Source organism: Balaenoptera musculus, chromosome 19, assembly GCF_009873245.2.
Source record: "Balaenoptera musculus isolate JJ_BM4_2016_0621 chromosome 19, mBalMus1.pri.v3, whole genome shotgun sequence".
NCBI lineage: Eukaryota > Metazoa > Chordata > Mammalia > Artiodactyla > Balaenopteridae > Balaenoptera > Balaenoptera musculus.
The window spans coordinates 25,751,826-26,040,183 of NC_045803.1; the positions used below are offsets into that span (position 1 = coordinate 25,751,826).

At 45.2% G+C, this 288,358-nt stretch overlaps 2 protein-coding genes across 5 annotated transcripts; one reads left to right on the forward strand and one right to left on the reverse strand.

The window, feature by feature from the left end:
• Positions 1-107,928: 107,928 nt before the first annotated feature.
• On the reverse strand, positions 107,929-111,465 carry CBLN1 (cerebellin 1 precursor). The gene is made up of 3 exons (XM_036832176.1): positions 111,202-111,465; positions 110,933-111,052; positions 107,929-109,617 (listed from the first exon to the last, which is right to left on the reverse strand). The coding sequence occupies exons 1-3, from the start codon at positions 111,463-111,465 to the stop codon at positions 109,420-109,422; spliced, it is 582 nt and encodes a 193-aa protein (XP_036688071.1). The 3' UTR covers positions 107,929-109,419.
• Positions 111,466-112,002: 537 nt separating this feature from the next.
• Positions 112,003-208,215, forward strand: C19H16orf78 (chromosome 19 C16orf78 homolog). 4 transcript variants are annotated; one of them, XM_036832150.1, is made up of 6 exons: positions 112,003-112,216; positions 190,403-190,661; positions 194,417-194,530; positions 195,047-195,194; positions 204,962-205,214; positions 208,068-208,215. In XM_036832150.1, the coding sequence occupies exons 2-6, from the start codon at positions 190,509-190,511 to the stop codon at positions 208,213-208,215; spliced, it is 816 nt and encodes a 271-aa protein (XP_036688045.1). In that variant the 5' UTR covers positions 112,003-112,216; positions 190,403-190,508. The 4 variants fall into 4 exon arrangements, with proteins under 4 accessions (XP_036688045.1, XP_036688044.1, XP_036688046.1 ...); XM_036832149.1 differs by lacking the exon at positions 112,003-112,216 and adding an exon at positions 187,608-187,780; XM_036832151.1 differs by lacking the exon at positions 112,003-112,216 and adding an exon at positions 189,829-189,861.
• Positions 208,216-288,358: the final 80,143 nt, after the last annotated feature.

Below are 288,358 nucleotides of genomic sequence, written 5' to 3' on the forward strand. Positions count from 1 at the left end.
GTTTGGAAAGGGGGGTCATGGTCCAGAGGAAAGGCTCATGAACTTGGAGACAGATGGTTTACACGTGAATCCTGAGTATCCTCACTTCCCTGACTCAGCCCCTCACTATGAAAATGCAACTGGTGTGAGAATCAAATGAGATAATAAGTGAAAAAGCACTTTAGTGTTTCAAGTAAAATTCTAGTGGGAGACATTATTGTTGGTGGCTTCTTATAAGTTGGTCTTGCATTAGCAGCTTTATTAAACACTCCTGAAGGAAACAGAATGATTTCTCATCCTTTTTGGTATCCCAAAAGGCCTACCACAAGGCTGGAAAAATAGTAGGATCTTCCTAATTTCTTATGGAGTAGCTCAGTGAGTAGGTGAAGGAAGGAATGAATGACTTTGGGCTTAGATTCCAATACAAATTCCTCAGAATGACTCATTTTATCATGATCAAATTTTTTAACATCAGTAGGTAAAGATAAAAGCCTGATTCTCTGATCTCTGAAAATATTGTGTGCAGTTCTCGACATACCTTTAAAAGACATGAAGAAGCTAGAGGAAGTGAGGAGGACGACATCGAAAATGATCAAGGAGGTGGGAGCAGGAATGCCATCCAAGGATAGATCAAAATGGGTTGCTTTGTTCTGGAAATATAAAGGCTGAGAAAGAAATGATCAAAGTCTTTGAAATCCTGGGGGGGTGGGGGGGTGGATGGGGTGGAGATTTACCCTGCCCACAATGTCCTTAATGCCCACATCACAGACAGAATTGTGGGGTCAACCCAATGCGGTATTTCTCATGATTTTAAGATAGTCTGTAGATTAAGAATCACTTTGAATGATGAATTTTCAAATTCACATCAGGAATGAAGTCATTTAAGCTATTTGGGCATCTGGAATTTGTGGAAGATGAGGCTGAAGAGGCACTTGTTCTAAAAGCAATTCATCTAGAAAGGTGGAACTTCTGCAGAAGAGCTGATGGAGAGGGCCAATCAGGGAAGAAAAACTGATAGTATCCTAAAACTTTAGGTAGTCAGTGAACAAATATGTCTGAACTTTTACAAATGGAATTAGTGAGCTGCCCTTACAGACTTCTCTGGCTGCATTGTAGGCCCCATTTCTTTAGAGAGCCTTCTGTTGCCATCAAGTTTGCTTACTCTGTGCTGAAGATTAAGCACAGGGCTCTGACATCAGACCAGAGTTTAAGTACCAGTTTCATGATTACATTAAGTAGGTGTCATTTTGTTGCAAGTGATATGTAATCAAATTCAAATTGGCTTCAGCACAAAAATAATTTTAGGTTCAAGTTCATTCAATTGTAAAGACTAAGCAGGAATCAAACAGTATCATTAAATTAAAATACAACTCTCTCTTTCTCTCTCTCTGCCTTATTCTCTCCCTCCCTCTCTGTAACTCCCACCTGAGCTAAGTTCTGTGTGATGGTTACTCTTACGAGTCAACTTGACTGGGCTAAGGGATGCTCAAATAGCTAATAAAACATTATTTCTGGGTGTGTTTATGAGGGTATTTCCAGAAGATATTAGCATTTCAATTGGTGAACTGAGTAAAGCAGATGATCCTTCCCAATATGAGTGGGCATCATCCAAACCACTGAGGGACCAAATAGAACAAAAAGGTGAAAGGGGAGTTCAGTCTCTCTGCTTGAGCTAAGACATTCATCTACTCCTTCCCTCGGAAATCAGCGCTCCTGTTTCCCAGGCTTTCAGACTCAGGTCAGAACTTATACCATTAGCCCCCTGATTTGCAGGCCTTTGGACCACTGACTTTTCTGGTTTTCCAACTTGCAGATGGCAGATCGTGGGTCTTCTTGGCTGTGGGCCACCCCTCGGGAGAGCAAGGCGATACACCCCCAAGGGCAACTTCCAGTGAGGGTTGAAGCTGTGAGCCAATTCAGGTGACATTTAGAACCTCCGTAACCATGTGAGCCAACACCTATAATAAATTTCCACTGATATATCTATGTCTGTATCTATATATCTGTATCTATATTTGTATCTCCTATTGGTTCTGTTTCTCTGAGTCATACACTCTCCCTTCCTCTTGGTTTAGTCCACAGAATCTCATGGATTACTCCTATATAGTCTAACAACTGCAACAAAATTAAAGCATCTCTCTCCCAGCAACTCTAATAAAAGTCCTGGGGTTGAATACCATGAGACCAATTAAGGCACATGTCCATCACCATGGTCAAGAGGGAGAAAAAAGCTGGCTGGCCAGACCTGAGTCACAAGCTCATTCTTGAAACTGAGAGAGTGTGGCCACTTGATTTGAATCATGTGGACTGAGAGAGGAGACCCCAAAGGAAAGTCAAAGCTGTTCGCGGATGAAGAGGAAATGAAAGTAGGTCGGGCAAAACAGCAGAGGTACATTTCAGTGGGTGAGCGTGCCCAGCATCTCCTCTGAAAAGCATTTTGTCAAGTACCTGTACACATCCTACACATCTCTGTGAGCCTTGTTCAAGAGGCACCTCCCCCAAGAAACTGCTCCATCACCACCCTTCAGGACTCCCTCCTTTCTCTGAATCCTAAGGCACCCCTTTTGGCAGCATGTCTTTTCTCTCTTTCTCAGGGACTGGGATTGTACATCACTCCTCTTCTATGTCCAAAGCAATGTCAGCTAGAACAAATCAGGTCACACAGTGTGTACCTGGAAAATCAGACTCTTTCTAAACAGGGAGGTAGATTTCAACTCAGACAAAGGACAGGCTTTCTAACAAGTAGAGCTTCTCAGCAAGTTCAAGACTGGCTTGCTGCAAGGAGAGGATGAAGCAGCAGGGATGGACCTCTCTGGTTAGAGGCAGTGGAGGGGACTTAGGCATCAGGTGAGTAATTGAGCCAGATGAATTTAAGGTTTTGTTTTAAACTTGGTCCCATGGGAACAAAGGGCCACTGTGGGCAGAGGTTGATTGGAGAGTGCCCTTGGAAGGATCACATGTAGGAAAGTATGAAAAGTGTATTGAACAGAGGGAAGTGAGGCTTCAGCTGAGGACTCAGCCAATCCTAACTCTGGAACTGGGGTGGTTCTTCAGAGTTGTTCCAATTCAGACAAGACGCTGGCATTTTGCATCAGCCAGTCCCTGGCTATGGGCTGACCCCTAAGAGAGCAAGGCAGTTCCCCATTCCCAAGGGCAACTACCAGTGAGGGTTGCAGCTATGAGCCAATGCAGCTGATATTCCCAGCAACTGGGGGATGGCTGTGTTGACCTTGAAGAGGGAATGGGGATGGAGCACCCAGTATCCACTAATGTTCCATCTAGCTTAAGATATTTGTGAGATGTCCACTTGTTTTTAAGTCTTAGTGTGAATTATTTGGCATTCTCTATCTCCAAACTGTTCCTGCCAAATCTTACTACCAGATGTAGGTGGAGTCTGGTTGCATGATCAGTTGCTCAGATCAGAGTGGAAAAAATAAGAAAATAAATAGAAAAGTTGGACTTGATCACATTCCCTAGGAGAATCATTTCTACTAAGAATGACTCCTTCCTATCTGACTTAAATTCCCTCTAGTTTCCACCCCCCCTCCACCAACCCCATCTCCCATTGAACTGGGCAAGGTGCAACCATCAGAACAAATTTTTAAACACTAAGAGACTTTGCTACAACCAACAACTTAGTCACAGTCAGACCATTGCCCAGCCAAAGAGCCCACAGTACCACACCATCTGATACCCATTTGTGTGGTATGCTGGTAAATGTTCTTCAACAACAGGTTTTTGGAGGTGGAGGGCTTATTTGTGGCTTTTGCCTATTTCTGTCAGTAAATACTCTCACCATGGCCAATTTCAAATTAACAGTGTGGCATCACTGAACACAGAATTGGGCAAATTTGTACACAATCATCTCTCACAAGTTGAGACTACCACAACTACTGGCTGGAATTAATTCTAGGATCAGATTTACCAGCCAACTGGGTTGAAATACTGTGCTACAATTTTAAAGGATGCTTAAAACTATAGCTGAGAGAGGCATTAGAATTGATTTGCATTGTGGTGAAGGCAAAGTCATATTTTTATTGAGGGGAAGTTGATTTACAGTATTATATAAGTTTCAGGTGTACAGCATAGTGATTTACAATTTTTAAAGATTATACTCCATTTAAAGTTATTATAAAATATTGGTTATATTCCCTGTGCTGTACAATATATCCTTGTACCTTATTTATTTTATATCAATACAGAGTAGTTTTACCTCCTAATCCTCTACCCCTAGATTGCCCCTCCCCCTTCCCTCTCTCCACTGGTAACCACTAGTTTGTTCTCTATATCTGTGAGTCTGTTTCTTTTTTGTTATATTCATTAGTTTTAGCTTTTAGACTTCACATATCGGTGATAACATACAGTATTTGTCCTTCTCTGTCTGACTTATTTCACTAGGTGTAATACCCTCCAGGTCCATTGTTGCAAATGGCAAAATTTCATTCTTTTTTACTGAGTAATATTCTATCGTGTATATATATATACAATGTCTTCTTTATCCATTCATCTGTTGATGGTCACTTAGGTTGCTTCCATATCTTGGCAATTGTAAATAATGCTGCTGTGAACATTGGGGTGCATGTATCTTTTCGAATTAGTGTTTTCATTTTCTTTGAATAAATACCTAGGAGTGGGATTGCTGGATCATATGGTAGTTCTAATTTTAGTTTTTCAAGGATCCTCCATACTGTTCTCCATAGTGGCTGTACCAATTTACATTCCCATTAACAGTGTAGGAGGGTTCCCTTTTCTCCACACCCTCTCCAGCATTTATTGTTTGTAGACTTTTTGATGATGGTCATTCTGACCAGTGTGAGGTGATATCTCATTGTGGTTTTGATTTGGATTTTTCTGATGATTAGTGATGTTGAGCATCTTTTCATGTGCCTGTTGGCCATCTGTATGTCTTTTTTGGAAAATATCTCTTCAGGTCTTCTGACCATTTTTTTAATTGGGCTGTTTGTTTTTTGGTATTGAGATGTATGAGCTGTTTATATATCTTAGATATTAACCTCTTATCAGTCATATCACTTGCAAATATTTTCTCCCATTCAGTAGGTTGTAGTTTTGTTTTATCAGTAGTTTCCTTTGCTGTGCAAGAGCTTTTAAGTTTAATTAGTTCCCAGTTGTTTATTTTCCTTTTGTTTCCTTTGCCTTAGGAGACAGATCCAAAATAGTATTGCTACAATTAATGTCAGAGTGTTCTGCCCATGTTTTTTTCTAGGAGCTTTATGGTTTCCAGTCCTACATTTCGGTCTTCAATCCATATTGAGTTTATTTTTGTATATGGTGTGAGAAAATGTTCTAATTTCCTTCTTTTACATGTAGCTCTCCAGTTTTCTCAGCACCATTTATTGAAAAGATTGTCTTTTCTCTATTGTATATTCTTGCCTTCTTTATTGGAGATTAATTGACCATAAGTGTGTGGGTTTATTTCTGGGCTCTCTATTCTGTTATATTGTTCTATCTGTCTGTTTTTCTGCCCATATCATACTGTTTTGATAACTATTACATTGTACTGAGAGTATAGTCTTAAGTCAGGGAGTGTGATATCTCCAGTTCTGTTCTTCTTTCTTAAGATTGTTTTGGCTATTCAGGGTCTTCTGTGTTTCCATACAAATTTTAAAATTATTTGTTCTAGTTTTGTGAAAAATGCCATTGGTATTTTGATAGGGATTACATTGAATTTGTAGTTTGCCTTGGGTAGTATAGTCATTTTAACAATATTAATTCTTCCAATCCATGAAGACAGTATATCTTTCCATCTCTTTGCATTGCCTTCAGTTTCTTTTGTCAGTGTCTTATGGTATCCAAGTACAGGTCTTTTACCTTAGATTTATTCCTAAGTATTTTATTCTTTTTGATGTGATTGTAAATGGAATTGTCTCCTTAATTTCTCTTTCTGAGAGTTTATTATTAGTGTATAAAAATACAACAGATTACTGTATATTAATTTTGTATCTTGCAACTTTACCAAATTCATTGATGAACTCTAGTAGTTTTCTGGTAGCATCTTTAGGATTTTCTATGTATAGTATGATGTCATCTGCAAACAGTGACAGTTGTACTTCTTCCTTTCCAATTTGGATTCCTTTTATTTCTTTTTTTTTTTTTTTTTTGTATGATTGCTGTGGCTAGGACTTCCAATACCATGTTGAATAAAAGTGGAGAGAGTGGGCATCCTTGTCTTGTTCCTGATCTTGAGGGAAATGCTTTCAGCTCTTCACCATTGAGCATGATGTTAGCTTGGACTCATCATATATGGCTTTTAATATGTTGAGGTATGTTCCCTCTCTACCTATTTTCTGGAGAGTTTTTATCATAAATGGATGTTGAATTTTGTCAAAAGCTTTTTCTGTATCTATTGGGATGATCATATGCCTTTTATTTTCACTTTGTTAATGTAGTGTATCTCACTGATTGATTTGTGGGTATTGAACTATCCTTGCATCTCTGGGATAAATCCCACTTGATCATGGTGTATGATTCGTTTAATGTATTGTTGGAATTGGTTCGCTAATATTTTATTGAGGATTTTTGCATCTGTGTTCATCAGTGATATTGGCCTGAAATTTTCTTTTTTTGTGATATCTTTGTCTCTCAGAAGTCATATATTGAGAGTTAACTTCTCCCAGCACCAGCTACATTTTCAACATTACAGTGATGGGTATATATGCAGATTATCTTCATGAAAATACCTATCTAGCTAATTTATTGCTCAATCCTTTGGTGAGGTAACACAGACCTATAGAAAGCACTTGTTACTCTCTCTCAGTTATCTACTTCCCATTGTCCTCTCTGAACTTGATTCTCCTCTTCTGATCTCTTATCTTGCTTATTTCCATCCTATTACTTCCTACCTCTTTCAGCATTTCTTTGTATTGATGTTCAAACTTGACTATATTGGATTGTCAATCACATTATTTTTCCTAGGTCTTTTATGTTTCTTCTGGTTCTACACACTGCTGCTCTTAGCAGCCAGTGACTTGATCCTTTGTTTATTCATTTAAAGGACAATTTAAACAATACCAGGAGAAGGCATGGCTCAGCCCTTTCTACCTGCGCATGTTTGATGAGCCTTCAGAAGGAGAAATACCGATGTCCTCTGTGATGTCTGTCTTAGTCCGTTCAGGCTACTGTAACAAAATACCACAGACTGATTGACTTATAAACAACAGAAATTTATTTTACACAGTTCTGGAGGCTGTAAATCAAAGCTCGAGATGCCAGCATGGTCTGGGGAGAGCCCTTTATCCAGATCACAGACTCCTCGCTGTGTCCTCACATGATGGAAGGGGCTAAGGATCTCTGTGGAAGCACTAATTCCATTCATGAAGGCCCCATTCTCATGGTGTAATCACCTCCCAAAGTCTCCACCTACTAATATTATTACCTTTGGGGGTTAGGATTTTAACAGAATATTGAAGGGTTACAAATTTTCAGACCATAGCATTCCACCTCTGCCCCCCCAAATTTATGTCCTCACATGCAAAATACATTTATTGCATCCCAAGGGGGATGCACACCCCATAAGTCTTAACTCATTCCAGTATCAACTGAAACATGTAAAGTCCAAAGTCTCATCTGAATATCATCTAAATCAAATATGAGTGAGACTCAAAGTGTGATTCATTCTGAGGCAAGTCTTTCTCCAGATGTGAACCTGATGATGCAAAATCAAACAAGTAGTGTTCTTCCAAAATTCAATGGTGGGACAGGCATAGGACAAATATTACCATTCCAAAAAGGAGAAATAGGAGAGAAGGAAGGATGACAGGTCCCAAGCAAGTCCAAAATCCAACAATATAAACAGCAATGCTATCTTAAGAAGGCTGGGATGTGTCATTGTTTTTAACACCTTCCAATGGGAAACCCTTCTCAACTCCCCAGCCAGGTTTGTCTCACTTTCTTCAAGACCCTGGGCACAGACTGGAATATGTATATCTCTGCCCACATACCTCTTCTGCCCTTTGAGGAGAAAGAAGGGCTGCAGCTTCTCCTCATCTCATGTGTCCAGCAGTCCTTAGCACAAGGCTAGGAATATGGTAGGCACTCCCTGAAGTTTTGCTGAATTCATGTAACTCCATTCTTCTGGAGACAAAAAGTGTTTGATGAGTTCCTTATAATGAAGTGGCCTTTCCAAGGTCACCCAGAGAAGCTCAAGATAGAAGGAGCACCTGCCCAATGCATTCCATGAGGAGACCTCTTCCTCCCAGATGCAGGGCCCTGGGGACAGAGTAAGACAGACTTCTAGGAGAAAGTTCACATTCACACATCTCCAAACCCAGCTCACCATTCAACAATAGTCAGATGGTGACCCTAGTGCTGTCCTTCAAGGACATTTCAGGATTGTTCACTGCAATCTTCCCTCCCAGCACAGCTAGACATCTCTGCCTCTGGCTATTGTCTGGTTCTTCCTGATGGCCAGGAGAGTAGCCAGAATCCCCAAGAGATTTTTTCCTTTTATTCTATCATTGTCATAGACAAAGTCATTCTTTAATTATCTTCTGTGGGTTGGTCTTTGTGGTTGTTGAATTTGTTTCTTCTCTCCTCTGATTATTATGATTTGAATATGGAACACCCAAGAAACCTGTCGTCTCAGCCACAGGCTGTCACTGGCACAAACACTGCTGTGTTGGAGACACACTAGAAAGTCCCCAGAGGAGGGGATGGAAGGGCTTCAAGAGAGTGATTCAGGAGGGATTGGAGAGAGGACCCCAAAAAGTCTTCAAATTGTATGGACCTTCTTAGGTAAGAGACTGCAAACTAGTGGCCTGTAGACTGGATCCAACCCTTTATAAATGTTTGATTCACTTGTTTAGTGTTTTTATTTTAACTGAATTTCTTGCCAACATTTAAAAATCAAAAGATTACAAGAAAATATCCAATGTTCCACTCTGAAAAGTCATATCTGGCAGTGCTGCATGTATATCCCCTCAGACTAAGAAACTGCTGCCTCCTTTAGATGGGGCATGAGCTCTTAGCTTCACCACTGCCCTCTCTGGCCCACCTTACCCATTAGCAACTGCCCTGTTTTATAAGTTTGCCACTCTTGCTCTGGATCCTACATTACATCTGGTCCTAGCTCCTGCCCCTTCTTCTTTTCACACATGCATACTTTTCCCCTTCCTCCTTTCTGAGATCTCTTTCTGCCTCTCTACCCCACTGCTATCCAGGTCAAAGCAGCCTAGTTTTGAGCTGGGCACAGTCAGCTAGACCACTCCACTGGATATCCTGCCATTACTGCAAACAGCATAGGCTGAGTGGAACACATCATCTTCCACAGCCAGGCTTGGCCTTCTCCAATGCTTCCATCATTCTAGACTCAAATCCAAGAAGCCATCTTTCTTCCACCTCCTGTATCTATTGATAGACTTGTTACTTCTATCTTTCCTCAATGTCTCTCCCTGACCCCACTCCCTCCATCCTTGATGAAATTCTCATTAGCTCTAATCCAGACTCCAGGCTTGGTCTCCTAACTGTTCTACCCAATATAATTTCCCTCCTCTTTCTAACTTACCCTTTATGCAACTGCTGACAATCATTCTATAATCATGGCTTGGCTCATATGACTTTCCAACTCACAAGCTTCAGATGACAGCCCACTAGGTGCAGAATTGGGTTGGATTCCTTAGGAAGACATTCAGGCCTCTTTAGAGTTTGTACCCAGTCATTTTAAGCTTTATAAATGCTGGAAGGGGGAAGTCAGAAAGAGCTGAGCTATGAAATAAGTCAGACTTGACTTGAAGTTCCAGCCCCACCACTCAGCCTCTTGGTCCTTATCTACAAAATGGGGATACAAGCTTCTGGGTTAATGGCCCCTCACTTTATCTCTTCCTATTAAAATCCTACCCATCTTCAAGACCCAGGTCAAATGCATATTGCATTGAAAGCTTCTCCCCTTCTTCTTCATATCATTCTTTTATTGAAATAAAATCTGTTTCTCTAGAATAAGAGTCAGCAAACTCTTTCTGTAAAATGTTTCAGGCTTTGTGAGTCATGCATTCTCTGTCCTAGCTATTCATTCCTGCTGTTGAACTACAACATCAGCTACAGATATTATGTAAACGAATGAGTAGGGCCATGTGCCAATAAATATTTATGGGCATTGAAATTTGAATTTCATACAATGTTCACCTATCACAAAATATTCTTCTTCTTTTGATTGTTTTCAGTCATTTAAAAGTGGTTCATGGGCCATATAAAAACAGGCAAGCAGTGGGCCAGATTGGGTCTGTGGGTCTTAGTTTGCCAACTCCTATTTTAGAGAGTAATTTTTTGCAACTATTCATTCTCTCTCTCTCTGTCTCTCTGTCTCTCTCTCTCGCTCTCTGTCTCTCCCCCACCCCCTTCCCTTATTAGATTCTGAACTCATCAATAACAGACATATGTTCACCTCTCCATCACCCACTCCTGGCAGAGGAAAGTCTTTCTCCAGAACTAGTGAACTTAACCCCTCTGCTCTAGGATACTGCTACCAACTTCAGGTAGTCCTCAGATTTTGCCATTGCCATCATGGTTTGGGATTCACAGGAGGCACAAATGCCAACAGATAAAGCATATTTTTAGAAATTTTTATTTTCTCATTAACACCAAAAGTAGGAGAGAACATTGCCAAGTGTTTTGAGAGTTGGGGAAAATGTTTCTCTAAACCCTTCAGATGACTAAACCTGTGAAGACTCCAAAGTCCTAATGCCACATTTCTATACTGCTGTCCAGCCCACAACCTGGAAATCCTTTGTTATAGATCCTCCTCTTTCTCCAGCTCTGCCTGCAGTCCTGAATGGGTAAAGATTGTCATCCTATTTTTATAGCTGGGGAACCACTGCTGAGAGAGGTTAAATAACTTTCTCCAAGGCTCAGCATGCCAAGGAGAGAAAGCAGGTTGTCTATGCAATTTTTCCTCTCCTAGGGCTAAAGAGTTAGAAGTTCATCCAAGACTGCAAGCAATTAAGCTGAGCTTCATTTGCTGAGTCTGGAGCAGACAGCCCCTGCTCTGCCAGGGTGTGTTTTTATCATAAATTCTTCTCCACCCTGGGGTTATGTTCGGCATTTCCCTTGGTCTTCAGAACATAACCACATATACTTTCCCGGCTTTCCAAGAGTTTGAAAAAAATGTCAAACCATCTACTGCGTCGTGATTGGCTTCCATGGTAGAAATATATTGCTTTTGCCTCCCCAGCATCCATCTTCCCTTTTCTGGTGACAATAACTCAATTTTCCTTTGGAGGAACAACACTTTTTTCATGCCTGGCCCATTGGTTCACGTGGGGTCTCACCTCCCACCTTCAAAGGGGATCCATGACTCAGTCCTGATCAATAAGAATATTTCATCTCCCTGATCCCAGGGATCAACTTGGGAATGGAGATGAGACTTGAGTCAACTAACTCAGCTAAGATTCTAGGGGCTCTGTGGGAGCTATCGGCAAAGAGAAACACACTCTGTTTGCTCAATAGGAGGGCATAAGCCTGGTGTTTCCAGGGGCCACCTTGTAGAAAGTGCCTCTGTGAGAGTGAAGCTGACACTGAGGAGGGCAGAGCTTTGGGGTGGAGAGAAGAAGAGCCAGACTCATGACACCACCTGAATTTCAGCATCCATTTGTGCTTAAAGCCTAACTCTCTGCCTCTTGAGATAATAAATCTTTTTGTGTTCTTCATCCAGCTTGAGAAGAATTTTGAGACCTCATAACCCTCCCGTTTCCCTAAGCCTGTTGCCCTCATTTCCCACTCCCTGCTCATGTGACTTCTGGGCCTTGAAGTCCCCCTAAGAATGCTTCCAAATCCAGTCCAGACTTCAAGGCCAAGGTCAAGTCCCATGAAGATCTCCTAAACCCCTCACACTATGGATGCCACAAGGATCGGTCTCCCTCTGAACTGCTACATCAACTGCAGTGATTACATGGGTAGGAATAGAGGTGGATGACCACGATATCTTTGGGAATACAGATAACAGGACTTACGGATGGTTTTGATGATGGATTATACAAGTACAGAGCTGTTTTTTGTGACACCAGAGTTTTTTGAGCTTGTCATGTCCATTTTACCATCTGCTCCCACCATTTTTCTCTATCTAAATTATTACATAATCTGAATTATAGGGGTCCCAGAAGAAGAAGAGAAAAAGAAAGGGACTGAGAAAATATTTGAAGAGATTATAGTTGAAAACTTCCCTAACATGGGAAAGGAAATAGTCAATCAAGTCCAGGAAGCACAGAGAGTCTCAAACAAGATAAATCCAAGGAGAAACACGCCAAGACACATATTAATCAAACTATCAAAATTTAAATACAAAGAAAAAGTATTAAAAGAAGCAAGGGAAAAACAACAAATAACATACAAGGGAATCCCCATAAGGTTAACAGCTGATCTTTCAGCAGAAACTCTGCAAGCCAGAAGGGAGTAGCAGAACATATTTAAAGTGATGAAAGGGAAAAACCTACAACCAAGATTACTCTAACCAGCAAGGATCTCATTCAGATTCGATGGAGAAATTAAAACCTTTAGAGACAAGCAAAAGTTAAGAGAATACAGGACCACCAAACCAGCTTTACAACAAATGTTAAAGGAACTTCTCTAAGCAGGAAACACAAGATAAGGAAAAAACCTACAAAAAAACCCCCAAAACAATTAAGAAAATGGTAATAGGAACATATATATCGATAATTACCTTAAATGTAAATGGATTAAATGCTCCAATCAAAAGACATAGACTGGCTGAATGGATACAAAAACAATACCCATATATATGCTGTCTACAAGAGACCCACTTCAGGGACTTCCCTGGTAGCACAGTGGTTAAGAATCTGCTTACCAATGCAGGGGACACGGGTTTGAGCCCTGGTCTGGGAAGATCGCACATGCCACAGAGCAATTAAACCCATGTGCCACAACTACTGAGCCTGTGCTCTAGAGCCCATGCTCCACAACAAGAGAAGCCACCACAATGAGAAGCCCATGCACAGCAATGAAGAGTAGCCCCAGCTCTCTGCAACTAGAGAAAGCCCACCACGTGCAGCAATGAAGATTGAACGCAGCCAAAAATAAATAAAATTAATAAAATTTAAAAAAAAAATTAAAAAAAAAAAAGAGACCCACTTCAAACCTAGGGACACATACAGACTGAAAGTAAGGGGATGGAAAAAGATATTCCATGCAAATGGAAATCAAAAGAAAGCTGGAGTAGCAATTCTCATATCAGACAAAATAGACTTTAAAATAAAGACTATTACAAGAGACAAAGAAGGACACTACCTAATGATCAAGGGATCCATCCAAGAAGAATATATAACAATTGTAAACATTTATGCACCCAACATAGGAACACCTCAATACATAAGGCAAATGCTAAGAGCCATAATAAGGGAAATCAACAGTAACACAATAATAGTGGGGGACTTTAACACCCCACTTTCACCAATGGACAGATCATGCAGAATGAAAATAAACAAGGAAACACAAGCTTTAAATGACACATTAAACAAGATGGACTTAATTGATATTTACAGGATATTGCATCCTAAAACAACAGAATACACTTTCTTCTCAAGTGCTCATGAAACATTCTCCAGGATAGATCATATCTTGGGTCAAAAATCAAGCTTTGGTAAATTTAAGAAAACTGAAATCGTATCAGGCATCTTTTCCAACCACAACACTATGAGACTAGATATCAATTACAGGAAAAAAACTGTAAAAAATACAAACACATGGAGGCTAAGTAATACGCTACTAAATAACCAAGAGATCACTGAAGAAATCAAAGAGGAAATCAAAAAATACCTAGAAACAAATGACAGTGAAAACATGACACCCCAAAACCTATCGATGCAGCAAAAGCAGTTCTAAGAGGGAAGTTTATAGCAATACAATCCTACCTCAAGAAACAAGAAAAATCTCAAATAAACAACCTAACCTTACACCTAAAGCAATTAGAGAAAGAAGAACAAAAAACCCCCAAAGTTAGCAGAACGAAAGTAATCATAAAGATCAGATCAGAAATAAATGAAAAAGAAATGAAGGAAACAATAGCAAAGGTCAATAAAACTAAAAGCTGGTTCTTTGAGAAGATAAACAAAATTGATAAACCATTAACCAGACTCATCAAGAAAAAAAGGGAGAAGACTCAAATCAACAGAATTAGAAATGAAAAAGGAGAAGTAACAACTGACACTGCAGAAATACAAAGGATCGTGAGAGATTACTGCAAGCAACTCTATGCCAATAAAATGGACAACCTGGAAGAAATGGACAAATTCTTAGAAAAGCACAACCTTCCGAGACTGAACCAGGAAGAAATAGAAAATATAAACAAACCAATCACGAGCACTGAAATTGAAACTGTGATTAAAAATCTTCCAACAAACAAAAGCCCAGGACAGATAGCTTCATAGGTGAATTCTATCAAACATTTAGAGAAGAGCTAGCACCTATCCTTCTCAAACTCTTTCAAAATATAACAGAGGGAGGAACACTCCCAAACTCATTCTATGAGGCCACCATCACCCTGATACCAGACCCAGACAAAAATGTCACAAAAAAAGAAAACTACAGGCCAATATCACTGATGAACACAGATGCAAAAATCCTCAACAAAATACTAGCAAACAGAATCCAACAGCACATTAAAAAGATCATACACCATGATCAAGTGGGGTTTGTCCCAGGAATGCAAGGATTCTTCAATATATGCAAATCAATTAATGTGGTACACCATATTAACAAAGTGAAGAATTAAAACCATATGATAATCTCAATAGATGCAGAAAAAGCTTTTGACAAAATTCAGCACCCATTTATGATAAAAACTCTACAGAAAGTAGGCTTAGAGGGAACTTACCTCAACATAATAAAGGCCATATATGACAAACCCACAGCCAACATCGTTCTCAATGGTGAAACACTGAAACCATTTCCTCTAAGATCAGGAACAAGACAAGGTTGCCCACTCTCACTGCTATTATTCAACTTAGTTTTGGAAGTTTTAGCCACAGCAATCACAGAAGAAAAAGCAATAAAAGGAATCCAAATCAGAAAAAAAGAAGTAAAACTGTCACTGTTTGCAGATGACATGATCCTATACATAGAGAATCCTAAAGATGCTACAAGAAAACTACTAGAGCTAATCAATGAATTTGGTAAAGTAGCAGGATACAAAATTAATGCACAGAAATCTCTTGCATTCCTATACACTAATGATGAAAAATCTGAAAGAGAAATTAAGGAAATACTCCCATTTACCATTGCAACAAAAAGAATAAAATACCTAGGAATAAACCTACCTAAGGAGACAAAAGACCTGTATGCAGAAAACTATAAGACACTGATGAAAGAAATTAAAGTTGATACAAACAGATGGAGAGATATACCATGTTCTTGGATTGGAAGAATCAACACTGTGAAAATGACTATATTACTCAAAGCAATCTACAGAGTCAATGCAATTCCTATCAAACTACCAATGGCATTTTTCACAGAACTAGAACAAAAAATTTCACAATTTGTATGGAAACACAAAAGACCCAGAATAGCCAAAGCAATCTTGAGAAAGAAAAACGGAGCTGGAGGAATCAGGCTCCCTGACTTCAGACTATACGTCAAAGCTACAGTAATCAAGACAGTATGGTACTGGCACAAAAACAGAAGTATAGATCAATGGAAAAAGATAGAAAGCTCAGAGATAAACCCATGCACATATGGTTACCTTATCTTTAATAAAGGAGGTAAGAATATACAATGGAGAAAAGACAGCCTCTTCAATAAGTGTTGCTGGGAAAACTGGACAGCTACATGTAAAAGAATGAAATTAGAACACTCCCTAACACCATATACAATAATAAACTCAAAATGGATTAAAGACCTAAATGTAAGTCCAGACATTATAAAACTCTTAGAGGAAAACACAGGCAGAACACTCTATGACATAAATCATAGCAAGATCCTTTTTGACCCACCTCCTAGAGAAATGGAAATAAAAACAAAAATAAACAAATGGGACCTAATGAAACTTAAAAGCTTTGGACGGCAATGGAAACCATAAACAAGATGAAAGGACACCCTCAGAATGGGAGAAAATATTTGCAGACGAAGCAACTGACAAAGGATTAATCTCCAAAATATACAAGCAGCACATGCAGCTCAATATCAAAAAAACAAACAACCCAATCCAAAAATGAGCAGAAGACCTAAATAGACATTTCTCCAAAGAAGATATACAGATTGTCAACAAACACATGAAAGGATGCTCAACATCACTAATCATTAGAGAAATGCAAATCAAAACTACAATGAGGTATTGCCTCACACTGGTCAGAATGGCCATCATCAGAAAATCTACAAACAGTAAATGCTGGAGAGGGTGTGGAGAAAAAGGAACCCTCTTGCACCGTTAGTGGGAATGTAAATTGATACAGCCACTATGAAGAACAGTATGGAGGTTCCTTAAAAAACTAAAAATAGAATTACCATATGACCCAGCAATCCCACTACTAGGCATATATCCTGAGAAAACCATAATTCCAAAAGAGTCATGTACCATAATGTTCATTGCAGCTCTATTTACAATAGCCAGGACATAGAAGCAACCTAAGTGTCCATCGACAGATGAATGGATAAAGAAGATGTGGCACATATATACAATGGAATATTACTCAGCCATAAAAGGAAACGAAATTGAGTTATTTGTAGTGAGGTGGATGGACCTAGAGTCTGTCATACAAAGTGAAGTAAGTCAGAAAGAGAAAAACAGATGTAGAGAATGGACTTGAGGACACAGGGAGGGGGAAGGATAGGCTGGGATGAAGTGAGAGAGTGGCATTGACATATATACACTACCAAATGTAAAATAGATAGCTAGTGGGAAGCAGCTGCATAGCACAGGGAGATCAGCTCCATGTTTTGTGACCACCTGGAGGGGCAGGATAGGGAGGGTGGGAGGGAGATGCAAGAGGGAGGGGATATGGGGATATATGTATACGTATAGCTGATTCATTTTGTTATACAGCAGAAACTAACACACCATTGTAAAGCAATTATACTCCAATAAAGATGTTTAAAAAAATAAAAATAAATTACCACAAAGTCAGATGCATGATATATATTAAGGATACTTCAATTCCATTCTCATTAGCCTATGATAATTTCATACACTGTTTTCTTATGTATATAATAAGATGATAATAATGGAAATACTAATGCCTCAATTTTCTCATCTATACTAGTAATAATAGTATTTTAAAAATTCACTAAAAGTGAATATCAAATGAGTTAAGGTACATTGTGTGCTTAGAATAGTGCCTAGAACATAGTAAATATTCATTAAATGCTGGGTATCTGTCACTCCTGTTCATTTAACTACTGGTAGTATTAATACTATTTCTTCATACTAATATGATGATAAATGTAAATTCAAACATGGCCGCTGAATCGTATAAAGAAGTTATCCTAATGATCCAGAATATAATCATGTTAAATCTTTTAGATTCTCTTCAAAACGGGAACACAAAATTTTAAAGAAGTCAAGATCCAGGGAATACAGAAATACCAGCCAGATTAGCCAAAAGTTGAAATTTTTTGCCCAATGATATGCTGACCCAAGGGGATCTTGGGAGAGAGCGTGACTAGAAGACTACAGTAGGCGACAAGAAGTCAGAAGATTTAGCTCAGAGAAGGTTTGGAAGTGGCAGGGACTTGAGACAGTGAGAAATGGTACCTTTTCTTGATCTCAGACTGACTTGATAGCTAACTACAGCCCTAGAAAATGTTATTAGAACTGCAGCACCAGTGGAGTTCAAATGCATTTTTAATATCTTCTAAATGCTTAATTTGGTTTTGCTGGAGATGTGTTTCATCATTCCCTCCTGCCCCTTAATTAAGCTAATGACTTTATTTCTTTTCTCTTTTCTGATCAGCTCATAGCACATTTCCCAGGCTAGCCTCCCTCCTCCAGCCTGTCGTTTTTGATCTGGTTATTAGCTTTCCCGCTCACATTGTTTTCCATGTGTTGGAATGTTACAGACTGAGACTGGTCCATTCAGGAGGCTCTGGGGCTGGAGGGACCCGAGCTGGCACAGTCCCACCCACTCTTACAAAGAACAAAAGCCATTACATGTGTTATCACCTAACAATTTACTAAGCAGTTGCATTATTATCTCAACTGATCCTCAAGAGAAAGCACTGAGGCAGGCACTATTAACTCTGCCATTTTACAGATCAGGAGTGTGAAAGACAGGAAAGCTAATCACTGACCCAGGCCAAATAACATGAAGGCATTAGAGCCAAGATGTCTTACTCACCAACTGATGCCCTTGCTCTTCCTTCTACACCATTCTGCTTACCCCACATCCTCCATCAAGACCACTGTGTTTTTCTGGGCAATGCAATGTGCACAGTCATGGCATTTCAGCTGGGCAAGTGTGGATCGTTCAGGATGCTTCACAAGGGTCAGAGAAGAGTCATGCTCTGGGTAGGATACCATCGCCCTGTTTGTTCTCTTTTCTCTATGGATAGTTGCACTTCATCCATGATGGGTCAGTTAAAGGAAGCTCTGGGGATGCCCTGATTCTCGACAATGATGTCGTGGAAATTATCTGCAAACTCCCCTAGCCTGACTCAGAAGCTCCTTTTGACTCAGAAGCTCCTTTTGGGCTGGGTGAATGGGATGGGAAGGTAACCTAACCCTTCCAGAGAGACTCAGACCCTCCCTGGAAACAAGAACATATTTACTTTCCTGGGAATGTATGGTGACTCCTGTTTCAGAGCCATGGGGAAAGTCAACGATAAGCTGAAGGATAATACAACACCTCTAAGGTCACTTTAACATATATTCTATGGGCTGTGCTAATTAAATCAACTCACTTTACAGATGAGGCTCAGATGGGACAAGTAACTTGTCCAAGATCACCCATCTAGTTAGAGATGGTTATTTGGAAAGGAAACGTATTCATAAAGAGTAAGCAACATTTTACCCTAAGAGATGGCTTGTAAAGGGGTGAGAAGATAGAAGGATTAGAATGTTCTCAGATAACCTATATTCTCCCCCATATTATAAGAATTGCCAATGAGACAATGTTACCTTACAGGAGGGACAGAACTACTCTGTTTGCTTGAACTACTGTTTGCAGAACTACTCTTTTTGCTTGATCAAAACTGAGTTATTTGCAAAAACCAATTTTCCTTACTACAAAGATGGATCTGCAGAATTCCCAGAAGATACTGGCTATGAGAAGTCTCAGGTACCATTATCCAAGATGGAAAAGGAGTCTGGGAGCACATCCATTTGTTGGGCCAGATAAAGGTCCATGGTAAGACAGTTGTACTTGTGGGTCTCCTCTTACATCCCAATCTCTTGGTGAGAGCTGGAGCCTTTAATGTTGTGGTCCTTGGGCTGAGGAGAATCCTGACAGGTAAAAGCTCTGTCCTATCTCCCTGAAAAGCAGGGGAAATTTAAAGAGACTTAGTGGGCCAAGCATGAGGCAGAAGAAGAAAGATAGGTTTAGACATCTGTGCTGAAAAGCTGAGAAGCAGAACAAAAGGAAGGAAGTTCCCCCAGGCTCTAAAACAGTCAAGCTGTAGCTCAATATGCTGAGTGATGGGGCAGCCGCAGAGAAAGAGGCTTGGCCACAGGTGTTGCTGTAGAATCAGTCTGGAAGTGCTTCTTTCTGGCCTGGAGTTCACCATTTCTGAGCTGCACGAGAAGCTGAATAGGCTCTTTCTGGAATGAATTGATCCCTGTGTCCAAGCTAATTACTGCCTTAATAATCTGCCTCCTGCAGACACAAACTGGGCAGAGACAAGGCAAGGGCCTGGCCCAAAACCACAGAGTGAGTCAGTGGCAGGGACAGAAATAAGGCTGAGTAACCAGTGGCCCTTCCTTTGGTTGCCCTGGCCAAGAAGCAAACCCCACCAGAGCAGCAGCCAATTCTCTGGTGCAATGAGATGGGCAGGGGTGACGCAATCCCCCACCCCTGCTCCTCCAGAGCTGCCCAGGTGAGCTGTGGTCCGCAGATCTGCTGTGATCAGGAGAACCTGCACGCTGCAGGATAACATTAGCTCGCTTTTATTGCCGTGGGCTGGGCACCCTCCGGCAGCTTGGCTGTAAACCTTTGATCTACTGTGCTCCTGGAGCTGCAGGTTCCCACACACTCCACGGGGAGACAGAAGTTTGATTCTCCTGGCAGCCACCTCCAAAGGCAGCAGCACTTTGAGGCAGTCAGGTGAGTAGAAGGGGACCCTTTCACCATCACCCGCTCCGATGCCCACCAGGGTCTGCTTCCCAAACCCCAGTTACGTGTATGCCACACTCAACGATTTGCCATATAGTTCCCGTGTTATTTACTTGATATTTTTCTTCACATTAACTCACCATTTAAATTTTTAAAATTTATTTTGAAAGAAGTTTTATCATATTTCCATAAGTAGAAAACTAATACCACTTGCTTTAAAAATCAATAGAAGAAAAACAGAAGTACTTGCTAAACTTTAGCCAGAAGCTTCCTGCCAAAGGCTCTGAGCCTGCAGTCTAGTATGTATGTTAAGACACACGAGCACTTTCTCCTTGGCATAATGAGAGGACCTGATAAAGAACTGTAGCGAGCAGGAAGCCAGGCACCAGCAAACCCAGCAACCATCTCATGTGAGTTTCAGAGACCACCCCTTGGGAGACCCTGGCCTAAATCAAATGCCACCTCTCCGATGAAGTACTCCCCTGATTAACCGTTAGGAAACACTCTCTTCTTTTGGCTTCCCCCAGCCCTTAGCTCCTGGAGCAGTCAGCACTTTCTACCTAACATTACATGTGGGCATATATTCTCTTTCTCATGATACTGAAAACTTCTTAACTTCCAGTCAACCCCTAATATAGGAGCAGGAGTTTGAATCGAAACAGCCAGACATCCAGTAGGCAAAAAATAAGCATTTGGCATTTCTCGTGGATTTGGTTTGGTTCATCCTCGATCCCCCCAGAAAAAGAAAGCACAGGAACTTGCGGTACAAACAGATCTGTTGGTGGGTGGTCATGAGGAGACAGGTGCAAGGAAGGATCATACCGATCGACCCCAGGTAGGGCCAGTTACCGTGAGAAAACGTGAGCTCCCTGGCACTGAAAGTATTCAAGACGAGGCTGGGAGACCCCTTGCAGCTTATAGGGGCTTGGATGAAATTATTCAGAAGGGCCTTCCGGTCTTCAAATGCCATGACTCTGAGACTCTGGGCTCAAGGTTAATGAACCCTCCCAATGTTAGATGAGAGCCATGCATGGCCAGTTCGGTGGGTGGGTGTGTGGGTACGTGTGTGTGCACCCGTGTGTGCATGTGCACAGGGTCACTTCTGCCCTTAACTCTGGCATTGCCGCATCAGTAAGGCCAGATTAACCCCTTGGTGGCAGGCACTGGGACCCCATGTCTCTCTCTGCTGACAAGCTTGCTTGCAAAGACCCCAACGGGTTAATTAAGTTTTATTGAGCCAGAGTTTATTGCAGCTGGCTCTTGTCTCTCTCCTTAAACACCTCTGCTTCCTGGGAAGCTGGAGTCCTCTCGGACAATATTTTCAACTCTGTTTAGTTTGCCTGTAACCTATATTTTATTTTATTTGTTTTTTGAGATACTCTAAAGGGAGGGTGGATGAGGTCATCCCCTCCGCCCCCTCCCTGCTCTTTATCTCTCAGCGACTCCATTAAATCAGGTTGTTTAAATGGAGCACAGATGTTGCAGATTTTTCATATAAAGGAATGCATATTCATTTACATAAATTTCAGTGAATTGCGGCAGTTTGCGTTTTACACTGCGTGCGTGTTTGTTTGTGCAACACAGACTTGCGGAACTCCCTCCAGGAAAGAGCCGTCAAAAGGTTTAACTAGGAAATCCTTCACATCCATGATATGTTCATTTTCTTGCTCTATTTTATTTTATTTTCGAGGCTACCAATCCTGCTTCAGTGATCTCTAATAGCTTAATACGATTAGAGATTTCCTCTAATCGCTGCTCAACGTGTTTCAGGTCTATTAAAGATTTATATGAAAGCTTTATGGAACACACCTTTTTAGAATTCAGAAGGATTTTGTGGGTTATTATTCATAACATCTGCCACTTACTGCAAAGAGCCTTAGAACACCCCTTTAATGTGTATTTAATGTTTCTGATACAATATTATATCAAATAAGACGTGCTTTATTATGGCGCCCGTGTTTGTGTAGCCGCACTGAAGCTCTGCCAGTGTTGTCAGCCTAAGGTGGAGGGTTTATAACTGCCGTAAAAACCTGCACAGAGCTCAACTTGGCATTTAAGGACACACAGAGAGAAATGGTGTTTTTTCTTCTTTTACTTGACTTGGTACAACGTGGAGAGAAGCAGTCTGGCAATTTAAAGAGCCACTGAACATAATCTAGATATAAAACAGTGGTCCTTGGAGAAGCATTAAGGTCACCTATTGTTTGAAAGCGGACCTTGCCGGCCTGCACACGCAGACCTGAGCGGTAGCTGGTCTGACCAGCAAAGGCTATGGGCTTCAGCTGCTTCATCCAGCACTTTCTCTGATCAGGAGAATAAAGCACACCTTCTATTATTCTTTACCTGTGAACCCGACATTTTTACCAAGCAGCATTTATTAACAACTCAGTTTCACATTTTAATTTATGAAAGATGTACACAGTATGTATGTCTTTAACTAAAAATGTGTGATACATATTTATCAAGATACCAACAGTAGCTGTGTTAGGGTGGTGGCATTGATTTTGTGGAGTTGGAGGTCATACAGCAGAGAAGAAAGAATACAGCCCCGGACAGGAATCATAGCTCAGTTCCTTATCACTTGGAGGGCCTTGGGCAAGGTATCAACTCCTCCAAACCTTGGTTTGCTCATCTGTGATATGGGGATGATGCCTATGAATGAAGGTTGTTCAATTAAATGAAATAATACATTCAGAGAGCTTAGCAACGACTCTGACACATTGCAGGTGTTCAGTTCTGTGTCCTATTTTTGTAAGGCATTAACAGTATTTTTTAAATGAAAGAAATACATTTTTAAATTCTTTGACAAAAAGACATTTATAAGTGCTGATGAGAACTTTGGATCTGCTGGTGACCACCACTGCTACCACACTGAGTGGACACCATTCCAGGCACAAGCAATGACTTTCACTGCTTTATTAACCTGTGCTGTCAGTGCCGCCCAAATGCATGATGTCTCTTAGGTTTGAAGGAATACAGCAAATACATCACAAAGTCTTAAGAGCCCCAAGTTGCGAAACCATTAAACGAATCTAAATACCCTCATTTTGCAGAAAGGGGGTCCAGGTCCAGAGAGGGGAAGGGACTTGCCCCAAATCACACAGGGAGAAAGGTATAAACCATGGCTCCTACCTCCCTCTCAGAGCTGTCCCACCACCCCTGATTCCAGGAGAAGACTTTGGCTCTCGTTACCTTATGGCCAGTGCCACTTCCCTTTAATGAAAGCACACGGGAGCAGCCCCTCAGAATTGCAGGATCTGCTTTTCCTTGCATTTGTTTATCTATGTACCCACTCATCTTTGGTGGTTTCAATCCAAGAATCCAACCTCCAAGGAGGTTGCAGAGACTCCATCTACGCAGGCTAGCCCAGGGTGGTGTGCTGGGAGTGGGTATACAGCAGGCAGCCAGCCCAGGGTGGTGTGCTGGGAGTGGGTATACAGCAGGCGGCCAGCCCAGGGTGGTGTGCTGGGAGTGGGTATACAGCAGGCGGCCAGCCCAGGGTGGTGTGCTGGGAGTGGGTATACAGCAGGCGGCCAGCCCAGGGTGGTGTGCTGGGAGTGGGTATACAGCAGGTGGCCAGCCCAGGGTGGTGTGCTGGGAGTGGGTATACAGCAGGTAGCCAGCCCAGGGTGGTGTGCTGGGAGTGGGTATACAGCAGGCAGAAGGAGATTCTCCTGGTGTGTGCATTACTCCACTTGGTAATTCTGAGGTTGGAACTCCCTAAGTGCCCGCTGGACAAATTTGCTGAACACTTGACTTTCAAACAGCCCTCATTACAGACCCGCAGCCATCTACTTTCTGACGGCTTTAGAGTAAATATGTAGTCGGGGAGTTTTTAAGCCATGTTCTGTAAAGTGCCGTCTGTGTCTGCTGTTTGGTTATTTTATGTGGTTATCAAAGCTGTTCTAGAGACGGGCGGAGGAATGAGATACAGGGTGGGGGTGGGGTAGACACTGATACAGGATGCTTGCAGCCTGTTCTGCAGAGTTCAGTGATCAAAATGGGCAAAACCCTTGATGGTCTGCAAAGCGCTCATTCACATGCTGAAGGTTACATATCCTTTCCACACTCCTGGGGGACTCAGAGACGTCAAGGTCACCTGGAAAGTCAATGACAGTTCCGGAATTTTTTCTTTTTCAAAAAATGTTTTAGCATTCTTTTATTGCCAACATTTTATTATGAAAATATTCAAAGATACAGTAAAGTTAAAGGAATTTTACAGTGAACCAAGGTATCTAGAGTCTATCATTAACATTTTACTGTGCTTGCTTTATCACTTATCTGTCTACCCATTAATCCATCTTATTTGGTACTTCAAAGTAAATTGAAGACATCATGTATTTCCCCCTTAATAGTTCATCATGGATTTCATTAGAGTTCAGTATTTGTTTGCAGTTTCTTTGTTTTGATGTAAAATTTACACATAAATGGAGTGCACAGATCTTAAGTGCATCCCATGAGTTTTAACCAATGTGTATACCTGTGAGACCCAAACCCCTATCAAGATACTGCCATCACCACCAGAAAGTACCCTCTTGCCTCCTCCCAGGAAATCTTATCCCCACTCCCCAAAAGGCAACCACTGTTCTGATTTTTCCCCCACTGTAGGTTAGTTTTGTCTGCTCTATAATGTCACGTGAATAATGATATAGTACCCACACTTTTATGTAAGGCTTATTGCACTCAGAATAATATTTTTGAGATCCATCCATGTTGTTGCATGTGTTTGGTAATCCATTACTTTTTATTGCTGAATAATATAGCATTGAATGAATACACCAGTTTGTTTATCCATTCTCCTGCTGGTGGACAACTGGGCTCTTTCCAGTTGTAACTATTATGAAGAAAGCTGCCATGAACACCCATGTTTTGTGGATTTATGTTTATATTTATCATGGGACAATACTTAGAAGTGAGATCACTGGGTCATAGGGTAGTATGTTTAGTTATATAAGAAACTTGCCAACCTGTTTCAAAAATAATTATGTCATTTTATATTCCCACCAACAATATATGAGGGTTCAAGTTGTTCCACAACCTTTCCAAAATTTGATGTTGTCATTCTTTTTAATTTTAGCTCTTCTGATAGATGTGAAGAGGTATCTTATTATGGTTTTGATTTACATTTCCCTGATGACTAATGATGTTGTCCATTTTTCATGCATTTATAGCCATTCATATATCTTCTCTTGTGAAGTGCCTTTCAAATCTTTTGTCCATTTTTAATTAGGTGGTTTGTCTTTTTTATTATTGAGAAATAGGAGTTATTTATAGATCCTGAATACCAGTCCTCTTTCAGATATATGTTTTGACAACATTTTCTTCTCATCTGTAGTTTGTCTGTTTGTTTTCTTAAGTTTAACTTTGGATGAGCAGAAATTTTAATTTTGATCAGTTCTAAAGATCTTTTTTCTCTTATTAAAATTGCTTTCTGTGACCTGCTTATAAAATCTGTGCCTACTTCTATAAAAGCTTTATGGTTTTAGCTCTTGCATTTACATATAAGATACATCTTGAATTAATTTTTTTAAAAATCTTTGTTGGAGTATAATTGCTTTTTGAATTAATTTTTGTGCATGGCATGAGGTAGGAATTGTAGTTACTAATATGAGTGTAGAGTTCTCCCAGTACAATTGGTTGAAAAGAACTTTATTTCCCCATTTGATTGCTTTGTTGCCTTCATTGAAAATAAAATGATTGCATAAACGTGGGTTCTCTATTCCATTTCACGTATTATTTGTCAATCATTATGTCAATACCACAATGTCTTTATTATTGTAGCTTTACACTAAGTCTTGCAATCAGGTAGAAGTCTTCCACTTTTGTTCTTCTTTCTCAAGATAATTTTGGATATTTTAGGTCTTTGCATTTCCACATATATTTCATAATCAGCTTGACAGTTTCTACCAGAAAAGTTAAAAAGCCTGCTGGAATTTTGTTTGGGATTACACTGAATCTTTAGGATTATTTGAGGATAATTGACTCCTTAACAGTATTGAGTCTTTTCATCTTTGAACATAATTTAGTTCACCATTTCTTTGGAGATCCATTAATTTCTCTCAACAGTGTCTTCTAGTAGAGGACTTACATATCAAATTTATTCCTAAATATGTTATGCTTTGACTTTATTTTAAAGGAATTGGTTTTTAAAATTTCATTTCTAATTGTTTGCTGCTAGTATATAAATATACATTTGGTTTTTGTGTATTAACTTTGTATCCTGCAAACTTCCTAAGTACATTTACTAGTTTTATCAGTGTTTTTATAGATTCCTTGGGATTTTCTATCTAAACAATTATGTCATCTGCAAATAACTACAGTTTTGCTTCTTTCTTTTCAATCCTTATGATTGTTATTTATTTTACTTGCCTCATTGCACTAGATAGGACCTCCAGTGCTATATTAAATAGCAGTGGTGAAAGCTGACAGATCTTGCCTTCTTAGGGAAAATGCCTTCAGTATTTCACCATGAACTATGGTATTAGCTGTAAGGGTTTTTTTGGTAGCTGTCCTTTATTCTGTTGAGAAAGATCTTTTCTATTTGTAGTTGACTGAGAATTTTGATCAGAAATTGATTTTGAATTCTCAAATGCTTATTCTGCATCTACTGAAATGATCAGAATTTTGTTTCCTTTTATTCTGTTAAGCCAGCCTTGCATCTGGGAAATAAATGACCTGATGTTTTCTTATAACCTAGATTTTTGTTTTATAATTATTAAAAGCTCGATTTTGTACATTTAGATGTGAAAATCAAATATCATCTTGGACACACATAAAAATGAAAATATAAACTAGGTTAGGTATTCCTAAAATTTCTTCACATTTAGAGTCCAAATGTCATTGAATCGCTTTTTATCTCTGAACCATCAATGCCTCTGTTTTTCCACACAGTGTTGTCCTCTTTGCTTTCAAGAGGACTGTAGATACAGAATTTACTACAATAATGCTGCATTATTATCTTCAGGATTTTATTCCAGGCTGCTGTCACCTCTGCTACAAGCTTTGATGGCATGCATAAACACTGACAACCACATAATGACTGCTGTCTGCCAATAACAATTATTGGACCCATTCTGATCTGGGGAATGTTAAGATGTAAATAAAATATAGATGTTAGAACCGCTTAAATACAGTAACAACTTCAATTTTCCCCTTTGTCACTAGAGGGATTTGTAATGGGGAATTTCATTTACTACATGATACATTTCCAGTCATGTTTAAAGTTTTACAAGGAGAAAATATGACTTTTATAATCAGAAAAAAATTAATAGATACTTTTAAGAAAATTAATTAAAAACCTTCAGGAATAGTTTATAATTTTTAATGCCTACTTTTAACTTTACGAAGTTTATAAATAAAGAGGGCTTTGGAAGATCATTTAGTCCACAGAGCTCATTGAACAGATGGGGATATTGGCCCCTGACTAGTCAACTAGACTTGTAAGCTCCATGAGAGCAGAAACCAAGTGTGTTATGATCATCACAATAACCCCTGTGTCTTCACATTTCCCAGTAAGAAATTGGCACTCAATAAATACTTTCTGAAAGGATGAGTGAGTGAATGAGACTTAGAGGATGTATTAACTTCTCAAAAGTCACATGGAGGACACTTACTGGCTGAGATGGGACTATAGTTTGAGTTTCCTGATGCCATTGGTCTATACTCGGTCATCTACCAAATCCAACTAAGACCTGGCTTACTTGGGTTTTCTGACCTTGCAGATGCTGTGGGGGGCGTGTGTGTATAATAAGTTGGGGATCTTGCTGTGTGCACCACGGATCTTGCCTTATACGGCAGCAATTACAAAAGTCTAGACCTTGTTGTCATATCATAATAGGACTTTCTGTCTCCTCCTTCACCACACCATCACTGAAAACAAGTCACAGATGCCGTATGTGGCTATTAATCACTCCTGTTATCCAGACTGCATCTCAGTGGCATGTTGTACATTACTAAATTATACCATCACTCACTCTTGGGCTGCTGTGTTTAACTGCATGGAAAGAATTACTGATCAGATCTCCCCAAATACTTTTCCCCTCCCACAGATCAAGCCCTGTTTGTTTGAGCAAAGGATGCATGGCTAAATCCCATGAATAATCAAAAGTGTTTTGAGGCTCTGGCTCAATGATCTTTGAATACCAACATGTGCTAGCCACCTCAATATCATCTCTCCTGAACTCAAGCACCTTCATATTTTCCCTTGCCCCAGTCGTTTATTCTTATCAAGGCCCACACCAAATCGTCAAGCTGAATTCATGGTCCCCCTGCTGCCAAGCACACTTGTCCTGCCCTCTCATCACTTCTTCCCCATCTCAGTAAATGGAGCCACCATCTACCAAGATGCTGAAGCTGGAACCTAGGAGACATCCTTGCTCCTGCTCTGTTCCTCAATTCCTAATCCATAAGTCAGTTATGTTTATTCTACTTCCCAAGAGATTCCAAATGTGTACACTTATCTCCATTCCTAAAATCTTCTCTGGAATACCATATTTCACCCAGAAGCTTCTTAAGTAACCTCCAGGTACCTGCTCCGTACAGTCTGTTATCCACACAACAGACAGAGTGATCTAAAAACACAAATCAGGGACTTCCCTGGTGGTCCAGTGGTTGAGACTCCGCTCTTTCACTGCAGGGGGTGCGGGTTCGATCCCTGGTTGGGGAATTAAGATCCCACATGCCGCGCAGAGTAGCCAAAAAAAAAGAAACACACACACACACACATCAGATCATGTCATTTCTCTCCTCAAGACCCTTCTATGCTTTCCAAATTTTCATGGAAAAAAATCCAAACTATTTACCACAACCTGTAAGGCTCTGCATGGTCTAGCGCTTGCGTAGCTCTCCATCCACGTTACGTAGGACTCTCTCCCTTGATAACCCTGCACCAGTCTGCCCCACTGGCCCCTGGTTTCCTTGAACACACCAAGCTCATCCCCACTCCAGGGCCCTAGAACATGCTGTTGCCCCTGCCTCGATGCCCCTTACGCTGGCTCTTCATGTGGCTAGACCCTTGTCATGATTTGCATATCAGCTTAAATGCCACTTCCTCAAAGAGGTCTTCTTGAGCTCTTTATACAAAAGAAGGTCTTCCCATGGCTTTTTGTTTATTTCTCTCCTAGCGCTCATTACAACCTGGCAATTACTTTATTGGCCTGGTTATTTGGGGTTTCTTTCTTTCTTTTTTTTTATTGAAGTATAGTTAATTTACAGTGTTGTATTAGTTTCAAGTGTACAGCAAGCTGATTCAGTTTTTTATATATATATTCTTTTTCAGATTCTTTTCCATTAGAAGTTATTACAAGATATTGAGTACAGTTCCCTGTGCTATACAGTAAGTCTTTGTTTTTAGCCTACTTTATATATAGTAGTGTGTATATGTTAACCCCAAGCTCTAATTCAAAAAGATACATACACCCCAATGTTCATAGCAGCACTATTCACAATAGCCAAGACATGGAAGCAACCTAAATGTCCATCGACAGATGAATGTATAAAGAAGATGTGGTATATATATACAATGGAATACTACTCAGCCATAAAAAAGAATGAAATAATGCCATTTGCAGCAACATGGATGGACCTAGAGATTATCTTACTAAGTGAAGTAAGTCAGATAGAGAAAGATAAATATCACATACATCACTTATATGTGGAATCTAAAAAAAAAGAAATGATACAAATGAACTTACTTACAAAACAGAAATAGACTCACAGACACAGAAAACAAAGGGGATGGAGGGGGGCAGAAATAAACTAGGAGTTTGGTTATTTGTTTTTGATCTGTCTCCCCTCACTAAAATGTAAGCTCCTTGAAGGAAAACTTTGTACTGTTCAAAGTGTTCAATGATAGCACACTTCCTGGTATATGTTATTCTCTCTCTCTCTCTCTCACATGAAAAGAAAGTATTTATACGCAGAGGAGTTAGAATCCCATTCACAGGAGAAATCACAATCATGATGGGTAGATGAGAGGTACCCAGAAAAGGACTAGAGATAATGAAGGATACAGTTGTGGGAACTTATGTTGGGTGCAGTGAGGATAAATGAGAGGAAGGAAGAGATGGGGTGTGGGTAGATTAGGCTGGGAAGACTTCATGAGGGAAGTAGAATTTTATTCATTTATTCATATATCCATATATATCCATATATATATATATGTATATATGCACATGTATGAATGAGTGGGGTGTGTATATAAGTCTACTCCTCTTCTTCATGTTGCCTCTAATCTCAAGCTTTACCTGTTAGCAAGATGACAGCCAGGTGGTCCAGCCATATATTCTCTTTACTGGATGCTCTCACAGAAGCCCTGGAGTTTACTCCATGAGGGGATGGGGGGTCAAATCAGTTGCTCTCCTTCAAACCACCACTGAGGTCTGGTTGTCTCTGACCTGGAGGGGTGCATCCCCAAATCAAAGCCAGGGGCTGAGCTGGAGGAATAGGAAATGTATGCTCGGGAGATAATTGGTTCGCTCAGTAAACATTTATGGGATCCTCCCGTGAGCCAGCTGCTAGAGATACAAAGGTATGTGAGCTCTCAGGTCTCAGCTGAGAGGGCCAAGTGAGGAAAATAGAGAAGTGATCAAGCACTGTGTCACAGTGAGACCAAACTAGGATAGAGCGTGGTTTGGAAGTTTACATGAGAGAAGAGGAGGGCTTCAGGCAGGCAGTGGCGTTTGAACTGGGCCTCAGGGAACAGGAGGCAATTGCCAGGTGAAGAAGAGGGGAAGGGACCTCAAAGGGCAATGGAATGCGACAAGTAAGTCCCAGAGATGTGAAAAAGAAGGGCCTAATTGTGTGCTGGAATTGAAGGAGGCCTGAGCACAGGGGCACTGGGGATGGACGGAAAGTTCTAGGAAAAAAGTTTGGTGCAGAGTTTGCAAATTGGCAATCTGTACCCACATCCTGCTTATACTAGTGTTGTGTTTGACCAGCATAGTATTTTTATTTTTAAAATAGTTTTCAACTTTTAAAACTTAGGAATTTTACATCAAACCCAGATATTCAGCTTCCCTTGAGACATCAGATGTGGCATTGTAGGCCCACGTAACCAACTGAAATCCACTGTTACGGCCCCAGGTGGATGGGACAAGGGAGCTTCATTCCATTCCCCCAAAGTCCCCACCCACTCTCTGCATCCATTCACATTACCTTACTGGTCCTAGAACGCTTTTGAGTTTCAGACCTCAGGCCTGGTGAAATAACTTGACTCTACACTGATGAGTGTTTTGTGTGCCAAGCTAAGGCATTTAGATTTTATCCTACAGGCAATGAATATCCACTGACAGTTTTAAAATAGGTGAATGTCATAACAAGTTCTTATCCATCTTTATAGTTTCTCCAGCAATTAGCACAATGGCTTACACAAAGCAGGTGTTAAGTCATTATTAAATGAACTAATTAAAGAAGGAATAAATCTTAAAAATTAATGAGTAACAACCACTTCGGAAAACTTTTTGGCAGTAAATATCAAATCTGAATACGTACTAATCTATGACCCAGCAATTCCCCTCCTAGGAATACATCTTGCAGAAATGCATATGTGTGTTTACTATAAGAATGTTCACAGCAGCCAAAAACTGGGGACAAAACCCCAAATGTTCATCAGTGGTAGAATAGACAAATAAAGGGTAGTATATTCACATGGCAGAATACTACTACGAGGCAGTGAGAATGGATGATACAATTGCATACAAAAATATGGATGAATCTTAAAAGCATAGCATTGAGTGAAAGAAACAAAACAGGGCATGCCATATGGTTTTATCTAAAGTAAAAAAACAGAGAATACGATTCTATCCCATTAGAAGTCAATATCATGGTCACTCTTAGAGGTGGGTTTAGTGACTAGGAGGCTGCAGAGGGCTTTGGGGTGCTACCATGTTGTGATGCTTGATCTGGGTGCTCTTGCACAGGTGTGTGTAGTTTGTGAAAAATTGTGCCATACCCTTAGGATGTGTGCAATTCCCGCACGTAAGGTTAGTGTGTGAGCCCCTTTCTGAAATCATCCTGCAACATCCAGCCCAGTGGTTGTTCAATGCATTCTGAGTGATCAATTGAAAACAACTCTGTTCTCACCTCATAAACTATTCTAATAGCCTGGTAAACATATTTTGTGCTAAACTGATTAATCTGGGAGAATGGAAGACCCCTCAGCAGTGGGGGGACCTTGGGAAAAGACAGTCTGAGAACAAACAGCCAGATTAGAGCAAGAAACGAGAGACCTTAAACCCCGGCTGGCAGGCCCTGCACGGGACTACCAGGCCTCATTAAAGCACTTGGGGAGAATTAACACTCTTCAGAACATCAGCAAAGTCTGGGAACTCAAGTGGAAATCACACACTGTGTGAGGAAAAGGAAATTCTTCTGGTGCCAAGGGAATCCATTCAATAGAGCTCTATCGAGTACTTGCTAAGAACAAAGCTGGTTGCATCCGCGGCGGTAGCAGGGATGGGAAGGCGGGAACCTGTCCTCAGGACGTTCCTGTGTGGCGGGAGAGAGGCCAGCAGATAGGCCAGTGGGTAGCTAAGAAGTAGGGAAGAGGGGCACGCGGGTTGCTCTGGAGTGCCATTCTGATTGAAGGGCCAGAATGGAACGTGGGAGATGGCCCGGAAGGATGGAACAAAGTTCCCTGGGAAGTGACAAGGGATAAACTTTCCAGGCTGGAGGGACTGTGGCAGCAAAGGTCTGAGTGGTGACAGCAGCCACATGGGAGGCAGCCCAGGGTAGCTGGGAGCTAGTGCATAGAGCACAGGAAGAAGTGAAGCAGGACAAGTAAGAAGGTTAAGGTTACGAAGGGTTTTAAATGGCTGTGTGGGCTTCAGCCCACAGGCACTTGTGGTGGTGATGGTGTGTGATGGAAGGAAGGACTCTCTAAAGATGTTGAGGAAATAGGGAACACAACCCAATAAGAAATATCAGTCTGTCTTAAGGGAAAGCATAAATCTGAACATGGGTTACAAACTCAAAGGCCCACAGAGTTAGCCCTTCAATAAGGGAAGAGGGCCAAGTGATATTGTATAATAAATGCCATAATTAATGGGAACTACCACTCCATCCTATTGTCGGGGATAAGATGGGGAGGGGTGGAGACCGTGGTAAAACTGGTGGTGTATCTAATGCGGCAGTCAATACTCACCTCCAGCCAGTTATTGTTTGTAGAGAGACATGGGCCCAGCACTAGTTCAATTTTTCTAGAGAAGCTAGAAATCTGGATGTTTATATACAGATAAGCAATCTATTCTAATTTTTTTCAAAGCATCATGCAGCCTAAACAACTTGTGTTTGAAGGCAGCTTAGGCCAGCCCTCTGCGCCCTCCGAAAATTAAAAATCCGCATCACTCAGGTATTCCACTTTCCTGTCACGTCCTAGGGCGTTTGGTAAAACACTGTGATGAAAACAATGTATCAGGACGTCCAAATACTTTTTTGCGACAACTGAAAAGACCTGGAACAGCTGCTAACTGTTCTGTTTTGGCGATGTCTGGGGTATATTCGGGACAACATTGATCATCGCAACAGCGCTTTGTATGTCTGAGTCTCATCCATTTGTTGTCTGCACGGCTGGGTTTTTTGCCATCAATATTTTGTGTGAAGAGAGACATCTCCCTCTAATGACGCCCTAATCGTTACTAATTTCCTCTGCCTGGATTGTACGCCATCAGGTATAATGAGCACATTTGCTTTTAATGCTCCTGCTACAAAGAGTTCCTGGGAAATGGTTGGAAGGCACGTGCACAAGCCGACAGGGAGGAGGTGAGAAGCATCACCGACGTGGGAGAGAGTCGGAGGTCTGCAGCTGGCGGGAGGGCCCTCCAGCCAGGGAGGGCCGGACAGCAGCCCACTGGGTCCAAGCCCTCCCCTCACCCCCATAAGCTTCCACTCACATTAATAATCTTAACTCCCTGTTTTGCAATTAACCCAAAAGCTCTGTAATGATAATGGGATACGTGTGTAATTTGGTGCCGGAAGATGATAGATCAGCAGGGCTGGAATCTTTATTAATCTCTCTGTTTTGTTGCTCTGAGTGAGGTGGGGGCCACCTTATCCCAGGCTTCTGGCACGGGGAACCATGAGTGAGGCCGCCAGGTAGGCTGGCCTTGGATGGCTTAGAGCTGGGTAGCAGCTGAATTCTCCATGGGAATGCTAAGGGTGGGGCCTGGCTTGCCTTCCCCCTCTGTGGCTGAAGCTGCAGAGAGCTGTGTTTTGCTGGCCTGCATGGGGTCCTTGGGGAAATGTGAAATCATTATTTACAAAACAGGAGATTTCTTATAAACACCCAGATTTGGGCTTCTTTAGGCGAACAGGAAGATCTGGCAATCCCGGGCTCCTGTGTCCAGAGGGCAAAGAACAGCTCAACCTGGGGGGCATGGGGCACATGCTGGCTGTGTGTCCCGGCCCCCACCTGGCCCACTTCACCTGCATATCTGCCAGGGCCCACTGTCAGATGTGTGTGTGAGCACCGAGAATAAGGAGTCCCAGTTCAACCTCAAATGCGGGAAGGCCTCCTCCTGCCCCATCCCAGGTCTCAGCCTGGTTCTTACTGGTTTCATTTGCTTGGCTCTTACTTAGGAAAAGAGCATCAGAAGTGATTTCTGACCCAGAAGTCTGCTGGAGGCTGTGCTTGCTCATTTGGCAAACCTTTATTGACATCTGTTCTAGGACCCAGGTACAAGGCTCACAGCGTGGAAAGGGTCAGACACAAGTAAAACCACCGGCCAAGACTGGGGAGGCAGGGACTGACTTACTCCATGGAACTCTGAGGACACAGCAGCATTGTCTAGTGCCAGGATGGCAAAGGGACTTCGTGTGGAAGGGCAGCCCTGATCAAGCAAACAGTCCTGAGGTCGAGGTAGAGCTCAGGAGGAAAAGACCCCATGACTGCTGAACATAGGCTGCCCTGGGCACAGGAAGAAGGGAGTGGAAAAACACAGACTGTGTGTTTGAAACCCCTGGCCCAGTGAGAAGAATAGCAAAGTGTGACTCGGGAGACCTGGGTCCTGGTCCAGTCTCTGGAACTTCCTCGTCATATGACCTGGGTTTAGGATCTCCAGATATAATACAGAATTTGAGTACAGGTAAATAAGTGTGTCCCTTATGCAATATTTGGGATATGTTTATGCTAAAAAGTATTTGTTTATCTGCCATTTAAATTTAACTGGGCACCCTGTACGTTTATGGTTACATCTGGCAGCCCTACCTGGGAACATAAGTGCCTTTCCCTCTCTGCTCTCCAGTTTCCTCATCTATCAAATGGAGTCAAGCAAGATCGATGGTTATCGAAGAGCTTAGCTACAGAATCATCCTTCGAAATTAAAGTATCAGTAGAAGCCAAAAGTGGGACACAGATATAATTGAGGCTGCTCTGGTAGAAGATGCCACGAAGGCCCTAGAAGCACTGCTGACTTGCACAGAAAAGGATCTGTGATATCAAGCATCATACAGCGAGACAGAGCTCACCTAGGTTAATAAGAACAATAACAGCAACAATAATGCCATGTAACATTCACTAGGCACTTCCCACGGCCGGGTGCTTTGTGTATATCCCCACATTGACTACTTATAACAACCATAGATGGCAAGTACCCCACTTACTCCTACTGAACACACGGCGAAATAGAAACACTGAGAGAACTGGGGACAAGCTCAAGCCAGGGGTAGATCCAGGATTTGAACTCAGAGAGTCGACTCTAGAAGCCATGCTCTTAACACCAAAGAGCCATCTAGAAATAATGAATCCATCTTCAACTCAATGTATGAACCTCCCACTGCTGAGGGTGGGCAAGCAGAACTCGGGTGACTTTCTCTAAGCCTAGCTTGGGGTGGTTTTAGGGATCGCTCCTATGGGCAGGGGTTAGACTCATCTAATCTACAGGGTCCTTTCGCTCTAACACTTTGTGGATCTGTGGGTCTTGGGGATTTCACTGGTGGATATGAGACCTCGATCTTCATTCCCAAAGATTTTTTAAAGAAATAATAAAACCCTTCCCTAATGAAGAACCCCATTTATTCCCACAACGATTACTTGGTAATTACTGTCAACCCACCAGGACTCTTAATACGGCTTCTTTGCCACTTTTGACTTCCTACACTAAATTGTAATTGTGCGTAGAGAGACCATTAACTGAGGTTAAACTGCACCTGTCCTTGCTGGCAGCGGTTGCCATAGCTACTTTCCTCGGACCACCCCCAATGTAGAGTTGGACTGGACAATTTTGAAACTTGCCAGGAGTTGCAAAAATCACTTAGGCTGATCTCAGGGCCATTTCTGCAGCAAAGGAGTGTGGTCCTGCCCAATTTCAAGGGAGAGAAGCAGGGATAGTGGAGAAACAGTCCAGAAAGTTTAAATGTGAAGACCCACAGAAGTGTAGGGGTGATAGGACTCCAAAAGATAGCTGGTCCAAACTGCCGTCTTATGGAAATGGAATCAGAAAGACCAAGACCCAGATCCCTTTTCTGCTGCCTTCCCTATGCCGCTGTTCAGGTTATGTAACTTCTCTGACCTCTGATCTCTCCTTTGTGACACCTATCACATAGGTGTGATAGATGTCACAAGGGAGAATGAGGAGTATAGAATTTGCTGCCCATAATGAGGAGTAAGAATTTGCTGCCATGACATGCATAGCGTGCCTAACCCACAATAATCACTTGCGTGATGGTAGCTATTTTGATCATTCCCTGGGAAGGTGCTCAGAAACTAGAGTCCTCCACCACCATTTTCAATTCTCTGCATGAATATGGTTATTGCTGGGGTCCTTTCCAGCTCTGACACTTGGGGTTCTCTGTGTGTAGGGCCAGGGTCGAAAATCAGGGGCCAGGCAGTAAGGTCAATGAGAGAAGCTGGCAGCCCCAAGTGTGAGTGCACAGAGGCGGTAAGTGACAGAGGGATCCACGTGGAGCTGAGAGCATGCATGCCGTTCCCCAGCTCTAGCCAGCCCCAACCATTGGACACAAGCTTCTCAGACCTTCTCATTTTTTCAAGAGAATCCAGAAACAGGAATTTTTTGAAGATGGAATTCCCTGATTCTTTAAACTTATTTTAAAAATTTTTTAAACATTCCTTGGACCAAACAAGACAAGACTTTGGGCTCAATTTGACTGGTGGATCCTCACTTTGGAACCGCTCGTCTAGATAATTAAAGAAGGATGGGAATTGTTTTTCTTCTTGAAAAGACATAACAGCAGTAAAAGCCCTGGTGGTGTGTGGAAATGTGGGTCCAGGGTTGTTTATATCATCTCCATGATTCAGGGAAGAAGTCCCCTTACTGCTCAGCAAGATTATGGGGCAGGTCTGGCCCTGAGACTCAGACCCTGCCCAGCCACTATGGAAAAGAAAAAAAGAGCCAACATCTTGCAGAGCTTAACCCAGTGTCACCTCTGCCATAACTCAGGCCTTGGCACAGCTCCAGAACCTGGAGCCCAGGGCCCCCCAGTGCAGCACAGGCCCATCTGAGTACCATCACCATGTATAACACCCTCACGCACACTACAGACACACACACACAGACATACACGCAGACACACATACACACAGAGACACATATACACACAGACACATATACACACACAGAGAGAGACATAAACACAGACACAGGCACACACACACACATATACACATACACATACACAGCTCTTGACTGGAGAGCTCAGGAGGAGGGATAAGCAGGATGGAGAAGTCATACCCTGTTCTCACTGGAATGGAATTGACTGGCTTTGGAGAGAAGATGTCTTTAACCTGCAAGTGATAGTAATCCAACTCAAACAGGTTTTAGCAGTACAAGGAATAATTTTAGCATATCTGAAATGTCCAGGGGTGTTGCAGGTATGGTTGGATCCTGCAATCTTGTCAGGAATCTCTCTCTCTTTGTATCTCGGCTCTGCTTTCTCCTGTGTGGCGTTGATTCTCAGCCAGTATGGCCAACATCTCCAGGCTCACATCCTACCAGCTTAGGACCCCCAGCAGAGAAAGAACACTTCTTTTTTGATGGTTCCACAAAAGTCCTGACTATCACCCATATTGACCACACCTGGACCCTGTGCCCACCCTCGAGCTGGGGATGGAGTCAGCCTCAGCCATACCTAATGGATAAAAGTGGAAAGGAGTCAGGTCCCTTAAGGAAAAATGAAGGGGGAGGGTTAGTGCTGGGCAGGGAGAAATAACTGATGTCCCCAGCAGCACCCTGTTCCACCTGCCCCAGCTGGACCGTCCTGTAGCTCCCGTCTATTTTGTGTTGTCCTCTGATAGAATCTTCCTTCTGCCCTCTGGTTCCTGGCATTCCTAGGTCATCTCAACCTCGATCCTCCCTCGCTAATCTCATGTCAATTCAGTTGGTGCAAAGTCTCCAAATAGCACCCCCAAAGGACCCCATTCCACCCCCAGTGGGCCCCATCTCCTACCTATGCTAAGGCCAGTGTAAGGTTGTGGCTCTACCTGCAGCCAGGCTGCCTGGGTTCTAATACTGGTTTGCAAACTGACTAGTATTGAGATAGATTGGGACCCGGGATCCTCTGCCAGAGTGCTTGCACCTGGACAAAGTCTCCTTGAGCCATAGGATACAAAGAAACTATGACGAAAAATAACTGCATGCATGTGCAGTGGGTCAGTTATGAGTAATAGGATGGAAACACCACCTAAGCTACACCTCCTGGCCAATCCACAGATCCGCCCCCATTGTTACCCCATTTAAGGACCCAAGTAGCTCCTTTCCAAGATTGGGCAAGAGTAACTGTTTCTTGCTTTGGCTCCCTCGTGCTACAGCAGGAGTCCCAGTAAAGCCTTGCCTGAAATTCTCATCTGGCTTCATCAATTTCTATTGATTAAAGAGTCCAAGGGATGGGGTCAGTACAGTATTATGACCCTAGACTCTGTTTCCGTATCTGTAAAATGGGGGTAAGAATAGTTTGTACTTTATAGGTTGTTGTGAGAATCAAATGAGATAATGTATGTAAAGTGCTTACGGTTGCTAGCATTTAGTATGTGATCAATACCAAGTAATGGCAGTAAAAATAATAATAATACTGAGAACATTTCCACCCTGACCACCCCTCCTTTACTTACTGAGTTATGAGTTGAAATCCATGTTACAGGAGAGCAGGTAGCAGGCATCTCTCTATCTCCTGCTGCTCAACCCAACCGTTTCTCCATTTCTCACAGCCGGGAAATGGCCAAGCCAATGTACAGAACCGGAAGGGAGTGCTTTGCCAGCTGGCTGGGCATGTTGATGCCAGCATCTCTCTTGGTGGACCAGAGAAGCCCAGGAACCTGTGTCCATGTTAGGGTCTGTGAGCTCTCCAACCTGTCTGAGAGAATGCCTTTCATTCATCCCAACTCAGCGAGTCACCTGCAGCTACAGAGGCACCAGCTGCCCCCTTGCTTATCTCTTAGAAACATCTAGTCCTAGGAACTCCCCCAGGAGGCTCTTCCCCACCATGCCCAGGCCTCCCTGTGCCCCCAGCCCCTGCCATAACACTGACCACACCACCGACGAGGACCCTAGTTCCTGACTTCAGGAGGACAGCTGTGGCATGGGACCCAGCACAGCACCGGTGACCAGAGGGCCTGGAAAATGAATTTCCAACTCCCAACAGACATTCACCCCAGCAATCCTCCCTGGATGAGTGCAGCGCCGCCACCACCCGCCCCCATCCTCTGCCATCTCCCCACTACCAATCTTGGCCCCCTGCAGTCAGACATTCTTCTCACTGCAGCAGCCCCTGTGAACTTTTAAAATCACCAGGCAACATTTATGGCGTTCCTCTGAACCCCTCCCAGTGGCCTTGCCATGGCACACAAGATCTGGCCCCGCTCACCATCCTTGCCATCCTTTTCATCTGCTACTGCCTCCACTCAGCTGGACTTTACAAATCTGACCTGGTCCAGCTTCAGGGACATTGCCTTTGCTCTGCTTGGAATATTCTAGAATTGTGTTCTCACATCTGATTCTTCGATATCCCTCCCCAGAGAAGCCATATCTGACCACTCCATCCAAAGCAGCACCACCCCCCCTCAGCCCAGCCAGTCATTGCTTCCATTTGCTTCGTTTCCTTCAAACCTTTTCTCATGATGCATGTTTACCTTTTTCTATATTTTCAATTGTTTACGCCCTGTCTTCCACAGCAGAACACAAGCCTTGTCTTGGAAACCGCCACATCTGCAGAGCATAGACCAGTATCTCCTCAAATAGTGGATGCAAAATAAATACTTATCAAATACGTGAACACTCCCTCCGCTAAAAGCTATCCTCTGTTGCACGTCCTCCATCCAGGTTCTGCACTGACTCTTCTTTTCAGTTCTTTAGGACCTGGGTTTGGGCTGTGATTCCTGGGCGATGATCCTCCAGGGAAATTAGGGTTATGGAGGCATCCTTCTACCTTCCCACTGAAACCACCCCTCTCTGCCCTGCCTGGAGTCCTACCCCACGCACCAGCATCCCAAAAGGTAGAGCAAGGCCAGTGTGCACACAGGCGGGCAGGAAGCCAAAGAGCTGGCCTGAGCTGGCCTCCTACTGATGCTCAGAAACAGGGCTGAGCCCCCAGCAAAGGACGTGGAGCCTTTGACTATAGTGGGAGTCGTGGGGCACGGAGCAGAACTCAGCCTGAAATATTAGCTGCTGATAATGAAGAGAAAATGAGACCTCTTTTCCAGGGAGCCCTGTTGAGATATTGTGATTTGTGATAAGAAATATTGGGTTGGCCAAAAAGTTCATTCGGGTTTTCTCCCACATCGCACAGAAAACCCGAACGAACTTTTTGGCCAGCCGATATGTATTTGGTCTTAATCCCAGTTTCTGACACAGAGCTCCTCAAACCCTTGGAATCTGTTAGGTGAGGAAAGCAGTAAGGGGTGGGGGGCGGGTCTCTTGTCATATTAATGAGATGACTTTTAGCAAGTGCTTAAGAATGGGGGCTGGTAGCCCGGGGAGCCCACCGGATGATTAGAGGGTTGGAACTTTCAGTCTCACCACACTGACCTCTGGGGAGGGGAGAGGGGCTGGAGGTTGAGTTAGGTCTCCAATGGCCAATGATTTAATTGACCATGCCTATGAAGGGAGCCTCCATAAAATCTCAAAAGGACGGGGTTCAGAGAGCCTCTGGGTTGGTGAACACATGCAGGTTTGGGAGGAGTGGAGTGCCTGGAGAGGACACGGCAGCTCCGTCCTCCTTGCCCTGCGCATCTCTTCCATCTGGCTGTTCCTCACTTATATTCCTTTATAATAAACAGTAATCTCGTAAGTAAAATATTTCTCCGAGTTCTGTGAGTCACTCTAGCAAAGTAATCGAACGCAAGGAGAGGGGATCTGATTTATAGCCATTTCATCAGAAACACAAGTGACAACCTGGACTTGTGATTGGTACCCAAAGAGGAAGGCAGTCTTGAGGGACAGAGCCCTTTACCTGTGGGATCTGATGCTATCTCCAGGTAGATAGTGTCAAAATTGAGTTGAATTGTAGGACACTCAGCTGGTGTTGCAGAGAATTGCTTGCACACACACACACACACACACACATACACACACACCACACAGTGAGAACCTGTGCAACTGGGAGCTCATTGTTCCTTGTCAACAGTGAGAACAAAAGCCACTGGAGGGCTTCCCTGGTGGCACAGTGGTTGAGAGTCTGCCTGCTAATGCAGGGGACACGGGTTCGAGCCCTGGTCTGGGAAGATCCCACATGCCGCGGAGCAACTAAGCCCGTGCGCCACAACTACTGAGCCTGCGCCACAACTACTGAGCCTGCACATCTGGAGCTTGTGCTCCGCAACAAGAGAGGCCACGATAGTGAGAGGCCCGCGCACCGCGATGAAGAGTGGCCCCCGCTTGCCACAACTAGAGAAAGCCCTCGCACAGAAACTGAGACCCAACACAGCCAAAAATTAAAAAAAAAAAAAAAAAAAGCCACTGGAGGCTGTTGTTTTATGAGGATGTGTAGGGTGAACCCCTTGGAGGAGGAGCCAGACAGGAGGTGCTGATGTGCTTACCTGCAATGGCTGAAAGCAACTCCCCCAGGCTGGGGAAGGCACTGAAGAAATGGCAGGAACAGGTACTGTGTCCAAAACCCTCAGCCATTGACAAGCAACCTGCACAATTTTGCCATATTCTTATACCACCTCTACTATTATGTACTTAATAATTATTGTAAATCAACAAACTTTGACCTTAAATACATTTATTTTTGAAAATGAACTTTATAATACTTCTGTAGATGAAAGAAACAGTATCATTTGCCATCAAAAGAAGGTGACTGTTTAACAATTGCATGGTTATTAAAATAAAAATATCCAAATACCCACCTCTGCGCCTCCTGAAATCACTTGTATGATATTTTGGGGAACATTGGTCCAATGGAAAGAGAACTAGATTTTAAAAATCAGAATAACGGGGCTTCCCTGGTGGCGCAGTGGTTGAGAATCCGCCTGCCAATGCAGGGGACACGGGTTCGAGCCCTGGTCTGGGAAAATCTCACATGCCGCTGGGCCCGTGAGCCACAACTACTGAGCCTGCGTGTCTGGAGCCTGTGCTCTGCAACAGGAGAGGCCGCGACAGTGAGAGGCCCACGCACCGTGATGAAGAGTGGCCCCCGCTCGCCGCAACTAGAGACAGCCCTCGCACAGCAACGAAGACCCAACACAGCCAAAAAATAAATAAATAAATAAATAAACAAATAAATAACTAAATAAAATCAGAATAGCTGGTGTAAGTCCCAGGGCTGCCTCTAAAAATCATGGTCATTTACTGAGGGCTGTTTTTATGTCGGGCACTGTACATACGTCACCTCCATCTCATACCAGGTAGGTATTAGAATATCCATTTCTCAGATGAGAAAATTGAGTCTCAAGGAGGTTAAGTAATTTGCCCGAAGTCACGCAGCTGAAAAGCATCACAAGTGGAATTTATACTCAGGTCTGGCTGATCCCAGGTCCTGGGTTTTTCCCATGACACCACCATGACCTCTCCACCCTGTTGGCCTCTCTGGCCTTCAGTGTGGTCATCTGTAAAAGGCAGGTACCAGACCAGATGCCCTCTCAGGGTTGTAAACTCTAGAGGCTAATGATGGGACCACAAACCAGGAAGCATTCCCACCTCTGGCTCCAAGGGGTCTGGGAAGCTGTGAACATGATTGGAATGTCCTGATTAAGAAAGGATGCTGGCATAACTGACTATATGCCTGGAAGAGAACAAAGTTAGACCTCTGTCTGACAATTTAAATGTAAAAAAGACAAAAAAAATCAAGCACTAAGTTACATCTATATCTATTGCCCACGATGTATTAAGTGAGGGGGTGGGAAAGAAAGCTGCAGAGAAATGTATATAGTATATACATATGTATATACTACATATACATATAGTATATGTATATCCTATATACAAATGTATATGGTAAAATCTCCATTTTGGAGAAAAAAGGGCAAAAAATAAAGCCCACATTAGAGTATATGTTTGTAAATGTCTGTTGGTCTTGGAGAAAGACCTGGAACTATAGACATTAGGCAGTTACCTTGATTATCTCCCTCATGGAAGGGGAGGGAGGGATGAGGGAAAGGAGGCAAGAGGAGAGGGTATAGAAGAAAAAATGTCCATTAAAAACTGGAAAAAATTAGTATGATAAGTAAAAATGCAAATATAAAATATTATCTACAACAATTCTGCAAAAATTTACAAATGAAGTAAACATGTAGACAAGGGTTGTAAAGTAACAAACAATAAACACTAATTTCATTAGGTAATAGAATTGTGGGCAATTTTTATCTTAGGTTTGTGCTGTTTTATTTTTTATTTTTTGCAATATTTTAACAACAAAAATAATATATTGCAATGCTTAAAGTCATTAAAAGTAAATGTTCCCCAATTTTCTGGATATGTCCAGAAAACAAATGAAAAAAAGGCTCTGTCTGTCCTATGGGGCACTCAAGCAGGGTGAGCAGAGGCAGCCCTGAATGACAAAGCAAAGGCTCTCTTTGCACCTATCCTCTGTCTGAATTTCTAAAAGATTTTCCAAATTAAAGAAAAGGCCCCTCGTGAACTGTGGTTTCATCTGCAAGACTTTCATTTTAGCCATTTAATTTAGATTCAAATGAGCACAGCAAAACTGATGACAAAATTTCCTGGACAGCACAGCACTCATTGCCCAGGTTGGAAACATTCCCATTGATTGACTTTGGAGTCTGTGCTAATAAGATGAAGGGGGTCCCAGTCCTCCTTAACTGGGAGAAACAAATGTTTTCATCTTTTATTAAACACTGGAAATAGCTAAAAGTGTTACCTCTGAGAGAGGTAAGATTTAAAGAAGCAAACTGATATATTTTGCTAATGAATCCATTAAAAACCTCATTTGGTTGTAAATAAGGAAGGCACATTAAATCTTAATGTACAGCGTGGGGTGTGAGCTTGGCTCCGGTGCTAAGCGCCCAGGCCCTGACCCCAGGTTAGAACTCCCACCAAAGCACTTTCTATCCCCTACTGGAACAGGAAGTGCTCCCCCCAAAATAAGACATCACTTCTGTACTAGCTCCCCACACTCAGTACGCACACACATACACACACATACACACCACAGGGAAGGGAGGGTATTCCCTCAGGCCTCCCTCCCCCCTGCTGGCTGCTCACAGTTTAGGGAAGGGCAGCTTTAGGACCCAGATGGAGTCAGAAGAGCCCCTGGACATCTAGGAAGAGCTTGGGAAACCAGTGGTTCTGAAACTGAGCCCAGCTCAGTAGGGACCCTGACTCTATCCTTCAGATGACTTAACATCCTGAGCTGTGGCTCTTTCACTGATCACAGAGGATTGGGCAGAAGCAGACTCTCTTCCCAGAATTTAATGAGGATTAAATGAGATCATGTGTCTGAAACCAGCAACTGCAGGGCTTGGTATATTATATATGCTCAAATAAAAACATAGTAAAAATTCCTGAAAAATATACACTAAAATTGTAATAGTAGTATTCTCTAAGTGGTTTTGATTTTCTATCATTACTTATCTATATTTTCTAGAATAAATTGATATTATTGTGAAAATTTTTTAAATACTCAAAAGATCTTAATTTTCTACCAGCTTACCGCTGTGAGGCTACTACTATTTACTCCAGGAGGTGGGTTTAGTTTTATACTCTACACACTTTTGTATCTTTTTTTTAACAGGGTGCATTCATTATCTTTTAAAAAAAAAACAAAGGCAGGAATTAATTTTTAAAAAGAAAACATTTTTATGTATAATGGAGACAATAAGATTCTGAGGGATGAAATGAATTGTCAAGCTGGTAAGTGAGGGCTCCTTCCTCCCCAGTCTGTCCTCTTTCCCCTCAGCTTAGTTTTACTTTCCATGTGACCCTATTGAGAAATACTTATTAGAAAAAGAAGTTGCTCTTGTTTTTAGAGAAATACGGCTCTTAAGCAACATAGGACAAATAGCAAAGGAGAAAAAAGAGCCAGTGAGTCTTGGGATTTGGCTGTGCAAGGTGAATGTGGGGATAGATGGGGGTGGGCTGTGCACAAGGCCATAAGGACTATGGAGAAAAAACACCAGAGGCAAGGGTACAAATACATCCAGGCATGGGACTCACGAGATACCGATTTGATGGAATCATTCATTCATTCAACAAATGTATATGAAGTGTCTGCCATGTGCCAAGCACAATGCAGAGGGTACTGAGGTGAGCTAGCAGGCCTTCATGGAGCTTAGTGTCTAGTGAGGGAAGCAGCAAGTAAACAGTTAACAGTGAATACATCTGACATCTTGTGGTCAGGGCTGTGCAGGACATGCCAGGTGATCGGCTTGGAGGAGGTCAGTGAAAGGCTCTCTGAAGAAATGACATATAAACTGAGACCTAAAAGGTATGTAATGATCAGTCAGGCTAGGAGTGAAGACCATTTTAGAAGGAGGAAATTGCATATGTGGAACCCCTAAGACAAGAACAGGTATAATTTCAGTTATACAAGGTATGTTCTAGAATTCTGCTGTATAAGCTTGTGTCTATAATTAACAATACTGTATTGTGCAATTAAAATTTTGTTTACAGGGTAGGATCTCACATAAGTGTTCGTACCACCATCAAGGAAAGAAGGAAGGAAGAGAGGGAGGGACGGAGGGAGGGAGAAAGGAAGGAAGGAGAAAGGAAAGGGAAAGAAACAAAAAAGGAGCTATCAAATGGCCAGGGTGGTTGAAGTGAAGTGAGGTTGGAGGCGGGACGGGGTGAATGAGGGATAGGGCAGGGCTCGGGGCTGGGGCAGGAACTTGGAGATTATCCCAAGTGCAATGGGAAGCTATCAAAGTTTTAAGCAGAGGAGTGACATTATCTGCTTTCCATGCTTGAAAGATCTCTGTCTACCAGCTGAGAATGGAGCAGTGAAGAGGCTGTTGTTATAGTCCCAATAACAGCTTTGGAAATGGAGGGAAGTGGATGGATCCACAATGTATTTAGGAGGCAGAACTGGCAGAGTTTGTTGCTAGAGTGGTTATGCAGTTGAGGGAGGGAAAAAGAAGAGCCCGTGATGACTTCCGGGTTACTGGCATGAGAAATATTATAGAGAAGCCCAAGAGAGAAACTAATGGGGGGCAAAATTTATACTCTAACATGGGGACCCTAAAGCATCTGAGAGTTTATACAGAATATCTGTAGGTGCCTGAGTCTGCTGGGGAGGAATACACCCCAAAAAACACACCGTGGGCAGTTGAATCAGGGCAACAGCCAGAAGTCCACTGGGGAAGCTAGCAGATAGATACTGGGTAGGTCTGGTGGAACTGCCTTCATGACATTCTAGAGTGAGGTCTTCTTTGACCCCTCTGACCTCTGGGCATGGACACATCTGGGCTCCTGTCACACACACAGCCTGAGGTTGTCACTGAGGTCTATGCAGGGAGCAGCAAGATCCAGGGGAGAGAGACTCTCAATCCATGAGGCTATCAGCTAAGTATTTACTATATGCCCCGCATGGTCCCAGGCCTTTGGCAGAGGATGCAAAAATTCCAGACCTCAACTTATAATCTTGTCAAGCAAGCAAAATACATGAAACTAGGTGTCCCTTTCAGATCCAGCTCTGCTCAGAAATGATTGGTTCCATGCTCATTCTTTCAAGTCCAGATAGGTGAGGTACATGCGAAGGCATTCCTGTCTCATAATAAGACATCATTAATTCCTGCATTTTAACAGGACTGAGTTAATGTTGTAAGTCAAGAATGACCACTGTTGGGTATTAAGTTACCATGATAGAGACTGTGATTGCATGGAAAGCCCCAGGTTCACCTGCCCAGGGAATGATTCCAGGTCTTGCTGTGTCAGGCCCTTCCATCCCATCTCTCCTCTCACTCTTTGTTTCAGCCACATCAGCCTTCCTTTAGTTCCTGGAAATCGCCAATCTCTTCCCTGCCTCAGGGTCTTTGCACATGCTTTATCATTATCCTTTTATCCCACTCAGCTCATTTTAGTTGTTCAGCTCTCATCTCAAGCCTCACTGCCTAGGGGAAGCCTCCAACTCCCTGTTGCCACCAGCAAGGCTTTCATTGTTAATGCACACTTAGAGGACTCTATCTCCCCTTCACAGGGATTTTCCAATTCCCAATAAGACACTGATTAATGTGATTATTTCATTACTATCTCCTCCACTCATCAATAAAAGCAACAAAAAGTCTGTTTTTTTGTTCACCCCCAGAGCCTAGCACAGTGCCAGATCCATATCAGACCCTTAAATAATGAAAAAAAGAAATGAATGAGTGAATGGATAAATGAGTGAATTCCTTCAGGGCAGCAAGTATCTTAGATGTGCTTAGTAGTCTTGGCACTGGGGCCATGCCCCTGGTAGGTCTCCCAGGGCAGTCAGGCAGAGTCAGTCTTGGCCAGAATAATATGGGTGGTGCTTCCCCAGAGAGGCCAAACTTGCCCTGCATGTGGTTGGAAGGGCCTTTTTTTCTTGAGTTCACTGAGGCCAGAAATGAGCCAGCTGCTGGGCCAGAAGATGATTGCCGGGGTCAGTGCCCCTGAATCCATGATATTGAACAATTCCATCATTTCTGGCTGCTAAGTGATTCCAGACCAGTGACTCATGATGGGAGAATGGAGGAAAGTGCTGGATAAACACCTCCAGCAGCTCTCCTGCTCCTGACAAGCACTGAGCCAAAATGGGATTTCGGTTATGAAAGCAAGCCAGTTTCCCATTTTGATCTCCACATCCAGGACCAGGGATCTTCCTCCAGTGGCAGATACTTGTTTGGGCACTGTTGTTTTGTGCACAAAATCCCACCAGCTTTGCCCATTGGTTTCCTGAGCCTCTGGTTGTCCAAGACCTGCTACGGGAGTGGGGAAGCACAGCAAGCACATAGTGAAGCCAAAAAGGTTGGGAAACAGATCAAGTCAGAACCCAAACTAAAAGCCATCACATTAGGGATTTTCCAGAGGGCGTGAGATTTTGATGGTATCCTACAGGAGAAGTGGGAATTAGAAAGTGGAGGAAGTGGGGGAGGGGGAACAGAGCAGAGGTCTCAAGCCTGTGCTTGTGTGATGATTGGTCCAGGCTTGACAGAGTACTGGGGGCTTATTGTGAACATTCTGTGCTTTGCTGTTAGAAGCACACGGAAACAAGCTAGTGCCCCATGGAGAAAGGAGACTTTCAGGTAGACCAGCAGGTTGTGTGGTATCCAGGCCACCTTTGGAGATTTTGGTTGTGTCTGCCTTCATGACAAGTAAGAATGGCACTGGCTGTCTCCATTTCAGAGGCTATTTTTGATGTCTAGCTGGCACTCAGAAAGCTCCACTGTGCTCTGCATCTCACTCACCCAAGCTGAGTTGTAATCTTTCAAGAGCCAGCCACTCATCACATAATAATCAAACCAAGATGGATGGAGGAGAAATGCAAGTAGCATACCACTGCCCTGTCTCAAAGTCGGTGGGGGTGGGCATCCCCTAGTGAGAGAGACAGACAAAAGAAGAGGCTTGAATAATCCCCCACTTTCCCAGGATGAGTGGAACTAGTGTTTGTATTTCTACCCAGTGTATTCAGTTAGAGAAGGCCTGGAGCCAGGGGCCTGGAACCTTGCCTTCTCCTCCTGAATCCCACTATACTCTCCAGCTCTATGGCCTCAGACATATTGTTAAACTTCCTGAATCTTTCTTTTCCCATTTGTCAAATAAGATGAACAATACCTACTGGTCCAGGAAGCCCTCTCTGAGGAGGTAATATTTGAGCTGAGACCTAATTTTGAGAAAAATCTAGATGTGAATTTCTGGGGAAAATGTTTTCCAGGCAGAGGAAACAGAAAGAGTACAGGGCCTGAGGCAGAAGCAAGCCAGGCTTATTTGAAGAATAACAACAACAGTAATCAAAGCTGGTGTGGCTGAAGCAGAGAGAAGGAAGGAAAGATGGTAGGAGATTATGTCAGAGAAGTAGTGAAGAGCCCATAAGCCCATATGTGTGACCTTAAAGGCCATGGTTTATATGAGGCATGATGAGACCACATCAAGGTCTTTTAGGTAGGAGAGTGATATGATTTACATTTGTAAAAGATTATTCTGACTGCTGCATAAAGAATGCATCAGTGTGGGCAAGAGGCAAGGTGTAAGCATGAAGAATATTTATGAGACTACTGAAGTTATTTCAGCAAGAAATGGTGGTAACTAAGATTAAAGGAACAGCAATGGAGGTGGAGAGATAGATGGATTGGGGATATATCATGCAAGGAAAGCCAATAAGACATGCTCATGCATGACCTGTAGAATCCCAGAAGTCCAAGAATCTTCCTTTATTTTGTCCCATCCCTGTCCTCTTCAGTCCAAGCTGGCGGCATTTCTGCTGAGATGGTCAACTGGATTCCTAAGTCACACATCTAATCTTTTTAGCAAATGGTCGTCCAGCTACACTCTTGTTCTCTTCAGAGCACACCTTCTCATTTTTTGTAATATGGATAGGCTGATAATTTTACATATCTTCAAGTTCTAGTTTCTTTGCTTAACAATCCCTTCTTCAATTTATTTCTTTCCTCTTGCTTTTCACCATAAGCATCAAGGAGAAACCAGGTCACGCCTTCAATATTTTGCTTAAAAATCTCTTCAGCTAAATATCCAAGTTTATCACTTTCAAGTTACACCTTCCACAAAACAGTAGCACACAATGCAGCCAAGTTCTCTGCCACTTTATAACAAAGATCACTTTTCCTCAAGTTGCCAATAACATGTTTCTCATTTCCGTCTGAGACTAGAAGCAACTTTAACTTTTATATGTCTAACAATAGTCTCTTCAAGGAAATCTAGGTTTTTTGCCTATCATGAACCTCAAAACTCTTCCAAGTCTCATAGGATTCTGGTAAGATGGTAAAGTAGGAAGCACCAGGAATCTGTCTTCTCACCTAGACAATAATTGCAATGGCAGAGTCTGTCTGATATAACTATTTTGGAACTCTGGAATCTATTAAAGGCTTGCAACTTCCAAGGGAAGACTTGGAGAATAAAAATTGCAGTTAATTTCTGTGAATTTCAGCTCTCAGCACAGTAGCTGCTACCTATTTCCCACCCCTAGCCCGTGGAAGGCAGCCGTGCATGTTCCTGGAGCAGCTTGCACACAGCTTGTGGGGGCCAGGGTAGACAAAAAAGGCCCTGTCCTCCACATATTAGGGATCTGTTCTCTGATTGCTAATTGCTGCTTCTTATCACAGTGCTGCAAACAAAGAGGTGGGCAGCCATTGTTGTACCTCCCATTGTTGCAAGCCCCACCCCCTTCAGCTGAAGTTAATTCCAGGGGATGTAAAGGGCTGACACCCTTCTTTCCCCTTCATTTTTCTCTTTTCCTCCATTTGAGTGTCAGACATTAAAAACTGCATATATGGGGAAAATTAGAAAGTGACCACACATGCCTAAGGAAAGTTTTAGTAAAGACCTGAGAAGACCTTAAGTTTACACCCCACACTGATCCTCCACACAGAGATAGCTACAACAATCAAGTAAGCAAAAATATAAACAACAACAACAAAAATAACAAAAAATAGAAAACCCCAAGAAACGGGGAGAATCTGATTTCCAGAGATATCACATTATTAGGTTCAAATGTCCAGTTTTCAGTAAAAAGTCACAAGCCATATGAAGAAACAGAAAAGTATGGCCCATTCAAAGGAAAAAAACAATAGAAGCTGTCCTTGAAAATGATCTGATGGCAGATATACTAGACAAAAACATTTTTAAAAATTCATAAAAGTACTCAGAGAACTGCAGGAAGATGTGGATTAAGCCATAAAATAATGTATGAACAAAATGAAAACATCAATAAAGAGCTAGAAAACTTAAAAGAAAACCAAAAGAAATTTGGAGACTGAAATATACAATAACTGAAATAAAAGTTTACTAGAGGAATTCAAAAGCAGATTTGAGCAGGCAGAAAAAAGAATCTGCAAACCTGAATATAGGACAATGGAAATGATCAAGTCTAAAAAACAGAAAGAGAAAAAAAATCAAAGAAGTTAACAGAGCCTAAGGGACCTGTGGAACACCATCAAACAGACCAAATATACATTGTGGGAGTCCCTGAAGGAGGAAAGAGAGAGAAGGGAGCAGAGAGAATTTTAAGAAGTAATGACTGAAACTTCCCAAATTTGATGAAAGACATGAATATAAACATCCAAGAGGCTCAATACACTCCAAATATGTACCAAGACACATTATAATCAAATTTTCAAAAGAAAAATACAAGGAAAGAATCTTGAAAGCAGCAAGAAAGAGGGGATCCTCAATAAGATTATCAGCAGACTTCTCATCAGAAATATTGGAGGCCAGAAGGTAGTGGGTAGATATAGTCAAATTGCTAAAAGAAGAAAACTGTCAACCAAGAATGCTATGTCCAGTGAAATTTTCCTTCAAAAGTGAGGGAGAAAGTAACACTTTCCGAGATAAACAAAAACTGAGGGAGTTTGTGACCACTAGATCTGTCCTGCAAGAAATGATCAAGAGAGTCCTGCAAGGTGAAAAGAGAGGATACTAGACAGTAACAGGAAGCCACATGCAGAAATAAAAATATCAGTAAAGGTAAATAGATGGGCTTATAAAAGCTAGTGTTATTGTAATGATGGTTTGCAACTGTACTTTTTGTTTTCTACATGATTTAAGAGACTGATACATTTAGAGAAACAAACATATTCTTATATTATTGTTTTCTACATAATTTAAAAGACTAATGCATTTAAAAGAATTATTAGGGGACTTCCCTGGTGGTGCAGTGGTTAAGAATCTGCCTGCCAATGCAGGGGACACAGGTTCGAGCCCTGGTCCAGGAAGATCCCACATGCCACAGAGCAACTAAGCCCGTGAGCCACAACTACCGAGCCTGCACTCTAGAGCCCACAAGCCACAACTACTGAGCCTGTGTGCTACAACTATTGAAGCCCACGTGCCTAGAGCCTGTGCTCCACAACAAGAGAAGCCACTGCAATGAGAAGCCCACACACTGTAACAAAGAGTAGCCCCGCTCGCCGCAACTAGAGAAAAGTCCATGTGCAGCAATGAAGATCCAGTGCAGCCAAAAATAAATAAGTTTTAAAAAAAGAAAGAAGGCCCTGATTGTTTAAAAAGAAAAGAATTATTAGTTTCTTTTTTGAGCACACAACGTATAAAGATGTTATTTTGTGACATCAGCAGCTGGAGTAGTGGGGAGCAAGTTGTAAAGACCAGAGTTTTTAAATATTATTGAAGAAAAGCTGGTATAAATTCTAATTAGATTTTTATAACTTTAGGATGTTAAATGTAATCTGCATGGTAACCACAAAGATAATAGTTAGAGAATATACAAAAAGGAAATGAGAAAGGAATTTAAGCATTTCACTACAAAAAATCAACTAACCACAAAAGAAGAGAGTAATGTAGGAAATGAAGGACAAAAAGGGTATAAAGCGTATATAAAACAAATAGGAAAATGACAGAAGTCCCTCCGTATCAGTACAGTAACCTCCCCCCAACAACTTATCTGTGGTTTTGCTTTCTGCAGTTTCAGTTACCTGAAGTCAACTGCAATCTGAAAATATTAAATGAAAAATTCCAGAAATAAACAATTCATAAGTTTTAAATTGCATGCCATTCTGAGGAGCATGATGAACTCTTGTGCCATTCTGCTCTTTCCCACGTGGGACATGATTCATCCCTTTGTCCAGTGTATTCATGCTGTACACACTACCCACTCACTAGCATTAGAAAAAAAGCATAGTATATATAAGTTTCAGTGCTTCCATGAGGTTTCAGGCATCCACTGGGGGTTTTAAAATATCTCCCAGCAGATAAGGAGGAATTACTCTAATTACTTTATTCATTTATTTATTTATTTTAATATTTATTTATTTATTTATTTATTTATTTATTGGCTGCATCGGGTCTTAGTTGTGGCACATGAGATCTTTCGTTGCGGCGAGTGGGCTCTTCGTTGCAGTGCGCAGGCTTCTCTCTAGTTGTGGTGCATGAGCTCCAGAGTGCGTGGGCTCTGTAGTTGCAGCACACAGCCTCTCTAGTTGTGGTGTACAGGTTTATTTGCCCTGCAGCATGTGGGATCTTATTTTCCAGACCAAGGATCTAACCAGTGTCCCCTGCATTGCAAGACAGATTCTCAAGCACAGGACCAGCAGGGAAGTCCCACTCTAACTACTTTAAATGTAAGTGGATAACATTCTCCAATCAAAAGAGATTGGCAGAATGAATAAAAACACTTGATCCAAATATATATACAAGAGACTCACTTTAGATCCAAAGACACAAATAGATTGAAAGTAAAAAGATGGAAAAAGATATTCCATGCAAATGGTAAGCAAGAGAGAGTGAGGATGGCTATACTAGCATCAGATAATAAGGGTTTTAAATCAAAAAAGCTTGCAAGAGACAAAGAAGGACATCATATACTAATACAAGTTTCAATTTGCAAGAAGATACAACAATTATAAACATTTATGTGCCTAATGACAGGTCCTCAAAATATATGAAGCAAAAACTAACAATTGAAGGAAGAATAGATAGTTCCACAATAATTGTTGAGGACTACAGTATAGATAAAATAACCAGACAGAAGATAAGTAAGGAAGTAGGGGATTTAAAAAACATAATAGACCAACTAGATATAACAGACACATACAGAACACTCTAACAACAACAGTGTGCACATGGGACATTTTCCAGAATAGACCATATGTTAGGTCATTAATTAAGTCTCAAGAGATTTTAAAAGATAGATGTTATACAAAATATCTTCTCCAACAACAATGGGTTGAAGGTGGAAATCAACAACAGGAGTGAAACTGGAAAATTTATAAAATTGTGGAAATTAAAACAACACACTTTTAAACAACCAATGGATCAAAGAATAAGTCTCAACAGAAATTAAAAAATACTTAGAGACCAGTGAAAATGAAAACAAAACATACCAAAATTTACGGGATATGACAAAAGCTGTGCTAAAGGGGAAATGTATAGTTATAAATGCTTATATTAAAAACAAGAAAAGATCTTGAATCAACAACCTAACTTTAGAGCTTAAGAAACTAGAAAAAGAAGAACAAACTAGACTCAAAGCTAGCATAAGGAAGTAAATAATAAAGATTAAAGCAAATATAAATGAACTAGAAAATAAAAATACAATAGAGAAAAAAATAAAACCAAAAGTTGGTGCATCAAAAAGAAAACAAAATTGACAAACCTTTAGCTGGGATAAAGTAAGAAAAAAAGAGAGAAGAAAATTACTAAAATCAGAAATTAAAGTGAGGACATTACTATGATTCTACAGAAATAAAAAGGATTACAAGAGAGTAGTATGAACAATTGTACAACAACAAACTGGATAACCTAGATGGACAAATTCATAGAAATACAAAATCTACCAAGATGAAATCACGAAGAAATAGAAAATCTGGATAGATCTACAGCTAGTAATGGGATTAAGTCAATAATTTAAAATCTCCCAAAAAAGAAAAGCCCTGGAGCTGATGGCTTCGCTAGGAGTTCTATCAAATATGTAAAGAAAAACTAATACCAATCCTTCTCAAGTTTTCCAAAAAATTTAAGAGGAAAGAACATTTCCTAACTCAGTCTAGGAGACCAGCATTACCCTAATACTAAAGCCAAACAAAAGCACTAGAAGAAAAGAAAAACTCCAGACCAATATCCCTTATGGACATTGATACAAAAATATTCAACAAAATATAAGCAAAATGAACTCAGCACCATATTGAAAGGATTGTACAACATGACCAAGTGTAATTTATTCTTGGAATACGAAGATGGCTTAACATACAAAAATCAATCAATGTAATACACCACTTTAACAGAATGAAGACAAAAAAAAGCACTTGATCATCTCAACTGATACAAGAAAAGTATTTGACAAAACCCAACACATTTTAGTGATAAAAACACTCAATGACTTAGAAACAGAGGGGAGTTTCATCAATCTCATAAGCAGCATTTATGAAAAACTCACAGCTAACATCATACTTAATGGAGAAAGACTGAAAACTTTCCCCCTAAGATCAAGGAACAAGACAAACATGTCTGTTCTCATCACATCTATTCAAATTGTGCTGAAAGTCTAGTTAGGACAATTAGGCAAGAAAAAGAAATAAAAGGCATCCAGATTGGAAAAGAAGAAGTAAAATTATCTCTGTTTGCAGATAATATGATTTTATATAAAGAAAAGCCTACAGATATCCAAAAAACCCATTAGAACTAATTAATTCAGCAAAATAGCAGGATACAAAGTGAAAACGTACAAAAATTAGTTGCATTTCTGCACACTAATAATCTGAAAAGAAAATTACAAAAACAATTCCATTTACAATAGCAGCAAAAGGAATAAAATACTTGGGAATTAATTTAACCCAGGAGCTGAAAGACTTGTACAATGAAAACTATAAAACGTTATTGAGAGAAATTAAATAATACATAAATAAATGGAAACACATCCCATGCTTATGGATTGGAAGACTTAATATTGTCAAAATGTCAATATTACTCAAAGTAATCTACATATTCAATACAATCACTGTCAAAATCCCAATGATGGTTTTTGGAGAATTAGAAAAACACATCCTAAAATTTATATGGAATCTCAAGGGACCTCAGATAGACAAAATAATCTTGGGGAAAAAAACCCCAAACTTGGAGGACTCATACTTCCTGGTTTTAAAACTTGCTACAGTAATCAAAAGAGAGTGGTACTAGCATAAAAACAGACATATAGACCAATGGAATAGAATAGGGACCCCAGAAATAAAACCTCATATACATTTTTGACAAGAGTTCCAAGATCATTTGATGGGGAAAGGACAGTCTTTTCAACAAATGGTCCCAGGAAAATCGTATAGCCAGATGTAGAAGAATGAAGTTGGACCTTTACCTAGTACCATACACAAAAATTAAATCAAAACAGAAGTAAGACCTAAAACAATAAAACTCTTAGAAGAAAACATGAGACAAAAGCTTCTTGACGTTAGATTAGGCAATGATTTCTTGGACATGACACAAAAGGCACAGATAACAAAAGAAAAATGGACAAATTGGACCTCATGAAAATTTTAAAATTTTGTGCATCAAGAAACACTATCCAGGGAAAAGAATCTAAAAAGAGAGTGGATATATGTATATGTATAACAGATTCACATTGCTGTACTGCAACTAACAACATTGTAAATCAACTATACCTAAATTAAAAAAAAATAAAGCACCAAAAAACAAAAACAGAAACACTATCCACAGAGTAAAAAGACAACCCACAGACTGGGAGAAAATATTTGCAAGTCATATATCTAATACAGGATTAATATCCAGAATATATAGAGAACTCCTAAAACTCAACATCAACAACTAACCAACCCAATTCAAAAATGGGCAAAGGACTTGAATATACATTTCTCCAAAGAAGATACACAAATGGCCAATAAGCACATGAAAAGATGCCCAACATCACTAATCTTTAGGGAAATGCAAATCAAAACAGTGAGACACTACCTCACACCCATTAGGATGGTTACTATCAAAAAACAAAAAACAACAAATGTTGGTGAGGGTGTGGAGAAACTGAAATCCTTGTGCACTGTTGCTGGGACTGGTACAGTCACTGTGGAAAACAGTCTGGCAGTTCCTCAAAAAATTAAAAATAGAATTATCATATGATCCGGCAATTTTGAAGAGTATTTGCAAACACATTGTTCATAGCAGCATTATTCACAATAGCTAAAACATGGAATCAATCCAATTATCCATCAATGGATGAAGGAATAAGCAAAATGTGGTATATAAATACAATGGAATACTTTTCAGCCTTAAAAAGGAAGACATTCTGCAATACACCATAACATGGAAGAGCCTCGAGGACATTATGCTAAGTGAAATAAGCCAGTCACAAAAAGACAACAAATACTGTATGATTCCACATATATGAAGTACTTAGAGTAGTCAGAATCATAGGGTCAAAAGATAGAATTGTGGTTGCCAGGGTCTGGGGAAAATGGGTTTTATTGTTTAATGGTTATAGAGTTTCAGTTTTACAAGATGAAAGAAGTTACAGAGATGGATGGTGGTGATGGCTGTACAATATTATGAATTTATGTAATACCACTGAACTGTACCTTAAAAATGGTTAAGATGGTAAATCTTATGTTATGTGTATTTTACCACAATAAAAAATTTGGGGGGAAAAACACAAGCAGAAACAACAAGAGTACTCTTCCAGGCTCTATCCAGCACTCAATTCCAAAGCCATTTCCACATTTTTAGATATTTGTTACAGCATCCTGGAGCATGGGGTTAGCAAGAAGAGGGTGGGAAAACAAGAAATCTTGGATGATATCCAGATATTTAGCTGGAATAGATGGGTGGATATTTGTGCCCTTTACTAATGTGAGAAGACTCAGGAAAAGTAAGTCAGGGAATGGTTGTTAGACATCTATGTGAAGAGACAAATAACGTGTTCAGAAATACAAACCTGAATTCATGAAAGGATTCTAGGTTTGAGATAGGTATTTTGGAGTCATAACGTATAATAGTTGGTAATAAGGGCACTAGGGAGATGCACTTACGTAGAGAAGACAGTCAAGAACTGACCTCTAATGCCTTCCAATGCTAAGCACCAGCCAAGGAGACGAAGGGGCAAGAGCAACCAGGGAGCCAAGTGTTTTGAAGAGGATGGAGGGATCGAGGGTATCTTTCCAATGGATCAATGGTGTTTTAAGGAGAGGTTGGGATAGTTGGTATGAAGAGGTGACCACTGGCTTGGGAAACATGATCTTGTTGGTAACCTTGACAAGAGTGGTTTCGGTGGAGTGGTGGGGATGGAATTTTGAATACTAATGGGCTGAAGAGAGAATAGGAGGGGAGAAAGTAGTGATGGCAGGACAGGCTTGGCAGGATAGGCTAACCCTAACTGATTTGAAAAACCTTGCTGCAATGAGAACAGAGCATCCAGAGAGTAACTGGGAGGAAATGATGAGTGAAGAAATTTTTTTTTTTTTAAGTTGGGACCATAAGGTAGGTTCAAGACACTGGAATAGAAATGGAAACATCAGAACAGCATCAGGGATCCAGACAGGGGGTTGGTGAAAGCCAGGAAACAGTTCCTGGTCTGATACCAGGGATTTCCGTGGAGGTCTTGGTCTCCCCCATAGAGAGGGAGGTGCACTGCAGAAAACCGAGTGAGCTGGACACCTGCCTTAGCAGTCTCTCTTCTGTTCTTACCCAGGAGCCTGAAGAGAAGGAGGGGGAGAGGTAGAGAGAAGCAGAGATCAAAGAGTCAAGAAGAGAGCAATCTGAAAGGAGGGAGAAGAAAGACAATTCCAGCATGAGTTCTGATTCTGTCAGGACAGAAGCCAATCGGTAAAAAGAAAATCTTATTAGAACACTCGTTTTCTATCTTCTGGTAGGTTTATCTAATCAATAAGTTTAGTTTTCTTTGTAGACTAAGGTCATTAAAACTAAAAAATTTTTATTTTAAGCAAATTTCTAGCCTTGGAGAACTTTTCATCTCTCTCTCTCTCTCTCTCTTGTCCCTCTGTCTCAGTCTCTCTCTATCTCTCTCTCTCTATCACACACACACACACACACACACACACACACACACACACCACTCAGTATGTATAGTGTGGGGACAGATGATCCTAAAATCTGTTCTAGAGGGGTGAATATCACTCATCTCAGCATATTCCATTATCCTGGTCACAGTAATTGGTTCAGACAAGACACGTGACCAATAGTGGTCCAAAAAGATTCAATCCTGGGATTTTGTGGCTAGAACACAAGCCTAAGGCTACCAGACACATCTCTCGGTCACCACATGGGGAGAGGCTGCTGGCAAATGAAGTCAAAAAGGTGAAAGCAGAACTGAGAGTCAGAAATTAAGCCAGCACTAGTCTTGAACTTCTTGGTCCCATGAATAAAAAAAATGTTTCCCCTTTCCCACTGACTCAAGTCAATTTGAGTTGGTTTTCTGTCACTTGCATCCAAAGAGTTCTCACTGATGAAACCACAAAATCTGCGCAGCACAGACTTGAATACTGAGATAGCAGAGGTAAGCAAGGCAATCTCAAAATCACCAAGCCAGCCCAGGACAAAAGCCTATCTTAATTAGGCTTAAAGGAAAATAGAAGGGGCATCGAACGAAGTCCAGAGAAAGAGGAGACTCCAAGACTATCAGTTAGACAGCCTAGGCATTTCACAATGTACCACGTGTCATTTACGTTCGGTATCTCATTTGATTCTCTAACAGCTCTGAGAGCCTGAGGAAACCATACTCTATTTTATTAAAAAGAAAACTGAGCTCCAAAGAAGGAATATTAGTCACCTGAGCAGAGCCTAAGCCCCAACCCAAGTTTTCTGACTTTAGGACGGTTAGCCTTCAGGTCACTCCTAGCCCATGTGGCACTTCCATGCAAATTAACAAGACATGTAATGTCCAGGCACTCCGCCCCCAGAGGAGATAATCACTGCCCACTTCTCATCCCAGTGCCCCTGTGCAGAAACAATCTGTACACTGTGCTCTGCCGTGTCCCATACATCATACTTCCACTCTGCTTTCTTCCTCTTTCTCTCTTCACTTACGTCCTGTGCGTCCCTTCCTGTCTCTGGGAGTCAATGAGCCCATACACAAAACGAAGTTGGGTTAAAAAAGGACAACCCCCAACTACCTTCTCCACTGTGATATTTTATTTCTATGCCTCAGATGGGGTAAAAAGAAGCAGCCACCCATGAAATACAATGTGAGCATTCCAATAGCACCCCAAAATTTGCCTTCACTGTAATTTTGTCTTCAATTCAATCCCTTTGGATTAAACCATGGAAGACAATCATCACAATATGAACAAGGACTCACAATGGTTAACTACTGTATACTTAATGTATACTATTCTATTTCATGTGAGATACATATTATTACAGATTTCTCCCCGTATCCAAAAACAGAGCATTCCTATGAAACCTTTCGTAAGCCAAAATGGTGTAAAATGAAGAAGCAATTTTTGCTTTTCACCTTTTATTGTAAAAGCAAAAATCCTCTTCCAATGTCTTTTGATTAGTGAAAATAGGTACTAATGTAGGTCTTTTATAAAAGTGAAGTGGTGTAAAGGGAACTTTCAAAAAGTGGGGGATAGCTGTCTTTCCATTTCAATGATGAAAGTGCCAAGATCAGAGAAGTTAATATCTTGCCTAAGATCACACGGAAGGCAACCCTAGTTCTGCCTGATCCTAAAGCAGAGTCTAACCACCAGATTTCCCAATTACCAGCTTTTAATGCTTGATCCCACTTTACCAGGTTTCTAGAAATTCAGGGTCATTGAGCTTTGATAAGAAGAGTGAAAACCATGCCCTAAGCAAAATAGGGTAAGGGGAAGCTACTACAATAGCCAGGGAAAACAGAGTGGAAGCAGGGAGGCTCTAGCAACATGACCCCTGCACTAGTTCAGAGAGTTCCCCCCAGACCTCCCAACACATGCTTTGTGACTGCAAGCAAGTCCCTTCACCTCTCTGGGTCCCCGGTACTTTATTTGCTGGAAGGGGATACCAAGCCCTTTTTCTTCTTACCTAACAGTGCTGTCACAGGGTGAGGAGAGATAATCTGTGACCAAATGTCATGCAGGTGAAACATCCTTTGCCTCACTGCACCAGGTTGAGATTCTTTGTGGCTACTGACAGCGTCTCAGCTGTCACCATGGCTTCAAGTCCACTTTTTAAATTGTTGGCCTGCATCACAAAGCCACAGAATTCAACCAAGGAATGCAGCCAAACTTAAAAGAAAAAAAGCACTGTGTTTTTCCAGAAACCCCTCACAAGGGTAAAACTACATTTGCCCTTGTCCCTTGTTTAGAGGTCAAGCCACATACTCAATTATGCTGGCCTTCCCATCTCCCTTTGCAGGTACTGGGTGAGGTTAGGCAGGGGTTATTGATTCATGGTTCCTATTTTAAATGCAAAACAAAAGAGACATCATTTGTCTTGAATGCAAAATAAAGCCTTAGTGCATTTTTCAAGCTGCTAATGCACAATTGGTGTAGCATTCATTTATGTGGCAAAGCCAAAACAAGCAAAAACCTAGCAGGGTTGAGGTGATTGTTTCCCTGTGAACATAATCAAACAACCTCTAAGGAGGCATTCTCTATTTGCTTTTGCATCAGATCCTTAAATTTATATAAATAGTGCTGAAAATTAAACCCTGTGTCTTTGTAATATTGCATCTGATTTCTGGAAACTGAGCTTGCCCAGATTCCAAAAAATTAGCAATAACTGAACATCAAATGTGTAGTATCTAAAGTGTTACTCTTCATCATCTTTTCAGTTGCTGGGATAGCAGTGATCTTTAAAGCAGCTTGTCCACTGAAGTTTTGCATTTGTACAGGATCAAATCATATATCTGCTAGAAAGTCCATGGCTCAAAGCACCTGTACCCAGTCTTCTAAGGTGTGAAGCTAATTTCTTTTCCATAATAGAGTTGTCTTTCTTTCATTTGGAAAAAAAAAAGAGAGATTATTGAATCATTAGAATAATTGGTCCCCAATAAGTAAAATTTTCTTTAGATGATTAGATTAATTCTATAGGAAAAAAGAAGGTAATTTTCCAGTAAGCTCTGATGTCTTATTTTTTACTCGAAGAAATGATCATTCGTTTCCCCACCCACCCTCTTTATTACACACAAAGACAGTAATAATTTGCTTCCTATTAAGGGACAGCTCTTCTCTGTGTTCAGGAGCTGATGCTTTGGTCCCCCAGCTTCTTTTCAATGGGTGCCTGGGGACAACTCACTGGTAATGCTGGTGGGAGAGAGGAAGGGCATGGACCTCAGGGGACTTCCAGTCATTCTCTTTCCAGACCTTAAAGCCAGGCACCAGCTGGGTGGTAACCAAATGTACCACTTACATTCAACTCTGAAAGTGTTTATTAACAAAGGGACTGGGTCATCAACACTGAACTCAACTGTAGGACAGACAAAGAAACTTGAGTGGTGACTCTCATGCATGCTGAAGCACTCTGGGTCAGGCTCAATGCAACTTGAAATGCCAAGTTGTTATTGGGTAAATGGGGGTCCAACTAAGAACTGAAGGAGAATGAAGAGGCCAAAACCCACACAGACCTGGGTTTCAATTTTGGTCCCACCTCTTAATAGGATCTCAGACATGTGGATTAATGTCTCTAAGCTTCCTTTTCTGCAAAATGTGAGTAACATCCTAGTGCTTCCATCGGAGGTAAGGTAATGTTACAGAGATGAATGTTTAGCACACAGTGCCTGGCACTCACTAAGTGCTCAGTGAGTAGCAGAAGGTATAGTTGGATCAGAGACAAGGGGGATAAGATAAGCCATGGAAGCTTTCTTGGAAGATGCAGGTTTTAAGTGATAAAGAATGGACGGATTTGACCAGGCCAAAAAAAAAAAAAATCACTTCTGGTGTATGGATAGCTGAACCAGAGGCATAAATGGGCTGCTGGGCATGGCCCATATTGAAGATACTAAAGAAAATGGCCCAACACCCACCCTATAGCCTCCTTACCGCCAACAAACCAAATCATCATCAGAGAATACAAGCTGGTTCTTACCATTTGTTTATTTGACATAATAGAAAAAAGCCTGATTGCAACAAACAAAATTTCCAGAGCATTCCAACTTGAAGTATACATGCTGATTTGCATTAGCATGGAGGCTGCCAGATAATAGGTGCTCAATAAACTCTTGTTTGTAAATGACACTGCCTTCTGCATTACTGTGGATAATAATGAGCAGATTACCTTACAAATTAAGTATAACATCCATTCTCTATAATTACCCAAGATACTAGTATTTTTGCTTTCTGCATCCACTTTTGAGAGAAAGAGTCAGATGATACCAAAAAGAGCTCAAAGCCAGTATTTAGTCTTTTTAGAACGAATAACCTTCCATAGTTTGGTCTGTGCTCCATTAACATTAAGCCAAATCTCTTATACCTTTCCCACCTCAATCCTTTATAAATGGGAAATAATATTCAGGATGAGGACTTAAGTTCCTGCCTGATTTTTCAATGTGAAAGAAAGATTCCACCATGGCCACTAAACTGTCCTTGCTAAGACAGGAAAGTGGACTCCTCTATTTTCATAGTTTTGGAGCTGGAACTAAGTGAACTTAGAGGTCATCAAATCCAATCTCCTCTTTCACAAAAGGGAAAACTGAGCCCTGGAGAGGAGGAAAGACTTATGCAAAGTCAAAAAGCTAACAAAGCAGAACTAGGCTCAAATCCAGAATGCCTGACCCTTGCCCACCTCCTGTGTGCTAGAAAGACCATTAATAATAAAATGAAAGCCAACTTAATAAACCAAGACTAGATTAGATTAGATTAGATTAATAGGAAGAGATGGATAGATAGATAGATAGATAGATAGATAGATAGATAAATAGATAGATAGATAGATAGGTAGACAGATAAGAATCTCCATTCCTCATACACTTGGTTATCAAAATTTTAACTACTTATTACCCCACTTGGATTTAATGGGCAGTTTTATTCTTCACCTATGTCCTCATGAAGCCATCCCAAGTCTTCTTACCCTTCAGAACAGTCTGTTTCTAACATTGACCTAACCTCTACATTTGTCACAATTTATAAAACATAAGTACCTCACTCAGAAGCAACTTCACTCATCCTAAATCACTGACAGCCTTCATTATCTGATAATGCATCCTGGGTAAATCCTGGGACACTGTGAGATTGTCAACTCTCTTCGGGCAAGGAATCTGACTCTCTTCTTACATCCTCCAAAGCAGAGATTTCAAAACAGTTTTAGAGACTGGCTGGAACAGAATTACTTGGAGAGCCTTCCAAAAATGCCTGTTCCTGGGCTCCACTCATAAAAATCCTGATTCAGTAGATCTAAAGGGAACATTTCTACAAAGCTCCCCATATGATCTTGAGGATTAACCAAGTTTTGCAGCACCCCACACCACACTAATATCCCACAAAGCCTCAATAAATACCTGCTAAATGACCTATGAAGGAGAGAGTCAAGTGCTTTCCATAAAACCAACAATTTCCCAGATATATAGGAGGTTTTCGGTGTAACTGTTCAGTTCTAAAGACTGCAGGGCGTTCTCTTGTCATTTTCTTATTCAAAACTGTGGTGGAATTAATCTCCTTTTTGGGGATAATTTGTTACAGACTGTGCAGGTAGATGACTGGAAGATATTTAATCATTAATAATCCAAACAGAACTTAGCTTCAGTGTGATGTAAAGGTATTAAAAATTACTTTTGGATCATTTGACAAATAACATCAAAGAAAGAGGGAGAGAGAAGATGGAAGCCTGCGGAATGGGGATATACCTTTGCCAAGACCAAAATAAATCACACCTACTCTATTATGACAACTGCTTTGCCTGAGGGAGTTGAAGGGAAGATCATAAGGATATTCATGGCCAGAGGCTCAGTATCTGCCTGGAAGCCAATGGCCAATGCTTAGGTATGCCTTCCTTGGTCCATGCCAAAGGTTCAAACACACTACCAATAACAGGAGCCGCCAAGGTGACCCAAGATAAGATCGATCTATCCAGATGTTGGGTGTGGTCATCTATTTTAATAATTTGTCCTAGCAATAAGCAGATGGTTTGAAAGGCAGAGGACAGTTAATGGAAAGATATTCTCACAACAGGATGAACCTGGAATGATATGAAGGTCCCAGGAAGGACCCCCAACTCCGAGTTCTGGGCCTTAAGCCTGGTCAGATATTTGGGATAAGGGTCACTGGTCTATATCTGTGGGAGAACCAGCTTGTCACCCAAAAAAGACACCAAGAGGTCAAACACAGAGACAAGTCCGTACTCTATCATGCATATGGATTAGGGCTGTCGCAACTTGACTGATGACAAAGACAACTTCTGAGATACATATTTTTTTAAACCTGCTGGCCTTTTCTTGTCTCTAAAATAACAATATCGCAAGAAGAGATGAGCCAACTGGCGAACGTCCATCAGCAAGTGGTCCCGACGAGAACTGCCCTTGTTCTGCCCCTGGACAATGTGACACTCTGCTCCCCAAACTGCCTGTTCAGCAAACCTTCCAGCAGCTGCTTGTCAGCACCTCAGTACAGAAAAGTTATCCTCAAAGCAGAGAGAAGCTCAAGGAATTTGGAAAGAAATGAGTTTGGGAACCTAGAGACAGTGGACTCAGAGGTTTGATATTACCTTTTATGTGTGCCTTTTCATGCACAGTCAGGAATCAATGAAGCAGCAGGAAGCAAAGAACAATTCTTGCCATGTTTATCCAGCTGCATCCACGTGAGATAACTCAAATAAGGACTCCCAAATTTTTCTGAGATCCCTAAAATCATAGAACATCAGAGTAGTCATGCTTTTAGAGATCTTATAGGGCAATCCACTAATGGGGAGACTGAGGCCAAGGAAGTTGGGTGGCTAGGTGAGTAGCTAACCTGAGAAAAAACTCGTTTGAGAATCCCAATTTTGTAAAATTGTCAATGCTCTTTCACACATACCATGAAAGAGAAAGGCATAATGGATAGATGGGTGGATGGGTGAATGGATGAATGGATGGGTCCCGGGCAAGTGAAGCACTTGCAGTAATATTAATCCAATGTGAAAGCTTGGATCAGCAGTTTCTTCTTTCATCTGCTTTTTCATCTCCTTCAACTGCCTTAATTCTCCCATAATTAAAGCAATGAAATTCAAAAGTTGGAGGCCCCTGGGCCCAGCTTTAAAGTTATTCTCTTTAATATATATCCTCACTCCTTTGCTGAGCTTATATGGTCTCATGACTTTATCATCTAAATGTTGACAACCCCCAAATTTGTACTTCCAACATGGACCTTATCCTGAATTTTAGTCTTATCCATCTGTCTCTGCAGCATCTCCCCTTGTATCTGTAAAAGATATTTCAAACTTAACATGACCCAGCTGGACTCCTGATCTCCAGTCCCCCATGCCTGGTCCTCCCACAATCTTCCCCATATCCATTAATGGCAACTCCGTTCTTCTCATGGCTTCACACAAAATCCTGGGAGTCATCAATAACTCTGTTCTTTCTCTCACATCCTACATCCAACCCATCAGCAAATCTTGCTGGTTCTACCTAAACAAAACAACCAGATCTTGTACTTCTTACCACCTACGCTGATTAAAATCTTGGTTCAGCCTACCATGATACCTCAGTTCTCCCTGATTCCAGCTTGCTCCCCTTCAGGATATTTTCAACAGAGCATCAGAGAGACCCTGTTAATAAGCAAGATAGATCACATCACTGTTCTATTCAAAACTCTGAGAGTTTCTCATCTCTCTCGGCGTGAACGTGAAATTCCTTCAAATGAACCACAAAGCCCCACATGGTCCAGACACTCTCTCCCTCCATACCAGCCACACTAAGACACCCCCAAACACTCAAGCCTGCTCCAGTCTCAGAGCCTTTGCCCTTCCTGCTCTCTCTGCCTGCGCTCCTCATCCCCCAGATTTTTACCTGGCCCCCCTCCACATGTCTTTATTCACATGTCACCTTCTCAGTGAGGCATTTTCAGACCATAATATTGACAATTACTCCCTCCACACTCAAAACTTCCTACCCCCTTCCCTCCTTTATTTTTCTTCAGTGCACTATTGCTTCACAAGCAGTCCATGTTCTACCAAGAAGTGGAAGAAAGTTAAATCATTCCTGAAAATAGCCGCTTTGTCACCCTTGGTTTTCTGCTTCCTTTTCATGGAAACTATGCAAAGTTTTGAGGCTTGACTCTTTCTACATTTCCCTGGAAATCGGGCACTAAATCCAGAGCAATGGGCCGAAATTAAAGATATTGATTTACTGAAATGGAGCATACTTTCCAACACCTAGTTTAAAGGAGAAAAATCTCTCTCGAAGCTGTCAAGACACGCTACGTTTTGCAGCTTTGAAACAAATGCCAGGAGAATGTTGTTCTTCTTTTCACTTTTTCCCCCTGTAACTTTTTCTAGTATTTTAATTCACACTTGGTTACCTAAAAGTAGGAGAAAAAATAATTCAAGTAAAAGTATCCCCATGGCTTGGGATAAGAACTGTGTTGGCAAATGCTGAGATCCTGCCTGGGTAGTAGGAGTTTAAAGACAAGGTTCTGCTGATATTGCTGTCTCCCAGATTCATCCATTCAAGGGTCTTTTTGGTTATTAACTGTTGAGATGACTTGGCAATCATACAGTCATAATTGTAGTAAACAAATTGGTTGATCAGTCACTCGTGTTCCATCATTATCATCCAGGCTCCTTTTTCTGTTTTCCACACTCACCACTTTTCAGTTCATTAAGGAACATAATGATTCATGACTACTTGTCTCTAAAAATGCTCATCTTACATTTTTAGGTAACTGGCAAAACCTTTTTTCCTCCTGCTAAGACATTTTTTTCCTCCTGCTACCTATAAATTTAACGATTTATCTCCCCAGATGCTAACTCCTTAGGAGGATGCTAATCATTATAACAATCTATTGTTCATTGAGGACTCAGGATGTCCCACTGTGGGAGATGCCTACCTGGTCTCTGTTTCTAAACTTGCTTCCTTAAGTCAACTGAAAGTGCCCTTTTTTCAAAAGTAAATCAAAGGTTGTCATTCTCCTTTTAGGAGCCCTGGAGTGGATTCCAACTGAGATTAGAACTAAATCCAAAGTCTGCAGCCTGTTCCTTCAGGTCCTGCATGATCTGCTCATTGCTTCCCTCTAATCCTCCTATCTCCCCTCTTCCCCCCTCATTTACTATACTCCAGCCACATTGGCCTTTTTTCTGTTCTTCTACAAGCCAAGGTTATTCCTGCCTTGAGATCCTTGAACGTTTTGCTACCTTTCCCTAACAGGCTACTGCCTGAGATGCCCGTGTGATGGCCTCCGCAAATAATGCAGCTCCCAGGTCCCTTATCTTCAGAGGCTTTTCCTGCCCACCCACCCTCCCTGCCACTCTTAGGAGTTACCCTCTACTGTATTATTTTTTGTAGGACTTATCACAAGCAAGAATTCTCCTAGTTATTGATGTGTTACTTGTTTATGATCTGACTTTGCAATGAGAATCTAAGTTCCACAAAAGAAGGGACCTTAGCTGCCTTGTTTCTTGCTGCATTCCTGGGACCTAGGACAGTTCCCAGCATAGAATAGAAGCTCAATAAAAATTTCTAGAATAAAAGAATGAATACATGATCCCACTCAATCCTCACAATAGCGCATTTCAGACAATACAATGGAGATGTACCAAAGTTAAATTATTTTCCCAAGGCTGGTGTCAGAGGCAGCAATCAAACTCAGGTCTCCAAAACCACAGTTGTTAGGTCAGGACTCTGTTTGTTTTTTGTTTTTTGTTTTCCTTTTCTCTGATGTTTAAAGAGATGCTCCCATATTGACCCATGTCATCCAGATCTGGAATCATGGAAGTAAAGAATCTCAGGTCTGCATGGATTGAGAGACCACTAATATCAGTTCCCATTTAGGAGCTGGGCCCTTTCCCCAGCAGCACGCTATCTATAAACACACATGACCTCAAAGCAGATAGACCTATGTTAGAGTCCCAGCTGAGTCGTCTCTGACAGCGTCCTTCTCTCCAGACCTCAATTCCCTTATTCTTATTCTCAAAATGGGAACATGCGTCTTAGGGTTGCTTTTGAGATTAAATGAGATAGTATACAGAAAGCGCTTAGTACTAGGCCTGGAACACAGTAAATGTTCAATAAAAATTATCTATGTTTAATGATGTTTTGGTGGCTGAAAATATGGTATGGGGGACCAGGAGAACTGGTTCTGGTGTCCTGAAGATCTAGGTTTAAATCCTACAAGTTGGTAGCTTTGGGCAAATTTTGTAAATGGGAAAACTCTGATTTCTTCCTTTGTAATAAAGGATAATAAATGCAACTGATTTATTGGGTTTGATGAGGAATAAAAGAGAGCATATTTAAAGTACTTAGCCCAAATATCTGTCCACATGGTAAGTGAGCAAAAACTAAGAGCTATTGTTAATATTATCATCATTTTTCTCATCAAGTGAAGTTAAATTGCGGGGATGGGGGGACAATAAGGAGGGAATCTCGCTGCTTCTTCCTAGCCTTGACTCTGTGATCCTAGAATTTCTCCAGCCCAGCCAATCCCTCTGTCTCTGCTCAGGGCCGAGACACCAGCCACTTGTATTCTCCAGCTCTGCCATCACCAGCCCTCCCCTCCAGAGGCCAGAGCCAGGCACCTGCTCCTAAGATCTTAATGCCTTCCTTGGAAACTGCCCGCAGAACACAGAGGTGGGCACGCACACTCACACCTGCACTCGGAGTCCTGCTTAGCTTTCAGAGGAAGGGAAAAGGTGGTAGATGTTGATATGGAAGTTGCTCTGGATCAAACTGTGGCAGTCTGTGTCACGGCTCCCGCACACCACCCCCGGGGCCCTGCCTGCGGAAAACGCACTCAGCTTCATTTTTTTCTTCCTCGCGACCAGTTGGACAGACTTTGAAGACCTCTTTAAGACATTTGGAGTTTGTTTCCCGGCATATGTGGGCAGCGTCACTACTTCCACGCCCTCAGGACTACTTAACAACATCAGCAAAGCAATTAAGCCCAGTTTTCAGGAAAATGCCAGTGGCTCTGCAGTATCTGGATGGAAGTCTCAGCCCAATTATTTCCAGCTAGTTGTGAACTGCGGGGAAGTGGACTTTACTTCATTAGAACTTCAGCTCCCACTGATTAAAAGTCGACTGTGTTGGAGACAGTAAGGAAAAGTGAAACAATTAAACTTGTCATCAATAAAATTGCTGTGTATTCCTCAGCACAAGGTTTTACTTCTCTCCAGAGGAGCGATTAAAATGAACTGATGGAAGTATAACTTGATTGACTGGAGAGCCTCCATCCATTGTGCTGAAACTGAACTTCCACTCACTGCCCTTCTTAGCTTGGGACATGAAACCCTCCTATAGGCCCGCCAGAGCCCAGCAGCAGATGCTCTGAGCCCATCAGGTGGTGCTGACCGCACCCAGAGATCTGCTGAGGGACCATGGTAGGCAGAATAATGCACCCCTAAAGACGCCCAGGCCCTACCTCTGAAAGCTGTGACTATGTTACCTTTTGGGATTTGGCAGATAAGGATTAAGGTTAAGGGCCTTGAAAGGAGAGATTATCCCAGATTATCCAGGTGGACCCAATCTAGCTACATGAATTCTTTTTTTTTTTTTTTTTTTTTTTTTTTTTTTTTTTTAATTTATTTAATTTATTTTTGGCTGCGATGGGTCTTTGTTGCTGCACGTGGGCTTCAGTAGTTGTGGCGCACGGGCTTAGCCGCTCCGCGGCATGTGGGATCTTCCCGGACCAGGGCCCGAACCCGTGTCCCCTGCATTGGCAGGCGGACTCCCAACCACTGGGCCACCAGGGAAGCCCCTACATGAATTCTTAAAAGCAGAGAATCTTTCCTGGCCAGGTCAGAGAGTGATATGATGACAGAAAAGTCAGAAACAGGCAACGTTACTGGCTTTGGAGATGGAAGAAGAGGCTACAAGCTAAGGAATGTGGGTGGCCTCTAGGAGCTGGAAAAGGCATGGAAATGGATTTTCTACTGGAGCCTCCAGAAGGGAATGCAGCCCTGATGACATCTGGAATTTAGCATAGTGAGACCCTTGTCAAACTTTAGCTAACCTCTAGAATTAAAAGATAAGAAATTTGTGTTGTTTTTGAAGCCACCGAGTTTGTGGTAATTTGTTGCAGCAGCAGCAACAGGAAACAAATACAAGGATCTGGGCAAGCACGGGCAAGAAGGACAGGCACTGGAATACTCACCCTCACCATCCAAAGGCTGCAGGCTGGAGTCGGATGCCAGGAAGGGAACCTCACGAGCACCATGATGTCATCTGCTATGTGTATGGTGCAAGGACTTGGGAGGAGAGCAGACGGAGAGGAAAGGCCCCATGCCCGGAACACGCTGCACAGTGTCTCCAAAGCCACTGACTCGCAGAGTTTGCAAGGTTGAGTTTCACTTGTTTAGCAAAGACCCTGTACAGAGTAGGTACTCAATAAGTGCTGAGTGATTTAAGGTTGAATGAAAATGTGCTAAAGGAATGAATGAATGAATGAAAAAATAAATGTGAATCAAATGAATATTGATTGTGAGTAAAAACGCCATACCCATGCTTGGTAACCTGGACACTTTGGGTTTTTGGTTTTCGTTTTTTTGGCTGTGCCGCGCGGCATGCGGGATCTTAGTTCCCCAACCAGGGCTCGAATCCGTGCCCCCTGCAGCGGAAGTGCAGAGTCTTAACCACTGGACCACCAGGGAAGTCCCCAACCTGGACACTTTGACATTGGGTCAGGAAACTATGTGTGTTTTACTGCTCAGAATCCCATGGAAACCAAGAAGAAAGACAAGAGGGAGGAAAAGTGTAAGCCCACTTCCTAATTTCCTTTATGCCTGTGGATGCTTTAAGCCTATTTCTAGGGCTTATCTGAGATTTCTACCTAAGTTTGGGGACAGAATATGAGCTCCAGTTGGGACTTCCCATATGTCTTAGGCAGATTATGCTGCCATAACAAAATACCACACACTGAGTGGCTTCCATCAGAGATTTGTTTCTCACAGTTCTGGAGGCTAGAAAGTCCAAGACCAAGGTACTGGCTGATTCAGTTCCTGATAAAGCCTCTCTTCTTGGCTTGCAGATAGCCAACTTCTTGCTATGTCCTCACATTTCTTTCTTCCAGGTGTGAGCTCAGAGAAAGAGAGAGAACATTCTCTCTTCCTTTTCTTATAAGGCCACTAATCCCATCATGAGTTTCCACCCTCGTGACCTAATCTAACCCTGATTACTACCCAAAGGTCCCATCTCCAAATACTATCACAATGGGGGTTAGGGCTTCAACATACGAATTTGGTTTGGGGAAGGGGGCACAAACATTCAGTCGCTAACACCATGACAGCTATGACCTTGGCTAACTCATTTAGACTTAATGACCTCTGTCAACTCATCTGAAAGTCAGGGCTTGGGATGGGAGTAACAGACAGCACTTACTGAGTACCTACCACATCCCAGGCTCTGTTCTAAGTGCTCTCTGGGCATTAAACCCCTCACCATTCCCAATAGCTCTGTACACTCTGACTGTATATTATCATTCCCGTTTTACATATAGGAAATGTATAAAACCTAGAAAGATGAAGTCACTTGCTCAAGATCATAGTGGCAGAGCCCAATTTTGGACTCAAGTCCATTTGAGACCAGAACTAGGATTCTTAACATAAGGGAATATTATTGTTGAAGCCGACATAATAGTTGCTTGAAAACTCTTCAGCAGTAGAAACACTTTAGGGCGCTAGGTGAAGGCAGTTAAATCCATGTGAATCCTCTCTCCGAATAAGAATTCAAAGGAAGCTCTAAAATACCTACAAATGAATAACGTGTGTGTGTGTGTGTGTGTGTGTGTGTGTGTGTGTGTGGTTTTGCCCATGTATGTTTGCAGCCATTGTGCAGACACTGTCACTGCGCAATAGAATTGTTCCACATGGAACAAAGCACTGCACAAGGCCTGCCATCCATTCACACCGTGTCCCCTAACAATTGATACCTGCTGCCATTTTCCACTGGAAGAGAAATGTGATTTCTATATGTCAGGTGACAGTCTTTAAAATGCCTTCAGTGATTCATATCTCAATGTGTGTTTAACCCACCTTGGGAAACAGCCTATGTGGGGCCTCTCCACTGCCTTCTTCCTAGCAACCAAGGCCTTTTGTCGTCACAGCTTCAAACGGGCTCACATTCGCTTTGCGTGTGGGACTCAAGTTCCTGACACCAAGGCCCGCCTCTCCTCTCCAGCTCACAGCATTGAAAGAAAGATGAATCAATGTGGCCTCTACCTTAGAAATGAGTACAGTGTCAAAGGCCCATGTCGCATCTTGTTTATGACAGTCCTCCAGCACAACCCAGTGTGTCATGTTGCTCAGAAATAAAGAGCCTACATGAGACTAGCCTGTGATTAGGGCTGGGCCAAGATTGTGCTGTTCCTCTTCTCTGAGGCTGGGCCCCTCACTCCAGCCTCTGTGCAAGCCTTCAGAGGACCCACCCACTTGTCCCCATATGGAAGGAGAGGAGACGTGGAGGAGGGAAGAGGGAACTTGCACTTCCTGAGCAATGTCTGACTCTGAAGAAAGGTCTTCTTGCCCCCACTTTACAGTTTGCATCTTTTCCTAGGCTTTCAAAAGAATATCTCTATGCCAATGACTCCCAAGTTTAGTGTCCAGGAAAAATGCCCTCACCAAACTCTAGACCCAAACAGCAAATACGGAGTTGCCATCTCTACCTGCATGCCTTATAGACATCTCAAACTCAACAGGTCCAACTGTTTGATCTCCCACACACATATACACACATGTTTTTATCTTAGTCTTACGCACCTCAGTAAATGACACCATGGTTTCTCCAGGGACTCATCTATGAAACTCCTCTCTCCACCCCGACATCCAAACCATTAGCAAGACTGGTTGACTCTACTTCCCAAATACACCCCAAATCTACCCACCTCCGTTCTTCCCCAATACTACTGTCATCCCTGACATATCACAAAATCCTCTTAGTTGGTCCCTGCATGGCTATTCTTGTCCTTCTTCCAAATGAGTCACCTCACTTTATTGAGAGTGATCTTTTTTAAAATGAAAAATTGTATCACATTACTCCTCTGACTAAAATATTTCTATGGCTCCCCTCTGCATTGAAAATAAAAAGCTAAAGTTCTTTACTTGGGCTACGATGCCAACATGGTGTTAACTCCTGCCCTCCACTGCAACTTTATCTCCTGCCTCTCTTCCCATCACTTAATGTGGTCTAGTCAACCTGGCCTCCTCTTGGTTCCACAACTATGCAAGCTCTTTAATACTTCCTGGCCTTAACACATGTAGTTCCATCTGCCTGGGAATCTCTTACCTCTGCTTTTCCCACGGTTGTCTCCTTTTACTCCAGTAAGGAACCCAGCCTAACTACCCTATCTGCATAGTTTATTCACCTTCCCCATTCCAATCATACTCTACCATTTCACATGATTCATCTTAGTAGACTTATAACCATTTGTTTTTATCCATTTTTCCCTATCCTTTATTGCCCATATTCTCCTCTAGCCTAGAAACCTGAGGTGGACTTGTTGCATGCCTGGAACAGAATCAATGCTCAGTAACTACTTAGTTAATTAATAGCTACATAGATGAATGACTGACTTGCCCCAAATTCACAGTTGACAAGTACCAGGATTCAAACCCAGGGCTGCCCCTCTCCATAGTTCATGCTCTTAAGATTAACTCATGGTTTTTGGACTCAGAGTTGGTCATTGGTAAAGTCATGTGTCTCCCTTTCACTCCATGGTGCCAGGAGTCCAGCATTCCCATGCTGCCATTCCCACTAAAGCTTTCGGGGTAGAGGCGGAATTCTAGGCACCCAACAGGAAGAGAGATGTGGGGGCACTCAGTGTACCCTCCAGGGCAGCTTTCTGGTCTAACCTATATACTGACATTCTATATTATCCCCATCTGGGATACATACTCTGCTTCTATGGTTGGCACTGGGAAGGACAACCAACTGCTTTCCCAAAACCTTTCCACTCATCTGTGGGTCTCCAGAGACTAAGTCCTGATTAGGTTGGGCCATGAAAACTTTCAGACACTTTTCAGTGGCCTAAGGAGCCTGTTACAAATAGTTTCTGTATCCCATGCCATATGCCATAGCCCCACCTGATTTCTATACAGCCATGGGGGCACCTCTGAGCACACAGCCGACATCCTACATCAACAGTGTTTCAGCATCTCTCTATTTCTTTCTGTCCCAAGATATTACCTAAACCCATGAATGCCCTTCAGATACTGGCAGGTATAGCCCCAAAGTGCACCCTGGATTATGCCTCCAAAGGGCATCCTCAACCTGTGGGGCATAGGAGTCAGTGGATAAATACTTCAGCTTCCTGTTCTTCAGAGCAACAATTCCGTGGTGCACTCTGAACCACAGAGGATTCCCAGGGAAACTGAATGCCAATTGCCCAATGCGGTAAATCACTCCACGATACATCTTTAAGTGGCTTTTCCTTCTCTTTCTTTCTCTCTTTTTCTCTCTGCTTCCTCATTCTGCTTACTTGGATCACCCCACTATTAAACTACTTACCCCCGACTCTATATCTCAGGCTCTTCTTTCAGGAGAAACTAAATTAAGAAAGACTCAATTCTTCTGTAATTGGTCACCACCCAAAAAACCACACAGTGTTTGCTGGGAACTCAAGGTGAAAAGAAAAAAAAAAAAAAAAAGCCAAGTGTTGGCTCAGAACAGTGCTCAAATATGAGTAAGTTTGGAAAGACAGATCACTGCAATGCGAAGAAACCTTACCAACTAAGTCAGTCCTTGGCCTTTGACCATCAGTGAGCTTGAACTTCTGAGGTCATCACACTCTGCTCGAAAACTTTCCATAATTTCCTGCCTCCCTTAGCCTGGCAGATAAGCCTCTTATGATCTGGCTCCAATTTACCCCTATAGCCTGACTGTTCTCCCTACAATGGTCCCTCCAAATCTCTATACTCCCCATGTTCCAATGGAACACCAGAACTTCCCCACCTTGAGGCCTTTGCCTCCTATGCCTCCATCCACCTTGCTCAGGAGCCATCCAGACAGGCCAGCTTCATGGTCATTCAACCTGTGCAGTCACACTGAGCCCCGCACAAAGAAGGGCCCCCATTCTTGGTTCATTGTTCTACTGTTACCATCTTAAAATTCTCAATTATTTTTGAACAAGGGGCCTTGCATTTCATTTTGCTCTGAGCCCTGAAAATTATGTAGCTAATCCTGCCTCCAGAGTATGAGTTATGAGATTTGACTTTCAATTTACCCTGTAGGATTGTTAAGAAATTACCACATTACCTTACATCAGGGCAGAATCTCTTTCTCACCCTTCACCTCTTAGACCAAATTATGTTTTAAAGTCAAAGGTGGATTATTTGAGAGAAGGAAAAAATTATTTCAAGGCTGCCTCTACCCATTTCCTTAGTGAATTTGGAACCAAGGGCAAAGTTAATCCTGAAGTCCCCAGGAGTGTCACATATTCCCAGGTATCCAAGAAATATTGTCTAAAAGTAGAGGTTTTACCTGTGAGTTACAAGGAGGGTAATTCCAAGAGTGCTCTCTCATGCCTCCTTTGTTGAGTCTCAACATCTTATTTTAGTATTTTGCAGGTCTTTAAATACCCATGGTTTATTTATGAACTGAGGGTTATTAACTGTTTGAAACTTCATTAAGTCCCTCCCTGGGGATAGTCTCGGCTGAGGTCCTTTTAGATGATCCCTCCCTAAATATCTGTGTAATTTAGATTTAATAGAACAGTTTATTGTATGTTGATAAAATAATAATGAATTAATAAAGCCTTCACTGAGACTTAGGTAACAGATACATAATCTATCGTTGTTAAAGCGCCATGCAAATGTTTTTAATAATCAGCATTTAATATGCAGCAACCCAGATGTAAATCCAGCCTAAACACACATTCGGAAACTCATTTAAAGCAGCTCATGAGTTTCTTGGAGATGGGAAAACCTTGAGGCCAAATGTGCTGCAGGACATCTGGTATCCTTGAGTCCCTTAAAGCCCAGTAGGGATCCTGGGGCCTTAGCTCAGGAAAAGCAGAGAACCCACTGTTAGAAGATGCCCCCAGCTTCCTCTCCCCAACATTGGGGTTTGTAGATTCTTGCTGCTTCTGCTATGTATTTTTCAATGCTCCACCAAGTAAATAAAGACACTGTAACCAGGTAATTTGAATGTCTATGTTTATTTAAAACATTGCAAGAACAGCTACTGAGGAGCTTCACAGGGTGACCTCTGTCCAGATGTTTCCATATAGGTGGTCTGCACCAAATATTTAGCCCAAATATCACAATAAAAGTTATCCTTTATCCCCCTTTCCTATAGCTTATTCTTAAAAGAAAGTTGATGCTTGGGTGGCTGACACTTGTAGTCATCTTGGATTTGTGCAAGAGGTCATATTTCAGGTTGGGATTTTCATGATCTTAGACAAATACCCAGGAGACGGATAGGCAAGTTGTCATGTTGAATCCATTCAGGAAGGCTCCCACTGCAACACTTCAAGAAAGCCAGCTCTCTTCACAGATAGAGACCTGTAGTATGGCCAAACTGTCTCCACCACTGACCAGTCTCAATGCCTGTAGTTCCCACCATCATCACATTTCTTTGGGATTAACTGTAAAATCAGAAGTTGGTGAAGTGAGAGAAATATTAGGTTTGAAACTACAAGGCTTGATTCAAGGCTAACACACCATCTTCCTAGCGGTTGGCCCCTTGAGTCCCTTCCCTCCTGTGAACCTAAAAGAGGACATTGGATTTTATGAACTTTCAGCTCCTGCATTCTCTCCCAGGGAAGTGAGACATTTGATTTCATTAGTAGCCATAATCATCCTAGCACTGGTTGAGCATCTTTGCTCAATATGGAAACACCTTGGAAAGCAGAGAGCCGAGCAGTAAGGGAGTGTCCATTTGCAAGACAGGCAATTCTGATGAAAACAAAAGATTGGGGAGTATGGGAGGACAAGTTCTAGCATGACACCCCAGTGGGAAGCTCACTGAGGGATGAGATGTGGACATCTTCAGAGCAAAGAGAAGAATGAGGCAGGAAGGGAAGAATGACAAAGAAAAAAAACAACCCTCACTCTGTTGGCATCCTGGCCAAGAGTGGCCTCTGGTCACTGGGAATAAGACATCTCAGGTCTGTATGGTTCAGTCCAGAAGAACTTAGTACACAAGAGCCAGACAGCATTTGGAGGAATATTGCTTGACATCCAATCCCAACAAGTTACTTAAACTCACTGTACCTTCATGTATTCATCTGGAAATTGGGACTATTAGTCCTTGGAGAGCTGTCATGAGAATCAAATGAGTTCATATATGTAAAACTTAGCTCAGCAACATTTTCTGTCACTGCTATTTTGCCTCTGCCGCTGTGATCCTATTTCACGGTGAGTGGGGAGCAGAAGGTACAGGGAGAGGACGCTGCAGCCCCCTTAGCTCTTACCACACCTTCCTGCAGATCCTGTCATTGTGTAGACTGCTAGACCAGGGCTAATCCCTCAGACAATGACCTTGGGCAACATAAAAGGGATTTACAGACCAGCTGGCAACTCATGCTGCTGCCTCCTATGAAGGCATTTTGTCCTTAGAGGCTCTGAAATTCCAGGGAAGAAATTACAATGTCAGCTCTTAGCCTTGCCCCAAGCACCTGCCTAACACTCCTTGGCATTTCCAGATGTGTATATACACAGATGCACCAGTACACACAGGTTTGTACGGATGCACATACACACATAGGAACACATGGTCACAGACACAAGCACCTGTACACACCTATACAACTCTACGGAGAGAGAAATATATAAATACACTTACACATATACACTTAGACAGAACAAGGTATACATACATGTATATGTAATACATAGAGACATATACTGATGTATAATCACAAAGAGACAAATATGCACATGTATGTATCCACTAATAATATGTCACTTGGCATACGGTTACACTGTCACAAACTGTACATCCATGAACTGGACCACATGTCCAGCACCTTCAAGAAACTGAGAAACTAGGAAACCATGTCCCCAGCCTTAGTTCTAGCTTGAAGTCAACACTACACAGACCCACTTTGGGGCTGTGCTGATGGCCCAGGGTGGAGGACAGAGGCAGGTCAGAGGAGACAGTGCCCTACAGGCTCTGGGAAGATCCAGCTGTCAGAGACTTGCTGGCCTTGAGACCATGGAAGTGGATACTGCAAGCCAGTGGGCTAGGTAGGAGCATTCCGTTACTTAGGTCTCTGGCCGCCAAACCCAGCTTTTCTACCATCTGTTGAAAAGGAATTTTTGAAAAGCTCCTGGCTGACCAAAGGGCAGAAGCAGCCACGAGTGTGACAAACTTTATCTTCATTGGACTCACTGGGGGGAAGAAGAAACACGAATGGGCTTTAGCCAGAGTTCACCAGGAGTCAGGGGTTGAGAGGTGGGGTGGAAGATGACTGAGGAGGACCATGACCTTATGGTTTCTCCAGCATAGCTTTCACTGCTCCTGTGAGAAGTTCTGTCTGGGACATTTCTCCCATATTTCTCCCTGATGCTTTGTTGATTCTGAAACCCCATCGCTCATTCTTCCCAGATGCCTTCTTGAGGCCACTTATGGCTTACAGACCCAGGACCAACATCCTCACGCAGTATCTATTACCTACTTCAAGATGACAACTTCTGCCTGATGAGCGAATATCACAGAGCCACCAATAAGAGAAACAAAAGGTTCCAAGCAGTGGCAAAGATGACCACTGTCACTGGACCCCCTGACGATTCAGCCTAAAATAATTTACACTGCATATTATCTGAAGGTAGAAAGGTGTATTTGTCCCACCTTGATTCCCTAGGGTGATTCAAAGAGAACTGTCAGCTCTCAGGAATTCCCCAAGTTGTCTGCCACCATAAAAAATAATTTATTGGAGGCTTCCATTCAAATGTACTTTGAATGAGTATATTTACCATTAAGAGCTGTTACCACAAGGAGAGCTTGTGGAACAGATAAATTTTAATGGTGAGCATTCGAAAATATTGTGTAGTCCTTAGACCTCTCATTAAACTGGGCTCCCAAAAATGAGCCAGCTCAAATTCCACTCCTGCCCAACTGCAGATGGAGATTCCTAAACAACCCACCAGTTATGAGGCGCTTGTAGCAGGATTCATGCATCATCAAAGGGCTGGTCTGAATGGCCATGATGTCTTAACCAACTCTGGGGGTGTGGGCAATGAATCTATGAAATAATGGAAGAGGTCCAGGACTTTGTAATAGGGAGTTGGTATTTGAGATGCAAATCCTAGTGCCTAATCTGAAGGGAGGATTTTGTTCAGAGAATTGTTTGATCAACTGAACCCCCCAAGTCTTCCCATGTGCTGCAGGTCCTCATGACCATTCTCAGCTTCTCCTTCTGCCTCCCATTCATATGTTCCCCACCTCCAGTGTGGAATGACTTAAGGGTCTGAGAACACTGCCAGTGTTCCCCATTTCCATGGCTCTGTACTTACTGTTCCCGGAGCAAGCGCTCTAATCCTCTACTCCTCACCTGCTGGACTCCTACACATCATTCAAGTCTCAGTTTACGGAGCACCTCCTCCAAGTAGCCTTCTTTTACCCACTTTTCCTGGAGATTAAGTGTCCTCTCTGAGCTCGTTGAGCACAATGTGAGAATTTTTGCTTTCATCTCAATGTCTCCAGCTAGACTGCATGAGCTTTTTAAGAAGAGTGAGTCTTTATCTTGCTGTTTTTATACCCTTAACAGGAGCATGGAGCCTGGTATGTGGCAAATGCTTAATAAGTGTTCGCTGCATGCACGCATGAATTCAGTGAATAAGAAGCAGCTGGTGTAGTAGTTAGGAGCCTGGGCTTTGAGCCAGGCTGCCTGGGTTCATATGCTGGTTTTGCCACTTATTAATAGACTTATCTTCTCTGTACCTCAGCTTCCTCACCTGTAAAATGGGTATAATAATAGAGCTGTTGTAAGGATTAAGTGATTTAACATATGTAGATGTTTAAATAGTGGCTAGTACATAGTAGGCATTCAACTCGTGTTAGCCCTGAGTCCAAATCCATCCCCATTTGAGCGTTATCAATGATTCTGAAGACCTCTCTACTAAGTCCATGCCAGAAGAGGAGCAAGAAGTGACTCTACTTGCCCTTTGAGTCCTGTAACAATCCCTCCTCTAGGGTCCAAACACACCTTATCTAGGCTGAGTGGACTTATTTACAAGGGCCTAGTTAATCATGTCCATCTGTAATGTAAATGTGCTTCTCATTATGCTAATGTAAGCACTAGACATGCAAATCCATAAGCATTTGCATGCCTAATGCAACAGTTCTTGTCCATCCTGTTCTGTTGCTATTTACTATCTAGTTTTTATGATTTATGGATTTCCAACCCTTTAAATTTATATCAGCACCGTGACATATCTGCAAGCAGCGACAGTTTTATGAGCACTAAAAAAGCTGCAACACACCACCACTAAATACTAATGACATAAATGGTAGCTGTAATGGCTCCTATTTTTATTACAATACCAAACCTCAGTATATTGCAATTACCTCTACACTCAACCAGACCAAGCCACACTATACAGGAGCCAGCCCAGCGGGAGAGATGTGACCAGCAGTAGAGTTTCCAGGTCAAGCCATTCTGTAGTGCTAAGGAGATGAGGTCAACTACTGTGGCAGGAATTTCCTCTGAGGGTTCACTGGGCCTGCAAGTCAGAGATCTCCATCAGGAACAGATGTGCCTGGATGTTGAGGTGGGTCTCACAAACCTCAGGTATTGCTTAGAGATGGTTCATAGGTTTTAGCCCTGCCACTCTCTGCCATCCCCCTGAAAAGGAAGCATAGAACGAAGGAAAAGTTGTCAGTACTACCAGGTCCCAGTCCCAGTTGAGCCACTAACTTGCTGTGTGACCCTGAGCAAGTCCCTTCCCTCTCTGGGCCTCAGTTCCCCATCGGGAGGGGTGGGACTAAATATCTCTAAGGGTGTTTCCAACTCCAACATTCTGGGATGGACTCTGTGGAAGATTCAAGCCCAAGATGTAGCCATTAATTTTCTGCAGAATGAAAATATATCCACCAGGACATTTTTATGCCTGCTTTTATGAGTTCTGATTTTACACCTTAAAATAATAACATCTTGAATTTATTTTATGGCATTTTCTATCTAAAACACTTTTCTGTCTGTTATGGCAGTCATTCTCAGTGTCCCTGGAGAGCTGAGCCAGACGGGAATTATTCTTTCTATCGTGCAGGTAGGGAAACTGAGGCATGGAAAGAGGAAGGTTATGTAACACACCAGGGCCAACACTGGGATTATAACCCAGGTCTTTATTGGTGGCCTTCTACTAAGCTATGTCTCCACCTCTCCAGTGGCTATTCCTTCTGGAATCTGTAAAAGTGTCACTTTCTTAGTACAGTGAGAAGGAAGACAGAAAGGATCCTTGAAGCAACTCCTCACCAATGCCTTGAACTCCACCAGTGAGGCTTTCTTCATTTGGCTCCTGCTCTGTGTCCCTGGGAGAGGTAGTTTCCCTAAGCAGTTATCCATCACTAGCCTCTCAGAGTGGACTTGTTTACAGGATCACTTTCCCCAGGAGTAGATAGTTATGGGCAAGCTTGGGTGGGCAGTTGTGTGGTACATCAGCTGGTATGGTATATCAGTTCAGTACATGGGGGCGTTTTTGGGGAGCAGAGGCCTGAATGGGGGATAGTAGATGGCCAGAGAATACCAGGAGTGGAATGGGCTTGAGAGAGAGAGGACACACCACCCAGTCAAAGGCCAGTCCTCCTTTCATTTGCCCTCTAGGCCATGATCTCTTCTCAGGGTGAGAGGAGGTCCCATTGGCTCAGCTCAGTAGCTGGTACAGAGAAGGTGCTGAGTAAAACAACTTCTCCTGATCATCACTCAACTAAGGTAATTAAAATTTATCTGGAATTAAAAGAGATTGCTAGGACTGGCTGAAAGGTGGTGTTATGGACTGAATTGTATCCCCGCAAATTCATATGTTGAAGCCCTAATCCCCAAAGTAATAATATTTGGCGGTAGGGCCTTTAAAGAGGTAATTAAGGTAAAATGATGCCATAAAGGCAGGGTCCTAATCCAATATGAGTGGTTTTCTTGCAAGAAGAGAGAGATGCTGGAGAGGCACACACAGAGGGAAGACCTGTGAGGACACAGCCAGAAGGTGGTCACCTGCAAGCCAAGGAGAGAGGCCTCAGGAGAAACCAAACCTGCGCACACCTTGATCTTGGACTTCCAGCCTCCAGAAGAGTGAGAAAGTAAATTTCTGTTATTTAAGGCACTCAGTCTATGGTAGTTTCTTATGGCTGTGGTTGTCTCCCTCAGAGTAAAAGCTGCAGCAGTAACCTTAACCCCACACTAAATGGAGATCTGTGACTTCAGAGGCTGAGGATATAAAATGACAGGGAAAGGCAGACTTGTCTTCAAGAAAGTATCTTAGACATCTCAAAATCTCATGCATGGATGAATAGGATATTGGGAAAACTGCCCAGTAAACTGTAGGTAAAAAGCAGATAATAAAGAGGTGAAAAGCCCCAATACATGATACTTCAGCAAACAAGTATTTACCCCAGTACCACATACTGGGGAGTAGTCACCCGGATGTGGGCACGTTTTTGGTGGGACTTAAGTTGTATCTCCCTTACGGTGTCTGAAATTAAAGGTCCATCTCCTTAGTAAGGCATTGTACTCTGGCATTAATATAGTTGATTAAAGATTTCTGTATCACTTAGGATTTTTTCTTTTTTTTTTGGTAAGCAGCAGAAGTAAACTCTGCCCACATGGCTTTAACAAAATGAGACTCCTGTAACAAAAGGATCCTGTTCACAAGTCTAAGTGTTTTCAGGCAGAGCTGGAAGCAGAAGTTTAAACCATATCACCAGGACATGGTTTTCTTCTGTGCTATCCTTTCAGATCCATATTCCTCTATGTTAGTGTGGTTGTCTCAAGCTCCTCCTTTCTGAGCCCATAATGCCTGCTAGTAGCTCCAGAACATATTTCCTTTCACAGAAGACAGAGTGGATGGTGCGTGCTCAAAACACAACTAATGTCCACTCTGAAATGACTTTCACAGGTAAATTCCAGGTGACAGCTCCCGAAAAGTAAGAGGAAAAGTAGAGGAAGACAGGTCTGGATGGGCCATGTGCTCTCAGTTGCATGTAACCGATCACCTGCACTATTGGGAAAATCATCCTATCCTTCAGGATCCATCTCAGAAGTCACCAGGAAACTTCTGGTTTCAAGTCTGCAATGTAAAGATCTTACAAATCATCATTCCCATCCTAACAATAAGAAAAAGCTAAACAAACTGAAAATACATATATTTTCTTGGATCCATTAGAGAATACTTTTAAGATTGCAGGGCAAATGGATGTCCCAAAATCTGGGGAGACAGGTAAACACAGTGAAAGAGCCAAAATCAGCTTCCTTGGAGCACAAGCCATTGGAGCCATAAGGTGGTAGGACATTTAAATGGTAATTTTGGTGACTTGCTAGAAGATAAGTGTGGACTAGTTTGAGAGTAAAAAAATCATGGAGCCAAGGTCTTACAGAGTTCCTCGCATTTTCATGAGTTTTAACTGCAGGAACTCCACCATATCTTCATTGTGAAAAGCTAAGACAAATCCCTCTTATTTCTGGCAAAGAGAGGGAGAAAGCAACATTTTGAAATATGCCCAGTGCATTCTTCATAACAAAGGCCTACTCTCTAGTTAAAAGAACTTTACCAGAGCCTTGTCTCACACAGGCAGGCAGGTGATTACCCAACTGCTGTCCACGATAGCCTCTCTATCTCACCTAAAGAAGGAGAGAAAAAAAGGTAACAAGTCCTTGTGAAGGTCACAGCCCGGGAACACAGGTCCACCATAACACTGGATTTAATCAGAAAATTATAGAATGCCTCCCTTCCCCCATATCTTACCACCACAATAACAGGGCTTCAGTGTAATAATAGTGGGTTATAGCTGAAAGACTTACGAGAATCAGATTTTAATTAAAAAGGAGATTTTAGGAAAACCCAAAGACAACAGGAGACACAAAAAATGATGCTAGAGGAATCTGAAGTCCTTGACACCTATGTAAACATTAAATATGGACCATTACCTAGCCAGATTAATACAAAACCTCACTGGTGCTAAAGACCTATTTACCTCAGTTCCTATTACCCAAAATATCATGTCTGGATTTCAACAAAAAATTACAAGACATTATGAAAGGCAGAAGAAACACAGTCTGAAGAAACTAGGCAAGCATCAGTACCAGACTCAGATGTGACACAGATCTGGGAATTATCAGACAAGAAATTTAATATAACTATAATTAATATGTTAAGATCACTAACGGAAAAAAGTAGACACTGTGTAAGAACAAATGGGTAATGTAAACAGAAAGATGGAAACTCTAAGAAAGAATCAAAAAGAGATGCTAGGGCTTCCCTGGTGGCGCAGTGGTTGAGAGTCTGCCTGCCAATGCAGGGGACACGGGTTCGAGCCCTGGTCTGGGAAGATCCCACATGCCGCGGAGCAACTGGGCTGGTGAGCCACAGCTGCTGAGCCTGCGCATCTGGAGCCTGTGCTCCGCAACAAGAGAGGCCACGATAGTGAGGGGCCCGCGCACCACGATGAAGAGTGGCCCCCGCTTGCCACAACTAGAGAAAGCCCTTGCACAGAAACGAAGACCCAACACAGCCATAAATAAATAAATAAATGTTTAAAAAAAAAAAAAGAGAGATGCTAGAAATTTTTTAAAAACTGTAATGGAAATGAAGAATGCATTTTATGGGCTCATCAATAGATTGGACACAAATGAGGAAAGAATCAATGAACTCAAAGATAAGTCAATAAAGACTTAAACTAGGATTTTCCTGGTGGCACAGTGGTTAAGAATCTGCCTGCCAATGTAGGGGACACAGGTTCGAGCTCTGGTCTGGGAAGATCCCACATGCTGCGGAGCAACTAAGCCAGTGCACCACAACTACTGAGCCTGCACTCTACAGCCCGTGTGCCACAACTACTGAAGCCCGCGTGCCTAGAGCCCATGATCCACAACAAGAGAAGCCCCTGCTCGCCACAACTAGAGAAAGCCTGCACACAGCAATGTAGACGCAACACAGTCAAAAATAAATAATAAATAATTTTTTTAAAAAATAGAAAAAAAGACTTAAACTAAAATACAAAGAGTGAAAAGAATTTTTTTAAAAAAACATAGCAGAATATCCAAGAGCTGTGGAATGATTTTGAAAGATTTAACATACATGTATTGGACTACTAGAAGCCGAAGAAAGAAGAATGGAGCAGAAAAATACTTAAACTGAAAATGGTTGAGAACTTTCCAAAATTAATGACAGGCACCAAACTACAGATCTGGGACATTCAGAGGAACGTTAGGCGGGATAAATACCAAAAACTCTTCACCTAGAAATATCACATTCAAACTTCAGAAAACAAAGGAGAAAATCTTGAAAGAAAACATAGAAAAATAAACATCTTATATATAGAGGAGCAAGGATAAGAATTACAGTGGAGTTTTCATCAGAAATCATGCAAGCAACCTGAGAGTAGAGTAAAATACTTAAAGTGTTGAAAAATCACCAACCTAGAATTCTATATTCAGTGAAATCATCTCCAAAACTGAAGAGGAAATAACGACTTTCTCAGACAAACAAAAACTAAGAGAATTCATTGCCAGCAGACCTGCCCTGTAAGAAATGTTAAAAGAAGTTCTCAGGAAGCAATAAAATTATATAGGTGAGAAACTTAGATCTACATGATAAAAGGAAAAGCACCAGAGAAAAAATAAAGGTAAAATAAAATATTTTATTTTTCATATTTTTAATGGATCTAATAAATAAATGTTCAAATAATACTAACAATGTAACAATGTACTGTATGATTATAGCATATGGACAAATGAAATCAGTTATAGCAATGGGTGGGCAGAACTGGAAATACCCTGCTGTAAAATAACTGCTCTAGGAAGCAGTCGTGTTATTCAAAAGTAGACTTAGATCAGTGGTAAATGTATATTGAAAACTCTAAGGAAACTACTAAAAATTTTTAAAAAGAAGTATAATTAATATGCAAAAAGATGTGAGAAAATAAAATTATATTACATGCCCAATTAAAACCAGAGAAGTCAGAAGAAAATGGGGGGATAAAAGAACAAATGCAATGAATAGAAACAGTTACAAACAAGATAGATAGATAGATAGATGATAGATAGATAGATAGATAGATAGATAGATAGATAGATAGATAGATAGATAGATGATAGATAGATGATAGATATAATACTTTAAATGTGCATGGTGTAAGTATACAATTAAAAGACAGATGTCAGAGTGAATTTAAAAAACAAGATTCAAGGGCTTCCCTGGTGGCACAGTGGTTGAGAATCTGCCTGCCAATGCAGGGAACATGGGTTCGAGCCCTGGTCTGGGAAGATCCCACATGCCGCGGAGCAACTGGGCCCGTTAGCCACAGCTACTGAGCCTGCGCGTCTGGAGCCTGAGCTCCGCAACAAGAGAGGCCGCAATAGTGAGAGGCCCGCGCACCGCGATGAAGAGTGGCCCCCGCTCGCCGCAACTAGAGAAAGCCCTCGCACAGAAACGAAGACCCAACACAGCTAAAAACAAAAAAAATAAAAAAAAACAAGATTCAACTGTATATTGTTTAAAAGAAACCTACTCTAAATATAAAGATATTGATAGGTTAAAAGTAAATGGGTTGAAAAAGATATACCATGCTAATACTCATCAAAAGAAAGACAATGCACACTCCAGAACAAGGAAACTCATCAGAGATAAAGAAAGGAATTACGTAATAATAAAGGGGTTAATTCCTCCAAAAAGACATAATCCTTAATATGTATGCACCTAACAACAGAGCATCAAAATACATGACACAAAACTGAAAGAACTGCAAGGAGAAATAGAAAAACCCACTCTTAAAGCTGAACACTTCAACAACTCTTTCAGTAAGTGATAGATCAGGTAGGCAGAAATTTAATAAGGGAGAAAACAGGTAATCTGAATACACCTATATTTACTAAATAAATTTAATCAATAATTAACCTTCGAGAAAGAAAGCACTGGGCCCAGATGGTTTCACCAGTGAATTCTACCAAAGGTTTAAGTAAAAAAAAATCAATTCTCTATAATCTCCTCCAGAAAATAAAAGCAGGGGGAACACTTTATAACTCATCCTATGCGGACAGCATTACGCTAATACCCAAACCCAACAAGGCATTACAAGAAAGACCACAGACCAATAACTCTCATGAGCATAGATACAAAAATCCTCAACAAAATATTAGCAAATTGAATCCAACAATGTACAAAAAGAATTATAGACCACAGTCAAGTGACATTTATTCCAGGTATGCAAGCCCGGTTCAACATTCAAAAATGAATTAAAATAATCCTCTACTTCAACAGGTTAAAGAAGAAAAACCATATGCTCATATTATGCTCATATCAATTGATCTTGAATAGGCAATTAACAAAATCTAATACCCATTCATGATAAAAAAAAAAAAAAAACAAAACACCTCTCAGCACATCGGGAATACAGAGGAACTTTCTCAATTTGATAGAGAACATTTACAAAAATCCTACAGCTAACATCATATATACTGGTGAAAAACTGGATGCTTTCCCCCTAAGAATGGGAACAAGGCAAGGATATTCCTTCTCACCACTCCTATTCAGTATTGTATCGGAAGTCCTAGGTAATGAAATAAGACAAGAATAGAAAATAAAAGCGGTGCAGATTGGAAAGAAATAAAACAGTCTTTGTTTTCCGATATGATTTTCTATGTAGAAAATCACAGAGAATCAATATGAAAACTCATGGAACTCATAAGCAAGGTTGGAGGTTACAAGGTTAATATTCAAAAGTCAATTGCTTTCCTATACCCTAGCAATGAACAACTGGAATTTAAAGTTAAAAACACAATACCATTCAAAATATTGTCAAAAAATTAAATACTCGGGTATAAATCTAACAAGATATATGTAGTATCCATACATATACAAAATTCTGGTGAAGGAAATCAAAGATCTAAATAAATAAAGGAATATTTCATGTATGTGGATTGAAAAAGTCAGTATTATTAGGAAGTTAATTCTTTACAACCTAATCTATAGATTCAGTGAAATCTCAATCAAAATTTCAGCAAGCTACTTTGCAGGTATTGATAAACTATTTCCAGAGTTTACATGGAGACAAACAAAAGACCCAGAATAGCCAACATAATACCGAAAAGAACAAAGTTGGAGAACTGATGCTACCCAGCCTCAAGACTTACTATAAAGCTAGAATAATGAAGGCAATGTGGTATTGGTGAAAGAATAAGCACATTAATGGAACAGAATAAAGAGCCCAGAAATAGACCTACACAAATATAGTCAACCAATCTTTGCAAAGCCAAGTCAGTAAAGAACAGTTTTTTTAACAAATGGTCCTGGAACAATTGGACATTCTGATGCCAAAAAAAAAAAAAAAAAAAAAAATTCTAGACACAGACCTTACATCTTTTCCAAAAATTAACCCAAAATGGATCATAGACCTAAATATAAAGTGCAAAAACTATAAAACTTCTTAAAAAAAACACACACACAGAGAAGAAAACTAGGTGACCATAGGTCTGGTGATGAGTTTTAAATACAGCTCTCAAAGCACAATCCATAAAAGAAAAAATAGTAAGCTGGACTTTTATTAAAGTTTAAAACTTATGCTCTGCAAAAGACACTGTGAAAAGAATGAAAAGACAAGCCACAGACTGGGAAAAAATATTTTCAAAGCACATATCTGATAAAGACCTTGTAATTAAAATATACAAAGAAGTTTTAAAACTCAACAATAATGCAACAAATAACCCAATTTTGAAATGGGTAAATGATCTGAATAGATACCTCACTAAAGAAAATATACAAATAACAAATAAGCATATTAAAAAATGTTCAACATCATTTGCCATTTTGGAATTGCAAATTAAAACAATAGCGTACCATTACACAATTCTTAGAATGGTTAAAATCCAAAAAACTAACAATACCAAATGCTGGCAATGATGCAGAGCAATAGGAACTCTCATTCATTGCTGGTGGGAATGCAAAATGGTACAGCCACTTTGGAAGAAAGCTTGGCAGTTTCTTACAAGACTAAACATGATCTTTTTTTTTTAATATGAATTTTATTTCATCATCACTGTTATCATAGTGTATGACTTTCTCTTTCTTGCTCCTCTCTTACACCCTCCTTTGTCCACTAGAGAAGATGTGGCACATATATACAATGGAATATTACTCAGCCATAAAAAGAAATGAAATGGAGGTATTTGTAATGAGGTGGATGGAGTTAGAGTCTGTCATACAGAGTGAAGTAAGTCAGAAAGAGAAAAACAAATACAGTATGCTAACACATATATACGGAATCTAAGGAAAAAAAAAAAAAAAAAAAAAAAAAGGCCATGAAGAACCTAGTGGCAAGACGGGAATAAAGACACAGACCTATTAGAGAATGGACTTGAGGATATGGGGAGGGGGTGGGGTGAGATGGGACAGGGTAAGAGAGTGTCATGGACATATATACACTACCAAATGTAAAATAGATAGCTAGTGGGAAGCAGCCGCATAGCACAGGGAGATCAGCTCGGTGCTTTGTGACCACCTAGAGGGGTGGGAGGGGGAGGGTGGGAGGGAGGGAGATGCAAGAGGGAAGAGAAATGGGAACCTATTGTATATGTATAACTGATTCACTTTGTTATAAAGCAGAAGCTAACACACTATTGTAAGGCAATTATACTTCAATAAAGATGTCTAAAAAAAAAAAAAAAAAAAAAAATAAGTCCCTCCAAGCGGTTTTTTTGTTTTTTGGCCACACCCTGCATCATGTGGGATCTTAGTTCCCAGAGCAGGGATGGAACCTGTGTCCCGTGCAGTGGAAGTGCGGAGCCCTAACTACTGGACAACCAGGGAATTCCCAAACTAATATGATCTTACCATATGATCCAGCAATTGCCTTCCTGGTATCTACCCAACTAATCTGAAAACTTAAGTCGACACAAAAGTCTGCATACAAATGTATCTAGCAGCTTTATTCATAATTGCCAAAAACTAAAACAACCAAGATGCCCTTCAATAGATGAATGGATAAACTGGTACATCAATATAGTGAAGTATTATTCATCAATAAAAAGAAATGGGCTGTCAAGCATGAAAAGACATGGAATCTGAAAAACATATTGCTAAGTGAAAGAAGCCAGTCTGAGAAGGTCACATACTGTATGATTCCAATTACATAACATTTTGTAAATGACAAAACTATAGAGATAGTAAAAAGGTTAATGTTTGTCAGGGTTTAAGGGAGAGTAGGGGGAAGGGATGAATATATAATGAACAGTAGATTTTTAGAGAAGTGACACTATTCTGCATGACACTTGAATAGTGGATACATGACATTACACATTTTTTAAAACCCATAGACGTTTACAGCACAAAGAGTGAAATTTAATGTCTGCAAATGTTTTTAAATCAGGAGGTTAGGGGATCACAGGAAGGAATACAGACTGTGACAAGAGAATCTACTTGTATTATAAATGTATGGTACAACCTCAGGGAAGAGGGTGGGGAGAAAAGGTGCTGACCTAAGTAACTTTGCAAATGAATGGAGTCTGTAAAACTAAAGCCAGAAAGAACTTCACATAAGCACTGTACTCTACTTGATAAAGTTATTTCCTATAGGGGTACTGGAGATTAATAATTCTGAAGTCACTATAAATGTATAGTGGAATTGAACAAGTAAGTATACGGATCTTGGCTGTTGGGAGCCAGATTTTACACTGTTAGAGTGGGAATGTACAGACAAGCAAGGGGAGGAGGCTGGAGTGATCTATATGGTAATGAGTTAGAGTTGGAGATGTCAGTATGAACTCATCTTTAGTTTAATATAGATACAGATGGTTACATATAGACATACTTACAGATGCCTGTATATATTGAGTTTCGTATACATCATACATTTTCTTGTTCTGTCAGCCAAGAGGCCCTAGAAGAAATGACCCCCGCCCCCAATAGCAGTGAGCCCACGGAATACCCAGATCTTGGTTTCTAATATCATGCTCCAACAAAAGGAACCAGTGCTCCTTAAAGAAATGGCTGATTCTAGGACTAGGGCAAGAAATGTCCAAGAATATCTTATCCTATAGTGCCAAAAAAGTGAGGAAGTTAAAAAAAAAAAAAAAACTACATCGAAAGGGGTATGTCAAGGAGATAGGAGCCAACCGAAAGAGCTTCTCATTGTCTAAAGCAGAAACCATTCGGTCAATAAAATAGTGTTGGATTATAACCCAAACTATAAAATAAGAATCCATGAGTCCATACTGATCTACATAAATGATTGAATAAGTAAATGAGGGAAATCTCCCTTTCAGAGGAATTCCAAAAACTGTATGTAGATACTTAACTCTCAAGGAGACGAAGAAGAACTTCCCACCACTTCAATGTGGGCTGCACACATTGACTTCCTTCCAAAGAATACAGTATGGCAAGGGGAGGGAGATTAACTTTACCATGGAGATGCCTGACAAACACTGCCTCAGCCAGATCACTAAGGTCACTAGCAACAGTGATAAATCACGTTGATGGTATGTACCCTTGATATAACGTGATGAAAATGTCATTTTATTTCTGTGGTCTTACCCCCCAAACCCGTAACTCCACTCCAATCATGAAAAAAAATATTAGACTAATTCTGGGAAAAGGACATTCTACAAAATACCTGACTAGTACTTCCTGAAACTGTCATCAAAACGAGGAAAGTTCTGAGAAACTGTCACAGCCAGGAGGAGCTTAAGGAAACATGATGACTAAATATAATTTGGCATTCTGGATGAGATCTTGAAACAGAACAAGACATTAGATAGAAACTAAGGAAATCTGAATGAAACATGGACATTTGTTAATAATCATGTGTTACTATCAGTTTGTTAACTGTGATAAGTGCACCACACTAATGTAAGCTGTTAATAATAGGGGAAACTGGGCAAGGGAGTATAGGGGAATTCTTTACCAACTTCTCAATTTTTCTGTATATCTAAAGCTGTTCTAAAAAATATAATCTAATAAAAACAAGACTACCTCCTCCCGGAAGCCCTCTGCTTCCTCCAAGACCCCATGGGATTTGGCCCCCACACCATGGCCCTGAAAGCATTTCTCCAGGCCTATCCCCCGCCAGTTCCTAAGCCTTCCCACAGCACCAACGCTGCCGTCCTTAACTTTGTAACCCTGCAACCATCCGAAAAGGGGAATTGCATCTTCTGAGAACTGTTTGGAGACAACCAGCTATGCTTGCATGCAGAGGTTCTGGTCTGTTCCAGAAACAGCCTGGTGCTATGGCCTATTGCCTTTCCTCTGGAGACTGCTGTCTTCAGTAAGGGCTCCTTGTGTTCCGTAGACTGGGGTCTCTCTTCAGAGGCAGGGGGCATTTTGATCACTCCAGGACAAAGCTCCAGGACACTCCTCTCTGGGGCTCGAGGGCCCTCTTTGCTTCAGTGGGAATCAGTTGCTTAGAATCAGGAAGGTTGGCTTTAGTCTGGGTTGTTTTCCCCTCCTGAAGCAATGGAGCAGCTCTATTTTTAAAGCCCTTGGTTTCTCTCTGTCTTGCTCAGAAGGTGGCAGGTGCTCCAGGCCTCTGCTTGGGATAAACGCTCTGTCTTTCGCGCTTCCCTCTGTCCTCAGTTTTATGCCATCGCCAATACCGTCCTCCCCCTGGTACTGTCAGGGGAAGCTGGGCTTGTAATTCTTCCAGGAAAGCCTTTAGAAAGAAAGAAATTAAGTTCTATCAAAGTCTCAGGTCTGAGTTGTGTGTATGTTGAGAGGCGTAGGCGTAGGTGAGAGGTGCTTAACAGGACTCCCTTCTGTGCCTCAGTCCTCTCCCTCCCCTCCCCCCCAACCCCATGATAACGTAGCCTCTTGTGGATATTAAGCTTTATTAGGCGACAATAGGAGCTAATCAAACAAGTCCCAGTATGAGGTGAAGCCCACCCTACCAGAAGCCAATCATAGCAGCAGCCTTGAGAGGGGAGATTTGGCTGCAGGAACACACACACACACACACACACAGCAATGGTTTAAGTCTTTGTAACATGGCGGCACTTCCTAAGAGCTTTCCCCCGCACTGTCTGCATGTTTCCCCATCAGCCTATTCATCTCAGGGCTCTTGACCTACCTTAATGCCTATGAGGCCTGAGTTTATGCCTCCAACTCAGACTTGCCCTCTGGCCTCCAGACCCTTCTATCTAGCTGTCTATTTGGCACTGACACATGATATCTCAAATACAACACGTCCCCCACTGAGCTCACAACCCTCCTGCCCCTGGATCTCACTCTCCAGGAGTGCCAATGCTGCCCGTCTTACTATAGAATAACCAGAAATTCTGGAGAAATCAGAAACCACACTTGGTGGTCTCTCCCTCACCTCTGTGTCCTAATCCATCACTAAATCCTAAGTACCTCTTAAATCCATCTACTGGTCTCCAGCTTTGCTGTCCCTGCTCTAGTCCCAGCTGCCTTTATCCCTAAGCCCTGTGGCTGTCACAGCCTCGTCACTGGACTGCTGCATCCTCTCCTGCCCCCCCTCCAGGCCTTCTCCTCCCAGTAGCCGCCCTGACATTCCGAAAGTGTAAAGACAATTGTGGTTAAAACTTTGAACGGGGACCCATCGCTCTCAGAATGAAGACCCGAATCCTTGCCCTGGCCTACCAGCCCTCACAGGATCTGGCCCTTGCAACTCTCCAGCCTCACCTTGACCCCCCACTCCTTCCTAAATGGGCGTGACATTGGCCCTCCCTCAGTCCTCAGATTCATGATGTTTCCCACCTGGCGGTTTCACACACGCTGCTCCTTCTGTCTGGAATGCTTTCTCCCGTCCCCAACATTGGCCTAGCTCATTCCTAGTCAAACTTCAAGTCTCAGCTCAAAGTCAAACCCCCTCATAGCTCACAGTTCCCCAGGCAGGCAGGTCCTCCAGAGCCCTTTTCACTCTAATCATGCAACTCTGAATGATGCTTGGACTAAGGTATCCCCAGCTGCACGGGAACAAGGAGGTATCTATTTGGTTCACGCTGTAATCCCAACACTAGAGCAGTGTCAGACTCCGACCAGGCTCATAACTGTTTTTTACTTGAATGAGTAGACCCTCCCAACAAGCCTAAGAAGTAGGTTTTCATTATCCTGCTTCCTGCATAGCTCAGAGACACTCTACAACTTACCAGGTCATACAGCTCCTTGCAGCAGAGCCAGAATTTAAACAAGGTCAAGTTGCCCCTAAAGCTCTTGATCAATATTTTGTCCTGACCTGTCCCTCTGTGTTTATGGGACCTATGGGCCAGGAAGTCCCTGAGGCTTCTTTCCTCCTGACCAGGCACTACCCACATTGGAGGAGAGGAAACCCAAGTTGGGGCCTGGGGAGAGGGAGAGCACTTGAATCATTGCTTCACAGCACCCACACACATGCACCCACACACGCACACCCCTCCTTTCGGGCAATAACTAACACTGATTGAACTGAGTGCCTACTGTATGCCTGGCACTATTTTAAGTGCTTTACCTATGTTCATTTAATTAATGAAGAAGGCATTATTATTATTCCCATTTTTCAGATGAGAAAACTGAAGTCCAGACAAAAATAGATAAATAACTTGCTGAAAGCTACACTGTGGATCATGGCAGAGCTGGGATACAAACCCAGGCAGCCTGGCCCCAGAGCCCACGCTTCCAGCTACACTTCATCCTGAGGAGCTCTCGTGGCTGCGTCATCTGCAGGCTTGGTGTGGACAGTCATGATGTTCGGTGCTCCCCTAGATGAGGGGTGAGCTTGTGAGGTAATCCTCTCTCCAGGGACATTAAATGCTGAGTGACATGAGAGTGGAAACTACTACCACCCATGTACCCTGGAGGTGGGCTCCCAAAGGGACTGTCATCAGGGCTGTCCCACTTCCTGGCTTCTTCTGAGTCTAGTTCTCCAGGCTTCACTTCCATTCTGTGAGCTGCCATAAGGCATATGAAGAAACTCCTCTTCTGCTTACCATAGCCAATTTCTGTTCCTTACAACTAAAGTGTCCTAGTAGACACTCTCCAGAACTCCAGGCTCAAAGCCTGTCACAGGGACAGCTGAAGGAGCTGCTGGAAGGTGGGCAGGGACCTCCAGGACCAGGTCCGGGAGTAAGGGTGAGGGAGGGAAGAAGCTGATGCTTGCACCTCAGGGGGCAGGCAGCCCCAAGGATGGCAGTGGGCCAGAAGGGACACCAGACACGGTGGCTTTTGGCAGGGCCAAAGTTAAAATGACACAAGTCAGGCAGGCAGGCTCTCCAGCGGGTACAGTTTGTACAAGGGCTCTCGTGAGGCTGCCTTCATTATCAGCGCAGAAGCTGGGCAGAAACACTGTGTGCAGCTATGCATTGTTACCACTAAGTGAAAGTGAAGGATGCGGTCACCAAACAGCCTCGCAGGCATCCCGCTGAGAGGCGGGCGTGTTAGCCAAAAGGGGCCGGATATCCCTCCTCCTGCAAAGCGAGCTGATGCTAATTACACTCCTCAGATGATCTCCCCCAGTATTATAAAAGTAGCAGCCTTTGTATAATCAGATTTCACTCTGGGAAATAATAAGTAACCCTGCTCCGCCGCCACTTTCCACGCCACCCTAAAAACCACACACAAGCACAGAGGGAAAGATGAGATGTTGATTCAGCAGACGTTATGCACTACCTCCATGCCAGAGCCCAGGCCAGGTGTTGGGAGCAATGGTTTGCAAACCTGGGCAGCACATCAAAATCACCCATGGGACTTGTAGCAACACAGAGCCCCCAGACCCAGCCCAGAGCTACTGAATTAGAATCTCCAGGGGCAGGAAGTGGCAGGTGAACTTTACGTAAGCTCCCAGATGAAAGGTAAATAAGGTCAGAGGAGCAGTCAGGAAGTGTGCACTGGGGTGGGGGACAGAAAAGTAGTTTAGATTTTATTCTAAAAGAGCAGGGAACCCATTTGGAAGTTTTAGTAGAGAAATGCCATGATCTGACTCACCTCTTAGCAGGACCATTCTGTGGCTGCTTTGACCATGTGTGTTTGTAGATGTAGGGCAGCAAGAGGGCCAGCTGGGAGACAAATTGGGTGACTGCAATTGTTCCAGGGAGAGGGGCTGGTGGTCTGGATCAGCTGACTGTTGGATTATTTTGAAGGTAAAGTGATAGGGCTTGCTGATGGATTAGAGGTTGGGTATAAGAAAGGAGTAGTCAAGGGTGATGTCAGGGTTTCTGGTCTGAACTACCAGAAGAATGGAGTGGCCATAACTGAGACGGAAAAGGCTCTGGCAGGAGCAGATTTGGGGAAAGATAAAGGGACCCATTTTGATCATGTACATCTGAGATGCCTGTTAGCTATGTGAGTGGTGAGTTGGGTATAAGAACCTGGGGGTGGGATTGGAGATGGGTAGCCCTTGACTTTCTGTGCTAGCTTTCAGTTTTAGTTTGGAAATCCTCCCACACACACATACACACTCTCTTTATCCTTGATCCTTCAATGAAGTGCATTTCACACTCTGACCTCACAAGGGGGATAAGACTTAAGCTGACCAATCAGAGCCTGCATTGCCTTTCCATTGAAATTGATCTAGAGATTGGCATGTGACTCCTTTAGGGCCGATGAGATGCCATGAGAATTTTGCAAAGACTTCTGGGTAGAGGATTTGAAGGGTTGGAGCTTCTGCAGCTATACTGTGACTGTGAGGAGTGAAAGGGGCTGAGCACAAGAGAGAGGGAGACAGAGACCAGGCACCGGTGATCAAATTATGCCTGAAGCAATCTCTATCTCTCATGCTTACCTTGTCTTATGAGAGCTGCCAGTAAATTCTCTTTCCAAAAAAGTCTCATTTGATTCTGATATAACACATCTGTGGACAGATATTTAGGAATTAGCTGTGGGATATACATGATCCTATACCATTGCTTTTCAAGTGTCATCTGCAGTGAGTTCATCATGTAGAATTTTGCAAAGATTATTAGAATTGAAAAATTCTTTTAAAAAGTCAATTCTAAAAAGCTTATTAAAATCGGAAACCTCAATCCCCAACCCAGATTTAAAGAATCAGAATCTGCATTTTAACAAGATCTCCAGATGATCTGAATCCACAAATAAGCATTCATAGGCCAAAAGGAGCTTGTGCTCTTCCTGGGAGAAAAAGATATCTTTGTGATATAAATCAATAACAATGCCAGGGTGCATGGGCATTGGCAAAAATTGCCTCTGGAGCAATAATAATAACTGCTATTTACTACGTACTTACTATGTTCTTTGCTCTGTTAAATCTTTCATAGTTATTACCTCATTCATGCTAACAGAATTAGACATTATTAACCCCTTACTTGAAGTCACACTTCCCTTACAGCAAGTGGCTGTGGTGGTGAACATCTCTTGCTTTTGTTCACCTCACCTCCAGTCCCCCGTCATTTGTACCAGCTGCCCCCAGACAGGGCTGCTTCTCCCCACCCCAACCCCACCCTCAACCTGGCTCCATGCCTGGCCAGTTAGCTCATTTCATTCCTCTGCTCAAGGAGACTGGTTCTGGGAATGCACCTGACAAGTCAGTCCAATATTCATCAGTTCTGGAATTTTTTCTGGAACTGTGGAGAAACAAATGCTCTCTTTCTAATGGGGAAACTAGACAAAATGTGGGTCTGTTATTGCTGCCACAATTGGGGGCCTGGAAGTGAATCCAGATGTAAAAAGAGGCAGATTTCTAATGACATTGCTTAAGTGCCTGGATCAGCCACACCTAAATTTAATTATCCTTGGATTTTTTTTTTTTTTCTTTTTTTGAATGCAATCCAATAAATTCTTTTGGGTGGAAGGTACTAAGGCCAGTTTGAGTTGGGTTTCTATAATTTGAAACCGTAAGGGTCCTGATGAATATAGCAACAAAGGCAGCCCTCAAAACCAGCTCTGCTTAACCCAAAGCTCATTCTCTTAACCAGTGCCCCCTACTCTGCCATATAAAGGAGGGTGAAACCCAAAGGTCACGAAAATTGACTTGGACCATAAGGAGTTCACAGTGGTGCAGGAGGGAGAGGATTAAATCAAGTAGAACAGACAGCTGAGTTCCTTGCCCTAATTTCCTATCCTTCTCTGTACTATGCTCCCTTCAGCTGAACTGCAGGCAAGGCCGGCCCCCTGCCTGGGTTTTTCTACTGGACCTCTAGAACAGAGCTGGTGCTGGGCATGCGGACAGCGTTGCGAGGTAAATGTTGTTGAATAAATGTGTGATTGACAACTCCAGGCTAGCTGGGTATTTCTGGGGTGGATATTTTGCAGTCTGAAGATACGTGTCTTTTTTTCTACAGCCTTAGATCCACGTTGCTGCCGTTTCTGCCCACAGTGCTGCCTCCTCCCGTCTCGGAGAGAGTCGAGAAGCTGCCTTCTCTCTTGTGCGTGTGGTTCTCCAGCCTTCCTTCTCCTTTCTTAGTCCCCACTCACTGCCCACCTCTGCTCCAAGCAGAGTTACAGTTACAGGAACGGCACCCTGGCGGCTCCCCACCTCTGCCCTAGACCAAGGTCTCTTTTCTCCTTGTTCTCTTGTTCCTGCTTGACTGTTGCAGGATAACTTCAGTGGGAAAAATTCAATAATTCACAGCTCACTTCAGTTCTCCCTAGCCCACCACATGGTTAGCTGAATTAAGCAATTTTAACAATAGACATTAATAAGCAAAAAAAACCACAAACCATTCATTGGGCCTGTAGATAAGAGACCAATTTTCCAGCCCCTATCCTTGACCCCATGACTTCCAGCCTGCTTCCCCTCTGGATGGATATGCCTTCTGGTGGGTGAAGTGTTTAATGGCTCCCCTGAGCTTCTGAGGAGAGAGACCAATGAGAAGACGACTCTGCTCTGATGGATCATGATTGGATGGCTCATTTGCCATTCAGTTGTTTTGTATATTAATCCCGCCCCTACCATTCTAGGTTCTGTTCCAAACTCCGGGGACAAAGCAACACCCAGGACAGACCAGGTCCCTGTCCCCAGGGAAGGAGAGAAACAGCAAACAAGCAAACAGATAAATGAGCATTTCAGGGCAATGAAATAGAGCTCAACTGGTAATAAAGGAAGTGCCTTGGTATCAGAGAGAGTAATCAGAGGTGGCCTGCTGAGACCTGAGAGAGAAGGAAATAGCCCCAGAAGATCAACCTGTGCAGAGGTTCTGAGACAGGAGAGAGCTTGGCATATTCTAGGAGCTGACGGAAAGCCAGAATGAGCTTGTCTGCAGTAGAGGAAAGCGATAGAAGCTTGTAGAGGTCAGCTGGGGCCAGAGGAGGGAGGCCCAGCCAGCCACAGTAAAAAGTCACAGCGCACTGTGGAGGCACTAGGTGGTTTCATGTGGTGTGGTTTGGTTTATGTTTTGAGAAGTTCACTCTGGCTACTGAGGGAAGAATGAACTATGAGGGGCCCAAAGAAAATCCATGTCACGGCTCTGAAAGCTAAGTCACCAGGTGGCTTTCTCTGAAGGCTGGGGCTGGAAGGCGGGATTCTGGTGACAGATTTAGGCTAGAAACTCAGACATGAAGACCCCAACTGCCGCCCAGAGAATCTTGCATCTCATAGACTTCTGGTTGAAACGGGATCCTATAGAGGTCGCATCTGGAGGTCCTGTGGTCTCGCTCCTGGGGGAACAGGCTTGTTTCTGCCCTCAGCCTGGACCCCAATTTCTTATGACAGAGACAGGGACACATTTAGGCAATCAAGGAAAACAGCTGCAAACTTCACAGCCTCAAAGAGCACCGCTGTCACTCAAACTGATGCCGGAGATGATTTAGGTGGACCTGGCAGGCAAGGTCCCACTTGGGAAGCACAGAGAGCCCCGAGCAAATGAAAGGAAAAGCAACAGACACACAGATGCCACATGAAGGCTGAGCTTCGAGCCCACACCCACAGCTCAGTTGGTATTGCTAACATGCCCTCTCCCTTGGCATCTTCAGAATAAGTAAATAATCTGTCTACCTGAAATGAACTTCTCCAAAAAGAAAGAAAGAGAGAGTGAGTGAGCATTTGGAACATTGCTGAGACTTAAAATGACCAACTTTGATCAAGATGAGTTAAGTAAAATTGCAGGCTCCTCATCAGCTGCATTTTAAGTCCATATTTGGAGCCATTCAGTCATTATAAAATCATCTGGACTTCTCAGTGGAAGTACACATTGGGGAGTTTATTTCTGAGCCTCTCAGAATACCAAGGAGAGTCTGTCCAATACAGGATCTGGGCAGAGCACACAGCTCCCTTTTAAATGAGGATGACACGATGCCCAGTTGCCTCTCCATTTAATTCCCTCTCCCCTCTGTGCAAGTTTCCCTGGAAGCATGCAGTAATTTCTGAGGATGGAAGAAAGGGCTCTTGGAGCCTCACCTGAGGAAGTAGGTTGCTGCTGGCTGGCAGAGCATTCCAGAGAACTCTCTGTTGGGCTGAACACCCAGCTGGACACTGGGTCTGAGGAAGGAGGGGAATTTGGGGGAATCCTTGACGTTCTTTAGAGGAAACCAACTGAGCCCACTCCACCTCCATGGTCTGCAGCAGAATCCAAAACTGTGAGGGGATTTCAGGGGTCATTCTGCATTTAGCTAGAGCAAAACCCCAGAGAGCCCATGTCCAGCCACAAGCCAGGGTCTGCTGGGGAAATACCAGCTCCCTCACTGACCAATGCACTGCGCAGCTACTGCTTACACCTGGCTTCTCTGCTGGCACCATGGAAAATCCTGCTGGGCTTCGCCAGCTGCTTGGCACCATCACCAGGGGTTTCAACCCCACCCATTGCCACAGACCTAATGGCTTGATCCTGGATTAAGCAACCAATCGACCAATACTGAATCATGTTATTAGGTGTTGCCCTTTAAGGAAAATAAAATATGGTCCCTACCCTCTAAGGAATTGCCCATATGTTGGGGCCGGGGAGGGGCAAGCAGCATGCAAGAAAAACTTGTATTGTAAGGTCAACTCCAGACTGCTGGTACAATCCAATTTCACTCTAAAATAAATGTGGCGGCCATCATCAAAAACCTACAGACAGTAAATGCTGGAGAGGGTGTGGAGAAAAGGGAACCCTCCTGCACTGTTGGTGGGAATATCAATTGATACAGCCACTATGGAGAACAGTATGGAGGTTCCTTAAAAGACTAAAGACAGAATTACCATATGACCCAGCAATCCCACTACTGGGCGTATACCCTGAGAAAACCATAATTCAAAAAGAGTCATGTACCACAGTGTTCATTGCAGCTCTATTTACAATAGCCAGGACATGGAAGCAACCTAAGTGTCCATATACAGATGAATGGATAAAGAAGATGTGGCACATATACACAATGGAATATTACTCAGCCATAAAAAGAAACGAAATTGAGTTATTTGTAGTGAGGTGGATGGACCTAGAGTCTGTCCTACAGAGTGAAGTAAGTCAGAAAGAGAAAAACAAATACCATATGCTAACACATATATGGAATCTAAAAAAAAAAGATTCTGAAGAACCTCGCAGCAGGATAGGAATAAAGATGTAGATGTAGAGAATGGACTTGAGGACACAGGGAGGCAGAAGGGTAAGCTGGGACAAAGTGAGAGAGTGGCATGAACATATATACACTACCAAATGTAAAATAGATAGCTAGTGGGAAGCAGCCGAATAGCACAGGGAGATCAGCTTGGTGCTTTGTGTCCACCTAGAGGGGTGGGATAGGGAGGGTGGGAGGGAGACGCAAGAGGGAGGAGATATGGGGATATATGTATATGTATAGCTGATTCACTTTGTTATAAAGCAGAAACTAACACACCATTGTAAAGCAATTATACTCCAATAAAGATGTTTAAAAAAATAAATAAATAAATGTGGCTGTTCATGGGGTTAGTGGGGATCTCAAGAAGTGTACAAGGTCAAGCCTGCAATCCAGAATCCCACAGTCCAAAGTACCGTAATTCTTTATTCATTTGTTCAGGAAATACTGTTCATGCTTACTCTATTCCAGGCACTGTGCTAGGCACTGAGAATGTAACTGTAACTAAGGCCAATAACAAGGTAGATACTTTCATGGAGTTCACATTCTGGTGGACCAGACAAATGCACTCGCCATGCAACCAGTAATCCCTCCCTCCTTGTGCCCACCCATTCATGTGTTCACTCACTCATGCATTCAGGGAGCATTTATAGCGCATCTACCAGCCCTGGCACTGTGCCAGGCTCTGGATGCCTTGTGGGAAACCACAGATGATGACTGATGCCCACAGAGCTTAGAGTCCAACAGAATTGTGGTGAGGGTGTGACCTGAATAGGAGAGTTCAGGTGGTCAGCAGAGGGCCAGGTCCTTATGGGGGGGGGGGGTTCAGAGAGGACTTTGCAGATGAGGTAGAGTTCAAGGTCAGATTGGAGCCCTCCCCTGCTGCCTCCCTCTGCATCTCCTCCCTGACCTCTTCAGAGTTGAGCAAGATGAACAAAGACCTCCCTAGGCTCTGGGCTATGGCCACACACCTGGAAGTTCTTTCTTTATAATCATAAAGTTCTCCTTCCTGCCTTCAGTTGCACAGAGTCTCCTCACGGCTGCCAGAAAATGTTTGCCCGGTGTGAAGACCTAGCAAGAAATCCAAACACCAACCCATACATCTAACCGTGGCCTCTTCCTCGCTGCCCCTGCTCACTGCTATCCCAGGGTCAAAGCTGGGACTTCCTGGGGACAGGCTGAGTGCAGAGTGAAATAGGAAGAGATGAGAGTAAGTGCAGGTGCCCGGGAAGGTTTCCCTGACATCACAGGGTCTGGAAGAACTTCCACATCAGCATTCCTTTCAGTGATGGGGGTGCATGCAGGACTGAGAGGTCCCCTGAAGGGCAGTTTCACTGGTTGGGTCCATAGCCTGCAATTGTGCCAGGCACAGTTTGCTTTCACTCCTGACACAATCACAGGAGCCCTGCTCTGGGCCTGACACCGCAGGAGGCACTGGGCCAAGCAAGATGAGCGGTATGCCAGGGGCTCACCCTCTAAATGGACACAGATATGTAAATAGTGCTCATAACCAATGGAGAAGCATGCAAACTGAGTATTCATCCACAGTGGTTGATGCAAATATATGAGCAACAGGGATGGAGCTGAAAGACACTTACAGGGTAAAATTCCCCTGTTCTCATGATTAACTGGAGGTGGGTGGGGAGATGAATGTGCAGGGAAAACAAAGGACACAGGATCCTAATTCACGTGTTCTGTGTCCCTTCCCCTCTCTGGTTTCAGTTTTCCTATCTGCTTGATGTTCCTTTAAGTGTTGCTTCTGTGATAGTGTGATGCCCCCGGTGTCCATCGCTCCTCACTGTTGCTAGTGTTTATTCAGCACCTACTGTGTGTCAGGCAGTGCTGAGTATTTTTTATGCCTTTTAGCAACCACCCTGCTGTGAAAGGCATTATTGTCCCCATTTGAAATATGAGCAAACTGAGGCTCAGATAGAGTGTGGATGTATTTTCAATGAGGAGCCCTGTGCAAAGAGGCCAAGGGACCTTTGTCATCACCCCGGGAAAGCTTTTCTTTCCCACTGAATTGGCTCAAAGGGAGTGTACCTGCACTTTCCCTCCCAGCTTGACCTTCCAGTTCAAGGGCACCGCTGACCTCCCCAGACTCCGTAAAAAGTTTCACTGTTTTATTTGAAAGCTAGCAGGGATGACACGGACTCGGCCAAACGCAGCTGGGAGTTGGGTGGCGGGGTTGGGGGAGGGGAAGACAGGCTCACGGACGGGTTGATCAGAAATGTTAGATCACCTGGAGGAAACCCCAGACATCTAGCCCACCCCTTGCATTTGGGAGTTGAGGAAAATGTGGTTCAGGCTGGGAAGGAAGTAGTCTCCGGTCGCACAGCACCAGGACCCCGCCCTGCACGCGAGGAAACGTCCAGCCCCGTCGCTCCGCCCAGCACTCTCTCCACCTCCACTACCCCGTTAGGGTAACAACTAAGGAGGGAGCTGAGGCTCCAGGTCCATCTGGGTAATTATGTTCTCATTAGGAGCCCATCCGCCCGGGCCAGGAGCTGCTTGGAGGGCGCGCCCCGAGCTCTGCTAACAGTGGAAGCCGTGGCGAGGGAGAGAGCTCTGGGGCTCAGCAGACAACAAAGCCCACAGTGACCCCGGCACCTGGCCAGGGATCCAGCGCTGGCCCGGAGGCACCCAGAAGCTCAGGGCGCTCCCTGGAAAACCGAGGCTTAGGAGTCAGGTCTGGGCTCATTGGGTCCTAGAAATCACCACCACTACATCCCCCCTACCTCCACCCCAGCTTCAGCCCCCCGTCCCCCCTCCGAAGTTGCCCTGCACCAGACCCCTAACTCAATCTCTGCCCTCAGGGAACTGGGTGGGGGAGGAGGCAGTGTGGTAGGAGAGCCCACACTCCAAAGAAGGCCGGGAAGCAGTAACCGCTCTGCCTGTCTGGGGTGGGGAAGGCTTCCCAGAGGAGGTTACCACTGAGGCAAGAAAGATGGAAGTGACCAAGGTGACCTGGGCAGCGGAGGAGTCTTTCAGACAGAGGGTGAGGCCGAATGAGGGGGTGGTCCTGGAACCCCTACAGGCTTGATTCTGATCAGGTTTATTTGAGATAAGAGCAAGAAGCAGGGCCCAGATCTAGAAGCCTAGAGGATCCTAAGCACTAAAGGAAGCCATTGTGAGGTGTAGGTTAGAATCACCCCCCCCCCCGCCTAGCTTCTGGTTGGGGGCAGGGAGGTAGTCCCTACTGAGCTAATGACCCCTTTTTTCTCTATCCCTCTGAATCCCCAACACACCACCCTTGAAGCTGGAGCACAGTTTTCAGATGAAGGTCATTCACCTGTCTCTGGCAGAGGTAAAAATCACCTTTGCCCCAGAGGTGAGGGAGGTGGCCTAAAGGCCAAGTGCAGGCCCCAGATGGGCCTCGTAGAGAGAGAGCTGTCGACAGCCCCATCCAGGCTAATGGGAAGCTCAGGCCTGAGGAGGAGGGCAGTTTGAGGGGTGGAGAACCCCACGTTTCCTCAGAGCCCCCTAGGGCAGGAATACCAGCTTAGCACTTCCCAGCGCTTGCTGCTGTGGGTCACCACTAACCCCTGGAGCCCACTGCAGAGGGGAGACAGGCCCAATCCCCAATGTCTCCTCCCTGCCAGCTCCAAATAAGGCCTGGTGGGAGGGTAAGGAGGTGGTTGTGAGCCTTGGGAAGGTAGGGTCTGTGCTGTATGGACAGGACCACTTCTCGGAGGACAAGCCTTTTAGATGAACTGCTTAGATCCCCAGAAAGATAGGATTTTGAAAAGTAGGGAAGAAGAAAAAGGGTACTTCAACTGAGAGAAAAGAAACAGCAGGTGCGGAGGTATGAAGACAGTAGTGGGACATGGGTTCATCAAATGGTGGAGAGAAGAGATCAGCAGGTGGAAGAAGTGGCTGGAACCAGGCTGAGAAGGATCTCCAATGCCAAGGTCAGAATTTGGAGAGGAAGAGCTCCCCACAGGAAGGGGCCAGCTGGAGGCACAGCAGAATCAAGGGATAACTTCTCACTCTTGTCCCACTTGGGGCCCCCTTTGCTCCCCCTCTGTGTTCACCTTTCAGGCCCCAGAGCAGGGGTTCAAAGTGAGCCTGAGTCCCTGGAGCCTCCCCCTTGGCCTCCAGCCCAGCCTCAGGCCTAGCCTTCAGGAGCCAGATCAGCTCAGCTGCAGCCGGGACTCACTAAACCCAGGCAAAAGAACTGGGGGGAAGAGAGAACCAGAGAACCGCTGGAACCTCAGGCCAAGAGGGCTCTTGGAGATGTTTAGATTCCTCTCTGTCTTTGTACAGATGGGCAAACTGAGGCCAAGCGAGGGGACTTGCCAAAGTCTCCCAGCGGAGCACAGCCTGGTGGTCCCACAGCTTGGACGTCCACCCTGGTGGTCTGCTCCTCAGGAAGAGGGGTGACCACCCGCTCACAGCCAAGTAAGCTTCAAGCGCGTTTGGGGCTCAGCTCCCTTGGGCGGTGGCTACCGCAGCCCCGCGGCCGTGAGTCCTGGCCTGGGCGGTATCTGTGTGTGCCTGGCGGGCGGGCTCTGCTCCGGCTGAGCGACTGGGTCGAGCTGGTTCCGCTGCCCAAGGCTCCAGCTCTCCCGGATTTCTACCTCCCAACCGGAAGAATGCAGAGAAGGGATTTTTTTTTTTAAGTGTCTCATTTTTTAAAAAACAGTTTTTTTAAAAAAAAATTCCTCTAGGACTCCTCGTCCTCACTTCCCTGGGGAGTGACTAGGGTGGAGAACTGTGGCGCAGGAACAGAAAAGCACCCGGTCCCCTCCTCACTCCCGAAGGATCCGGGGCCGCTGGGGCTGTGGATGGCGCCTGCTAGAGATGCGGACCCCTGGACCGCGAGCTGAGGAATAACCCGGTGTGAGTTTCAGCGCAGGCCGCGTGCTTGTTGAGTCTCAAAATCGGAGGAGCCGCGGGAACAAATAGAGAAACATTGCTTATTATGCTATTATTAATCCCTCACACCCCCCTTCTCTCCAGCCTCCAGGAGCTAATTAAATTCATCTCTGAATCTCGGGCCAGGAAAAAGCCTCCAAAACGAACAGAGCCAGAGGGGCCCATGCCGCGGCTCCCGCCCCTGGGCTGCCCACCTCTTTTCCCACGCCCGACCTCCCGTCTGCCGAAGCGACTTGGTCAGACTTCCAGACTTAAAACGAAGTCGTTTATTTCAATTTTGCTTTCACATTATGTTCCGATACAATCAAAACTCCTGGACGAACCTCTTGAATAAAAGTCCTGCGATGAGCGCGATCACAGGTCCCGGGAGCTGGGTAATACGGCAGGGAGGACTCGGGATTCAGAGGCGGCGGAATAAAACATACGCTGCTTCGGGATCTGTGAGCAGAGAGTCCAGAGGCAGAGGCGTGGGAAGCGTGACGCTTAGGGCAGAAAGGTTCCGGCTCCTCGAATTGGGATTACTCCTGATGCATTTGGACTGCGAAAAGCCCAAACTTCGCTTCCAGGCCGGCAGCCGGGCCTGGCCTAGCAAGATTTCAGCCAAATTTCTTACGTTTGCGCCAAAGCAGGGAGCACGGGGTGAATGCAGGGTTGGCCCTAGGCCTGCGCAGGAAGGAGCGCAGGCCGATTTGGCGAGGAAGCCCTCCTGCCCTGGCTTTTCTTGGGTTGCATCCCACCAAGTCCCCTACCACTCTGAATCTCGCCCTTCCGCACCGCTGCCTCCAGACCTTGTAACTGGGGAAGGTGCGGAGTTTAGGAAGCAGTTTCAGAAAAATAAAAGTCCCACTTCAACTTTATTGGATTAAAGCAAAATTAAATCTTGGCTATTCACAGGTATGTTACAGAGGACGAGGAAGCGTCCGGAAGAACCTCCTGGCGTTTAGTGGAGCCACAGGACACGAGGGCATTAACAAGCATCAGAACATCAAGCAGCCTTAGATTTCACGATCACTCCGAATAGGACATAGAAATACGGAAATACAGCCAGTTTCCACTGGGAAGAGTTCTTCGTGTACAAATGATATATATTTATATATATATATATTTTTTAAACCAGTCACCGCTAAGGTGAGTTCTTTCTCTGCTAACAAGCAGCCGAGGATACAAAGTATCTTCAGCTAATTAATTCGAGCGGGTGTTTTCCGAGCAATACTTGCCAAATTAAAACTACCTCCCCATCAAAAAAACAAAAACAAAAACAGAAAAACAAAAACAAACAAAAAAACCCAAAAAACACCTTCCCCCCTCTCCAAAATAAAAAAGGGGGGAGGGACATATTAGATTTCAGCGGGTGTAAAGATTCAGATGGCGACTCAAAGGAGGAAGATATTTCACATTATACAGTGAAATGCAAAGTTTCTTTTATATAAATTGTAGGGAACGTGAACATGAGGGTAAGAAACAATGACAAGGAGTCTCTCTTGATTACTGCCACTGGAATGCGGGAGGCGAGTTTATTTTTGGAAATGGGAGTGCGCAGAGCTAAGCGGAATTTACTTCTCCTAGAGGAAACGGACAAAGTTGTCCGACCGCCGGGTGCGCACCTTTTACCCGGATACAGCTGCGGAACATGTAGGAAGTTTCAAGTCGTGCCGCTTTCTCGTCCTCTAAAGTTCTGCCTCTTTATCATTTTCCCCTCCTGCCTTCGCCCTCTCCCTGCCTCCATTCCCGCGATGAGCCAGTCAGAGGGGAAATACGAGGAATCCCGAGAAGGTCGAGTACTTCCAGCCCCCCATCAAGTTTCCCCGCTCCAGCTTGAGGTATGCTCGGTCGCCTTTCTCCATCTGGATTAGAACTCCGTTGCTGGCGGCTTCCCGGGTCACGTCCTGGTCACCAGCGAAGGCTGAAATCACCGGCCACCCGTTTAACATGAGGCTCACCTGAGAAAGAGACAGGCCCGCTTCAGAGGCGCAACCTAGGCGGGTACCGAAGCGGCGATAAAGCCGCGAACCTTCGCCGCTTGGCTAACAGCCGTTAAGGCCTGGAAGCAGGGGGCGGGGGTGGGGCGGGGGTGGGGCGGGGGTGGGGCGGGAGAGCGGAAAGAAAAGGCGCTTTGCAGTTTACTGCTGAGGGTCCAATGAGGCGAAAGACGGCCCATCTGGGTGACAGGAAGGGTCTGCCCCCAAAACAGGAGTCACTTTCATTTCTTGGACGCGCCAATAGAATCCTGATTCGCTCTCTTATCCAGTTTAATGAACCCGTAGGTGGCTCAAGCGCCCAGAGACCTTCAGCCTCGCCCTCCCCCCAGCCTCAAAGAGAAACTCAGGCAACTGGCGCTTCCGGGAACACAAACAAATAGAAACAAACACACAAAACGCCTGGTTCCTCCCGGACCCGGCTGCCAGGACACAGCAGAGACGCAATGGAGGAGCCAGGCAAGGCTTCGGCTGATGAGAAATCTCGCGCAGAGCTGCACTCAGTGCTTCATCCCCAACCCCCGGGCTCAGTTCCCGTCCCAGATCCAGCCTCGCCCGCCACCACCTGGTTTTGCCCTTGCGGTGGCACCAGAAGCCAAAGGCCCTGCGCCCTCTCCCCAACCGCGCGTTCCGCCTTCTGTGTCCGCCCAAAGGAATCCTGGACACCTTTGGGAACCTGCAGAGCCGGCGAGTGCTGGCTAAGGAGAGGCAGGAGCCAGGAGGGAGTGGCACTATGCACCTCCCTTCTGTCTCCACCCTTAAACTGCTACGGCTCGGCGCTGCTTGGTCAGAAATCCGGAGTCGGCCCCCATAAAGACGCCAGGAGACCCCCACCCCACCCCGCCCCGAGCGTGGTGCTGAACGCAAGCGCACAGGCGTCTCGCGGGCTGCAGAGCTGGGACGGGGTCTGGGATACTGTCCGTGGTGCTGAGGGCGAGGATCGCGGAAAGCTTCCCGAAGCGGGAACTGTCCCTGATGCTAACAGAAACCTCTAAGGGAAATCCCTGGAGTCCAATAGCGGGAGAAGCTCTTTGCAGGGTCCCAGAAGGCAGACGCAGAAAACTGTGCCTGGGGATGGGAATAGGTTCCAAGAACCAATGACAGGGAAGGCAAGGGAGAGTCCAAGCCACAGAACCGTGAGGCCCTGCTACCCGTCCCTCCAAGCAGCCCGGACACATGCAGCTGCCCCTTCCATCTCCCACCCCCACAGGGCTCGCTCAATCCCGCGGCTAGTAGCCCCCTACCGGGGCTGGGGCCTGGCCCTGAGGCGGCAGCTGACCTGGATGGTCTGTCTGTTGTAGACTTTTACCACGTGGAAGTTAAAACTGTAGATCCCTTTGCGCGGGGCGATGAAAGTGCTGCGTTCTGAATCAAAGTTGTTCCCGATGTTCACTAGTACCTATAACGAGACGGGAACGAAGGGGAGTAGGCAAGAATCTGTCCAGAACTCTTGTCCCTGCGTTTCCGCAGAGACCTCGGAGAGGATCGAACATCTACCTACCACCTCTCCCCTAACCTCCACCAATCCAATCTTCCCGGAGCACTCACCTGGTCGAAGTAGATGATCATGGTGCGATTACTCATCTCGGACGGCTCGTGGTTGGTGCTTCTGATGGCAGAGAAAGCCACCTTAGCGCTGCCGGAGCGCACAGAGATGCCCAGAGCTGTGCCCGTGGGATCGGACGTAGGGTTGGAGTCGCAAACCACCAGGCACTTGCCCTCCAGCACGATGGGCTCTGTCTCATTCTGCCCGCGGGCCGGGCCCGCCAGCCATGCTGCCCCCAGCAGCAGCAGCTCCACGACGCCCAGCATCGCGGCGCCGGCGCCCACCCCACCCCCCACCCCGGGGGCTGCCTGCGCCAGCCGCCCCCCCCCCCGCCCCAGCCCCGCTCCGAAACCCCCTCCTCAGCTCCGTGAGCAGCTCCACCGACGCCGCTCTGGACACTTCAGGTCTTCCTTGCACTCCTGGGCAAGCGTGCCCCCCGCGCGATGCTCCCGGAGCCCTGCCCGGGTCTCAGGGGTACCGCGGCTGCCCAGCCGCACTTGGATGCATAGCCGCTGCCGCTTGATCCTCGCTGCTTCCGCCGCCTCCTGCCCGCACCGGCCGCTCCCGCCGCCGCCGCCGATCTGAATTATTGATGCAGCCGGCGATGCAGCCGGAGCAGGCGGAGAGCGCGCGCCGGGCACAAAGGCGCGGACCGAGGCCTGGCCCCGCCCCTGCCACCTCCCTCTCCAGCCCCGCCCCCGCACCGGCAGAGGCTCCGCCCCCTGGCCAATCCTGGCGCGCCGCGCTCCCCGCCGAGCCAATGGCGGCGCTGTCCGCGCGCGGCCACCTGACCCTGGGCGCTGTTGTTATTAGGCGCGGCGAGGCCGGCGGCGCGCGGCAGCAGGGTTGGGCTCTGGCCGGGAGTCGACGGAGAGAGCGAGGGTCGGGAGCGCGCGCGCGCCCGCGCCCAGACCGTCTGCCGCGGCCGCTCGCTCTCTCGTTTCCCGCCTCCCGCCTCCCGCTACGGTCTTGTTCAGCCCCTCAGCCCTTCCGCGCACCTCCCTCACCGGCCCTCAGGTAGGGGGCGGCGCGCGCCCAGGGTCCGGAGTTGAGTCGCAGGGGGCCGAGAGACGCCCGTGTGTGGGCGCGTGGGGCGGGAGGGGAGCGCCCTCCAGCGGGCAAAGGCGCGAGGGGCAGCGGGCGCGCGGGTGAGCCGTGGCGTGCGGGCTGACCGGGCTGTCGGGCCGCAGGGCGCGTGCGTGCGCGACGGGGCGGGGCGTGCGCGAAGGCCTTGGTGGGAGGAGGCGCACGTGAAGGCGCCGGGAGCTGGCGCGGGGGGGTCTGGAGGCCGCTGTCAGCATCCCGGCCTCGCGGCTAAGAGCGTAACGCTGGGCCGGCAGCTCTCTCTCGCTTCTCGATGTGCCTGCGGAGTCGGATCTAGCGTTCACTCATTCATTCGTTCGTTCATTTATTCGAGATAGATCATTGAACACTTACGAAGTGCCAGGCACAGGGCCACGCGCCAAGGATGTAGTGATGAGCAAAAACAGACGAGGCCTGTCTTCGTGCCTCTTACAGCCTAGTGCAGGAGGCAGTGACAAGTCCAGTGGCGTCGCAGGCAGGCTCATTTCCCTGATATCATTTTTATCTTTTGCACTTAAAAGTTATATTTTGCATCCGTATTTTTTTATTTACTATGCACCTTTGCGGCATGTTTTATCCACGTGTACTTGCATATTATTGCCTTGAGTACAGACACCAAATCTTGTGATTTATGGGCGATTTTTCAAGGGTGATTTTGAAATTTCAAGGCGAGTGAATTTTCGCCTCACGTATTAACTTAGAACTTTACACACAAGTAGTCACAAACGTGAAAGTGAAAATACAGCTTTGATAAGTGGCAGAGAGAGAGGAGCAGCGGAGATGGTAAGAGGAAAGGCGCGTTCCAGCCTGGGTGCGAGAAGGCAAGAGACCTGAGGATGAACGCCGGCGGTTAACCCGGCGGAGGCTGGAGGGCGAGCGGACCTCTCCGTCAAGTCCAAAGCAAGAGAGCGCGGGCTTCGGACGCCAAGCAGAGGCGGGTGGGGATGCTGCCCACCGGGGTACCTGGAGCTTTGGTCCCCGCCGGGCGACCTTGAGCCTTCGTGCTCTGCCGAGCCAGAGCAGACGTGCGGCCGGCGGCGGCGGCCTGGTGCGAGCCCGGGCATCTGGAGGGACTTGGGTCGCGGGCTGACAGCACCTCCTTTCGGCTTCCGGGCTCGCCGCTGGCGGGGTGTGCAGCCGCCTAGGGTACGCTCTTCCCTACGCGGGAGCCTGCCTTGGAATCGCTAACAGCCACATCTTTCGGCTTCGCAGCCTCTTTTGTGTCTTTGTGACTTAGCTAGCTGTTTAGGATCACCTGGAGGTACCCCATGGCCGACCCTCGCTTCCGTTGGGACGCCTGCCTGCCGGGGTCACTGAGTTCGCCAGGAGAAAGGGAAGGAGCGGGGAAGAGGCAACAATTTTACTTTCAATTAAATTGACACAAAACTATTCTTTCAGCTCAGATCTTTGTGAGACATCCCCAGAAAACGTTGCCAGCTGTGATTACACTTAACGTGAGAGCATGAACTAATTGAAGAGGGGAGAGCTGAGTAATGAGACTGCACCCAGTATAGCCGCAGAGGCTGGCAGCTCCAGAGGTGGAGGGTACCTGGCGAAATATCTGTATAGAACCAACGGCACGCGCTCAGTGCCCTGGCTCTACACAGGCATTCCACAGATATTTACTGGTTGCCACCCCCGTCTGGTGGGGAAGCCTGTTTTTATGGAGCTCACAAACAGGACTGAGGTTACCTGGAGGAACCCCCTCCAGCCCCCTCCTCTTCTGTTCCTGGGGAGGCCCTGGCAGGCAGTGCCCAAGCCTGAACTGCCATCTGTATGCCAGTGATGGGGCTCTTGTATGGGCAGTCGCCGCAGCCTCCCTGCAACCCAGACCAGTCATTTTAAGGGCCTGCTGGACCTCTTTTGTTTATATATCCTGCAGGCATCTTTAACTGACCCATAATCTGTCTCCTTCCCTTTGTCACCCAAACTCTGTCTCTTCCTTCTTTCCCTATCCCAGTGACAATAGCTACACCCACCTAGGGATCCCCGCATCTAACCTGACTCTATCTTTACCTCCTATTTGTTTGAGCCATTCTTGTAGGGCTGCCTGTTTGGGGTTCATCATCTCTCACCTGGGATACTGCAAAAGCCTCCTAATTTTATCAGTCAGGGAATTCGTATACAGATCACCTCCTGGCTCTGCTATATAGTGTTTATTCTTTCATTTGGTGGATATCTATTGAGTGCCCTGAAATATGTAACCGCCACTTTTCTCCCACGTAAGGGAGACTTCCCTGACAACCAGACTTCAGAATGATTACTCCCCTGGCATTGCCTGTCCCTCTTCCACAGAGTATGTGTTTAAAAAATAATGAAATTAATGTTAATGGAGATGTGCTTTCCTGAATTGGGAGGATTAAATAAAGTAATGCATATGAGGAGGTAAATTCATTAGAAACCTCAAAAGCAGTCATGTTTATTTTTAATGTTGTCACATTGTTACACTCAGGATTCTTTTAGCTGCAAGTGACAAAACCAATTCAAACTGGCTTAAGTATAAAGGATTTCATTTAATTGATGAAAAAGCCTATAGGTAGGTCTTGCCAGTTAAAGTATGGTTGGAGCCATCAGTCAGGGTTATCAGGATCTGTTTCCTGGTTTTGGCTTCATTTTCAGAAAAGTTGTTTCTATACGATAGCCCCTTAGAAGCTACTGCCAACTGAGAGCAAGGAAAGGAGATCACTTTTTCTTCAATGTTTGCTGCAAAAGTCCCAGAGCTGTTCTTACAGGGACATCAGAGCCACTTGCCCCTCTCTGAACATGGAGAATGGACCGTTCTGCTGACTAAGCTTGGATTCAGATGTCTTCCTCCAAAAAGGGGTTTGATGTTAGCTCCACATTATCTGGAGTAGGGGAGTTCTCCAAAGGAAAATTAGAGGAAGGATGCTGGGTAGGCAGAAACAACACATGTCTATTTTAGTCCCTCTCAAAGGGTCAACTGCAATATATTTCACCCGAAAAGAATGGTGATGAAGAGTGATACAGTAGCCAGAACAGTAGATATGTGTTTGTTTTGGTCCTGTGGGATCTTCAAGATCTCAGCTAAACATGCAATCAGGTACTATCAACATTGATGCGACCGAAGGGTTAGCTTTGAAGTCTGAATGCACTTCGAATGGTAGAGCCAGATGATTATAAATAATTAAGTAATTTAACATTCTGTTCTAAAAGATTTCTATGGCAACATTTTGTTGGAGTTGATTTTTTTTTCCCTTTCACTTCTTAGGCTCCTAAAAAAAGTGAAAATCTACTTTCTTTGTGGATAGGTACCTAAAATTCATCATTATTCATTGATTATTGAAAACAAATGAAAATTTGAGAGAGAAAGTCTGAAAAATAAAAGGATTGAGTGAGGTCATGTCTGAAATTTAAAACTAGAGGGTTTAACTTGCTGAGGCTTTTCAGGTGTTGAAATGTTGGTAAAGTATTATAAAATCATCTGTCTGAGGCTTTTAAAGTAATGTGTTATAGAGATTTCAGGAACTGCAAGATTGCAAATAATGAACTTGTACTGTTGCTGTTGTATCCTTTACCTGCTACCTTAAATGCAGCTTTATATTTTGGTGAAGTCAAGGTTTATTTCCCCACACTGCACTCTGAATTTCTCACCACAATGCATTTTGAGAAATAAACATAACAGCTATCTTGATCCCTCCACCTCCACCCTGGAAAAAAAATAACAACCCCCTATTGTAGGAATGAGAGCATTTTCAGGAAAAGGGGAATATTTTGTCACGGGATATGAAAAAAACTCATCCTTTTATAAACTCAAAATGGATTCTCTAATGTTTATATACATCAAAGAGTATTTCATCTATTTTAGCCTTGGTTCAAAGGCCCAGGCAGTACCATTCCTTAGTATTTAGTTCATTTGCCCATGAAGCAGAAGAGAAAGGCTATTTTGTTCTGAAGAGTGTTAAATTTAGGATTTCAATGGTTAAGGTAATTTCAAATTAACGTTTGGATCTAGACTATAAAATTTGGGAATAGTTCTAAGTTGTGCAAAGTATGAAATAATATTTTAACTTTCACCAAAACCTTGGTCTTCCTGTATATGTCTTTTTTTGCCTATTCAGATTCACTTTGGATATATTTTTGCTGTTTCAGTTTAAAAAGTATGTTACTTTTTAACATAAAAAGAATTAACTTTGTAATTGGACACTTTCATTAAATGCAAAGAAATGCAGGATTATTTTTCAATGAAGGCCAAGTCTGTGGTAACATTTTAATTCTTAAAAAAAACTGATCTTAAAAAAATTAAAGAATATATTCAAAATATCTTTAGCTCTTAATACCAAATTATGCATTTTCCTAGCCACTTGACAGTGCTAAATTGAAAAATGCTGGCACCATTTTTAAAATGATGCCTTGAATCTGCTGTGGTTGTGCTGGTAGGACTTTTGTATAAAGCTGTTATTCAAGTATATGACATTAAAGTGAAAGGGAAAAAAACATAAAATAATGTAATCCTACAGAGCTGCTCCTGAGAGAGAAACCACATAGGTGACATCAAACACTAGTTGGAATTTTTCCAAGAAGTAATTATCTGTGTGCTTTGGGGGTGGTGATTATGGGGACAAACCAAGGTTTGGCCAATTCAGCAAATATTTATTGAGTGCATGAAATGTGCAAGACACTGTTTTAGGGTCTTGGCTACTGAAAAGATGAATCACACCTGATCCCCGCACCCACCACCCCAGACTTTATGTTTGAAGGTGGTCAGGGATGCATCCTTGGGAACCTCCATTTAAGATCCTTCTGGTTCTACTGAGAAGGCTTCTTAGTAGTGGTGCTACATAAGTTCTTACATGGTAGCTTTGATTATTCTCTGTATTTGTTCACAATTGCCCTATAATCAGAAGTTACACAAAAATTATGCACACATGCAAAATTAATAGATGAGAGAACATTCAAACAAATATTTCAGGTGTTACTTCAAATGCATTTGACATTTATCAAAGAAATGGTGACTGATATCATCTGTGGGTGGCTGGACTGAGATTGTGGAAAAGTTATCACCAACTTTAATAGGGATCTTAGGGAAATTTACTGGATCTTGCATTCGTTGACAGTTGTGTAAAGACTTCCCACAGTTCAGAAAGCTCTCAGGATGAGGTCTTAGAAGAAAGTCTGCCAACTGGAGGGCTGCTTGAACCAAATACCTCTGTGTTACTAGGAGGTAAATGAAAGGAAGGATTTAAATAAAACTTGAAGGGGAAAAAATGTTGAAGAAAAAAGAGGGTTTTGTATTTTTAAAAAATTATTTTCCCAAAATGATATTTCCCGGTAGACTTCTGAGAAATGAGATCAGAGAAACACATTTCATCCTGCCACCCTGTGTCAGGCCTCGGGGGCGGTGATGTGATTAGCTGCCTAGTGCTTCTGACACCCCCTCCACCCCCGCCCCAGAGCCATTCCCTTTCCTCTTTGCTGTTCTTGCCCCTGAAGGCTGACTCCTTCCAGCTGGCTTCTGGTTTTGGCCAACAGAAGGAAGGCACAAGCAGGGGGTCAGAGAGAAGTTGGGGTATTTCTTCCAGCTCTCTCCCTGCTACAGTGCAGGTGGTGTGAACCAGTGACCCTGAAAAATCTCTGGCGGTGCTTCCCCTTTTCAAGATTGTAGCTCCTGCCCAACACCCCTCCTCCCCTCCTGGGCTCCAGCTCTCACTCCAGTAATACTCTTTCCTCCCTCTGTACCTTCACCATGAGGATGGGAGGTTTGCCAATCTCTGGGTTCTCAGCATCTTGTGCTGATTCCCCAGACCCTGCCAACACCTCTGTAGGTTGTCCCTTCATTAAAATCCCTCCATTCGAACTATCTGAGTTTAATTCTATTTCCTCCTGGGATCTCAGTGATAGACTGTATCAGTACAAAATCTTGCTTCACCTTCAGAACCAACAGATTTGATATATTTTATCCTCTTGTGGAACCATTAGTTGTTTAATCACTAGTTGTGTCATAGAAAAAATCACTGTGAATTAAACCCTAATACATTTCAAATTCAGATTAGGTGCATGATGTTACCAAAGTTATATATTTCAAACAAAACTATGAGTTTTACAAAGTAACTGCTGATAAATGTAATTGTGCTGTTTTCTGAATATTAAAGTGAAAAAAATCAAAAGAAGCATATTTTAAAATAGCAAATACTCCAAGTAAAATACATCCTATGCTTGCAATACAAGGATATATTAATATCTTGAGAAAAATACAATATTACTTTGTGAGTTCATAAAACTATTTTGAGTTTTTAAAATATAAGAACCTTTTAAAATATGAAAATGTGTTTTTCTTATTGAAGAGCATGATAATTACTGCTATTCGATTTTTTAAACTTGTAAACTTTTATCTGTGCATGTTCTCAACAAATAAGGGCTTTACTATTATCCTCTAAAACAGGTAATGTTTTAGATCTTAAAACAACAGTTTGAAAGCAAGCCACAATAAAGTATGTTTCAATATATTGGTACTTATGAGGGAATCCTTTTAGTCATCCATTCAACTTAACTATCCATTTCACACCTACTGCCTAGTATTGTTTGAGGTCCTTACCAAAACTGTATTAAAGGCTAGTTAGGAAATAGAAAGCAGTTGGGAAGTAAGATTTGACCAGTAGGCTATCCACAAATGGCAACAAACGTTAAGATAAATTCAATTAAAATACCTATTCAATTCTAGTGTTCACTGGTCTAGAAGAACAGGCTGGTTAAATTCCTGTTTCTTCTGGTTGTTGTGGTAACATGCTGCATTCTGTAAGTGTTTTAAGTGATTACAGATGTATTGAGATTTATCTATGGTTTTGTCAGTATATTATAAAATTTGGTGAATACATTCTTCTGTCCTCATGATGAAATTGGTCCCAATATTTAATGCACCAACAATATCAAGATGATAGGATATTAATGCAGTGAGACCTCTATGGTCTTTTTAGATAAATAAAGACCAGGATTTTGGATCTTCAACCTGGAGTATCTTGAACCTTAGATGTTGAACCCTAATTCTTAGCAAGTCAACTGCCTGCATTTTGCAGACGGAAGCCCAGGAAGGGTAAGTTCCTCTGAGACAGTGGTTCTTATGCAGGCTCCAAAATCAGAATGCAAGGGCCAAAATCCCATGCTGGTACCTCGTAGGCAGGAACCCTTTGATAAGGTATGTAATCTCTCTGCCTTTAGTTCCCTCATCCACAAAGCAGGAATAACAGTAAACATTTACCTTAAAGGCTGGTTTTCAGGATGCAATGAGCTAATCCATCTATGTGATTAGCCTACACTTGGCCCAGGCTGTCCATGCATGAGCGCTGCTGCTCGCCTCCTCGGGTGCCCAGGTGGTCGGAGTGCTAGAATGAGAAGCCCAGGTGCATTCCCCACTGCCCCATGCTTGTTCCAGACTCATCTTGAGGTTGGCCAGCCACTCCCCTGGCTCTCTGCCAGTGTTTTCTCTTCTCTTGCTGCGCAAAAGTCCAGGGCAGAATGTCTTTGTTTGATTTCAGTAGATATATTCCATTGAAAGTCCTCATTTGCAAATTTAAAGCAAAGACTATTTAATATACCTCGATAATAGTATACACACAGTTGGCACAGTTTCACAAACATATCATGCACTCCTCTTTCTGTATTTATTTATTCATTCAGCTAATGTGTATTGACCACCTACAGTGTGACAAGTATTTGTTGTGGGCACCGGGGATACATCAGGGAACAAAACCGGCAAAACTTCCTGTCATCTATGTAAGTTATCTGAGGGAGAGATTTGACTTTGTGACAACCGTATTCTTCTCATTATGAATTTTAACACTTTGATATTAAAGCTAAATCATCCTCACCTCATTGGACCACACAGTTATGAGACCACAGTTTTTTCTGCTGAAGCATCTCACGATTCGGGAGGTGGCTATCTTTTTTTTTTTTTTTTAATGACATCAAAATTTTTTTCTATCTTGAGATTTAATTGGAAAATCATCAACATTATAAATTTTATGTTGTCATTTCCATTTTTAAATGTAAACGAATTCAATGACTGTGAATCTGACTGCCTGTAAGTGAAAGTTGAAGGTAATTATTATGTTGCCTTGGCACATTTTTGTCAATGGAGAATGGCTTGCTTGGTTTTCATCTATGAAGTTTTTAAAATAAATTTTAATGTGCCCTTTCGATATATATTGTTTTAAAGATATTCCATTTTAAAACATGCTAGGAGAAGAATTTGATGTCTGTGCTTGAGGTAAAAAAAAAAACAGGGTACACAGAGCCTGTGTTTCTGCTTTAGACTCCTTCCTTCCCTCCCTCCTTGATGTCAATGCTTGTCTGGTCTCACAGCACACCCTGGGGCTCAGGAAGTGTATGTGCATATCCCCTTTGGAAGAGCTTCAATTTTCCCAGTCCTGTGACTACATGAATACTTTTTGTATGCCTTTCCTCACAAAGGAAGACTCTTCTCCCCACCCTCTTGGGGAACAGGAAAGGGAGGCCCTGACATTGTGCTTGTGTAAACATTATTGGAAGCTTTCCCTGTCTCTTGCATCTTCATAAGTGATTTTTTGTATTATGCTGGGACAGTAGTTCTTTAAATAGAATATTCTCCCATGGAAAGCACCCACAGTGCTGAGAGAACACCTTGCAAAAGGTGTGTCTGGCATATAGGGTGCACCCTCAGCACTGCCTAAAAGCTGAAGTTAGGGCTCTCTGGAATATCGCAAACAAATGTATAGCAGTTCATTAGTGTAAGGAATCAGGAAAACAGTGTGCCGCCATCCCCCGTGGAAGAAACAAAGAGCTTCCACACCAGCGCAGACATGAAACTCTGAAGCTGAAGCTGTTTACATGAGCTCTCATTTATTCTAGAGAAACCCACTTGCCTATTTTGAACCTGTTTTCTTTATAGCATATGTCTCACTGTGTGACCAAAATGGTGTTTATATCCTAGTCACTTGGCAACAATTCTGTCATTGCTTCAGAGAGATCCATTTTAAGCCTAAAGCATAGAGCTGGTCAATAGATGGGCTTTGGTAGTCTGAGGAAATGACCCTACTGCAAATTTACAGAGTTGTTTTTTTTTTCTTTTGTTCCCCATTATATTGTTGCTAGGTGGGGCTACATTTTTTAACTAGAGGATGAATAGAGGCCTAAATCAGTTTGGTTATTTCCACTCATTCTAAATAAGAACTTTTGTTTCTATTCAACAAGATGGGAAAAATTAGGGGCTCTTCATGACATTTCCATTGTCCACTAAACTATTTCAGTTGAAACAGATTCTCCCACGTATCCGAGACAATTTCCAAATTATTGCTCTTTAAAGTCTGTTGATATTAAATGGGAAGACAGCAAAATACAAAATTATATTTATAGGACATATGTAGAGGAATTATAAAATTTATCTAAACTATGTATAGAAGATGACTGGTAGAGTATATTAATCAGCATATTAATTGATAATTGTCTTTGGTTAGGATTATGATGTTTTTAGCCTTCCATAAACTTCAATAAATGTATTTTAATACAGTTTTTTTAAATGCCTAAAAGAGAACTTCCTTTTAAGAATATTAAAGTCCACACAACGTCCACTGGTACCACCAAGGCATTTTCCCCTCTTCCTTGACCTGCAAACCACACATGAAGATGCTCATAGCAGTGCCTCTCACACAGGCTCTGATATGCGTTCATCAATAAATCATCTATAACTAGAAGTAGAAATCTTCTCTTCCCAGCACAAATACATCTCTTTGAAAAGTAGTTCTCTTTTGTGAATGATGTTTGATGTCTTAGAAATGAGGATAACCTTTATTATGTGCATTGCTCTAATCAAAGCATTATTTTGTGTGGTGGACTCAAGGTTACATGTTTGAGAAAAGCATCAGGTGAATCCCAGTAGGAAAATCATCTTATTCATAAACCTTTAACCATTTAAAAGACCGTTAGGCGCTTATACGTATGTAAGTTGGATAGAATTCAATAGCATATTTGACAATTGGCAATAGAAAACCATAGCCTTCATTTGCACAGTGCTATCTATTTAAAAACCAGTAAACCTTTGATAGACACACCTCAACATGAGGCTTTCAGATAGTTATTACATCCAATTTGGGGATGTCAAAATGTAGTCTGGCAGAGATAAACTAATTTGCCCAAACTCATTCAGCTGGCAGAGGTGGGATTATTTTCTGTCCCCCGTTCTAAAAACCTGTCCATTTCTCTGCAACACTGCCCATCTAAAAAGGCACTCCCACTGAATCCAGTGACGGTGACGTAGTGCTTCTAGCTAGGAGTTAGAGCTATTGACTTTAAATGTGAATTTTTTTTCCTATTAAGCAATGAAGTTCAGTTTTCAAAATTTCAAAGATAATAAACCTCTCCTTTTTTCTTCCTTTTTCTCTTTTGCCCCTAAATAGAGTTCCATATATATTACTGTTAGAAACAGATTATTGGCATTTGTGTTACGCTTTTCCATACCTTTTAATCATTTTTACAGCTGTTCACATGACAATTACATATCCACTTTTAAAAAATTGTTAGAAAGATGTGCAGAGAAAAGACAACAGCAAAGGAATAAACTACAAGCAATTACATAAGTGATACTTTTGTGATCTGACATTTTGGGAAATGAGGGGTAACGTGTTACTGATACAGCATTACCTTTTAATATCCAGGTTTTAACCTTTTACTGGGTGAAGGTGAAATTCATGTGCCATAAACCTGGTCACAGCATAATGATAGGACATTTCTTTTTCTAATCTTCACACCATCCAAATTTTTTACCTGTAGGAAGATTGCTTACTCTGTACCAGGTTACACAATGGTACCTAGAAGTAGATGTGTCCAATTGACCAATATGTCCTTTTGCAAAACATATTAATAACGTACTGAGAAGTGGACACTGTGCAAAGTGAGCCAATGGGTTTAAGTGTATAGACTGAACTCACTGCTCTTCCCGGTCAGGCATTTAACAGGATTTGACCCATTGGGCTTATTTGTGAATCATTTGTATTTTCTTGTCATTTTGAAGATTTAAGTTTCAAATATTTTTTAAAGCTCATTTTATTGTGATATGCTATGAATGTTTCTTTCTCATCCCTTAACAAGAAATCCTTTATTCTGTTGCTCCTTTCCCACCCCATTTCTGTACGTACCAGTGTTCTTTTTACCGTTGCAAGCTGATTGGCCTGACACATCTATGACACCATTCAGAGAGCTTCATCTTATAAATACCAAGCGTATTTTTCCTAGATGTTTTGAGCACATGGTATAGAAACGTATATGGAACATGACCTTTCTTCCTGTGGTGTGTTGAGATCAGTAACTTTGGAAAGTGTCATGCGATCATTGTGTAACATGGACCCAGAAGTCCCTCAAAGATCATGATTTGGGGTAGAAGCATCCAGGCATCCAAAGTAACCTAATGAACTTATTAAATTCTAAAATTTAGTTAATCATGAATTTGAGATGTGTAAGATTTTGCTTAAAGTGTGTTTTCGTTTTACTCCTGTTTTGTTTTCCAAAGTGCATCTGCCTTATTTTCATACTATGTTAGAACTTTAGCATGAAGGAATGTGCCCGTAAGGAGAGGTAAGCATACGTTAACAAAAGTTAGTGTAGTCACATACATGTTTAGTTTATAATTTTATAAGTTTTTCGCTTATAATGCTTAATATCGATTTGGCTATCATATAATATCTTTTTTTGTTAACAAACTCTAAATCAGAAATGTACTTAACCGTGCATTTAGCAGACTGAAAGTAAGGGGAAAAGAGCATGGCAACAAAGTCTTAGATGTTTAAATCAGAATGATTTAATCATGAAAAATACCTAAAATAAAGTCCTGTCTCTTCCACTCAATGTTTCCTCATCAAGTAAAGTTCAGTTTACTCATTAAATTCTGTGCCACCAGGTACGATGTTATAGTGAACCATGGTTTTAATATCCTTTGAGAAATGGTACATCTGTTCTGTAGTCAAGTCTACCACTTTTAGCCTCTGTACAAAATACAAAGGAGTCCTTACCAACCAGAAAAATCTAGAACCTGGCAATTCAAATACCATTCTGAGCAAATATTTAATCTAATAACTGGAACTAAATGTTAGGCCTCATGGCAGCTCAATATCCACTAAACAGGTTTTAATAACAGGGTAAGCCCACTGTATCCAGAGCAAAAAGAAGCATACCACGTTTACACAGCCAAATCATTAACCTTTTATGTTCTGACTTTAGCCCTCTGAAAGGGCTCAGGACTATTGCAGTAAGCATCGAGTTTATTTTCAGTGCCTTAAACATCTATAAAATACTCTGTATTTTACATATTGCTTTTAATAGCCAATATAATAAGTACCAAGGACCAGGCTAAATTCTCTACATGCATTGTTGCAATTAATCATTGGGATAATCTTACGATTTTTTTTTTTTTTTAATCTCACTTTCAGATGAGGAAACCAATGGTAAATAGATTGCCCGGGTTGAGCTGCAACGTGTTGAACAGGGATTCAACCTATTCAGTCAGACGGTTAAACAACACATCTTTCCCAGGGACGCATCACATGAGCCTCATAATCAACTCTGACGTATGCAGGATGAAGAGTATTACCCCTGTTTCACAGATGGCAAAATCGAGGTCTGTACACTGCAGGTGACCTACTCAGAGCACAGGATAATGAGCAGTGGCGCTGGACCGTAAACTCTATGTGTGATCCCTTCCTATACCACTACCACTGCTTAGATTTCTTCTGACACTAGTGAGGGTGTATCCTCTACATTTGTGTTTCTGGCTTGGAATTTAACGCTCTGTGGGTCTCTGTGTTGATCAGCAGGGATGGCATAGGATACCTCCATATGCAGCATCTATGTTCCCGCCCCAGCCCCAGAGCTGTAATAGGCAGAGCTGTTGGCCAAACATAGGAGAGGGGCTTGGCCTTGGGCATTGCTGCCCTCCCCCTCTCTATCTTTTGTTTGATAGGGACGTTCCTTCCTCTTTTTTTAGTTCGTTAGTGCCTTTATGTTCTAAAGCACCTCCCCACCATAAAAATAGAAAAGAAGCTGTGAGTCATTTACATCTTAGCCTGGCTGTTTGTGCCTAACTTTTTCTCTAACTATAAAATGAAAGTCTCTGAAAGATCCTGGTTTCCTCCCTGAGAAGAATGAGCTGGGAGTTGGTCTAGACATCAGGACCACCAGAGACCTATTGCCCAGAGATACTTGGACTGTGTAATTGTTGCAGATCAGGCATCTGGAGCAGCTTTTCCTGAGCAATGGGACTCTCTCTTCTCCCCTTTCTGCTCGAGCCAGGTGTACTCTCGCCCTCCACCCTCTTCCAAGTTGTCAGGAAGCCAGAGAACATTCTCCATTTTCCCAGTGATCCACCTCCCAACAACAGACATCCAGCTATCAGAGTTGGAATACATTGAAGGTGGTCCCAGGGCTGTGGACAGAGCATCCACAGACTTCTGCTTCAGGTGTCTTAGGTGGCAGAGGGAATGCAGAGAGCCTTACCTGCTTGAGGCTGTCTTTGTAAGGGTTTCTGTATCTGTGCATTGAGGATTAAGTTATTCACAGCATCAGAGAAGCCCATCACCACGGATGGATAGAGTAGGTGTGAAGAATTAATAACTAAGAAGGGGGGAAAATGCTAAGCATTTGGTTTGTCTGAACGCAAGTAAAGACTCTTACAGTCGTTGTGTATTACTTATTAATGTCTGATTACAGTGCTGCATAATAATGATTATGCATGTCATTAAATATGTGTCAAATTAACTTTGTCATAAAATTTATGACCATATTAAGTTTCATTCACATGCTCAGCCTTCATAATTTACTGCTTATGTGGCATGGTTATGACTTTTAAAAAAATCTCTTAAGACACTGTTGCTTTGATGACTGTATTGCTTATCTATGAGTCTAGTTTCTCCATTCATTTGGGAGTTTCATATTTCATGGTAATAGTCACTGACTCTGCCTCTAGTGCTGCTCGTGGCAAAGCAGTTTCAGTTGCCCAGTTACTGTGGCTGAGAGTAACTCCCCTCTTGCTGTGAGTTCTCTTGCTATATATTACAGATTAATTCAGTGAACTTTTATTTGCCCCCAGCCATGTAACATTCATTGTGCCAGATGATGTGAATTTAGATATGGATTAGAAGCTTATCCTGTCCTCAGAGAGCTCATGGTCTAGTAGAGGATCACACCACCTGATAGATGATTGTTCAAAAAGGGAGCAAAAACTGAATAAATGACCATGCATCTTCTGTTTCTCTAGGTGTGGGATAACAGAGCTGTTTCTGCATTTGGTTTCCAAATAACATCTCTAAAGCTACCAGTCATCGCTTTGTGCTTTCAGAAGTGAGGAGTGTTGTAGGATAGTACTCGTTGCATGGCCTTAGCTTTTTGTGCTGACTGAGAATTTGATAAATGAAAGCCATTCACTGGTAAAATGTAAGTGATTCCTTTAGCTAAGTGCACAGTGGTAGCACCTTTTTAGAATCCAAGTCTAAAGATGTCATCAAACCCCAGGTCCACACACTTCTTAACAAAAAGCCAACTAGAAGAACTTTACTGTTCACAACAAAGGCAAAATGCTGTCAGCAATGAGGCTTAGTACCACAGGGGGCAGAGCCAAATACATTCTTGAAGTTTGTAAGTTTACATAAAAAGGACGTATTGGGAAGCCAAGCTTGCCACTGTCAGCTCTCAAAATTGCACTTGGCAGGAGAAGCCAGGGTCAGGAATGGAATGGAGACAGTCAACAGCAGATGGACCTGAGAGAGGACTAGTGTTGGTCCTGGGGTCCAGTGACCTCCCAAATGTTCTAGCGTGGATCTGGCAGTGGACTAGGTAAGTGGATCTAAGTCACGTTTATACCAGAGCTGAGAAAGAGGTTAGTGTGGAGAGAATTTAAATAGCTTACTTTTAGCCCTTCTAAAGAATTGTATTTTCCTAAATGCCAACCCAGGAACATTCCAGATGATCATGCACTTTAAGGCTATGGTATACCGATAGCAATTAGAATAACCCCATAAATAGCAGGGAATAATAGCAACCAGATTTGAAACAACTCCATCCTTCCTTTGTTTGTAGCAATGATTAGAAGCAAAATCCCAGTGTATAAAAATGCATGTATTAGTACATTCTTAAGATAAGAAAGGGTATGGGCATGTCAATTTCTCCCTCTACACCAAAGCTGTGCTAATTGACAAGTGTCCCATATTAGTAGGAAACTTTGCCACCCACCCAGTCCTGCAAGCTAGAGCTTCAAGACCCTCTTGGAATCCTCCCTGGCTCTCCACACCCAACAGGAGTGGAACTCTCACTTGCATCTTTTTAAATGTTTCTCAAGTCTCTACCTGCCTCTCAATACCATAGCCTCTGCTGTAGTCATAGCCCTTTGTGAGAATAAACGGGTTTCTTGCTTCTATTCTTCCCCCTCTTCAACCCATCTTCCAGAACCCATGGCTGTGGCTTCTCCTGCTTGCCTAGAGAAAGAAGTGCAGATGGTTTGCCACTGGTCCTTGGCTCACTTTCCCAGCCTCACCTCCAGTGACCCTTTGCTGTGCTCTACTCCAGCCCCTCTGAGCTCACCTACATTCTCTGGACATGCCAAACGTTTCACACTCTTCCTTACCTGTACTCATCCCTCTATTCAGCTCACTACCTTTCTGAAACTTTCCAAAACCCTCCCAGGCAGAATTAATCACTTCTGCATCTGTACTCCAAAAGTGAAGGATCCATTACAGTGTTTATCATGTTGATTATGGTTATTTACTTTTCCATCTTAATTAGCTTTGTAACACCTAGCACAGTAATTGAAACAGGGTAGATACTCAAACATGGATTTATTATTTTAAAATATTTTAATATTTATTTAATATTGATTTATTTAAAATGAGATGAGGATTTTAGGATGCCAGAAATCTCTGGGTCAAAAAATTAGCTTGATTTTTATATCAGGCAGAGTTCTTAGTTTCAAGCAGTATAACAACTCTAGCTCATTCAAGCAGGAAAGGGATGAATTGAAGGCTGTTGGGTTACTTGAAGGTCCTGGGAGGTCCATAGAGACAAATGTTGGGTACCCCAGAAGCAGGAGCAATACGTAAAATTTCTGCAGGGAACCAACTTGCCACCAGTACTGGGTGCAGATTCCTTCAGATGCACCACCTGTACCTCGAGCCTGACACTAGACTCAGCTGCTCCCTCTGGGAACTGTTGTAGCTCCCAGTACTGCTGCCACCCCAACCAGAATGGGTTCTCTGCAGTCCCCCTTGTCCCATGTCATGTCAAGAGTCAAACTCCATCTGATTGGTTGAGCCTGGATCACATGTCTGAGCCCTAGCTGCAAGGGAGGCTGGGAAAATGAGGATGTGTCTTCCAAGTGGTTGTTGGTCTCCATCTCTTATCAAGGGCCATGAGGTAGGGAAATCCCCAGACAAGAAAGTTAGCTCAGATTGGGGGGGTGGGGGGGAGGGATTTAGGGAAGGTGCAAAAGGAGTGACAAATGTCCACTAGAATTTTCAAGACACCAAGGACCTAATTAAGAGCTTCCTTTGTTGGTATTTCTGATTCTTAACAACAGCAACAAAAATGGCATGATCAAATCGGGTGATTGGAGGAGAAATGAGTAAAGGGGATATTTACAAAGGATGGACGGGGTGTAGTGAAATCACAAGGGACAGTGCAGTACTTCAGGAGTAATAACAGTTGTTACCACTCCAGGCCTGAAGAAGCCAGGGGAAGGAGCAATTACCAGACACGCAGAGACAGAGAGTAACCTGACAGGAGCCAAGACCACATAAAACAGACACAGTCAGCCCTGGGCAACCCCGCAGGGAGAGAACCAGAGTTGTAAATGCCCCAACTCTCCCCCTTCCTTTCCTGTGAACCCCTGCTGAGGCTCCCACTGGCCCCAACCAGAAACCAGAGCCCCAGGGAGCCCGGTCAGGCTGTTCACACTCATCAGTCTAGAGGGCACAGAGCATGTTGGAGAAGGGTGAGAGCGGGTCTGGAGGAACACACAGAGGATATGCAGCACATGAGGCTTAATCAATACGTCACCAACATTTTTCTTTTCGTGTTATTCAGTATCTCCTTTGGGGATGTCACTTTACATTTTCAGTACCCCAGCCTACAAGATCGATGATCTTAAAATGTCCTTCTCATCTTGACTTTAACGAGATTCTATTTTCCCCTTGTTTGCTATTTAGAATACTCTACCGTATGGTTTAGTAATCTTCACCATTAAAGTTTAGCAAATGCCAACCACTCCACTTTTTTTTCCTTCCCAGGCTTGGGGAAAAAGGGGGGGACTTGTGACCTGTGCACACACAATGTCAAGAACGTCCCTTTCCAAATCTTCATGCACATGTCCTCCTTCGGTGTTGTCTCAGCACAGAGTCCCTGCCGTTCGTCCATCTCTGTCTCCTCCTCATCAGCATCTAGCCTTCTAAAGGAAGCAGGTGCAAGAGTTGTCATTAATATGAGTCCCATGCCATTACCAGCAGTTATAAGCCCCTCAAGGATTTATGCAGTGTAACCCCTAATCCTTTTGAAGTACATGGTGACTTGTGCAAAAATAACCAGTTCTTGGCTGTTTACTCTGGAAAAGAATGTCGAGGGGAAAGCTTGGTCATTGTCTTTGAGTATATTATGGGTTCCTTCACAGAATATGGAAACCAATTGTTTTTCATCCTCCCGGAAACCCCTACTAGGGGAATTGAGGTATATCATTAGATATGTAGGTGAAAGAAGAATATTATTTTTTTACTTAAAAGAATTACAATAACATAATTCTTATTTAAAATGCAAATGATAGAGAAATATACAGAGTTAAGGGCAGAAGATATCACCCTTTATGTGTCCACTTCCTCCCCCACCCTTGTCTCCACTTATCCCCCTAACAGCATTATCAGTATGGCAGAAAATAAAAAGATTTTTTTCTAATCACATTATTACTAAGCTATGTCCTCATAGGTTGTTGAAGTTGAGCTCTTGAAGCAGTATTTACTCTGCTGCTCTGTCAAGGCCCCGGAGCCTTGACGGAACACAGGATCTGCATCTCACTCTGTGAGTACAAAAACCATTTGCAAAGCTGCAAACCTGGGCTGTGTCACATGGCACCCACTTACAAGGGGTTCCTGAGATCCTTCTATCCACTTATTTATTTTAAGTGCTAATGTACATTTCTGACTTGCCACTTTCCTACCAAAATAGGGATTTGCTTTGTTTTTTGTTTTTTGTTTTTTTAAGTTTGGATGAAGGACTCTACTGCTAATGAATACTTGAAATCCCTAGGTGTGGTTTTTGGCATTTGTAGACATCAAATACCAAGAGCATTTGCTTGCCAAGAGCAGAATATTTACACTTTTGTTAGAAGGAGGTGTCCAAGAAATGAGTATGGTTGATACTTAATGTGAGTGTAAGAATGCTCGTTTCCAGTATTACACCAAATATATTGAGTTTTCCACATGGATTTTAGGGATGTGTCAGGAGGACTTTGAAAGCTGCTCATGTCCGTCATCCTGTAGAAAGAACTCTCTGACCTGGCACTCCCTGGTCCTTCTCTTCTCTAATCTGTCAGACTACAATATCAACATCCAAAATCTAACCACTTCTCACACCACCCCCGCTTCTACCACCATGGCCCAAAGACCATCATCTGTCCCAGGGACTGTTTGCTGTGGCCTCCTCCTGTTGTCCCTGCTCCCACCCTCCATCCCCTACAGTCTCTTCTCAGTACAGTAGCCATCATGACCCTTTGCAATGTAAGTCAGATCCTGTGACTCTTCTGCTCAAAACTACCCAGAGGATCCCATCTCGATCTGAGTGGAAGCCCAGGTCCTAACGATGGCTGACAGGTCTTTGCACTATTGCTTCCCCACCCTCCTTATGTCCGAGCTCTCTCCTCCTCCTCTCCTTCTCACTTACTCACTCTGGCCTCTTTGCTGCGCTCTTGCTTCAGGGCCCTTGCACAGGCTGTTACCTCTGCCTTTCCAGCTCTTCTCAAATCTGCAATGTTCACTCTCTCACCTCTTTCAAGTAATTGCTCCAATGGCACCTCCTCCGTGAGCCCTACCCTACCTGCTTTTAAAATTGTAATCTGACCTCTCCCCAAATTCAGATTTCCTGTAGCTCCTCTGTTTCTTCCACAGTACTTATTACCTTCAGTCATGCTGTGCAATTTACTTGTGTATCATGCTTCTTGCTTGTGTTCTCCATTAGAATATAAGTTCCACAGGGGTAGGGATCCTTATCTTTTTTGTTCACGGACATATCTGCAGTTCCTAGAACAATGCCTGACACATAATAGGCACTCAGTAAATGTTGAATGAATGAGCACGTTCTGAATTTCAATGGAAAAAGTTACCAAACTATGACTCAATGTTACATAAACATTCAGCGACATACTGTTTTTGGTATCAGGATGATGCTGACCTCGTAGAATGAGTTTGGAAATGTTCCTTTCTCTGCAATTTTTTGAAATAGTTTAAGAAAGATAGGTGTTAACTCTTCTCTAAATGTTTGGTAGAACTCACCTGTGAAGCCATCTGGTCCTGGACTTTTGTTTGTTAGGTGTTTATTGATTACTGATTCAAGTTCATTACTGATAATTGGTCTGTTCATGTTTTCTATTTCTTCCTTGTTCAGTCTTGGAAGATTGTACATTTCTAGGAATTTGTCCATTTCTTCTAGGTTGTCCATTTTATTGACGTATACTTGTTTACGGTAATCTCTTATGATCCTTTGTATTTCTGTGGTGTTGATTATAACATCTTCTTTTTCACTTCTGATTTTATTGATTTGGGGCTTCTGTCTTTTTTCTTGATGAGTCTGGCTAAAGATTTATCAATTTTGTTTATCTTTTCAAAGAACCAGCTCTTAGTTTCGTTGATCTTTTCTATTGTATTTTTTTAGTCTCTTTTTTATTTATTTCTGCTCTAATCTTTATGATTTCTTCCCTTCTACTAACTTTGGGTTTTGTATTTACTTTTAATTAATTTAAATTTAAATAAAAGCATGTTGTTACTTTACTGGACCCCTGAGCGCTAAACCACTAACTAATAGTGCATCTTAGATGTAACTGTCAGAGTGGCAAAGAGTTCTTTAACTCTTTGTTATAACTGTTATTTAAAGATGCATCTTTGTGAGATTCCCTGAAATGATGCAACCCACAAACTTGATGTCTTTCAAACAATGCCATCCATAACTTATGGAATGTATGCCTCTCTGATTTCAAAGTTCTCTCAGACAAAAGAAAAAGGATATGTTGTCCAAATGCATTATGTTCTTTGTTGTTGAAAAAAAAATGGAGGATCAAAATGTTCTGACTCTAATTTTTTTCTTATTTAAGAGCATAATTGTGTAAGATAAAAATAAAGAAAAGCTAATGACAAGAGGTAGAGCATGACACTGCAGGTTCAGCTAAAAATCACAGTTAAACATTTCTATTGATTTTTGAATTGTATTTTTTTATTTTGGAAACTTGAAAAAATGTAAAACCATTTTTTTTAAAGGGGGGAAGGAGCAACCAGCAATATTCCCACCACCTGGAATTAATCACTGGCATATTTGATCCAGTCTTCTTTCTATGTATATAATATATTTTTTAATTATACAAATTATATATGAGTGAATTCTCCCTTTAAAAAAAATAGCATCTTATTGAGTTTAAATCTCCCTCTGCCTATCCATCCAGCCATAGTCTCCTTCCCTTACTCTCTGAACTTGGTGTGTATCCTTCCAGCCACTTCATATAGTTTTACATACATATATATATATATATATATATATATATATATATATATATATATATATATATATATATATATGCATATACTTAGAGACACATAATATTGTTTGCATGGATTTTTTTGGACATTTATATAAATAATATCACACGGTATTTTGTTCTGCAACTTTTTTCACTTTTATCGTTGTTTTTCAGCTTCATGCATTTTTGCTACGTTTAAATCTATATTAGTGTCCCTAACTATTAAATCAAATGAACATACCACAGTTTTAGTTACCCATTCTCTTGCTGATGGATATTTAAGTTACATCCAGTTTATTTCAAATAATGCTGCAACGACTGTCCTTGTTCGTATTCTCTAGTGTGTCTACACAAGTGTTTCTCTAGGACAAACAATTTTAAGATCATAGGATTTGCTTATTTTCTATTTCACTAGGTACTTAATACCTCCAAATTGGCTGTGCCATTTATAACTCCCACCGGGTGAATGAAAGCATTCATTTTCCCACACTTACGCCAACATCTGATATTGACCAACTTCAAATTTTGCTCATCTAAAATAGGTAGTAGCTTCTTGTGGTTTCAATTTGCGTTCCCCTAATTACTAGTGAGGTTTCTCCTCCATGTTTATTGTCCACTTGAAATTCCTTTTCTGTGACAGTCTTGACTTTATCATTTATGGTTTCTTCCTATTGAGTTGTTTATCTTATTGACTTGTAGGATTTCTTTATAATTTCTGCTTAACAATCTTTTGTTTACTAAATATGTTGTGACTATTTACTCCCTATTTATAACTTGTCTTTTACCCTTTTTATGATTTATTTTGTCATACAGACGTTTTAAGTTTTAGACTCTAACTGTGGCTTCTAAGAGGCTTTACTCATTCTTGTTGAACGGTTTGCAAGTCTTACTGGATCTTCACGTGTTAAGTTCTGGGAAAAGAAACAAAAGCTGACATATATGACTTGGTGATTTATTGGCTGACTGCAATTTCTAGGAAAACAATATTTTCTTGTACATATTTATAGCATTTTCCTTAAGGGACAAAGTTCATTTTTATGTCATCATGAATGTTATGTTGTTGTGGTAATGATCTTTTGATATCTAATAATAAAATGTTGACAGTGGTAAAATCCTTGTAGTAGATTTTAAAGCAAGAGTTGATTTTGCCTTTCATTGTGTACTCTAAAATTAGAGTGTTTTTTTTTGGGCTCTTTTCCTCTTTTCCTTTTCTACTTATTGGGTTCTGCTATCTATAATTATGCTGCAAGTGATTTTAGATGTTTAAAAATTATTTTAAATAACATACCTTTTCAGACAGAAATCATGCAGACTGGAACTAGTCTACCAGGTTTGAATCCCAGCTCTACCACCTATTACCTAGAAACCTTAGGCAAATCACTTCCATTCTTCGTTTCTCAGTTTCCGCAACTGTAAAATGGGTCATGATAGCACAAGCCTCTTGCGACCAGTGTGAAGGTTAAATGAGTCGTAACACGTCAGAACATCCTCGAGCAGTGGTTGGCACAGAGAAAGTGCACTACAGATGAGGACAGTCATTGTCTCTCAGATATTTCAAGATTCTTATAATGAGGAAAAGCACTGTAATTTTAGTGCTCTCTGAAAAGTATACTGAAGTTAAAGAGCCGCTGATTTCTATAATTGTCATGTTATATTCCATTAGTGCTACAGAAAAACGGACAAATACAAACACTGCTGAGAACAACTGATCGATGCAGAACTATCTTTTATAGATTCTCCATGACACACTTTTTTTTTTTTTTTTTTTTGGTTGCGTTGAGTCTTTGTTGCTGCGCACAGGCTTTCTCTGGTTGTGGCAAGTGGGGGCTACTCTTCACTGCGGTGCCCGGGCTTCTCATTGCAGTGGCTTCTCTTGTTGCGGAGCACGGGCTCTAAGCACGTGTACTTCAGTAGTTGTGGCTCACGGGCTCTAGAGCGCAGGCTCAGTAGTTGTGGCGCACGGGCTTAGTTGCTCTGCGGCATGTGGGATCTTCCCGGACCAGGGCTCAAACCCGTGTCCCCTGCATTGGCAGGCAGATTCTTAACCACTGCACCACCAGGGAAGCCCCCCATGACACACTTTTAACCACCCAAGCTCAGTGCTTGCCTATTCCAAACACTTACAAATCAACAATTTAAAAACCAAAAAAACGAAAGGTATAACCTTGTACCACATCTCCAAAAGTCTGGCTCTTTACAAGTGCAATTGTACGGTTATCTGTGTAAATATTTGTTCACTTCTTCCTCCCCCACTAGTCTGTAAGCCCCATGAAATCCAAGGCAATGTAGATGCTGAATGCATATTGGTTAAATTCACTTATTAATATGTATTTAGAGTCAGGTTGGTGGACCCTTTGCTCTCATCAAATGTTTTGTAATTGGTTCTGCCCGCAGTTCCTGGCCAAATGCCCTTCCACCAGCTTACCAGAGAGTGCTGGTTTGAGTGAGAGGAGCTGAATTTGAGACCTGCCCCCACCCCACACACACACACAAATTGACCAGTAATTGACATAACCTCCCAACACTTCAGTTTTTTCAACTATAGGGGAGATGTGATGTAAAAATGTAGGGCTTTTAAATGTTGAAAGTGGAATTTCATCAGAAATTCCTTTGAGGACAGCACTGGATATTAAAATGAAGACTGATGTATACACATGACAAAATATGAACTTGAAATATTTTATTTTTGCAATTTACACTCTCTCCTTACCTTGGTAAATCATTCTGAAACAAGTTCGCCCCTCCCCACCATCCCCAGCTCCTCCATTCCAGAAGGATACAATACTGAGCTGTGATGTTTTCAGAAGTGTTTTCTGAGCATTGCTAGCTTAACTAGAAGCGTCCTCTCTGTTTTGTTCTTGCTATTGCATATGGGATAACTGCTCTCACCTGTTAACCCCCTAGCAGAAAATCTGCCTGCTGAACAATAGCTTGCAAACACAGCACAGCACTCGGTGTGTGAGGCATAAAGGAGTCAGCGGGCAGGGCGTGGGGTCAGCCTGCTGTTGGGGGCAGGCTGGTTTTTGTTGGCACGTCCCTTTTGTGAAGGATGTAGTCCTTGTTCTACAGTCTGTACCAGGCTGCACATCATCTATTTACTTGCTATCCTTGAACTAACGGGGTATTTTCCCCCAGCCATAAATGGGTTGGTGTGAGATAAGCTTCTCCTGCTGAGGGAATCACTTCTGCACCGAGTCCTCTTTGTTAATCTTTTGCAAAATAAGGCAGTTTTCTGTCGAAGAGAAAGCAATCATTAATTTTTCATAAGAGCAGCAAAGTTGTGAATAGCAGAGGACCTCTTGAATAAAGAGCTTAGAGGTTCCAAAGAGAGACAAATAACAAAGCCCAGGGGAAAAAGAAAAAGTATATTCTTTCTTATACTATTTATCGTCCTCCCCCAACCTCATCTGCCCTGTTAAGAAGGAAGAAGCCATTTATGCAAGCTAACAGTTCTTCAAATCTCATGAACCTTAATTTTAATCCTTATCAGTAGCTTTTAAAATGAATAATACAGTGACCTTCAGCTTTGTCCTATATTATGTGAGGTTGATTTGTAAAGACGGCTTTAGTTTTTTAAATTAAGGCAGAAGCTATATGTGTTCTACTCAATTCTAGCATTAGAGTTATCCCAAGTGTGGCATTTATGTTCTTTCTCTTCTTTGGTATAAATAAATATCAAAGTAGGAAGACCAGTGTGAACTCTACGAGGAATAATAAACTAAAATAATATGGCATTGATTTTGTTCAGGGTGTCTAAATGCATTTTTATGATTGTGTATGTTTATAGCTTCTTCACACAAGTGACATGAATTCTGGGCAATTAAAAAGGACATGAATTTTAAGACATTTAGGAAGAGGATCTGCTTTCTAATAGCTCTGCATTTTACCAAGTTGTGGTTCATGAGGAAAACGCTGCAGATTTCAGACCTCCACCTTGTAGAGTGAGTTATTGCCATTTTGTATTGTTTTACAGTATTATTACCAGGAGACCACATTAGGGGGCTTCATTTTGGCTGCTGAAGTGCTATGTGTGGATATAACAATTTAATAAAGAAGCCGAGGGATTCCTTTACACTGCATGTGTATTTTCTTTTTGAATTTTCTCCAGTCAAGGGTTCTTTGGGTCTTGTCAGTGAGGTCTCAACCTTTTGTCGTATTGAATGAGGGAGACATGGGCCCCAGGAGCCTGAGAGCCTGGAAAGTTCACAGATTCCTTTACAAAGGGAGGGGACCCCCATGTGGACAGCCTTCCACATAATGAATTAAGACAATTGATTCTCTCATGAATTTCAATAAAATAATAGACACTCCCTACACTGCTGGCCTCACTTCTCTGTCCTTTCTCTCAGTCCTTCTTAGGGCATTACTGCTATTCTTTTAAACTATTTTTTTGGTATTATCTAAATTATTCAAATAATACATAAAAATCAACTCCTTAAAAAAATTAAAACATTACAGATAAGTTAAAGTCGCCTTGGACCCGTATCACCAATACAGGTTCCTATTGCCCTCCACTCTCCCAGTAACCATGATTGGTTTAGTCTGTATCCTCTGAAATGGTTTTCATACTTTTAAGCATGGTACCTGTGATTCAATAGCATTAAGCAACTAGACAGCATTGTTTTTAAAAGATTTTTCCCCTATGTCAGTATAATATTGTATGTCTCTTTCTGCAAATAGCTTTTTCACTCGTTAATATTTCTTGGAGACCTTTTCATGTTAATCCATATAGATCGACTTCATTTGTTTTCATTGCTTCATAACATCTCATGGTATGACTATGCTATAGTTATTTAGCTTTTCTTCCGTACAGGGGCATTTAATTGTTTTTCTAGTTTTCCACTATTAAAAATGCTGCAGTAGTATGTGACTTCTTGGGCACAGAAGTGCTTCTCTAGGTTTATACCTACAGGTGGAAATGCTGGGCCACAGAATATGCACATTTTACAGTTTAACAGACTGGGCCAACTTGCTCTTCACATTGGAGATACCAATCGACGAGCAGGGGACGAAGGTTGGTGTCTTCTGAATCTTCACCGACTCTTAATATTGTCAGACATTGGTAATTGCAATCATTGTTGCTTTTGTTGTGGTCATCCACTTACAATGCTTGGTGTCAGTTCATTTATCTCTTGTAAAAATAAAATACAGGGTGTGTGTGTGAAAAAATATATATATATGCTGTCAGACATTAAAACGTGTGCTACTTTAATGGGTGCAAAATGGTGTCTTGTTATTTTAATGTATGTTTCTCTTATTACTGATAAGGTTGAACCACTTGTTTTATGTTTATTGGCTATTGGCACTTCCTCCCTATAATTTGCTTATTCATACACTTTGACCATTTTTCTATTGGGTTATTTGTCTTATTGATTTGTAGGAGTTTTATGTCTGTATATGTGTGTGTACACACATATATATAAGCAATATAGATACTCTATTGTAATCTTTTATCTGTTAGACATGTTGCAGTCTCCCAGAACATGGCCTTTGTTTCAATTTGTTTATAATATCTTTCTGTCACCATCGTTTTTGTAACTTACTTTTCTCAATCTTCTTTTTCTTTTCCTCAGACTTGTTCGTAAACATGCAGTGATTATCATCCTGAGCTTATTGTATGCTGGTTACATTTACAAATAATCGTATTCTGATGAGGTTTAGAGCTGAGACTTCCATGGTGACTTTGCTGCCATCTACCATCCACAGCTGTAGGAGAGGCTCATGGGGGAAAGAATTGTGACTGGTACTAAAATCCATTTGCAGCCGCTTAGCTTTGATGTGAAACTTCTCTTCCACATGTTTATCTGGGTTGAGGGCTTGAAGTTTGAGGGAACATATATGTGGAGCCTAGCGAATGCAATCATATATGGGAGTTGTTTTTTTTTTTTTTTTTAAGTATAATTGGAAAGGGAAAATAAACCCAGCTCAGCAGTTTACCTGCCATCTACTTTTCAGAAACTATGGGCCCACAACTCCCAAGGCCATATTCTAGGTTTTATTGTACACTTCAAATTGGGATATATGTCACAACAGCGGCATTTAATTGGGAGATTATTAAAAAGCATGAGCAAATTCAGAGTTTTTCACCCAGAAAATGCTGTCCATGTTCAGCCTAAATGAGACCATTCTTCCCTTCCTGTTTCTCTGTCCCGCAAGTAGCCATATTCAGAAGGTAAACCAGGATAGAGCTTTGACAGACTGGAGTTCCCCAAACCTCAGTGATTTGGAAAACACCTTTTCAAAGATTGCCATAACTTTCCTCCTGTGCTATTATTTACTTAACATTCTTCTTCAATCACCTAATTTTTAATTGTAAATAAGTTTATTTAAAAGGATAAATTTAACTTTTGTCCCTACCACAAATGTTTCACTTGTCATATATAAGATAGACAGTAACCATGGAAATAAATACAAACAATAATTTTGTAGTAGTGAAATACTCTGAGTTTGAGGTCTGCTATCTCTCGATTAAAAGGGAGATTTAGTAACTATTACAGAGAGAAAGGTGTTAAATACATAACAGTACAAACTAAGATTTTCTCCTTGATATCAATAGAATTAAGAGAGAATTGAAAACGGAATAAATTTCTTTAGTTTGGGAGAGAATGTATGACATTCTCCACCACCCACTTCCCTAGTAATTCTGAGGTCAAGTTGTCTCTTCCTCCAAAACACTGCCTTTGTCCCATCTCCCCTGAGAGTGCATTTGATTGAACGCATCATCTCAGGATGAGTTGACTGATGTACAGAGCTTGGGTGTGAGGTCACTGCTCTGTGTATCCAGATCATATACTCTAGTGGATTTAGCTTAGTCCTAGACCAATTGGCTTCATATCTAAGCACTGTTCCATCCAGAAAGGCTGTTTGTCAAGGGAGCGTGAGATGGGGGTGGGGGGAGAGAGAGAGACAGAGAGGGAGAGAAGAAATACATTCAATGGAATCCATGCATATTTTAGGAAGAAAACAACTGCCTACTGGCAGTAGCATAGGATATAATGGCCATATTTTGAAAAGTGCAACCATGTTACTCTAGAATCCACTTAACTTGCTTTGGGCTCTGATGTCAATATGTACCCCATGTATTTTTAAAGTAGTATTTTGAAATCACGCATGTGGTTTAAAAAATTAAGTAATACAAATAAGACTTTTAAATGATTGCATTTATTTTCTATCCCTCCATCCTCTTCCTCCAAGCATACTCCCCGAGGCAGCCGATTTTAACCCATTCTATTTATAGGCCTTCTGGTGGAAAGCTCCACATTTCTATGTAATATGCTCATACATTTATTTGGTAATTTACCACCTTTAAACAATGTCTATCAGTTTCTTGCTGTGTTAGATGAGAAATTAATTAATGCCATCACCACTTCCCTTCTCCTCTTGCTTCATTATGTTTTGACTGTTGAGAAGTCTAATGCCAGTGTGATTTTCAGTCCTTTATGGGTGATCTGTTTATTCCCTGTGGAAACTTTTAGGATTCTCTCATTATTTTTATGGTTCTGACATTTCAAAATGATGTACAAGATTTTACGCCTAAGTGTTTCAGATTTTTGTAAAGATGTCAATTCACTTATCTTCAGTAATTTCTCAGTATTTCATCTTTTAATGGTGTTATAAATTTTTTTAAATTTCAATTTCTGATGATTCATCGTTAGCTTATACAAATAAAATTGCCATTTGCATAGTGATCTCATATCTTGCAACCTTGTTAAACTCTCTTATTAGTTACAGAAGCATTTTTGTACATTATATTGGATTCTCTACATTGACAGTCATGTTATCTGTAAATAAAGACAGTTTTACTTCTTTTTTCCAATCTAGCCTTTTATTTCTTTTACTTATTCCATTGGCTAGAAACCCTGGCATGCTATTGAACAGAAGTGAGAATGGACATCTTTGTCTTGTTTCTGATCTTAGGGGGAAACAATCACTCTGTTAGTGTTAAGTATCATGTTAGCGTATATTTTTTGTAGATGCCCTTTATCATATTGGGGAAGTTCCCTTTAATTCCTACCTTACTGAGAGCTCTTATCAGAAATGTATGTTAGATTTTGTCAAAGCCTTTTCTGTATCTATTAAGATGACAATATTTTTTTTTCTTTACAGCTTGTTAACATAGTGAATTATATTGATCGATTTTTGAATGTTAAACAACTTTGTATTCCTGGGATAAACTCTACTTTGTCATGATGTATTATACTTTTTATATATTATTGCTTTGATTTGCTAAAATTTTGTTTAGAATTTTTCTACATTTGTGAAGGATGTTGTTCTGTTTTCTTTGCTTGTAATGTCTTTGTCTAGTTTTGGTATTGGGGCAATGCTGATCTCATAGAATAAATTGGAAAATATTCCCCAACTCTTTCCAATTTCCTGGAAGAGTTGTGTAGAGTTGATATGATTTCTTCCTTAATAGTTTATATAATTAACCACTGAAGAAGCCATATGGCCTGGAGTTTTCTTTATAGGAAGACTTTTTTATTTAAAAACTCTTTAATAGATACAGGACTGTTAGATTATCCATTTCTTCTCGAGTGTGTTTTGATAATTTGTGTCTTTAAGGGAATTTGTCCATTTCATCTAACTTGTCAGATTCGTTGGCATAAAGTTCTTCACAATATCCCCCCTTATTATCATTTTAGCATCTGTAGAGTATATAGTGATGTCACTTCTCTCAGACCTATTATTGGAAATTCCGTCTTCTCGTTCTTTTTTTTTTCCTGAAAAGACTGGCTACAGGTTAATCAATTTTATTGATCTTTTTAAAGAACCAGCTTTTGGTCTCATTGGGGTTTTTTCCTATTGTTTTTCTTTTTTTATATCATTGTTTTCTGTTCCTATCTTTATTATTTCCTTCCTTCTACATACTTAAAGTTTAACTTGCTCTTTCTTTTTAAGTTTTTTAAGTAGGAAGCTGAGATTTTTCTTCCTTTCTAGCACAGACAGCTGTGTACTATAAATTTCCCCCTGTGTACTTCTTTAGTGGCATCTCAAATTCTGATATGTTGCTATTTTGATTTTCATTCAGTTAAAAATACTTTCTAAATTCATTTTTGAATTCATCCTTGGCCCATGAGTTACTGAAAAGCATGTTATTTTGTGTCCAAATATTTGAGTATTTTCTAGAGATCTTTCTGTTGTTGATTTTTTATTTAATTCCATTATGATCAGAGAATACACTTTGTGTGACTGGAATCCTTTCTAATTTACTGAGGCTTGTTTTATAGCCTACAATATGGTCTATCCTTGTAAATGTCCGTGTGCTCATGAAAAGAATGTTTATTCTGCTATTGTTGAGTAAAATGTTCTATAATATCAATTAGATAAGTTGTTTGATGGTGTTGGTTAAATATTCTATTTCCTTATTGATTTTTCTGTCTATTTGGTCTATATATCAAGACAGGAGTATCAAAATACCTTACTATGTTTGTGGAGTAGTCTATATCTGTCTTCTTGTAATTATTCCAGTTTTTGCTTCTTGTATTTTGAAGCTCTGTTACTAGGCACGTAAACATTTATAACTCACAATTGTTATGTCCTTTTGATGAATTGATCCCCTTATCATTAGGAAAGGACATTCTTCATCCCAGGTAATAGTCTTTGCTCTGAATTCTCCTTTGTTTGACATTAATATAGCTCTCTTTAGATTGGTGTTAACATGGTATTTTTTTTAATCCTTCAAACTTTTAACTTATTCGTGCCATTATATTTGGGGTGTGTTACTTATAGGCAACATATAGTTGGGTCTTTCTTTTTTTATTCAATCTCTGCCTTTTAATTGTGGCATTTAGACCATGTATATTTAATGTGATAAGGCTTAAGTGCTATTTGTTTTCTGTTTGTTCCATCCTCTCTTTGTTCCTTTTTTCTCTTTTCTTGCTTTATTTTGGATTACTTGAATATTTTCTACAATTCCATTTTGTGTCAGTCATTGGCTTATCAGCTATAGCTCTTTGTTATTTTAGTTAGTACTTCAGAGCATGTGTGTGTGTGTAGTTTATCAGTCTGCCTTCAAGTGATTTTATGCTATTTCACATATAGTGTAACAATCTTGCAATAGTATATTTCTGGTTCTCCCCCTCCAACCTTTTTTTTGCCATTATTGCCATACATTTCACCTCTACAGATGTTACAAATCCCACATTATGTTATTATTTTTGTTACAACAGTTATCTTTTAAAGAGGTTTTAGGGCTTCCCTGGTGGCTCAGTTGTTGAGAGTCTGCCTGCCAATGCAGGGGACATGGGTTCGGGCCCTGGTTTGGGAAGGTCCCACATGTCACGGAGCAACTGGGTCCATGAGCCACAATTACTGAGCCTGCATGTCTGGAGCCTGTGCTCCGCAAGAAGAGAGGCCGCGATGGTGAGAGGCCCGCGCACCACGATGAGGAGTGGCCCCCGCTTGCCACAGCTAGAGAAAGCCCTCGCACAGAAACGAAGACTCAACACAGCCATAAATAAATAAAATAAAAAATAAAAAATAAAAAAAATTTTTTAAAAGACGTTTTAATTAGGGGCAAAATTTATTTATGTACCCATTTCAGTGTTCTTCATTCATTTGTGTAGATTCTGAGTTCCATCTGATATCATTTCCTTCTGCTTAAAGGATTTTCTTTAATATTTCTTGCAGTGCAGTCTGCTGGTAATGAATTCTTCTAGCTTTTGTATGTCTGAAAAAGTCTTTATTTACCTTTTTTAAAAAAATTATAATGTCAGATTTTCTTGCTGTAAAACTGAATGAGGTGTCCAAATGAGTTGAAAGCTATGTACACACAAAACCCTGCATGTGAATGTTTTAGCAGCTTTACTCATAATTGCTAAAACGTGAGGGCAACCAAGATGTCTTTCAGTAGTGAATAGACAGACTGTGGTACATTCATACAATGGAATATTATTCAGGAATAAAAAGAAATGAGCTATCAAACCACAAAAAGACATGGAGGAACCTTAAATGCATACTACTAAGTGAAAGAAACCAATCTGAAAGGGTTACATATTGTATGATTACAACTATATAAAATTCTGGAAAAGGCAAAGCTATGGAGGCAATAAAAAGATCAGTGGTTGCCAAGCATTAGCAGGGAGGGAGGAATGAATAGACAGAACACAGAGTATTTTTAGGGCAGTGAAACTATTCTGTGTGATACTGTAACAGTGGACACATGTCATTATACATTTGTCAAAACCCATAGAATGTACATCACGAAGAGTGAACTCGAATGCAAACTGTGGACTTTAGTTAATAATAATGTATCCATAATGGTTCATCAATTGTAACAAGTATACCACACGAATAATAGAGTAAACTGGTGTAAGGAGTGACAGGGTGTATGGGAACTCTCTGTACCTTACTCAATTTTTCTGTAAACCTAAAACTAATTTTAAAAGTCAGTTAATTTTTTAAAAACTGAGTGAAGCAATATACATAGTAGTTTTATAGTATAACTGTTATATAACTCTGGGTTCAAATCCTGACCTTGCCACTTAAAAACTGTGAACTTTTGGGCAAGTAGCTTAATTCGTGCCTCAGTATTGCCACATATAAAATGGGGACAATAATAGAATCCACTTCATAGAGTTCTTGTGAGGATTAAATGATATGTGAAGGCTTTAAACAGAACCTGGTATGTACTAAACAGACAGAAGTGATACCTACTGTTAGTATTATTTGTTCACGAATACTCACTTGAAGAAGAAGGTCTGGACATATTTTGGAAACCACTTTACGTGGTGAAGAGTGGGGTATTAAATATGAGAATTTTCATGTGTAAGGGTACAAAGTATGCCAATCTAACTGCAACTTTGCATGTTAAATCCTTGGCTTTGGTACTGCCTGATTTGGTGATGTTGACTGTGACGGCATTTGTTTTGGTGCTACTTAGTTTCATTTCCTTCAAGATAAAATATTTCTGAATTTTTTAAAGAAGTTTTATTAAAGCAATTTTCTTGTTAACAGCTGGAGGCTTCCCACCAGATTCCTACTCTGGGCAGGCACCAGGCTACTGAACATCTTGCAGTAGTTGGTTCTGTCTCGCAGTGCCAGTCAGCTATAGGGGTCACAGCATGGGTGTTAGAGAGACCTCTGCAGGGGAAGAGGTGCATGGCTGGGCCCATTCTCCATTCTCCACCTCTAGAGGCCACACCTGTGTGCTTGGATTCAAGCTGCTCGGCTGCACATGCCCAGCCCATTCAGCTCCTCTGCTTTCTCTTTCATTTTTAAAAGGTAGTTTTGCTAAATATAGAATTCTAGGTTGACAGTTCTTTTCCTTCAGTAGTTAAAAAATGTGACTCCACTATCTTCTTGAATGCATTATTTCTGTCTAGAGAGCTGCAGTAATCTTACTTTGATCCTCTCTATGTGATATGTCTGTTTGTCTGAAGCTGCTTTTAAGATTTTCTTCTCATCACTGGTTTTGAGCAAGTTAATTATGATGTACTTTGCTGTCATTTTCTTCATGTTTCTTGTGCTTGGGACTCATTGAGCTTCGTGGATCTGTGGTCTTATTGTTTTTTATCAAATTTGAAAATTTTTACCCATTAGTTCTTCAAATTTTTTTCTGTCCTGCCCTCTCTCTCCTGCATTTCAGGAACTCCAATTTCCTATGTATTCGGTCGCTTGAAGTTATCCCACAGCTCACTGATGCTCTACGCATTTTATAAAATTCTCCTTCTCCTGGTCTTTTGTTCTGAATGCTGTCTATTGCCATGTCTTCAAGTTCAATAATCTTTTCTTCTGCAAGGTCTAATCTACCATTAATCCTATCCAATGTGATACTTATCTTAGATGTTATAGTTTGCTTTAAAGATGTGTTTGGTAGGACCAAAGAAATGGTTGGTTTTGGGGTAATTATTCCCCACAATTGAGGCAAACTGTTCTGTGTATGTACACACAGCCCAGTAAATCTTGAGGTTTCCAATCTGGTTTGGAATAGGGACTTTTCCCAAGTCTGTGTGATCAAGCAGCACTGTTCTCTAGTCCTTTCTTAATGCTTTTTGACCTGGCCTTGGGTAATTTCCTCCCCAGCATGCACTTTTCAGTCCTCAGCTGAATGCTCAAGGAAGACCATCTTCAGGTCTCTGGAGTTCTCTCACTGTACAGCTCACTCCTCTCCAGGACTCTTCTCTGTAAACTCTATCTGTCTACATGTCCTTCAGCACTCAGCTTAAGCCACTCAACTCCAGGAGTCCACCAGGCTCCACCTGAGTTGTCCTCTTTGTGCCATGGCCTGGAGCCTCCCTCATGTATCATTTGGCTTTGGCCTCACCTCATTTGTTTCCCTTATCTCAAGGACCACTGGTTCTTTTGTTTGTTTGTTTTTTGGTATTGTTTTTTGCTTTTTTTCTGGCCACACCACGTGGCATGTGGGATCTTAGTTCCCTGACCAGAGATTGAACCCATGCCTCCTGCAGTGGAAGCATGGAGTCCTACACCACTGGACCACCAGGGAATTCCCAAGGACCACTGTTTTTGTTGACTGATGTCCAGTGTCTCGCATCCTGTTGTTTCATATATTCTGTCCACTTTTTGGTTGTTTTAGATGTAAGGGTAAGTCAAGTCCCTGTTACTCCATTTTGGCCAGAAGTAGAAGTTTGGCATTTACTCTCATTAGTGGGGTTTTAGTCATGGGAGGAAATAATACATGTCCTCATTCCACCATATTGACCCAGAAGCACATTGCACATTTTTAAAAAGATGCTGCTTCTTGTGGTTTTGGAATCTCTGATAACAGGAGCTCATGGCCTTGTAATTATTTATTTAAATTCATAATCTCTAAATGAATTTCTTAAGGAGTAGAGACTGTGTCTCACTCGTTTTGGGATTATCTCAGTTGGAGCCCTATAAATGTTTGATGAGTGAATGAGTGAGAGGATGACATTCTTATTGGTAAGGTTGCAAATATAAGGAGTCAAAGCTGAAGGTAAGGGTGCTTATAGTTAAGACCTTTATAGGGAAATGCAGTTTACCCTTCAAGACATTATTCTTTTAGGCTGCAGCTTTTTTGGATCTGTTAACATTAGCACCTTTGTGGTAGGAAACACTTCTTAAAAATGCTGTCACACAGTGTTCTGGTAGAATGTGTCTGCACACTTGGGAGAATTTTATTCATGGCCATTTACCTGGTCGTTTTCTAATCTGATCTCACTGTGAAAATTATTGTGGAACAACAGAAAAATATATCTTTCCAATTCATCTAGTCTCTTGTTTCATTTTTTTGTAATATCAATTTAATCCTTTAAAGGATCCTTCAGGTTCAACGTATAATTAAAAAGACAAATGGACATATTATAAGGCCAAATTTCCTCAATTTTTTCTTTATCTAGCATGTGGAGCTGTATCATATATTCATGAAATCTTTCAAAGATTCAGAAGCTGAGTGAGTTAATCAAAATATGTCACTTACCAATTCCTTGGCTTGTAAAAGCACATAGCATAATGGTCTCATATACTGTGGAGCCTGATTGCCTGTGTACAGCCTCACCTCTTACTAATGGTGTGACCTTGGGCAAGTCACTCAACTCCTCCAAGCCTCAGTTTTCTCATCTGTAAAATGGGATAACAAGAATATTTTCTCAGGTTGTTTTGAAGATTAAATTGGTTATTGCTTATGGAGTACTTTAAATGGTGCCTGATATATTGTAAGTACTATATAAGCATTCATAAGTTAAAAATAAGATAAAATGAAGTGAAATAGAATAAAATAAAGATAAAGGTTTACTCCATCTTTCAGCATTTTATCTAATCTGCCTTTCCCAAGAAGTAAAAATTCTACTCTCTGTTTTATTGAAATATTTCCTACTTCAACAGGCTGCATTTTTGGAAATCAGTTGAATATTGAGGGAAAAAGAACCTTTCCTGATTTCCTTTTCTAGATCTTTTATGCAGCAATGATTCCTGTCCCCCTGCCTGTTTCACTGGGTCATGTTTAGCAGGACTTTTCCTTGACACCTTCATCTTTCCTTTAGTAGCAACCTTCAGTTTTCCTCAATTCTACTTTAAATTCTGCCTCTGAACTGCCCGCCTCTCATCAACAAGTTGCTACTAGGAATTTTCCATCATAATATTCAGTATCTACTCTCACCTTTGTTATGTAGCTATTACCTGGAACACTTTAACACCATAAATATGTTTTCCAACCTCGTTGAGTTCCTTCCTAATTTAACATCTTTATTTTCTATAGTGTTCCAATTTCACAGCTATCTAAGGCTTGCAGAATTATCTCTAGTTGTTAGAGAGATACTTTTGATTTATCATTCCTTTTCCATTTTTAAGTTACTTAGCTGTTGCATTATTTAATTTGTAATTTACATTTATATTATATTTATATTATTTATATAATGATATAAGATTTATTATTTTAGTGCTTATTTAATTTAATAACACTCAATATTGTTTTATTATTTAGCATCATCTGCCCACGTCATTATTGCCCTAGCATCTTATGTCCAGATTACCAAGAAGCTGTCAAGAAAGCTAAAGCAACAGTAAATGCTTGACTTTATTTTGTAAATATATGACTTTAACTAATGGCTTTTTGAAATTTATATTGACTTATTTTTTTTATTCCATGGTCTCAGGCCATATAATGCCGTCTCTGGGGACTTCTGTGCACAATGTCATATTCTTATGTTTGTTTCTGGCTGGATATTTGAGGCAAGGGAGGGAGACTCACAGGACTTTACAGAAACAAAGATGAGTCTAAAATCCAAATCGCCTAATTAGAGTTGTTGTCAGTGCTGCCCAGTCCTGTTCAACATCAGGAGACCTGACAAGGGCATCTCACACCACACTGTGCGTACCTCTGCCTGCCTGCCCACACAGGGGCAGTCGCTGTTGTCATGCATTAAGAGCAAAGGCGCTGGGGGTGTCTGGCTAGAGAGCGGGCTTCCCTTCATCACACAGCAGCCCCGTGCAAGAGCAGTTACTTATTACGAGGGTCAGAAAACGTGTAGATTAAATAGTCACATTGTGACCGGTCACAATCCCTAAACAAATCCTCCTGACTGATTGGGTCCAACACTTCCAAATCTCCTGTCATCACTAAACACGAACATATGGAAAGAATAAGTCACGACAGAATGATGAAGTTCTTGAATGGTTTTGCTTAAACGTATTTATTCCCTTGTGTGTGTGTATAGATACACACACACACACACACACACACACACACCCCACATCCACATCCATTCTTGCATACGGTAACTCTTCCTTAGGTGCGCTTTTACCATTTCATCCAGTCTAACTTTGGTAGATCCTGCTGTGGTCCTTCTCTAGACTAATTCTCTAAATATTTCGAGAAATAAGAGGGTCTTTTATGTGTGTGTAGTAGTTGATTTTGCTGGCTCTTAAAGCATTATCTTTTATAAATTCTTAAGTGTTAGAAGTGGGAAAACCATCTTTCTTTTAAATTTAGCAAATAGCATTTATGTGCATATGTGCTTATGCCGTCTACACACTTACACTGTAATAGAAATACCGTGGAAAAGCAAACCATAAGCTTTTAACACTGTCAGGCATGAGCTTTTTCCCTCTCATCTCCTCCTGAAGGATGTTTGGAAGAATGAGAGGCCTCTCTGCCTCTGTGTTTATAAGCCGCACCAGAAAAAATGTCAATTCTTTTTTAGAGTCAGGATCACACTATAATAAATGTGAATCTAAGCAATTGTTCCATCTATAATCACACAATATCCTTCTTTTATTTAGTAAATGCCAGTAAAAGCTAATAAGAAAGCAGTGCCATTTGCATGTTTCATATTTTTACTCAGTATGGAGACGAGTAGTTGAGTAGTCTCACTTGGGAGCCAAGAGAGGCGAAAAAAGTTGATTTCCTGCATCTCACACGGTCTCTGTAGATTTAGAGAGCAGTGTTTTTTGTATGAGATAAAACTAAAAAGGTTTTGCTAGTACAGTGACCTGGGCATGCTGCTGGAGAAACCAAAAGTGGCCCTTGGGAAGCTAGAACTTCTCTCCTCTTTGAATGGGCTTTGTTCTAGGATATTTCATGTGAAGATATTGTACTTCCCATGGAGTAAAATGTCAAAACCATCACATCCTTGGGCTATAAGCAACTAGGACAGGATTTATGTTTATAAAAATGTTTGGTTATTAAGGTAAGTAAATAGGGCACATGGAAGAAAGATAGTGCAGAGATGTGGGTTCTGGAGTTAGAAAACCTGGTTTCAAATCCTAGCTCCACTTGCTGTATGATCTTGGGCTAGTCACTTAACCTCTCTGAGCCTCAGTTTCTTTCTGTGTAAAATAGGGGGAAATAAAAGCTAACCATATGTTTGTTGTGAGTATTTAATGAGTTAATACATAAAAAACAATTCACAGATAATAAGCGCTAAATAAATGTTAATTATTGTGATTTTTATTATTATGTATTAAGAAAGGATTTTCACAACTAAGATATCAAAAGAAGTGGAGATGCTGAGGAATTCTTTGGCTTTAAAAGATAAATTCCAGTACAAAATGAGGTCCTGACAACCAGATCCAGTATGAGCATCAAAATGTTCCAGCACAGATATATTACCTCAGGCTTTATCTGGGGGAAATGTATAAAGGTGCCAAAAATTATTTTGGTTTTTTTTTTCAAATTATAACAAATGAACTCTTCATTCCCCTCTGTCCTCCTCTCCCTTAGCACTGTCTCTTACTCTGTGGTCTGTGAATGTATTTCTCTTCTGAGTTTGGCCTTTTTTTAGAACTAGTTGTGAATTCTTTATTCTCTCACATAGACATATGACAGTGGGGGAGGAGGGCATGTGTATTTCCTAAATTTTAGCAAGGAATCTGTCTTGCCATCTCCATAGAGTGGAAAATTCAGCAAGGAGAGTCTGTTTCATCCCCCTTTCAAATCACATTCAACAGTGTACTCAATGCCTGGCGCAAGTCTATCAGACATTTTCATCATCAGTAAGAGTGAAGCTTCAGAAGTTTGGGGTGGGTGTGGATTTTGCATCTACCAGAGGGAATCCTTAGCCCTTGGGGTGACTTTTGAAGATGGCTCTGCAGGTGCTCCACCCATATTTGCTGCATCTTTGTCAGACAGGCTGCCCTTCGGCTACTGGAACCCACTTTGTCCATAGCATGGGAAGCTGAAAGTACCTGGGAATCAACATCTCCCTGGAGGCGTCCTTAACCAAGGGCTGTGGAGTATATGGGGATAAATATCCCAGCTGCCTCACCCCCTTGACCAAGCTAATTCCAAGGCATGTGTTTTGCACAGTTTTCCAGTTTCCCTCTGAGATTCAACTACAGTCACCCACCATGGTAGCTGACTTAGTAATGCCCCCCCTTCTTGTCCAACCACCTTCCATTCCTTGTCTCCCCTCTCCCTTCACCTTCCCAGGCTCCCTCTACTTCCCAATAAACCACTTGGTTCTCACATCCTTGGCTCTGCGTCTTTTCTGGGGTTTCCAACCTAAGATGGTGCATACACTTAAAATGCAGAAGGGAATCTGCTAAGCCTGGTTTAGGCTTAAAGTTGGGCCTTACGTTGGCTGGGCACACTTTGGCAGACCACTGCTTCCCCTGGGTTTGGAGTTCTACCCACTCAGAGCTCAGCTCATCATGGGTGCAGACCTGTCAAGGCTTAGACTGTTGGGGAAGTGGGCAAGGACCATAGCCAGCCATTCACTCACTCAACTTTCCTTCTGCAGCACAGCCAGTTTGTATTGGAGGAGGGAGATTTTAGTAGCAGTGGTCAGGCTTCTAGCATCTAGCATGCTGTGAATGCTGGCTGCTAAGCATAAGTGGGCCTCTACAAATGCTCCTATCCACTTCATCCACTCTCTTTACAGACCTATCAGACGAGTGCTTTACTGTTTTCCCAGTACCAATCTAGCTAAACCAGTCACCTTACCCACCAGTGTATCAAAGAAAACACCTGCTTCCCAGAAGGTTTTCTATCTAATGGGAAAGAAAAGATTGGTCCACATGTCCTCTCATTGCAAACCAGCCCATTCTTTGGCAATCTGAGACCAAGACTGCACATTTAGCCAGGTGGATCTCTTAAAAGCATCTCCTTTACCATAGTCTCCATTTCAGACTCTGATCCGTATCTGCTTTCTTGTTTTGCTTTATCACCTTTGTGATGCTTTAATGCTCAGCCCACCAGCTGAAGCTATGTGAAATCCATATCAGAGTATATTAGCATTCCAGAAAACATGCAATCCCTCAGTAGACAATAAATTTGATTTTGCACAAGTGGTGTCCTTTATACTTTGCTCATAAGGCAATCTCTCAAGTGTATCTGTTTTTCTGAAACACAACACAAATAGTCTGGTGGAGTAAAAATGGGTTGTGTGATGGGTTTTGTGCTCAGCAAAAAGAACTTGGACAAAGCAGCCACGCTGATGTTCTTATTTACAGAGGTTGCCGTCTGGGAAATTAATGTCTGTTGCTCAGTAATTAGGAAAATTTAGGACCCCTAGCGCTCCAACATCTTGCATTAAAGGTTGTATGTCATCAGTGTTTTCATGAGAATTTGCTGGATTTCTGTCATTAATAACAGGCATAAACCCAGCAAGCAGTAGAATATACATTACATTTAATCAATTTGCTATTTGTATTCATTATGTATGTCCTCCATTTTGAGTCATGAAAAATTGAAAGGCCGTTACAAATAGAAAGAGCATCGTGGATTACAAATGATGTAACAAGAGCATAAGTGCTATTAATTGGTCAATTGTGCTTGTCAGTACATTTAAAGTGATTAAAGCAGAAATATTAGAAGGGACACGAATGTGTTTAGGAAATAGAAGCCCAAGAACACTAGGACTCTCCCAAATCCCTTGTGCCCAAATAAATGCAGCAAAATCCAGTGGCATTTATTCCAAGAAATTCGTTCTCCAAGTGTTTGTTGTGCCGGGGATTGTGCTGAGTGTTGGGAATACGGCAGAAAACAAAATAAATGAAGTCCGTGACCTCAGGGGCTTATATTCTGGTGGGGAGGGAGAAGTGTGAAATGAGCAAGTAGATATATAATATCGGTAGTGGTCAGACCTGTAAAGGCCACCAGAATAAGAGAAGGGCATTGAGAGGGATGGGTGGTAGTGAGGACAGGTCTCTTTGGGGAAGTGATATTTGAACAGATGAATTGGCCCAACACCCCAACTCCCATCCTAACACTCAAGAAGAAAAGAAAATTCTTGTAATTATTTCTATTGGCTTGACCCAGTGGAAGGGCTTCCCCAGAGCTACAAAACTCACACGATCAAACCTTCCCACTGTAGCCCCCTTCTGTGGTGGCGATTCTGTTACAGTGAAAACTGATATCATTGAACATTTTAATTGTATCCACCCAAACTCCTTACCATGGTGTGCAAAGCCCTACGTGATCAGGCCTCACATTTCGTACCACCCTTCCCTACTTGCTAAGCTCTAGCCCCTGGCCTTTCTACTGCTCAAGCTGCCAGCTCCTTCCTGCTTATGCATTTGCTGTCTCCCTGCCCAGTACAGTCTGCCCTCTGAATCTCAGACCTCACCTCACCAGTCACCTCTCACAGAAGCCCTCCCTGGCCACCAGGCAGAAGTCGATCCCTGGTTCCTCACTATTAGATCCTCCTGCTTTGTTTTCATCAGGGGACTTGTTATCTGAACTGCATGCTGTTACTTGCTTCTGTCCTGTCTAGTTCCTGCAGTTGAATATAAGCTCCACGAGATCTGGCGCACATCGCCGGAGTTCACCCCTGTTTCCCAGGGCTTAGATCAGTGCCTGGCACCAAGAAGAGGCTCAAAGGCCTGAGACAAATGAAGGAACATGTAACTCAATCAATCAGTCAGCTAACCAGCCAAAATAAGGCCCCAAATTGACAATTCAGCTTCTGCTGTTGAATTCAGGTAGCTATCTCAAAAATTTTGCCTGAAAGGCACGTGGAAGAAATGGGTGTTTATTCTGAGCAGTGTTCTCTACAGTTTTGGGCAAATGAAAGTAATTAGGTACTGCTGCTATTTGTGCTATTTTGCTTCATATGTCTAGGATCTATTGCTGTGCCTTTTTAAATAACTTAATATTTCTTTGCAATATATTGACTCATTTTTACAGGCTAAATGCTATGTCATTGTCTTTGAGTGTTTGCAAGTAATGGAATGTGGGCCGAGTGAACCATGGCACATTAGTATGACAGCAATCCTGCTTCTTTAGAATTGATGATCCTGAGACTTCTCGCTTAATATATAGCATCTGGGAAATACATCAGAAGAGGGTGATATTGTCATGTGATGGTATCAGGATTCCAACTTCCATTCGGGATATAATTCATAGCAGACTCGTGAACGTTTATCATGTATCAGACTCCACGGCAGGTGCTGGGGTACCAGGGGAAGAAGGCAGTGTTGCTACCAGGAAGAGTTGACAGTCAACAGTGGTGGTTCTAAACCCACCTGCATGCTACAATCACCTGGGGGTCCACTATATATACTGAGGCCTGGGCCCCCTCCCAGACCAATTGAATCAGAATCTCTGATTCTATGGCCAGGGGCTTACACATCCACATATTTTTAAGCCCCAGGTGCTGGGCAGCCAGAGTTGAAACCTACTGGTGTCGTAGAACAGGCAATGGGACAAGGGCCATAGTAACAGCTGGTAGGTCTGTGCTGGAAAATGGCAATATTTCTCTTTGGTGCATAACTCCAACTCAGAAAGAAATGTTTGTGGGGATCAGGAGGCTAGATGACCTGGTGTTGTACAATAGATAAATGCTGCATGTATTCACTCCCACAGAAAACTGATAAAAATTGGCAGATACCATCTGTTAAATGATTATTTTTTCCTACATAGGGCCAAATAAATGATTTTATTTTTCTATATAGCCAGGAATTGGATCTAACATCGTTAATCAAATAAAGAATAGTGTCTTTCTTAACTGGCAGACATGAGAGAAAGGAAAATATGAGAATCCACAGGGTAACCATCAAAGGGAAGGAATTAACATGTCCTCTAAAATTATTTTAAAATGTCAGAATTTCCTGAAGTGTGCTGGTGAAGGTGATCTGAAACTCTCTCCCTCAGACTACCTGTGCCTTTGATAGAGGGCATTAAAGTGTTTAGACTGGAGGGAAAAAAAGCAAATCTTTCTAGGTAATTAATGGAGGTTTATGTCATTCAGCTGAAGATCAAGCTTTGCTTTTTTCCCCCTTGAATATAGGTGAAAAGAACAGGAAAGTGAAAATGGTTTTTAAAGGGCTAAATTGCTGTTCAGAGTGGCACTTCTGATGCCTTGGTAAAATATTCCTGTCTGATGTCTAAGTGGTAAACTGTGAGTTTTTTAAAAAGCAGTCTTTGTGATCCGATAAGGCAGCATGTTCTAAGAAAGTCTGTAAGCAGAGTGTCTAACCCTCCCTGTCAGGCCCTCCTTCCTGTAACACGCTCTCTGCTCCTCTCCCCACCAGAAAGACACAAGTTTCCGTCAGAGCAGGTGACGCCTGACACTGGGAAGAACACCCGTCTCCACATATCCGTCCTCGGACTCTGCCTCCTTGGATCTTACAGTTACCAACAGTTGGTGATCTTTAGAAATGCTCACAGTTTCAGATAAGCCCTATACTTGAATATTTAAAGAAAGAGAGATTTTACAAAGTAGAAGGATGACCTAAGAGAACAGCAGGAAAAAAGCCATGATCATCCAGAACGAAGGTGACCAACCAGCCCAGGCAAAGGGAACACCGGCCCCTTAGGGGTGGCTCCCCAAGGACACGCTCCCTCCTGCAAAGCGGCAGTTCTCGGTCCTGGCTGCACACTGCAGTTACCTGGGGGGCTAGAAAAATACTGACGCCTGAGGCCCCTGCCAAGCGATCCTGCGGGGAGGACAGCCAGGAGGAGGTGCGTTTAGAAAAGCTCCCAGGGGAACCTAACTAACGTGCAGCCAGCATGGGGAACCACTGATGTCGTCCCAGATTAGTGACCGAAACGGGTCACCAGGGAGGTAATGTTGGTGGCACACTCCGCCAAGCTCAAGGTCTTGGCACGTTCCGGGGTCAGCAAAAGGCAAGGATTCCTTGTGAAGGGAGAAGCTTTGGCAGGAAACACTAAATAAGTCTGTATTGGAGCAAATGTCCCCTTCTTTCTGTGACTTCCTGACTGCTTCTTGCCCTGCAGAAACCGCAGCGAGCAGGACAGACATGACTGTCAGATAAATGCCTGGCTTTCAGGTCCCTCCTGGCGTTAATGAGATCAGGGTGAGAAAAGCCACTTGCAAATGAAGTAAATACTTGAGAGAGAATCAGAGGCTGGGCAATAGCGGGCCTGGGCAGTTCCACCTTAAAGGAGGGCAGGAGGGGCAGTTAGGGAGGTTTGTGCCAAGATCAGGGGCAGCTGAGAGACCACAGGCTGGCCAGGGCTCCCAAGTACAAAGACGCCAGAGAGCCTTGCATGCCCCTCACACCTCTGCCACGTTCGTGATTCACACCTCCATCTCCTACAGTGCTCCCAGGACTAAGCAGAGTGGGGGAGCAAGATGGGGAAGGGGAAGAAGCCGAACAAGGGTGTAATTGAAGTGAAATCCCAGATGCAGCCTGGTCACAAGAGGGGCTTAGGCACAAATTACATCTCAGGGTTTGTCCAGCCTTGGGACAGAGGGTACGATGCTTGTGTGCTTTCACGGGAGCTCGGCACTGGCTAAAGGCCACCCGGAGGGCTTTGGGCTCTCTGCAGAAGGGGTGCAGCTCTAGGGCCCAAGGAGCATTCCCTGAAGGTCACAGGTGGGCGCTGATAGGAGCAGAGCCTACAGAAGCTGGGAGACGGGTGCACAGCTGATGAGGGGATCCGGGAGGTCTGGGCTGGGCACTGACAGTATTTGCTACGCAGGCCAGAGCATGGTCTCCTAAATCCATTAGCTTAGCACCCTGTATGTCTACAGTATTGACAAACAATAGAGCGTATTTCTACATCTTCCTCCTCTGATACAGTAGATTTTCTCTCAATACCTTTCTCTTTCTTACTGCCCATTCCCTTGTTTTCATTGTTTTTTGTTTCTTGTTACCATCGGAGTGGAAATTCTAGAAGGTCAGGGAGAGAATGTGACTAAGGAGGCCACTTTAACCTGTTCTTCAGTTAGGATGCTAGTGGGAGCAAGAGACAAGATACCCAACCAAGGGCCTTTGTAATGGGAACCCTCACACACGAGAAGCCTGGCAGCAGGTGGTCCAGGTTTGACTCGGTTGTTCAACAGTGTCAGGGCTCTTAGTAAGGGTGTGATATTGTGATTTATAAGAAGAAATATGTATTTGGTCCTCTATCTGGCACAAAGCTCCTAAAACTCTTGGAATCTCCCAAGAGATAAGAGCAATAAAGGTGTTTTGTTATGTTAATGATGTGACTTTTTTTTTTTAAGTTTTTTAAAAATTTATTTATTTATGTATTTATTTTTGGCTGTGTTGGGTCTTCGTTTCTGTGCAAGAGCTTTCTCTAGTTGTGGCAAGCGGGGGCCACTCTTCATCGCGGTGCGCGGGCCCCTCACTATCGTGGCCTCTCTTGTTGCGGAGCACAGGCTCCAGATGCGCAGGCTCAGCAGCTGTGGCTCACCGGCCCAGTTGCTCCGCGGCATGTGGGATCTTCCCAGACCAGGGCTCGAACCCGTGTCCCCTGCATTGGCAGGCAGACTCTCAACCACTGCGCCACCAGGGAAGCCCAATGATGTGACTTTTAGACCACTCCTAAGGATGGAGGCTGGTTGCCAAGAGAAGCACAGTCCCAACCCCCGTCCCCATCCCTAACCTCCTAGGAGGGGCGGGGGGCTGGAGATTGAGTGCAATCGCCAAAGGCCAATGATTTAATCAACCGTGCCTATGTGATGGAGCCTCCATAAAAACCTGAAAGGACGGGGTTTGAAGAGTGAGCACATGGAGATTTGGGGAGAGTGGTGCACCCAGAGAGGGCAGGGAAGCCCCGTGCCCTTTCCCCACACCTTGTCCCGTGCATCTCTTCCATCTGAGTTACATCCTTTTATAATAAACCTGTAATCTAGTAAGTAAACTGTTTCTCTGAGTTCTGAGCCACTCCGGCAAATTAATGGAACCCAAGTAGGGGGTCGTTGGAACCTCTGATCTACAGCCAGTCAGAAGCAAGCTGGGCTTGCAATTGGCATCTGAAATGGGTGTGTGAGGGCAGTCTTGTAGGATGGAGCCCTTAACCTGTGGGGTCTGATGCAGCATCTAGGTAGATAGTGTCAGAATTGAGTTGAATTGTAGGATACCTGGTGTCAGAGAATTGTTTGGTTGTGTGGAAAACCCCCCACACCCACTGGAATTGGGTGCAGAATTAGAAAGGGCTGCTCTGCCATCCTCTTGGCCTTCCCTCCGTCGTGGTGGCAGCAGGGCTGCAGCAGTCCCCGGCATCATGTCCTCACACCATAAAATCCAAAATCAGGGAGGGAGAGACTGGCTTTCCTCATGCATCATTCTCCAATCAAAAAAAAAAAAAAAAAGGAAATATTTCCCAGATCCAGGCAGAGACTCCACTTTACAGGTGAACTGTTGGTCAGGATGGTGTCATTTTCCTCTCACTTAGCCTTAGGAGGACTGAGAGAAAGGAGTATCTGCCTGCCGGTCTCTGCAAAAGGAGGGTGCTGGTCATTCTCCAGTTGTCCCTTGGACCCATCCTCTGCCCTTGTCCACCCTGCTGCCAGCTCTGTGCCCTTGGAGGCTGATATCTATGGGTTTCATCAGCAAGCTCCGCCCTTGGTATCTGAGTGGGTTCAGCCCACGGGGGGTACCAGGAAGAGATGGGAGGGATCAGGGAGAGAAGCTGGGGCATTTCTTGCCTCTGCTCCATCCCTGCCAGGCCACAGTGTGGCAGTGGCTGCACTTCCCTACTGAAGGCCAAGGTCAGGGAGATATTGCCTTTGAGTGACGACCTCCTGAGGTATTGTTCTGCCTTTCATACTTAGATCTACAGTCCAGTTGTGACTTTCTCCCTGTTTTTTATTTTGAAAGTTTTCGAATCTACTGAAAAGTTTAGAATAACTTAATAAACACTCATACCCTTCAGCTAGATTCCCCAGTGGTTAATGTTACGTCACTTTTTCTTTATGTCTCTTAATATATAGATAAAGATATAAATAGATGGAGATATATGTATAAACAGATAATGCATTGAGCTGTACAGTTTTGGGTTTTACTGAACGATTTGAATGTTCTAGACAACTTGACATTTCACTCCTAAATACTTTGGCATGCATCTCCTAAGGATAAAGACATAACACCCCCAAATTAACATTAATTCAGTAGTATCACCCAACTGATTTTTTTTTTTGCTTAAAAAATACTTTCTTGATAATCCTGACATTAGATAGTGCTTTGCAGCTGACAAAGCACATTCACCAACATTATTTTATTTCATACCCACAGTCACCTTCTTAAGCAATCGTTATCATCCCCATCTTATAGGTGAGGAAAATAAGAATCAGAGAGGCTAATGACCCACCCAGGGTCACACAGTGTGACTGGGATTCAAACGCAGTCCTTCTGACTCCAAATTCTATGCACTTTCCATTACATCACAACTCATTTTGGACAGAGTGTTAGTTTTTCTAGAACTTATGCCCCCAAACACTTCCCTTATATTTTCCCCCCTCCAACCTTCTCATTCACCAGAAATAATGAGGATGCCTTTCTCCAGCTTCAAATAGCGATACTTTAGATGTACTGGTTATCCACCTTGGCCTCTGCTTGGTGTGGAAAGAATGCTAGGCAACACGTTTGGACACTGCATTTAATTTAAGCTAGCGTGATTGATTACATAGTATTTCTTAACTGCATTATGCTTGATTCGCCCCTTCCTTCCCTGGGCACTGAGTGAAAGAAAGCTTCCCTCCTGGATGGCAAGAACCTGGTTTCTACTGCTCAAGTAGCAGGAGAGGACAGGTGTCCTTGACGCCCAACCAGGGCAGAATCTTGGACTCCCAGCTACCAGATCTCCTCCTGAGGACCTCTCCAATCAGGCCCTTTCTCTCCTTCGCCACTGTCACTGTGCCAGTTCAAGCCACCTCGACTCCTGCTAGGAGACTGCAGCAGCCCCTCACCCAGTCTGCCCATCTGCATCCCCTCTGCTTCACTCTGAATCTCATCAGTAATGTCTGTCACCCTGGGAATGAAGTACAAAGTCTGTGCTGTGCCACCTCCTGGCTCCAGCTCCCACTGACCTCGTTGCCTCATCTCCTACCATGCGCCCCTGCCCACCCCAAGTTCGTGCCAGGCCAGCCTTGTTTTCCTCAGACAAGCCCAGGTCCCACCCCAGCATCTCTCTACCTGCTTTTTTCTCTCTGCCTGCGGTGCGTCCCCATTTCCACCCACAGCTGCCCGATTATGCATCCTTCAAACCTCAGCTTAAGGATCCAGCCCTGAGCCCCACAGCTGGATCCTCCAAACGCCTGAATCACACCCTGTGCTTTTCCTGCATGCATCCCAGCATCTTCACATAAGAAGTGCTCAGCAAATTGGTCAATGATCGAATCCTCCCAATTCCTCTAGAGAAAGTAATGAGGCCCAGAGAGGAGGGGTAACACCTAAAGTCGGTGTCAGAGCCAAGGTGAGCCCAGGCCTTTCTCACCCAGAGCCTCAGCCCTCGCTCCCTCCAGAAGGAGCCCTTCCTGCTTTATCCTGGCTCCTTTATCCGGGAGCGGTGGTCCCCTTGCCCTGCCATCATCACAGGGCATGCCCCCCTGGAGGGGGATGGGAAACCTCCTCACCTTTGCTTCACATCTGCTTTTCAAACCATAGATGACCATTTATACACTCGTTTGGCCACTATTACCATTCACTTATTCACCAAATATTTATTGAGCAAATTATATATGTGACATTATGCTATTCATAGGTGAGCAGTGAGCAAAACAGGTTGCTGCCTTCAGAGAGTCACCATGTAGAAGGAAGACAGACCAAATCTCATAAACAGACAGTGAGTGTTGAATGGTGGCCAGAGGGAGGTGCCAGGAAGGAACCCAGAGGGCAGAGTGACAGAGGAGCAGTGGTCCCCACCCAGCATCAACCCTCTCTCCCTCCTAACAGAACCCCCACGGTTGCATTCAGTTATCCATGGCCTCAAACGTCCCCGAGCCGGGAGAAACCACCACAACCCCCAGGCCCCGGGGTGAACCTGACTGGCCCAAGGGTAATTCTACCCCCTTGCCAGGGACAGGCTCGAGAAGGAGCATGTGACCCATTTCAGGCCAATGAGACAAAGGTAGTTCTGCTAGGGAAGACAGGGACCTAGGAAAGCGTCCTTGCGTTGAAGAGAAAGCCACAAGCAGAGATGGTCATTCGTCTTCCTCTGGATGCTGTACGTCTGGCTGTGACGGCTAGAAGTGCTGCAGCCTCGCGCTCCCGGCCTGAGGGTGAAGCCAGCCCTGCGCCCGGCTGAGCAGAGGTGGAGGAACCAGGTGCGCGGTGCTGCTGTATCGTGAGGGTGCTGGAGCCCTCTGATTTCCCATCCATGTGAGATTGCCTTTCTTTATAGCCCACCTAAAGCACCAAAATTGATACAGAGATGCGGGCCGTGTCTGCTGCCCTCGTTGTTCTATCCCTAACTCCTGCCACAGTGCCTGGAACACAGCAGAGACTCAATAAATTGTTTTGGAATGGGTGGTGTGTTGTAGGTCAGATTTCCCCGAAGCAGACTGGTAGACAGGGCTTCCCGTGCAGGCGTCATATTATGAAATGCTCCTGGGGGTCTCATAAGGGGGAAGCAGAAGTAGGCCAGGAAGTGGGGGGCAGGGGGAGAACAGGAGCAGGATCAAACAAAGCCCCCAGGGCGGCTTCCACCTGATCCCCCAGGGAGCTCGGCCAAGGGAGCTGGGCTTTCTCAATCCCACTCTTCAGTCTCTGCCTGAGGGCCCCCCAGGGGCATAGAAACTGCCAGTCCCTTCCAGCTCTCAGCTTTCGCAGTTAAAGTGGTTCCAGGAGCACAAGAGTGGCACCTGCCAACCTCTGGAGCCAAAAGTACAGTGAAGCTGGCACAGAAGTGATGAAGAGACCAAAGAGGGTCCGGACGTGGGCCAGCAATGGGGGCCACAGGCAGATGAACGGATAGGCCTAGAGCGTGTCCACAATTGATTCTCAAACAGCAAAACCGAGGCAGCCTTCTGGTCTGCAAATGCTGCCACCATACCCCTCCTCCAGCCAGACGGGTCTTTTCCTGCTGCCCACACAGGATGGCCAGCGGAAACCCCCAACTTTTATTAAAATGGAAAAAAATCTTTGCATTTCAAAATTATTATTGCACTTTGTTATTCATCTTGAGATTCTTTTTGCAAAACATCAAAACCAGATCACAATTTTATGATGAAATATTGATTATGCATCTATATTTGTATGCAGAGCTCCACACTATGTAGATAGAACACCCACCCTGTCATATCTTCCATTTAAGTCAATATGAAGATGGATGTTCCCCCCAGGCAAGTTTTGATAAAATACTTGTGTTGATATAAAAAGACATTAATGCCAATGCAAATCAATACCTGCTTATTGGTTTGGGTCTCTTCTCCTCCACGCAGCAGCCGGCTCCAAGAGGGGCTTCCAAACACCAGTAGCTCCCAGCCAGTTTGCATATTTCTTCATTACACCACGTGAGTGGGAAATGTCAAGGGAATGTGAACTGGCAGGGGCCTGCCCACACCCGCTCCTGAATCGAATCAGGGAGAGAATGAAAATAAAAGCAAACAGCCTGTAAACAAATCTGAGAGACACTTTATTACTGTCATTAGCAATGTGCTTATCCTGTCTCGCTTTCAAAAAGAGTAATATTTAAACAGCAGAGGAACAAAGAATCATCTCCATCCTTGTCGGGTTCTCAGCATACGACAGGAACTAGGTCTCGTCTTGACTGTGGGCATCTGCCGTGTCTGCCTGCCCAACACTGTCACCTGAAACTCCATGTATTTAGTACTCCCTAAAAGTCTCATTTATTCTCTGCCTTCCCCGCCATGAAGTAAGGTCCCAAGGGGCAGAGTTTTTCGTTTGTTTACTGCCGTATTTCCTATGTCTGGTTGCTGAATTAATTTCTTTCTGCTTCATTCATTCATCCAACAAATTGAGCAACTACTATATGACACGACTCTACTGGGTCCTTGGTGAACAAAAAATTGTTCCTGGTGAAAAAACATTGGCGAACAAAACAGACATCCTAGTGGGCTAGAGGACAATAGAGATAATAAATATACAGGAAGTTAGAAGGCAGTAACTGCAATGGAGGGGGCAGAGGCACAAAGTAAGGACTGGGAATGCTGGGGAGATGGATTCCGATTTTAAATCGGGTGGTCAGGTGCAGCTTCAGAAGGTAGCTTTGAGCAAAGCTTTGTAGGAGGTAAGGGAATGAGATACGCAGCCATGGCGGGGAGGGGGTAGGGATTTCCACGCACTTGGAATAGTGCAGATATCCTAAGGCAAGAGTATGCCTGGTTTATTTAAGGAACAGAAAAAAGTGAGTGGCTAGAATGGAGTGAGTAATGTTTGGACAATTGAAGTAGATGGGTGATGCTGAGACTTCTAGGGGCCACCTTGCCCCTAACAGCTGCCATATGGGAGACCCCATATGAAGAATAAACAGAGTCACACAGAGCCCCCTGGATCCAGCCACGCCTGAAGCAGCTTCTACCCAACGTCTTTTCTGTGCTTGAGCCAATATATTCCCTTTTTAAAGTCACTTGTAACTGAAAGAGACCTGAGAAAACAAGTCTGAAACCAAGCGACTAGGACGTTTGAGTTGCTTTGCCGATGGTGGGCCTCAAAGATACCAGCCGGCTGGCTGTGGGACAATGGGAAATCCAGCCTGGGAGGGCGAGGCCTGGAAGCCATCTGTGCAGGGGAGGCCTGGACAGCTGACAAGTGAGAAGGAGTCTTTCAAATTTGCAATTTTCAAGTGTCAGAAGGATGTTGTGCCGCTCCTCTGACACTCGGCATCTTAGGCAGATTCTCCCTGTTTCCATCAACACATCTGCTGTGTGAGGTACAGCCTTTGCACTCACATGACCCAGAACCCACAACTGAGAATGAGAACTCAAGGTGTTAGTTTGTCCAACAAGTCACATTCAAAGGACCAGACAGGCCCTCCTTCCTCAGTTACCAAAGTTGACATAATACTTTCAAAGGATTCTATTCAATTCGACAGGTGCTTTGAACACATGCTCTTCGAGATGCTGGCGAGTCAGAAACACACAACTTGGCCTGTCCCATAAAAGATGATCTAGTGGGTGAGAGGCCCTTTAATTCATTTCATTCACATTTATTCCATGCTAAAGGCAAGACACTAGGTGCTGGGGTAGAAACTCCCAAAACAGGGGAAAGACAGACATGCTCGCATGTGATACTGGTACGTGATCACCCCGCCATTATTCATTCAGCAAACTTGAAATCAGTACTTCCTGTGCACTCAGCACTCTTAGGCATTAAGGATGCAGCAAAAGCAAGATGGGCAAGATCCCAGTTCATGTGGAGTTTATGTCCTAGCGGAGCATGAAGATAACAAAGTGAAGCTAATTTTTTAAAGAAAGGATGACTTCTGAAATTAAGTGCAGCGAGGAAAATATATCAGGAAAATATATTCCAATAGAGAGATAACCAGGGAGTATGGGGCAAGATGGAGAGGTCAGGGAAGGCTGAGCTGAGCCCACATGCTGGGAAGGAGCCAGCCTGCAGAGAGGCAGGGGGAAGTGCTCTAGGCAGAGGGAATGATGGGTGCAAAGGCCTGAGCAGAAACAGGCTTGGCCCACCTGAGGACCAGACTCAAGGCTGTGTGGCCAGAGCTTAGCCGGTGATGAGGATGGGAGATGAGGTCAGGGTGAGTGGGGCCAGATCATGAGGAGTTCGGGTTTTATCCTAAGTGCCATCACCTTTATTTCAGGGTGATGTTGGCATACTCCCACTCAGATAAATTAACATTCTCGCCTTGGCAGATCATTCGGGTAGAAACAAGAAATGTACCCAGCAATGCAAAAAGAAGAGGAGGGTTCTACAGTTTCTCAAGATCCAGACAATGGCACCTTGTGTTTGTTTTGTTTTAAAGAGAAGAAAGCCTGCAAATAAACAGAGCCCAAGACTGAAAGTAAAGGGGCCACAATAGAGGAGGGAACCACACAACGCACGTCACAAAGTGAACAGCAAGACCAAGGCAGGAGCAGCTCATCCCAGGCGAGGGACTTGGGAAGGAGTGGGTGGGCCTGGAAGGACGTGGGGACATTGACCCCCCAGAGGTGGGAGAGATGTACCTGCTCTGGAGGCAGCAGCATGGGACGGGGGTGCAGCGAGCTGGCCAGGAGGATCAGGGTAAAGGTTGGGGTTGAGAGTGAGGGAGGAAAGCAGGGTGCTGGGAGCAGATTTTAAAGTTAAATGGCTGCCGTAGACCTTGTGTAGCCCTCTAAGCTTCTGTCCTTCTCGCGGGGGGAGCTTCAGTCCTGGGCCCAAGGGAGACCTCACCAGGCCTCTGCTTCGCATCTGGGCTGTGGCAGTGTCAGGTTGCAGGAAGGATGAGGTCCCAGGCTTACAGCAAATCACACATCTAGTCCTTGGCCGTGGCTGCTGTGTTTTTGGCAGTTGGAAACGCATGAAGGAAGTTCATTTTTCTGTAGCAGCTACAGTGATGAAGCAGGAAGAAGCAACTGGAAAGGTCAAACATGCCCTTCACCTACTCAGCTCATAAACCCGGGGAGAGACGGAGCCCTGAGCCTTTGGGAGGAGAGTAAATCCTGCGCTGTGCCGAGGCTGCAGAGGTGGAGTCAGGGTCGGCCCGTCCTGGGGGATATCTCCTCCTGTTCTAGCTCACCAGGCCCTCTGGCTGAGCTTTCTAAATAGGGTGGGCAAGGAGAAGCTGTACCTCCAGAGTTCAAGGGCCAGGCGCCTTAGAGAGGCAGGTGAGGGTTGTGGTCAAGAGAACGGGCTCTGGACTCAGAAGGCCATCAGTTCAAATCCAGAATGGCTGTCATCCTAACTTGAGGGTGACACCGTTGAGGCTGAAACCAACCAATAAGGTATTACAAAAGGAGGCCAGCAGCATGAAGGAGACCATTGCTTCACCATACTAAGAGAAGCTTCACTGAACCGCAGAGCACGTAAGAAGTGCAGCAGCTTGAATGTCTCAGGTGGGTTCCCTGTAGCAGGCACGAGTGGGGGGCAGAGCCCAATGGTAAAGCGTTAGTGGATTGCTTCCAGCATTATCTGGGACAGAGTGGGGTTTCCACTCCTGAAGGGGCCTGAATAGCCCTTTCTAGGAAGTTTTATCCCAATAGCCATCATAGTTTGAAGACAATGTCATTAAAACTATGAACTCCCTAACTCTAGTTCTATGCCCACCAAGCATCCTTCTTATTTCAAATTAGCTTCCTATGTCATGTGCGAGAGAGAGTGTGTTGACAGAAAGAGGACCAACTGACTATCTCCCTTGGTGGGCATGTTTTCATTAATAAACCAACTTTCCAGCCTCTCTCTCTCTCTCTCTCTCTTTCTCTCTCTCTCTCTCTCTCTGCCACTTGCTACATTCATTTTGAAGGGAGAAGTATAGATTATGAATTCCATCTCCCAGACGAGCATTAAGCCAAACACTGGGGGATCTCCCTACTGTTCCGACCCCCAAGGTACATATTGCTTTCCCACAACCCCCTCTCCTTCCTCCTCTCCTGTGCCCACTGTGCTCCACGCCTCCTGGTATATCAGAGCTCAACAGAGTCAGGTCAGAGCTTGAAGGATGCTGAGAGCCCACTGAAAGCAATGACTCCTGCACTGAGGTTCAAAGAAGTAGCACTGGGTCCTGTGAATTCTTGGCAAAGATTCAGAAAACCTAAGGGAATCCACACATTAGCTGATAATGAGGCCACACAGACTAACTACAGCATCAGCCATCTCATTAAACTGGGAAGCTTAATACTGTTTCTATTGCACAATCGCTTCTAAATGACTTTTATTAATAAAATTGGGGAAATGAATTAGTTATTCCTTAATAAGTGCAGAGGGTTTAGTTGGCAAAATCTTTACAAAGAAGAGGATCCATGAGCGGTGAGAATACTAAAAGCTGTCCTTGTTCTACGGGGTCGGAAAAACTGAGCTGCCACCCGCACCCACCCCTCACCATTTTACAAGTGAAGAAAGGGGACAAAAAAACATACTTTTCCTCAAGTTTCAAATTTCCATTTCCCTTAAACTCTTAGAATATTCTGTAACCCTTTATAGCCTATAGCAGCTGGAATCATGAGGGATAGTCTCTCTAGAGTCTGTTTCCTTTTTCTCTCTTAATTCACTCAAACCTCAGTGGATGATAGATTTGACCCTTGAAGTCAATATTACACATAAATAAGAATCATCCTCAGTTCACCTGCTATTCTTGGTGGGAGGGGAGGGAGGGAAGGAAGGGGTTCAATAATTTTTAAGTGGGAGAGAAGGGTGTAAAACGACACTCCTACTACACCAGTAGTTTCTCCACATTATTTAATCTTCACAACAATCTCATGAAGAAAGTATAATTTTCCATTCCACAGATAAGAAAATTAACATTTGGAGAGGTTAAAAGACTTTCCAGGGGGCTTCCCTGGTGGCGCAGTGGTTGAGAATCTGCCTGCCAATGCAGGGGACACGGGTTCGAGCCCTGGTCTGGGAAGATCCCACATGCCGTGGAGCGGCTAGGCCCGTGAGCCACAATTACTGAGCCTGCGCGTCTGGAGCCTGTGCTCCGCAACAAGAGAGGCCGTGATAGTGAGAGGCCCGCGCACCGCGATGAAGAGTGGCCCCAACTTGCCGCAACTGGAGAAAGCCCTCGCACAGAAACGAAGACCCAACACAGCCATAAATAAATAAATAAATAAATAAATAAATAAATAAATAAATAATCCTGGTCAAAAAAGGTGATGATTAAAAAAAAAAAATACTTTCCAAGGGAACAAATGTTTAGAAGTAAAGCGCAGTTCTAATGTTTAAGTCCAAGTTCATTCCATAACAAGGCTCTACAAACGCCACTGGATTCAGCACCATGGACAGAGGTGGAGCCACCAGAGTCTTCACTGGGAAAGGACTCAGGGCAGAGAGGGTGGGAAGCTGGATGCTGAGTCCCAGGGAAGAACTCGAACTACAGAAATGCCTGAACAAATAGGAAGGGGGCCAGGGCCAAGGAAAGAGCTATCATCATAGTCTCTTCACATCTGCATCAAACTGCTCTTTTGAGAAGCATTTTCTATCCTCCTACCAACTACTTAAGCTAGAACAAGCATTGTCATCTGTAAAATGCCATTCCCAGACTGCCACCCAGAGTTTTTATAAAACACAGATGAATCAATGGATGGAAAAGTTATCTGAAATTCATAAAAATTCACTGTTAAGGAAACAACTGAAGGATTGGGATTCCCCCAATCCCAGTGACTTAACACAATAGACATTTATATCTGGCTTGTGTAAAGCCCCAAACAGGGATTCCTGATAGCTAGGAAGCTTGCCTCCAAGAGTGATTCTGGTACTGGGTACCCTGGGGTCCTTCCTCCTTGTGGCTCTGACACCTTCCAACATGGCTTCTTGCGTTTAGGTTCCTGTGTGTTCCTCTGCATCGAGCTAAAAGGAAAAATCATGAAGAATATCCAGGGAGATTTTTATAAGCTGAGTCTGGAAATGGCACACATCACTTCTGCTCACACTTTATTGATTAGAACCCAGCTCATGGCCACACCTACCTACAAGAGGGAATAGGAGGTGTGGTCTAGCTGTGGGTACAGGAAGATGAGGAGGTGAGTTTAGATGAAAACAGAGCAGTTTCTCGCTCCTGTGCAAAGCTAAGTTGTCACAATCACATGATTCTTAGCCCCATTTGAGAGCTTGAAAGTGGGAATAAACTAAGGACAAACCATGTTAAATATCTTGACTCCTGGGCTTTTACTGGATGAATTCCACATGTGGATAATCGTGGATTCCCCAGCTGGGCATCTTGTGACCTCCATGGTACAAAAGCAGGGGAAATTATTACAAGCTAGAGCTGTAAGATCATTAGATTCCCCAGGAAGATATGTATATCTATATAGATAGGTAGGTAGATAGATCATAGATAGATGATGATGATGATAGATAGATAGATAGATGATAGATAGATAGATGATAGATAGATAGATAGATAGATAGATAGATAGATAGATAGATAGATAGATAGATAGATCTACATTCCTGGAGATTCTAATTCAGCTACCTGGCATGGACCTGGGATGTGTTTTTAACCACAGGGGATTTGTCAGGACTCTTCCAGTTGCAAGTGGCAGAAATCCAACACACATGCTCTTAAGCAAGAAAGGAAATGCACTGGTTCATGTAATTGTGCCAGGGATAGGATTAATTTGGGTCATGGCTGGATACAGTTTCAAACAGTCCCATTGGGACACCCCAGCTCTCCATCTCTTACCTGATCTCTTCAGTAGAGGATCCATTTTCAGGCAATCTCTCTTCATGGGTCCAGGTGGCCACCAGCAGCTCCAGGCGTACTTTTTTATCCACAGCCCCAAGAGAAGTGCTCTTTCTCAGGAAAAGTTCCATAATTTATCCCTTTGGAGCTAATTGTTCTGGCTTGGATCGCATGTCTATCCCTAAACCAGTCACTGTGACCTGACAAATGGTGTCCTCTGACTGTCCAGGTCATGAACCTGGGTCATGAGCCCGCCCTGAGTCTGGGGGTGAGGTCCGAGCCATACCACACACATGGACTAGTTCGAGGCAGGGGTGGTTCCCCAGGGACAGCCAGGGTGTTATCCCCAGAAGAAGGGGGGACAGGGAGTGGGTGCTGGGCAAGCATCAGCAACAGAGATTCTCATGCACTAGGCTATGGGGGGCTTTGAGAGATGTGGGATCCCTGACCTTCAGACTCCCCCCAGGGCTGTGGGCAGTTCCCTCAGACCTGCAGAGCCGTCTCTGCTCACCAAGCTGCCTGATGCCTTCCGTTCCTACTCCAGAACCCTGCTGAGTACCCTCTACATTGAACACATGAAACTGGCATGACCCTCCGGGCTTCCTTTGTCACAGGACAGGAGTGTACCAGGCCCCTTCCCCCAGACCCTCTCAGCAGCCGTAACCCCAACAGGCTTGGCCCTCTTCCCAAGGCCGAGTGCACGGTTGCCAGTGGCACCAAGGACTCCAGCTGATGGTGACTTTAAGCAGAGGTTTATGACCTGAGGCCTCTGGGCAACAAAGAACCCCCAAACCCCTAAATCTGAAGTCAACACTCGAGTGTATGTACATAATGTATGTGCACGCTTCTCTCCACCTGGGGGAAAAAAAACCCACAACTTTCATCAAGTTACCCAAGGAGACATCCTAAAAAGACTGAGAACCACCAGTGTCAACTATGGCTTCTCTGGGCATCTGCTTCAAGTATTTAATGGTGAAGTTTCACGTACCATAATACGCATTCTGGAGAAGCAGGGAGCCACAGGCCAACTTAAAATATTCTTAGATCAGTGTTTCCCAAAATGGGTTCCTTGGAAGATGGATTGATGTGATCTTATGTCTAAAGAAAGGAACACAAACATTTCATGTTCAAATAAGTTGGGGCAATGCTGGGATAAACGAGGTTAAACAGGCTTCTTTTCTGCTGGACTTCTCAGAGGCTTTAATGCTCTAATGTGTTTTGTGACTCTTCAGGAGGGGTTGTAGTAGGCAGTGTTTCCCAAACTTACATGACACGAGCACTGTCTTGAGTGGGGGTTTTTCTCTGTTAGCAACATCCTGGTAAACATGCCCCTGAACATGAACTCATGGGTTATCCATCTGGGAATCCCCGGTCCTCAGGGATGTATGTTTGTGGTGGTGACTTTGAGTTTGTGCTGCTGTAAAGAGGTCTGGCAGCAAGCATCTGAAAACTTCAAAAAGGGGGTGATACTTAGGAGAAATCATTCTCTGTCCTTTGCCTGAGTTAGAACAAACAAGGTGCCAGTATGTTTGCTAGACCCCCTGGCATCTCCAGATGTCTGTGAGCTGTGGAGTGTCAGGTGGGAAGGGTGAGGAACTGGAGTCAGCACGCCCTGGGAGGGCTCGTGACTCTGCCACTAAGTGGCTGTGCAATTCAGGCGTGGACTTGACCCCTCTGAACCTCAGCCTGTGATCTGTAAAAGGGTTTGATGTGAGGATTGAGTGAGATCGTGTAGGGAATGCACGGTGTCTGGCACTCAGGAATGCCCACCCACAGGCAGCTGAAGCAGAAGACTGTTTGGAGGTCTGGGGCCTGCAGAGCTTCCTTTGCTCTGGCAGCTCCAGGAAATGCCCCACGTGTCCTTACCTAACTTCTCCTCTTACCTCAACTGTCTCCTGCTTGCTCTCGACAGTTCCCCATTCTCTCCCCCTCAGGCTCCTTTGCTGCCACTCTGGGGACCGCCAAACACTGCTGGCCCTCTTTCCTGCCCTCTTGTGGCAGCTGAGGGGGTAGCAATGGGACGATGACCTCCGAGGCTGGCTCCCTCCCACCTGCCTTGGCATCTCCCCTAGCTCCACCGTGGGTCAACAAGCCACATGGAAATGGATGCAGAGTCCTCACTGTTGGCTGACACTCAGACTGAACTTGAGGTCACCCTTTGTGATATGTCACCAAGAGCGAACAAATCCACGCCGCATCTATTCTATCAGAGCTTGTTTCTATCTGCATCTGTCATTGCTGATTGCATTTGAATGGGTTTAGTCTCTATTTTAAATAAAAGATTTATGCCTTAGCTGTCAGAGCCTGCCTTCATTTGAAAATTTAATCTTGTTTCTAGGAGTCTAAATTAACTTATTAGATTTAGGCGTCCCTCGTGTGTCTCGGAGAGAAAAGGAGTAGATTCTCCTCTGCATACGGCCCTGTACACGCCACACAGTGGAAGCCAAGAGCTAGATGTGCCTCACCATCCAGCGAACCAAGGCAGGACAGAAGCCACCGTCTTGGACAGCTTTATTTAGTATCCTTGTGTCCAGGAAGTGTTTTTCCAGGTTCCCAGATCTCTGGGCCAGCTTCCCGGCCATTAGCCTGGGGGCCTGTGTTCCCTGCACCAAATTTGCCCTTTCTCCAGAGTTTTGTGGAAGCCCCAGCAGAGACCCCCAACGCGAGACCGACTGGTCAACCTTAGCTGTGCAAAGAAGTTCTGAGTTTCCTTCGTATCTGTATTGTATCTTCTACCCTCTCAGAGCGCTCACTAGTTAGACCACAGGGTCAGAAGACCTGGGTCTGAGTCCGAGCTGTGTGACCTTGGGCAGGCCACTTAACTTCCCTGACCCTCAGTCTCCTCATCTGAAAGATGGAGGCAACGTTAATGCCCATCTCATAGGGTTGCTGTGTCTCTGAGTGAGAAAATAGGGGGGAGGCTCTTGAGAGCTGCTCTCTATAAGTGTGTAGCTACTTCAGCAGGTATGGGAGGTGTGCACATCTACCTCCTTTGGAGGTGAAGACGTGGCTGCTCCAAGGGGGAAGTGTCTGCTGGGGGTCACAGCGAAGTGAATGGCAAAGCTGGCCCAGAACCAGGAATTCTGATCCCAGCCCAGTGCCGTGGGCTCTTCCCTCCTCCCCCCACCGACCCCACCCCCATCTCTGTCTCTGTCTCTCTTCCTCTCTTTCCCTCTCTCCCTGTCTCTCTCTCTCTCTCTGCAGTAGACTAAATAGTGCTTCCAAAAATTCATATGTTAAAACCCTAACCTCCAATGTGACTGTATTTGGAGAGAGGGTCTTTAGGAGCTAATTAAGGTTAAATGAGGTCATAAGGGTGGGGCCCTAATCTGATAGGACTGCCTGCTTTATATGAACAGGAAGAGCTCTCTCTCTCTCCCTCCCTCCCTCCCTCCAAGAGCATACACTAAGGAAGGACTTGTGAGCACATAGTGAGATGGCGGCAGCCTACAACCCAAGAGAAGAGGGCTCAGAATGAAACCTGCCTTGCTGGCACCTTGACCTTGGACTTGCCAGCCTCCAGCACTGTGAGAAAGAAATTTCTGTTGTCAAGCCACCCAGTCTATGGTGTTTTGTTATGGCGGCCCAAACAGACTAATATACTCTGTCTCTCTCTCTCTCTCTCTCTCTCTCTCTGCCTCTGTCTTTGTCTCTCTCTGTCTCTGATTCTGTGTTTCTGTGTCTGTCTGTGTCCGTCTCTCTGTCTCCCTCTCTCTCTCCTCCCTCCCTCCCCAGCAGTCCCTGACTTTCCCGTAGCGCTCTCGCCATCTGCTGGTCAGTCTCAGGTTAGCAGGCAAGGTCCAGGGCAGCCCCTTCCTCACACACACACACATACACACACACACATACACACACACAAACACATACACACACACTCCCCAGCCAAGGATGAGAGCTGGACGGACTCTCACCACCCCGTAGTTTGCCCTCCCTCACACCCTATAACCTGGCGCACCTCAGTTCCTGACACATGAACAAAAATTTATTTTTTGTTATAAGCTCCTTAAAGTCAGGGCCACAACTGACCCATCTCTTTACCGACCCTCACGCCCACCTACTCACTCATTGCCTGGCACACAGTAGGTGCTCACTAAATGTTCCTTGAATGACTAAGGGAAGACGCTCCCTTTTGGGAATTTCATGAGTTCTCCTCTTTGGGGGCTCTGAGCTCAGGAAGGAGAATGTCTCTTCGTCCTGGTGGGACCCCTACACACTCACTCGCACAGGTAGTGCCCACACTCACACCCTGCACACAGCGCCAGGCACCACCCACCCAGGCTACAAGGCGACGGATTGGGAGCCCGGTCTCCTGCCTCATTAAGTGGCCTCACACCCAGCTCTGCAAGGCAACCTGGAGCAGGGGACATGCATCTCTTGGTTTGTCACTTGGCAAAACAACTCCAGGGGAAGGAAGATATAGTGACTGTCTCCATAATTCAGCTGCCTCAGCCTGGGAAGGAACCGTTATCTGAGGGGGCTAATTAAGATGAATCTATCCAAGGGGAGAAGAAACCCCAGCTTCAGCTTTCTAACCTAGAGGCTGCTCCATCACTCCAGTTCCTAAATCAGTCCAGGGTGGTAGGGGAAGAGGAGGCTCCTGGCCCAGCGTGCTCAGCCAGGGTCCTTTCATCCTCATCAGGCCAGGACAAGGGCGAGGAGAGTGAGGAACTCGCCTGGGGCACAAGATTTAAAGGGTGCCACAAACAGGATCATGCAAGGTGAGTATTACCCATCCTTCCCTTTGCTCTCCTGTGGCCCAGCACCGTGCTGTTCCTGATCTCGTCTTTCACTTTTTGATAGTCTATTCATAATGGGCTTTTTTGCATGAATTTTGATTTTTTTTAAAATATTGCATTAATGAAAGTGGGACTTAGATATCTGCACACCCATGTTCACAGCAGCACTATTCACAATAGCCAAAGGATAGAAAGCAACCCAGGTGTCCATCGATGGATGAGTGGATAAACAAAATGTGGTATATCCACAGTGGAATTTTATTCAGCCTTAAAAGGGAAGGGGCAACTATACTCCAATAAAAATTAATTTAAAAAAAAAAAAAGGAAGGGAATTCTGACACATGCTACAGCATGGTAGAAACCCAAGGACATTGTGCTAAGTGAAATAAGCCAGTCACAAAAAGACAAATGCTGCATGATTCCACTAATATGAACTACTTAGTCAAATTCAGAGAGACAGAAAGTAGAGTTATCCTGGGGGCTGGGGGAAGCAGGGAATAAGGGGTTAGTGTTTAATGGATACAGAATTTCAGTTGGGGAAGATGAAGAAGCTCTGAAGATGGATGATGATGGTTGCACAACAATGTGAATATATTTAATGCCACTGAACTGAACACTTAAAATGGTTAAACTGGTAAATTTTATGTTATATATATTTTACCACAATAAAAAAATACTACATTAAAATATTGATCTTAATTGCTGAGATTTTTGGCGCCCTCTTAAATGTATTTCAGAATTAAGTACCTCTTGCCTCAGCCTTGTCTGACCCTGAATTCCTCACATTGTCCCCATCTTACAGATGGTGGAACAGAGCCTGAGGCATGTTATAGGCCTGCCTCATGTGACCTAGAAGATTCCAGGTAAGCCAGGAACTCAAAAGCCAAGCGCCCAGCTCCCAGCTAAGGATTAAGTCTGATACAGCTCCCCCTGCCTGCCCACCCCCAAGACACTTCCAGGGAGCTCTGTGTACACCACCATCCTTCTGGAGTCAGCTATTCCTTGGGTGGAGTCTTATCCCACAAATAAGGACCTCAGTTGACCCAGAGATCCTGCAGCTCAGCCCCTGCCCACTCCTCCTCTTGTAAAGACCCCATTCCCAACAGCTACAACTCTCTGCTCCCTTGCAAAGAAATCTCTAGGACTGTGGTCAAGTCCATTTTCACACTCTGTAGCTATAACAATGACTGCTACTTTTTCCCCAACATCTATCCCCTCTCCTTCTTCAGTAACAGAACCCAAATTTAGCTGGCACAAGTTGCCTGGAATAAAGGCTTCATTTCTTGGCTTCCCTTGCTAGCTGGGAGTACCCACAAGCCTTAGATCTGGCCCCAAACATGGAAACTGAAGCACCATGTACAGGTTTGAAGATGTGTCCTTATAGAGAGCAGCACACCCTTTCTTCTCTTTTCCTCCTTTCTGTTGGCTGGAAAGGTAGGCATGATGGCTGGAGCCTGTGCTGCCATATTGGAGGATGGAGGAGCACAGGATAGAAGGGGACTGGATCCCTGACATGGTCAGGGCCAGAGCAGCCCTTGCCAACCCACCTGCACACTTCTGTGAGAGGTTCAGGTCCCAAAAAGTCACAAGTCACAAGCCCTGGAGCAGATGAGATGACCCAGCCTCCCTTTCCACAGGGCAAGGACTCTATGTAGATCACTTCCCAGCCCCTCCTGCTCATTTCTGGAACATTTCCTAATAAATTACTTTCACAGGAGTCTTGGGTGCAGGGTCTGTTTCTGGAAACCCAACCTAGGACTTCCTTCCCTCCCCATTTGGTCTTTCATAGCCTGTATGGTGTCCAAGTGGACTGTAGTACAGCTGGGCCCGAGAGTCATTCTGGACCATTCACCACATACTTCTTTAAGTGAGAGAGAAACTTCTATCAAGCTTAAGCCACCACTGTGTGAACTTGGGCAAATCTCTTGGCCCCTCTGGTTTAGGTTTCCCCCTGTGAAATGCAGATAAAGCCCAATGAGAAAATAGACATGAATGAATTTGGTAAACTTGTAAGAAGTATGTTATGGACCGAATGTCTGTGTCCCCGACCCCCACCCCACCAAATCCATATGTTGAGATCCTAATCCCCATTGTGATGGTATTAGGATGTAAGGCCTTTAAGGAGGAAATTAGATCATCATGGGATTAGTGTCCTTGTCAGAAGAACACCAGAGAGTTTGCTCCTCTCTCTGCTCTCTGCCATGTGAGGACACAGCAAGAAGACGGCCATCTGCAAACCAGGAAGAGAGGCCTCACCAGAACCTGATCATGCTGGGCCCCTGATCTCAGACATCCCAGCCCCCAGAACTGTGAGAAATAAATCTCTGTTCTTTAAGCCATGCAGTCTGTGGTATTTTTGTTATAGCAGCCGAGCTGACAAGGTACTCACTGAATTATCTGGTGAGTGACCAATCCCATGAAAACCAAGAGCTCCCCCAAATCAATGATGACCCCCAAGCTCCAGATGTTTATTTCCAGCAATTCTGGCTTAGAAATTGGGTCCCTCTGACTTTGCTATAGGGAATGTGACCTGAATGTCCTCTATTGAGAGCAAGGCTGTGGGGACCATGCCCCTGCCCTCCACACCATCATCACATCACTGCCGCTCCCCAGATCCTTCCCCCCACCCTGGGACCTCTTTGGCCTTCAGCCTCCCAGGCAACCCACACCCACCCCGTTCACAGCCATGTCTCCTCTGGGCTAAGAAATGGCAGGCTCCCACAGCAACACCTTCAGCAGGAATGCAGGCACATGTCCCAGCCCCAAGGAGAGGCAGGGGGTGGGGGAGGATGCCAGAGGGAGAGATGGGGACTAAAGGGGAGCAGGGCCAACACCAAAGGGTAGAAACAGGCTGCTCCCTCCTAAACCGTGAGCAGAGATAAAAGCAGTCGTGAGTGGTGTGACTGAGCACTTCACAGTTTCCAGAGCACTTTCTCCTGCACTATGTCTCTTATTCCCAGCAAGGACATAAAGGTTCAGAGAAGGCAGAGATGTCGTCACAGTCACATGGCAGCCAGAGATAGTGCATTGACCCACCTTAAACATTCCTCAGAATTTGGAGAACATCCTAGACAATTGCACCCTCAGCGGTAGACCTGGGGGCGACAGTGAAGGGACACTCGCCTGCTGACCATTTCCCAGCGATGGCCTGGCCCCTCAGGGAAGGGCCTGGACAGATGTTGGAGGTGCCCCCTCACAGACATGGATAACATATGTCCCTCCTAGAAACTGGGCCGGGCTCAGTGAAGGGGACATATCTGTTGGTTTTGTCCTCTGTGATACTAGCACCCCAATATTGCTTTTGAGAACCACCCCTACCCACAGGATACATTCGGAGTGCTTAGTCAAGAGTCCCACCCGGCAGAGGGGTGATCATGTGACAGCGGCTCAGCCAGTCAGATTGTCCCTCTCACTTTCACACAAGTCCCAGATGCACAGTCCATTTCTGGGAACCCCATCTCCCCACTTGGACTTTCACAGGCCACGTGATGTCCAGCCAGGCTGCAGCACAGGCAGGTGCGGTCTCCCACCTCTCACCAGTGAGGGATGACGGCACCTGCTGTGAACCACTGCTGCCCTTCCTCCTCTGCCCAGCCTCACGCCACCCTCCTCCTCACTCCAGCCTCCTAGACCGTAGTCAGCTCCACGGGTTCCCCCAGCCCCTTCCCATCATAGGACCTCTTTCCAGGTTCACACAAGGCTCAGCTCCAGCAATGCCCTCTCAGGGACGCCCTCCAGGACCAACTCGAGCTGGAACCCTACCAAGCCACCCCCAGGCCAGCTGAAAGCAGCGCAATGAGAGAGATAGCAGAGCATCCCTGCAGAAAACCCTCTCAAACGTGGTCTTGAAGGAAGGGGAGGATTCAGACTTCCAGAAGTGAAATGGGAAGAGGGTAGAGAAAGCATTTATCAGCCAAGAGCGTGGCAGCTTCGGGGTCTGCAGGCAGCATGGAGGTAAATGAGAGATAGAACTGGAAACATAGGCTGGAGCAGATCAGGGGCGCATGGAAGTGTGAGGTGAGGAAGTATGAGCTTTCCCTGTTGAGTCAGAGGGAGTCTGGGGGCCAAGATTAAAGACATCAAAGTCACAGCTACTTGCAGTCGTGTGGGGTCACCCCGATGGTCAGGGTCAGAATCAGGAACCAGGGCTCTGGGCCCAGGAGCGTGACAGAGGTGCTAAAGTACAGCCCCAGGGGTAACAGCCTGGGGTACTCCATGGAAACGCAGCTTCTGGAGCGGTTCCCCCAGGTTCCACTTACTTAGACTGCAACCTGTCTTTTAGCGCCACCCCAGCCCTTCCAGCCTCAAGGCCTCATGGCTTTTGAAGTTCCCAGCCTTCTCCTAGGGGAGCTGGGGGAGGGGTAGAGCCTGGTACATTGGAGCCAAGGTCACTTTTCACTGTCACGGCCCTTCATTTCCTTACTGTAAGGAAGTAGACTTCTGCTCCTAATAGGGCTCGGTAATATTTTTCACGTGCTTATTGTGTTAGAAATCTTTCACACAGATTAATCCTCACCGCGACTCCTGGAAACAGGTATGGTTATTAATCTCAGGTTTTACAGGTAGGGAAACTGAGGCAGAGAGGTTGAAAACCATGTCCACAGTCACACAAGCAGTAAGTGGCAGAGCCATAACTGAACCATTGTGCCACACTGCCCTGAAATGGACAGGGGCGTATCATCTCTCCCTCCCCTGAGCTGGCCCAGGATTCTGCCCAACCCCTGTGGCCAACCCCCTCCCTGCCTTCCCGACATCCCACCGGGACTCCCGCCTCAGTGGTTCCCAAATCCTGACAGCCCTCACTCCCCTCTTCTCCAGCCCCACCCCATCCTTTGCAGTGATGTCCCCGTCTTCACCCTCCCCACCCGGTTTCCCTTTCACTCTTTCTCCTGGGAGCTTTAAGCAGGAGAGACATCTGGGAATCTGCTCTGCAAACTGCTTGGGACGTCTACACCGGGGCCACCCAAGCCTCCCACTGCCACCGCCGCCCCAGGGCAGACATTTGGAGCTTCAGCTGACTCCCACAGAAAAGTCACCGCATCATTGCCGGCTGCCACCATGCTGTGATTAGTTAATCACTAAGTGCATGGGGCTTTTAATTAACTGCCAGCCCTGCACGGGCAGCTGTTCCACAAACCACATCTGATCGTGGCTCCCCCGTTCCAGGCTAATGGAACACTTCAATCACGCAATTGATGCTTGGATATTTTGATGCTGCAGGGATGGCAGCTGCCAGTACTGCAGCCCTGATGGAAGCAACCAGCCACAGGAAGGAGAGAAAAAGACAGCTTTCAGTTGGGGGACAATTGGGTGTGTAAGGCTGAGGGGCAAGTCTGCGCAAGATCTGTGAGTGTGCAGATGTGGCTGGGTTGTTTATCTATATATTAGAAGTAATTCAACTCAAACAAATGTAAGGAAGAAAGAAATCTATAGGAGCCACATAACCAGTCATACTTCAGGCATGGCTGGATCCAGGGGTACAAATGAAATTACCAGAGCAGATGGGGCCTGGACCATCAGAAGAGCAGTACTTGCATCTTGGATGAGTCAGATGAGCACAGAGAACTCATATGAGGCATAGAAGAGATTATGACGTTGTCACTTGTCCAAATAGGGACTTCCCTTGCTTCTCTCTAACCCAGTTATTTCTTCCCATCTCTGGACCTCCAAATAACTCTGACCCAACTTCCATTATAGCTTTATCACATTTTATTTTAACCATTTGGCCACATGTCTGTGTTGTCCAAGAGACCAAGATTCCCCAACTTCAGCGCTATTGGCATTTGGGGCAGAGAACTCTTTGCTGTCGGGACTGACCTGTGCGTTGTAGCATGTTTAGCAGTAGCATTTCTGACCTCCACCCACTAGATGCCAGGAGCACCCCTTCCCCCCCAAGTTGTCACAACCAAAAATGTCCCCAGGCATGGCTGAACGTCTGCTGCAGGGGCAGGAGCTGCCCCCATGAGAGCCCCTGGGATAGACGTTGTGGCACAAGCGTCGTTTCCCCCCGGTGCAGGCCCTGAGACCTCGTGGGGTTCCAGCAATGCTTTGAGAGCAGAAGCAAGGGTCCGGGGGAGGAAGGAAGTGAGAATGCAGGGAACAGCTGACACGGGCTCCACGCTTGACGGAGGGGACTCGTGTGTCGGCCTGGGCACCACTGCCCGCAAGGGCTGAATGTCTGTGTCAGGTTGCTGAGGGACCCCGCTGGCACACCAAAACCCCAGACTCGGAACTGGAGGTGAGTGGGTGCTGAGAGAGTGAGGCAGAGGCAAGGAAACTCAGACCCAGAGAGGGAGGGGCCCAGTGGGGACCAGCCCAGTGTTCACCCCCTCCCCCCAACACAGCCACTTACGTGCACCAAAATACCAGCAGCTGGCCCTTCTCTGTGCCAGGCAGTTGTAAGGCCTGATTCAATAATTCCTCACAGGAATCTATGAGATACATCACATAGTTTTACCTCACTTCACAGATGAGGAAAGAGAGGCACTGGAGGCTTTTGTGGTGGTGGTGGCTTTTTTACTTGTCAAAGATGCCAGGTGGCAGAGCCGGGATTCAAATCCCACTGGTCTGGCCCCTGAGTCCACTCTCCTGCCTGGGATGCGCCACTGGCCCTGCCAGAGGGCAGAGCAGCCCAGGCTGTCCTCAGCCTTTGCGGGGCTGCCATGGAGGAGATGCCTCTGGGCTCAAGAAATGGAGAAAGCACCTGCGGGAAACTCTTCAGAGAGGGGCCAGTGTTTGCACCCTGAGAACCTCCCCAGCCCAGCTACCTGGAAAGGGCAGTGGATTCCAAGGCTGAGGGCTTGTTTAAAATCTTGTCCCTCCAGCACCCGACAGTGGGACCGCTGGGTCCCTCCATTAACCTTAGGCTCTTATCATGGTCCGGCTGCCCCCACTTGACCAAGTTGCCCAGCATCTGGGGTCAACCAGCCCCTGCCCACCCGCTGGGCCAGGCCTCCAGGCTGGCTTTCCCTGAGAGGCGGGGAATGAGCCCTGAGCCGACCTTCTGGGCAGCAGGACAAGCCCTCCCAGAGCCCAAGCCAAACCCCCAGCTCTTCCTTGTGATTCTTGCCTCCGTGCTCCCACGGAGGAGAAAGAGGGGAAGGTCATGGCCTGGACTTGGCTGAAGTCATTTCTACGCTATTCCCCCTGAATTGGGCCCCTGGACCAGCCAGGGTCATTGTTCCGTGGGAATCAGCATTCCTACACCACTCCCATCTTTGGCCATCATAGGCCCATTTATCTGTCCATGTTGTATATTCATGGCTACCATTTATTAAGCACCTACTGTATGCCTGGCACAGTGCTAGCACTTTATTCAGATAGTTCATTGAATGCTCACAATTGCTTGAGTAGGAACTATGGTCGGCTTTATTTTACAGAAGAGAAAACCTTAGACCAGAAAGGTTAAGTGACCCACCCAAGGACACACACCTTTCACATGGTAGATTCCCCTCCAGAGCCTATACTTAATCATGATACTATAACCATGACACTATCTTCTGCCCTGAGTTTCTGCAACTTTGCGAAACCCTTGTCTCGTGAGCTCCTCCCAACAACCCCATGAGAGAAGCAAGGCTGAGGTTAGCGCCATTTTGCAGATGAGGAAACCAAGGTCCATGGAGAATCAGCCTCCCTGTGGTCATGTAATCAGGAAGCCTCAGAGAAGGGAACGGACCCAGTCAATCCCCTGACACCCAGCCCTGCCCACTGCCCAGCCCAGCCTCTCTGGGAATCCCTCGTCATAGGGGTCTCCAGCTCCCTCCTAGTCCTCTGGGGGAACACCAGACCAGAGCGTCAGAGAACATTCCACGTGTTGCCAGCCCCTCAGCCCTTCCCCTCTCTCCTCCCAGTGGCAGAGAGGTGGAGCGTGAGGGCCTCCAGTAAGGCCTGGCAGGACCCTTAGCCTCAGTGAGCCCAGGAAGACCCCAGGGATCGACCCATTACTTACTGCAGGCCTGGAAGGAGGGTGGGCTTGGGGGTCAGACAGGTGTGAGCCCAGCTGCACCACACAGCAACTTCATGTCTTTGAATCTTGGGCTCCAAACCTATCAAATGGGTTAAGAATCCTTACTTATCCAGATCAAGGATAGGAGGAGATAAATTTGTCTTTGTAACTTTGTAAAGTTTAGAATGACTACCTAGTCTGGGGTCACAAACTCATGTGTCTTTAGGGGACACGCGGGTCATGTAGGCGGATGAAGCTGGCCAGGTAAGCACTGTAGCAACAGAAGGCGTGTGTCCCTTCTCAAGGGGGAAGCTGCCGGCCCAGTCATACCAGATCACCATTTATTAAACAGATCAGAAATCTGAAGTTTTTTAATGAAATGCCCTGATCTCTAAAACACTCTGCAGGCTGAATAAGATACACCAGTGGACCAAATATCACATGCACTGATTTGCAACTCCTAATGGAGTCCTAGTTGCTAGAAAAGCAAAGAGGCCAAACAGCAAGCCCAAGGTCACACAGCCGACGAGGCAGAGCCAGGCGAGTCTCGGCCGAGGCCTCTGGCTCCCTGACCAGCCCAGTCTCCCCAGCTCCATGCTGCTCGGCGTTGTAAGCACCTTCAGAGGCATCCAGCCCAAGGTCTGCGCCCCTGGGAACCAGTGGCCTCCTTGGAGCCCTGCAGGACATAGAAAGGACATTCCCAGGACAAAGGAGACTGCAGGGCTCTGAGTATGTAAATCACAGCACAGCCATCCTGAGGCCTAATTGAGACATTTGCTTGGAGTGTCCTCAAAAACTAGGGCAGATGTGGCACTCTGAGAGAGCCACCCCGCCGCAGCTGCCCTGCCAACACTGGGGACCGATGGCTGTTCTCTGGATCTTGGACCAGCCACAGGGAAGCCGGTTCTCACTAATAAGATTATATATATTTTAAATGGCCCTTGTTTACTACAAGGATACTGAGTATTAAAATGCCGGAAAAGAAAACAAAGTAAAAAAGACAGCCCATCTCTGCAGGAACCGCGCAGCACCAGGCTGAAAAACCCCTGCGGATTTCGCCCCCAGGCATCCCCTAGCCTGAGCCCGGAAGGCTGGAGGTGTGTTCAAACCCATCGCAACACTCAAGGCCTCCTTGACTCTTGAGGGCTGCTTGAACCCTGTTTCTCAGACTCCTTTCTCTTGGAACCCCACAGTGCTCTCATGGGCTGGGGGGTCCAGTCCTGGATGTACTTATTCCCAGCTGAGTGGACTTGTGTAAGTCACCTCCCCTTCTCTCTGCCTCAATTTCATCCTCTGTCCTTTGCACTGACATAGCGCCCAGCTCTGGTGAGGGTCCAATGAGGCAGAGGCTACAAACGGGCAACCCCAGGCCTGAGCAAGGCCACATGGGTTTTGCCCAATCAGCATTTCTTTTTAAGTTTGTTTCCAACTGATTTCACATAAACATTTGGATTTTTGCCTTCTCTTTAAAAATCACAATATCTGACCCCACAGGGCTGACACTCCCACGTGGCCACAATGGGCCGTAGCTGAGGGACAGCTTGCCCGTTCCGCCCTCACCACCCACTCCCTACTGCCTATACTCAACCAGCTTCACTCCTTTATGTTACCTACTTCACACTTGAATTTGAGACCCCTGATTTAATGCAATAGACATGAAGATTCTTTGGAGGAAGTCTACAGATTCTGGGCTTCATTATTATTAATGGAATTTCTGGGTCTCACTATTTGGCTTTGACCTTGGGCAGGTCTCTTGGGCTCTCTGGGCTCTGGTCTCCACCTCATCTGTGAAATGAGAGCGAGTACTAGGGGACTCCAAGAGCATTTCCAGCTCTGACCCTCGGAATGTCTCAGTGGTCCGGTCTTGCAATCTCGGCTCTTCAATTGCAGTCCAAGAGCCTCTTGATTACCTAGGTTCTGCCATAATATTTGTTAAAGGGAGGGAGGCAGAGAGGGAGGGAGGAAGCTGGTCAAGGCTCCCTGGGTACAGGCCACTGAGTTTCCATCTCTCTAAACCCACCCCCCACCCGCTGTCCCCAAGACAGAGCCAGGCTCTAAAGCCAGGAGGAGTGAGCCTAGGAATGGGCCAGCTGGGGGCAGGACTGCATGTTGGTTCTGATGACAGAAAGCATGGAAAAACACCATCTTCCCCCGACCACACTTTCTATTTCTTCTTTCTTTTTTAACATCTTTATTGGAGTATAACTGCTTTACATTGGTGTGCTAGTTTCTGCTGTATAATAAAGTGAGTCAGCTCTACGTATATGTATATCCCCATATCCCCTCCCTCTTGCGTCTCCCTCCCACCCTCCCTATTCCGCCCCTCTAGGTGGTCACAAAACACGGAACTGATCTCCTTGTGCTATGCGGCTTCTTCCCACTAGCTATTTTACATTTGGTAGTATATATATGTCCATGCCACTCTCTCACTTTGTCCCAGCTTACCCTTCCCCCTCCCCGTGTCCTCAAGTCCATTCTCTACGTCTGCGTCTTTACTCCTGTCCTGCCCCTAGGTTCTTCAGACCCATTTTTTTTTTAGATTCCATATATATGTGTTAGCATACAGTATTTGTTTTTCTCTTTCTGACTTACTTCATTCTGTATGACAGACTCTAGGTCCCAGAGATAAACCCACACACATATGGTCACCTTATCTTTGACAAAGGAGGCAAGAAAATACAATGGAGAAAAGACAGCCTCTTTAATAAGTGGTGCTGGGAAAACTGGACAGCTACATGTAAAAGAATGAAATTAGAACACTCCCCAACACCATACACAAAAATCAACTCAAAATGGATTAAAGACTTTCTATTTCTTTTGCACCACTGCTCCTAATGTCTTTTTACTAAAACCTTAATGAACATCATGTCAATAAATTGCCTTGCAATTTGTTTCAATAAGTACTGTTTGGTGGAGGGGAGTGGGGAGGGCATTGTTCTCCACCACCAAATTCCCAAGCTTCATTTCTTTCACCCAACCCTCAACTCAATCCCAGGTCCAATCTGGACTTGGGATCCAGGCTTGCTGGCGACAGTGCTCTATTTGATGCTGTCTCTATATATGCAGGGTGTCTTCCCGGCTTTCTCCAGCTCAGCCTGCCCACTCTCCTCCCCACCTGCCCCTATTTCTGTACACATCACTTAGAGGTACCTGGCGCATCAGAAGCATTCAAGAGCTGATTGTTGAATGAATGAGCTTTCTAAAGCAACAAAGCATCCCTGTACCTTCATTCCCTGGCTCCAGACTAGTTCCCCACTCCCTGTCCCCAGGCCTCCACCCTTTAGACACACAGAGTATTACCTCCCCATACAACTCCATGCTCTGGTCGGTGCAGTTCCCTCCATCTGGAATGTAATTTTCCTATTGTCAAAATCCTCTGCAAAATCCTTTAAGATCTACCTAGCTCTAATACTTCCTCGGTGGAGTTTTCTCTCATCCCCCGAAGCAGACTTTACCATGCCCTCCCTTTTGCTCTCACAACACATTTTGTAATGTCACTACTGCACCATCTCCCCTGTATTAGCTATTTGTATCACACAAAAGATTTTGATTACAAGTAACAGGAAACACAACTCAGGCTGAGTTACACATTAAAAGTCTGAAAAGCTCAGACACTGGTTCAATTTTTCAGTGAGTCTCTTGGCTCTGCCCTGCTCTTTGGATGGGGTTCATCCTCATGGTATCTTCCCTCCCTCATCAGAACAAAGTGACCACCACCATTCCAGGCTTTACATCCAAATGCCCCACCATTCACAGAGAGTCTGTTTCTTCACATCTCTAGCAAAATCTCCCCATTCCATGCTGATTGGGCCCCTACTGTGCCAATCATGGTAGCCTGGGGAAGGCTGCATATTGATTGGCTCAGCCCAATCTGGTCCCTTCCCTCAAATTGGAGCAGTGTTTACTCACCCAAACTACAAGGGGGAACAATGGAGGGAGCATGGGGAGACACAACAGTGCCCACCAGCCTTTGTAAATGTCTCCCTAAGGAAACAACAAGCTCCATGAGGGCAGGGACTGACTCTAATTAATCTCTGGGTCCTCCTTCCTCAGTGCCCAGCACGGTGCTTGGCACCAGAGACACATGTGTAAATGTTCCTTGATTTGAACACCCTCCTGTCCCATGAGATGATCCTCTGGGACCTGGGTGGCCTGGCCTCTGGTCTCTCAAAATGACAGTGATGGCTGTCAGATGACCTAGAGCACTTATGTTCACAAGAGTAGAGTTCTGCTACCCCAGTTTCAACCTCAGAATAGGGCTTCTAGAAACATGTGACCTCTACTGAAGATTTGGGAAAGAGAAACCTAGGATGAAGAAGCCTGAGATTAGGCGCCAGGTATTGTCCATTCACTCGCTCGCTCGTTCACTCACCTGCTCACTGTACTGATGCCTACTTATCATTGCCTCCCCAGCCCACAGCCCCTGCTGAATGGGGACAAACCGTGTGACTGTACGCTGCCTGCTTCCACCTATCCTAACCATTCTTGATTGATTACAATAGATTATTTCATTGGTTTTCAGTGGAGTTGTACCATTCCCTCAGAGGTGTTTGGAAAACTGGGGAGGCTTGTCTTCTATTTTAGTTGAGACCACGCATTAAAATATTGACATACACCCAAAGGAAGACTATATTTTTTTTAATTTCTCTCTTTTTTTGTTGTTTGGAGGATTATAGTAATTTTTTAAGATATGTGTTTTTTATTGGAAGATAGCAAAGGGGGTCTTCCAAAATGTGTTATGTAAAGTGTGCATTGGCAGGGGACTTCTACCTCTGGCTGAGTGAGAATATGGTAAATCCTCTCCCCAAAACGCAATTATAAAGCTGGGCAAAATTGATCAAAACAACCATGCAGCACTCTGGACATCAACCAAAGGCATACAACAATTGGAATAGCATTTGTGCTGGGAAACTGGAAATTTGGGCAATAACAGTGAGAATCTATGGCATTCTAGCCGGAGGCAGCTCCCATTCCCCTCCTCCCAGTTCAGTCAGAAGGGAGGTTCCACCAAGGTGGGGCAGTTTCTCTGGTTTGGTTAAAGGGGGCTCACTGGATTTGGATCAGGGAGCAGCACCTACTCTTGGCAGCCTTGTTGATTTAAGTGAAAATCTCCAAGTCAGAAAAGCAGGAAGGCCAACAACTCCACTGGACAAATGTTGCAGTTGTGTTTGGGCATATATATTTCTGGCTAAAGCTGCATGCATGCACCACAGAAACTAGAAAGGGCTCAATCAAGCCACAGGCTCCTGGCCAGCCCTGAGGCTGTGAATGTGTGTAAAGGAGACAAGAAAGAGCCCAGTAGAAAGTAAATGATAAGGACCGTGTGAAAACGGCCTGAATTTTGAATGTGTTCCTGGGATAGGCAGCTTCTAAAATGGTTCCCAATGATCCTCACCTCTAGGATTAGTGCCCTGTGTAATCCTTCCTTTGGGTGTTGTCTGGACATAGTGACTTGCTTCTAATAAATAGAACATGGCAGAAGTGATAGATGTCACTTCCAAGTTTAGGTTATAAAAGACTGACTTCTCTCTTGCTCTCATTCTCTCTTTAGTTCTTCTCCCTTGCTGTTCTGATGAAGCAAGCTGCCATGTTGTAAGTTTCCCTATGGAGAGGCACATGTCACAAAGAACTGAGGGTGGCCTTCTGCCAACAGCCAGCAAAGAAAGAACTCAGTTCAATGTACTGCAAGGAACCCACTCCTGCCAACAACCAGATGAGGAGCTTTGAAGTATATCCTTTCCCAGTCAAGCCTTTAGGGCCAATCAACCTGGCCAGCAGCTTGATTTTAGCTTGAGTCAGAGGACCCAGCTAAAGCACACTCAAAATCCTGACCCACAAAAACTGTGTGGTAGAAAATGCTTTTGTTTTAAGCCACTAAACTTTGGGATGATTTGTCATGTAGCAGCATGATAACTGATACAGCTCCCCTACCCACACACAGACTACTCAGCAGAGGACAGATAATTGAGGTGTTTGAGCACAATCTCTGTCCAATCTGATATGCAGGTGTAGACACAGAGACAATGCTTAGGAAGTTAGGCTTAAATATACAAACAAGAATATAAAAAATTTAATCAGAGCTTCAGCAGCTTCATACCGTAGGGAAGACAGGATTCCCAGATTCCCAGACAGGGATTGTCTGATTCACAGAGCCTGGAGAAGTTATTTTTAAAATAAACAAATTAAAAAACAGTAACAATAAACCTTGGGGGCAGAGGGGTGAATCAGAATCCAAAGTTACCACTATACTATTTTAATGTCCAATTGTCAACAAAAAGAAATTACAAGTTATACAAAGAAACAGGAAATTGTGAACATACTCAGAGAAACAGCTGTCAATAGAAACTGTCTGAGTGTTCCCAGATGTTGAATTGAAAGACTTTAAATACCTATTAAAATATGGTCAAAGAACTAAAGTAAACCATGTTTTAAATTTTAAATGAAAGCATGACAACAATGAATCAACAAAGAGAGATTCTGAATAAGGAGAAAGAAATTATTTTTTAAAAGGGGATATTCTGGGCTTGAACAGTACAATTGAAATGAATATTATACTAGAAAGGCTCAACATCAGATTATATATGGCAGAGGAAAGAAGACTGAACCTGAAGATAGACTGATAGAAATTATACAATCTGAAGAACAGAGAAAAGAATAACTGAAGAAAAATGAACAAAGCTTTAGAGACCAGAGGGACAACATTAAGCCTGCCAACAGATGTATAATGGGAGTCCAGAAATAGAGAAAAGGGCAGAAAAAAAAAAATGGTAAAAAAAAATGGCCAACATCTTCCAGAATTTAATGTCTTTAAAGACATTAAATACATATCCAAAAAATTCAACAAATCTCAAGTGGGATAAATACAAAGATATTCACACCTAGACTCATCATAGCAAACATTTGAAAGACAAAAACAGAGAAAAATCTGCAAGAGAAAAATGACATATATGCAGGAGAGTAACAATATGATTAGCAGCTGACTTTCCACGTAAAACAACGAAAGGCAGAAGAGAATGAAATAACACATCAAAGTGCTGAAGAAAACAGTTAACCAAAAATTCTATTATCCAGCAAATTTTTCTTCAGAAATGAAGGCAAAAATAAAAACATTTCTACATACACAAAGACTAAAGAATTCATTGCTAAAATCCTGCAAATATATTGTAAAACAAATGAAGCCAGACACAAAAGACTACATGTGTATGATTCTATTTATATAAAACTCCAACAGGCAAAAGAAATCTATGAAATTAGAAGTCAGAGTAGTGCTTACCTTTGGAAGGAGGTAGTGAACTAGCAGGGGCCATAAGGGGGAATTTCTGGAGCATTAGTTATTTGTGATTCTGGCACACTTCTGCATATAGTTTCCATCAATAAAAGTTTACTAAAACAAAAAAGGAAGCTTGGTCATGTCACTCCCTCCCCTATGTTTGATTCCCTTTATTGTTTCCCCTTTACTTCCCTTTCCTTCCCAGTCTCAGCAAACCTGTGACCTCCAAGGTGCTCTCTGGTCCGGCCTCTGCCCACCTCTCCAGCATCATTTCTCATTACCTAGAACTCTAGCCACCTTGACCTTCTGCTATTCCTCAAGTGTTCCCTGCTTCCATCCTGTCACAGGGCCTTTGCACATGCTTGTCCCCCTGGTCCAGAGCCCCGCTGAGACCAGCTTACCCTTTAACTCCAGCCACTCCCCAAGTGTGATCTACTCACTACCCACCCAAGTCCAGTTCTTTTGTTTTGTTTAGTTCTTAGAATTATATTCCTTTCCTTCAGAGCACTCATCTTCATTTGTCATTATGGATTCACAGGGTAATTATTTGACTGCTGTTTTGTCTTTCCCACTAGCCCATAAGTTTTAGAAGGTCTGACTATGTTTTTATCTTGTGTTGTATCTCCAGCACCATGCCTGGCACATAGTAGGCATCTGATAACTATCTGTTCAATGACTATAAAACTAATTAAGGCTCTACAAACCTTCATTCTAATTAGAGCACATTGTGGAAAGCCTACCAGACTAAGAAATTTTAGATTTTTTTTTTATAAGCTACGAGGAGTCATTGAAGGTTTTTGAGAAGAGGAGATATGTGAGCTGAGCTTTGTTTTAATAAGATCTCTGTAGAAATGGAGGTGGAGAGCCCATAAAGGAGGCTGTGGCAGAGTCCAAGTGATGGACAGTGCCTAAAGAGGGACAGTGGCCATGAGGGAAACCAGTGTCTTGTTCCACTCTGACCCCCATGGACAGCCTGACAGTGACATCACAATCACCCTCTGGATCTCCTACCCTTGGAGGTTAACATCCCGGCTCTGGCCTAACGCTGCCCTTTATGTTCACATTTATGTTCACATCTAGGGGACAATACCCTACCATCTGAGTCATCCAGGCCAGCAACCAGAGGCAGAGGGTTCAACAAAGCAAGAGCGTGCCACCTTTCCGCCCAAGGCATGACCAAGGCTCCATGATGACAGAGCAATCAGAGGACCTGAAGGATTCCCTGCCCACAGAGAGGAAGCATGTGTGGAGGACGGCCGAGGAGAGGCGGATGTCAGACCTCGCGCGGGTGTTGGAGTGGCTGGAGCGGAGGCAGGGGAAGAAGAAGCAAGCTCTCCAGGTGTGTACTGTCAAAGAAAACCTGCAAGGAAGGCTTCACTCGAGACTACTGCAGTATGATGTGACGGGGTGAGGGGAGGGTTTGCAGCACTGGGGTGAGCCAGTAGAAAAGCACCGGAGGACATGGGGGGGGATTGTCAATGATGTGATCAGGCCATCCTTGTTGGCTAATTATCCCTATGTAGTTAGGCTCTTACCCTCCCACAGAGACTGGGAGGTGGGAATGCTATCTTTCCTGATGATTGCATTTCAAAGGGATGGCTCCCAAGCTCTGGAGAAAAACATTCCTGGATTATAAAGCTGGGCAAGAGGCTGGGAGAAGATTTACATCTCAAAGGGGCAGAGAAAGAATTTACAGGTGTAAATTGTCTAAAGGAATTGTTCTAGGAAAAGGGAGGTCAAGGTCCTAGAGCCAGGAAGAAACCTACCTAGTTTAGTCGAGGTGAAGGGACCTTAAAGCCATCTTGGTCAGTGTTGGAGAAGGGCTGAGAGGCAATAGCTTCCAGTGTTTTGATGATCTCAGAACGGGTCGTCCCACTGTTCCCAGGCGCTTCCATCCACATGATGGTCCCAGGGTCAGAGGGCATTCTCCACCTCCACTATCCCCACTGGGACTCCTGCTAACATACCTCTTCCTTTCTATCCTGCATTAAAACTAGTTGTAACTGCCTGTCTTGGTCAGTTTGGGCTGCTACAACCAAATACCATAGACCAGGTGGTTTAGAAACAACAGAAATTTCTTTCTTCCAGATCTAGAGGTTGGGAAGTCCCAGATCAAGGTGTCAGCAGATTGGTGGTGTCTGATGAAGGCCTGCTTCATGGTTCATAGATGGCTGCCTCCTTGCTATATCCTGATAAAGAGGAAGAGTCAGGAGAGCTGTCAGGGGCCTCTTTTTTAAGGCCCTAGTCCCATTTATGAGGGCTCCACCCTCATGACATAACAACCTCCTGAAATCCCCACCTCCTAATACCATCACATTAGGAGTTAGGATTTCAGCATAGGAATTTAGGGGGACACAAACATTCAGTCTGTAGCACCACCCTTTCCTCTTTCTCCAGGAACTATGACAACCGATTTTGCCCCAGTTTCCCCCAGAGTTCCCCTCTGGGCCCATCGTCTACAGAAAATTAAGCCATGTCCTTGGAAAGTGGTCTCCTCTGCAGAGGATGTCACCTAATCTTGACTCCCCTGGCTCCCAGAGAAAAAAGGGTGAAAATGGCATTACTAAGAACAATGATAACTTTTATTAAGCGTTTCCTGTGTGCCAGGCCCTTTGCTTACTGCAATGAGTTGTCTGGTCAACTGCTCCCAGCAAGGCTACAATTTGCTTGAGCTCACAGAGCTAGTGAGGGGCCGAGCCAGGGCTCAAACTCAGACTTATCCAGTTTCCAAGCTCGTGGGCTGTCAGGCCCACGCACCATCACCACCTCCCCTTCCCCTGCTTCACCCAGTTCAGCGGCCCCTGCCTTTCAGGGGAGCTCCTGTTCTGGTTATGTGCTTACTTATCAATTATAGTCAGAGAGATCTGGAGTGCCAGTTCCATCAGATACGCGTAAACACATCTGACAAACATATTTTACTCTAAGGCGTTAGTGATTTACCTACCCTCCCCCTTCCCCCCATTTTTTGGGCCTCTCATTACTCATTCACAGAAATCATATTCAGTTCTATGATGAATATGTTTGATCCCATCTCTTCATACTAAGATTATATTCCTTTTTTAAAAATTTTTATTGGAGCATAGTTGATTTACAATGTTGTATTATTTTCAGGAGTACAGCAAAGTGAATCAGTTATACATATACATATATCCACTCTTTTTTTTAGATTCTTTTCCCATATTGGCCATTACAGAGTACTAAGTGGAGTTCCCTGTGCTATATAGCAAGTTCTTATTAGTTATCTATTTTATATACAGTAGCATGTATATGTCAATCCCAATCTTCCAATTTATCCCTCCCCCTCTTTATCCCCTGGTAACCATAAGTTTGTTTTCTACATCTGTGACTGTACTTCGTTTTTGTAAGTAAGTTCATTTGTACCATTTTTTTTAGATTCCACATATAAGCGATATCAAATGATATTTGTCTCATAAGATTATACTCGAATAATGTTTTCACAGCTTTACCTTATATGTGGCTTTTATTGTAAATAATTTTGGACCCAGGGAGGGAACAATTTAATTTGAAAATACAATTAAATCTTCAAGCATCATTACCCTTGCCAGAAGCATTTGTATTTTGAAAGAAGCTCCTGAGAGAGAGGGTGATGCTTCCGTGGCAGGTCTCGTATGGCAGGTGGCGGGGGACCCTTTAGTGAAGACGGTTGGAGGGGGGCTGTCTGCGGCCTCCTCTCCCTTCTCCTGGCAATCCAGGCTTTTCTCCACTTCAGCACGATTATGGAGCTACCCAGAGGGCTGTGCCCCTTGTGATTCATTTGCCATCCATGAAGACCCCTGAAGTTCAAAGTCTCGGCCACAGGGGCCACTGAATCGTGGCTATTGCAGTTTCCTTGGGTCTGTGGTATCACCACATCCATTCCACTCAGCTTCCTCCAAAAATGGGGGCTGGTAGCTACTCAGGTGACTCTTGAGGAGAGGCTGAGGATTGAGAGGAGAAAGTGGGAGGTGGGCCACCCCCAGGGGAGCTGGCCTTAGTCTCTCTCTAATCAGCCTGCAGCATCAGCCCTGGCCCCAGCTTGCGCCTCTTCCCCCCACTAAGCCAAACAAAACCCCAAAGTTGAGTAGCACCCCGTCCTTTGATGGCCTGAAGCAGGACCTTGGACAGCTTCCTTCCACCCATCCAGATGGCTTATCAAAACCCTCCTTCCACCCATACAGAGTTGCTAACATTCATGGAGGGCTTAGCACATCTGCGCAGTGATTCATTTATTTCCCACTATAACCCTGTGAAGTAGGTTCTGCTATCGTCCCCGTCCTCAGAGAGAGCCGTCCCTTGCCCAAGGTTGCCCAGCCACTCAGCCATAGAGCAGGATTGCAAGCCGGGCCGTCAGCCCTGGAGACCAGTCTCAGCCATCACCCCATGACCCCGACACCCCACGGCACACCCCAAGAGGAGACCTAGTTGATTCAGTTTCCCCACGATGCTCCAGCACCCCATGCCCACCCCTTAGAGATGGGCCTGGATGTGCCTCTGTGGGCCCCTCCCCCGATGGGCCCTGGTGCTCCCTAATGAACCTTACTCTTTCCCTGGGCGCTCCTGGCAGCTTTCAGGGCCGAGCACACGTGCCTCGAATGGACTTGCACGTGCCTGACCTTCCTTTCCCTGCAGGCAGACAGGAGCACCCAGGGAAATAGAAAGGCAGGAGGCACTGGGGTCACAGCTCTGGGAGGACAAGATGGGGTGGGAGTGGGGCAAGGAGAGGAGGGGCTCTGGGCAGAGGGAGCAACCCTGGCTGGGCTTGAAGGCTGGAGGTCGTGGTAGGGAAGTGGCAGCTAAAGAGGCCATTTGAGGGCCGGAAGGAATACCTGCCAGGCTGGGGCATGGGGCCCTCACGTGGACGGTGATAGTGATGGATTTTGGGGTAGAGAGGGACAGCCAGACCTGGGGCTGGAAGGCCATCCTGGGGGCGGTGTCATATGGATACCGGGTGCGTCAGGAGGCAGAGGGGCTGCGAGGGGGAACGGGAGTACCAGAGTGGGTGCGAAAGCTGGGTGGCACCTTCCCCTCTGCAGGGTGCAGGGCTGGTCTGTGCCCAGTGGGCCAGCCACAGGGTTTTTCTCCCTGTTCTTTCAGAAGAACAAACCCAAGGTGGTGACACTCTCTACAGCACCTGTGAAGGAAGAAAAGAAAGCCAAAAATGTCCAGAAACAGCAGGGAGGGAACCACCAGGTGGCATTCTCTAAGCAGGTGACACAGCCCCACCACTGTCTCCACATGGAGGAGGGGCACCCACTCTGCTCCTGCGCGGGATCGGCTACTTTTTTTTTAATTTAAAGCTCTAAAATTCATTCCTGCCCCACACTAGCACCCAAATGGATCACCTGCCCCCTCCACCCATCCAGCGCCCCCCAACACTCTGCACACCCCGGTGGGAAGACTTGCACCCCTGTGGTAGAGTTCATTCTTCCCGGGTGCCACCTCCCTCCCCTAAATCACTCAGGAGTGCCGCTGGAAAGAGGAGACCGCCAGCGAAGGCTGTGGTTTCCATGGTCCCTCAAGGCCTCCCTCTGAGCTATGGGGACAGAAGGGAGGCGTTGGTGAGCGGACACCAGTGTGCATTCCTGTCCCAGTGTCCCGGCGCCCAGAGCAGGACTCTCCTCCGGCCCCCTCGCCTGCCTTTCAGCAAGCCCTGGCACTTGCTCATTTCGGGAATGAAGGAGGCGGAGCCAGATCCCTGTTCTCTCTCCTGTAATGTCTCTCCAGCTCCCCTCCCAGGCTTCAGGGCAAAGCTCCAAAAAGCACGGGGAAGCCTCCGCCCTATACCGAAGGCTCTACAGAGCGGAAGCAAAGGGAAAACGCCTCAGCAGCATGACCCCGGGCAACTACCCCAAGGATGCACCTAGGAAATCTGGTAAGGGAAGCGCCTTGGTCCGGATGCCAGAACTGTCCTCATAACTGCCCTCCTATCAGAGGGACCAAAAGCCCACAGCATCCTTAGGGCAGCACCATCCACGTCGACCCAACCTCTGTGTATGCAGGAGCCCCACGTGACTGTTCAGGGAGTCACAGCGCAAGGGGGTGTGGCCTGGACAGGAGGCGAGCGGATGTCAAGGCTCAGCTGGCACCAGGGTGTTCTCTTCTCAGGAAGCCAGTATAATGGCCCCCAGGTTTCTGAAGCCATTTTGGTGACATCAACCTCATGTCCAAATGATCTAATTAGTTTAGATACTGTGACAATGTCAAGGTGCTACAGAAGGTACCACACCTGCTGGCTTGAAATCTGCCCGGTGATGCTTGCACCCAAGAAGAGGTGGGCTTGGGTTATGCCAGACACCTATTGCCAAGACTTCCTGAGTTCAAATCCCAGCCCCACCAATCGATAACAATCGTATATGAGATGTTATATAATCCCAAGCCACTCCAACTCTGGAGTCTAGTTTTCACATCCATAAAATGAAACATAACATGACCTGCCTCACAGTATAGTTGTGGGTTGAGGCACGGAACATACTTAGCCTGATACAGAGTAGGTGCTCAATAAATGTTAGCAAATGGTTATTTCTAAGTAAACATTTTGCTAACGTTCTCTGGTGGGCTGTGTTGGAAAAACATGCATTTATTGTGCCTGGCCCCTTGGGATGGAGGTGTATGGTAAAAAAGAAATCTGGTAGGGATTCCAACTAGCCCAAAGGTAGAGGGGCAAGAGCCTTCAAGCAGGGGCTCGTTCTTCTGTACAAACTGCGCCCATTGTGCCCCAGAAAAGCTCTTTTTTTCTTTTTCATTGAAAAAGTCATTGTAACCAAACTGTAGTTACTTGCCTGTCAGAATTAAATATGATTGGCTCTAAATGCAAGGCAGAATCCTGGACTGAATCCTAAAATAGCTCTTCAGTGGAAAAATTGGTGAGACCCAAGAAAGCTCTGTAATGTGCCCAGGTTAATTGCTTGTTCCCTGCTTATGTAAGATGTTAACATTAGGGGAAACTGAGTGAAGGGTGTATAGGAACTCTCTGTACCATCTTTGCAACTCTTCTGTAAATCTTAAAGTACTCCAAAATAAAAAGTTTATTTAAAAAGTAGAAAGAGATTGACTTATGCCCTATGGGAAGCCCCACACCTTCCCCAAGTTTCCCGTCACTCTCAGTGTCCTGGTCCTGCTGGGACCCTGAGCATCTGTAGGTCTCACTTCCAGTGGCTGTTTCCTTCTCCCTGCTCTCTGCCAACCCAAACAGAGAACACATTTCCTTCACTTCTCCCCAAACCTTTCACATGAAGCCTTTATGTATAAGCAGACTTTACTGAAGGTTTCGGGCAACAGAGGGAAATAATTACATCACAGACTTAACACAGCAAACATATTAGAAGTCGATTATGATCCCCTCTTGTTCTTCAAAGTCCTTTGTCCCCTGCCACCAGGAGGTTTCCCTGGCTACATTTCCTGCAGGGGTGGCCTCCAGATGTTTTCCTCAACCCCAAGACTAGGGCTAGAGTCAGACAAGCCAGGCACCCAGGTCACAAGATTTAAGGAGGTGCTCTCTCTCAGGTGCCAACCCTGCACTTTCATGAGCCTGAGAGCAAGCACCTCCTTCAATTTTGTCCCCTGGGTACCTCGTTTGTCTCACTCTAGTCCTGGTTCTGCCCAGCTCTCCCTCTTCTTCCCTCTTTCCTCTCCCCTCCACTCCATCCTCTGCCTTCCTTGCCCCGCACATTCCCATTGGCTTCTTACATCAAGGGATCACTTTGTTTCCTTTGTTTCACTGTCTCATTCCACACTCAATGTAATCTATCAAGATATTTTCCTAAACAAAGGCAGTTCCTTCCCTAAGAGAAACTCTCATGCAAGTCGATTCATTTTTTTCATTTCACTGCACAAGGATGCCAGCAGGGCAGGCTGACTCACCAGCTATTTGGTCTTCTGCAGTTCCCCCTGCATCTGCCCAGCCCTGTCCCGCACAAAACCACCCTGTTGGAGAGCAGTCTTCCCTCTCCTAATGTAATACAACCAATGGCCGCTGGGGGTCAGCAGATGCTCATGCCCCTCAAGTGCAGCAGCTGTTCAGAGGCATCCAGGAACCACCTGGGCATGCAGGTGTGGCACCCAGGACTGAGTCAGGGCTGAGCCTGGGCACAGCAAGGGGAACTTACTGTGAAGGCTGTCAGGAAGCCTGAAATGAGTGAGCAGGATCTGGTTTGGGAGTGAAGATCAAGACAAAGCAGCCTCTAGGAAGGGCATAGAGGCAGTTAAGGGCTAAAGCAGGAGTCTAAGAGGGGGTAAGTGTAGATCAAGGAAAAGTATTCTAGACCAGAACATCTGTTTCTAACCTCCCCCAGCCCCACTCAGCACCCAAATCATTAGCATCATTTTCAAGAACCAGATCCCCTGTGTGTCCCACGTTCCCTGTCGGAAGAGTAAGCTCTTTCCACTCTCCATGTCGTGGTTCTGTGTTGACCTGGTGGGCATGACCATCAAACATTCCCCACCACCTTCGGGACTGGAATGTGACAACTCAGCCCGTGCAATCACAACCACTCCTGCTCTTCTGTGTTTTCGGTGTTGTGATGGCCACAAAATCAGAATCTGCAAAACATTGTGAGTGTTCTGAACGAATGATATTAACTGTCCCTGGCTCCAGAACACCGAAGCGAATAGAAGCAACAGTGACAACACCCATGTGGAATACTTTCGCTTTTCAGAGCAAACTGCTTCGCCTTTGTCACCTCACCTAATTTTCACCAAAACTCCCACTCACTGCTGAAATGCCCCTGTCCCTCCGCTGATTACCATTCGGCACATTCAGGATGCAACAGCCTGCTGCCCCTCCCTTCTCCTCCATTGCCTCTCCTCCCTTGAATTCCCTGAGCACACTTTCTTCTACTTTCTTTCCTCTTTCACCACCCTCTCCTGGTCCCCTCTGAGGACTCACCCATAAATGCTGACTGCTTGGCCTCCTCCCAGCACAGCCTCTAGGTCAGCCCAACCCAGACCCAAGGCAGCAAGAGATCCATATGGCTAAGCCGAAGCTGTGGTCTTTGGTCACCTCACTTCTGTGAATAAAGGGTGCAAAATATTCCCATTTGGTGGGCTTCTTTCCCTTGCTTCATCTGATTTCCATAAAAGGCTTCTCTGACCCACACATAATTTCCACTTAAATTTATTACCCTCATATATTTCTAACTTGCTACTAACCAACCTTCCCTTCTTTCCCCCTTCCCAGACCTAAATTTCCCCTCTGAATTCCCCACTGATCAGTACTGCCATTCTCATCCCATTATACAAGTTTCCTGGCTGATTCTATCCAAAGGAGTGGCTTTAACCACTGTCTAGGGAATTCCAAATCCAAATCTCCAGACAGCCTTCTCTCCTGAGTTCCATTTACATGCCTGCTCCCAATGTTAGCTTGGATGTTTCTCAGGCTCCGCAAACCCCCATGCCTCCCCTTCACAGGGGCCATCGCATGGGCTAGCACTGGCCCAGCACAGTGGCCCAAGTCAGAAGTTGTCTCCCTCCATAGCCCTTTATGACCCATTACTGGGTCCTGGAGATTGTACCTCCTTCATAGCTTTTATCTCTTTCACTTCCTCTCCACTTTAACTACTATTATTTTAGTTTAACCCCGATCCTGTTCCACCCTAAGAACCTCCAATAGCTTTCCTCCTCTATGGCTACCAAATTGGCCTTTCTAATTTATTTGGGTCTTTATGTTTAAAGGGAGTTTCTTAGAGGCAGCAGATGATTGGGCCTTGCATTATTTTCAATCCAGTCTGACAATTTCAATCTTCCCATTGGGATTGGGATATTTAGACCATTTACACTGAATGTAATCATTGATATGGTTGAGTTTAAACCTACCATGTTGGGTTTTTTTTTTTTAATTATTTATTTATTTATTTATTTATTTTGGTTGTGTTGGGTCTTCGTTTCAGTGCAAGGGCTTTCTCCAGTTGCGGCAAGCGGGGGCCACTCTTCATCGCAGTGCGCAGGCCTCTCACTATCGCGGCCGCTCTTGTTGCGGAGCACAAGCTCCAGACGCGCAGGCTCAGTAGTTGTGGCTCACGGGCCCAGTTGCTCCGCGGCATGTGGGATCTTCCCAGACCAGGGCTCGAATCCGTGTCCCCTGCGTTGGCAGGCAGATTCTCAACCACTGCGCCACCAGGGAAACCCCACCATGTTGGTATTTGTTTCTAATTTATTCCATCTATTCTTTGCCCTCCCCTTCCTGTTTTTCTGCCTTCTTTTGGGCTGAGTAGTTTTTGTGATTCCATTTTATCTTCTTTGTTGGCTTGTGAACTATAACTCTTTGTTGTGCTATCTTAGTAGTTGTTTTAGGGTTGACAGGATTCATCTTCGACATATCACAGCCTACCTTCACCTCATAGTCTGTATCACTCACGTAGAACATAAGGAGCTTACAAGAGTATACTTCCATTTCTCCTCTCCCAACCCTCAGGCTACTATTGCCATTCATTGTATTTCTCCATAAGTTATTATAAACCCCACAATACACTGTTATTACTCTTGCTTTAAGCAAGTATCTTTTAGAGAGACTTCAATGTTTATCCATAGTTAACATTTCTAGGGCTCTTCATTGCTTTACATAGGTCCAGCTTTCTGCCTGGAGTCATTTCCTTCTGCCTAAAGGTCTTCCTTCAACAATTCTTATGGTGTGGGCTTGTTGGTGACAAATTCCTTCAGGTTTTATATATCTGAAAAGGTCTTTATTTCACTTTTGTTTCTGAAAGGTACTTTTGCTGAGTGTAGAATTCTAGACTGACAAGCTTTTTTCTTCAATGGTTTAAAATTTTGCTCTGCCTTCTAGCTTGCATTGTCACCAGTGAGAAGTTGGCTGTCATCTTTATTTATGTGTTCCCTGTAATGTATCTTTTTCCTCTGACTTCTTTGGAAGTTTTCAAGCATCTTGATTATGATGTGTCTTGATGTCGTTTGCTTCATGTTTCTTGTGTTTGTGTCTGGGGTTTGTTGAGATTCTTGGTTTATAGTTTCCATCATATTTGGAAAATTTTGGACCATTATTTCTTCAAATATATTTTCACTCCTCCACTCTCCTCCTCTCCTTCAGGAACCACAATTACACGTATTTGAAGTTCTGCAACTCAGTAGGGTTTTTTCCCAGTCTTTTCTCTGTTTCATTTTGTATAGTGTTTGTCACTATGTCTTCAAATTCACTAATTTTTCCTTCTACAATACCTAATCTGCTATTAATCCCACCCAATGTATTTTTCATACTAGACATTGTAGTTTTCATGTCTAGAATTTCAATTTGGGTCATTTTCAACCTTCTGTGTCTCACCTTAGCATGGTCAAGCTTTGTTGAACATACAGAGCTATACAGTTATAATAGCTGTTTTAGTGGTCTTGTCTACCAGTTCTATCTGTGTAGTTTCCTCTCCTGCATAACTAGTATTCAGCTGAGAGAAGCTTTTGCAGATCTCTGCAGCTCTCCATGCAGTTTTCTCCTGTTACTCTGCCCTGTGAATTCTAGCTTCCTTGGCCCATTTAAATTGTCTATTCTCTCTCCCCAACTCAGGGAAACTGCTAGATACTATCTAGGTTTTCCCCTCCCTGTGCTGCAACCTGGAAGCATCTCCCAGCTCTCAGCTGGGGCTCCCATGGGACTCACCTCTTCCTTTTCTCAAGGGCCACTGCCCTGAGTTACCTGTTGTCCAATGTCTGAAAAAGGCTGTTTCATGTATCAGGCCCCACTTTATAGCTGCTTAAGATGGAAGGATAAATCCAGTCCCTGTTACCCTATCTTGGCTGAAAGCAGAAGTCTCACATTGGCTTTTCCAAAGCACAAACCTGATTGAGTGCAATGACAAGTCATTGAAAAATTTTAGGAGGGAAGCTACCAAGTTAGATTTGAATTTTTAAAAGGTGACTCTGGCTAAGGGCCACTAAAAGATGCTGGGAAAACACTGGGAACACATTTCCAAAGTAAACCTTGACAAAGTCTGAGCGTCTAGACTAAGAAAATGGAACTCATTTGGCTTTCTCTCCTTGCCCACTATGCTCAGAGCATTCTGTTCATGCCAGGCAAGGGTGCATTCCTAATGCAGAGAGTTGGAGGGCAGTTACCAACTCTGTCTCTATGAGTACAGAGTAGTCCCTGGAGTCCCAAACATAGCTCACCAGAAATCTAACTTATCTGTTCAGCCATGGACTCAGGAACATGGGACATTTGGTCCAAGAGGGTAGCCAGGACAGGCTCCCAGAAAAAGGCACTGACAACCTGGGTTCACATTTTCCTGGATCCACCACTGTCTATGGCATCTTGGGCACATGACTTAATCTCTCCAATCCTCCACTTTCCCATTTGTTCAATGGATGTGACATGGTTGTGAGATTGTAGTTGCCCCCCTCCCTAGAAAGGCTTTAGAACACTGCCTGGCACATAAGTTATGCAATAAATGTTAGCTAATATGTAAAATTATCATTACCTTTTCTATTACTACTCTTCTTTCCTACATGAGACCTACCTTGACCCAGAAGAGGATCAGATGTCTCAGGAAAGGCTATGGCCCTTTCTCCAAGGGATTTCAATTTGTGTCAATGAAGATGTGTAGCTCAGGATTCTCCCGGAACACAGGACCAATTTCCACCATGCACAAACAGACTGCTAACACCACCTGACCCTATCACTCTATTAGGGGCCAGCTGTCAGTTTAGAGAGCCACACTGGACATAAAGTTTCCAGTTCAGCCACTGACTCATTATGAGACCTTGGGCAAGTCAAAGCTTCTCTCCAGGCCACTGTCCCTCCATTTATGTAATTGTAGAAGGTCTAGACTCCCCCAGACATACCCTGGTAAAATTCCTGAATTTTATTTATGAAATCTTGCAAGCTTACAGGAAGAACAACTTACTTACAAAGGAAATAGAGTCAGATTAGCATCAATCTGGAAGTGAAATAAACACCTATAGACTACTGAGAACAAAGACTTATAATCTCATAATCCTATCCTCAGCCCATATATAAGTTACCGTCAGGGTGAATGAATGATATTTGCAAATTCAGAAATATTTAGGGACTTTCTCAGTCATTTATCCATTCATGTATAGAAAATGCCCTGGAAGAGAGCAGAGGCACCAAATTAGGAAATAATTGGTTTAAAAATCAAAATCTAGATACACACTTAAAATCATGTGATATAGAAAGAATGAAAAAAAGATAGGCAAAGAGATAAAAAGAAATGCAAACATATGAGGTGGATTTAAGTCTAAAAGAAACAACAGGGTAAAAGAGGGATATTTTAAAATGTTAAAGAGAACAAATAATAACAATAAACCTACACACAACAAAAAATAGTAGTTTAAATAAACATTTAGAAATGCAAAGAGAATCTGTCAAAAATAAAGTTATAGTAGGAGACTGCAAAATACCTCTTTCGGAACCCAATAGACAGATCAAAGAGACAATTACAGTAAGTGCCTAGAAGAATCTAACCATGTAATTAACAAACCATAACTTTATAGTTGAATAGAGAACACACATTTTTATATGGCCAAAGAATATTTCTAAAAATCATCTGCATATTCATCAAAAGAAAACATTAACATTCAAAATAGTAAAGATTTTAGGGCCACCTACAGTATCCTAAAGCAATAATTAGAAATAAAATTAAAATTAAAAGATAATCTCAACAGAAATTAAGAAACACTCCTAAAATACCATTATTTCAAAGAAAAAAAACCATTGAAAATGTCTGTTTCATACCAAAATCCATGGGATGAAGGCAAAATCTATGCCCAGAAGAAAACTTACAGCAAAAACTAAAAGTAATCGTTCTTGTCTGTATAAAACAAACAAAAAAATTAACACTTTTATTAATTTAATGATATAGAAGAAATAATTAATATGAAAAAGAAAGAATTAATACATTAAATACCAGCTAAGATTAATGAAATACAAGATTAAAAGTAGTTAAAAGCATAAATCCAAAGCTAGCTTTTTAAAAAACCAAGTGACAAATAGTATGAAGTTATCATGAGCCTTGTCAAAAGAAGAGTCAAAAATATACAAGATTTTATATGAGAAAGGATGCATAAGCAAAGATAAGAAATACATTAAATGAATATTAATAGAATACTATATGCACATCTACAGAATACATTTGAAAATCCAGCATAAATGAATAATTTCCTATCAGACTATAAATTATCAAAATGGACAAAGAGTAGAAAAGTTGAATAGAGCAATTTCTGAGGTAAAAATTGAAAGATGGTAGACATTTTCCCACTAAAAAAGGCACCAGGACAAATGATTTCACACCAAGTTCTACCTAATATTTAAAAAGCAAACAATCCCAATGTTACTTCAACTATTGCAGGCCATATAAAATATAGACATTTCTGCATTAATTTGACAAGCCATCATAACCTTAAAATTAAAAGATTAGGCAAAAAAGCAGGCCAATCTCACAATAATAGATGATTTTAAAATGATTTTAAAAATTTTAGCAAATAGACTTAATGTATGAAAATGTAGCAAATATATCCACGTATGAAATGAATAATAAACCGTGACCAGGTGGGATTTATCATAGCAGGTTATGAATGGTTAGGTTAATCAATATCAAGATATCTAATAACATAATTTATTACATCAATAAATTAAAGGAAAATCATATGATCAGTAGATGATAGAAAAGCAATAAATAGAATCAAGCAATTATTACTAACAAAAACTCTACGTAAACCAAGAGTAGAGCTGCTAAATATTATAAAACATATTCCAAAAATAGTGGCAAATATCATTCTAAATGATGAAATGCTGAATCACTTTAATTAAAATCGGGAACAAAATGAGGTATGACTGCTATCATCATTATTGACATTGTTTTGGAGGGTCTGTCAAATGTAACATGTCAAGAAGAGTACATAATTTTTATAAATATTAGGAGGGATATATTTTCATTTTTCTCCTGATATGATTGCCTTTCTGCAGAACTCAAGAAATTCTAGTCAAAAAATAATAAGATCTGGTATGGTTGTTGGTGTACTAGAAAAAAAATTTTTAAACAGTAGTCTTTTCTCTATACTAGTCACACCAGTTAGAAATAGAAATGAAAAAAATATTCCACTCGCACAAGTAAAAATCTGTAAAATACAGAGGAGTAGTATGTTTAACAAGAAAATAATTAAGGTCTCCAAGCTCTAGTCCCAACAGTATTTCACTCAGTACAAACCCCGTATTTGGGTAACATCTGACCCTCACTCTTTCATTTCATATATGTGTGTCTTTGTGCACGCTGTTCCTCCTGCCCGCCCATGCTGTTCCTCCCTTTTTCATCTGATAAACTATTTGTCCTTTAAAAATCCAGCTCAAGGTTGATCTCCTCTGATACCTTCCCCTAAACCCCCCTTTAGGCTAACGTTCACTTTAGGTAAATTTTCTCTGGGGAGGGAGAGATGATTGAGAGAAGGAAATGAATGAAAGGAGAGAAAGGGAATGAGTTGAGGAGATGAGGGGAAAGGAGGGAGAAAAAGATGAATGGGGATTAAATGAATGTTAAGAAGGAGAACCTGCCAAAGCCCTGAAAAGACCTCATGTCTCAGTGATGTCTGAAGCCCTTGCAGCCTTCCAGGCCTATCCCCTTCCTATCCACCCTACTTCTCACCCCTACCAGGATCTAACTCCCTGTGACATCTGTCCAATTTCAGACTTACACATCAAGGATGAAATCACCCAAGAGTCCACTCAGCGCTTAACGCCATACCATCGACAAAGCATCATAGAACCCATGTTACAGGATGCTATCTTTGTCCCACGGAAGTCGACCCTCTTGCGAGACTGGGTTGGCAAGATGCCCGACATCTCCTACGAGCGGAAGCTGAAGAGCCTCATGGAGAAGGGCAACGAGCCCAAGATGGAGATGGTGAGGATGCTGAAGCCGGAGGAGGTGCTGAGCTGCCGGTGAGCGGCCCTGCGCAGGTGGGGCTGGGCGCGTTCTGCAAGACCAGGCTTTGCTCACGACTGCCTGTGGTTCATACACCTGGGCCGAGCCCAGAGCAAGGGAGGGTGGCTGCAGCATGTCCGGGCTCTGTCTCCGAGTCCAGAGGGCTGCTCCAGGGCTGAAGCTGTTGGCTTTCTGAGCAGAGAATCATCTCCTGAATGGACACAACATTTAGGCGCTGCCATTTTGATGGCACGCCTTTGGACACATACACAACCTTTCCAGAATTTCTATTTGTTTCACAAAAGAAACCATGAATATTATTCACAACGGAAAGAATGAGTTGTTTGTGGCCTCGTTTTAACAGGAAACTCCCCCAAGATCCTTTACACGATGGTGTTGAATTGCTGGTGACGGTAGCCGCCATTCCCAGGGCTACCTGCTGTATGTTTGGGGTTTTAGACTCCAAAGGGATCATGAACAAAGTATGAAACCATTTGGTATTTACTGCTCTTACCAAGGGGTCTCGCTTCTTGCTTGTTCTTTGTCATACTTATCAAGACCCACTGGTTTTCAGCAACACCAAACAGCTTGGTTTCTGCCCCCAAATCCAAGCATCCCTCCCCAGCCCAATGTTATTCTTTACTGTAAAGATGTAACTGACAACAGTCAGAAACTTTGGCAAAGGAGGAAATAGGACAAGAGACTAAGGTAGTCATCCTTGTAGAGTTCACAGCAGTGAACTCACCTGTAGGTTTCAGACGGCCTCAGATGCCTGGCATCCGAGGGCCCCACCACACAGTCCTGCTCTGCTGGCTGACTGGCTGTGGGATGGAGGGGTGGAATGGCTAACTGGCTGAAAGACGAACAGGCAGTCTCCTCGACAAGAGGGGGCTTCTGGCTCACGCCACCGCCACAGCTGGATGACTTTGGCTATGGGTTTCAAATTGATAAAGTGGTTTTAATTGATTCCAGCCAAAGACAGCCTACCTGGGCTCCATGGTGGGGAGAAAAGAGGCTTGGACAGGGTAGGGGGAGAGAATATTTGGAGAGATGGCAATTAACAAGCCATTAGAAAAACATCCAAGAAAAGGATGAAATTGTCCTTTGCAATCTTAGTGAGCGTCCACAGGTAGATATGTGTGAGATTGCCCCCTGGGGCTGGGCTGGTCAGGGAAGGGTGGGGCTGACCGGAGCCATCAGGGAAAGGTAGTACAGGTATAGCGACTGGTGAGTGGGGTCTGAGCTGGCTGTAAGAACAGGGAAGCTCTGGGCAGATCTTGAAAGAGAAGGGCAGTTCCCTGATGGCCTACTGGTTAGGATTTCAGGCTTTCACTGCCAAGGGCCTGGCTTCAACCCTGGTTGGGGAACTAAGATCCTGCGGGGCCACAGGTATGGCCAAAAAAAAAAGAAAAAAAAAAGGAAAGAGAAGGGAGACCATTCCCAATCGGTAGAAAATCCAGGTTCTATCAATATGCAGCTCCTCCCCCACCATCTGTAGCAAATTAACCAACCAGAATGCAGCCTGAACCGGGGGCCTCCCTCCTTATACTAAAGCTGGGAGCAAGGTCAAAGTTGATGGTGGAATAAGGGATATGATGGCAGAGATACTGTCTAAATCACATAGATGGCATCAGTCCTATTCTTCAGTCAAGTCAGAATGGTGGGGCTTTAGCTAATATTTTAAATCAGTGTTTTAATTTTAATTTTTTAATTGAAAATTTTAATTGTTTGAATACTATTAAAAATACTCACCTCTATTCCAACAATTTTCTCAGTCTTTATTTCCACTGTCCTGGATTTCCCCCTGCCCTTGGCCTCACTCAGATCACACACACATGGCAGTGATGAGAGAAAACACCTAACAATTTGCATCCTGGTTTTTTCTCCCCATTTGGCAATAACGTCACAGCCATATTGCATCTTCTTCTTCCTAATGACATTTTAACACTAGCAGAAGAGTCCTTGAAATGGATATTCCATTTTTTGCTTGACCATTCCTCTGTTGATGGAATTTCCTATTTTCCTATTGTTGATAACCCCAAAATAAACACTTTTGTTTATGTAGCTTTTCTTTCCATTGACTTCTCTTCTTGGGATAAGTTGAGGACCTGAGTGGAATTACTGAGTCAAAACTAATAAACCTGAAAAAAAAATAATAATAATAAACCTGGTTTTTTGGGGGGTGGGGCAGGAGGTGCTTGGCATATATGTTGCCAAATTGATTTCCAAAAGAGTTATACCAATAAAAACTCCCACCAAGTCTGTGGGGTGTCCCAGTCTTTTTTTTTTTTTTTTTTTTAAATCAAGGTGTCAGGCAGAGCTGAATTTTTTCTGGAGGCTCTAGGAAGGAATCTTTATCCTTGCCTTTTCTGGTTCTAGAGACAGCCTGTATTCCTTTTTTTTTTTTTAATTTTTATTTATTTATTTATTTATTTATGGCTGTGTTGGGTCTTCGTTTCTGTGCGAGAGCTTTCTCTAGTTGCGGCAAGCGGGGGCCACTCTTCATCGTGGTGTGCGGGCCTCTCATTATCACGGTCTCTCTTGTTGCGGAGCACAGGCTCCAGACGCGCAGGCTCAGTAGTTGTGGCTCACGGGCCCAGTTGCTCCGCGGCATGTGGGATCTTCCCAGACCAGGGCTCGAACCCGTGTCCCCTGCATTGGCAGGCGGATTCTCAACCACTGCGCCACCAGGGAAGCCCAAGTGTGTTCCAGTCTTTTATGAGACCTCTGTCCGCTGCAGAAATGTCTGGAAGGACAGTCCCTTACAGAGGTCCCACACTGACGCTGTTTAACTCTAAGCTCTTTTCAATGAAGTTTGCACCTGCAGTGACTCCACCCTCAACTGACCTCTTTGGCCTTGTCTCGCACAGATACCTGAGGCTGTCCAAGAACAACATTCGAACTTTGCTCAAGCTGTGCAAGGACGCAGGAATGAACGTGGACATCCACCCCCACGTGGTCGAAGGAGAGATAGATGCGAAAAAGGTGTTCAACCAAAACATCAGTGTAGCCCTCTAAATAGCTCCTCTCCTTGGCCACCTCAAGCCCCCTCTGCTGTTGGACCCTCGGCCACCAGATGCCACCCTCTGGCACACCACACCTGGCTCTTCAGACCTGGGGCGTCCCCTTTCGACAGTAGCAATCAGGAAACAAGGCTAGACTGCTTGGATCATTGCACTGACGTAGTGTTTTGTCCTCGTCATCCAAGTCAGAACCAACGCAGGAGAAACTATAGGTTTCCTCCCCACTCCCCAAAGAACACTCCTTGGAAAAGCCTTCTTCGAAAGGAAGTCTTAGAAGAAGTGAGAAATGGGAGCCCAGAGTCTCCAGAGGGATTTCAGGAGGGACAAAGTATTGAGGGGCTGCTGGGGACACATGCACCCCAGGTCTTGCCCAGCCATCCCCACTACCTCCTGTGGTGGACACGGCCCTGCGGGGAGCTGGCCCTCTTGTGTGCAGGGTGGGGAGCTGATCGGGAGAGCAGGAGGGGGAGGACGCTGTCAACTCAGGTACACAAGGATTACTCAGAGAAGTCACAGAGCAAGGAACTGGCTCAGAGTCACGCAGGCGAGAAGCGGCAGGGCTGGGATGGGAAGAGTGTCCTCACCTTAGTCTCCCGTTCTTGCCTGATGGAGCTTCTGGCAAATCCTGCACGACGGTTCAGAGATGCTGCCTTCCTCTCATGCAGCAACTGCCAAAGGAGGTCCCTGTAAGCACTGCAAGTAAGTTCAAATCCCAACTGCCCCACTTACTAGCTGTGTGGCTTTTGGCAAGTTACCTTCCTTCTCTGTGCCTTTGTTTCCTCATCTGTAAAATGGGACTAATGATAGAACCTGCTGAGCAGGGATGCTGAGAAGAGGAAACGAGAGCTTCCATGTGAAGCATGAAGCACAGACATTGACACACAAGAGCTCGATGAACATGTGGGCTGTTTCCCTAGTTCCTGGGGTGGACGAGGAGCAGATTTCCCAGCCCCGGCTTCCCCAGGAGGGGTCCTCAAAACTGGGCCTATCGACGTTGAGTCAAGCCCTGTTGAAAAGCTGCTGATTCCAAACCCATGCCCTTCGTGGTAAGTCCAAAAATTAAATGGTCCCTGAGCCCTCAGGGGCTAGTGAACACCCCCAGGGGATAAGGTGTAGCCGCTGGTCCAGCTGGGCCCCGCTAACCAGGTTTTACTTTCTACCTCCATATACGAAAAGGGCAGGGATTCCACTGCCCCCCACCCCATATGCTTTGTAAATCTCCATGCCCCATCTCGAGGCTCCAAAGTGACGCCGCTGAGGTGAGTGGCTCTCTCCACTGAGAGTCATTGCCCTTGGGAGTCAGAGTAAAGGTGTGGAGGCTTCCAATCCCCCCATGCACCCACTCAAGTCACCACTAAGGGAAGGCAGAGCCCCTTAGGGTTGTGGGCAGCTCAGAGACGTGTACCCGGAGCAGGGCACCCCGGCGATGTTTAGACAGAGCCCACGGCTAGAATCTCAAGAAACCAGCTGTGAACGATTAGGTGATAGTCCCTCTCTCCAGCAAATATCTGTTCTTGGGGAGAACCAGCTCTTCAAAAAGGGGAAAGAAAGGTATTTCCTGAGCCTCACCAAGTGTCAGGCACTTTGTCAGTATCGTCGCATTCAAAATCAAAACCTAAAACCATCTTCAGAGGCGTTCACTTTGTCCCACCGACTCAGTGGTCTGCATGAGTCACTGCCAACCTCTTTCCTGCACTGAGTGTTCTCACCTCCAGGAAGTCCTTCTGCCTATCTAATCTGCCTCTCTCTTGCTGCAGTTTGAGCCCATTTTCTCTCCTTTGAGCCACAGTGGAAAGGGAGGAGAAGTCAGTCTCCTTTGTCTAATAAATATTCATATTCAGGGAGGATGTGTACTGAGGAAAAAGTGCACAGATGAAATGGCCCTGAGAAGTTAAACGTCAGGTACATCACTAAGAGCAGCTGTGTGATATGACAATGACCATTTAGCCTTTCCAACTTCATACTTGTTTTTTCAGTTTTCTGTCATATAATTCCATCTGATTATTTCTCCAGTGTCCTTTCCACATCCCTCTTAAAATGCATTGATGAAGGCTGGATCTAGCCCGGTTTTCTAATAAGGTGCCAAAGACTGAGTTCTTTCTGGTAAGAAGGATTGACTCCAAGGTGACTATAAATTCCACTCATTCATTCGTTTTCTCTCCCCCCACCAATTTTATTGTATGGCAGGCTTGCTGTATTCCCCTTATGGTTCACCGAGACCGCTGGGTCCTCTTCTGCAGGGCCGGAGTTTTACATCAGCTTTTTCTCCACGACTCACTAGGAGACCCAGATGCAGGGAGGTGCTCAGGGAGAGGGAAGTCCAGCCCTTCTGACGTCACAGAGGAACCAGGAGAGGTGCCACCTTTCCAACCTCTAATCTGGAGCTCTCCTCGCCAGGTGGAGTGGTCAGGTGATGCAGAGCAGGACGTTTGTGATTCTAACACTCCAGTAACGATCTCCACTGCACCACCCAGCTCCTTAGATCCATCACGGCCCACATTCTCTCTGACCTTCACAAGTCTGGACTGGGGAAAGAGCAGATCTTCAGCTCACCTAGTTCGTCTGCTTCTGATCATATCACATATTTACTGAGCCCCACCAGGCCCTATGGTTGGGCCAGGGACTCAGTAGTTAAGAAGGCCTGGTCCTGCTGGCCTGGGTCATATGGTCCTGAAGACAGAGGAGTAACCAGTTAATCAGTGAAGTGCAGAGAGCATGTGGAGTGCCTGGGAGACCTGGGGGAGGAGGACCTCACCGTGGGCTGGGAGTGGGGAGACAGAAAAGCTTCTTTTCTTTTTAAATTGAAGTATAGTTGATTCACAATGTTATGTTAATTTCTGCTGTACAGCAAAATGATTCAGCAAAGTGATATATATGTATACCTATATATACTTTCTTTTTTGTATTCTTCTCCATTATGGTTTATCACAGGATATTGAATATAGTTCCCTATGTTATAAAGTAGGACCTTGTTGTTTATTCACTCTATATATAATAGCTTGCATCTGCTAACCCCAACATTTTTGAGAAAACTTCTTGAAGGACGAAACTTCTGATGTAAAACTTTTGAGAATAAATAGTCCCCAGCGTTTTTGTATGGGAAGGAAGAGCAGACCAAAGGAACAGTGTGTGCAAAAGCTTAGAGGCTGGGGCAGTATGATGGGGAACCTGCAGGTAGTTCCATCTGCATGGGGTGGAGAATTGACGAGAACAGTGGCAGGAAATCATATGCTTGCAAAGGATTTGTAAGCTATGCCACAAGGGTTTTTTATTTTTTTTCCCTTGGGCTTGTTATTCATTCATTTAACAAATCTTTATTGAGCACTTACTATATGCCAGGAACTGTTATAAATACTGGGGGTAGAGCAGTAAACAGAAAAACACATGATTGCTGCTTTCCTGGAGCTTATATTCTAGTTAAAGGTGTTACTATGCTCCTCAACACCAGTACATTCAGCAACTGATGAGAAAATAAAACCAGGATGCAATGAAAGGAAAGGACTGGGCAGAGGTTGGGGAGGATGTCTTTAGCTAGAGTGGTCAGGGCAGGCCTCCCTGAGGAAGTATTTGAGTTAATATGTGGCTGAGGAGGAGGCAGCCAAGTGCAGATATAGGAGGGTCTGCTCCAGCAGAGGGGACAGCAAGAGCAAAGGCACATTCATGGGACTGACAGGATGGTCACTGCAGCTGAAGCACACTGAGGAGGCAGGGAATCAGTCAGGCCTTGAAGACTATGGTCCAGAGTTTGGAGTCATTCAACTGCAACAGGAAACCATTGGAGGGTGATAAATAGAGGAGAGATCACTCTGGCTTCTGAGAAGAGAAAATATTGTGAGAGCGGAAGGGACAGCTGGGGGACTAGTTAAGGAGGTGTATCAATTAGCTATGGCTGTGTAACAAATTACCCCAAAACATAGTTTAAAGAACATAATTCCTCATGAGACCTCTGGTCAATCAAACCATTCTGATCCAGGCCAGGCTTAGCCAATCTAGTCTGGGTTCATGTGTTGGTGGGTTAGCTAGTGACTTCACTGAGGGTTTGCTGGTCTACAACAGCCTTGACTGAGATGTCTAGTCTCTGCTCCATGCAGGTCATCCTCTAACCGGCTAGCCTGGGCTGGTGCTCACGGTGGTGGCAACATTCCAGGAAGTGCACAAGGTCTCCTGAGACCTAGGTTCAAAACTGGCACACTGTAACTGCATGTAGTTCTCAATGGCCAAAGCAAGTCCCAAGGTCAGCGCAGAGTCCAGGGTGGAGAAGTAGACTCTGCCTATAGAAGGAAGGCACTGCAAAGTCAATTGCCAAGGGCCTGGATGTAGGGGGGAATAAAGGATTATGGCCATTTTTGCAATCAACCTACCACAAGAGGCTGTCATGTAGTTCAAGAAAGAGCAGTTGGAGGCTTAAAATACTATGATCATGGTGGAAGCAAAGAACTGAGAATACACTTTAGAGGTAGAGTTGATAGAATTTGTCACTGAATTGGAGGCAGGCATGAGGGAGAGGAGTCAAGGATAACACTTGAGTCATCCTTTGGCCAGAGTGACTGTTGGGTGTGCCTAAAATGAGCTGGTGGGGTGCCGGGGGGAGGGAGGCAGGAGCCAGGGATTCAGCTGGGGCTGGTTGGGTGGGAGACGCGGTCAGCATCCGTGATGCTGCTTCAGTGCTCGCGATGGGCCACTCCTGACAGGTAATCACAAGGAGAGTGATGTGATGAAGGACAGATGGGAGGGGCAAGCCCAGACGTAGGCTGTATTTGTTTCCTAGGGCTGCTGTAAAAAGTACCATGTACTGACTGGCTGAGAACAACAGACCTTGGTTTTCTCACAGTTTTCAAGGGCAGAAGTCCCAAATCAAGGTGTTGGTAGGGCCATGTTCCTTCTGATGCCTCTAGAGAAGGATCCTTCCCCCTCCTCGTCCAGCTTCTGGTGCCCCAGGTGTTCCTGGGCACGTGGAAGCATCACTCCAATTTCTGCCCTCATCTTCACATGCTTGTCTTCTCTGTGTGTCTCTGTTCTTCCTGTAAGGACACCAATCAGATTAAATTAGGGCCCACGCTAAAACCTCATCTTAGCCTGATTATATCTGCAAAGACCTTATTTCCAAATGAGGTCCCAATCCCAGGTTCCAGGGGGTTAGGACTTCAATGTATCCTTCTGGGGACACAATGTAACCCATAACACAGAGAGACCAAAAGTGAGGAGTTGGAGGCCCAGAGAGAGGCGGAGAGTTTCCCAGGAGGCCCTTGAGCTCATGCCAGAGTTGGCTCTGGAACCCACGCTCTTGACCCACTCCCTGACCAGGCCTTCCCACCATGCCCTACTGCCCACACTGCCCATCTCTGCCCAGTGGACGATCCAGAGTTTGGGTCCCAGGCTGGTGGCCCGAGGAGCAGAGCTGTCACTCTGCTGGGACACTCAGAGAGCCAGGGCCTCCAAGAGATTGTCCCCGGGCCCCCAGACCCTGGTTGCTGGACTTGCTTATCAACATGCAACCCTCTACACAAAGTGAACTAATCTTAGCAGGAGGTCAGGCCCAGCCCCTGCTGTGCTGAATGCCACATCCTCAAGGGATTGCTTGGGGTTCCCAGACCCTCGAGCGGTGAATTGCTGTGAGAACCCCACCTCTCGGACCCCAGATGCTCCTGCAGAGCCCGGTGCAGGCTTCCCTGTGGCCCAGCACAGTTGGGAAAAGGGAGGGAAAATGAATGCTGGGAAGAGACTTTGCCCCACCCCAGCTGCTGGGGCCACATGGGTGCTCTCTGGGGGTCCAGAGACCTCACAGGAACCAGGAGTATCCAAGTCAGCTTCCTGACTTTGTGGGCAAATGAGCCCATGGTGAGCCCCAAGATAATGAAGAGAGGGAGAGGCTTGTCAGCAAGCTCAAGCCAGGGTCCACTGGCAGACAGCCCCACCTGCTGCACACCGTACTCTAGGAGCTTATAAACTCTGAAATGACCTCGTGCATGGTACCATTACATTGCATTTTCTGAAAGAAACAGACATATATACCAGGAACAGATTTACACGGGTACCATCCCCTGGTTTATGACAAAGGTGACACAGCAGTGCAGTGGGGAAAAGATGATCTTCTCCATAAATCAGGCTGGTCAATTAAATATCCATATGGAAAAAAATATTGACCCTCTGCCTCCCACCAGATGCAAAAATCAGTTCCAGATGGGTGCAGATTGTGAAAGCTTTTAGAAGAAAAGAAGACAATCTCCATGATCTTGGCATAGGCAAAAAAATTTTCAGTAGAACACAAAATAATAAGAGAAAATATTAATAAATTATAGTATAGTAAAAGCAGAGACTTCTGCTCATTAAAAGACATCACTAAGAGAGTGAAAAGGCAAGTGACCCAAGTGGGAGAAAATATTTCTGAGAAAGTGTTCATATCCAGATGACATACTTTTTAACTCCTATGAACCAATAAGAAAAAAGTAGGCAACTCAATAGAACAATGGCCGAAAGTCTTACATAGACAATTCACAGAAATTAGCCAAGTGACCAGTAAACATAAGAAATTCCATTAGTCATCAGGATTGCAAATTAAAAATACTATGCAATACCACTAATACCCACCAGTACCACTAAGACCCACTAAAAATACTATGCAGTGTACCACTGATACCCACCAGTACCACTAATACCCACTAAAGATACTATGTAGTACCACTAATACCCACCAGTACCACTAATACCCACTAAAAATACTATGCAGTACCACTAATACCCTTGGTGACAGTACCAAGGGTAGGTGAGAATGCAGACGCACCAGCACTCACACTGCCACTAGGATGGTAACTTAGCACAACCACTTTGGGAAACTGGCAATATCTACAAAAGTCAAATATACACCCTACCCATGGTCCAGTATTTTCATTCCTAGACACATGCTTAACAGAACTGTATACATGTGTGCACCAAAACTCTGTACTAGAATGTTCATAGCAGCTTTATTCAATATAGCCAAGTTCTGGAATCAGCACAAATATCCATCAGCAGTGGAAAGGATAACTTGCAGTATATTCACATAACGGAATACTGTATAAAAGAGAGAATGAACAGACATGGATGAATGAACCACCCAAACGATATTGTGCAAAAATAGCAAGATAGACAAGACAACAGCTGTATACAGTTCCATGTATACAGCAGTCAACCCAGCAAAGGAATCTCCGGCCTTAGGAGTCAGGATAGTGGCAGGAGGGGCTGGAGGGGGCACCTGGAATGCTGGTTACACAGATGTTCACTGCTGAAAATTCACTGAGTTGTACACTTGGGATTTGTGTCTTTTATGCAGGTATGTTGTACTTTAATTAAAGTCCCTTTAAGAAACAGTACACTAGATGTTTTTGTAAGTGAGTTCTGGTTTTGTTTGCTAAAGACAATAAGAGCCACAAAATGGAGACGGTTCAGGTCCCCTGCACCTGCAAGGTGAAGGTGGCAGGGGTTCAAACTTCCAGTCATAAGATAAATAAGTCCTGGGGATTCATGTATAGCACAGTGACTATGGTTGATGATGGGGTGCTGTGTATTTGGAGGTTGCTAAGAGAGTTGATCTTGGAAATTCTCATCACAAGAAAAAATTACATTGTACACCTGAAACTAGTATCATGTGTGTCAGTTATATCCCAATTTAAAAAATCTGAAAAATAGAAATCAAGGAGAGCTTCAAAAGTGAGGCGGCTCACGTCCCCTCCTCTCCCGTCCTCTCCCGTCGCCTCCACAGAGGCAGTTCCCTCTCAGCACCACAAGGTGGAGCTCGATCACAGCGGAAGACCTGCACCTACACAAGTCTGACCCGGCAGCTGGTAGAGCCCTCAGCACACGAGGGACAGTTGGACCCTGGCACCAGCTTGAGCCCAGAGTGGGTGGGTGAAGCCCAGCTGTTCACACACCAGCTGAGGGCCCCTGGGCACATCACTTCTCTGAAGCTTCCATTCTTCCCCACAGATGAAGGCAAGAAATGCAATTTGAAACAACAATGAGGTATTACTTTATATCTAATGAGACAGGAAAATACTAGTTAGCTGGGGAATGCCAAAGTTGGCCCAGATATGGAAATGAAGGAAGCTTCAAACCTTGCTGTAGGTAGTGTAGGCCACTGCGGCCTTTCTTGGTGAAGTTACACACAGACGTTGCAGTGACCGGCAATTCTACTCCTGGGTGTATATTCCAAAGAAGTTCTGTCACAGGAGATACATTTGAGGGTGTTCACTCAGTGTTGACAGAGGTAGCTGAGTGCTGGAGGCCGTCCATGCGTGGGAAGGTGGATGGCAAAATGTGGTGGGTGGAAAAGGTGGAAACGGGATGAGATGTGACACAATAACCTTCATACAAACTAAAAATATGTATATATAAACAGTGCATTGCTTATAAGAACATGTATAAATGCATTAGGACAGCTGGAATGGGATTAAGAAGGAAGGAAGGGAGGGAGGAGGGAAGGAAGGGAGGAGGGAGGGAAGGAGGGAAGGAAAAGAAAATGTAGCTGAGAATACCAAGTTTCTAGGGTGTTGTGAAAAGAATCTCAGGGAAGTTTCCATAAGTTTCTAGCACTTAGTGGGCGCCCCATTAATTATTTTCTACTAGTGCCTTTATACATTAATGTTTATTGAGTGCCCACTGTGTGTCAGGCAATGTACTAGGCTCTGTAACACAATAATGAATAAAGAAAAAGAAAAATTCCCGCCACCATGGAGCTGACATTCTAGTACCTTTGAGTCTTATTCCACAAACTTGGGTGTAAAAGAAATGGCACATTTTCCTAAATTAAATTACTATGAACCCTTTTTGTGGATTAAATTTTGTGCCCCTGTCATGCTGGTCTGGTGGGAGATTCCATTTCAGTCGTCTGTGGGGTTCCCTCTCTCACACCCCCACGGGCCTAGGACATTACCCAGAGCAGTACATGGGGTGTGCAGGATTCCCGGCATCTGGTGTCAGTCTACACTGGTCACTGCTGAATCACTATGGGTCACAGCCCACAAAAGCCTAACAGTCAGTCCACTGGCTCTGCACCAAGCTGTTCAAGGGTTTCTGCTGGGAGGCCCCATGGCTACAGTCCTGCCTCCTGAGATGGGTCGCACTGCCATCTCTCCCAGGAAGGGCCCAGCACCTCCAAGGCACTGCCAGCAACAAAGGTACCTGTGCATCGCGGCTGTGCTGGCACTCTTTCCCCCGCCTATGCTTTCTTCTCACCCCCATGCTCACCTCAAAGAGCCCAGGCTTCCAGGCCAAGGCAGGCCGGCTGGCTGTCTGCAGATACCTGCTGCTCCTGGCCTGGCCACAGGTGACCAGGAGCTGGTCTCCTCCGGAAAGGTGTCGGGGAAGGGGTGAGGGCGGGGAGAGACGCAGAGAGCCGGGCACAAAGAATTCTCGGCTTTTAACTTCTTCTCCAAGAGCACAAACAAGACACAAATTAAAATCACCAGAGATAGCCCTGACGTCATTCGTATTTCTAGGTGTTTATCCAACACACAATGGTTGAGCACTTACTGGTGGGTGATCTAGGCACTGGGAGGGGGGCCTTCAGTGAGTGGTGTGATGGTGGGCGGGGCTGTGAAGGGGATGACCGCAAGGTGGCTGTGCCAGTCCAGGTTATCTGATTGCCAACAATAACCGACTCTGGCACACACACACACACAAGTGTGTGTGTGTGTGTGTGTGTGTGTGTGTGTGTGTGTACATGTGTGAATATGCATGTTTGTATGGTAGGTATACATGTATGTATATAGTGCATGTGTGTGTGTATGGCATCAAGTAGATTCTAGAATCAACCTAACCACTTCCAGATCTGGTATCTATGCCTGAGATACAAATTCCAGGGAGAGGGTCTGATTGTCCTCCCCAAGGTCAGGGCCCCATCCCTTGGCCCAGGGAGCATCCTTACAGATTATTCCACCAAGTCCACACGCAGGGGGAGAAGGTAGTTCCCCCAAGGGATCTGGGGTACTTATCGGTTATCTATTGCTGGGGGAGAGCTTCCCTCAAACAATAACAAAGACTGATCGCCTCACCGTTTCTGTGGGTCAGGAATCAGGGAGCAGCTTGGCTGGGATGGCTCCTGAGGTTACAGTCAAGCTGTCGGTCAACTGTGGTCATCCGAAGGCATGGCCAGGGCTGAGGACCCGCTGCCAAGGTGGCTCACTCGCGTGGGTGGCTGCTCGGTGCTGGTGGCGGGGAGGAAGCCTCAGTTCCTCTCCACGCGCATCTCTCCAGAGGGCCGCTAGGGTATCCTGATGACATGGCACCGGCTTCCTCTGAGCAAGGCAGGAGCCTCCCGTCCTTGATGCTTCCGCCTCCGAAGTCACACACACCATCACATCTGGTCTGTCTAATGTCTGTCAGTCACACAGCTCTGCTTTATTCATCGTGGGAGGGGACAACACAAGGTAGGGAGTCGCGAGTCATGGGGGCCATTGTGGGGACCAGCTGCCACAGGTGCCACTCAAGGAGGTAAGACAAGCAGAAATAACAGATGTTCACACAAGGATGATGCCCTTGGAGCTCACCATCTAGAGGAAGAAGGTAAGATGGCAGAGCCAATGAGTAACTACTCAGCTGAGGACAAACCCCCCCCCATAATGGAAAGAGGAATGAAGAGGAGGGTAGGAACACAAAGAGGCAGCAAGTAACCTCAGCTGGAGGAGTCAAGGAGGGCCCCCCAGAGAAGATGACATTTGAGTTGCACCTTGAGCATAAATAGAAGCTCACCAGGCAGAGATGGGAGGAAGGGCAGTCCAGGCAAAGACAGGAGGTGGGAAGTGAGTGGAGTCAGTTCTGCAGAAGAGAAAGCCTTTGAAACGACCCAAGGACTGCCTATCTGTGGGAGACCTGCTCCCAGGCCTGCCTTGGGTTTCTGCTTGGATTCTCTGCTGGAAGTACCCACTTTCCCCAGCTAACTGGCCCCTTGGGAAGAGATCACAGGCCTGCCATTCCAAAAGAAAGGCTGGACTCTTAATGGGCACTTCCCTCCACCCCAACTGAGAACTGGGTGGGTGGGGCTGTGGGCAGCCAGTCAGGGCCCTACCAACCCACTGGGCCATCCCCAGTACCCCCACGGCATCCCCCAAAACACACACACAAATTCCCACTGGCTGCAGGCCAGCGGGATACAGCTTCAGCAGGGCCAGGGGAGCCGCTTTTCCTAAGGCATCCGCCTCCCCCAGGACGCATTAGGCAGGCTTCGCTGGTCAGAGCAGGGCGAGTCTGCAGAGAAACAGGCTCAGGGGGGCCTCACATCTCCAGAGGGGAGGGGGCCATCTGGCCCCAGCTGTAGAAGCAACGAAAGGGAGGTACACAGTGGCCTTCTCGCCACCCCCCACCATGGCAGAAGGGAGGTGAAGGAGGAGGAAGAGGAGGAGAGGAAATTAAGATGCAGGCAGCGATGGCACTATCGCATCCTAAATAGTCAAGGGCCAGAGTCAAGTCCATGCTTCCTGCCGGCAGAGCCCAGCGCCTGGGAGCCGAGGGCCCCTCCCCACAGGGTCCCGGGAGCTGCAGGGGCTGCCACCAGGGACCCAGGCAGGAGGGTAGGGGCTGCAGCTCTGCCCACTCCCGGCACATGTCTCCTGGGCCCACACTGAACACAAGCCCACTAGCTGCAAAGTATTAACCAACTCTCAGATTCAGGAAAAATTCCCGTGGCCACCAAGCTTGGAGGGACAGGATTTGTCCCAGATCTGCAGAAACCTCTGAGGTGGAGGGTAAGGCCTTAAACAACTTAAACACTTAAACAACTCTGGGCACTGGCATGGAGAAGGGCAGGGCTTGCCAAACACACCCAGTTAAGAAGTTGCAGAGTCAAGACTCATCCCAGGTATTTTGTCGAGGAAGCCTTGCTCTCTCTTTAAATCATTTGTGGCCTAAAGCATTCAGTCAACTTGCAGCAAACATTTACTGAGCTCTTCCTATGTGACAAAGACTGCTCAGCTGTGAGATTCTGTGATGAGCAAAACCAGACATAATTCCACTACATGGAGCTTGCAGGTTAGTTGGGGAAACAGGCCTTAAATAAGTTCAAAAATACATAATTGCTAAGTGTGATAAGCTTTGTAAAGAAAAGAATGGGTTTATTCATAGAAAACAATTAGGGAAGGGGTGACCTCCTTCAGAGGGTGACCAGGGAAGATGCTTCTGAGGAGGTACTTTTAAATCCTGCTTAAGTACAGCAGAAATGAGATTAAATGAAATCAGTCAGGATCGATTAATAATGTCTGCCATGGCCACTGAATTAGGAAGTGGTGGTATGAATGCCAGATACTTGTTTCACCTGTTTTATGCCCTCACCTAGGATCCTTGCTACCCAAAGTAGAACTAGATGTAATTCTAATTCTCCTGGAATTCACTGTGAGATAGAGTGGATAAACATTTGCAGAAGAAGCCATGGTACAAGGCAGCTCACTAGTTTCTTTAGTAGAAAAATCAAGGAAGTGAAATAGAAGCGGTGAGGGAGTGATCGATTGCCACTAGGGTGACGTTAGTGAGGCTTTGAAGGATGTGGCATTTGGGAGCTTGTTGAAAAGAAGGCCCTCATTTTAAAGAGAAGAAGGTACTTAGCATCAGAGAATGTCAGAACTTCTCTGGCCTTGGTTGGAAGGACAGTTAATTCCTGCTCTGATCGCCTCCACATTCATAACAATCTCTGCTTGAAGATACTTCTCCACATGTGCTCAGAGTCTCACCACGGACCCTCAGTGAGAACCGACCTTCTTCCATCAGCCTCCCTACACTCAGCATCCCGTCAAGTGGTCCATCAAGACAACTCAGGGCTCTCCACTGCTACCACAGCTGCGCAGGCAGCTTAGACCCCACCAGATGTAAAACAAAGTCCTTAAGAAGCAATTGTTGGGTCCATCTAAACACTCCTAGAGCAGCCTGCACCTACCCTTCACTGCATTTATCACAATTGTAATCAAGCCTTTCTGTGGCTCTTGATTCGTGGCCTGTAAGTCCTAAGAGAATAGGGATGGTATCTTGGCATATCCGCCACTGAATCCCCAGTGCCTGGCCCATAGCAGGCCACTTAACAATTCTTTATTGATTGAGTGAACTGTTACAGAACAGAAAGAGTTGAGACAATGTTGAGAAGCTGAAAGTTTTGGCCTTGCCCCAGGGACCACCGGTCCTCGAGACTGGTTAGCAGAGGGTGATAGCAACATGGTGGCAGCTCCTCTTGAGTCCTGCTCCCAGCCTCAGGCATGGAAGATCCCCAGGAGGAGGTCGTGAGCCCATATCCTCTGCATTCTCCAGCCCACAGCCTGGCCACTTCTCACAGTTTAGAAGAGGCCAAAGCTTCTTGTGCTCACTCTGTGGGTCCTGTGCTATGTGCTGCTGCCTACGAGGCGGGATCCTTGCCCCTAGGAAGCTGACAGTCCACTGGGGAGAGTAGACTAGACTGACAATCAATGAAGTGGGTCGAATGCATTGAGAATCAGTGTGTGAGAACTCACCAAGGAGTTTCATGAGGATGGGCTAGCCTCAGAAGTCTCCTGGGAGTCAGGTCTGCTAGGACGCATAGACCTTGGATAGACAAGTGGGGAAGAGACTACTCAGAGAAGAGGGCCTTCCATGGGAGAGGGAAGAATGAAGTGGGATAAAGAAGGACGTGGGCATGGTGGGAGAAGTCTTAGGTAGGTGTGCAGACTGGGAAGAAAGGCAGAGTGGAGCCAACCCATGGTGGACCTTGGTTGCAGGCCTGGGATTTGGAAGTTGAGCCTATGGACAATGGAAAGCCACCATGACCTTCTAGACAAGGAGCCCAGAGCTGGTTGTCTGGGGCTTCAGGGGCAATGGGCAGAAGACAGAGCCATGCCCCCTTGGAGGCCAGACTTTGTACACAAGGGGAGAAAGGCCCCAGGGAGTCAGCAATGGATGACTCCTCTAGACCTTGGTTTTCAGAACGTGCCTCATCAAAGGAGCTGGTTGCCTTATTAGTTCCCCCAAACAGCACGTCTTCCGTAGATCAAGACTCCGGTGGAAACACAATGGCCACAAAAGTGGTTTTTGTGTCTTGGCTTTCTGGGCCTCCCACTCCCCCCTCCCTCCAAAATCTGTTCTCCATTATTGGCCAGACAAAGCCCATCCCAAGATGCCCGCGTCTCCGTTGCAGCTATCATCTGTCCTTTCTCACCCGTGCACTTGCCCGTCTGCGCCTCCACGAAATCTTTCATCCCATCCACACTGTAAGAATTCAAAGTAAGGAGGTTCATGTTGTCAAAGAAGCCTTGATCTGAATGCCTTCCCCCCACTTTCTCCTTAAATGAGTTGTTAACAGGAACCCAAGTGTCTGTTGAACCTAAAATACTTTTTTTTTTTTTTTTTTTAAATAACATTTCAAGGTAACTTACGGCGCGCACTTTAAGAGGCGAGGGCTCAGCGTGTCCCCGACGGCTTCCTCCTTGAAGCTCTGGTCTTCAGGGCTGTGGGAGGCATCCAATCAGACAGGCCGCCGCTGAGGGCCAGGGGAGGGGGCTGCAGTGGTTTTATCTCAGATTCGAGCTAAGACCATGAAATGGAAGGCAGGGGGAAAGTGAGCGAGCGAGCGAGCGTGTGTGCCTGTGTGTGCGTGTCTGTGTGCGCACGGCCAGAATAATGAGTCGCACTAATTCATAGAATTCCATTTTGGCCATCACACACGGCTCCCTTTTCTCTTGAAGGCCACTTTGAAAAATCCCGTTTTCATAAGTCATTTACTTCCCCTAGGAGGGCAGGCCTTCTAAAAATATTCCCCATTTCTTACACCTCGGAAGCAAATTATTTATGTTAGAGCAGCTTCGTTATCCTGGCCCCACTGGGCCAGCTTGGAAATGGAGGTGACTTCAAGAAGCCACCACTGTCAATGGCAAAGTCCTCGAGGGGTCTGCTCCCGACGAGGCAAGGCGAGGCTTTCCACCGGACCTGCAGGGCCAAGAGAACATTCGCAGGTCGATAAGGAGAAGTTCTGTTGTGTCTTTCCACAAATATTTAGGTACCAGGCACGGTGCTAGACAGTGAACAGTGAACAGACATACAGGTCCTCAATCACATCTCAGTGAGGAGAGATAGATGCTTGATGAATACACATGTTAATAAGATATGTTGAGAGCATAAGGGTGAACTGGGGTGGGGGGGGTGCCTCTGAAAGGTGTACTTGACATTGTACGGGGTGGGTGGTCTGAGTCGTTGGTCGCGACATCCAAATGACAAGAAGGGATGAGCTGTGCAAAGATCTAGGGGTTGTGTTTTGCAGGGAGGGGAACTGCCAAGAGCGAAGACCTGACGTGGATGAGCTGGGCAAGCTTGGAGGGGAGCGAGGTCAGCTTGGCCAGTGAGGCTGGGGCGAGTGGGCAGTGAGTGGGCAGGGAGTGGGCCGAGGTGAGGTCCACAGAGGCAGGCACACACTCTCTGAGCCTGGAGGCCAGGGCCAAGCCAGTGAAGCTTCGTGCTCCTGTGTCCTCTTCATGCTGACCCCGTCCACAGATGTACTAAGAGCTCAAGCCCCACAAGGTTAAGTGTGCCCCACTAAACAGAGATGCTGGGAAAGTGGCTGGGACTGGCCCACTTGCACCCCCATCTCAATGCTCTGACTCTACCTGGGAAAATGCAATTAAAAATCACCTCTGAAAAGTCAGGGAGGAAGCAAGGCACCGGGTAGGGCACGTGCTCTAAGTGGAGGTGGAGCCCATCACGGGCCCCCAAGAGGGGAGCTCATCTCCCCCCTCTAATCATTCCCAGGTTCTGTCATTATCCAGCAGGGGAGAGAGAAGCGAGGAGAGGACTGCTCCCTGGAGAAGCCCCTCCATTCTTTCAGTGTCCATGAGCCAATTAAGTCTTAACGTTCGCAAACCTGAAGGCTTTCGTGGGCCGAGCCCATTGGTGCCTCTCCGTAATGAGGGGGGCCTTCAGCTCACCAGGCGTGCTTTCCCAGCGGCTGGTCCCCGCCTCGCCGAGAGGCAACCAGGCCGGGGGCTTCCCTGCGAGATGCACAGCCCCGGGCTCCGGGCTCCGAGGCACAGGGCGGGGAGAGGGCCGAGGCCCCGTTAACAAGAGGGTGGCTCTGACGCACAGCCAAGGCGGGAGCTGTAGAGCAGGGGCCTGGGCCCAGGATGAAAGGCCGGCTGTGAATAGCCTCATTACCAACGAGCCCCAGATTAAGCCTTTATTATGGGCCTAATTGGAGAGTTAATTATTAGGTGCCATTGTGCGCTACAGAGAAGCTGAGATGGTTCACCCAGATGCTGGGCCTTCACTAGGGGTCTCCCCGGTTACCTGGCAGTGCAGGCCAGGCAGGGGCCTCCCTGTACCAGGTTCTACCTAGGAGCGGGGGATACAAGGAGGAGCAAAGCAGAGCCCCTGCCCTCGTGAGGCCTCTTGGGGGCTGGGAGGATGCAGGGGAGAAATAACAAGAGAAAACACACGGGAAGGCATAGCTCAGGGCATGCTGAGGGTGGGTGGGAGAGGCCCCTTCTTCAAACTGGGGGTGAGGAAGCCAGGAGAGGCCTCCGGAGATAGAGCGAGGGGCAGCGTGCCCCAGGTGCAGGGAACAGTGTGTGCAAAGGCCCCGGTGAGGGACCTGAAAAATGGGGCTAGAGGGGCGATGATGCCAGGCGCTAGGGGGAGACCCAGGTGGGAGCCAGCCTTGTGGAGCGAGATGGGCAGGGACCGGGGAGTAAGGCAGGAGGTTCTCACGAGAGCAGCCGCAGGTGGTGGCCGAGGAAAGGGAGAGAGCGAGTGACCGGTGCTGCCGTGGTGCTGCTAAGGCCAGAGATGCATGAACACTCAGGTCCCTCCCTGCCGATCCCCCCAACTCTCTACGAGGTGCCAAGAGAGCCGTCCGCACGAGCAAGGATGGAGGACCCACGTCCCTCTAAAACCCACGTCTGCTCAGGCACTGAGCCTTAGGGCCGGTGGAAAGAGGGCAGAGGGCCCAATCTATGGAGAGGGTGGGCTTAACTTCACTTCTCAGGTAGCTGCCTGGAGGCGCTGATGGTGAAGAGGAGAGAGTCGTGGTAAGACCCTCCCGGAGTGACGCGAAGATGATCGCCAACCCCCCGGGCCCTGAATGTCCAGGAATCACAGGGACTGGATTCTCTATGGGGCCCAAACCTGTGTGTTTCAAGGCAGGGTTGAGTGATTCCAGGAGTCAGCATCGGCTGGGAGCGATGAGGACGGACCTTGAGGACCCCAAGGACCCTCCCAGGCCTTAAGTCCCAGGATGCCCCTGAGTCTGTGAGCCAAAGGGCCGGGAAGGGGGTGCGGAATGCTCTATGATCACTTCCCCTGCCCAGCAATGGGGACAGCCCTGCTAAGGGAAGGAGCCCAAGCCCAGGCCCTAGGACCCTGGGCTTTCTCACCAAGACTTTGGTGGCGGTATTTGCCTCATGGCTCTCGCAGGACTCCTGGGTGGAAGCAGCTCTTCTTTAATAAAGAGAGCAGTGGCCAGCACAGAGGCCGCACACCTGCTTGCTACCCCCTTTACAGGCATCCTCAACCCCGGCTTACAGATAAGGACCGGGCTCAGGAAAGTGGCGTGAGTTAACGGCAGCCCAGCGGTGAAGCCGTCTGATGCCAAATGCTAGGCTTTTAGCCTCCTGGTTAAGCCACAAAGGACAGCGTTTGGTGCCTGGTGGCACGCGTGGTGCAGCAGGGCCGGCCGTTTGCACTAAGGCAGCAGTGGGTGTGTTCGCAGAGCCAGCGAGGAGCTGGACCCCCGCTCGACAGTCTCCTCCCGAGACGCCAGGGCCTGGCCACTCTGCAGACTCCCACTGTGGGCCCAGGCTTTCATCACATGCACCCGACACCCCAAGAAGGCGGGGCCCTGGCTGGGTGTCATTGCCCCTAATGAGTTAATTGTAATGGTGGAAGGCATCTCCCCCATTCCCTCCCGGCCCCATCAAAGCGTTCCCGTAATGACACAGGACCATGAATGGAAACTTGCAGGTGGTTAAATGAGTTTTCCTGCCTCTGCAAGGCAGTGGGGAGGGGAAGGGCTGTTTTGTTTAAGGAAAGCAGCCATGCCACTTGGATGCGAAGCTCATTTTCTCAAGAGACGATGCTTGTGAGTGAAGCCAGCACCACGGCGGATAGATGCTCAGAGCGTCACTCTCCTGGGCAGATGGAGGCAACAGGCAGAGACGGACGCAGAGCATGGCCAGGGTGGGTGCAGCCAGCTTGCTCTCTCCTCGTCCTAGAAGCACCTCTAGACACTGTCTAAAATGAGGCTCAGGGCTTGCCACTCCTCAGCTCAAAAACGTGCAGTGGCTCCCCATGGCCCCCACAGATGGGTTTTCAAACTTCTAAGGCATATGTTTGAGAAGTTAAGAATCCTTTGGTTGCAAATGACCAAAACCAGAACCCAAAGTGGCTAAGCTAAACGAGTAATGCACCAGCTCTTATTAACTGACAAGCCCAAGGCCGGTTTGCCTTCAGATACAACTTGATCCAGGAGCTGAATAGTGTTATCAGGACCTGGGTGATCTTTTCCCATCTCTCAGCTCTCCTGCCTTTGTGAGTTTTGTTCTCTGGCAGGTTCTCCTGTCAGATGGCAAGGGAGCTGTAGCTGCTTTAAATGTATCCCTCCTGTCTTTGAGCCCAGCAGGAGGGAGACCCAGTGCCCCTTCCAGATCAAACTCAAGCAAACACCCCTTGATTGTCTCTGAGACCTTGGCTTGGATGACAATGACACTCTGAACTGATCACGTCGGCCAGGGCAATGGAGGCTCTAATAGTCAGAACTGGGAGCTGAGCTTGGAACTACTAGGCTAATGTTTGTCCTGGGACGTCCCCAGCCCTAACCATCCTACCTGCTCTTACTTGAACCCCAGAAGGATGCATCATCTGATGTTTACTCACAAACCAGTTTACGCTTTTAGCCAGGGCCACTGCACCTTAGGATAACATTATTTTCCATGGGGTGAGGCAGGAGTTCTTTTATTTGTCTGGATCAGTCCTCTTTCCCCTCCAAGGAAAAGGTTCCAAGGTGAGGCTATTTTCCTGCTTTCACCTATCCAAGGCCCTGTAGGGTGGACCCCCGCCCCCCGACCCCAGGCACAGAGTCTCCCCTGTAAGTTAGCCCAGAGGAAAGAGAACAAGTGGTTGATCGCTCAGACTCTATGGTCAAGTCTCTTTTCAAACAAAGTTTTTAATGTAATTTTTATTTTATATTGAGATATAGTTGATTTATCTACAGTCAGGTCTTGGTTCTACCAGGAAAAGTTATTTCACCTCCAGCAGCCACAGTTTCTTCCTTTCTAAAATGGGGATAATACAAATATCTAAGTTGTCAGGAGAATTCAATAAGATCACACATATGAAGCACCTAGCCCAATGCCAGTGTGGATTAAGCACTCAAAAAGTAGTACTCGTGGGACTTCCCTGGTGGCGCAGTGGTTAAGAATCCGCCTGCCAGTGCAGGGGACACAGGTTCGAGCCCTGGTCCGGGAAGATCCCACATGCCCTGGTCCGGAAATATCCCACATGAGGAGCAACTAAGCCCATGCGCCATAACTACTGAGCCTGCACTCTAGAGCCTGCGAGCCACAACTACTGAGCCCACATGCCACAACTACTGAAGCCTGCATGCCTAGAGCCTGTGCTCTGCAATAAGAGAAGCCACTGCAATGAGAAGACCACGCACCACAATGAAGAGTAGCCCCCGTTCGCCACAACTAGAGAAAGCCCGCATGCAGCAACGAAGACCCAATGCAGCCAAAAAATTAATTAAATAAATAAGTTTTTAAAAAAAATAGTACTCTTGCAGAAGGATGTCTCTACTGTGCGTCTCACAGGGCCAAAGCTGTCCATTACAACAAGGGAGCGTTGGCCAGAAGGGGCAGGAGGATAAGCCAGCTGGGGAGCAGTGCCCCAGCATCCTTCAACCTTCTCCTGGTAACTGCTCCCCAATTTTATCAGTAAAAACCAACCCTCTGCCGCTCTAGGGAGACAGTGGACCACAGGCCAAATTTGATCATTTGAGGACTATCTGTGAAGGTCCACCCCCCACCCCAAGCCAGCTACTGTCTGTTGGCTCCTAGGATGGGCCAGGTACTACACCCGGCATGGCACACACGTTACCTCACTTAAGCACAATGCCCGATCAAGTGGGGACTATCATTAGCCCCATTTTCCAGACTAAGAAACAGGCTCAGAGAAGGTAAGTGGCTTGCCCAACTTTGCAGAGCTAATAGGTGGCAGAGCTGACGTCCCCACCCAGCGCAGTTGGTCTCAAATCCTGGGCTCGTAACCATCAGTGCTCTGCTGCTGGGCAGGACATCCACAAAGAGGAGGGGGCCCCTGAGCCAGGTGGGCTGTGCAGCCAACCCCCTGCCCTCTGCCCACCTCCTGGAGCACAAATCCTGCCCCTGCAGCAAACTCCAGGCGATAGACCCAGTCCTGTCTTGCTGGCATCCCTGCCCCCACTGAGAGCCACTGGGGGTCCCTCTGCCCATCTGACCACAAGCACGACATGCCATCCCCACCAGGGTGCCTGACTCCCTGGGTGGGCAGGGACCCTCGAAGTCTGCTCAGCCCGGCCCGGGGCTCAGCGCAGCAGCGACACATTTCCCTCGGGAGCCATGGAGGGTGAAATGGCTGTGGGCACAAGATGCACTTGGCACCGCCTGCCCAGGCCCTGGTGTGGGTGCAGCCGTCAGAGGGCTGCTTTTCAAGAACCTCAACAACAGCAGTATCTGTAATCCCCCCTCTGAGTTCACTGTGTGCCAGTCTCCAGTGCACTTTCTTATCTGTTCCCTCATCATTTTTATGGATAATTTTACAAGCTAATATTAGTAAGTATGTGTTATGTGCTAGGCTCTGGACTAAGTGCATTTTATACACTATTGGTTCACTCGCCCATGAGGTCAAGAAATATGTTTAGCTCTTCATTATGGAGATGTTCAAACCCACCCAAAAGAAGGAAGAATGTAATTAACCCAAGTGTACTCATTTTCTAATTTTAACAGTTATCAACATTTGGCCATTTTTGCTTCATCAACTCCCACTTTTTCCTTAAACTGGAATATTTTAAAGCGAATCCCAGGATGCCATTTTACCCATAAATACTTCAGCCTCTTTTTTTTTTTTCACCCTAACCTCAATACCACTATCACACTCAATCAAATTAACAATAATTTCTTACTATTGTCTAATAGCCAGTTCTTATTCAATTCTTCTCCAAAATGCCTTTTCACAGTCAACAAATATTTTCAGGCACCAACTACACTCGAGGGTCAGTGGCAGGCACTGAGAGTGCAGCAAGAAAGAGACAGGGTCCCGGCCCTTGTGGGGCACACGTCACGTTGGGGAGGTGGATCACACACTGGAGAAAAGTAAACACAGTAATTTCAAATAACAATATGGACCAGGAAGAAAACTAAAGAAGGAACAAGGCGTGAGACACACGCATGGATGGTGTGCCAGGCAGAGGGATGGCAGGTGCAAAGGCCCTGTGGCTGAAATGACTGTGAAAGGCGGCAGGGAAAGTATAAGTGAGGAGAGAGGCTGCTGTGTATTGCTGAGTGAGATGGGAATCACAGAAAGATTTTAAAATGAGAAGGGCACCCCTTCCACTTTCTGGAAAGCCTAATCTGGTCACAGGAGAAGACATGCACCTGGGTTCATTCCTATCCAGACTTAAATTCCAGGAAGCTGCTCCTCCCTCCAGATGGATTTACCAAAGGCAGGAAGCCTGTATCCCGAGGACGGTTGAACATTCTGATAGGTCCTGGCACACCTGGAGAGGTGAGCAGTTTAGAAGGGTGTTGATGGCAGTGCCCACCGTGGTTGAGCAGTGAGTGCGGGGACTCAGAAGGCCCCAGGGGTGATGGTCAACTTGCAGAAACAAGATTCAGAGGGGAGGCGAGGAACTAGACTCATCTGGGTTCCTCCAGATCAGGGCTCCTACCTGGAATTAGTTTGTTCTCAAATCTCCTAACAGCCCTTGAGGTTGGTGCTATGACCCACACTTCAATATGAGGAGACTGAGGCTCAATTCCTTGGAGTTTGTGAACGTGGATAGAAAAAAAATGACATTTTTATTTTTACTAACCTCTAAACTCTACCATCCCTTAAATTACAAATGTAGGCCACAAATTACAATAGTGTGATCAGTCCCTGTGACTCTGTCACCAAAAGAAAGCAAAGCATTTTTCTAATCATGTCACAGTTATTGCAGATACATCAAAATAGCGTTTCCGCTTATCACTGCTTCAAAAGACAGTCATCATTAGACCTGCCGTGAGTATTACATAATGTGCCAACAAAGCACAGCACTAAATAACAATTTTTAAGATATTTTAATAACTGGATTTTAATATAATTGGCTGCCCTTGCAAGGCTATATCTTCTATTTTACGCATTTAAAAGCGTTATTCCGAGACTGCCAAGGGGTCCCTGGCACAATAGATGTTAAGACCCCCACCCCCAGTCGGTGAGTACAGTGCCTGATGCAAAACTGGAGTCTGAAAGGAAGGGGGAGGCGGGCAAGATGTTAGTGTTAGGCAGGCAAATGTGTGTGCCGTGTGCCAAGAAGACCTGTAGCATCCCCTCTGCCGGCACTGGCCGGTCCTCTGCTCACAGAGCCTTTAGCGCCCCTGCGCCTCCCCTGACTAAGCATGTGCCGGCTCCCCTTCCTCCCCTTCACTCTGGGCTTTCCCTTCTATCTCTGTTCTGTTAAAATTATCTGAGACTTCCTGTGCTGTTAGCTGACCCATATCCTTTTAGGAAAGTGATGGAATCTTTTTTTTTTTTTTTGAACCAAACTTGTGAAGAGGGAAAGGCATTTTTAACCTGATTTTACTCAGAGAGAAACTGACAGTCAGAACTTGGGAATTGACTTGGTAAAGATCTCACATCAAGTAAGGACCCTCCAGATCCAGTGGTCCACCTGGGGGGAGTGGTCCTGGTCGCATCTCCACCACGTCCCACTGGAAGCAGAATTCAGCTGGCTGCGGCCAGGGTCTAACTCAGGATAGCATGCCCCACATTCTCCCTAGGGTTGGGGTCCCAGAGAATCTGGGGTGGGACTAGCCACTGTCCTCTTCCCCATTCCCAGCACCAATTAATCCTCCCGCCAGTACCTGAAGCCAGAGCTGACACCTGGCTGAAGGGTGGCCGTTTCTAAGTCATTTCCTACTCCTCAATTTTAAAGTCATTGAGGAGATCTGATGTTACCTTTTCTACGATTCTGGGAGCTGCCATAGCTCTTGCCACACTTTGGCCTGGGCCATGATGGGGATGGGACAAGGCAATGAGGTTGATGGATCGGACAAGAGTAGGCAGAGCAGGACACCCTGAATCTCAGAGGCGCATAGTGGATGCCTAAGAGGAGAAATGCAAGCAAGCTTTACGAGGTGGCCTCCGAAAAGCTTTGACAATTCCATCTCTCTGGGCTCACACTGGGGAAGTCTTCTATATTACCTAGATAATACTGTATTAAGAGATTTTGTATTTGGTGTATTTAATGAGCAAGCAACTCCCCAAAGACCAGTAAATTTAACAGGAGAAACGCATCAATTGGCTTTGCTGCTCTGGTTAAGAGGGCCGCCGCTTTCTGCCTTTATAGACCCTGGCATGTATTATGCTAAGAAAGCCCCAGAATCAATCCTTGAGAAGACAGCCAAAGGGTGGGTGCAATTAAGCGGCTAACTTTCAGCCCCCACTGCCCCAGCTTAAATGATTATTTTAACGTAAAAGCAATGAAGTTGATGAGAAGTCGCCCAAGTTAAGCAGCCGCGCGCTTACCATCAGCATGTCACTGCTCTGAAGGGTCTCTGAGCGCAAGACCGTTCATAAAGGCAGCCCAGAGACCAAAGCAAAGACTAAATACATAAAGGCATGCGCACCCCCAAACAGAGTGCTAGAGTGAAACTGATTTATGGAAAGCAATATTGTGGGTTTTGACGAGATGGAGAGAAGATAAAATATTCATATTCATCATCTCTTCAACATGAGTGCATGCCACCTTGGTACCTTTGCAGAGAGGCTGGACAGAAGTTAAATATAGAGATGGAGGTCAAGGTCGACCAGGGCTCTGCGCTGGGACAGAAGACCTGGGTCTGTCTGGTTCTGTCTTTACCCATAAATAAAGTGGAGACTTAGTCAATTGCTTACTCCATCCAGCTCCCAACACCCAGCTGGAAGCTCTGGTGATGTGTGTGTGTATATGTGTGTGTGTGTTTAATTAATAAACTTTATTTTTAGAGCAATTTTAGGTTCCCAGCAAAACTAAGCAGAGTATAGAGTTCCCATATGCCCCCTGCCCCACACGTGCACACCCTCCCCAGCTGTCCGTGTCCCACACCAAACTAGTACATTTGTTACAGTTGTTGAACCTACGTTGACACTTCCTTATCACCCAAAGCCCATAGCCTGGTGGTGTGTTTGTAAATGGAATCCACTCACTCATTCTTTCCATAAACACTTATTAAGCACCTACTACATGCCGAGCTCCAGTTTAGGGGCAAAAAAAACAAAAGCAAATAACATGTGCTTCCTACCCTAAAGCAGTTACCATCATAGACATCCCAAGAGGAAAGTCTCATGAACTCTGATACAAACCTACAGATACACTTCCCATCACTAGAAATCACAGTTACACAGAGTGTTATCATTTAGCTTTTTTTTGCATAACAAACCACCCCAAAACTTAGTGGCTTAAAATAACCGTTTATTTAGCTCATGATTCCATAAATTGGCACTCTGGGCTGGACTCAGTTGGGCAGGTCTTCTGATTTCAGCTGGGCTCCATCGTGTGTCTGTTGTCAGCTGCAGGTCGGCAGGGTGGAGGCTCCCAGAGGTTAATTGGTCCCTGGCTGGGGCAACGTGGAGTAGGGAAAGGGACAGCTGGACTACAGGTCTTTCATCACCCAGCAGGCTAGCCCAGGATCGTGCACAGGTGTCTCTGGGTTCCAAGAGCAGGGAGAGGAAAAGTGCTTTTCAAGCTCTTGTGTCAGGTTTGCTCTTGTCCCACTGATGACAGCAAGTTACAAGCCAGCCTGATTCAAGAGACAGAGAAAAACTCGCCTTCTTGTGGGAGGAGCTACAAGATTGGCAGGGATATGAAACTTCAGATGATTTTTATAAATATGAAACAGGGGAAGAATTTGTGGCCACTTTTGCCATCTGCCACATGTATGTGTCTGGTTTGAGAGAAAACACAGAAGCAGGAGAACAGATGAAACCAATCTCCTTTGTTCAGCATTTCTTTCCAGCCACTACCCTTCTTCACATTGGGAACTTCTCAGAAGACCAGCTGACACTTGCTGTCTTTGCCCTGGCTGCTTTCCTGTCCCAGTCTGGTAGGGATACCACCCTACCCAGCCTGTTTCCTTGAGAACAGTGGAGAGCCACTGATTTCCAAATCTGGACAGTGCCCTTGATTTTTCATCATCCTGACTCTCTCGGCTGTGTTTTACACAGTGGATCTTTCCTTTCTTCTTGACACTATCTGTGGTCAAGTGTATCATTGTTCAGGGTATCTGTGCCTTCATTCTGGGGAGGATTATACTTCCTGGCCGTGTTGACCTCAGCCTTGGTCTGGGACTGACTTTGGTCAATGAAATCTGAACAGGACTGATATCTGTCACTTTGGAGTGAAAGTTTCAAGAGGCAGTTCATGGTTGCAACGTCCCCTTTTATCTCTGCCTTGAGACTGGTGATGTTGCAAGGACGGGCTATACCATCAACCTGGGTCCTGGCAGAGGGCAGTAGCTGACTTGAGATGATCAAGTAGCTTATGCTGTAAATCTGTTTTGGCAAAAGCCACTGAGATTGGGGCTTGTTTGTTCCAGCTACAGCATAACGTAGCACAACCTGACTAATACAGAATTCCCACGGCTTCTATAGCACCACTCTCTTTTTGTTTCCCACCTACCACTCTCGCTGCTCCTTCTTTAAGTCTCTTCTCCCCTCTTCCTCTGTCCGCCCTAAAAATATTGGTGTCCCCACAGTCCTGTGTTTGGCCTACTGTTTGTCTCACTCTCCCTGCTCCCTGATTTCACTATCTCTCCAAAGACTCCTGGGTCCATATCTTCAGCCCAGATCTATCCCCCAAGCTTCATTCTCAGAAGTTTAGTCTTCTAAACTGAGTATATCCCCCTGGATGTTTCACAGGTACCCCTAAACCTACCCCTTCTCCCCACTTGAGATCTCCACTGGTAGCTCCTTTGTCCATTTAATCCCCAAGCTGTCCTTGACTTCCCACTCTTCTTTGGTACATCCCAGCAGTTGAACATCGTAGCACATTTGATGTCCCCAATCCATCCCCTCCTCCCCTCCTATTTGTTCTACTGTCGCTTCCTTGGTTCTAGCCACCAACCACTGTTCCCTGGATGTTGGCCATGACCTCTGATAATCTCTACCATTCCCCCAAATCTCACCTTCTGCCACCCAGCCCAGACCAGAACTCCTTTTGGCAATGGTGTGAGAACTATCAAAAGTACACATCTGGCCACGTAGATCTGCTTATATCTGCCAAGGTTCCCATTGCCCACGACATAATCTGAACTCCTCACCGAGACCCATAAGGTCCCCCTCACTCACCCCACCCTCACGACTGCACATGCTGGGACCTTGTTCCATTGTCTCATTGCCTCCACTCCTGCTGCCCCTCTATCTGGACTGTTTTGAACCAGCATCCTCCCACCTGTGTCCTGAGTAAGTCCTACTTGCTTTTTAACACTCAACCCAGATATCATCTCCTCCAGGAAGCCCTCCCTTGTCATCACTACCACCAACACACACACACACACACACACACACACACACTGGTGGATTGGACACCCATCCTCCCAGTTCCCCATGCAAATCAACACTGCACTCACCCCACTGAAGGCTACTTAAATGCCTAATGTCCTTCTCTCCTTTCTGATCATGAGCTTCCCCTGCCATCCCGGCATTTCCAGTGTGTCTGCCACATGGCAACTAACACATGGAACTTATTAAATGTATGTCTGAATGAGTTTATAAAAAATTAACCATTTTCTACAATGTCTGGTTTTCAACCCATCTGTGAAGTCAGGTTTCCATCCCTAGTTACTACTCTTTCCATACTTTCAGGTCGTGGTTCCTGCGGCTTGGTGAGCTACACACAGCATCCCAAATCTCGTCATAATCACTATAACAAAATACCTCCGAGTATCCCGACTTACGTGACCACACACACGAATGCCTGGAGAAGGCTAGTCACGTGTGCGAGTCCTCCTCTGGACTGATGGCAGGTTCTTTGTGGGCAGGTGCCCCGCTGCTGCATCCCCAGTGTGTGTACGGTACTGAGCTCCAAGTAAGAGCCACATGTATTGAGTGTTTTCTGTAGGCAACACTGCATGGCTTGTCTCATTTAATCTTGACAGCAATCCATCGGATAAGCTATGATTAGTCCCCTTTTACGTGTTAGGAAAGGAACGCACAGGGAAGTTAGGTAGACTTCCCCAGGCTACACAGCTTCTAAGTGGTTGAACTGGGATTCCAACCCAGGTGGTCTATGCCCAGTGGGTTCACTCTCCACCACTTCTCTGTGCACATGTATGAGCACAGAAAACACCTTAGGACTTGAGTGGGGGATAGATTCATTGGTCATGTAGATGTGATTTACACCATCATTTTAGCCTGATATCTAACCAGATTATTCTAAAAATTTGACACCCCAAGATATGGGTTGTGATGGAAGGGGCTAGGACTTAGAAGAACCAGCTCCAAGTCTTAGCTGGACCACACCATCATGTGACTAACCTCTCTGACCCTTGGCTCCTGACCCGTAAGAGGGACTGTTACAGATGCTTCAGGGAGGATTACCAGAAAGGTGTCAGGAGCACCCAGTGGTACCATGTGGCCCAATCAGGCTTGTCCCGGGAGAACTTGCGCTCTTCATTTCCACTGGAGAAAAGGCAGTGGCACATTGCCTTCACCTCACCTGAGCTGTGTACGTGACACCCAATACAATTAAAAGGCAAAAGAGGAAAGCAGTGACCAGATGTTCAGTCTACACAGCCCTGTAAATCGACTTGGCCCTTTTGTTTCCTTTCTCACCCCAAGTGATTGATTGTTTTGGCATCATGGAGACAGACCAGACTGGATGCCAAAGTATCCGATCGGTTCCATCAAAGCAGGTGCTGGGCTGCCCAGAGCCGGCCACCGGCTCTCAGATCGTGCCCTTCCTCACAGCTGGGTCGGGACCTGGTGGAACAGTTGATCTCTGTTGGTAACCATGTACTAACCCACTGTTGGGCTGGAATCCGCTGTTTTTGCTGTTCTTTCTCCTTCAGCGACTTACTCTGTGCCTTGCATTAAGGATTCCATGTCAGATAAAACCAGGTTCTTTCCCCAAGGAGCTCACCATTCAGTGGGAAACTAAGCAAATAAAAACCTGGCTGATGCGTGGACAACAGAAAACATGCAGCCCAGCCTTGCCCGGCTCTGGCCTCTCGCTCTGAGCAGCCGGGCGTGTCCACTGAGCCCAGACGCGGACACACACTCCACGGCTCTGCTTCCCACCCTCCCGACGCTTCCTCCTCCCTCTTCCCAGAGCCTCCCCCTCCGTCCGATGGCGCTGCCTCCCCCCAACCTCTGTGCCACCCACCTTCACCCGTCGCTGACACAGATCTGCCCGGAAGGACTGCAGTTCATTCCGACTGGTAAATCCATACAGGCCAGGCCCAGTGCAGGGCATCCACAGTGAGGACACACCATAGCCCCTGACCTCACGGGGCTCTACTTGGGCAGGAGAGTCAGATACTGAACAAATGATCACACACATGTGTCATTTAACACTCGGAAGAGTTCGAAGGGAAAGATGAGGATGATGAGGGAGCTTATCTCGGGGGTCTAGTATAGATGATCGCTTGGGAAAGGAGATATTTTAACCTGAGGCATCACAGGCAAGTGGGAAGGAACGAGGAGAGGCTGGAGGAGTGTTGGGGCGGCGGTGGGGGTCAGATTCCAGGACAACACGTGCCAAGTCGCTGCCTTCAAACCGGGAAGAGGAAATGAGTTCAAGTGCAGCCCAAACGCAGAAGCCAGTGTCCCCACCACCACGATGGAGGCCCGCCCCCAGCATGGTCCAGTCAGGATTCTTAGAAACATGTTTCTTAAAAGAAAGAAAAATGGTTTTGGGAGGGCAGATATCTGCCTCAGCACAGAGAAGACCACCTCTCACAGGTCTGGACACAGGAGCTCTTGTTCAGGCCCAGGCTTTTCCTTCCACTCAGAGGGTGGCCCTTTCTGAGCCTCAGTCTCCCCATCTTTCAAATTGACAGAGAACATGACCTACTAGCAGGTATTTCATGGAGACAGAGTAAGGTAACGGCATGAACACACTTTGGAAAAGCACACTTTTAACAAACAGCCCAGCACTTGGAACCAGGAGCACATGGAGGCTGTGCTGTCCTTTAACAACGGGTTCCCAAACCTTCCTGCTGGTGTTCACTGAGCAAAGAAACCCCAACAGAAGCAGAAATCATTGTAACGCAGACTATCTAGGAGCACACATTTCAGAATCAGAGCAAGGTCACTTTGGGCAAATGGCTCTACTTTTCTGAACCTCAGTTTCTGCATCTGTAAAATGGGGATAGTAAGGGTACTCATCCCATGGGTTATGGTGAGAATTAAACAAAATGGTGCACGTGGAGCCTTTAGCTTACAGTGAGGACACATCAATATTGGTGATCACTATTGTGATCTGATTCCCCCTAGATCTGACATTTCCGAGCCTGGCAGAGGCCAGTCCAGAGCAAACAAAGTGCCCCCCGGCCCCACCCGCTGCATCCCGATTTAACAGCCAACGTAAAGAATGGGGTAGGGGGAGTGAGGGGTGGCAGAGGGGCCTAGGCAAGCCTACCTCAAGAAAGCTGCAGGGAAGGGCTGATTCCAAGGTTTTAGCTTATAGAGGACCCCCACTGCCTCTTATCTGGTTGAGCCTCACTGTGACACCCCAGGTTCTGAGCTCCCCATGGAACCAGCCTCAGGCTAAATCTGCCGCAATAATTCCAGGAGCTGGAAATGGGAGGAAAATGTGGGCGGCGGTAGCAGCTGAGCCGGCCCAGCGGGCCCTGCTGAGGACAGTCTCAGCCGAGGTTGCATGCAAACCCCAGCGAAGAGGGCAGCGAAGGCAAATGGAAAGACTCCAGGACCCAAGTTCTTGCTGTTTGTTAACATCAAAATAAGAAATGCAAAGCCTCTTTAAGAAGACGGCACCTGCTCTCCAGACTGGAGCAAAAGAGTTTCAAATACAGACGGTGCAAAGGAGGACAGGAAACCCAGGGGCACATGATCCTGGGCTTGGGGGGACAGGAGTGGGACCCTGGGTGTGATGAATGTGTTGGTGCACACGTATGTGCACGCGTGTGCCGGGGGAGGGTGCTGGATGCGGCAGTGAAAGAGGGAACTTACCCCAAACACAAGCTTGGAAGGGGGGGGTGTGCTTTATTTCAGACAAATGATAGGAGGCAAAGAGACCCATCAGAACTTTTCACCCTTGACCTTCCCTCCTTGGTCTGTATCTGTCTCTAGCATTTCTCCTCTATGTCTCCCTTTCTCTGTCTCAAGGTCTTTTTTTCTCAGTTTCTTTCTGTCTGTCTCTGTCTCTGTCTCTCTGCCCCCCTGCCTCCCAGTCTCTGTTCCCATCTCTTTGTCTGTGTCTCTGTGTGTCTCTGTCTCTCCCTGTTTATCTCTCTATCTCTTTTGGACTCCGTTCCTCTCTCCCTCCACGCATCTCTTCTCATCTCTTCCCCTAATGATCATGTCTCTTCCTTCATCCCAAGACAGCCTTTTCTTCCAGCCCCCCCGGGGCTGCTTCCTGCTCCTTTGTGCTGGGAGAGGAACTGTCTTCCAACAGAGTGGAATCCTCGGGAGACACGGGGTTTCCAGGTCTGAGCGCTTAATTTCACATTCCCGCTCCACGAGGGCGAAGATTCCAGCCACACTGTATCCCGGCTTATCACACGCTCCCCACCAGCCCTGGAGAAACCGCTCTCCTCTCCTCCCAGATGGGGGCTTGGCCATTCCTCCCGAGAAGGGGGCATATTTTAGGGGTCTTCTCAGTGGTTTTCCCCTCTGTGCGGGACACGTGGAGGAGAAGTTTTGGAAATTCTAGGCAGGACCCTCACCTCCTCACCACCCAGAGAGTGAGCCTGGGCTCCAGAAGGGTGGGTCAGCTCAGATTTTCTGAGGGTCCATCCATGCTCTTTATTTTGTTCTGTTCTATTCTAAGAACAAGTACTGACTGGTTTCCAATTGTTTTTTGCTCCGTTACAATTCGAAAAAAATGAAAACCTAAATAAAATAGGTAAAAGTTCTTTGACTATTCATGTGAATGAATACACACACGCAAAATTCTAAGCAGTTTACAAATCTGAATTCATTGACTCCTTATAATGAATCCTCATTTTACAGATGAGGAAATTATGGCACAGAGACGTCAGACAACTTGCCAAGGTCACACAGCCACCCAGTGTGAATTTGAACCCAGTCGTTCAACCCTGGAGTTTGGGCTCTTACTCCTATACTGCCCTCCAGGCCACCTGCAGGGACACAGGTACCCTCTGTGCAGAGCCATCCCCACCTCAGGATGACAGGGAAACTGACCATGTCGGTTCCTACAACAGCCTCGCCCTTTCTCTCTCCGGGGCTCTGGGCCTGGGTTCCATTTCCCTCACTTTTCTGCAGGGCTGCTTCCTTCTCACCCTTCTCAGGCCTTCCCTGAGCCCCCTCAGTAAAGGATACCCCCTCCCCAGGATGCCCAGGATGTCACAGTATTTATTTCCTCCAAAGCTGGTCACATTGGGGATTTCATGGCTATGCTTTATCTGTAGTCTTGGTCACTCTCTCTCTCTTTTCTCCCCAGATTAAACCCCACTATCCAGAACAGAGTCAGAGCTCCAGAAAGATTGAATAAACAAGTAAATGCAAAAAAGAGTGAGATTTGGGCTCGTACAGATACGATGAGAGAGGTGCTCAAGGGTGTTTCAGGAGGAAAGGACAGCTGAACGAGGGCATGGAGGTATAAGAACCCAGTGCACATGCAGGTGCGTAGACATTCTGTGCCACGTGCTTCTGGGTAGGATTGGCTGGGAGGACTGGGAGGTAGACGGGCTAGAATTAAGGGCCTTGAATGCCAGGCTAAGGAGCTTGGGCTTTACCAGCAGGCAACGGGGAGCTAGTGAGGGAGCTGGCGAGATGGCAGCACGCCTGCTGTGGTCTGGGGAGAATGACCTGGCAGGGTGGGTGGGCAGGGAGGGGCTGGGGCAGGACGCCCCATCAGACCTGGCTGAGGGCTCTTCCTGGCTGGGGAGACCCAGGACCTGGGGAAGAGGTGGGGGCAGAGGAGGCCCAGGAGAGTCTGTAGCCCACAGTACATGGGTGAGGACAAGACGCCAGCTGGGTGCTGCGGCAGGAGCGGGACCGAGAGAGAAGGAGCCTCCCGTGGTCTGAAATCGCCCAGATGCATTTTCTAAAAATCAGCGCCGTTTGGGATCTTTGTCTTCTATTTTTCCCCTGCCCACTTCAGGGCAATGAGAAGCAGATTGTGTTTCCAAACACATCACAAGAATCTGCAGTGGAAGTTGGAAGAATAACCCCAGGCTTCTTGGTCTAATTCTCAAGGTCAACTGATATCATTAGAATAACATGAACTCAATTTGAGTTACAGCAGGGAAATCATGTTAGGAATATGGGTCACTCATCACCGAGTAATGAAGCTGTTACCTCACACGATCGCAAACGCGCTCAGAAGCCTGTCAGCGTCCTCGTCCCGTGGTCCTAAAAATGGGGCCGGCTCGGAACAATGGAGTCGCCCACGGAAACCAAAGCCCACTGGAAGAGGGAGCCATGTGATGGAGCAGGGCCCGGCTTTGGTGCCTGCAGCCTCAGGGCCAGCCAGAAGGGCGGGGGTGTCCCAGGACAAAGGGCCAATTTCCATCCTATTGGTTTCCATCCGGAAGCTTTCTCTGTGATTTTTGAGATTTGCTTTAAAAACCACAATGGGAAACGGGCAGAGGGAAGGGCCCTAAGGTCCTGAGGTCGTAGAACAGACAAAGCCCAATGCTCCATCTGCCAGGGAAGACGGGTTACGGGGAGCAACAACTAGCACTTGCCCAGAAGTCAGCTCCGACAGCAGCCTGTGTAGACAGTAAGAGGCGTGACACAAGTGAGGAAACCAGGGTTGTGGGTCAGGTGTGCGACAGTGGAATGGCAAGACGCCCACTTGGTAAAGGGACCACCGTTGCCCGGGCCAGCCCCCAGCTGCACAGCAGGACCATGGCCCGGCTTTGAAAGATCTCTCAATGTTTCCGTGAAAAGTAGAAACTCAGGACTGTATGTGAAATCTCCTTATTTAAGGATGGTGGCAACCAATCAAAAATATTTAGGGCTATAGTGTCTACACCACAAAACACGTCTTGGTGTTGCCGATTTGTGACTTACAGGGTCAAGAAAGGCTAACTGATACCCTGCTGGGGCTGGAAGGCCCTGGGTTAGGAGACCTTGGTCCCCCATGAGCTCCCAATACCACAGTGAGGGAGGGGCGGCAACTCAGCTCCGGAGCAGCCTGGGCAAGTGCTCGGGCCCTCACAGTGGATGCCCCAGTGCCTGCGCTGCGCCCCCTCCAGGGCCGAACACTCAGCAACTGGCTACTAGGAGTGTTGGCGCTCTGCTCTCTGCTGGGCCGTCTCAGGGTGTCACCTGGACTGAAAGAGACACTTCACATATGGACGCCAACCCCCTGGGGTAGCCCGTACTTATTGGCTAATGTTGTGGGAGCGGGCGGTATACGGGCCTGGACTTCTCACCCCAATTGGGAGCATCTCTGAAGGCCCACACCTGCTCCAGGGCTCCCAGCAGAACCATCTGAGGCCTTTGCTGTGATTGCGTCATGGCCCGGTTTCTACTTCTGCCTAGCCTTGCTTCCCTCATTCCCTACAAGTACTGATCCCACAAGCTACCAACCCCCCTCAGGAAACCCAACTGCGATGCCCTCTTAAACCCTAATTTCCTCATCGGTCCCATGGAGAGAATCACTCGTCTTATCATGTCTTACGAGGCTGTAATGAGTTGATGGAGGTGGAGGTGGCAGAGTCAGGAAGGCACCGTGCATGCCGCAGGTGCTCAATAAATGCTCACTGTGCGTCATGGATTGAGTGCATAGGAGAAGGCGGTAAATATGTGGCTATTGTTACTAACCACACGGGATTTATTCCCTAAGGCAGAGCTTCACCTGCCACGACTGATATTCAGGGCCTGATCGGTCTCTAACGTGGGGGAGGAAGGGCTTGTGCTGTGTTGTAGATGCTTAACAGCCTCTACCCACAAGATGCCAGTAGCACCCCCCAGCTGTGAGAACCAAAAATGTTCCTATACATGACCAAATGTCCCCTGAGAGGCAAAATTCCTCCCAGGTGAGAGCCACTGCCCAGAGCCATCAGAGTTCCTCAAGCTGCAGTTGGGGGAGATCCCAGCTCCAAAAAGTTGACCAAGAGGCCTTTCCCAGGCCTCGTCCACAGGGAACAGGGAATCCAAGCCAAGGTGGTATGGGACAGTGGCAGGAACGCACACAGGGGCCAGAGACACTGCTTCAAGTCCCAGCGACTCAAAATGCAACCCAGAAAGGGCGTCTCTTCTCCCTGCCTCAGGGTCCTTCTATGAAGAATAGAGATATCAGTTCAGTCCTGCCGACCTCCCGAGGGTAGGGGATATAAAAACTTTTGGTTCAGTGGGTGGGAGAGCATTTTGACAAAATAAAGTATTGTGCGGAAGTACAATAAAATTGATTCATATAAACCATCGACTTACCCAAAGAGAGGGACAGAAAGGTAGACAGACAGAGGGGCCTTTACTTACACCGTCACTCTTCTTTTGTCCCCACTGCCCCAGGGAAGGGGAAGTCACTGCTAACATGCCCAAGAAACAAAATAAGTTAAATTCTCAGGAGCCACCAGGTCCTACTGATTTACAGGATTTTCAAGATAACTTTCACTTGGTAAAATTTACAGGAGATCTTGCCTTCTATGGCAACTTTCCTAACCTTGAGTAGAATGCGACTGGGCTTTTTTTTTTTTTTTTTTAACTCCAAAGAAGTAAAACGCATATCAAAAAAAGTTATGCCAACTTGACAAACCCATTCCACCAGCAGTGGGCAGCAGAAGCAGGAAAAGAAAAGTTTGCCTCGGAAACACCTGGTGGAAGCAGAGACACATGGGCTCCACCTTCCTCCACCGCCTGCCCTCCATCCTTCCCTCCCTGGAACGGAGGAGAAGCAGCGAGAGCCTAAAAGAGTCTCGCTCCCAATGGTGAGGCAGGAAGGCACCAGCCCCACGACTGACAGCTCTCATGCAATTGCCACAGAGAGCCGGCCGCTGCCCTGTCATTCACCTCCAGGGGCTCGAAGTCCCCCACCCAGCCAGGGAGGGGAGGCTGGCAGGGGTCCGCCAGGATGTGCTCCCTGGAGACATTTCAGGGAAGGCAGGGATCAGTTCTAGGGCAAGGGGCTTCTCCCCTCCCCCCCACCGAAACCCCCAACTGTGGCTCTGCCATCCCAGACCCAGGGGCTCAGCTGGGTTTACCCCATAAGGAGCGGAGTCTACAGATATTTCAGGGGCCATTAAACACGCTTGAGACCCGAGAAGGAAAAAAAAGGGCATTGACTCTAAAATATGAGAAGAAAACTGTAAAATCAAAATTACTAATAATTTCACAAGCAAGATTCCAAACCCTTTTAACATTCTTAAGCAAAATAATTTTGGAACTAATTACATTCAATGTAAGCTGAGTAGATTTTAATATGTTGATATGCAGGAGGGCCTCGCAGAGGTCTTAAATTGGCCCCTGGAATATACTCCTTTCCCCTCCTGCGGGTAAACGTTCTCTTACCTTGCTGAGTGTGAATGGGACATGGAAGCAGAACGTCTCTGAGCCCATTCGGCCCTCCTCCCCCGGAATCTGCAGGATAGCCTCAGAGACCGCAGGGCACAGGCAAGGCGGGAACCGGTGTTCTGGAGCTATGGAGAGCTTCAGCGCGGGTCTGAACTCCTAGGAGCATCCTGACCTGTCTCCCCAGCCCAAGTCATCAGAGCCTTGTCATCACCTGCCTTCATCCCGGCAAGTCTGGTGGAAGGTTCCAGGCTGGGAGTCAGGAGCCGGGGTTCCTTTGCATTTCCTTATAGGCAAAGGCAATGCAACACTCTCTGCACCAGTGTCACCACCGAAAGCAGAGAAACACAGGATGGACTGAGAGGACCATTCTTATTAAATAAAAAATGGGAAAAGGCACATTTCTTTGTGAAAGAGGAAACTCTTCTCGCTGATCTCAGATGCAGATAGGTGCCTGCCCATCCACTGTGACTCCCACATCACTCATTCCCCTTACCGGACCCAGCAAGCCCTGTTTAGGGTTGGGTGCTTCCCAAATCTGACACTGCAATTCTCTCGGGCCCTGGTGTCCTCCGAGAAATCACACGTAGCCAACGGAGGTCAAGCGCCAGCCCCTGCCCACTGCCTGCTGGTGACCCCGGTTGGCAGAAATCTCTTTTCCCGGTCGGTGGGCAGGGTTGTGTTTATTTTGCAATTAACAAAGAACAAAGGAAGTGGCAGGGGGCTTGTGGCTGGCTTTGGGGGACCAAAATCCCTGCCTTGCCCCAGGTTCTGTTGATTGCAGGTCCGGGGGTGGGAGGAGTGTCCATGCCCCCCATCATTTCACAGCAGTCTGCATCTTTTTTGGCCAGGTTACCAGCTGCGGCAGATGGGCCTATTCTCCAAGAGAGGCCGGGGGCAAGGCTCCGCTCAAACAGACCTCCAGGCCCACTCAGGTCTGGGGTGACAAGTACAGGCTCCCCCTTATTCATCGAGGGTGCCATTGGGAGACCAAGGGACCAAGACCATGCAAGTCTCAGAGAACAGCCCCTACTGGTTCTTCATCATGCCATCTGCAAAGTGGGAACCGTGTCCCTGTGTCCTACACGGGGATATGGCAGACCCCCACTAATGAAAGCAGGGAGACTTGGGGGGCACTGGAAGTGTTGATACAACAGATAGGGCTCCAAATTACCCACGGTAAACAAAGCCAATTATATTTACTTCCACAGGAGCCTGAGATTTTGACAGCAAAGAGAGACTTATGGTAGAGTTGTTGCTGCATTTATATTTAATAAATTTAAGAGAGAGATGAAATAGACTTTAGCAAGGCTGGTGAAATATTTATAAAAGCACACCGAAGCCATGTAAAGGAGAGAGAGGGAAATAAAACAGCTCACATGTGGGATCAAATGGAGCAAGCCAGCTCTTAACCTGACAGCTCCCCAGCACTGCGGGCAGAAAGCTGCCAACGGGCCACAGATGCACCACACCTGAGCTAGCCGGGAAGCAGAGGGAGGTTTGGGGAGGGGAGGCGGGGTGGGACTCTGTGCGTGCACAAGGCACAGCCAGCTCCATGTGGTCCAGGGCAACTGTCACACCTGCCCGCTTGCTCAGGTGCGCCTGGCACCTAGCAATGCCAGCCAGAGCAGGTTCTCCTGCCCCTGGCCTACGTCCAGTCAAGCCCATGGCCTGGTAGGAGCATCCAAGGCCCCTAGGAGGCCTCACAGACAGATGGAGGCTGGACACCCCTGGGCTTCCATCTCTCAGAGAGAGTGGTCTGTCTTCAAGCTATTGTCCCTGGCAGGTCTTGGGATTATTAGACTGAAGGGAAACCAGCTAGTTTTGTTAGTTTGCAGATTCGTCACATTTTTGAAATGCACAACTAATGTATAGTCATGGTGGAAAATCAGAAGAAAACAGATTGACAAACATGCAAACCCTGTCACCCGTCATCTCAGCCACTGTAGGCATTTCCAGACTGGCGGCATACCATTTATCAAGGGGCGGTTTTACTATTATGTAGTTCTACTCCCTTCTGACATGATCTGGAACATGCCGGCCATTGTATGTCTCGTCCCTTACCCTCAGCTTGGGGACTTTCCCTCTGCCTGAAACATTCTTCTTTTCGTATCCTGATCCAAATCTAAGTTCGTCTTGTAGACCCATTTCAATCCTGTCTCCCCAGAAAGCCACTCGTAGGGGCCTGCTGCCCTCTGGCCCAGTCTCTCCCTCAGCTGAATCCCCACATCGCCACACTGTGGTTCCATCTTGTTGGCTGGCCGTGCTGCATGTTGACTCTTCCCGTCTTCTCATTCCCATGGAGGGCCCTGCCTTGTCCTTTTTTGCCTCCGTCTGCCTCGGGCCGAGTGCAGGCCCACAGTGGGCTCCAGAGAGCATCCCAAACCCAGAACCTCCCAGAACATCTTCCGGCTTCAGCTGTGGGCTGTGGACAAGGTCTGGATGTCTGCTCTGCCTCAGAGAATCACATCAGTGCGGGCCGCTTCCTCCAGGAGCCGAGGGCTGATTTGCAGAAACCAGGTTGCGGAAGACCAGTTCACCAAGTGGCCAGCCGACCTAGCAACGAAGGGGTGCTCTGGGGGTTTCAGTTCCCCCACTCCAGTCTCCGCCCTGCTTCTACCACTGCTCATGCGGACGCACCAGCTGGGCTAAACACTGCTTGCTGAGCGTCTGTCCCACCCCCTCCACCATGCACCCCTTTGGACTTGGAACTGCTACAGAGAACTCTGCTAGACCAAGTCTAAGAGGTATGTCTAAACAGCTCATTCAGCAAACTGGACTTGTTGAATGAATTTTCCGCACATCGGCTTTTGTGAATTGGCGTAGGTCCCCCCTGGGCTGGAAAAGAAGTTCTGAAGCCACAGTGGGACGTGGTCTGGGACCCATCTCCCTGACCCCTCAGGCCACGCCCTCCCGCCTCTGGCCTCCTGAACCGGGCACCTCCCATCTTCTTCTTTCAGCTGATAGCCTCCTTCCTTCAGGCCCTGCTTAACTATTCTGAGCTCTGACTTCCAGCGTGGGGCTTATTTGTACATCTCCACAGAGTGGCCGAGTGTCACGGGAATGTGTAAGAAGCAGAAAAAGCAGGAGCACAGTGGGCCAGGCCTGGGAACTGTCTGAAGCTTCCCACAGATCCTTGAGTGAGGCACAGAATGTATTAGAAGCAGATAACAAGGGACCAATAATCGCTTCATGTCTCCTACCCCATTCTCCAGCCATGCTGAACCCTTTTCACTTCTTATGAACCTCTCGTTCTCATCTCCAGGCTTTACACAGGCTATCACCTCTGCCCGGAGCATTTTCCCCTTCTTTCTCCCTCACTACCTCCTTTTTTAGAAAAAAACAATGATATTGAGGAATAATTTAAATGCAGTAAACCACACACATTTAAAGTGTACATTGTGTCAAGATTTGACCCATGTAAATGCCCCTGAAACCATCACCACAGTCAAGGTAGTGAACCTGTCCATCATCCCCCAAGTTTCCTCCTGACTCTCTAATTCCTCCTACTCACCCTTGCCCCGGTACCCAGGCAACCACTGATCAGCTTTCTGTCTCTGTAGATTAGTTTGCTGTTTCTAGAATTTCATATACATTGAATCATATGATATATACTCTTTTATGTCTGGCTTCTTTCACTCAGCATGATTATTTTGAGATTCTGTTGTGTGTATCAGTAGCTCATTTCTTTCTACTGCTAAGGAATATTCCATTGTATGGATATACCATACTTTGTTTATCGCTTCACCCGACTGGTCACTACCAGTCTGTTGATATTAAAAATAAAGCTGCAATGGACATTCATGTACAAGTTTTTGGTTGGACCTATGCTTTCATTCCCCATAATAAATCTCTCAGAGTAGAGTGGCTGGATATTATGACAGGCACATGTTTAAATTTTTAAGAAACCACTAAACAGTTTTTCAAATCAGCAATAGAAGGGAGTTCTAGTTTTTCCACATCCTCACCAGCACTTGGTATGGTCAGCCTTGTTCATTTTAACCATTCTAATAGATGATTGGTGGTAGTGAATTTGCATTTCTCTAATGGCAAATGATGCTGAGCATCTTTTCATTGGCTTATTTGCCATCCATGCATCTTCCTTGGTAAAGTGTCCATTCAAATCATTTGCCATTTTCTATTGGCTTATTAGTGTTCTTATTATTAAATTTTGAAAGTTCTTTATATATTCTAGAAACAAATCCTTTATCAGATATATGATTTTATTTTGTTCATTCTTTTTATGGTGTTTTTCAAAGCACAGAGGTTTTTAATTTAAAGTCTGATTTGTCGAGTGTGTACTTTTAGAGATCATGGTTTTGATGTCATTTCTGAGACATCTTTGCCGAACCCAAGGTCACAAATTTTCTGCTACATTTTCTACATTTAGGTTTATGATCCATTTTGTGTTAAACTTTGTATATGATGAGAGGTATGAATCAGAGCTCATTTTCTGCATATGGATATCCAATTGTTTCAACACTATTTGTTGAAACAACTATCTTTTCTCTACCTTTGCACCTTAGTCAAAAACCAGTTTTCCACATATATGGAGAGAGCCCGATTTCTGGTTTCTCTGTTTCATCCATCTCTTGATCTTTACACCAGTATCACACTCTCTTCATTACTGTGGCTTTTTTGTAAGGCTTGAAATCAGGTCATCATAGTCCCCAACTTTGTCTTTTGCAAAGTTGTTTTGGCTATTCTGTGTCCTCCCTTTGCTTTTCCAAATGAATTTTAGAATTGGCTTGTTAGTTTCAACAAAAAAGTCTGCAGGATTTTAATTGGGATTGCTTTGAATCTGTAGATAAATTTGGGAAGATTTGACATTTTAAAAATACTGAGTCTTCTGACCTGTAAACAAGCCATATCTCTCTATTTATTTACTTCTTTAATTTCTCTCAGCAGTGTTTTGTGGTTTTCAATGTACAGCTCTTGCATACCTTTTGTCAGATGGATTTCTGTTTCATATTTTTTGATACTACTATAAATGGTATTTTTAATTTTAACTTCTTATTGTTCCTTGCTAGTATACAAAAATACAATTGATTTTTGTATATTGATCTTGTTTCCTGCAACCCTTCTAAACATCTTTGTTAATTCCAGTAGTTGTTTTATAGATTCCATCAGATTTTCTATATATACAACTATATCATTTGCAATAAAGATATTTTTACTTCTTTTTCAATATAGATCCTCCTGTTCTCTCTCTCTCTCTCCCCCCATCTTCCCCCCTTTCTTTCTTTCTTTTTCATTCTTTCCCCACTATTTCACTGCTAGATCCTCCAGTACAGTATTGAATAGAAACAGTGAGAGTGGACATCCTTGTCTTGTTCCTTATTTTAGGAGGAATGCATTGTCTTTCATCATTAAATAGGATGTTAGCTGTAAGCTTTTCAAGATAAAGGAGTTGCCTTCTATTTGTCATTTGTTGAGAGATTTTTTATCAGGAAAGGATATTAAATTTTATCAGATGCTTTTTCTGTGTCTCATAAGGTGATCATTTTCAGATCTGGCTTTTATTTTGTTGAGGTAGTTTCCTTCTATTCATAGGTTGCTGAATGTTTTTATCAAGAAATGGTGTTGAATTTTGTTAAGTGTTTTTTCTACATCAGTTGAGAGGATCATGTGTTTTTTTTCCTTCATTCTGTTAATGTGGTGTATCACACTGATCTATTGTCATGTGTTGGATCATCCTTGCAGTTCCAGGAATAAATGCCACTTGGTTATAATCCTTTTGATATGCTGCTGCATTTGACTTGCTAGTATTTTGTTGAGGATTTTTGCATAAATATTCATAAGGAATATTGGTCTGTAGTTTTCTTGTAGTGACTGTCTGGTTTGGGTATCAAAGTAATACCAGCCTTATAGAGAGAGTTAGGATGTGTTCCCCCCTCTTCAGTATTTTGGAAAAGTGTGAGAAATGTTGCCATTAGTTCTTCCTTAAACATTTGGTAGAATTCACCAGTGAAGCACCAAGACCAGGGCTTTTATTTGCCAGGAGATTTCTGATTACTGATTCAATCTCCTTACCAATTATAGGTCTATTCAGATTTTCTATTTCTTTGTGATTTAGTCTTGGTAGGTATGTGGCCCTAGGAATTTTTCCTTTTCATCTAGATAATCCAATTTGTTGGTGTACAATTGTTCTTTCTTATAATCCTTTTTATTTCTCTAAAATCAGTAGTAATGTCCCCATTTTCATTTCTGATTTTAGTAAATTGAGTCTTCTCTCTTTTTTCTTAGTCAATCAGAATAAAGCTTTATCAATTTTGTTGATCTTCTCAAAGAACCAACTTGTGGTTTCATTGATTTTCTCTGTTGTTTTTCTGTTTCTCAGTTTATCTTTGCTCTTATCTTTATTATTTCCTTCCTTCTGCTGAGTTTAGTTTGTTCTTTTTTTTTAGTTCCTTAAGTTGTAAAGCTAAGTTGTTTGTTGATTTGAGATCTGTCTAGTTTCTTTTTTTTTTTTTAATGCAAGTGTTTGTAGCTATAAATTTCCCCCCTTAACACTGCTTTCACTGTGTTCCATAAGTTTTGGTATGTTGTGTTTTCATTTTCATTTGTCTCTCTATATTTTTTAATTTCCCCTGTGATTTCTTCTTTGATCCATTGGTTGTTTAAGAGTGTGTTGTTTGATTTCCACAAATTTGTGGATTTTCCAGTTTTACTTCTGTTGTTGATTTCTGATGTTGTCCTGTTGTGGTGGGTGAAGATATCCTGTATAATATCTATCATTTAAAATCTATTGGACTTAATTTGTGGTCTAACATATGGTCTATCCTGCAAAATGCCCCATGTGCACTTGAGAAGAATATATATGCTGTTGTTGTTGTTGTTGTTGGCTAGAGTGTTCTGTGTATGTCAGTTTTATCTAGTTCGTTTATCGTGTTGTTTAAGTCCTGTGTTCCCTTAATTATCTTCAGTCTGGTTGTCCTATCCATTATTGAGAGTTGGGTATTGTAGACTCCAACTCTTATTGTAGAGCTGTCTATTTCTCCCCTAAATTCTATCAGTTTTTGCTTCATATATTTTGATGGTTTGTCATTAGGTACATAAATGTTTGTAATTGTTATATCTATGTTAAACCTCTTAATATATAGTGTACTTCTTTCTCTCTTATAACATTTTTTGTTTTAAATCTATTTTGTCCAGTGTTAGTATAGCCACCCCTGCTCTCTTTCCCTTCTATTTGCATGGAATATTTATTTCCATTTTTTCACTTTCAATATATTTTTGTGTCTTTGGATCTAAAGTGAGTCTCCTGTAGACAGCATATAGTTGAAACATGTGTTTTTATCCATTTTGCCAATCTCTGCCTTTTAATTGGAGAGTTTAATTTATTCATATTTAAAGTAATTACTGACAAGAGGGACTTCTGTCATTTTCCTTTTTGTTCTCTATATGCCTTATAGTTTGGGGGGGGTTGGTCCCTCATTTCCTACATTACTGTTCTTTCATGTTTAATTGATTTTTTGTAGTAAAATGTTTGAACTCCTTTCTTATTTCCTTTTGTGTATATTCTATAGCTATTTTCTTCGTGGTTACCATAGGAATTCCATTTAACATCTTAAAGTCTTAACACTCTAGTTAACACTCCAGTTAGAAATTATACCACCTTTAACTTCAATAACATACAAAAACTCTGCTACTTTTTAACTCCATCCCCACCCTTTATGGTTACTGCTGTCACAAAATTACAACTTTAAACATTGTGTGCCCCAAAACATAAACTAAAAATTATTTTAGATGTGTTAGTCTTTTAAGTCACATAGAATACAAAATATGGAGTTACAAACCAAAGTTACAATAATGCTACCTTTGTTTTTTTAATGCATTAATCTCTTAAATAAAATATAAAGCAAAAAGTAGTTATAAAAAGTAATACTAGCTTTTACAATTTCCCATGTATTTACCCTTTACTGAGATCTGTATTTCTCCACATGGCTTCAAGTTACTGTCTAGTGTCCTTCATTACTCCTTGCAGGACTCCCTTGAGCATTTTTTGCAGGGAAGGTCTAGTGGAAAGAAACTCCCTCACTTTTTGTTCATCAGGGAATGTATAAATTTCTCCCTCACTTTTGAAGGACAGTTTGGCTGGATATAAGATTCTCAGTTGACAGTTTTTCGTTTAGCACTTTGAATAGATTGTTCCACTGTTTTCGGCATCCAAAGTTTCTGATGAGAAATCTGCTGATATTCTTATTGAGGATCCTTTGTATGTGATGATTCACCTCTGTCTTGCTGCTTTCTAGATTCTCTCTTTGTCTTTGGTTTTTGAAAGTTTAAATACAATGTGCCTTGGTGTGGGTCTCTGAGTTCATCTTACTTGGAGTTTGTTGAGCTTCTTGGATGTTTATATTCATATCTCTCATTAAATAGGAGAAGTTTTCAGCCCTTATTTCTTCAAATATTCTTTCTGCCCCTCTCCCTCTCTCTCCCTTCTGGGACTCCCACCAACAGTGTGTATAATATGTATGTTGATGTGCTTGATGGTGCTCCACAGGTCCTCTAGGCTCTGTTCACTTTTCTTCACTCTTTCAGTTCCTCAGATTTGATCATTTCCATTGTCCTATTTCAGGTTTGCTGATTCTTTCTTCTACCTTCTCAAATATGCCTTTGGGTCCCTCTAGTGAATTTCTCATTTCAGTTATTGTGTTTTTCAGCTTCAGAATTTCTTTTTGTTTCCTTTTTAGGTTTTCTGTCTCTTTTTGATATTTCTACTTTGTTTATACATCGTTTTCTTGACTTTCTCCACATCTTCCTTTAGTTCTTTGAACGTCTTCATGACAGTTGTTTTAAACTCTTTGTTTAGTAGATCTGCCTTCAGATCTTTTTCAAGGACAGTTTCTGCTGAGTTATTTTTTTCCATTGAACAGATCATACTTTCCTATTTCTTTTATACCTTGTAATGTTTATGTTGAAAAGTGGATGTTTAAATCTAATAATGTAGTAACTCTAGAAATCAGATTCTCTTCCGTCCTCAGGATTTGCTTTGTCATTATTTTGTTTACTGGGTTTTTTTGTTTTTTGTTTTTTTTTTTAATTGTAGACTGTATCTGTACCAAGGATCAGCCTGAGATGAAAACTTAAGGTCTTCCCAGGTATTTTCTGAGCCTATGTCTTTCCCTAAGCATATGTGGTCACTTTCTAATTTTCCCTATATATGCAGTTGTTTATAAATGTCCTAGACTTTAATGTCTGGCTCCCAAAAGAGGAAAAAGAGAAAAATGAAGGCAGGAAGTGTGTTGGCCTTTTAAATCCCCTGGAAGTCACTTCAGCTGGAGGGGAAGGTGCTTATCACAATGGATGATGGTGCAACAAAAATGTCCACCTCTTTGTCTGCACCCCTGTGATTAAAAGCACCGATCAGCAATCAATCAGAGCACAGATTCCCTATATTTGGAGGATAGGTCTCTTTTGCCCATCCTGACTCCCACAAACTGCATTCAAGCTGCTCCAGGAATACAAGCATGGCTGCATGGGGATGAGAGGTAGAGAGCTGCTACCATGCTACAAGCTGAAACTGACCAAAATTAACTGCAGTTTACCACCAGAGCCTTCCCTTGGAAGTTGCAAGCTTTCAATAGACTCCAGAATTCCAAAATAATTACATCAGACATATTCCATCAATGTAATTATTGTCCAGGTAGAGAAACAGATTCCTGGTGCTTCCTACTCCACCATATATTCAGAATCTACTCTCTATTTTGTCTTCATTTTTGAAAAATATTTTCACTAGGTAGAGAATTGAGTTGACAGTCTTTCAATGTTTTAAAGATGTTGCTCCACTGTCTTCTCATTTGCATTGTTTCTGGTGAGAAATCTGCTGTAATCCTCTATACATAATGTGTTTTTTTCTTTGGCTCTAAAATTTTTCTCTTTAAGAGTGATTTTGAATAATTTGGTTATGATGTGCCTTGGTGTAGTTTTCTTCATGCTTCTTGTACTTGGAGTTCATTGAGCTGTTTGGATCTGTGGGTTTATAGTTCTCATAAAATTTGGGGAAATTTTAGCTACTATTACTTCGTCTGTGTTTACTGCACCCACCTCCTTAAGGAACTCTAATTACATGTATTTTAGGCCACTGAATACTATCCCACAACTCATTTATGCTATTTACTGTCTTTATTATTTTTTTCTCTCTTTCTTTCCTTTTAGAAAGTTTCTATTGCTCTCTTTAAGTCCACTAATCTTTTATTCTGCAATGTGTAACCTCCTCCCTTAATCCCATCCAGCATACTTTTCAGTCTCAGTAAGTGTAGTCTTCATTTCTAGTAGTTTGATCTAGGTCTTTTTCACGTCTTCCGTGTCTCTAATTAAGTTTTTGAATATATGGAATATCATCAGAACTGTTTTAATATCCTTACCTGATAATTCTAACACCTGCACCAGTTCTAGGTCAGTTTTGATTGAGTCATTTTTCTCTTCATCCTGGGTCATATTTTCCTGCTTCTTTACATGGCTGGTCATTTGTAAATGGATGCCAGACATAATAAATTTTATCTTTTTGTATGGTGGATGTTTTTGTGTTCCTGTAAATAATCTTGTGCCTTAGTCTGGGCACAGTTAGAGCACTCTTCACTCTGACCCTTTGGATGGCTCATCCCTAGGCTTCAGTTACCTTCCCCACATGCATGTGCTGATTGATGTTCTGCTAAATACTTGAGGAGGGCTCCCTGCAGATCTCCAGAGTTCTCTGTGCCACTTTCTCCTTTCAGCTTGTCTCTCCTGCAAACTCCAGCCACCTTGGCTTCCAGACCCTCAGCTCTGTCTCCTCAACAGAGGGAGTCTACCAGTCTTCTCCAGGTTCCCCCTCCTGTGCCATAGCCTGGAAACTCTCTCGAGGCAATAAGCTGGAGCAATCATAGCGCTCACCACATTTGGTTCCCATCTCTCAGGGAAAACTGCTCTTCATTTCTTAATGTCCAATGTCTTGCACACCATCTTTTGATTGTTTCAGGAAGGAAGTAAATTTAGTCCATATTACTCCATCTTGGCTGGAAGTAGAAGTTCCTTACTAACAGCAAATGAATCTTCACAACTCAACTATCCACTCAAATATGCTTCTTCAGGCAGCCTTCCCTGATGGCCCACAGACCAGATTAAGCACTCCTGCTACAATGCTTCCTCTGTCATAGTTCTTATCAGTCTGCATTGTTATTGTTTATTTGCTCACCTCCCCAATTAAACTATAGGTTTCTAAACATAAAGATCTGTGTCTTACTCATTAAACTTTATCTGGCACAGAATAGGTGCTTGATGAATGTTGGCATTTTTTAATGTGTTTTAGCTCCAGAAGGCTGAAGCACCATTATCAGGGAGGTTCCTCTTGTGTCCAGTCAGATAATGGAGACAGGGAAGTTTCATCTAGAAAAGTGTGGATGTAAGGTACACCTGTGTCTTCTGGGGGAGGATTCTAACTCACCTGTTCTTATCTTCAAGAAGTCAGAGTTGGTAGCCAGTTAAGCAGCAGTACACTAGGGGCAATTCAGATGCAAGGGGAGCATTCAGAACCAGGGAGAAGGCTGCACAAAGGGCTACGCTCCCCAAGGAATCAGGAAGTCTGTCTCAGAATGAAATGCCCGTACAGATGCAGCCATGTGGTCCCTCCAAAATTCCCAGCTCCCCAAACCCCCAAGGTTCTGGAGAAGACCAGAAGACACCCTCCCCCGCCCGCCCCAAGCCCAGGCAGTTAGGGAGTAAAGCAAGTTTGCAAACTAAAGAGATTTCAAGTCTGCACTTGGTGAGTGGAAAAAAACTCACTCTTTTTCAAAGAATGAAAAGGCTTCCCCCACCCTCCCCTTCCTTTCTCTTCAATGATGGCATTTCCATAAGAGAAACTGCTTGATAGGCCTGTTCCCTTTAAATTATTTTCTAACGATCCAGGCAGTCGCACGCACAGGCTGCCTCTCCTTGGCTCACCTTTCCTTTCAATTACTTTCCTTCTTAAGCTGAACAATGGCAGCGTCACGGCCCCTCCTTGCTGAGACTGCTGCAACTCAGCGCCTCTGCGGCCGGGTGCCCAGGCTGGGTTCCGGCTTTGTTCCCCTGGCCAGACGGCCGTTGTTTCATCTTCCCGTCTCCCCTTTCTGTGTCATTTAAACTTTAACCTGGTAGTAACTTTGCTGCCTTGATTCCCGATTCAAAGCCTGGCAGATGAAAAGCCCTCCCCTTGGATGTGGCTTGAAAACTTCATCTCCAGTCTCTCTCTGTCTTTGAACTGCCTTGGAGCCTTTTTGCCCAGGCTGTTTTATTCTCCCTGGGCCTCGAGCTTTCAGGCCTGGGGGCTCGGGAAAGGCAGCAATAGGGGTTTCTCAGTTGGGGCCTGAGAGGACCCCAAGTGCCCAGGGTGGGCAACGCATGTGCGCCCACACACATACCATCTCCCCCTACCCCCGAGGGCTGGGAGTCTGGCTCAGGAGACCATCTCTGGCCTTTGGGGCCAGTCCCTGCCTTCACCCAGCCCTCCCCCATTGCAGCTTCCCTTCACAAGCCCCAGACCCACAGCATTTCAAGGCTTCTAGCCCCAGGTGTGTCCTCCAGAAACTTTTTCCTTTTCAATGCCCGGCAGGCCGCTTGCTGTTTCAGATGTCGGACAAGGCACAACGACAGAATTCTGCAATCACAGAAAAATTCAGGTAATCAAGACCAAATGGGACAGTGGGGAAATGAACGGGAGAGAACGTTAGAAGTAAACCCCAAAGCAGACCTAAATCTTCCTCCTCCAAGCAGGCTCTGCATGGCCAGGTGTTGGCTTCATCTCTAGGGTCTCACATGGATTCCCCTTTGTTAGATGCTCGGGTGTCTTGTTTGTCTACAAGGGCAGTTTCCCCACCACCCTTGTGGTGACACAACTGCTGACACAGCTAAAGGACATTAGAGTGGGTTGAATTGTGGCCTTCCAATAGATATGTCCACGTCCCCCCACCCCTGGAATCTGTTAATCAACCTTATTTGGGAAAAGGCTCTTTGCAGACATAATGAAGTTAAGGATCTTAAGATGACGGGAGCATCCTGGATTAGTCAGGTGCACCTAAACGCAAGGTCTAGTGTCTTTTTGAGAGACACACAGAAGAGAGGAGGAGGCCATGTGACCACAGAGGCAGAGAGTGGAGCAATGTGGCCATAAGTCAAGGAACACCTGGGGCCACCAGAAGCTGGAAGAGGCATGGAATGGATTGTTCCCTAGAGCTTTTGGAGGGAGCACAGCCCTTCTAACACTTTGATTCTAGACTTCTGGCCTCCAGAACTGCAAGAATAAATTCCTGCTGATTTAAGTCACTAAGCTTGTAGTAATTTGTCACAGCAGACTCAGGAAACTAATACAAGTATGCAAAAGTGTGGAGGGAGATTTTCATGAGTTTTCACTGTCTTCACCAGGGCCTGGTGCTGTGGGGTAGATGTGGTGGGGGACACCTTCTTCTTTCTCGGGGGGTGATCATCTCTACCTGCAAGTCCACACAGCCAGCCTGAGGATGATGGCAGCATAAAGAGATGGAAAGGGCCTGCACAAGGCGTGGCAGGAATGGGCAATGATGCAAGCTAGATAGGGATCTTGAAGGGACAGCTTGAACCTAAATCATGTCTCCTAATGGAAACTGGACATAGCTGGGTTTGGGGTAGACCAGAAGTCCACCTGAATGATGATTTGAGAAGCCCCTTGAATAGAATTCCTTCTATTTATTTATTTATTTAGGCCGCACTGCGTAGCATGCGGGATCTTATTTCCCCGACCAGAGATCGCATCCGTACCCCCTGCAATGGAAGTATGGAGTCTTAACCACTGGACCACCAGGGAAATCCTTAGAATTCCTTCTAAAGGGAGAGCCAGAGCCCAGCTTAGACTTACAGCCAAGGTTCAAGCATGAGGCAGTGAGGGGGCCAGGATTCTAGTGTCTGGCTTGTAGATTTTTCTCCTGACTACGCCCCCTAGATTCATGGTCCAAATTGGGAGAGAGAAAAGCTGTCAACAAAAATTGAAAGAATGGTTTTTATCGAAACTCAGAAGACACCAAGACCAATGACAGAGAGCAGCAGAGATTGGGGGAGAAGGGAATGCTCCTCACTGCAGCTCAGGGCTGGGAGGACTCCAAAATGTGGGGACCCTTTGGCAGCTTGAGCTCAGCCCATCGGCATTAGAGACATAAGGCTCAGAGGCAGCTGTGGCACCAGCAGACAGGATGGACCAGTCGAGGTGGCTGGGCCCAGCAGAGGGGCTGAGATGTGTCCAGCTGACACCATGGTGCCTAAAAGGGATAGGAGCCAGTGCAGGCACAGAGAGCAAGGGACTGGACAGCAGGGCTTCCAGATGCAGGGCTGGGTCACTCCAAACAGCTTCTCAGGCAGATGACCCAAAGCATAATGGAGAGGCCTGTCCCACGTCACGTGGTAGCTGACAGGTTTGTTTATGAGCCCACGTGAGACAAGTCTGGAGAGTCCCCAGAACAACTGAGTGATGGTTTGACAGGGTTCTGGGAGCCCTGCCATATCAGGTGAGAGCAAAAAACAGGTAAACATATATCATTATTGTCCTTTATCCTAAAGGCCTTTATCATAAAGGCCTTTGTATGTCCCTTATCATAAAGGCCCTTTTATGGCCTTAGGCCGTGTGACCTGGCAGAATCTGCTCACGTCATTCATTAGCAACATCAGTTTCAGGCCAGAGCTACTCGCTTTAACCACGCTGTGTAAGCACCCTGTGGTTCTCAGGTGCACATCGGAGTCACCTAGGGGCTTGTAAAAGAGACCCACGCCCAGGGCCCCAACCCCACCAACATCCTGGGGGTCTCTGGGCAGGACCACTGTGCAGCCAGCATTGAGAACCCCTCCATCCTGGCATCCTCTGCCTACCCAGGCAGGAAGCAGGAGAGAACCCCAACCTCCTTCCAAGCCACCGCAGTTTCTCCAGCTCTAATGTGGGAGGTCAGGCTCGGTGCCTTCCCAGGACGTGCTCAGTTCAGCGGTGGTGGGAGCCCTACCCCCAGCTGAGCCAGAGCCTTGCTGATGCCCCTCGCCAGGCAAGGGGGCAGGGGCTGCAGAAGTTCCACCTCCCAGCCTCTATCGCACTCACGCCCCAAGCCTCCCGGTTGCAAAGGCTGAGGCTTCTGCCCTGTCTTGGGCCCGGGTGGGTGTGGGGAGAGATGACCCCCTCCAAGAGGTGGGAGTCACCTGAAGCCTGCCTGTGCACAAGCCCAAGAACTGCTAATGGGCCTGCAGAGTCATTAGGTAGAGGACAGAGCTTCTAGCCACCTAAACCCCATTTAACTCATCATTTTACAGTTACTAACAGATGTAAGCTCCTCTGACGAGAAAGAGATGGGCCATAAGCACCCGACCTCTGGCCTACTCCGAGGAAGATGGGCTTCAGTTTCCGGGTGGATTCGGAGAGCTCTGGGCCCTGTAATGGTCATCTGTCAGTGATGATTACAGGCAACATGGAGAGCAGGTGGCCTCGTGCTCTCCTCATGCGAGGCATCCGCCATCCAAAGGCTCCCATGCACCCTGCAAAGGTCTAAGTATCTTTCACCACCCTGCGCCCATACTTCCCCTGCCCTGTAGAGGCCCCAGGTACAGCAGCTCAGAAAGCTCTCCAGTCCTAAGGCCGTGATAGTGGCACCCAGCCCTCTGGAACAGACCTTGTCCCCTCCGATGGGAGAAGTGGGGGTCAAGGGGAGGCCTGGGCAGCCCATCAGCTGTGTCCCTCAGAGACTCAGCCCATAGCTCCAGGGCCCACTCAGCAGGACCTTAAGGAGCTGTCTGCAAGCTGCAGAGATGCTTTCTGTGGAGGTGGAGACACTAGCCGTCTTGGAGCAGATCTCCTCTGTTCATGAAGGGGCCTGTCAAGAGGCCCCCTTGGGTGGGCAAGCGTCCAGTGAATGGGCACCCATGGCTAAGGGAAGAGTGTGGCCACACCTTTGGGACCTGACCAAGGCTACCCTTCCACACCCCCCCACTCCTCCGCTCCCACCTCCCCCATCCCCCAACCGCCCACCTCCCATGCTGTGGACACATTTGCCCCGGTGCCAGGGTGCCAGGGAGAAGAACTGACACTTGCCCTCATCTTCCTTAAAGCACAGGGCCTTGAGAATTGACAGGGTCCTGACCACGACCCCTGTCTGGAAGGGATGCTGAGGACCCCAAAGGGGCTCACCCCAAGGAAAGGGGAAGTCTGGACCGATGAACGAGGCTTTTCCCGGCCTGGATGGTTGGGAGGGGAGGAGGATGTCAACTTCAACACAGCCTGGAGCTACTCCTGGCCCAGCCGCTTGGCTTGGAGGGTGGGCTTTGGGAAGCATGGCTGGCGTGGGGGGTGGGGGGAGGGTGAGCTCAAGTGCTGGAACCAGGGAGGCCACACACAGGTAAAGGGGGCGTGGGGCAACCTTCTCTGAAGAGCCCCTTCTACCTGCCAAGGGGCTGGAGAAGCGGGGGCATCAGCCTCAGCAGACGAGACACAACATCCCACAGCACCCAACGACCAGCACCCAGCGGCTCAACCTGTCCGCACCAGACTGATTTGTCCTGCTGACTCTTCTCTTCCTTCCACTGGGGACCTGGAAAGACAGTTACTGTGTCCTATTTGCCAACACCTGGCACATAACTAATAATTCAGTGGATTAAACAAATGAATCAACGATACATCTGAAACCCGTTTCATGTATGGACACCCCTCGTCACCCACGTGCTGCCCACTCTGTGGATTTCCCACAGCAAACACCTTCTCCCAGCCTCCAGCCCACTCCGGGGCTGTCCCACCCTCACTGTCTGTGAGCTCAAGGATTACAAACAAATCCTAATGTGTTTGCCTGCATGAGACGTAATTAGGAAGGTAAATCTGAAAAAAGTAAAAGGTAAAACAATATAGAAATTCAAGGAGGGTGGCCCCTGGCACCCCGAGCGGAAGAGAAGGTGGTTTGGAATCATTCATTCTGTGGTGTCCCCCTCTCAGCTCAAATTAGGAGGAGACAGGTCCCCCCTCTCTGCCAGGCAAGGCCAATGAGAAAGGCAGAGGCTAATTTGTTTAAAAAGGCACCTGGACCTGGAATCCCACTACGTAAGGGGGGGCCTTGGTGCCATTTTCCCTGTCTTCCTGCTTCTAGGGCTTGGAATTTCAGATCCACCAGAGGCTCTAGCAAATGGTATTTCTGTTGCAAGAAATGAAAATCTAATTCCAAGTGGCTTAAGGAAAAAAAGAAACGTAGGTACGTGTGTGTGCGTGTGCGAGTACGCACGCGCGCGCATGCAGAATTCAATGGCTCTTATAACTCAAAGTCCAGGGGTAGGTAGGATTAGCAGAATACGGTGACTTAACTCTCTTTTTCCCATCTGTCTTGCATAATTTGCAGGCAGGCTGTCTTCAAACAGTGTCCCTTCCAGCAACCAGCTTCTATCCTCCCCTCTCCATGGCCAGTGGCAGGGAGGGCGTCTTTCTGAGACTGCGGAGTGGTGGTGATTGGCCTGATTGGCTTCTCTTGGGTCATGTGGGCATCCATGAGCCAATCATGTGGTTGGAAGGATCTGATGCTCTGATTGGTCAGCCCTGGGTCACATGTTTCACCCCTGGAAACAGAGGGTAACATCCATCCCACCTAACGCCCAAGGACTGCAAGTGAGGGAGAGTGTGGTTCCCCAAAGGAAGATAGCAGAGGAGTATATTTGATCCCACAAATGGGAAAGGAGGCTGCGCAAGCAGTGGGAGATGTCCACCAACAACTTGAATAGTGAGAAGGAGATGGAAGCTTTTAAAGTTCAATGGGCAGGACAGATAAAAACCTGGAGGTGGGAAATGAGCCACATGGGCTGGGGTGGGAGCTGAGAGCTGGGCTGATTGCAGAAGAGGGCTCCAAAATGCAGATCCGGGGGTGTCACGGTGTAGGTTTCATGGGCACATGGGCTGAGGTGCCCCTGGAGCTGGATTTTGAAAGAAGCGTCTGAAAATCCTCACTTCAGGGAACACCAAAATGATGTTTCGGCTTCTTTATGTTCTGCTTTCTAGGGGTAATAAAGGTATGCAAAAAGCAAAAGAGGAGAGGAAACAGGAGACAGACCATCTGATGGCTAGCGAGTGAATAAGTTGTTACTTTATGTGCATTCCCCAAACCACACCTACTTTGGGTTTTCTGGGGCAGCTGAGCTTACAAAAGAAAGCTTCAGGATAGCGTAGGAAGCTGCCTTTTGGCTTCAGGGCACTGAGAATTGGCTAAGTTGAGGGGAAACTTTCAGGGAATGGGCTTCTAAGGATCACTCTTAATTCATTTCTGGGGCATTTACTAGGCAGGCACAGTGTGCAGAACATGGGCTGTGTCCTACAGAGTCAATGGAAAAGAGAAACTTCATATGGCCTCTGAACTGACGGGATCAGTCAGGTCCATCGCTGCTGGGTCATGGGACAGCATCACTCTGCCTACAGAGCCATCTCATCTTTGACCCCTTACAAGGGCGGAAATGTCCCCCATTCCTCTGGAGGTCTCCTGTGCCTGACCCAGTGCCCTATACATTATAGCCACTCCATCTTGCATCCTTTAATGAATGAGTGAATGAATGAGTTTCTCAATGATAATGGACATGATAAAGAGTGTTGCCATCAAGTAAAGAATTCTATAAACCCAGTGATCCTTTGTTTATGGTAAGTTATTTGTTGAGCACCTGCTATGTACTTCTGCTGGAAATACGGCAGAGTGTAAGAAACAGAAAGCCACTCTCTCCTGGAGCTTATGCTACAGAGGGTATATATAACCATCCCCATCTACAGGTGAGGAAACTGAGGCTCCGAGGGGTTAAGGCTCACGCTCCTGGTTGCACTGCTAGGAAATGGGAAAGCTGGCACCTACCAAAAATTAGATTCAGTTCCAAATCTTCCTGCTTCCAAAGCCAGACCAAACCCACACTTGCTGCATCACTGAGTAAAATAAAAACTAAATTCAATCATACGACCACTGAAGAGGGTGTGATTAATACTTATTTGGGTTGGCGGAAGTGAAGGAAGATATCTCAGAGCAGGTGGCATTGAGCTGACCCTAGGGGGATGGAGGAGGATTTCGGCATGAGGAGGACGTGTGGAAGAGAGACGCAGGAAGGGGGAACAAGGTCAGCAAAGATCCAGAATGGGGCAGGCGCAAGGTGAGTCATGCCACCCAGCTGGCACCTTGTGAAGAGTAGGTGAGGCTGGATAGAGAGCTAAGGGCCAGCTCTCCGAGGTCTGGGAGATCAAGGGTTTGCCCTCTTATAAAGGTACCATTCTTAATCCTCCGCTCTGCACCAGGCTCTGTGCCAGGTACTTTCCATGTATCATCTGATGGTACTATTACTTATACTATGTACTGGTAAGTACTTATGAAGTGCTTATTGCTATTATCTTAGAGTACTGTTACTTGTACTATTAATAAGTACTTACTACTATTATCTTAGAGTACAAATGTTATTCCCATTGCACAAATGGGGCAGCTAAGGGTGCCAGTACCTGCCCAAGGATGGAAATCAGGCAGCCCTGCCTCCCACCATGAAGTATTCTGCTGTGTGGAGAGAGGGGAGTTCAGGGGAAGCCGGCGATGGGAGCCCTGCCTCTTTCTCCATCACACTGGCCCAGCTGGAGGGGGGCTGAAAAGGAGGCCACTGCTCCGAGGCCCGCACCCCTTCCAAGCCGACGAGCAGAGCAAGGAGCAGAAGGGAAGTCGCCCACCCAGGGTCCAGCTCCAAACCTTCCAGAAACCTGCAAACATGAAACAATCATAGATGAGAGGAGGCTTGAAAGCCACCGTTTTTAAAATAAAAGGAAATCGCATTGTAAAAGCCCTGGCAAAGATGACAAAAAAAAAAAAAAAAAAAACTTGTTAAGATCAAAAAATGCAGCCAAACCTCAAAAAAGAGGTGTGGGATAAAGGGAGGGAGCAGGGGTTTTACCTGGGAGCTTCCAAGGGGGCTTCTGAAGCAGGTGAGGGCGGGGAGTCCCCAGCCTGAGCCCGGGCTGGCCTGCCTCTCTGGCCTCCCCTCCGAGGCAACTTTCATGTTCCCCCCTCACCTCCCCACCTCCGGCCTGCGAGGCTGACAATGGCGCCCAGACACTGGACACACGTCAAGTTTTCCAACTTGAAACTCATTTCTTTCCCTTTAAACTGAGGAAACTTGGAGTCCCTTCCAGACACAGAGAATGGCAGGGATTCGCATGGGGCCTCCTCCCAGGCTCCTCATCCCACCTCCCTGCAGGAGGAGGGGCTCTTCGGGCTCTGCCCCCAAGAATACTAACTCTTCACCCAGGTGACAAAGGGCTGGCCCAGTGGGACGCCTGTGGCCAGAGTCCCATTACCTGCCCCTCAGGAGGGTCTTTCTCGTCCTCAGGCCCCTGAAGTGCAGAGGACCAGACAAGGTCCCGTACCGCTCTCACTCGGGGCTGGCATTCTGTGGGGATTTACTGAATAACATTTCTCAGAAATAACTTAGTCACGCCACCCAGCACAGAGGGGAGGTTGGAGAATTGGAAGGAAGAAAGCGGGTACCAGCCTCGAGGCCTCCCAAGACTCAACTAATCAGAGTCTCCCAGCCCTGCCCGAGGGCCGGAGTGTGGGCAAAGCAGAGAAGAGCCCAAGCAGCACCCGCTCTGAGTGCCATGGAGGCGGGACAGGGGCGTCCCAGAGGACACAGGCTGGGGGATATCTGGGTGTGTCTGCTGCGGGAGAGCTGGGGTTCAGTGCCGGGATAGGGGCTGCAGAGGTGTGGCAGGTTCCCCTCCTCAGGGCACACTTGGCTACAAGCACATGGACGCAGGGGACCACACTCCCCTGGACCACACAGGCTGGGGTCCTCCTCCAGCTCCCCCGCCCCTTGCCAGCCAGTGACCGTGTGCACGTGATGGCACACCTACCTCTGGGCCTCAGCCTGCCCAGCCAGGCGGGACAAGACCCCAGCCCTGCCTGCCATGTGGCCTGATGTGAGGGTCACACGGGGCCATACGTGCTGGGCTCGCTGAGCCTGGGAGGGAGACCATGAACGATACACACTGTCAGGGAGTTGAGGGGACAGAGCCGGGCAGAAAATGGGAACTAGGGAGAGGAAATGAGAGAGAACATCAGAGAGAGACAAGGGAGAGAGAGGAGCGGACAGAGGGGGGGAGAGGCAGAGCAAGAAAGAGTGAAACAGAGACTCCCTGGGAGCCACAGACAGAGAGAAACGGAGGTCAAGGCAGAGGGACATGGGCGTGGGGGGAGCGTGGGGGGAGCGGGGGGAAGGATTCAGACAGAACCTGCCCCCAACGCACACACACATGCACATAGAGACCAAGGTGCTGGGGCAACATGCATGCATGCTCAGTGCCGTCCATCTGTCTGTCTGCCCCTGCGCCTTAGCAGACCCTCGCTGCCTCCAGGAGAGAGCTGGTCTGCAGGGCCCGGACCCTGGTGAGTCTGGAAGCAGAAGCTGTTGCAGCTAAGAGCACAGGGTCACACTGCCCAGGGTGGGCGGGGGGACCAGCAGAGGGCCCTTGGGCACGTCCCTGAGCCTCAGTCTCATCTGTGAAATGGGAATCATAACACAACCCGCCGCAGGGGCTTGTCCCGAGCTTCCGTGAGCTGCGGACGCAAACCTCTCAGCACCAGTCAGGCCCCCTTGAATATGGTCGTGGCCTTGGGCCTCAGCCCTTCCTCCCCGGGCTTCCCTGTCTCCTTATGTTCTCCTTCTCTTCATGAGGATCCCTTCCAGCTCTGGGACCCCTCAGCCTTCCCAAGGGACACAGAGGCACCCAGGTCAGCAGCAGTTTCCACTCTGATGGACACCTGCCCACTGCCAGCAATACCAAAGGTCTGGGACCCACGCCCTCCTGGCAGGAGACCTCATCCGTGGTACAGACACCGGCCCAGTCTGTGACACACTCCACAGCTCCAGCCTCTTAAAGGCCAAGGAAATAAATGTCAAAACTCTTATTCCTTCCTTGAAAGAAAAAGTCCTACGTTAACTGCCGGGAAGGGGGGTGGGCTGAATTGGGGGGCAGGCTTGTGAGGCAGGTGGGTCTCACTAAACCTGATGAGCCACGTTTGCTCCTTAAGGACTTCAATACTCCAGTTACGAGACAGCCGTCAACCTCATGACTCAAACTTCCCCAGACCCGCGGCCGAGGAAAGGGCCAAGAGGTCAGGACGGCACAAAAGCACAGATTCGAAAAAGCAAGGTAGGTGTTGAAGGACCTGCAGGGAGGTGGCAGCTTAAATGTCACCCCCTCCAAGAGGCAGCCTCCCCTGTCTGCTCTCGCGGGGGAGGCCCCATCCGTGTCCTTTTCTGAACCTCAGCATTTGGAACGCATGCACTTTGTACCTACTTGGTTTTCTGTGTCACCTGACTGACTGTGGCTGGGAACCCCATCTATTTCATTCAGTTTTGATGCTCTGTGTCTGGCACAGCGTAGGTGCTTTTGCAATATTTTTTGGAAGGAAATATGAGTTCCTTCCAGTTAACAGAGAAGGGGGCTGATGGCAGATTAGGAGGTGGGGGTCTGGGAAGAGAGAAGTGTTTGGAAGTAGGGGAGCTGGGTTCCAGGCAAGGCACTTCATTCCAGGGCGCAGGTCATCAGGGTTTCGGCTCTCTGTCACTGCCTGGGCAGCCTGGGAAGGTCCCCTCCCTCCCTGTGCCTGTAGAACTGGGGGATAGCACATAAGTAAGTCTGAGTCACTGGCCAATCTCCAACGAACTCCAGAGTTGGATGACTGTCAAGGGTGCTGTATAATTAAAAATTAGTATTATGCTGGACCAAATGAAATTGACTTTCTTGTGGATCAAAACTCGTCAATGTTGGCAATTTCATGTGGTTCAACCAAAAAATAACAATAACAATAATAATAATCGACTCTCACAGGGACCTTGATAATAGGGTCGATCTGAGGTCCATTCAGGACCAAGAAATGAGGAGTTGGGTAAAAGGATACCTGAGCTCCCTTGTAGCCCTACCTATTTTAAGGTGTTGTGAGCCAGCCATGTGTGACACTAACCAAGTCACTCCCTCTCTGAGCCAAGTAAAGTTGGTTCATCCACCTTGTCTGGCCCACAGGGCTGCTTCTAGGTGACAAAGGGGGAAGTGCCCTGGAGATTGAAGGAGCGGTCCAAATGCAAGACGAGATCACCTCTGTCAAGTACAGAGCACCCCTAGCCCCACCTCACAGGCAAGCAAAGTCCTGAGCACAGCCAAAAGGGCTGAGAAACAGCCAAATCGGGGAAGGAAGAAAGCATGAATTGTAGAGCAAATACACAGAGCTATACACACAGACATACCTGGGAACATGCACAGATACACACTCACACAGACACACTGTCACATAGCCAGGGACACACTGATACGCTTGCCAGTTCATTGTGGTGGCATGTAGGGTATTCAGAAAGGAGGGAGAAAGCCAAAACACGTAGAAAAGCTGTAGGAATCGTTGAAGGGGTTTGGGTGACCCCATGCGCAGTGCTCTAGCAAATGAACTAATGAAGGTGGCACAACAGGTTGAGGTGACAGGAAGAGCCCAGGAGATTCCAGATCCAGGCAGAGAAGCTGAGAAGAGGCTGCCTTTAGAGGAACAGGGGGGCTGAGAGGGAAACAGCAGGTGGCAGGAGACAGGGAGGGTTGGGAGTGGGGATTGGGCAGGAGAGGGACTAAGAGGGCTGGACAGTCCCCGGGAGCAGCCTGGGCATGGGGTGCCTGGAACTGAGGGCCACGTTCCATGTGGCCCTAGGCTGGCTTTTCCCTGCTGTCGTGGGGTCTGACCCCCCCTGGCCAGACTCCAGAGAGCCCCTGGGTGCTGGACAAGTGGAGCTGGACCCAGGAGTGGTGACCAGGCCAGTCCTGTGACTGGCCACTTAATGAGTCCATCTCACACCTGTCTGACCCCCTCCCACCTGCTGGTGGTGGAGGAAAGAGATCTGGGATGTGAAAGACCCTTGAGGCCTCTGTGAACGATACGGCACCTCATGGTGTGAGGTAGGGATTGCCTGGAGTCACCTACAGGAAGCAGAGGCTCCAGGCCTCCAGACAAGGGTGCCACTGCCTGCTCCAACCAGCTGGGAAAACAAGCAGTTCTCTCTGTCCAGACCTCGTCTCTCCTTTGCAGGGACTCCTCCGACCCTAACCCCGTGCTATGTGTGATTTCTGCAGGAGCCCACCCCAGCCTCAGTTGATGGTTTAGAGGAGTGAAACCCTAAGCAAGGACAACCCAACACGTTCCAGCCTTCAGCTTCCCCCAGTTACCACAGGACCCTGCAGCCAAACCCAGCTGTGCCTGAGCTGGCTTCAGGTGACTTCTGTCACTTGCATCCCAAACAGCACAGATTACTGCAAAATACACACATGTACACACACACACACACACACACACACACACACACACACACACCCCAATAATAAATAAATAAAGCAAGAAAGGACAAATGAAAACAGGGTTTTAAGGGAAAGAGCACTGGGGAACCCCAGTTTCCCCACCCTCCTGCTGTGTGACCTTGAGCAATTTCTTAACTTCTCTGACCCCCAGTTCCCTTACCTGTGAAATAAGAATAAGAACACCTCTTTTGCAGAACTGTACAATACCCTGCAGCCAAAGAGCACCAAGAATGCATCTTTTGTCCAACAAAGTTGGGTTTACGGGCCAGCTGCTATGGTGGAGAATGTACACCCCTGGGCGTCTCAGGAACAGGGCTTTAGAAAGATTATTTTGGGACTTTGGCTCATGTTAAGTGATTTTTGGGGCTTTTTCTCTGGGTTTGATGCTGTCGGGAAGCGGGGGTAATTGAATGACTAGGTATCTTAATGATTCTTACCTAGAAGACAGGAGAACCCAAACAAAGCTACAGCTGCAATTAGTAAAGATTTTAGCCAGGATGGGGGATGTTTGGGCGGTTTTGTGGTTTGGACGATGCTCACGTTCTGTCTGTGTCCAGACATGATTTACAGAGTGGTCCCGTCTTTGTTTGACCCTCCGTGGTCTTGCCAGATGCCGGTGTTCTGGGGAACAGTTTGTGGCCAACAGCCCCAGCTGACTGTCAGGCAGCTCCTCTATCTCTTGGTTGACAGGAGGCCGATACTTGGAAACCTTAGGCTTTCCAAGTATTGGCCTAAGGTTTCACTAATGGCTTTAGCTCTGCTGGAGCGATAACGATCTGGAGTCTGACGTGTTATGTGACACGGCTGCTTGTACCACAGAGGTTCCGAGGAGGGCAACGTGGGTGAGTGTGCACCGGGATGCTTCCGGCAGCAGTTAGGGCTTGAGCTGCGTTTTTAAGGATGAGTAAGAGTTGCAGGGTGAGGGCGGATGACTCCAAAAGAACCGGCGAGCAGAGGTTGGATTAGTCCAGTGTGGTGGGCATGATGCTTCTCTGCCCAGAGACGGCAGTCCCCGCAACCCTGTAGTTGACTGGGGGTCTACTCCTCCCCAACCTCAGACCACAGGATCTGGGCTGCACCACGCTAGCTCCAGGAGGAGCACATGACCTGTCCTGGCCAATCAGCACATCACACCTAGTGGCCACCTGACTGTGTAGGTCAGGCCTGTGACTGAGCTGGTCCAATCAGAGAGCATCTCAGAGCTTTCAGGGGGATGCTGGGCAAGGCTTCCACTTCTTTTCCATGTTTTGGAGCCTGGAAGAATACCATCCCAGAGCTGTTGGTGGTTGTTATGTGAGCTTGAGGAAAACACTTGCAAGTGAGGGGCTCCAGCTCAGGAAGAAGAGCAGTAAGGAACCAAGAAAGAGAAAGAACCAGAGCCTGTGTGGTCACCTTAGCCCTGTGTCAAGCCGTTCCTGAAGCAGATCATCTTGGGACATTTCCATTCCATGAGCTGGTAAATCCCCCCTCGGCTGAAGGCAGCTGGGATTGTATTTCTGTCACTTGCACCCGAAGAGCCTGACTAATTCACAGGCTGTCTAATTCCAGCATCCGCATGAGACCCACTCCTCAGAGCCCAGTTTCACAAATGGACCTTCCTCCAGCACCAGGTCACCCACCTTCCCACCCTCTTGGCCATCATGCTACTTCCAGGTCTCCGGGAGGAGAAGCCCACGTGGGCATTTGCGGAGCTCTTTCTGGGTGCTTTTACTTTAAGGCATCCTCGTGGCCACCCTGCAGGGAGGAAGGAGGAACCTATTTTACGGATGAAGAAGTAAGTGGAGGCTCACAGGTCCAAGGTCCCGTAGCCAGTTAAGCGGTGAGGCCACATCTGGCTGATTTCAGAGGTTTTCTCACTGCTCCAGGCTCCTCTCAAATGCTGGCTTCTGATCAAGTGAATTAATCCACAAATTATGCACAAACATTTGTCTAATAGGTATGATGGCACCCAGGTTTGAGCCAGCCTCTGACACAAGCCCTAGATGAAGGGGCATCCTAGGATTAAGAAAGAGACCAGCTCACTCCACACAGGACCCCCATCAGCTCGCGCCCAGCTTCTGTGGTGCCCACAGCAATGCAAAGAAAGCTTCAGTCAGGCTGAAGTCAGGGCCTCTGCTTTGTGGCGGGGCACCTGAAGATCAGGCAGGATTCGAGAAAGGAGAGAGAGGGTGAGAGTCTGGACCTCACAGTGGAAAGAGCACTGGTCTTGGTGTCAGGCAGACATGGGGCCAAGCCCATCCTTTCCTAGCTGTGTGACTTAGCCTGGCTGAGCCTCAGGGAGGATGGTGGTACCCCTTCCTCCTGGCTGTTCATTCCCCCTCCCAGCACCTCGGTTGCCATTAACGTGCCTGTGGCTGGTGCCAAATCCTCCAGGAGGCATCGGCTGGCTGGTTTCCTCCCTCCACCCCAGCTGAACAGACCCAGCAGGGCTTTAGGTGCTGAGTTGATGGGGCAAGAGCCCAAGGCAAGGACTGAGTCTGCAGTCTGGGGCCTGTCTGCGCAAGCCCTGCCCCGCACCTGCCCAGGACCACTCAAATGGGAGCGCAGGAGGGTGGAGCTTCTCCATGGTGTGGCTCATCCATCAATCCCAGCCCCTGGAACAGGGTCTGACTAAGAGTAGGCGCTCCACACCTCTTTGCTGAATGAAAGAATCAATGAGCCTCGCCCCTGGTGGGAAGGGGCTCTTTAGTAAGATAAAGAGACAGAGATGTTAGCGTAGCTATACACGGAGCTTTCCCATGGAGGCCATCATGAGGTGGCTTTAGGTAGAGAAGATTCTTCTCTGAAGAACTTGAAGTTGCTAAAGCAGAGATCTGGAAAGCAAGTGCCTTCAGAGGCCAGGCAGGTCATGGAAAGGAGGTTGGAGCCTGGCGTAGCCAAGGGGTGGGTGGGGCCTGTGGGCAGACAGAGAAGGCCGGTCGCACCTAAAGGCATTCAAGCTGCAAAAACTAACCACCACTTACACAGGCTAGTGGTGAGAGGCCAGCAGAGAGCCACATGCAGCTCAGGGCCCGAGTGTGTGACTCCTGAACCCCGTCCCCCTCCAAGCCTAGAGGGAGGCCTGCTGGGACAGTGCCTTTCATAGGCAGGGCAGCCTTCCTGGTGACATCGACCTCCATCTGCGTCTTTCATGCTCCCAAAGAGCCCCCCACCTTCGGAGGAGGGAGGGTCCCCCGGTAACATTGTGCCGGGACACCAGCCTCCCGGTCCGCACACGTGCACCCAGATATGCACAGGTGTGAGCCCCTGAGCGCCTGCCCCCAAACACAAACTAAAGGGCTGGCTCCTGGGCACCTGCCCTTCTGCCAAGAGACCCCCTACTCCAGGGAGTCCTCCCTGATCATGGCCCATCACCCAGCATGCCAGATCTGCCCTCCTTCCTCCAGACCTTGTGGCATCCCCTCCCCTTGGAACCGTGAGTCTGGGAGCAAGAACTGTAGATGACTCACCTCTGTGCCCTCAGCACAGGCCTGGCACAGAGCAGTGGCTGCCATGTGTTTGCTGAGAGCCTGAGAGAGGGTTGAGGAGCATCACAGAGACAAGCACAGGTCCTGGGTTCGAATCCCAGCACCGCCACCGCCCAGCAGCACAACTTGAGCAAGTTGCTTAACATTCTCTGCCCTCCGTTTCCCTGGGTGTGAAGTGGAGATAATCATAGTGCCTCCCTCACCATTCTGCCGAAAATAACGTGCGGGTGAGTTTCTGCAGCATGGCTGCAACTTGGCTCTATGTATGTGTGTTCGCCACTATTGCTGCGCTGGTTCCAGCTGGACCGGGGAAGATGGAGTGAAGACATGAAATATTCCCTGTGGCCTCTGCAGTGAGATGCTCCAGCGGTAGGGCCAGACAGCAACCTCCCAAGCGTGCTGGCCCAATCAGCCAGCCTCCCCCAGACTCGGTATTGACCTTCGCCTGCCCTGGGGCCCATGGCCTCTTCCCTGAGCAGTGAATGTGGCGAGGATGGGCAGGCCCCGCGGGCCAGATTGATTTTGAAATCTTGTCTCTTACACAGGGAAAGGTCATGTTTGCGGGTGGGCATCCCAAGGCCTCTTTCCAGCGGGGCGCCCTGGCTGAGCCACGGGACTGCCATTAGCATTAACGGGGGGCTCTCGGCAGAGAGCTCTGGCTGGAGGTACCAGGTGCCTGTCAGTGTGGAAATCATTCCTAATGAAGCTGCTCAGAGAAAGCTGGTCTTCAGGGGAGGCGGGGCCATGAGGGCAGTGCCAGCCTCTTCGGCCTGAGTTTGCCAAAAGAAAGTGGGGTTGGGATGCAGGGGCCCAGTTAAAGATCCTCGGGGTCACATTCAGCACCAGGGTCCCCAGCAAAGCCAGAACAGAAGGCTCTCCGTCCTCACATCCTCAGCCAGGGCTGCATTCGGCTGGCTGCTGGAACCTGCCAGGGGCCAGAAAAAGTGGGTCAGTGGGAGAGGTCAAGGTCCCACCCCAGGAAGTGGGGCACAGATCTACCCCCTCTACCAGCCTCTGCTCTCACTGGGGTGGGCCTGAGAGAGGGGTGTCCCTGGAGACAGGTGTTTGGACAAGCCCTCCGGGCCCCTTAGGCCCTTAAATCAGGACCAGAGGACCCCCTGGCCCTGCCCAGACCCTCACCCCTGAACACCTCACTCCTGGCTGCCCGCTGGGCTTGGGGTCCATGATCAGAATCGTGCCCAGTAAGGACCTCACAGATAGATGAATTGAAAGCTGCCAACTGGTTGCTCGCAGGCTGGATCTGGCCTATATTGAGTTTTGTTTGGCGTGAGTAGGGTTTTTAAAAATATTTTTAAATTAGCTTCCAACACTTCAAAGTTGGAATAGCTCACATTTTAAAAGGTGATGATTTTAGCTTTGCTTGAAACATGAGATACATTGGCTGCTCCAGGCCTGCATTCCCTTGTCGCCAGCCGGCTGCCTGCTACAGACATGCCACGGCTGCCACCATCCTCACCTCTCCCTATCACCTCCCTAACACCGATCTGGTGTCATCACACCGAGGCCTGGTTCACTTCTCTCATGACCACTGCCTGGAGCCATGGGCGCTGGAATTCATGATCCCTGCTTGTTGTTGCAGTGACTGAGATCCAGATAGGCCAACCCATTCCTGCCTCAGGGCCTTTGCACTTGCCATTCCCTCCACCCAGGTTGCTCTTCTCCAGGATGGCACACAACCTCCCTCCCATTTTGTTCAGATCTCTGCTCTAATGTCAGAGAAGCCATCCCTGCCCACTGTCACCATCACTCCCTTGCTGTGACCTGCTTTGTCCTTCTTCATGGCTCTTATTTCCTCCACACACATAATACATCCATCTGTTTATTTGCCCTTTGTCTCCACCCCACCCCACCATTAAAACATCAACTCCATGAGAAGAGTGACTTTGTGATTTTATTCTTTGTCTTGTCCTCAGCCCCTGGCATTTGGTAGGTGCTCAATAAATATTTTTGAATGAATAAAAAGGAAAAAAGGTAGGATGTGACACAGACCGTGAAGAGCCTTGAATGCCATTCTGAGGAGCAGGAATGGGGAAACTTCCATGGGCTATAGGCAGCAGGGTAACAGGGTGGGGTTAGCATTCTTGAAGATCTTCTCTGGGACCTGCCTTTCAGGCACATTTATGTGGCCCTTGAGGGAGCTGCATTTCCGTATTAGCCACATGATCTCTGTAACAAGAGCCACTGTGTAGCCAGCATCTTGGGGAAGCAAAGGCCATGGCCCCTGCCTTCAGGGGGCTTTGCTATAATTGGGAAACAGAATAAGGCAAAGGCCACAACAGGGGTAGGAGGGAGGGGAGACAGAGGGAGAGAATTCCCACTAGACTGCAATCTCTGTGAGGGCAGGGTCCCCTAAATCATCCAACAAAGATTTGTTGAGCACGTACTATGTGCCAGGACCCTGCCCTAGTGGAGCTCAGCCTAGCGATGGGACAGGCATTTGTGCCACAAACACACATGGAACTAAAGATAAGCTGAGGGAGGCTTTGACGGCCTCTATCTTGCTCCTCACTGAGCACACAGTAGGTGCTCACATACATTTTCTAAATGAATGGAGGACTCTCCAGAGGAGCCGCTGAGAGGAGTGAGACCCTGCAGAACCACAGGAAGGGCGCTTGAAGGAGGTGGAGGCAAGAGGTGGAGAAGCGGGAGGATGGCACCCCCGGAATGAGGGTTTGCTGTTCCCTGCATGGGACACCACGCTGGGTGATGGATGCTGGATGCTAGGCCCTGGGCAGGGGTCTCCCTGGGAGAAGAAGGGGGCTCCTTCTCCTTTTCAGGAATGTGCACGGCCCCTACCCCTACCCCGGGTGGGCCAGGAGCCACTCGGTCTGCCATTTTGATGCTCTTGGCAGGACCAGGATGCTGTAAACACCCATACGCGACTCTCCTGCAGGGTCTCCGGGTTGCCAGCAATCACGGCCATCTGTTCGCATGGCATCGGGCCCGAGCCCAGTGCCCCGGGAACCGTGCCAGGCAGCAATTGGTTCTGAGGCGTGCCCCTTAAACCGGGCGGGGGGCCTCCTCTTCTGAGGAGCCCTGGGGGAGCAGAAGAACAAAAGACAGATTTCTCTTTCCTTAGAAAGAAAGATCAATTTCACTTAAGACTCAGCACAAAACGAGGAGCGGGGGAAGAAACAGAGAAGAGTGTCTGTGGGGTCCTGAATATTCACAAGCTGCCTCTGCACAGCTCAGAGTCCTGGGTGATGGGGGAGGCACCAAGGGCACACTCCATCTTTAAAACATCCTTCAAAAGTCGCAGTTTCTTCTTGGAGGCACCCCGTTCTCCGTGACTCAGCCGCAGAAGGGCATCGAGGGAGGGAGGCCAGTGGAGAAGCTACAGATAGCATTGGACTGGGGACCAGGACCTGAGATCCCACCCAGCCAGGCTATTCGGGGGCTGTGTGGTTTTGGGCAGTGCACTTAGCCTCTCTGAGTCCCCCATAAAACAAAGGTGATGGGTGGGTTGTGCAGATTAGATAGGACAGGAGACACGGTAGCATGTCTCTCCAGAGCAAGAAAAGGTCCCAGCGGTGGGAGGTCACTAGGTGCTATGGTGCCTCTGGAACGTGTGTGCACAGTTGTGTGTGTGTGTCTAGCGAGCTCAGATCTTTCTGTGTCTCTGTGGGCAAGCGTGTAGTTGACCATGCCCCCGGGTGGGCCCATCTGTGTTTGCATGTGAGACTCCAGGAAACTGCACCGGCGTGTCGTGGCTCTTGCTCACATATGGACCTGTGGGTCCTCTTTTGGAGATCCGAGCGGGCACCAGTGCACATGTGTGTGCACAGAGAGAGTCAGCCTGTACCCTGGACTCACCGCCTCTGGGAGCCAGGTCGTCGGTGGCAGACAGGAGCCGGCTTCTAGTGAGGATTTGGACTGAGGGTTCTTTTCCAGCCATGTCACCTCCTTGGTGGTTTATCCTCAGCCTACCCCACCCATTGTCCAGCTGGCACACACCAGGGTCTGGCACTTGTTTCAAAGTCAACACCCGAAAGGGGCCGGCCATGGGAAATCATGCTGGACACCCCAGCACCATCTGGGCCTGGGGCTGGGGCTCTGGGGCTCTCCGTACCAGGACCTCGCCAGCGGGCAGGCGACCTGCACTGAGGGGCTGCCTGGGCTCTGAGCCGAGTGGCAGCCCATCTCTGTGCTCCCCGGAGCAGGCTGTAGAGGGACCGTGGCTATGGCTCAGGCTCCCAAAGGGCGGTCTGAGCAAGAGGAGTGGAGGGGAGGGGGCCCAGCTACCCCTGGGCACAGCACCCAACAGTTTGCCGGGTTCTTCCCCATGCAGAAGCCCACTCCATCCTTGCCATCTCGCCAGGCACAGTGACTGTCAACCCCATTCCACAGACAGGGAGTCGAGGCTCCGAGCGGGGACCGAGGTTGCACCATGACGTCATTGGCAGTGGATCCAACACCTCGCCTTCAGCAGCTGAGTAGGCGTGACCCAAGTCACTTTATGGGGAAGAACCACACGTGCAGGGCTTGGCTTAACTGCTGGGCCAGGTGATTGTTAGCATTTCTGAGTAGCACTGCTTTAAGCGCCTAACTCATCCCCACAACAACCCCATGAGGTAAGCACTCCCATTACCCCTATTTTACCCACGAGGACACTGAGCACACACACGGGAAGAAATTTGTACCAAGTCACACAGGTAGAAGGTAGTACGCACGCAGGTGGCCTGTAGCCACCACACTGGGCTGCCTCCCATGCGGGCCAGGGTAGGTCGCAGACCCATTTAAAAGAAAAGACAGGGGGGCAGATGGAAGTCCTTCTTGCCTCCTCTCCCCAGGAGAAGTGAGCAAGGTGGCCATTCTGCTGGACAGAGGGGCTCCCCAGCACCCGGATGCCCTTCCTCTGCCCCTGAGGTCCGGGTGGGAATTCCAGCCCACCAAGAGTGGGAGACAAGGGACCCCTAAGCTAACGACACCCAGGGGTCACCCAGGACCACCGTCCCATGCCATCCTCCCTCAAGGCCTGGCCAGGTGGCCCTGTGGCCAAGGGGTCCTCCGCGCCAGAGTCCCGGACAAGGAGGCGGCTGGAGGAGAAGGGTGGGACTGAGACAGGCATCCGCCCCCACTTCCCCCCACCCGTCGCCCGGCTCATCAGAGCCGCCTCTGCCACCACTGAGCCCGCGCTGGATTATTCAATGTAACATTTAATTACACCGAGAGTCTAACGAACACAAGGAAAGTCAGATGTGGAACTTGCACCCCCCGCTGAGCCTCCTGGAAGCCGTGGGGGAAGGCAGGGTTGCCCCATATGCTGCTGTGTGGGTGTGTGTGGTACGCGCACGTGTGTGTTTGTGCGCTGGGGGCCTGTCTCCGTGTGTGCGTGTGCGTGTGCGCCTGAGCCGACAGTCTGGGTGTACCTGCCTGACGCATGCCTCTGTGTGTGTGTGTGTGTGTGTGTCGTGTGTCTGACTGTGTCTGGGCGGGCCTCTGTGTGTCTCTGTTTGCTTGCCTTTGTCATGCTGCTAAAAGCAGTTTTGCCTCTAACGATAAACAGTGTTTTCCAGGCCCCCAGTAAGAGTGGATTGGTCAAAATCCTCCTCTGACACTGCATTGCTCTATAACATAGTCCAGCAGGGGGCCCCCTTTGGGACGGCCAGCACCCCCGCCCCAGGAATCCCTTTCCGTCCCATCTTCCTGTGCAGGTCTTTGCAGGTGACCATGTGTGAGTAAGCTCCTCCCTTCTCCCCTCTTCCTACTTCCCTTCCTTCAGGGCTTCTCCCTCAGCACAGGTCTAGACTTGGGCAGCCCTCTTTCTGGTCACGTTTTCTTCTTCTTTTTTTTCCAAGTAATAAGTCTTTTATTGTTTAATTTATTTATTTATTTATTTAAACATCTTTATTAGAGTATAATTGCTTTACAATGGTGTGTTAGTTTCTGCTGTACAAAAAAGTGAATCAGCTATACGCATACATATATCCCCATATCCCCTCCCTATTGCGTCTCCCTCCCACCCTCCCTATCCCACCCCTCTAGGTGGTCAAAAAGCACCGAGCTGATCTCCCTGTGCTATGCGGCTGCTTCCCACTAGCTATCTATTTTACATTTGGTCGTGTATATATGTCCATGCCACTTTCTCACTTCGTCCCAGCTTACTCTTCCCCCTCCCCGTGTCCTCAAGTCCATTCTCTACGTCTGCGTCTTTATTCCTGTCCTGCCCCTAGGTTTTTCAGAACCTTTTTTTTTTTTAAGATTCCACATACATGTGTTAGCATATGGGATTTGTTTTTCTCTTTCTGACTTACGTCACTCTGTAGGACAGACTCTAGGTCCATCCACCTCACTACAAATAACTCAATTTCGTTTCTTTTTCTGGCTGAGTAATATTCCATTGTATATATGTGCCACATCTTCTTTATCCATTCATCTGTCGATGGACACTTAGGTGGCTTCCATATCCTGGCTATTGTAAATACTGGTCACATTTTCCTATATGCCTATTCTAGAATGTCACTTTGGACCCCAGGCTCCTCCACTGACTTCAGGCTTCAGAGCCAGACCACCTAGGACTGAGTTCTGCATCTGCCGCTCACTGTTGTGTGACCTTAGACCAGACACTACACCTGGCTGAGCCTGCCTTCCCGCCTGCTAGGGAGCCCCAAATGAGCTGATGTGTAGAAAGCGTGCTGTGTACTGAATGGTACAGCCAGGGGAGCTCCATCACAACGGGAAGGAAGAACAGGAGGCGCTCCTGAGCCTTACCAGGGCCGTCCCTGCAGGGCAAGATCAGCCAGTGGAGAGGAGGGTGCATATTCTCCCAAACTGGCCTCAAGGACTAGCCCTCCAAAGATGGCACTCAGAGGGTGGCGCCTCCTAGACAGCAGGATCAGGCTGGGCTAAGGCCAGTTGAAAATTTTCCAGGGACCTGGGCAACACTGCCAACATAAACTGGGGAATGTTGCTTGGTCTGGGCCTGGCACGTGCTCCCTCTGGTCAGTCCCAGTCCGACTCGCCCTCCCCCATTGTTCTCTTACTGTCCCTCCATGTGCTTCCCCACCAAAATCTTCTACCTCAAGAACCAACTTACCAAGTGAAATCCAATCTGCTCAGTCAACAACTTCTGGAATTGTTATATGCTCACACCAAGGTACAAAGACCTACATATAAAATGTTCATTGCAACATTGTTTATAACACAAAGGCTGGAAACAAAGTAAATGCCCCACAACAAGGAATAGGTTCAGTCAATGATGATCTGTTTATCTAATGGGATCCATCGTGACCATTATAAAAGAAAACTATCTGGAGGGATTTCCACTTCCAGCAAAGTGGAACAGACATTTTTTCCCCCCTGTTTCTCATCCTAAGTTCAACTAAAAACCCTGAACACTTATGCATTTTAAAAAATATGAAGACTCAGAAAGGTGAAGAAGTGTGGAGAAGTGGCTAAGAACCTCAGGACCCAAGAAACAACATGATGATGAATTCACTGAGTTTTCTTTTTGATACGAGTAGAGTAGGATAATTAAATAGTTAGTTTAGAAATCCCACTAGGGCAGCAGTCCCCAACCTTTTTGGAACCAGGAACCTGTTTCGTGGAAGACAATTTTTGCACAAACCGGGGTGGGGGGGGATGGTTTCGGGATGATGCAAGCGCATTACATTTATTGTGCAGTTTATTTCTATTATTATTCCATTGTAATATATAATGAAATAATTATACAACTCACCATAATGCAGAATCAGGGGGAGCCCTGAGCTCATTTTCACTTGCCACTCACTGATAGGGTTTTGATATGAGTCTGCAAGCAACTGATTTATTATGGTCTCTGTGCAGTCGAACCTCTCTGCTAATGATAATCTGTATTTACAGCCACTCCCCAGCGCTAGCATCACCGCCTCAGCTCCACCTCAGATCATCAGGCATTAGATTCTCATAAGGAGCATGCAACCTAGATCCCTCGCACGTGCAGTTCACAGTAGGGTTCGCGCTCCTATAAGAATCTAATGCCACCGCTGATCTGACAGGAGGCGGAGCTCAGGAGGTAATGCGAACGATGGGGAGCGGCTGTAAATACAGATGAAGCTTCGCTTGCTCGCCCGCTGCTCACCTCCTGCTGTGCGGCCCGGTTCCTAACAGGCCATGGACTGGTACTGGTCCATGGCTCGGGGGTTGGGGACCCCTGCACTAGGAGATTAAAGACAGAAAGGGAATTTTAAGGGAGTTTGGGAGACTGTTGCAAACTAATGACCACTCAAGAAAAGAATCCAGTAACCGAGCAACAATCTACACTACCTTGAAGGAAGACCAGGCTCATTCAAGTGCCAGGAGCACTCCAGCCACAAACCCAGATGGTTAAAACACAAAACAATAGATATGGGGTCTGAGTCTTGCTACATGAAGTCAGGGAGTTAATGGTCCTTGAAGAGTAGCATTTCTGCCTGTAGCCAAGACAGTAATATAGGTGGAAGGGGAAAGAAACTAGGTGAAAGGGGACATGATATTGAAATCTGACATGAATTATCATATTATAGTATATGTCACCACCATTCTGCTAATATACATATGATTTAAATAGTGCCATGACAGTCTCGGTTAGACCATATAGGGTCAAAGGAGGAACTAATGAGGTAACCTTGATGTCTACCCAAAAATGAGGAAGAAGGTGGTCTTCTCCCCTCCCCACTTTTTCTTTGATTATAAAAAGTAGCCCTCTTTGTTCTTGGGACTGTGCTCCCTTGCCGACCCACTTATATCTCTCACAAGTGTCCTATGCTAATAAACTCACTCTTTGCCTATCATTTGGCTTCTCACTGAATTCTTTCTGTGAAGAGACAAAAGAACCTGAGCTTCAGTAAGTCCTGACACCAGGTGAGTGGTTTCAATTAAAAGACAGTAGATTTGAGTCCCCTCCTAAGACAGGGATTGTGGGTTCAAGTCCCAATCTGAGTTTTGGCTGGGTTTGAGTCCCATCTGAGAAAGGAGTGTAATTTCATTTTTGCTTCATATATTCCAGACTTGGAAACAACAATGGGCACAGACAAAAAAAATCCTCCCAACAAAGGCCTGACTTCTTTAGCTGAAGAATCAGTAAAGGGGCAGCCTGCCAAGACAGAAAGCTTCTAGACAATAACCATTCTACCCCAGAAAAACACCATAGAAAAAACTGTGGCTCCACCCCCACAGTCTAGGGACCCTAAGGTTCCACCCTCAGCAGTCTGTAATGACGTTCCCCAGTGCTCACCACCATGGTGGGGAAGCCGAGAGACCAAGTAGGAAGATGGATTTTCATCCTCGCAGTTTGGTAACAAGGCCCTTTTCCCACTCCACTGTGCCAGGGGAGCCTGGACTTTCACTGCCCAGCCAGCAGTAGTGAGACACTTCACTCCTTCCCTGCCCACCAGGGTGGTATCAGAGGAGGCCTAGTGAAGAGGCAGGCCTTGTGCCCCTGCCCAGTAGTAACAAGGCCACCCACCCTTCTGTGGGATCAGTGGAGACCACAACAGAAGCAGTAATGAGGCATTCCTCCCCTTCCCATTCAGAGAGGTATCATTGGAGACCTCGTGGAGAGTCAGAACTCCACCTCTACCCAGCTGTAATAAGAAACCCCCCTCCTTGTGTATCAGTGGAGGCTGAGTGGGGAACTTGAAATTCCACTCCCACCTGATATTAATGAGGTATCACCACCACCACCTTCTGCTGCTGGGGCAGTATCAGAGGAAGACAGCTAAAAAAGAAAGTTTAAGTAAGATCCAGAGTCTCATTATATAATATACAAAATGTGAAAGTTTCAGTAAAGAATAAGATGTCTTACCAGGAACTAGGAGGATAGCAAACAGAATGAAAATTGATAATCAATAGAAAATTGAGATGACAGAGATGTTAGCATTATCTGACAAAGATTTTAAAGCAACCATCATAAAAATGCTTTAATGAGCATAAAAATGCTTTAACAAACCTGCTTGAAACAAATGAAAGAAAAAAGTCTCAACAAAGAAATAGAAGATACAAAGAAGAATCAAGTGGAAATTTTAGAACTGAAAAATACAGTAAGTGAAATAAAACACCCAATCAATGGGCTCAACAGCAGAAAGGAAGGGACAGGGGAAAAATCAGTGAACCAGAAGATAGAATAATAGAAATTATTTAATCTGAATAAAAGAGAACAAATAAACTGGAAAAAAAATGAACAAAGCATTAGGGATCTAATGCATTAGGGATGGGACTTTAACAAAAATTCTAACATTAGTGTCATCAGAATCCTGAAAAAAGAAGAGAAAAAAAGTAGGGCCAAAAATGTATTAATATTTGGCTAAAAAAAAATCCCAAATTTAGCAAAATAAAATAGTAAAAAGGAAATCAGAAATGAAAAACAGAGAGAGCAAACAGAAAACAAAAAATAAAATGGCCAAAGTGAGCCCTAACTTGTAAATAATTACATTAAGTGTAAATGGTCTAATACATCAATTATAAGACAGAGATTGGCAGGGTAGATGATCCAACTACATGCTATCTATAAGAAACTCACTTCAAATATAATGTTATAAGCAGGTTGAAAATAAAGATTGGAAATATATATATTAAGCAAACATTAATCAAAAGAAAACATAAGTGGTTACATTATAGTAGGTAAAGTAGACTTTAAAGCAAAGAAAACTACCAGAAACAAAGAAAGATATTACATAATGCTATAAGGATTGATCCACCCAGAAGACACAGCAGTTTTAAATATGTATGGACCAAACAGTAGAGTGTCAAAATATGTGTAGCAAAAACTAATTGAATTGAAATTTTAAAAACAGACACATCCACAATTATATTTGGATACGTCAATAACCTTCTCTCAACAACTGATAGAGCAACTAGACAGAAAATCAGCAAAAATATAGAACTCAACAACACCATCAACCAGCAGGATCTAATAGACATTTATAAAACACTCCACTCAATGACAACAGAATACACATTCTTTTATATTCCCATGGAATTTATACCATGATAGACCATGTTATGGGCCATAAAAAGAACTCAACAAATTTAAAAGAATTTAAATCACAGAGTGTGTTCTCCAACCTCAATGGAATCAAACTGGAAATCAGTAACAGAAAGATAACAGAAAAATCACCAAACACTTGGAAATTAAACAACACTTCTAAATAATCCATGGGTCAAAGAGAAAAATCTCAAGAGAAATTTTTTAAAATACACTGAGTGGAATGAAAATGAAAATACAACATATCATATTTTGGGACACAGCCAAAGCAGTACTGAGAAGGAAATTTATACCACTAAATGTGTATATTTAGTCTCAAACCAATCATCTAAGCTTCCACCACAACAACCTAGAAAAACAAGTGCAAGATAAATCCAAAGCAAGCAGAAGAAGGGAATAATAAAGAGCAGAAGTGAATGAAATAGAAAATAGATAAAATAACGGAAAAAATAATGAAACAAAGAATAGGATCTTGGGGGGAAATATCAGTAAAATTGATGAACCTCTAATAAGACTGAAAAAGAAGAAAAGAAGACACAGAGTACCAATATCCAGGATAAAATAGGGGATATCACTACAGACCCTGCAGACATCAAAAGCACAATAAGGAAATACTAATTTCACAAACTAGATGAAATAAACAAATTCTTTAAAAACACAGACTACCACAACTCACCCAACATGAAACAGATCATTTGAATAGCCATATATATAACTTATAACTATTTAGGAAATTGAATTTGTAATAGAAAAACTCCGCCCCGATCCCCAAAAGAATGAGATCTCTGTGTGCTAACATGGGGAGAAAGGAACAGTGTATTGATAAAGGAATGAAAAGTAAGTTACGGAACAATGTGCCCAATAACATATTTTTGTGAAAGAAAAGATGGAGATATATACAAACGTATGCTTTCATGTACACAGACTATCTCTGGAGGAATGAGGCTGGAAAAAAGGAGTGTGTGTAGGAAGAATGGTTGATTTTTTTATGTTTTTTATTTTTATTTTATATCCATCTGAATACTTTAAACTTTTTTTCTATTATTATTTAATAATTTTTTAAGTTGAATATTTTGTTTTAAGCATCCACATATCTTCTCTGGCTAGAGTCCAGCCTTACAGACAGATCACCTGTTTTCATGTCTCGGCTTTACCACTCACTAAGCTATTATAGCTGAGCCCCAGTTTCCCTTAGTGTAAAATGAGAATGAAAATAATGAGAAATAACTGTCTGGGAATGTCAGGACTCTGAATTCGGCAAACAGCACCTTTGTACCTTGCATTGTGCTGGGTGTTGTGAGTCAGGGCAAACCCAGCAAGTGCCTGAGGGGAGGTCAGATGGTGGCACTGGAGTTAAGCCCTGAAAGAGCTATAGGACTGCTCAGGCCCAGGAGAGGGAAGAATGCTATTACAGAGATGCCAGAAAGCAGCACAAACCCATGGTGCCTGGGGACAGGGAAGCCAGGGTGCAGGGCAGAGCCAGGAGCCCTCAGGCTGCCAGAGCAGGAAGTTCTCATGCCAGGGGCAAATCAGAGCTCTACTTTGTTAAAAAGACAGAAGAACCAGGATATTTTCCTCCTCATATTCTCAGAGCTGATTTTCTTCCCTGCTTTCTATGGGACTCTAAGAACCGTCAGCTAATAAAACTGTCCCCCAGGTGTTTGACATGCCACCAAAGTGCTACCAAATGCAGCATGTCCTCAGATCCTCTCTGCGGTCCAGGGTGCAGGCATCCTTGTCCCCATTTACAGATTCAGAAGCCATCCTTGTGCCCTGTCCCAGGTCCCAGGCCTCCCAAGAAAGCCTCATAAACATAGGAATTTCTAAAGCTAAGATCAGCTTGGAGAGCTTCTGATTCAACACTCTCACTTCACAGATGAGGAAACTGAGACCCAGAGTAGGGAAGGGACTTGCCCTCAGTCACACAGGGCACTCCAATGGAGAAGAGTGTGGACTCCCAGCCTGGTGCTTGTTGCTCTGCATGAGATACACACAGCAAGGCCCCAATCCATGTCTGTTATTATGATGCAGGTATTACCACCCCAGAACTCTGAAATCCCCTCTATTTCTGGGGTTGTCTATTACAAATCAGTAGTAGCAGAATCCCTAAGAAGTTCAGGGATAGAAACTGGTTTCCATATGGCTTCTCTCCTTCTGGGAGAGCCTTCTTGGTGCCCTGGAGCCCCAGCCTGTCTGCAGGAGTGGGATGACCACCTGATCTATGGGTGTACCTTACAGGTGGCAGCAGGAACTGTGCTAATAAATGCCTGCTATGTCATCTCATCAAATTCTCACCACTCCAAGAGAGCTTGATTTTTTTATCCCCATTTTACAGATGAGGAAACTGAGGCATAGAGAGCCTGAGGATCCAGCTCTACTGCTAGAAAGTAAAACAGACAAATCCCTCCCATGAGAAGAGAAGGGGGGGGATGGGAGGGTGTGGGAGGGTGGGCTCTCTGGGCACTCCCACTTCCGCCTCCAGCCCACAACTTGGGGGAGGGGCTAGCTTCCCTCAGCCTCCACTGGGTTCCTCAGCTCCTCTGCTCAGTCTCTCTGTGATTCAAAATGGGGTGAGTCACAGGCCCCCTCTCTTTCATTTGGTGCCCAAAGTTCCAGCCCCTATAGCGTTCTCTCACATGCTCTCAAGAGACATCTAACTGATGGCCCCATGGCCAAACATAGCCCTCAGAAGTGTTTTCCTTAGCACACATGTTTTGGGTTTTCGGTTTTTTTTTAAATTAAACTCTGAAGTAATTACCAGGACTAAAAAATTGGAACTTTTCACAATAAAATCTGGATTTCCTCTTCTTGAAAAATTGGAAGATCTGGCAACCTGGGTCTACGTTCTCACAGAGCAGCAAGGAGCTGGACCTCCTTGAGATGGGCATTTACTGCCTGCCACCACATCCAGCCCCCTCTCCCCCAGCCCCCTTCACTCATTCAGCTGGCCTGCCTGCCCTGAGTCTGTGGCTCCTGATATGGGCTCTCAGGCACTCATTCAACAAATATGTATAGAGCATTTACTGGATGCAAATAGTCATTTCACAGGGAGAGGAGGAAGGGAACTCTTCACCCCAGTTGATCCTGTTAGAATCTCCAGGGGTGTTGAGGGTAGCTAATGGGCAAATGCACTTTGAAAAACAATTATCTGTATTGTGACCTAATGTTATATTTGGAAAAATTTTAAAACCTACTACAATTATGCTAGTAATAATAATAGTGGAACAGCTACTGTGTTCAGCACTTTTCATCCATTCATTTATTCAACATCTGTTCATTTATTCTATATATTTATTGAGCATCTACTATGTTCTGGCACTGCTCTAGGTGCTGGGGATACAGCACAGACAAAAAGACAAAACTCTGCCCTCTTTTTTTTTCTTTTCCTTTATAGTTTATTGCAGGATACTGAATATAGTTCCCTGTGCTATACAGTAGGACCTTGTTGTTTATCCATTCTATATATACTAGTTTTTATCTGCTAGTCCCAAACTCCTAATCCAATCCTCCCATGCCCCACCTCCCCCTTGGCAATCACAAGTCTGTTCCCTATGTTTGTGAGTCTGTTTCTGTTTCACAGATAAGTTCATTTGTGTCATATTTTAGATTCCACATATAAGTGATATCATATGGTATTTGTCTTTCTCTTTCTGACTTTCTTCCCTTAGTATGATCATCTCTAGGTCCACCCATGTAGCTACAAATGGCATTATTTCATTTTTTTTTATGGCTGAAAACTCTGCCCTCTTGGAGTTGACGTTATCCTGGGATTCTTATTCCCTCCCCACAGCAGCCTGATGGAGGCAAGGGTAGCACAAACTCCATACACATATGGGGAAACCCAGGTCCAGGGGGGTTGAATGGCTTGGCCAAAATCACTGACCACGGCTCCAGCAGCCCCCAGGCCCTGTCTCTAAGCCCCACAGTCCAGGTAGATGACTGTGGGTGCCCCCCAGCCCCAGCCCCAAGGGAAGCCCAGCAGGGTCTCTGGGGTGTGGCCTCTGGGTGTGGAGTTGAGAGCCAGAGGGCAGGGGATTTGGAAGGTGGTACAGGCTCTGCTCAGAGTTCTGGAGCCCGCCATCCTGGGAATCCCTCAAGTGTGGGAGGCCAGAGGCAGACAGAATTAAGCTGGCACCTGCAGGTCCTGTGGCTCAGAAGGGAGCCCGAAAACTGGGGGGATGGTTATCTTCTGGAGACCCTCTCTAGGCCTCCCAAGAAATCCCAGGCCCTAGTACTGGGCAGCTGATCCCGCCTCCCAGGGACCTTGACCCAGGCTGGGCTGGCCTCTCAGAGGCTACATTGCTCCTTCCCCTCAACATCCGTTTCCCAAGGTCGTGGGCGGGGTGGGCTGAGGAGCAGTAGGGGACCGGGCACGGGAGTGACAGGGCCTTTGCAAGGACCTTTCTGTTTTCAGTTCTTTCTGGGACTGGGGCTGGGTAGGGCCCGTGCCTGGGCTTGGCATTAAACTAGGAGCGGCCAGGGCAGGTGTAAATTATGCATAGCTATTTCTGGAAACTTATCAGATTTCTCAAGAGAGAGAAATTAATTTGCCTGTTTGGGCAAATAACACCAATTTTTTTTCCCTGCTTAAGGTCATTTTGTTAAAATAAAATTGATTAACGTTCTCTTTAAAGTTTAAGTAGAAACTGCTCAAACATATTTTTATGCACAGAAGCACGGTTTGCGCGCTTCAGTAATTAATAACTCCACAAATAAGCTCACACCACGCAGCTCGCCCGAGCTCAGCCAGCGGCTCTTGCTGGGCGCTGGGTGGGCGGGGCCGGCGCTGAGTCAGGCCAATCAGGGCTCAGGGGAGGGAGGGGGCGGGCCGAGCCGCTGCCTCCGCCACTCAGGTCAGAGGCTGGGCTGCTGCCGATCCCAGGCTTTCCAGGACCACCCAAGCACTGGCTCCCACCCGGGCATGAGGTCTGTGCAGGCAAAGGCCGACCCTGGAGGACCACCACCTGGAATCAGCCCTAGTGATGCGAGCATCAGGAGCCGCCATTTCCAATTTGCTCTGCTCAAAAGTGCTTCTGGGGACCCTGAGAAAAGGGCTGTGGAGCTAGACTGCCTGAGTTAAAATTGGAGTGTGAGCAGGTTAGCCTCTCTCTCTGCCTTGGTTTCCTCGTCTGTAAGAAGGGAATAACAGTAACCACCTGATAATGTTGTTGTGTGGATTGAAAGAATCAATACCCGTATGGTGCTCGGAATAATGCCAGGTGCATAGTGAATGCTCAGATATTGTTGTTTAACATCATAATTTTTATCTCATTTCAACTTCACAACAACTCCGTGAGATAAGCACTATTTATTATTCTTCTTCCTATTTTACTTATGAAAACACAGGTGCACAGAGAAGTTAAGTGCCTTGCTTGACTCCACAGCTTTTAAGCTACAAGATGTCTTCATATACATGCTTATCTTCCCCTGGACCTTCTTAATTGTCATTTATTCACTTTCTACTCAATTTCTGTATACATTCAGTAAATATTTATCTGCTGCAGATCTTGGGCAGAGGTGCTGGATA

What these genes read in the sequence shown, in the direction of transcription:
- CBLN1 (XM_036832176.1), bottom strand. Translation starts at nt 111,465, where the DNA reads ATGCTGGGCGTCGTGGAGCTGCTGCTGCTGGGGGCAGCATGGCTGGCG. An exon ending in TGATCATCTACTTCGACCAG is followed by an intron (nt 111,053 to 111,201) that starts GTGAGTGCTCCG and finishes GTCTCGTTATAG; the next exon opens with GTACTAGTGAACATCGGGAA. An exon ending in ACAACAGACAGACCATCCAG is followed by an intron (nt 109,618 to 110,932) that starts GTCAGCTGCCGC and finishes TCTCTTTCTCAG; the next exon opens with GTGAGCCTCATGTTAAACGG.
- C19H16orf78 (XM_036832150.1), top strand. Translation starts at nt 190,509, where the DNA reads ATGATGACAGAGCAATCAGAGGACCTGAAGGATTCCCTGCCCACAGAG. An exon ending in AGAAGAAGCAAGCTCTCCAG is followed by an intron (nt 190,662 to 194,416) that starts GTGTGTACTGTC and finishes CTGTTCTTTCAG; the next exon opens with AAGAACAAACCCAAGGTGGT. An exon ending in AGGTGGCATTCTCTAAGCAG is followed by an intron (nt 194,531 to 195,046) that starts GTGACACAGCCC and finishes ATGTCTCTCCAG; the next exon opens with CTCCCCTCCCAGGCTTCAGG.